This window comes from Psammomys obesus, unplaced genomic scaffold (genome assembly GCF_907164565.1).
Source record: "Psammomys obesus unplaced genomic scaffold, mPsaObe1.curated_primary_1811, whole genome shotgun sequence".
NCBI lineage: Eukaryota > Metazoa > Chordata > Mammalia > Rodentia > Muridae > Psammomys > Psammomys obesus.
In genome coordinates this window covers 6,736,148-7,024,505 of record NW_026596109.1, presented here as the reverse complement: position 1 = coordinate 7,024,505, position 288,358 = coordinate 6,736,148, and positions in this window count along the sequence as shown.

The following is a 288,358-nucleotide window of genomic DNA, read 5'->3' as shown; positions in this document are numbered from 1 at the left end:
GTACCTTGTATGTTATGAGATATATTTGAGCAATGAAGTTTTATCATCAAAGGCTTTTGAAACACATTGGGAGCTATTGTTTACACACACACACACACACACACACACACACACACACACACACACACAGCTAATAAGCAGTGAACTGACCATATATTCTCAGTGTGGTCCCATCAGCCAAAGTGACAGGACCCAGTGTCTTTGCAGAGTGCTCCTTTCTAACAGCATTGAGCACATTTCCCCCCCATTATTTATACTTAAGAAAGTCTTCATGATTGTTCAAGTTCAAAAATTGAATAGACTGCCAAACAGCTTGTTGAATTATTTATTTTAATGGGCTTATTTTTGTATTGGGTAATTTCTTCCATGCACCCCCATTACATCAATAATGGAGGGAGGCAATTATTGACTTTTTCTGAAGCTATTAGGTTCAATGAATTGTTCAATTAGTTTTATGCTTTCAAATAGAGAAAGATGCAAGATTTCCATGCTTGTCAGTTAGAAATAACTTTTTGAAAAGAAGACAATAACCTCATTTAGAAAATGCAAAGGTTTGTGTTGCAGGCTAAGGTTACTCATTGGGTTTTAACACAGTCTTCTAGGTATAATATTTCAGAAACTGTTTGCTAATGCCTGTTGGTGACTCAGCTTACTCAGTGATACCAGGCAGTTAATATAAATCCAAGTGGAAAGTAAACACACACTGATTAGAAGATAAATATTATTAGGTGATGTTATGATAGCTCTGTGAACTCCTCATTGTCTACAATATCAAGTTGAAAGATTCAGGCAGAAAAGCCCTGTCACACCCGTGTAAGCCTGACTTCAGTACTGTGGCTACAGCCCCAGCCAGGACAGAGTGCACGCTTCTTTCTACTACTGTAGTTTCATAAAGTGGGGGCAATAGGGGAGTATGATTCATAGTATACACCATCATATCCATGATCCCACAGTCTTAACATTCATATGACAGCTTTGAAAAAACAAGCCCTAACACTAAAAGACAACCCAGCCTTGCCCTCAATACACAGTCATATTTCCATGGTTCCATGTCATATAAAGATTAAAACAACAATACATGCTCATTCATGGGCCGCACAAAAATATCCCTATATTCACGGGTAATGCCTGTATCACCATTTCTTAAGTATTGGGGGACACTAGTGAATACAACATCGGGTTTTGAGTGGGACAGGCTTGATTGATACCATGGTCAAGTACTACTAAACCATGTCAAAGAAAAAAAAAGTTGTGGGCTTCAGTTTACACATTTATAAAACCAAATTAGTAAAATGTAAGCACCAGAGCATTTCTGGGAAGATTAACCATGGTGCTGCATGTGAGGGAGCTGTTCGCTGCTTGGAGATGCTACTGTGTCAGGGTTAGGAAACACATATGGAAGGTAATTATCACAGTGGTTAGGATTGAAAGTTCAGGGTCCAAATTCCTAGCCATACCACTCCTAGGCATATACCCAAAAGAGGCGCAAGTACACAACAAGGACATTTGTTCAACCATGTTTGTAGCAGCTTTATTTGTAATAGCCAGAAGCTGGAAACAACCCAGATGCCCCTCAACTGAAGAATGGATGCAGAAACTGTGGTACATCTATACAATGGAGTATTACTCAGCAATGAAAAATAAGGAAATCATGAAATTTGCAGGTAAATGGTGGGACCTGGAAAGGATCATCCTGAGTGAGTTGACCCAGAAGCAAAAAGACACTCACGGTATATACTCACTCATATAAACATACAATATAGAATAAACCCACTAAAAGCTGTACATCTAAACAAACTAAGCAAAAGAGAGGACCCTAACTAAAATGTTCAATCCCCATCCTGAAAGGCAAAGAGGATGTACATCAGAAGAAAACGAAAATAGGAAACAACCTCGGAACCCGCTACAGAGGGCCTCTGAAAGCCAGGAGAAAACAGGAAACAACCTTGAAACCTGCCACAGAGGGCCTCTGAAAGCTTCTGCAGTATAGACTGTCAAAGCAGATGCTGAGCCTGATGGCCAACTGATGGGCAGAGTGAATGGAATTTTATGTAAGAAGTGGGAAATAGTAAGAGCTGGAGGGAACGGGAACTCCACAAGCAGAGCAACAGAACAAGATAATTTGAACACAGGGAACTTCCCGGAGACTCATACTCCAACCAAGGACTATTTGTGGAGATGACCTGGAACCCCTGCACAGGTGTAGCCCATGGCAGTTCAGTGTCCAAGTGGGTTCCATAGTAATGGGAAGAGGGACTGCCTCTGACATAATCTGATTGGCCTGCTTGTTGATCACTTCCCCCTGAGGGGGGAGCAGCCTTACCAGGCCACAGTAGAGGACAATGCAGCCACTTTTGATGAGAACTGATAGACTAAGATCAGAAAGAAGGAGAGGAGGACCTCCCCTATCAGTGGACTTGGGGAGTGGCATGCATGCAGAAAGGGGAGGGAGGGTGGGATTGGCAGGGGAGGAGGGAGGGGCTCATGGGGGGATACAAAATGAATAAAGTGTAATTAATAAAAAAAATAAAAGATTTAAAAAAAAATTCTGGCTACCGAGTCACCTTGGGCATGTCCCTCAGTTGCTATCCCAGCATCCTCACAGAGACCCTAGGAAGTTCATTGGACCCAGGAAAGACAGAACTCAGAATAGAGCCGACACACGCGAAACACGCTAGAGAGTTGGCAAATAAGCTGATAGGCATAGTCTCACCAGGCTATACGCTGCTGCATAAGAAAGCTGCCTGAGAAGTTAAAAATTTTCCGTTTAGGAATATTTTACATTGAAATGTGTCACTGTACTGCATGTGCTATGGCAATTGAATGGAGGAGATAATAGATAACAGTAGGTTTGGCAGTCAAGAGTTAATAGAAAAGGACTTCCTAGAGGAAGCGGTACTTATACATTTATACTTGGCTTTCAGGATCAAAACAGATCCATAATAAACATCTCAAGAACACTGAATATCGAAATTGAAGAGACACCGGAAGACTAAAAGACTTCTTATGCGCAAGAATTAGTAGAATCGCCTAAAATTCTAAAGGCAATCCACAAATTTAATGGCATCGCCATCAAAATTACCATGATATCCTTTACATTGAAAAAAAAAATTCCCAAAAATTAAATGGGAGAGGAAAAGGCTTTAAAAAGCCAAAGGAATACTAAGCAGAAAGAGCAATGCTAGAAGTATAGCAATACCCAATCTCAAACTATACTACAGAGCCATAGTAACAAAAGTGGCATGGTACTGTACCCAGAAAGACATGCAGATAAATGGGATGGGACGGATGGCTCAGGAATAAACCCAAAGAACTGCAGCAACTTGATTTTCAATAAAGGTGACAAAAATATGCACCAAAGAAGTTAGTCTGGTTAACAAATGTTGTTGAGAAATCTAGTCCATGTAGAAGAATAAAAGTAAACCTACATACCTCACGGTGTATGAAAAATCAACTAAAAAAAAAAGTGTGTCAGACTTCTTAATAAAAAACGGTTAGAGGGAACCACATAAGAAATACTTGAAGATACAGCCAAAGGCAAGGACTTTCTCAAAAGGACTCCATTAGTTCAGGACAGGGCAGCAAAAAATGCAAATGGAGTTGCATGAAATTAAAATGCTCCACAGCAAAGTAGCCGTGAGCAGAGCGGGGAGACAGCCTGCCAAATGGGGGAAGACTGCCACCTCCACATCTGGCCAGGGATAAATACTGAAAACCCATAAAGAACTCCAACAATTACCCCCAACTCCTCCTGTCAAGAGGTGTGGAAATGAACTGAACAGATAGTTCTAAAATGAAGAAATGAAAATGTCACCATCCTTAGCTCCCAGGGAAATGCAAATGAAAATAAGATTCCCTTTGGCCCCAGTCAAAATGTTTATCACAAAGAAAACAATTGACAACAGACACTGGTGAGGATGTGGGGAGATGGGAACCCTTACACTCAGCTGAAATACCTGATACTTAGAAGGAACGTGAGCTAATGAAGACACAATGAAAATTTGCATGGGGGTTCCTCAGAAACCTAAAGAGAACTATCATATGGTCCTGATAAACCACACCTAGAAACACACCCTAAGGCTCTAAGTCACCAAACTGCAGAGACAATTGTATACCCTTGCTTATTGTAGCACTAGGCACTGTAACTAAGAAATGGAACCATCCTAGGTGCCAATCAAAAGGCAAATGGATACAAAAAAATGTGGCATATGTACATAATGGAGTTTTACTCACCCATAAAGATGAGTGAGATTATGTCATTTTCAGAAAAATGGATGGAGCTGGCGATAATGATATCAAGTAAAATAGCCCAGATTCAGAAAGACAAATAATGCAAGTTTCCTCTCATACCTAGAACCCAGGTTAACACATGTTATGTACATTATATATTGTATCACATATATGTGATGTAAAAGGTACTCTATGATGTGAAGGGACTATATGGCATATGGACGGATGAGTTGGTCAAGGGGGAGGAAGAGAGGGAAAGCCAGTATTGTGTGTTTTCTCTCATACGTGGGTATAATGTGCATAACACAGGAGCAGAAAGGAGAAGAGAGAAGAGAGGGCCACAGGGTGTGAGGATTGACATAAGGGCAGACAGTGGAGTGAGTATGATATGTATGTTGTGCAATGATAAACATAAGCATGCACTGATATCATTAAGAACTCCATGGTACTTCTGCTGCCCTCCTCAACATCCGGTCTACCTGTGAACAGCAATGGATGCACAGGTTTACAGGTAATCAAGGTGCTGAGAACAAGTGACAATGACAACTGAGTACTCAACCCTAAATAGGATGTATTTTTTTTAACACCGCATAAGGCTTGTGGAACATCGGAGAAGAGGGAGCTGAAAAATGTAAGAGCTAGAAGGTAAGAAGGACTGGGAAATGCTATCTTCAACGTATGATGCAGCCATTGCAAACATGACTTTAGCAGCCTGTACTGGGCCTGCACAGCCCTGGGCCTGTGTGCAGACAATCATGGAGAGGAGGGCTAGCTCATGGTGCCTTCCCAGAATAGTTTTAAAATTATTTAGTTATCTATTTTTATTTTTATTTTATATGCACGTGTGTGTTCCTGAGAACATGTCTGTGTACCCCATGTGTGGAGAAGCCAGGGGAAGTCAGAAGAGAGTGTCAGATCCCATGGAACTGGAGTTATAGGCAGCTGTGAGCCACAGTGTGGGTGCTGAGAGTCAGACTTCGGTTCTCTGAAAGAGCAGAAAAGGCTCGTAATGGCTCAGCCATCTCTCTAGCCTTGACACCAGTTTTTGAATGCTGACACACCAGGTTGTAGTGCCAGTGCTGGATAAATTCCTCTGGAAGGTGTGACGTCACTTTTCACGTAGATTCATTTTCTTAGTCATGAAAGAAACATCGTTTCAATGCCTCACTTCCATCTCATTGTTCTGCAAAAACGTAGTAATGATTAACATTGAAAACAATGAAGCCTGCCAGGTTTTGAGCATTTCCCATAGGCTGTATGTATATGTTTCATTTAAGACTCAGGACATTCCTGAGTTGCATTCCCTTTGATAGTTGAAGACACTTAGGTTTAGGAAGCTTGATTCACTTTAGAAATTATCCTGACTTAAAATGCTCTGAGGAATAGAGGAGAGGGGATGCAGAAGGGGGGTTGGGCTGAGAGGAGAGGAGGGAGGGGCCTGACTGAGATGTAAATTGAATTAATTAATTAAAAAAAACAACAAAACAAACAAAAACCATGCAAATACAATGATTACCCGTACTTCCTCTCAGCTTATATAGATGTAAATTTCATCACTTGAGCGGGGGACATCAGTTTTCCAGGTGGGCTCATTTACTATGTAAGGCAAAGCTATGCTTCAGAGGGTGAAGATTGTGGTATTCTTCTTAGGGTAGGCTTGGGCAAACTTACACAGCATGCAGATAATCTACACTGGCGGTTCTCAACCTCTGGGTCGAGACCCCTCTTGGGGCGTTGAATGATCCTTTCACAGAGTTGGCCTAAGACCATCAGAAAACACATACATTTGCATTATGATTCATAACAATAGCAAAAATTACAGTTATGAAGCAGCAACGAAAATGATTTTATGGTTGGGGGTCACCACAACATGAGGAACTGTATTAAAGGGTCATGGCATTAAGAAAGCTGAGAACTACTATTCTACAACCTCTTGAGCTAATATTTGTCACTAAACAGATGCAGTGGTGAGATTCATTTTGGCTTAGGCACAGCTTGAAAAGACTAATTAAAACTGAAGAGACCCAGGACCTTTACAGAACTTGGTGATTGCAGAAGTATAAAATGCAATAAGCCGAAGTGACTACAAAGGGGATCTTCGCATGTGTGGTGAGGTTTTCCTCCAGTCATCTGTGTGGGCTCCCCATAGAGCATTGCAAGGTTCAACCACCCAGGGCAAGTTAGAGCAGAAAGAAGAAGGGAGGGCACCAGCAGATTCCAGTAAACACGTGGTCAACTATGTAAAATTAAAATATAGAGCTAGGTGATCACCCATTCTAAAAACAAGACGAACATCAACTCTAGAAGAAGAAGAAAAAAAAAAAAACCAGAAAACACTTTATTTCAAAATGGGAGGTGGAAAGGAGAGAAGAACCAGGAAGTAACCCTAATCCTGGATATAATGGGAAAGGACCAACAGTTTCAATTGAGCCCCAAGCCATTCTTATCCCCATCACGATATGATAGTGGTGTAGAAGGCTTTCTTAACGGAGAGGAGGCCGATAAAGTTGTCCTGAGGCTAGGAACCAGATTGTTGGTAAATGTAAGGGCCTGAATACTTGATAATTTCTTGGGTTCTGCCAGACCATGCTTCTTCTAGCATAGCAAAGGCATTGACTACCCATGTGACCAGTTCTACACACAAAAGAAGGATGGTCTCTCTGGGACTTGGTACAGAAGCAAGCAACTCAGGGAGAGCCATGAAGGCTTCCATGAGAAGTAATGCAAAGGATAACATGAAGAATACCAGCGCTGGATCAAAGGTAGGTGTTGAGAAGCCATGGTGGCTAAAAATGGTATCTAAACTCTGCCGAAGGTTTGGTTATGAGTCTTAGTATCTGCTTTGAAACACTGCTAGGTAGAGTCTTTCAGATGCCCTCTGAGGTAGACTCCATAACCAAAACTTCGGCAGAGTGCAGGGAATCATATGAAAGAAGGGGAGTTAGTACGATGTGGAAAGGATAGGAGCTCCACAAGGACCAAATATATCTGGACACAGGGTCTTTTCTGAGACTGACACTCAACCAAAGACCATGAATGGATATAACCTAGAACCTCTGCTCAGATGTGGCCCGTGGTAGCTCAGTAACCAATTGGTTTCCCATAGTAAGGGGAAAAAGGATTATTTCTAACAGGAACTCAATGGCAGGCTCTTTGACCTCCCCACACCCCAAGGGAGGAGCAGTACTGTTAGGCCACAGAGGACTTTGCAGCCAATCCTGAAGATACCTGACAAAACAGGGACAGATGAAAGGGAAGGAGGTCCTCCCCTATCAGTGGACTTGGAAAGGGGCAGGGAGAAGATGAGGAAGGGATGGTGGGATTGGGGAGGGAATGAGGAAGCAGGATACAGCTGGGATACAGAGTTAACAAAATGTAACTAATAAGAAAAATAAAATAAAATAGAATAAAAAAGAAATGATATTTAAAAAAATGGTATCTAAAGCACAGAAACCATAAGTGTGAAGACATATACGTAAGAAGACCATGAGTGTTCCACAAGATGGACCTGATGCAGGCTGAGCATCAGTGCTGAAGTGTGCAATCCCCATGCCTTTGTACTGTGTGCCACTGTATCCATGAGGTACAGCACATTTGATATGTACATATGATGGCATACGAACAAGTCATTCCATGCTCCAATGTACCATAAGTGTATGCATGTACTTGTGTACATCATTTATTGGTGACACAGGATATCACTTATTATGCACATCAGTTGTTGGTGACAAAAGACATTCCATGTGCTACTATATCATGAGGATGTGTGTGTAGTTTGTGCATACAGTAATTATTGGTGACACAGGGAAATGTGACTCGATGCTGTCTGAATATAGAAACCCCATTTGAGGTACATCCTTCTTTAAAATTCTACCCTCAGAGAAAGGGGACCTTGATGGAGATCATCTTGGGTACCGTAGATCATATATCATATAGTCATCAAACATACAGAAAGAGCTGGATTAGAACCTGCAGATGATCCACAAGTGAGCCAAAAACAGGTAAAGCCTTTAGGCTCCATGGAAGGCTGCTGTTAGACTGTGGAGCCAAGGATAAGTGGTGGATAGTCTTGCAGGATTCATGTGTACACTTCCAGCCTGACTCTAACACACACTACAGTACAACCAAGCATCCCCTGTTTGCTGGGCAGGGTGATGATTTCAGAAAACTTTCTTTACATCTCATATGTCTACTTTGAGGATCAAGAGAAGCCCAGTCAAGGGACACCTAATGATCTTGCCAAGTGACTCTCTTCACACACTCTGCTCCCCTAGTTCCCACAATGTGGATAAGCTACCTGGCACTGCTTGGAAGATGTATCATTTCAGGGTCAGGAATGGTGACTTGGGGCTGGAGTCACAAAGGAAGAAGAAAGGACACTATGACCTTGGGCATGAAGATTCCAGTGCATTTTGTGCATCAGCATCTTTTAACTGGGCTCTCCTCATGAGACATGGTGTCCTCTGAATGGAGAAGAGACAATTAGGAGCTCGTATGCCCCCCCCCAACTCCAATGGTGATTCGTCACTGGCAGGTGCACAGCGTGCTCTGAGGAACTCTCCACTTAAATGCTCACACCTTCGGCACAGAGCAAATCACGGCCAATGACATGGTTCCTGCACAGTGGGAATGACAGCTGAACAGGAGGCAGGCCTGCCATTCAAAGACTATTAGTTCCACCTACAGTTTTCTTTCTTGGTTTCAAGGACAAAAAGCAGAAGTTAGAAAGTCACTTTTTTTTTTTTAACAAAATAGCATGCTTTCCTAAGGGGTACTGATGTCTCTTCTCTGAAGTTCCCCAATGTCTTAATCTTAGGGAATCTCACCACTCACAAGTTGACAATGACTTTGGGCAAATTCTTAATTTCAGTACATTCATTTGCAGATGGAAGATGATCAAATGTACATTTTCAGGTTTAGGGGAAAATGTATCAGATCACAAGGACTGGGGAAAGATTCGGAGGTAAAGGAACACAGTGTCCAAGGGAGGGCTGGCGCTATGCTTCCGAGGAAGTTGCTTTTCAGGTCTTCCCTTACATTGTGTGTGCACAATTTAAACCACGATGTTGGCTGAAACTGGAACCAAATGAATTTGAATGGACAAAGGTGGGCGTTTTTGCTTAATATTTTATATTTTGTATATTTAGCTCAATATTACATTGGTGTTTTCTAATGGCATTTTAAGTCTATAGTCAGAAGTCATTTACATTGTTATGTTACCTTTTATTTTCCCTCTGAGCTGGAGGTTGGAGTATCTTACATTACCCATTGTAAGGAAAGAAAGCCAAGGACACTCATCACTAGATGTGTTTTCAAAAAGGGCTGTATTTCTTCTAGAGGTGTTTTTTTTTTTTTAATTTTATTTTTTTCTTATTAGTTACATTTTATTAACTCTGTATCCCAACCGTGTCCTGATCCCTCATTCCCTCCCAGTTCCTCCCTCTCTCCCTCATCTCCACTGTGCCCCTTTCCAAGTCCACTGATAGGGGGAACCTCCTCCCCATTCATCTGATCCTGTTTTATCAGGTATCTTCAGGACTGGCTGCAAAGCTCTCCTCTGTGGCCTAACAGGACTGCTCCTCCCTTGGGGGGTGGGGAGGCCAAAGAGCCAGTCATTGAGTTCCTGTTAGAAATAGTCCTTGTTCCCCTCACTATGGGAAACCAATTGGTTACTGAGCTACCACAGGCTACATCTGAGCAGAGGTTCTAGGTTACATTCATACATGGTCCTTGGTTGCATGTCAGTCTCAGAAAAGACCCTGTGCCCAGATATCTTTGGTCCTTGTGGAGCTCCTATCCTTTCCTCATCAGACTAACTCCCCTTCTTTCTTATGATTCCCTGTAATCTGCCAAAGGTTTGGTCATGAGTCTTTGCTTTGAAAACACTGCTAGTTAGAGTCTTTCAAATGTGCTCAGTAGACTCCTGTCATATGTTCAATGCGCATCCCATCTGTCTTTCTAAACGAGGATTGATAATCTTACCCCATGTCCGCTCTCTTGATTATCTTTTTTAGGTGTATAGATTTCATTATGTTTATCATATCTTATAGGTCTATATAAGTGAGTATATACCATGTTTGTCTTTCTCCTTCTGGGATATTTCACTAGATAAGGATGATATTCTAGATCACTCCTTCTAGATATTCACTAGAAAAGGATGATCTTTTCTAGATCCCACCATTTGCCTGCAAATTTCATGATTTCCTCCTTTTTGATTGCTGAGTAGTATTCCATTGTGTAAAAATACCACAATTTCTGTACCCATTCTTCCGTTGATGGATTTGACTCATCTATAAAATTAACAAAATTACAATGAAACACGCATCCCTGGATGGGACACCGATAGATGATAATTACTAACACTTGTTTTAGTCACCGTTGCCTTTAAAATTGTTTTAAGCTATAATAAACCCATCGGGAAAAGGAAAAGTTCTCTGTGGCCTCTGAGGTCAGCCCTATTTTTTCTGTCCTCTGCAGTGGCCTTTCCTTCCAAGAATTAGTGCTTTCTCTTTGACAGACCATTTTAAACACAGTTAATGTACCAACAACATTGGCTGCTTTATTTTTGTATGCGACTTAAATAAAAAATGTGAAGGGCTAAGAAGATGTCTCAGCGGTTAAGAGCACTTGACGTCTTTCCTGGAGACCTGAGCTCAGGTATCAGCAGTGCCCCCATGGCAATCCACAACCTCCTGTAACTCCAGCTGCAAGGAATTTAATGCCCTCCTCCTCTGTCTTCTGTAAGAACCTTTCCATAAGTACCTCCACAAATGTGCACAAATGCCCACCATATACACATGAATAAAATAATTAAAATTCATAGATGGCTTTTTAGTATATAGTATATATATAGTATATATACTTATATAGTATATACTTACATAGTATATTTTCTATATACTTATAATATATAGAATGTATTATATATATAAATATACTTTATAATATACTTTATATAGTACATACTATATATTATTAGGCACAAATTTTACTTAAATTACATATTTTAGATCTCACTTGAACTTACTTTTTTCCTCTCATACGAATGCTTCCATGTTTTTCCCCAAATTAATGAACATTCGGGTGGTTTATTTTTATTATAAATAGAACTTCAATATGTTTTTAATCCGTGTCTTTTTGTGTACCATTCACAAAGTTTTCTGGAGTATGTTTATCTAAGTATCTGTATGCATACGTATGTATGTCTATACACCTACATTATAGTTTGGAAGTGTCTCTCAAAGGCTGAGTGTTAAGTGGTGAGTTATCAGTCTGTAGGAGGCAAGGAAGGGAAACTTTCAGGAAGTGTATCTGCGGAGGGCAGAGATTCCTACACATCTTATATAAGTGTGACTCTTTCTGCTTCCTAGACACTACAAGATGAATAAATATTCATTGCCATGTGGGCTGTTCTCACTGCAATGGACTGTGTGGTCAAAGAACCAAGGAACCCTGGACTGAACATTGAAATGGGGAGACCAAATATAATAAACCTTTCTTCTTTTCAAGTTTTTTTAGGTGCTTTTGTCAAAGCGGTTTTAAATAGTCTATAAAATATATAAAATTTATATACCCAGATCTGGAATTCTGGGGCTGTAGGAATGTCCACATGCACACAGGCTAACTGCTCTTTACAGGTATGCCAACTGTTTGGGGTGGTTTTGTTAACTGGACACAACCTAGACGTATTTAGAAGGAAGGAGCCTCAGTAGAGAAATACCTTCTTCAGATTGCCTGATGGCTGATCACCTGTGGCCACTTTCTTGGTTAATGATTGATACGGGAGAGCCCAGGACACTGAGTGATGCCCCTTTGGGCAGGTGTTCCTGGGCTGTGTACAGGTCCTGAGCCCTTGTAAAGCTGGCTGAGAAGACCATGAGGAGCAAGCCAGAAAGCCATGTTTCTGTATGAATTCTGCTTCAGTTCCTGCCTTGAGTTCCTGCCCTGCTTTCCTCAGTGATGGGCTGAAAAGTGTAAACTGTCTTCCCTTCCTCCCCAAAGTTGTTTTTTATCATGGTGTGCTATCACAGCAATTCCTATTCTCGTTTTTTATGTGCTTCCTCTTAATTATTGCATTACCAACACTTGGTCTGGTCGTATCTTTAAATATTTGCTAGCTGGGTGGAGGAGAAAGTGTGTTAGGTATCTAAGATTCCTTTTTCACAACCCCCTATACATTTATAAAGCCATTTTCTATGTCTTTATTTTTATCTGTGGCTTTAGAGTTTCTGTTTCTTTATGTATACATATGTATCCATTGTTATATGGGCTATATAAGCATCTTTGTGTTTACATAATTGCATGATCAGCATCTTTTATAACACAATAATTTGTTGTGATTTTGGTTATAGATTCATAATAAAACTGAAAGTGGTAAAATTTGCAAAACTTATGTTTTCTTTTCCTTTTTGTAATATTGGTAAATTATATGGCTTTCTTCTCTATGGCCTCATTAAGGACATACATATATATTATCTTATGAGTTTCATGATTTCTAGGCTTTAGACATTTGGATCCTCCTAATGCTTTCTTCATGTATATGATTCCTCTCTTTCTATTTTCTTCACTTACAAGTGTGTGATGCCCATCCCCCTTCAGTAGAGAAGAGCTATCTTCTCTTTAAGGTTTCATTCCTACCTTTTCCATAATTTTGTGCCATGTGTAATATTCTACCAGAATGGTCTTTAGGAGAAAGCTAGTAAAAATCCATGCATTTATCTTCAATTACTAACACAGTGCTTGCAAGAGAATAAGACAATTGGAAGAGAGGAGAGAGAAGTATATCAGCGGTCTTGAGCTATAGATATGAGCATTTGATGTTATAATCATGAGAACACGGCACTCTGAGGCAGTAAATGGCAGTAAAATATCCTTCATGGTCAGTCAAAGAGAGAACGAAAGTGAAGAGCATCCACAGAAGGTGGCAGGAAGTTTGAAGGAGGCCTGCTAGTTAGAGCAGGACCAGGTAAAGCTTTGTCCAGAGCCTCCTAAATGTTTATCTAAAAGAGACGAAGCCCATGGCAGGAATCACTGGCCACAATGTATGCCCAAGATCCATGAAAAGTAGATACACTCTCATGTAAAGTTCTGGGGAAGGAGATTAGTTAAGGTGGTAGAGGATTCTATGTGGTCTCCACGGTCTTACACCTGTTCCATGACTTTAAAAAGAGCTGAGAAGTGTGGAAATGGAGGATGACTGGAAGTAGCAGGCTGGGAGGCTAGCTGAAATACTGAACAGTAAATGTGTAAACAGGAGATGTGTAGATATTAGAACCTCAAACACTGAACACGTGATAAGGAGGGCAGGCGTGGGGTCTCCCTGCCCTGATTCTGGGCCCATAAACGAAAGAGAAAAGAAAAATCTTCTGAAATGAAGACAGCAAAAAGAAAGCTCTCAGCTCTAGAGTCACAGGTTATATGGAATAGACACTGAAAAAACACTTAGTGATACCATCCCTACCTGCAAACTGGAGAAAAGGAGAACACATTTTAAGAGAAACTATGCAATCCAACCACTTTGCCAGAAAAAAAATTAAAAAACAATCTCATCAAAACTTCAGTACTAAACTTCAAACACTCTTAGTTTCCACCCACTAAGAGCACAAGAGCTGGGGAACCACAGGACCACATCAAATGGAAGGTGGCCTAAGCTTATTAGAGGAAGCATACAAAAACAAAGACCATGAGATGGGCTACACAGCAGTTTGATCCCTGGTAAAAATAAGATTATTCAGTAAAGCAGACCTATCTATGAGTTGTGGCTGCTTTTGTTATTAATATTCTCCTCTTGGAACTGTGTTAGGTGGCAGGCCTTGTATTACAAGTACATGACCTGAGGGTTTATCTATGGATGCAAAGTCCTGGTCTAGAGAGGATTAATGATACTCCAACTCTGCTATGACACAGTTCTCTTGAATACTGCAAGCAGAGGTGATTTTAAAATGCCAAGCAACAACACAATCTAAGATGAACAAGTCCCAGTGAAGAAATAATAAAGGCTCTTTCAAAATTATGAACTCCATGGTAATGGGTTCTTATGAGAGTGAATTATATAAAATCTCCAGACAAAGAACTCAGACAACTCTCAAAAGAAAGATAATGAGAATATTCAACAAAATAAAAGAGGATTCAAGTAATTCCTGAATGCACTGAGTAAAATAAAGAGTGACTATGTAGGATTTTTAATATAGTATCTTAAAATAAATCAAAAAGGAGATAAAAATATTAAAAAAATCTAATATTGAAATTTTGGAATGAAAATAATGATAAGTCAAATTAAATAGTAAGTGGAAACCTCACCAAAGAAATAGACCAACTAGATGATAGACTATTAGGGTTTGCTGACAAGGAAGGTTAGAATGCTCAGACAAAATAAAAATAAAATAGTAAGAAAGTATGAACAGAGCATATGAGACCTGTAAGACACTGCTACAACATAAAATGAATGTTGATGAACCATGGATATAGAAGAAAAACTATAAGCCAAAGATATAGAAAATATATTAGATAAAACCATAGAATAAAATGTCCCAAATTTATAGAAAGAGATGGCCATCCAGAAAGAGGAACAAAACAGGAACCCACTAAAGGACCTCCCCATCAGATAAGGAATGAGACATTCTACTAGTTTCCTCATTATTAAGACAAAATACCTGACAACAGAACTTAAGGAAAGATCCACGGTTTTTACATTGGATACAGACTGTTGTGGTGAAAAGGAAATGTAATTAGAACACGAGGCAGGGTCAACTTTATTCCTACAGTCAGCAGTAGATACATGCTTGTGCACCTCTACCTTTCTCCTCTCCACATTTTTGTTTGGTCCAGACCCCCAGGCATGGAATGGTGCTGACCAAATTAAGGTAGATGTTCCCTTCTCAGTTAAAACTCTGGAAAAATTCTTATACAAACAGCCAGAGCACTGTCTCCTACCTAGATGGTTCTAAATTGCCATTGGATTGATAATAAAACCAAACACTGAAAGTCCTCCAGCCAACCTGACATCAAAACATACCACATTAAGACAAGATTTTGTCCCTGGTTCCTAGAGGTTCATGTCTATCTCCTAGTGCTAAGTGTTATTTCAAAAGTCTACACAGTTTTTAACAATTTTCAAGATAAGGTATGGCGCAGACAGATTTTTTGCAAGAATAGGACATAAATGGTGTCTGGACCAATTTCCTACATAAGCCTTGTACCCAGCTAAAACCTTGTGATCCGGTCTTCACTGCCCACATTTACACTGGGCTTCTGGTTTTCCACACTCCCACTAGAGTTACCATTAAGCTTCCATTTCACTCAGTCTAGGAATCTTGTCAAGGGCTGGTACTGCAAACATCCAGGATGGGTTAAAGCTCTCTGGGAATCTTCTCACAGACAAGCCAAGGAAGTAGGTCTCCTCAGTGACTCTAAACTCAGAATACCCAAAATAAAAAGAGAGATTTAAAAAATAATAAAGTCAGAACTGAAGAAGTGCCATTACAACAAATACCAATGAAATTAAGAGGATTATTAGGGTAAACTTTGAAAACTTTTATTCTAATAAATTGGAACATGTGAAAGAAATAGATAAGTCTATAGACATACATGCCTTCCCCCAACTTAAACCAAGAGGATATTAAAACTTAAATAACTATGTAACAAGCAATGAGATTGAAAGAAACAAAAATGCCAGGGCTAGGCATATTTGCCCCTGAATTCTACCAAACTATTAAAGAAAAAGTAGCAAAAATGCTTCTTAAACTATTGTATTACTTAGACACTGAAAGAACATTACCAAGCTCCTTTTATAATATCCAAACTAGATAAATAAACAATAAAAAGGGAAATTACAACCTAACTCCTTGCAACTGGAAAGAAAAAGTCTCAATAAGACACTGGCAAACCAAATTCAAGAACACATCAGGAGCATTCAGCATGATGAAGTTGGCTTGATTCCAGGGATACAGGATGGCTCAAATCAACAAAATAATCCATCACATCAATATGTTAAAGGACAAAAATCATATAAGCATTTTGATAGATGCAGAAAGGTCCTTAGACAAGTCCAATATCTCTTCATAAGAAAGCCTTGAAGAAACCAAGAATAAAAGAAATGAACATACTTCAATATAATGAAGGCTGTGTATGACAAACCTCTTATGAACATTAGACTCAATAAGGAAAAATTAAAGCATTTCCACTAAAACCAGGAATGTGATAAGTGTTCACTTTCTCCATTCTTCCTCTACATAACTCTTGAAGCCTTAAATCAGAACAATAATATCCGAGAAATAAATGTATTGATAACAATTAGAAAAGTAAAAGTCAAATTATTCCTATTTGTAGACAATATGGTTCTGTATATGAGATACTGAAGACTTCATTAGAAGGCTTGATAAACATTTTCAACCTAAAAGTAGGCTATAAATATACCTAATCAGTGGTCTTCACTGATCAGGCATGATTTGAAAATAATAATAAACATGTTTTGAAAAGAAAATATAGAAAACCACTTCATTCCCAATAGTTTACAAAAGTATGTAGAAATAAGCCAGACCAAAAGGTGAAATCTATACAATTAAAATTTTAAAGCAGCAAAGAAAGCCATTGAATGGAACACTAGAAGATGGAGGCCTCTCATGCTCATGGTTCAGCACAATTAATACTGTAAAGTGGCTAAGTTACCAAAAGAACCCACAGAGTCATTGAAATTTCCAACAAAATGCCAGTGGCATTCTTCAGAGAAATAAGAGAAACAATCCTAATATTCATATGGAGGCAGAAAAGACAAAATAATAACCAAAGAATTCCAGGCAAAAGAATGATGATGGAGGGAGGTCATCCGATTTCAAGTTAAATTAGCCATAACTGAAAACAAAACATTAACAACAACAAAAACCTCAGCATGTTTGAGATACAAAAACCGACAGGTAGATTAATAGAACAGAGGATCAAGAAATCAATCTACTCAGTCACAGCCAATTTGAGATTTAAAACAAAACAAAACCCAACCAAAACCCCCACTGTACACTGGAAAAGTAACCTCTCCAATAAATAGTGCTGAGAAAACTGGATATACACATGTAGAATAAACTAGACCTCTACCTCTCACACTGCACAAAAAAAATCAACTCAAAATGGGTCAAAGATTTAACATAAGCAATACCTGAATCTTTGAAATTGCTGGAAATATATTCAGGACACAAAGACGTAGGCAACAATGTTCGACAAAGAATTCCAGTAGCTGAGGAAATGAAGTCAAGAACTGACCAAGTTACTGAGCTACCACAGGCTACATCTGAGCAGAGGTTCTAGGTTACATTCATACATGGTCCTTGGTTGCATGTCAGTCTCAGAAAAGACCCTGTGCCCAGATATATTTGGTCCTTGTGGAGCTCCTATCCTTTCCTCATCAGACTAACTCCCCTTCTTTCTTATGATTCCCTGTACTCTGCCAAAGGTTTGGTCATGAGTCTTTGCTTTGAAAACACTGTAGCCTGTGGTAGCTCAGTAACCAATTGGTTTCCCATAGTGAGGGGAACAAGGACTATTTCTAACAGGAACTCAATGGCTGGCTCTTTGGCCTCCCCACCCCCCAAGGGAGGAGCAGTCCTGTTAGGCCACAGAGGAGAGCTTTGCAGCCAGTCCTGAAGATACCTGATAAAACAGGATCAGATGAATGGGGAGGAGGTCCCCTCTATCAGTGGACTTGGCAAGGGGCACGGTGGAGGTGAGGGAGGGAGGGAGGGACTGGGAGGGAATGAGGGATCGGGACACGGCTAGGGTACAGAGTTAATAAAATGTAACTGATAAGAAAAAAATAAAATACAAAAAAAAGAAAAGAAAAAATATATTTCCAATAAAAGAAAATTAATTAAAAAAAAAAAGAACTGACCAAGTGCATGACAATAAAAGCTTTTGCACAGCAAAGGAAACAATTAGGTGAAGAGCTAGCTTAAGTAGTGCTTCTCAACCTTTCTTCCTAATGCTGTAACCCTTTAATATAGTTCCTCAAGTTGTAGTGATCACCTCCCTGCCATAAAATGATTTTATTGCTACTTTGTAACTGTAATTTTGCTACTCTTATAAATCTTAACGTAAGTATCTGACATGAAAGATCTCAGGTATGTGACCCCTGTGGGAATTGCCACCCACAGGGTGAGAAATGCTGGCTTACAGGATGGAAGACAACTTGTAAACCACAAAGCTTATAGTGGGTTGATCTCCAGAAAGTATAAAGAATTTAAAAACCTAAATGCCAAACCACCCATTCAATCAATGAGCCAATGTAATTAACAGAGTTCTTTTACTTAAATGATGAAGTACAAATGGCCAATCAAAAAGAAAAGAAGCAACATCCTTAAGTCACAAGGAAAATGTGAATTAAATTCATAAAAGATTTCAATTTCACCCTAGTCAAAATGTCTATAATTAAGAAAACAAAAAGCAACAGATGCTCATGTTCTGTTTGTGTGTGTGTGTGAGTGTGTGTGTGTACATGCGTGCTCTCGTGTAGAATTTTCATATACTATTGGTGGAAGTATAAATTCATCCAGCCATTATGAGAATTAGTAAGAAGATTTTTCATAAAAACTAAAACTAAAATTACCATATGACCCACCTATACTCCTAGGTATGTACTCAAAGGATTCTAACTCAATATGTCACAGAGATATTTGCCTGTGTGTGTTTACTTTAGCACTATTTACAATAGCTGAGGTAGGAGTCATTCTGTCAGCAGATGTGTAGATAAAGAAAATGTGGCATATATACTCAACTGAGGTTTAGTCAGCCATGAAGAATGAAATTACGTTCTCTGTGAGGATATAGATGCAGCTGGTGATCATATTAAAAGAAAAGTCAGACTTAGAAAGACAAATACCTCGTGTTTTCTCTCATTTATAAATTCTGGCTCCTGTATAGTTACATAATCCCCCCCACAAGTGACATCAAAGATCTGTTTGTGAGAGTCGAGGGATACCGTAAAACTGTAACTGTCTGAGAGGGTATAAAGGGGAGAAATTGAAGTACGGGTTGTTGAAAAAGGTCAAAGAACATGATGAACTTGTGTGACATCTTTAGAAGACTCATCACCATGTACAATGACTATAAACCAATGATCAATACATCTCCGTGGGTACGGAATAGCATTCACAAATTTGCTCTACAGTAAATTAGTAGAGTTGACTGTGGGCTACATCAAATATCTCGTTCTTACAGTCAACCCTGGCACGTGGGGTGATAGGACACTTGCCGTTGCAGTCATTAAGAACAAGCAAGCCCAGGAACTGGGGCATGCAACTTCTCTGCCTCATTTATAAAAATCAGAACGGCATCACTGCCAGCTTGAGAGTGTTTCTGTGTATGTAAAGTGAACAAATAAATATGTATTGAAAATCTAGAACATCCCTGTCAAGGTATGATATACCTTCTTACTATTACAGTTATTTCCATGGGAACCCATAAAGCGCTGTCACCAAACTTCTTTGTCATTATTCCTGGGAGGTAGATCAGTGAGCAGAAACTCGTGAAACTCCAGCTTAAATTCAACCCAAGGAAGACATTCCATGCAAGAAGAGTGGTCTGATCAACTTCTTAGGGTGGTTACCTCCCACCACCACAGACGGAGATTTCAGATGCATTTAAAGAACCATTAGCTGGAAGGTTAGACTCAAGGGCCCTCTGAGAATGTTTGGAGCGTTAGGAGTCTGTGAGTCTATGGCAATCAGAACCTAAGTTCCAGGCCAGTGACATCATTTGGCATGCTAATGAATGGAAATATTTTCACGCAGCCTGGCCGATTCAAGCCATGCGTGCGATGAAAAGGGCAAATCTTTTCATGTGAAATTGTGCATGAATAGAGACTCATTGCCCACATAAAATGCATTTTGGGGAAATGGCTTTCAACAAAGTAGGGTGAAAACACACTGTGAAGCTCCCATGATTTGATCATTTGCAGGAAGAACTCAGGCTGATAGTACAGAGGCCACTAGTCTCGACTCTGCGGAATCAGATGTATCTATGACTAAAACACCACGGTCACCCTGTGGGGTGGGTGGGAGGGAGCACAGGGAATTATTAGCTGTGACACCATCAGCTTTACATAGGACAGTGAGGTGGGCCTTGATAATCCATCGTATAAACTACTTGGCAGTCAATGGAACTAACACTCAGAGAGGTTAAGAAAATGTGCTTGGAATTAAACAGCTGGATAGAAAGTAAGATTTTAAATTTTGTGTACTACTGTAGACCACTGTGAAGGCCTACTGATTATTTCTTGCCTTTGAAATAAAGTTTCATTAAATGGTACTATTTAAGAATCATGACGACAATCATACAGAATAAATCTAAACTTTCAAGTTGCTTGGGAATGTTGGAAGGCTTTGCTGCTTGGGTCTGTGATTGAGTTTCTTGATAGGAGAAGTTAGGAAGCTCGTACTCCCTGAAGATTAGGCTTGTGCTTACCTGGGGTCCAGTCTTTTTTCTCTAGAGGGCTGGGCCCTGATGTTACTGGTCCCTAACCCCAAGGCAATTTCAGGCAGAATCTCTGTCTAGTCTATTGCCTATGCTACGGAAATATAAAAGAAGAGCTTGGGAGAAATGGGAGAGGGAGAGGATAAGAGGCCAAAGTGGGGAGAGTGGAGAGAGAGATGAGGAATTCCAAGACCATGAAGATGACCTGAAGTATCACATTCAGCAGCTCTCTTGCCCTGCCAAGGTGTGCTTTCCTGTACCACAGATGCCCCCAGCACAGCCTGAAGTTATTTAGACCAGTACCTTCCTTTTTTTGCACTGTGCCCCAGCACAACACTTGGACCGGATGTTTTCCTTCAGGAAACATGGCGAATCCATCCCTGAGGAAGATCTGCATGCGTGTTATTTCAAAAAGCAATTTGGTCAAGCAGGGAGCTTCAAGATTAGGGAAAATAAGGAGAGAAACCCCTATCACTGCACAGCCAGGCCCTGCCATGTATGCTGTGGTGATGTTAGATTCTTTCACTCCTCTGCCCTGATAAGCTATCACTTTCACTTGTGAAGTGGGTCTTTCTTGGAATGTGCAGAAGTCCTCCAGAAACACATGGATGGATGGTGGATCCTTGATGGGCATGGATCACCTTGAAGGTAGCATTTGAACTGCCTTTTCTGTGTTTTGAATCTTTTTTAAAAATTTTCTCTTTTTTTAATTTTTTAAGATTTATTTATTAATTATGTATACAATATGGTGTCTGCAGGTACACCTGAACTCCAGAAAAGTGGCACCAGATCTCCTTATAGATGGTTGGGAGCTTTCATATGGTTGCTGAGAATTGAACTCAGACCTCTGGAAGAGCAGTCAGTGCTCTTAACCTCTGAGTCATCTCTCCAGCCCCCTTTTCTGTGTTTTAACATGTTACTTTTATATGAGGTTTCTAAAAACATCCCCCACAATATTTCCCACCCCCTGCTCAATACCATCATTGTGTTTAACAAACAGGTCTGATGAAATCCCTAGCTGTTACTACCCAGGTGACCCTAGGCCAATGTACTGATATTTCAATTCTTGACCTGGTTGAAGATACAGTCTCATAAAAGAACCCTGTGCCCAGATATATTTGGTCCTTGTGGAGCTCCTGTCCACTCCAGGTCATACTAACTTCCCCTTCTTTCATATGATTCCCTGCACTATGCTGAAGGTTTGGTTATGAGTCTCAGCATCTGCTTTGATACCCTGCTAGGTAGAGTCTTTCAGAGGCCCTCTGTGGTAGGCTCCTGTCTTGTTACTTGTTTTCTCCTACTTCCAATGTCCATTCCATTTGTCTTTCTAAGTGAGGATTGATCTTCTTATCCTGGGTCCTCTTTCCTGTGTATCTTCAAGCAAGGACCATGTATGGCTATAACCTAGAACCCGTGCTCAGTGGTAGCCCATGGTAGTTCAGTATCCAAGTGGGTTTCCTAGTAAGGAGAACAGGGATTATTTCTGACATAAACTCAGTGGCTGGTTCTTTGATCCTCTCCCCCTACCAAGGAAGGAGCAGCCTTGCTAGGCCACAGAGGAGGACATTACAGGCAGTCCTGAAGATACCTGATAAACTAGGGTCAGATGGATGGGGAGGAGGACCTCCCCTAGCAGTTGATTTGGAAAGGGACAGGGAGGAGATGAGGAAGGGAGGATGGGATTGGGAGGGAATGAGGAAGGGGGCTATGGCTGGGATACAAAGTTAATAAACTGTAACTAACTAATATTAAAAAATATATCAATGGAAGAAAGCATTCTTCCTGGAATTAAAAGCTTTTAAACTTAAAAAAAAAATTCTTGACCTGGGAAACAGGGCCTGAACTAGTTATCCTGTGTTTCCTGAGCTGCAGGAATCTGAATACACCTCGCTTTGCTCTTCTAGAGTCTTGGAGATACGGTGCATATCTCTTTACTTTTGCATCCACAGTCACTGGTGTGTCAACGAGTCTTAAGCAGAGATCTGACTTCATTACTGATGAATCAGCCTTCACCATACAAGCTACACTGGCTCCCAGTGTCAGGGATCACAGCCCTAGATATGCCCTAAACATAGCATTCTGACAGTCTCTCCTTCAAGGCCCCACCTTTGGGATTCTGTCCCAGGAGTCATCCACAGGTAGTTGATGGTAGCCCCTGAGCTTACTGATGAGTCTCAGATGACCAGACAGTGATAAGCCCCCGATGATTCCACAGCTAACCCAAAGGCTGAGATTTAGGACTAGAGCAGCTACCTAGGGAGAGACAGTCAGGAGAGGAAGAAGAAAGAAAGCATCTCAGAGGTGTCTCATACTTATCAGGGCCCTGGCAGGAACTGAACTAGAAACTATGAAGGGCACCAGACAGATTCTACTAGGATATTCCTCTGGGAAGCAGGAACTGAAAGAGAAAGCAGCAGAAGATGAGAGCAGGACCACAGGGAAGGTTCCCAACCTGGTGGAGTTTGGGCAAGATCAAGTTCTGGAGAACAGGCAGGCTCCAAGACACTGCTGTCTTTGGAGAGGAAATGACAGGGATGCTGAGCAGCAGGTGGAGGGAGATGCTCATTCTCAGCCATCAGTCTGCAGCCTTGATGGTTTGCTGATGAGAGTCCTCAAAACAGGTCTATGGTTAACTGAGATACTCAGGACAAGGTTTGGTAACTGTGCCTAGAAGGGCTCATCCAGAAAGGCTTAAAGGTATTGCAGAAGGCCAAAGCAAAGGAGAGAAGGGAGAGAGAAAAAAAAAACATAGGATAAACCCACTAAAATCGGTACATCTAAACAAACTAAGCAAAAGAGAGGACCCTAACTAAAACGCTCAATCCCCATCCTGAAAGGCAAAGAGGATGGACATCAGAAGAAGAAGAAAACAGGAAACAACCTAGGAACCTGCTACAGAGGGCCTCTGAAAGCCAGAAGAAGAAAACAGGAAACAACCTAGGAACCTTCCACAGAGGGCATCTGAAAGCCTCTGCCCTGCAGACTATCAAAACAGATGCTGAGCCTGATGGCCAACTGGTGGGCAAAGTGAATGGAATTTTATGTAAGAAGTGGGAAATAGCAAGAGCTGGAGAGGACAGGAACTCCACAAGGAGAGCAACAGAACAAGAAAATTTGAACACAGGGAACTTCCCAAAGACTCATACTCCAACCAAGGACTATTCATGGAGATAACCTAGAACCCCTGCACAGATGTAGCCCATAGCAGTTTAGTGTCCAAGTGGCTTACATAGTGATGGGAAGAGGGACTGCCTCTGACATAAACTGATTGGCCTGCTCTTTGATCACCTCCCCCTGAGGAGGGAGCAGCCTTACCAGGCCACAGAAGAAGACAATGCAGCCATTCCTGATGTGATCTGATAGACTAAGATCAGAAGGAAGGAGAGGAGGACCTCCCCTATCAGTGGATGTGGGGAGGAGCATGCATGAAGAAAGGGGAGGTAGGGTGGAATCGGGAGGGGAGGAGGGAGGGGCTTATGGGGGGGATACAAAATGAATAAAATGTAATTAATAATAATAATAATATTAATAAAAAGAAAGAAAAAAGCAAGCAATAGGACAAGGATGCAGAAGACAGGCTGGTGGGATCGTGAGCCACTAGAGAAGAGATTCAAGGTGAGGGCTGGTCACCGTTGGGTTGCCTAGGCTTCTTCAGCCACCACAGTAAAAGATAAGGAGACACCCCTCTCCACTTCTGCTCTTTACTTAATAAATAAATAAACAAGACAAGCCTGCCTATTTCTGCCCCGGGAGAATTGAAAGCGATCAGTTCTGGCCATAAAGCCCCCTGGAGAAATTCACGGTGTTCAGGAAATATTAAGAGACTGAAAGAGAGATGGATTCTAAATCTCGGAGGAAGAGGCAGTGAAGTGGAGTCTTGGACCTAATCATCTTATCCCTTCCCTCGGCCCGGTCACACTGCCAATTCCCCCAGCAGTAGCAATCATTCACCAAACCAGAATCTCAGACCTCAAGTGTGGATCCAAGCCCACAATCAAATAGGAGTTTGAGTCTACAGCTCATGTAATTTCTGGTAAACACTTTCAATTTTCTGACTTCCAAATGGAGAGTATATTTTTATTCATTTTAAATTATCCTTTTGCTTTTATTTTCTTGGAAAATGGGGCAATTGGATATCTGAGGGGCTTGATTTTCTGTACTTATATATATGTTTTTCTACACATATATAGACTTGTCAAGATATAAATGGGCTTTTGATGTCGAGACAAAAGGATGCACTGTTTCTGCCAGTCTCAAATGCGATATTCACACAGGATTGTAGAAAAGCATCCTTGCTTTCATGCCGTATGGCAGAATGAAGGCACCCACTACTTTAGCTGAGATGCAGTATTAGCAAATGAGTGAATCGTTGTCTGTTTACAAGGCTGGCAGCCTTTCTCTGGGCGATAACGCACTTGTCTTCCATTGCAGACCTATTGTCAATGAAAGGCTATGGGTTTTACAGGTGCATTTGCTGCCAGCGTCACACAGATGGGCACAGGTCTGCTGTGGGCAATGTGAGACTGACAACCACAGACCTGTGAGTCTCTGCTCTGACACTTACTGAACTGTGACCTTTGGGACATTCTTTATACTGTTAGAGCCTACTCACAGCCAATCAGCCACACAGCAGAATATAGAGTGTGGTTCTTGTAAGGGTTAAATGAAGCCATCAAGGCAAAGCAAGTAGCACCAGGCCAGACAGTTGGTACCTATTCAATAAATCTCCTTTCCTTCTAAACAGGAAACTTGATAATTTAAACAACTAAGAACCAGGAATAGCCCTGCCCTAGGCAACATAATATTTCAGCCCTGCAATTGGATTACAAGCAGGAGTGTAATTCATGAAGTTGCTGACCTGTGCTCCCTGGGGCTGGAACAGCGTGTTGGTTTCATAAAGAGAACAAGAGGTGATTCCTTTCAGCATCTATGCATGGCCCAGCCAACAGCGAGTTCACCTGAGGTTGCTGACCTTCTCCTGTCCCCACCAGAGGGGTCTTTCTCAGGCTGCCCACCACAATAAGCCTTTTAACATAGCATGCCTGGAAGAAGCCCTCAACATTTTTCTGTGCAAACACAGCTAGCTGCCACCTTTGCAGGGACAGAGGCCCTACCTGACCGGTGGCTGGATTTGTGCCCACTGTTCTCCACCTCAGTGGATCTCTCTAGACAGCATTGTCAGCCTTGTGTGAATCATAGGACCCTAGCATTGGGTGTGGCCAGCCCAGCCATGGAAACAGAGGACATAAAAAGAAGTTCATGGATTTTTGACTCCGAGGGCAATGTACCTTGGCTGATGACTAGTATTTGACTTACAGGGCAAGCTGGTGAACATTTTAGAATCTCAACATTTTCATCTGTCAAATGAAAATATACAGCCCTACATCCCATATGAACTGGGTAATGAAATAATGTACTAGGCCCCACACAAAGAGTAGAACATTTTCAACCTTTTCTGTCATGTTCATCACAGCCTTATTATTGCTCTATTTACAAAACATTTCAATTTTAATTGTCACCATTGTGACCTCAACTCTATGAAGGAGTCATCATTATTCTTGCTTCATATTTTTCATGCTAGGGAATGAGTGCCCTGAGGCTCTGGGACATTTTCCAATGGCACCTTTGTCAATGGCAGAGCTGCGGTCTGAGTCTAGGTCATCCAAACTAGGAAGTGAGCATCTTTCATGTCTCATTCTAGAAGGAAGACTGATGAGTAAACCCACAAATCCTTCTCCTAAACAGGTGCCATGAATCACAGAGCAGCAGTCACCCCTGGAGAGTTCACCATTCCCATTTTTAAAAGATGCCAAAACAAAGCTCGGAGAATGAGGTTAACTTTTTCTGGGTCGCTCTACTGTCATATCAGCTGAAGGCAGAGCTATAAAGGGAGCTCATCTCTGACGCATTCTGACTCTTATACATTGTCTCTGCTCTTGAATTGAAAGTGCATGTGCTGCCTTGGCCCCAGTCCTGTATAAAGCTCATGGAGTCTGGCATGCTCCTTCCCATTGTCCTCCAAGCAGCCACTAAATGTAGCGTTATATGTAAACACTAATGCGTGGAGCCTTTATTTTACAGGCAGGGGGTCTAACAACTTTTAATTTTCTGCCTATCAGCATTTATTCATTGTGCAATGGAATGAATTTGGTTATGACATTTCTATTCAGTTATATCATGTACTTTAACATGATCAACTTCATTACCTTCTCCTGTACTCTTTTCTCCTGCCAGTTCCAATCCTCTTCCAGATAGTCCCCCTCTACATTCATAGATAGATAGATAGATAGATAGATAGATAGATAGATAGATAGATGATAGATAGATAGATAGATAGATAGATAGCAGACAGACAGACAGAAGTTTGTGTGTGTGCATGCCTGAACATATGCATATCCATACACACATAAAATCTAGGTTCTACATGTGAGAGAAAGTATGGCCTTTTTGAATCTAGATTATTTTACATAATCAGTGAAGTACAGCCCAACAATCGTCTCTCAAACTGTTTCATTTAAATGTGTTTTAAGGAGAAAGAAATCAAATATTGGAGAAGTTAAGTCATAGGACAGATTGGGGGCCTCAGACCCCTGCCTCTAACTGGAGGACTCCTGTTCTTTCTTCGGGCCTTTGATAAGGCCCACTTTCCTCAAAGCTGAGCTCTGAGACAGCATACTCTTACTGTTTGTCCTTCGTTTTCATCGACATTGATAGTCAGTGTGAGTGACTCTGGGTAATTTTCTCAAAACTTAGTGTCTTCTATAACCTAGTGTTTTTAAATAAAATTAAAAAAAAGATACGTAGGGCCATGGGCAAAAATCTTGCTAGTCAGCAGAGTAGGTGAGTTCTCCCTTCCCATCGTTTCCTCTTTCAAGAACCCTTGGCTGTTCTTAGCCCTTTACTCTTTCACATAAATAAAGGCCCAGCCCATATATATATGGAAAATGCATCCAGTATTAATTGATGGAGAATGCGGTACATATAAGGCCAAATTTGGTCCATCTTGTGTTACAATGACTTCCCACATGTTCAGGAACCATTCATGTACCTGCCATCTGGGCACTTGTAGGGGTCGGGCTTTCAGCTGGAGATGGACAGGGTCACAGTGTTGGTAGAGATGACCTCATGGGGCCCACAGCGTACTGACACCATAGCACCATAACTCAGCAGTTGTTAAGCCGTGAAAGGAAGGTAAGCACAAGGAACTTGAAGGTCACACAAGTAGCTGCTGATGCCTGGCTGACCCTGAGCACACTTGGTCCAGCTGCATGTTCAGCACTGCTTTTCCCACAGTGCAGCCATGGGGGGCCTCTGTGTCCTAGCACAAGGTGATGGGCGTGCGAGCTTCACTCGCAGCCTGCTTTCCTGGTGACCGGTGCTCTTGTGTACTGCAGACTACTCATGGCCCCAGCTCTCCTGTTGGCAGTCCTTCCCAGGAGCCAGAGAAGGATCAGAAGCCAGCACTGCCCTGTCACAGTGTTCCCAGGTGCTGCCTCCTGTCGAAGTGTTTGCCTTCCCCCTTTCCAGCACGTTCCTGGGGGATGGAAAGGATGGGCAGGAGAGCAGGGGCAGCTGGAGAAATGCAGACACTGGATCAGAAAATAAAGCCACATTGAATGATGGCAAAGAGTTGCATTTTGTGTCCCTAACAAGCAAACTTTTAGAATTTCTTATTACTATGTACAGGACGGACATAGTTCCTGGACTTCATGATCATTCATCCTCGCTCAGAATTCCTACTTATCATTTGATTGGGATTCTGTGTTTTAACATCTCTGGGGAAGGGGGGTGGGATTGAAAAAGCTACTTAGTGCCCAAGGATTCTCACACCCCACGGTGTGTCTCCCATTACAACGACTCCACATCAGAGCCATGATCTTTAATGCCGGCGGTACTGGATTCTGTTAATTAGCCATTTTTCTGTCTTAAACACAAGCATCTGATTAGTGATTAGATCGCACTGCCTTACCTAAAGCAATTAGGAGAAAATGCTTTAGCTTTGTTCAACAAGATAGGATCCAGGAGGCTGCATTCTGTGGGAAAGAACAAAGACTCTTCAGAAAAGAAAAAAAAAAAAAAAAAAAAGGAAAGGAAAGAAAGAAAGAAAAGAAAAAAAAATCACTACATGTACCCTGCACCTGGCACCTAATCTGTAAATGGCAGTGGGGTTTCTGAAGCAAATGTTTCTTAAAGAAAATGTGCAGAGCTTGCCTGAAACTGGGTCAGCTCCCAATTTCTTTCATGTATTCAGCAAGCACACATTGAGGCTTGCCTATGGACCAATTGCAGATTGGGATACAAACATCATAATGAGAGTCGCGGCCTTGTCCTTGGTTTCACGAAGTGAGTGTGGGAGGGAGTGAGAGCAACCCCACTTACAATTAATAAACAGGCTGATTAACAGCACAATACAGAAATACATGAAGAAGTCACATCTGTGTCATAGCATCTTGGGGAAGAGAGGTCCAGTGCCAGCAAGGGCCTTGAGAGACACGATTGGCAACCTTAGTAAGAAAAGGCAGCTTTGCACACCTCGAGAATAAAAAAGCATGTGAGGATGTGTGTGAGATTTGGGTTAGGATATTCACTCAGCACAACGTTGAGAAGAGATAAAGGCAGGTTCGGGATTTCGGGCTTCATCTTAAAGGTTGCTATACAGGTTCGGGATTTCGGGCTTCATCTTAAAGGTTGCTATACCATTGTGGGAGAGAGTAAAGAGAAATGACATGTTCAGATTAGCTTTTGCGGGAGAAGCCATTAAAGATCCAGAGACAACAATTTGAAATTCATGTGAGGAGGGGGGAAGGCCACTTCAGCCAAAAGATGAGCGTTATATCTCCTGGGATCATGGCACCAGGAATACATGAAAACAGTTGGAGCTTAGAGAGGACACAGCTCTCTGGACATTCATTCACCCTCGGAGGGGTAGGGCAGCCCTTGAAACAAGTTAGAAGGTGCCTAAAGCCTGTCCTGTTTTTACTGTACCTCAGCCATGTGTAACCAGCAAAGTTAGCCTTGTGGGGATCAAGAATAAGATGCTGAGGAGAGGAGAAAATGGAGCAGGAGACGCATCAAAATAGAAAGGCCAATCAGGAGGCTGCCCCAATCACACTCAAAACACAGACCAAAGAGAAGGGAATAGATGCTTGTTTACCAACACTGAAAGGCAGTTTTTCCTCAAACTTTAAATTACCTACAGAGACCCTGAGGATCTTGTTTGGAAGACTGGTTTGGTAGGTTTCAAGAAGGGCCTATGATCCTGCTTTTCTAGCAAGTTCTCAGCTGAAACAGTAATGTTCGGTGAAGGACCAAGCTTGCAGTAGCAGCTACAGTAAAATAGCAGTTAGAGGCCCATAGTTCGAGCCAGATGACCAAGAACTAAATTCTGTGGCTAGTAGCTTGACTTGAGGCAATACCTGAGATTTTTAGGGCTGCCACAATGACCTACCAAGAGCTGGGTGGCTAAGGACAGGAGTCACTGTTTCCTAGAGCTGGAGCCTAGGGTCTCTCAGCAGGGTCCTCCATCCTCTCAAGGCTCGAAGAGAGAATATTCCCTCGCCCTTTGACCTCCTGGTCTATCTGGTCATCTTTGGACACTAGTAGCTTGTAGCTGTGTCACACTAGTCACACAGCTGCCTTTTGTGTGTGTGTCTTCCCCCTGTCATGTCTATCTCTGGTTTAACTCTTCTCTTGGTATAACCATCCAACCACACATGGTAAGGGCCATCACATTTTAACTACTTGTACAAAGGCCCCTCCCAAATAGAGCTCTATCCTGAGACACTGACAGTTTAGATTTCAACTTGACATTTTTTTTTGTATGCATAGGAACTCAGCAATTCAACACCATGCATGTAAATCACGTTGTCCCTTCTGTGACTCTCTTTCTTTATCCGTGAAATGGGGACAATAATTCTCACTTTATAGAGTCACGCTGAATGGAAGAACAAAGGTAAACATGCATGGCTCACCCGAGGCTCCAATCACACAGTAGGGATTACTAGGCCCCAGGCACTCCTCCAACAGCTTCCATTAATGTCCCAGCTGCCTGGAAGACAGCATCATTGCCACCACATACCACACGGGACTGAGGCTTGGTAAGGGAAGCACACCTGTGTAGGAACAGTTGTTAAGATTTAAAACCTGGTTTTCTGCAAAACTCCTAATGTGTATTCCCACTCCAAAGCACCCAAGTAGTCAAGGTGGAGTTGAAAGGAATCTCTCCTGCAGGGCTAACAGTGGGGAAGATGATTATTACTTTTATTTAACCATGTAGGGACATGGGCTGAATATAGATTCTAGTTTCAAAGTGCCCAGAATCACAGATGAGGTGTGCAAGAGGCTCAGGGTTGGAGGGGGAGGGACAAAGGACAGATGATATATGACGTCCTGTGGATTCATCATGGTTTCCAGCTTCTGTTAGTCTTTCCCATTTCAAAGCTACATTGCTTTTTTTTTTTGTTTAAATAGGCCATCAAAATTCATGATCAAAAATTTTGAAGCTAAGAATACCTCCCTGCCACCCTAGAAAACAAGCTTTTTTTTATTTCAAAAAAAAAAAAAACAAAACAAAAAAACAAAGCTTTGAGTGTTTTCTAGCCAACAAAGAAAGAAATGTGTAGGCTGTGATGAGTAATTGAACCCACTTTTGTCTGTTTGTAATAAACATTTGCAAAACACATTATCCTTTTGACATTTCTGTGAGGATTGCTCAGATTCCATTTTCAGCGAGCTACCTGCCACCCTCACTGGGTTTCTGTAATTACCTCTTTGGAAGAAGATCATTTTGGCCCTTCAGACGCATTATCAGTTTTAAACAGTTAATTCCTAACTGTAGCTGCTGTTACGTCCTGCTTTCTCCGGAGAGAGGGAAGGAGCAGAGCTGTCTTAACTCAAGGCAAGACAGCCTGATACCAGCTAGCCTATGAGGAAGGAAGCTAGCCTATGAGGTTCCATGCTTGCTCCTCCTGCCATTTCCACGGATCGCCATCAGGGAAGAGAGAGAGACCGCTGCCTGGGTTCTGACCTTGCTTCTGTCATTGTCAAGCTGTGTGGCCTTGGGAAAGGGGGCTTAAGCACACTGAACCTCAGTTCCCAGGTTTGTAAAGCTGGGATATTAACGCTACCTGTACGCAGAATTATAGTGAGAGTAAAGAAATGGAAATGTGTGAAAGGTTCCATGAGGGTGAATATTATATTCTACCCTTGACAAATGATACACTTATTATTTAAGGTGATTATTTCACCCCTAAATGTTAGCCTTGCGGTTGTTGCCCTTTATTAATAAGGAACCTCTTTGTTTTCTGTTACAAATAGACCAGGGTTGCATCTGCAGAGTACTGCCTATAATCAGCAATAAACCTGAGCTCTTTTTTCCTAATTGTGATGAGACAATTGAAGTGTTTTGTTTTGCTTTTAAACTGGGCAGTGAAATAACCATATAGCACATTGCAAGACTATCCTAAATTAATATTTGGGGGAACATATGGGACACAGGTGACACCCAGAATCCATTTAGAGCTGGAGGAAGTGAGGCGAAATCAACATAGACGGTGATGGACACAGAGGAAATGGAGCAAAGCTGGTTTCACCGGGGGAGTTGCAGGCGAGTGCAATAGGACTCAGAAAGGGAGGATCTGAAGGCTGACCCAGGGTTCTGACCACTTGGGCAGAGAACGAACTGAAATGTAGTCAGGTGCCCATGCATCCCGGGAGATAACGAAGGAAGGAATTCAGATGCCTGTAGAGAAATGGGGAGAAAGAACAGAAAACATTGCACTTTACGGAGACTTTCCACTCTCTTTGGACTGTTGAAGGAGAACGCCTAGGGGTCAGAAGGAGCAAGGCTTGCAGAAGAGCATACTGCTGTATTAGACTGCCACTTCACGGATTGCCAGTGTTCAAGAGTGAGACAGCATTGAACTGCTGCTCAGCCACATTGTGTAGGAGGGGTCTTGCCAAAGCCCACGGTGAAATCCTACAGTCCCATGGGACTGACTGTGTCTGAGCAGTTTCAGCTCAGTCTAGTGCTCACACACATACAAAATTCCCAAGTCACTTTCTTCTCTGTAGTGAGACTGGAACCCAGAGCTTCGCACACACTAGGCAAGCTGAGCTACACCCCTAGCACATCTTAGATTCTTTTTCAGTTTAGTGAGTTGTCATGCAAAAGAGGAAACATGTATTCACTGCAGTTTTGCTGAGGCCTGGTGCTGAGGCTTGGGCATCCAGGAGGTTAATGAAGTATGATCGACAGATCTGGGTCTTCCTCGCCCATCCTCTCTTTCTCTTGGCCCAGCTCTTCACATTTCTTTTTGTAGCAGATCAGAGATAAAATCTGACTTACAGCAGAGCTAATGGCCTTTGACAAACTCCCACCCTGCCTAATTTCTCATTTGGACAAGGAGCCAGCACATCGCAGATAAAGAGCCACCTGCAAACTAGTGGGTCTAAGCTAGAGCTTCAAAGGATTGCTTTATTCCATTTTATTCTCAACTGTGTTATAGGAATAGGAATTACATTAAATACAACAAAATTTTGGTGACTGTAACATAGAAAAGAAAAGAAAACTAACAACAAATAAAGGGAAAACCCATGACTATGGAGCTTGGCAACTAAAAATTGAGCCATTCTCAACTGGCGGGATTTCATGTTCTGAGACCTTAGCCTGACACCAATGCCATCGCTCCAGCTGCTCTCTCCACTTCGGCCCCAGGCCTTTCTCCGAAGAAGATGAGCGGCAAAGGACATTGCCCTCTTCCGAAGGTCTTTGAGACCTTTCATTCATCCCCTCTCCTCTCCATATGAGCAGTCTGGCTGCCTACGCAGCCACCCAGCCAGATGTACTAGACCAACATGTTCATCGCTCCCTATATAATGCACCCAGGATGGTACCTGCCCTTGGCATTGAACACATAGGCCCAGATTCCAAATGTCATGTCACATCTCCTCATGGCATCAAGCGCTCTTGAGAGCAGAAAACACTAACAGATGGCTAAAATGCCTTCAACAAGACTCTCCCCAACAGCCTGGGAGATACAGAGCCCTGCCAGTGGTGATGGGTTGTAGCATATGTTCAGCAAAAATGCCAAGGGGAAGAGCAGCCCGTGTACCCACCATGCCCATAGAAAGCTTGCTACAGTGCTGGCTAGCAGCTGCCTTTGCAGAGGACCATTTGCTACTGAAAAATATCTGTTAAGCCCCCTGGTCACTAGCCTTGGTTTCCCTGGCATTTCACCATCCTAAATGGGCTTTTATTTATATTCAATATTTCAGTAAAAAGAAGAGGAATGGGGCTTGTTTGTTAATAGCCACGCTTCTGATTCCTGTGGCTCAAGAATTCCAAACTTAGGATGCGGTTTCTCACAAAGCTCTATGTCTGGTGTTACAAAGGCCTGAAAACATTCCAAACTTATTGGCAAAATCTCTCTCTCTCTCTCTCTCTCTCTCTCTCTCCTCTCATTGTATGTATATACATACAGTTTTTTTTTCTGGAAAAATGCTGAAATGCTTTAGACTCCCCAAATGGTGTACATATTATTATAACTCACTGTCCTAACAAAACTCCTTAGAAAGCTTACACAAGGCAGAAAAATGTCCAAACTGGACTAAACTAAACTGAGAGGCAATGTAAGGTAACAATGTTTTTCCCCCTGATAGGAACATTAAGAAAAACATCTACCATTTATCTTCACCATAATTTCAGAAAGAAGGTTATTTCAGTGTAGCAAGCCATGAAAGAAATCCAGGAAGGCCATAAACTCAGATTAAAAACATAAATTCAGCTTTATGAAAAAAAATCACTCTGTTGTCCATTTTCCTTTCCCTTCAGTGAGGAGTACTGTCCAGTGCCCACCTGTGAACTTTGGCTGGGAATCACAATTTCCAGAATAGAAATTACTCATCAGCTTGCAAAGCTTTACTTTCTCTATGATTTCTAGGTTCCAGCCAACCTAAAAGGAGTCTTTAATCCCCACTACCCCAGGCCTTCACTTTCACTTCTACATCCCAAAAGCAAAGGTGGTGAGTTCCAGCAATAATTCATCCCATCAACTATCAATGGTGGTGCATAAGCAGAACAGACCCAACCCAAGCATCGGATGTACAAGAGTGAGAAAAAGTCTTCCTTCCCAAAGGGGGAGGCACAGAACCTATCTCATCCAACTCACTCCTTCATCAATTGGGCAAAAGAAACCGCTGATGCTGAACAGGATGTGTCAGAGTCAATATTTCAACTAATTGTGGAACACCCCAAATGGGATTCAAAAATTATATTCTCCCAAAGGGAATTTAAAATACCCATCCTTTTCAGAAGTTTGTGACATATAGTATTGCTCTCCAGGCGGACATACAGCCAAAACCATTTGCAGATACTTTTGTAGGAAGTCAAGCCTCTTTAGCAACGAAATAATGAAATCAATTTCTTTAAGAAAAATTTCCAGCCTGGCAGTGGTGGTGCACACCGGGAGGTAGAGGCAGATGTCTGTGAGTTCAAAGGCAGCCTGTCCTATAGAGCTAGTGCCAGAAGGGCCAAGGCTACATAGAGAAACCCTGTCTCGAGGGGATGGGGGAAGCACGTTTTCCAGTCACGCCTATGAGTGGATATTGCTAAACAACAACAACAAAAACAAGCACAAATGACTCTCCGGTGAGAAGACAGGTAAGTGACACTAGCCACGCTTACACCCCATTGTGATAATAGTCTTCTCTCTGCTGAGATATCAAGGCACATGTGGGTTAATTGCCTTGACCAATGGCACAAAGCCTATCCCAGTTATTATGGGGGTTACTGACTTTTGCACCAAGAGCCCAGTGGAGGCATTTGGCTTCAGAACCTTGGAGGCACCAATCTTACTTCCACTGAAGCTCACAAATCAGTGGGTGTCAGCTGCTGTTCTGTGGTTCAGATCTGGGGTTTTGAGACATGGAGACCTAATAGAATTCACCATAGTTTATAGGTACTGAAATCAATAGACTTATGATGTCAAGCAAATGATTTCAAAATTATCTTCTCTTCCTCTTACAAGGCATATCTGTGATTATGTGCAAGGAAAGGATAGTTGTGGTAAATGAGAAATTTAGAAGTTCATGTTTTAAAATGGAACAGAAACAGATTCAGAGTAAAATTTAGAAATTATTGACCCAAGTTTGAAGAAACTATGGAGGTCACAGGGTATAATGGCATGAATATTTTTGTACAGCACATCAGAACCAGAGCCGGCATCTGCATCCAGTTCTCTGGTGTCCTGGCCCAGTGTTGATAGCATCATACCAGATGCTCAGTGGATGCTGGACCAATATATGGGGTACTGTGAAACGTGAAGAAATTTTGAACACAGAGATTTTTTACCCCACACTACTGACTTCTAAGCATGCCGTGTTTATTGTCAAGACATGCTCCCTGAATAAATATACAAGGGAGATTGTTGGCTGTAGTCTTAGATAATAACTGGTCCATTTTATTTCCTGGGGCAGGATCTGTGCCGCCAACATTTCAAGCCCTAGATGACTATTTAATACCATTCCCAAGTTCAAAGGCTTCACTTTTCTGTTTGCTGTTTCTGAAGCAGTAGGGGCTTTGAGCTCTGGTTCTGTAAGACAAGACTCCGGGCTCAGAGGACTGTGAAAGCAGATTCCCTTTCCACTCTGATGACAAACCCGTGTGCAAGCGTATCCAGGGGTAACTCAATTTTCTCTTAAGCCCACTCCAATCAAGCGTTTGTCCCCTCCAGCACACAGAAACAGCATCTGTGAAGGCCACCAGTGACCTCATTGTGGCTTGATGCACAGTCAGTAATCAGTCCTCACTTGACTGTCAACTCCCACTGTCAGCTCAGTGGGTCATCCTTTCTCCAAAGAGCAAACTCTTTACTTGACCTTAAGGGCTAAGCTCTTCTCATTTCTTTCCTCTCTGGCTTCTCTCTTTCATTCTTTGCCATCTCCTCCCATCTTCTCAGCCTCTTAACACAAACGTTTCAAAGGTTTATGCCTTTGAATTATGCCCGTGAATGTTTTCCTTGGGTTATGTCAGCCAGTTTAATGACAAATATCTGTTGAGTTGTAGGGCCTATATTTGGTCTTCATCATCCTGCCAGACTCCTCTGTCACTGCTTGACATGCCTGTAGGTCTCTGTTGGTGTTATTTTCCTTCCTGACACTTCTGACATGAAATGAGTGTGTTTTCATTGTGCCAACCACGTCTCTAATTCTGGGCATTAACTGCATGTCTCATAATTCAGTTCACTCCTGACATTCACTACCTGGGCTAGCATCAGACTCTACATGGATCCAAGCTACATCCTTTCAAGAGCACCCTTGATGTCCAGTGAAAATTGCAGGCACCAGGTTTCCTGGTTACCACACTTTTGTGCAGTTTGGACCCAGTTAAGGAGTCCTCATGCCTTCTTGTCAGGTTCCATGATACACTAGGACAGATCAGGAAGGCACTTGGCTTACGATTGCCAGTTGGTTTTAAAGGTACAAGTCAGAGACAGTCAAATGAAAAATAAAAGGTGGGGCCCAGCTCCTCCAAGGCTCTTCAACTGTTCCACCCACCAACAAAATCTCAAGTCTGGTTAAAAATGAAAGTGTTATGAATAATAAGGGGATCCTCTTGTACCTGTAACTCAGGAAATGCCAAAGGTTGTAGGACTTCAGGGACAGACTGAATATGTAGTTCATAGGTCACTGCTCCAGTGTCCTTGGTCCGCAGGGCTCCCATCATTCTCTGTAGCATACAGTAGCACCCCTCCTCTGTGCTCCCACTGAGGCTCTTATCCACAGCAGCTCTCCTGATCACAGAGCTCCATGTTCTTTCTTCTGTTGCCCTCCCTACCAGAATGGCATTTCTCCTTATAGTTTCCCGCTCCTTCTCCAATACCAGAAATGGTACCTCCTGTAGTGGCTTCTCAATAGACAACTGGAGGAAAGACTCAAATTATCCAATGTCGAGCAGGATCTACCTTCAAAATGAGGGGACAATGTATTTAAAACCACAAGAGTGGAAACCTCCAAGAGTGGGTCCTGCATTTGAACATTCTGTGATCAACTTCTTAGACTGCCTGGAGGGTGAATTACTTACAAAGGTGCTAAAAGTGAAATCTTAGCTTTTTTTTTTTTTAATGTAATAGTACATAGTGGCCGTGAGTCAAATACAGGACCCCAGAGCTCAAATTTCAGTTCTATGTCTTCCACAGACAAGTATCCTAACTTCTCAGTATCTCAGCTGCCTTCTCTGAAAAGTGGCAAGTGATGCCAGTATGAACTTGATAAAGTTGATGTGAATATGAGAGAAGGAGAATTATATTGACAGTACGTTAAAAGGCTTAATACATAGGAAGTATTTACATATTACCCACTCGACTACACCGAGGACGTCCTGTACAAGTAATAATCTTCTTCTTTTGTTGTTCCACAAGATGCATTTATTAAGGAATATACCTATAGACCACAGACAGTACTCCACATTTACGGGATCTGAATCCATGGAGTCAGCCATGCATGGAATGAAAATGCTTGACAAAAATGTGGCAGAACAGACTGTAGGTTTTGTCATTATTCCCTAAACAGAGCAGCGTAATAACTATTTATATAGCCTTTGCTTTGAATTAGGCATTATAAACAAAATGTGGGTGATTTAAAGTGCACCGAGGGGAGTTCATAGATATGCAAATACTACAGAATTTTCTACAAGGGGCTTGGGTGCCCACAGGTTTTGGAATCTGTAAAGGGTCCAGGAACCAAATGCCAATAAGACACAGGGCAACTGTATAGTCTCTCTTTCTCTCTCTCTCTCTCACATACACACATACACACACACACACACACAGATCTGTGATCTAGATATAGATAGACCTAGATTAGATACAGAGATAGAGATATATAGAGATAGAGGTAGATAGATATGGGCATATACAAACAATACATACACATCATATGCAAATATATAACATGTGCATATATAACCACATGCATATACATAACCTATACATATATACAGACTTCTTTATCCTTATGTCCAGGCTTTATTGCCTCATACAAACCTGATACGGGTCCCCAATCTACTCACCAAATATTAACGAACAATGCAGAATTACCGAGGATTTCATAGGCATTGTGGAAGAGGGCTTATTTGACACAACACAATGAAGTTACACACAAGATATTTATTCGGTGTTTCTCTTCTCCAATCAAGTTGCCCTCTGACCACACAGCCAAGAAGTGATCATCTTTCTCGTTTTCTTAGATAGTTGCCTGCTGCTTTCTTGGGATGGGGGTTGGCTGCTTCATCTCATCGCTTGTTGCTAATCCCCAGTTATCCCCAGTTCTGCTAGACACCTCCCCCTTTTCAGGAGAAAGTCCACTGTGAGCCATATTTTACATGTATCTTATCATCTTAAAAATGTCTATTTTATTTTAAGCTGGGCATGTTTGTGATTAAATCTGTGTGCTTGTGTGCAGTGAATTCCTTGAGCTAGAGTCACAGCACCTGACATGGGTGCCGGAAACCGAACCCAGGTTCTCTGTGAAAGCAGCAAGTGTTCTTCAATGCTGAGGCATCTCTCTAAGTCCCTACGTCTTATTACTATCTTCACATTTTTATTGCCTAGCAGAGTATCTACTCTTAGATACTTGCATAACCTTTAAACCACCCAAGGGAACGAACACTAAAAAGCTCCTGGGTAGCAAAGGAAGTTTTCAACAGGACTGTGAAACAATCCACAGAATGGGGAAAACATTTGCAAACTATGTAGCTGAAAACTGTTTAATATCCAAAATACAAGAAACTTGAAAAGCTGAATGCTCCCTCCCAGAAAATGTCCAATTAAGAAGTAGACTAAAGAATGAAGTAATTATAGGCTAAAGGATCAAGTAGATAGTTTTCAAAAGAAGACAGATAAATAGTCAACGTGTATAAATAATGCTCAGTCTCAGTCATTATCATGGGAATTCAAATCAAAATAACAATGAGATATCTCATTCCAGGAAGAATGGTTTATTAAAAAGATAGGAAAAAAAGTAACAAATGTTAGCAAAGATGCGGAAACAGGGAAACTCTTTCAGTGTTGGTGAGCATGTAAATTAGTTTATCCATTTTGGAGAGCACTATGGAGATTCCTCAGAAAACTAAAAATAGAACTTCCATATGATCCAGCAATTCCAGCATTAGATATACATCCAAGAAAGATGAAGTCATTAAATGAAAAAGATACTTTCAATTCCATGTTTATTGCAGCACAATGTTCACAGTAGCTCAAATAGGGAACCAACCCAGATGCCCATGGCTACGAATGGATAAAGAAAATGTGGTGAATACAAACAACAGAATATTCTTCAGCCATAAAAAAATAAAAGAATGCAAACTTGTCATCTGCAACAACCTAGATGGTAAGCCCAGTAAGCCAGATACAGGAAAAGGCAAATATCATGTACTGTCACTCATTTGGGGCAACTAGTAAGTCAGTCTTGTAGAATAATGGCATGGAATAGTGGCTCTTGGAGACTTGGAGCTTTAGAGGAAAGTGAAAAGAAGATTAATAAGGGGTACCAAAGCAGAATTAGTTTTTACTAGAGAAGTAGAGCTACTGTTGATCAAAACAATTTATGTGATATTTCAAAATCACTAGAAAACATCAAATGAACAACATAGGAAAGTGATCAATGCATGAAGCAATTAAAACACAAGTGATTTGATTGTTATACATATTATACATACTTCAGATTGTCATAATGTGCCCCGAAAGATGCATAAATATATCTTAATTAAAACAACAAGTGAACAGTTGTTTATTTAGGAAAACATCAGAACTTTGTACCACTGGACGCCTTCCCTCAAATGCCTGCAACAAGCTGGCATTAACCTCTCCTGTGAAAGTCAACATTAAACCAAGACCTAGCCCTGGCCTTGTTTAGAAAGAGAATTTCTCAGGACAGACGTTCTCTTTACTTTATTCCGTGCTGGGCAACACTCTTCAAACCTGCTGGAAACAGAGAATGTTCCAAGGAGATCTGATTTTTCATGGACGGCCAAGTTCAAGAACTGCATACTGATGAACACCATCCCAGAGACATGATCCCTTCCTTGCTCAGGTGACTCCAGGCTGTGGAAGACCAGGAGGCCGAGGGACAAGACTCAAAAAATAGCTTCAGACACAGACCCCATCGGTGAGAGCAATGTTGTGGCTAGCTCATTTTGCTTTGGAAGTTTCAGGGTGGTCTTTTCCTTCCTCAGCCTCCTGCAGAAATCATAACTAGCCATATCACCGCCCTGGCATGCATTAAATGTCTCTTGCTTCTATGTCCCAGGACTGACCCTCCAGCCCTTGGCTGTGTCCTGTCACTGACTTTTCAGCCCACATGGTGTTGCTGCTCTTATATGCACAACCTGGTACCTAAGGGACAGTGAGCTTCCCAGAAGCCTTCCGTACACCCAGTGCCCCATCAGTACCTAGAGATCTCAGTCAGTGAGCACAAGACAGTGGAAACACACTATGCTGAGATCAGGAAAGGCAGGATCAAGCTTCAGCTTTGACCTAAGCACCCATACACCCTAGGCAAGCTTTGGCTTACTAATCTGTACAGTGTCATGATGACACCTCCCTTCTATTGCAGGATTGTTAAGATGACTGAGATAACAGATTTCAAAGGCTTTGTCAGGCTGGCGAGCTCCTTCAGCAGGTAAAGGTCCTTGCTGTGCAAACACCTTGGGTTCAATCCTCAAAACCAACTTAAAGGTGGAAAGATCGAACTAACTCCACAAAGTTGTCCTCTGACCACTGCATGCATGTAGAGGCAAGCCTTCCCTACACATATCATGCACAGACCTACACCAATTTTTTAAAAAAAATGTTTTTGAAAACGCAAGTTTCATTTAAATGTAAAGAGTTTCATTAAACAATACCATACTCCATTTAAGAAGGTGATAAACCCCAAATAAGTTCAGAAACTTGTTTTTGTTTGTTTGTTCGTGTGTTCATTTTTTTTTAATGGAGACAGGGTCTCACTATGTAGCCTTGGCTAGCCTAAGATGCAGTGTGTAACACTATGTAGACCAGGCTGGCTTCGAACTCACAAAGATCCACCTGCCTCTACTTCCCAAATGCTGAGATTAAAGGTGTGTGCCACTAAGGCCAGCTAAAACACAAATAACACTTTTATTGAGAAAACAGACAAATATCAATTTGTGGTATATTACTACAGTGCAGCAGACCAAACCGTAATGACTGATGGGAGAAGGATAGGATGGAAGAGAAGAAGGAAGGCAATAAGGGAGGTGGAAACAGTTGGGCAGAACAGCCGAAGGGCTTTCTTTCCCTGTCTATTGTAGATTGAGTAAATCACTTCATATCTCACTGTATCCTTACACACAGGGGTGATCCCATTGTATGATGGCAAAAGTCTAGCAAGAAACCTGAAGAGGGAAGGTAGATGAATCAGAAGACCTTGGGTGGCTTCTATGGGCCAGGGATTGGCCTACTACATATCTTCTGGACCTGGAGAAATATGGGGCCTATAGTATTTTCTACTCCATTTTTAAAATGAAATGGATATCAAGCAGGCAGTAAGTGGCACAGCCAGGATTTAAATCACAAGTTGATTAGCACAAAGCCCCCAGATCCTTCCATTTAACTGCAATCAAGTTTCTATTGGGGGTCGGTAATTTATAAAAGCTACAAGGCCAGCAAAATTCAGAACATAGTGTAATTGACCCACATCTGTGAAATGGAATAATTAGCAACCACCGAATACATATAAATATCAATATTAACACTTTGTCATAGGTCCTAAAATTCCCCATCAGAAAAGCACTCTGATTGGCTGTCTATGCTAACGCAGGGCACTTGGTGTCAAGGGCTGTTCTTCTTTTTCATTCTCGTGTTTTCCAGGCTTCAGTATGAGATAGATAGATGATAATCTTCACAGACAAATTTCAGGTGGTTGTTTTAAATCCCAGATTTATGGATGTTTAATATCCATGGTAAAAATGAACCTACTTCATGTGTATTTTTTTAATCACATCATCATCATTATCATCACCATCACCATCATCATCACCATCATCTTCACCATTGTCACCATTATCACCATCGGCGAACTCATGCACCTTTGAAGTAACTTCACCTTTCCATGATTCCCTGAATCACTCTGCTACCTCTGAGTAAATCTCCCAGTGAAACACTGGAAATCTGACAGGGTGCGGGGGGAGGGGGATGTCACAGATTAGTTTCTTTGTTTTCTCAAGAGACATTTGCATGCACTTTACAGACTGAAGGGAATATTCAGACCCAGACTCCTTGAATTCACCATACTAGCTATGAGACCGACCCACGTCAGAGCCTACATCAATACTTTACTCGTTTTATGGCACCATTCCTTTGAATGGATTTATTACAACTTTTATCTTTAACTGCTACTGTGCTTTGAGTGTGTCCTTCAGGAATTAGGCATTTGAAACTTAGTCCTCTGTGCAACAATATTAACAGGGAAGACCTATAAACAGTAATAAAGCCATGAAGACTTTACCATTACCATTGTGAGTTGACTGGCTCTTTTGTCTTTGGGCCGATTCTGTATGGTAGGGATACATTCAGCCTTCCTTTCTTATGCTTGTGTGTGTAATTGCTGTCTCCCTTTTCTGCTTTTCCACCAGAGGATGATACAGGAAAATGGTCTACCAAAGGATGATACAGGAAAATGGTCACTTTGAATGCTGGCACCTTAGTATTCTCTTCAGCCTTTAGTACTGTGCAAAGCGAATTCATTCCCATTCTATATTGCCCAGCTTCAGGTGTTCTATGACAACACAAATAGAGTATGATGCGTGTTAATAGATATGTGTGTCATTTCCAGGTTTCCATTTCTGTGAATAATGCTGCTGTGGACATTCACATAAAAGCCATTGTGTATATCTGCATTTTTTTATTTCTTTCAGGTAAACATCTCAGTTTGGAATCAGTGAAACATAGGTATATTTTGCTTTTGAATGAACAAATTTTTTAAATTTTAATGAATTAAAAGGTGCAAAGTGTTCTATGTTCTCTGATTTGTGTCATAAGGATTGTGAGTCTACCCCAGTTATGATCCTTTGCTTATGTGCTTTCTTCTAGGAGTGTTGTCACTTCTGCCTTTATGTGCGAGAATCTATCACCATTTCAAGTGATGATACTTTTTGCTGTGAGGTAAAGGCTTGGACTTTTGCTATTGACATGTGAAGATTCTACCATCATCTCTGTTGAAAATCACTTAATTATACATGTATGGATCTATTTTAGAAAACTCAATTCTGTTGCACTTAATGGTCAGTTTGCATCATTCCTACTCAGTGTTGATGACTGTACTGTAATCTTCAGCTTGAAATAAGGCATGAGAAGTCCTCCAGCTTGCCCATCTTGTCCAAAATTATTTTGGCCATTCTAGCCCTTTGCATTTTTATATATGTTTTATAATAGACATAAACTTGGAGGAGAATAATCTTGTGATTTACATTGTCATTGAGGTGAATCAATGAAGTCACTTGGGGGAAAATGAACAACTCAAAACCACTGAGTTTCTAAATCTAACATTATGACTTTCTGTTGATTTGTATCTTTGCATCTCTCAGCTATCATTAATTACCTTTTCTTTCTTTCCATTTTTTAAGTCAGTGTGTTTGTTTGTTTATTTGTTTGTTTGTTTTGTCTAGCCTTGGCTATCTTAGAATTGGCTCTGTAGACCAGGTTGGCCTCAAACTCATAGAGATGTGTCTGCTTGTGTCTCCTAAGTGCTGGGATTAAAGACATATTTTTAATGCAGTGTGATTACTTCATCTTTCCAGGAGCATGGGTAGGGTGGCTAGACTTCATGTAGTTATTTCGGCCCACTGACATGAAATCTGTTTTTTATCTGTTCTTTAGTTTACTTTTCCTCTGTTCCAGTTGTATTTGGATGACACATTATTATCCATTCCACTTTATCTTTACCACTGTGATTTTAGATACTTGATGGTATTGTTTACAGATTTGGCTATTTGTTTTGTAGATGTCTGATATTTACAGCATGTCTTTAATTTATTAAAATTTAACTTCAGGTATTAAACTGTTTCACCAACAATGAAAGAATACGACAACAAGGTACTTCCATGTACTCTTTGCACCAGCTGTAATACTGTTATCTCCATACACAAGATGAACACCACTTAAATTTTTTATTTTAAATAGTATATAATTTTAAATGAAAGCTATAAATGAATAAGGAATATACATATTTGCCATTTCTGATATATCTCATAACTTTTTACAGATGCAAATTCTCATTATATAACAGTTTTTTTTCTCTCTGGGAAAACTCTTTTCAATAGTACTTATCTTTCCCAGGAAGCTTCTCATGTTGTCTTAAGTTAGACGGACACTTTCCATTTTAAAGCATCTTAAAAATACTCCATTGTTTTCTGGATTTCAACAAATAAAAGCCTCAGTGTCATGATTTTGTGTCATTCCACACTCAATGCAGTCTTTGAGCCAAAAATGATTGGATGTCTACATGTAGAAAAATTCAAATAGATCCATACTTATCACCCTGCCCAAAACTAAAGTCCAAGTGGATCAAAGACCTCAATATAAAACCAGACACACTAAATCTGTTAGAAGAAAAAGTGGGGAAGAGCCTAGAACTCATTGGCACAGAAGACAGCTTCCTGAACAGAACACCAACAGCACAGGCTCTTATCAGTAAATGGGACCTCATGAAACAGAAAAGCTTCTATAAAGCAAAGGACACTGTCGTCAGAATGAAACAAAAGCCTCCAGATTTCGAAAGGATCTTCACCAACCCTATATCTGACAGAGGGCTAACATCCAGAATATAAAAAGAACTCAATAAGTTAAACAGCAACAAATCAAGTAATCCAATTAAAAAATGGGGCACAGAACTAAAAAGAGAATTCTCTGTAGAGGAATATTGAATGGCAGAGAAACACTTAAAAAATGCACAACATTCTTAGTCATCAGAGAAATGCAAATTAAAATGACCCTGAGATTTCACCTTCTACCCATCAGAATGGCTAAGATCAAAAATTCATGTGATAACACATGCTGGAGAGGATGTGGAGAAAGAGGAACCCTCCTCCATTGCTGGTGGGAATACAAACTTGGTGGGATTTCCACTTTGGAAATCAATCTAGCACTTTCTCAGACAATTGTGAATAGTGCTTCCTCAAGATCCAGCTATACCACTCCTAGGCATATATCCAAAAGATGCTCAAGTATACAACAAGGACATTTGCTCAACCATGTTCATAGCAGCTTTATTCGTAATAGTCAGAATCTGGAAACAACCCAGATGTCCCTCAACTGAGAAATGGATACAGAAATTGTGGTACATTTACAATGGAATACTACTCAGCAATTAAAACAAGGAAATCATGAAATTTGTATGCAAATGGTGGGAACTAGAAAAGATCATCCTGAGTGAGGTATCCCAGAAACATAAAGACACACATGGTATATACTTACTTATAAGTGAATATTAGACATACAATATATGATAATCATACTAAAATCTGTACACCTAAGGAAGCTAATCAAGAAGGAGGACCCTGGGTAAGATCATCAATCCTCACTCGGAAAGACAAACAGGATGGACATTGGAATAGGGAGAAAACAGGGAACAGGACAGGAGCCTACCACAGAGAGACTCTGAAAGACTCTACCCTGCAGGGTATCAAAGCAGAGGCTGAGACTCATAGCCAAACTTTGGGCAGAGTGCAGGGAATCTTTTGGAAGAAGGGGAAGATAGAAAGACCTGGAGGGGACAGGAGCTCCACAAGGAAAGAAGGAAAAAAAAAACAAACATCTGGGCACAGGGGTCTTTTCTGAGAATGATACTCCAACCAAGGACCATACATGATGATAACCTAGAACCCCTGCTCAGATGTAGTCCATGGCAGCTCAGTGTCCAAGTGGGTTCCCTAGTAATGGGAGCAGGGACTGTCTCTGACATGAACTCATTGGCCTGTTCTTTGATCACCTCCCCCCTGAGGGGGACTGTAGCCTTACCAGGCCACAGAGGAAGACAATGCAGCCACTCCTAATGAGACCTGATAAACTAAGATCAGATGGAAGGGGAGGAGAACCTCCCCTATCAGTGGACTGGGGAAGGGGAATGGGTGGAGAAGAGGGAGGCAGGGTGGAATTGGGAGGGGTTGAAGGAGGGGGCTACAGTTGGGATACAAAGTGAATGAGCTGTATTTAATTTAATGTAATGTAATTAATGAGAAATAAATTATATATACATATATATACACACATTGATTTGAGGCTGGAGAGACGGCATGGTGGTTGAAGGGGTGTACTTCTCTTAAACAGGACTTGGGCTCAGCTTCCAGTACCCATGTCCTGTGGCTTACAATCCATGTAACTCCATCTCCAGGGCATAAGAGTTCCCCCACTGGGGTCTGTAGGCACCTGCTCTCATAGGTACACACTTACACAGAAACACAGACATGCACAGAGAGACATAGATGCACACACATAACACACATTTAAAATACAAATATAATACTAAAAATATTCATTTTAATTAGCTTCAAAAGACTGTAATCTCCAGTGGCATTGTTTTCTTTTTGTTTCTTATGGATTTTCATTTGGTTGTTTTATATTTGGGGTTTATAGTCAGAACTGGATTATGTTCAAGGCATTATTACTTTTAAAAAATGTCTGCTCAACGCTGAGACTTATGGCCAACTGTTGGGCAGAGTGCATGGAATCTTATGTAAGAAGTGGGAAACAGTAAGAGCTGGAGAGGATGGGAACCCCACAAGGAGAGCAACAGAACCAGAAAATTTGAACACAGGGAACTTCCCAGAGACTCATATTCCAACGAAGGACTATTCATGGAGATAACCTAGAACCCCTGCCCAGATGTAGTACATGATAGTTCAGTGGCCAAGTGGGTTACATAGTAATGGGAAGAGGGACTGCCTCTGACATAATCTGATTGGCCTGCTCTTTGATCACCTCCCCCTGAGGGGGGAGCAGCCTTACCAGGCCACAGAAGATGACAATGCAGCCACTCCATATGTGATCTGATAGACTAAGATCAGGAGGAAGGAGAAGAGGACCTCCTCTATCAGTGGACTTGGGGAGGGGCATGCTTGAAGAAGGGGGAGGGAGAGTGGGATCAGGAGGGGAGGAGGAAGGGCTTATGGGGGAATACAAAAATGAATAAAGTGTAATTAATAAAAAATAAAAAATATTTAAAAAAAGAAAAAAGAAAGTATCTGCTCTTCTCTTTCTCTTCCTGAGATGCTAACTACATATTTGTTAAGTTGTTGAAAGGTGTTTTATCTCTTCTTCTTACGATTATTTCATATTATTTCTGTTGCTATGTCTTCCAATTTCCTTATCCTTTCTTTAGCAATGTTTAATCTGCTGAAAAAGTTGATTCTGTATCTCCAGTGAATTATGTACCTCAGATATTCTTTCAAATTCTATAGGTTCGATTTTATTCCCGTGTTATCTAATCCATTTTTTTCTTATAACATTCATAGTTTTCTTTAAACTCATGTGTATATTTAGACTGGCTATTTTAAAGCTACTGTTTGCTAATTCCATCATTACTGCCACTTCTGGGTCTGTAAGCACTTACTATTTTTCTAAGTATAGGTTACACATTCCTGCTTGCTCATATGTCTTGTAAATAATTTTTTGGATGCTGGCCACTGTAAATGTTTAGTTATTGAGTTCCCAGAGTTTGCTGCCTCCCTTTAGACAGTGTTAAAATGTGTCTAAATAGTTATTTTTGAATGAGCCTGATCACTTAAAGGCTTGCTTTTAATCTTTGTTATGAAGGATATAGAGTAGAGTTAGTGTCTGAGTTACTTTATGTCAATTCCCAAGGCTAAACTCTGGGATATGTAATGAATCCCTGATTCATGGCTGAACTCTGTCTGCAGTTCTGTTCAGAGTCCAAGCTCTTCTGTGACCTCTGTTGACATTCTAGTACCGTTGTTGCCCATCACTCAGCTACAGGGGATTTGATCCTCTGTGCTCCTGCATGCATTGATGCTCAGCAATGATGATAACAGACTCGTAGGCATACCACTGGAGCTTGTTCTCTGTAGACCGTCTTCTCTGCAGTCATGAGAGGCCTCCATTTTACCAACAATCTGACCACCATCATCTCATCTTCTAAGTGAGCCACAATCAGAGTGACTTTGTCTTCCCTCTGCTGTGATCTGGAAAATTGTCTTCAAGGCAAGAAGAGAGCAAGCATACTTTTTGCCGCCTATGTTTCCTGTTTCTTATGGATCATCTTCCTGAACAGCTTCAAGGTCCAATGTCTAAACTAACATTAGCTGCTTCATTCATCCAGACTTCTACTTGTTGGCAGTGCAAGAGCGGGCTGTCAGCGGTCATTACTACACAGCTAGAGATGTTCCAGAAGATTTCAGAATCTGAATTCTTTATCTTGCTATGATTCTCACGAAAATAAGTATTTTTCACCTCACCTCAATTTACTGAGCTGTGAAATCCAGATTATGAGTCTGACCAAGCGGGGTAGTTTTAGAGACCAATATGAAATTGTTTCCTGCATTTTGGTTCCATCCCTCCCAAATGTCCTCCTGCCTTCGCTTACTGGTTTGTACAAATATCCAATAGGGGAATAAAGACTCAATAATAAAAGGCAAGAAAGGCCTGCTTGGCTTGAGTTTGGTTTCTGATGGTGACAAATATGAATACAAATAAATAAAGACGATATCTTTGACAATGAAACATTCTACGAGGAAGAGTCATTGCATAGATATTTTTACTGTATGTTTGTTTGTATTTAAGTAAAGGATGATGGTAAAATGTGATTTCTAATCATTTCATTGTTTCTCTCCAAAGTTTTGTTCTATGCATATTTTATCTACTTGAAATCACACTGTTTATATATTTTTGTTACCTGAATATTTTTAAATTCTCTTTATAATCCCACAGTATCATGTTGCTTTAAGAGCTGAATAATTTTTACCATATATTCATAACCATTTTCCCTGGTTACAGACTAATAAAATGTAAAAAAAAAAAAGTGCTTTATTTGCGGAACTTCAGTTTAAATCACTTAAAGAGCCTAGCATTATGGGCAATAAAATGAGATATTACAAAAGAAAAATTTTCTGAAGTCCTGCCTTCCCTTTATCTGGTATGAGACAGGCATAATGAAAGCAATTATGGAGACATATATTTGATACTCAGAACTCTGCTAAAGTTTTATATACTTGATTTCTTGACCATAGTAAAAATTCTACAAAACGGGGTCATTCCTTTTTAATAGATAAAGAAACAGGGACACACAGAAAACAAGCCACTTTCCTAAATCACATATTTCACTAAATAGCAGAGATGAGATGTAAACATAACCCATCATTTTAACATTATTCCAACGGTCTTAAAATTTTATCTAGTGCTGAGAACCAAAGGGGGGAGACTTTTCTAGCTTGCCGGATAAGTTCTCTGTCAACTGGCTATACTCTAGCTGGATTAGAAAACTTTCACACACAGCAACATGGACCAGTTCAACAAGCAGAGTCTTCTTACTCAGTTACAAAGACTGAGGAAGCAACAGGAGAAGCACAGGGAAAGTTTGGTGTTGGTTAAACTGCAGGAATCACTTATATTAAATTAATAGTTTTTTTTTTTGTTTTTTTTTTTTTTTTTTTTTTTTTTTTTTTTTTTGTCTCTTCAAGCCAGAAGGATCCATTAGTGTGGATAAGGCAGCACTCTATAACACTAATTCATAGCTGATGTGATGGATGTAGAAAGTTTACTGCTCTATGTTGTTCAGGCTCTTACCTTAGGAAGTCATAGTTTTAGTTCAAATGCCTTCAGGGCACAACCGTTACTTCTGGAGTCTGTGGTGATTTCAATGAAATGTGCCCCGTAGACTCAAGTATCTGGACACTTGGTCCCCAGTTGGTTTGAGGCTAGGATATTATGGACTGCTGAGGAGGCAGAGCCTTGATACAGGAGCCCTGAGAGTTTATAGCCTCTCCCCACTTTCAGTTTGTTCTCTTGGCTTCCTGCCACAAAATGTGATCTCTCAGCTTTCTGCTATGGCGGCCACACTTTCCCCACCATTATGGACTTTCCCTCAGAGACATAAGCAGAAATGTACTCTTCCTTCCTTAAGTGGTATTTTATCATAGTAACAAAAAGTGCATAACATCATTGCAGAGACTCTTAAAAGGTTTGGGTAAACAGATAGGTTCAAAAAGGCAAGCACTTAACTTTCAGTGTTCTAGAAATTTGGAAAACATTAACTTACTGATTCTACATGCCCCAGAGGGATCATAATTGAATCTGTTTTACAGATGAGGTAGCAATCTGGAGTACTAATTCCCAGCTAACATGATGTAGAAGTCACTGCTCTATGTTGTTAACCCAATGCCTAGTCAAATCCTACCTTGGAGAATTCTTCACTTGCTTCAGGTACCTTTCTTTTCCTTCAACTAGGACACACGTACAAAAGGCAGGGGATGAATCTTAAATCCAGAGAAGAAAAGCCAGAGCAAGTTCCAGTCCATTCTCCACACTGCTTTGTATTTTAAAGATGAAGCACCTGGGAGCAGGAGCTAGGTGACCAGCCCAAAGGCACACAGTCTAGCGATACAGCGCACCACGGACCTTGAAATTCCCATCCAGGGCTTGCACCTTACTCCACTCTTGCCACACTGCCTCACCAAGGTGAGCTCCTCCCCATTATTATCCGTGATGTCTAGATGTGTGCAAACCTATTCCAAAAGGCTGGAATTGAACTGGGTAATTTTGTTAGCAGTTATGCCACCATTCGTGCCAATGTTCAGCATGTTCCATCACTATCCACATGCACCTGAACCTCCCCTCTGGCTCAATATTAATAAGTAGGTAAAGATTCTGTTTTGCTTTTAAGAAAGGAGATGAGGGTAAAAAAACAAAAGGTTTTTAATCTGCAAGGTTTGCCTATTCCCCAGAAGGTCACTGTTTTGAAGTTATACACATTGAACGCCTCATGTTGTACCTTTACTCAAAACTGGTGGCTATTGCCTTCTTACTGACAGCGGTAATTGGGTGTATGTAACTCGAAGTCATTACAATAAATAGATTGATTTTAGTTCCAAGCCTGAATATCACTGTCTGCAGTGAGGTTTAGAAACAGTGCAGGGATACTCGGGTGGAGGCAGGGAATGCTCCGGATCGCTGAAGCAAATCATGCAGCATGGGTGATTGAGAACAGCCAGTTTTCTTTCTGCGAGTTGGTCTGGGCATCATCTCAATATTGTGACAGCCCCTTCTACAATCTGAGTTGTTTCTTTTTTTTTTTTTTTTACAAGCTCTTATGTAACTCCACTGTTCAGCAGCTATTTTTTTTTTTTTTTTTAATACTTGATATGGAGGTATGTTAAACATGGTGCCAACACAGATACTATTGGAAGCTGGTATTCATTGGGGCTTCTTGTGTGTCAAGCAGTAAGCTCTATGTTTTAAAGGCTTTGTGAGTGTTTATTATTTGTTTGCTCGTTTATTATGTGTGCAAATGTATCTGCTGAGTGTATGTGTATGTGTGTATGTGTGTGGAGGTCAAAGATTGGTGTGAAGGTCAAAGATTGGTGTGGAGGTCAAAGATTGGTGTCAAGTGACTTTCTCAATTGCTCTCTACCTTATTTTTTGAGACAATGTCCCTTATTGTGCCTGGAGTTCACTTATTGAGCTAGAGTGGTTGGATGGTAAATTCAAAGGTCAGCCTGGTCTTTGCCTCCCCAGGGCTGGAGTTAGAGATGAGCTGCCACACCTGGCTTTTTACATAGGTGTAGTGAGTAGTTCAAATTCATGCCATCACCTCAATCCTAGCAGCTGAGACATCTTCTTAGTACTCCCAGCCCTTTTTATATTTTAATTTTTTATTTGTTTGTTTGTTTGTTTTGAGACAGGTTCTCACTGTACAGCCCCAGCTGTTCTGTAATTTGCGATGTAGACCAGGCTGACCTTGGACTCACAGAGGTCTAGCTGAACGCCTTCCAAGTGTTGGGATTAAAGACATATGCAAGCCCATCTCAGTATCTTTTTTATACTTTTTATTGTGAAACAGGTTCTGACTAAGTTGCTAGGTTTGGCCTTGAACTTACCCTATAGCCCGGACAGGCCTTGAACATCTAATCCTCCTGCCTTAGTGTAGGGGATTACTGGCTTGTGCCACAAGACCTAGCTTAAAGGCTTTATTTTAATTTTGTCTTCACTATATTTTAAGTGCTTTTATCATCCCTAAACATGGAGGTGGAAGTTTATCCAAATTACTTGCCCCAAGGTCAAAAATTAGTTTTCTCAAGGCCTTATGGCTAGTAAATCACAGTGTCTAACCTGATACTGTGCTCGCTATTGTTTAACATGAGTCACCAGATCCTCACCCTAGGAGGCCCGTGTAGATAAGGAAATGGAAAACAGAGAACTCAGAGCCTCCATGGTGTCAGGGGAGGGGCTTCAGCTAGAAACACCCTTTCCCTTGACCCACTGCTGCTACTCTTGTCTAACTTGTAGTGTGTGAGCCTGTGACTACAAAATCACTACCTGAACATTGGGAAGTGGCTGGATGCTCAGGAAGATGGTACAGACAAAATGATGTCACCATTTCTTCAGTAAGCCTGTCTAAATGTCTAAGTACAGTACTCATGTATGAAATTCTCAAAAATTTAAATTAAAAAAATATCATGAAACTTCGAAGGATTGAGCTGACTAAAATATACATTTGTTTGTTACCATCATTAAAAATGATGAGAGGATTTAGAGACGTTTCAGATAAAAGAAAGATAAACTATTGTAGATGGTTGGAAAAAATCAATATTATTAACATGTCAATTACCTCAAATTGATCCCTAGTTTCAATATAATCCTAATCAACATCCTAATAGGATTTTTTTTTTTTAGATTGGCCAGCAGAATAAGATTTATGTGAAAGTCTAAAGAACAAATATTGCTAAAATAATTATTAAAAAAGGAAGAATAAAATTAGAGGGATTGCTGTGCCTAATTTTACGAATGACTACAAAACGTTAGTTCTCAAGATAACAGGGTAATGTTGTGCAGAGACAAATGCATCAATAGAACAACAGTAGATGATCCAACAGATCTGTATATAGATAGTTGATTGATTTTTCTTGCAAGACGTAATGCTAATTTAAGGGAAATTGTTTTTTCAAGTGATTATAAAAACAATTAGATGCCCATGGAAAGGGAAAAGAAAGAGAGACAACATTATATCATATTAATTCAGAATAAAACTAGACCTAAATAAAGATCTAAAACTCTAATACTAAAAGAAAAAAAAAAAACTCTTTTTTTTTTTTTTTTTAACAAATACTCTTAGGTCAGGGAAAATACTGATATAGGATATAAAAATCATGAATCATAAAATAAAAACCTGGTAATACCAAACTTAAGTTCTTCAGAGGAAACTGTTAAGTATGAGAAAAGACAAACAACAAACTGAGATAAAGACATTTGCAAACAAGTATCTGTTAAAAGGTGTGTGTGCAGAATGCATAAAACCCTTTAAAACTCAATAAAAGAATACTGTTTTTAAATGAGGGAAAAGAATTGTCCTGTTTTCATTTCTGTTGCCATGATAAAATGCTCTCTGGAAAGCAACTTAAGAGAGAAATGGTTTGTTTTAGTCCACAATTTTAGGTTACAATCCACCACTGTGGATAAATCAAGGTAGAAATCTGATGCCTCTGGTTATATTATATCCGTAGCCAAAAGAAGAGAGACATTAATCCATGCATGCGTACTCATCCTCCGTTCTTTCTTTATACATACACAGTAAGAAACCCCTGCCCAGGGAATGATGCTGCCCACAGTGGGCTAGAGAGTGCACTTTCCAGATAGTTCAATTGGTCTGGGCCTCCCAGACAGCTGGGCTGGTCGCTACTACCTCTAGACAACCCAGCTAGTATGAGCTTCTCACAGGAACCTCCATTTGTCTGAGAAGGACTCTCAGCAGACTTTACTGCTTAGGTCATGCTTGGTGAGGGAAGAGTCTAGTAAATCTGCTCAGTCTCAGGGTGCTTCCTAAGCTATTTTGAGTTGGTTACTTCCTGTCTTAAAGCCTCCCCATAGGATTGAATCTTTTACCTCCTCTTAGAACATCTGTGTCTTCCTGACTTTTCCTTCAAGATGGATGGTTTAAACTTCAGTGGAAATGGCTACCCAATAGCTCAAGACCTGGAATTATATCAGGCTCTTTTCTAATGTTGGTAACTTGTGCCTTCTCCATTGACTCAGTAACTGTTCCCCAGGTTTACTCACCTTTGGCCAGGAGCATGGGAGGGAGTAGCCTGTCCTGGCAGAGTTGTGTCAGTCTTCCAGGCAACAGCACCAGGGAACGCAGGGCCATTTCTGGAAGCCCTTCCTATAGCTATGGCCCAAGAGAATCTCATGGCTCATTGTTTTAGTCCAGTAAGACCCATGGTGGAGCAGCCACTGCTGACTATTCTCTCTTGCTGGCCCCTCTTGCTCTGTCTTCTAATTAGGCAGAGAAAAAAAAAATCTATCTTATCTTTTGTCATTTTTCGCTGTTTCCCATTCCTGTTATAGAGTGTGCCTTTTTTCTTCAGTGGACATTGGTGTTAGGCAAGCCTCATTTGAATGTCACCACTTCCCCTTACCTGAGCCTGATTTTCCTAACTGGGCATGAGGTTTTCCTCACAGTGTGCACATACATATGTGGTAACTATGCATGTGAATATGACTGGAACTCTATTTTGCCTTACAGTTGGCAGCTAGAACCCAATGCAGAGAGAATAAGTCACATCTAAGAGCTGCCATCAACAATGGATGCCAGGCTTCTCCTTGGAGCTTATGAAAAAGTGAAAGAACTGGCCTTGTTTTCATACCCTCCCCCTCTGAACCATTGGCATCTTCTACCCTTTCATCTAGACCAACATTTACAATAACAACAAAGCAATAACAAATCAAAACAAAATTTTGGAGTTCTGAGAAGACCTTGAAGGCTTTGGGAGGATCCAGAGCTCATTGTAAAGGCTTATCTATCACCCGTCTATATCTCTCCTTCTCCCCACCAAAGCAAAATAGAAGGTCTTGAACAGAGATGGGAGGAGACCAGGAATTCTCAGTGTGCTTATCTATTCATACCTCAGACTGGCCAAGCTGTTCTGTTGGCCATGTGAGAAGAGAAGAGGCACTAGGGAGAGAGGACAGTGGTCCCAGCCAGCCTGTCTCAGTTGGTTCAAGATGTAATGGAGTACCACAGACTGGGTGGTTTAAACAAAAGAAATGTATTTCTCAAGTTTGGGGGACTAGAAGTCCTGGGTGAGGGCAGCATCAATGAATTCTGGTACAGATCCTTATGGTAGTTTGAAAGAGAAATGTTCCCCATAAGCTCATATCTTTGAACACTTGGTCCTCAGGTGGGGACACTGTTTCGAGATTGGGGGCTTTATTGTACCCTTAGGAGGTAGAGCCTTGCTGGAGGAAGTATGTCATTGTTTCTGGATGGGTGTGCTTTCAGACTTCATAGCCTTGCCCTACTTCTAGTTTGTTTTGTGCTTCCTGTTTGAGGTGGAAGATGTGATCTCTCAGCTTCCGGCCTCAGTTGCCTATGGCCCTGCCTCTCCCACCATTATGACCTCATGCATCAGAAACACAACCCAAAAAAACTCTTCCACGAGTTGTCCTTGGTCATGACATTTAATTGCAGCAATAGGAAAATAACTAATGCAAACCTTTTCCTAGTTTGCAGATGTCCCTCTTTTGGAGTGTCCTTACTTGGTGGAGAGCAGAGGAGGGAGCAAGATCCCTCATGGTTCTTCTTAACTAAGTACTGATCCCATGATGGGAGTTCCACTCTCTCACATACTTACTTCCTAAAGCCCTGATTCCAAACCCCATCACATTGGGGGCTAGAGTGTTGACATATGGACTTGGGAGCAACACACTCAGTCCATAGCTCAGTCCTTGCTGGTGTGGTTTGATGAAGCAATGATAAACTTTTTCCTGTGGTGCTCAAAATTCACCAAGTCCAGTTGGCCTGAGCTGTGCTAGGCAGTAACTTTGAGTTGTCTTGCCAGCTAAGATGTCTGAACAGAAAGACTCATTGATGTGGCCTCTGCCAGTGTGTATGTGACAGGTCAGGCATCACTGAGTCCACACACTAGGACCTCTAAGCCCCACATTCCGCCAGCTATTACAATATGGAGATATGCCTCAGAGAAGCCAGAGATGGGTACTGAGGCCAGTTGAAGAGCATCAGGACCAACCCAGTGGGAGGGCTGGTAGGAAATTAAAAGTGTGTCACTTTAATGCCTCCTCCCTTAGAGATGACCACTGGGAGTGACCCAGATCCATTTTCTGGCTCCTTCCCCTCAGTCCATCTCTCAGCCAAAATCATGGAGGCACAGAGGAGAAGCATATATAAACCATGGCAGGAGGATTCCATAAATCCTGGAGACAAATCCAGGAGACAAGTCAGAGGTTGTGGGTCTGCCTAGGTTGGTATCAAAAAACAAGAAAAGGAGATTTACAGAAGCAAGCTTCAAACAGCGAGCAGAGAAACTCCAGGTTTGTACACTGCTTAGTTTGGATTATGTGTCTGTAAAGTGGCTGGCACACCACACACACTCTTACCTTCCTCACAGGGATGCACACTCACACGTATGTATGTGCATTTAAAGTGGGCTCCGTGTACAACCCTGAATGAAGAAAATACTCTTAAAATTGTGTTATCCCTTTTCTGAGGAGCTGTGAAAAGTATTTATCCACCTAGAGAGAAGGCACTGATAGACCCAAGGAAGCAATCCATAGGTGTGCCATCTGGTGAACCAATGAGTTTGTTAGAGTTGGAAACAGGCGTGTGTGTGTGTGTGTGTGTGTGTGTGTGTGTGTGTGTGTGACTCACAGGCATCGAAAACACCAGGAAGTCCCAACCCAGTCAATGGTTTACCTCTTTTTGTTTCTGTTTGTTTGTTTGTTTGATTTGGAAATGTCTCACTATGTCACCTTGGCTGGCCCAGAACACACTATGTAGACCAGGCTGACCACAAATTTATAGATATCCAACTGCCTAGGCCTCCCAAGTGCTGGGTCTGTACTACCAGGTGTGGCCTATCCTTTACCTCTAACATAGGGGTGATGGGCTTCCGGAATGTCTAATGAACTTCCTTGTCTCATAACCCTTGCCTTCCCTCCAAGAGGCTATGTGGATGGGTGGGCTCTCCAGAGAGCCTCCTGTGAGTCATCTGCTTCAGGATGCCGATGGTCAGATGTAACTCAGGCATGGACATCTCTCCACTACAATGCAATGAACCGAAAAAGGAAACTCGGCCTTTGCTTTATACCCTGAAATAGGAATTTGCATTTGTTAAATGTAAGCACAAACAAACAAACAAACAGAACCAGAACAGGGTACACGACCTTGCAAAATGCAGTTTGCCCGGGTATATTTAAGCTGGCAGGCAGTTAATAGTCTGTAAGAGGAATTCAAATGAAGAAATTCCTCAGAAAAGTACAATATAAGATGTTCAGTACCAAGGAAACACCTTCAGGTTTGGAATCCTCACTATGCCCCAGGCCCTAGGAGAAAGCTTGGTTCTATTACCTTTTCCCACAGCAGCACGCTCTTGGTTGTGTATCATGGCTATTTACACACAGATACTCCCTGCTCCTCCTGCGATTCCTTGTTCTATTTTCACGAGCTACCATTATTTGAGCTGCTACCACTTACTACACTTGACACATCCATTATGGAAATGTACAAGGATATGACTATTTCATTGGGATGAAGTGAAGAGCGTATGCAGGTATAGATTTTATAATCAGACTGACTGGAGTTCAAACTCTGGGTCTGCCGCTTGCCATGTGAACTTGGACAGGTTATTTAACCTCCCTGACCCACAGTTTTCTTATGATAACATCCACCTTTCTGAGTATGATGAAAAATCAATGAGATGGGCTATGTGAAGCACCGGGCACCACAGCACCCGGCAGGCAGTTTCTTTTCTGCAAGACACCAGCTCCCCACCTTCTGCATATCCAAAGGCATGCTATCTTTGTGTACATGAGACCCAGGCTCCTAGCGCTCACTCTCCCCTCCCTGCTGAATGCCCAGAGGTGCTGAGACATCACTGCACTAGAAGGTACCTTTCCAGACACACCCATCAATCACTCCAGGCTTGACTACTCTCTCAATCTCCGTGCACACTCGCTTCTTAATCAGCTTCCTCTTGTCAGGATTGGCCTTTATTGCCTCCACGTGCTTCTCTCTTGCCTCTGAAAGGGAATTTATGCTCCCTTCCAGCATTCATCTCCTAGCTGCTTCTGCTAACAGTTACTGGGGCAAAGACTTAATTTTTTAAAGGAATGTCTACTTTTCCTTGACAGCAAATTATGCTGAGCAGGTCTCTGAGGTTTCGACAACCCTTCCTTTGAGGGATAACTGGATGTAGACTTGGAAAGTGGATTGTTCATCTCTGTCTCTGCTGCTCTCTTCCCCACTAGTCTCGTTTTGGCAATCCCTTATCACACTGCCTTTGTCTATTACAATCATTCTAATCATGCCAAGCTTTTCAGACTTTTGTTTGATTTTCCTCATTCTTGTCAGGTATATGTACTTATATTAATGCCAGCTGTATTTATTGGTACATATATATATATATATAATGCACTATGATAATATTTGCACAATTATCTTCTGCTATACCCCTTTCCTTTCCTTTCTTCCTATTTAGTCCCCCAATGGCTACACTATTGAAGAAAATCACACTCTTTCTTGCAGCAAACAAGAAATGGGTTGGGCCTTGTAGACACCTTTTTACATGTGATGGACTGTTGAAAGGCCCAGCCTTATGCTGTTATCCATTTCTGCTGTGTGTTTTTGACTGCAAAAGCCCTGTTTTATCTGGATGGTAGCATTGCATGGTACCCATCACCACGTTCCAATTTTTCATTCTTGTTACCTCCTCCCCCTGGGCCTCTCAGGGCAAAGCAGGGGGATGAAGGTGAGAATGGCATGTTATTTCTTGATGTTCTTTTCCTATTAGGAGATTTTTCCCTTCTTCCCCAAGCCATTCCAGATCCTCTCCCCCTTCCTACCTACTCATGTTTAAGGATTTTAAAAAAATGCAACAAAAATTCCCTCATATCAAGAAGAAAAAATACAATAGAGAGAGAGAGAGAGGTTCCTGAAGACCAGTCCTGCCCTAGAGTGGTTGATATACCCAGGGTTACTCAGTTGGAGAATACCGATTTTTTTTTTCTCCTAGCAGGTATAAATGACAGGTCAGTTGTTAACCTTTACCCTAGTGACTAGCTTTTCATTCATTCATTCATTCATTCATTCATTCATTCATTCATTTTTTTTAAAAAGCATAACAAAATAGAAGATAAAACTATCACATCAAAGTGGGACAAGACAAACCAACAGAAGAAAAAGAGCCCAAGAGAAGGCACAAGACTCAGAGACTGACTTTTTCATACACTCAGGAGTCTCATAAGAACAGTAAATCATATTTGTGCAGAGACCTGGTGCAGATCAACACAGGTTCTCTGCATGTTTCTTCAGCTTCTGTGAGTTCATATGCGCTTTGAACATGTTGATTTAGAGGTGCTCCCCATCCCTTCCGGCTCTTATGCTTTTCCCTCCTCTTCTTCCATCGGGTTCCCTGAGCTCTGAGGGAAGGGATTTGATGGAGACAGCCCACTTAGGGCTAAGTGTTTCAAAGTCTCTCACTCTCCTATTAGAAAGACTCTTAAAACCTCATTTGTTAAAGGCTGTTGTTGTTGTTGATTATGAAGCAGTAAAAATAAAATTAGAATGGCCTATTCTATGAGCTACTGAAGAACCGGCCCTTGATCAGCTCTCTCTACCATTCATTAATTAGCTCTTCCTCCTCAGCTAAGCACTGCCTCCTCTGTAAACTTCCTTGGAGACCCTGGGCTATAGTAGAAACTCTTCTCTCTGCTCTCATGAAACTTATTTATTCGTTTGCTGTAACTCTCCTCATATCATGTTGGAATTTTATTTCATGGATTTCCTCCTCCCACAAATCAATACTTGTCTAGACAGTAAGGTTAGCTAGGCTCCTTATACTTACTTACCTTCAGTGCCCAGCACAATGCCTTGAATGGAACAGGTGGTCAATACACCTTTGTCTGTTTGCTCATTTGTTTTTATAAAGATAGGATCTTATTACATAGCCCAGGCCAGGCTTGAACCTAAGATTCCCCTGTCTTAATTGCTTGAGTCATGGGATAACAGAAAATGTGCCACCACACTAGGCTTTCAATAAATATTTCTAAGCAGTTTATTTAAAGAAAAAGAACACACTGCCAAAGTGGGCAGAATTTTAGATCTGATATTTCCTGGGTTAATCTTTTACCTCAGGAGCTTCAGTTCCGTGGTGGATGCGATGATATGCATCACACTGCTACATGGATTTAAAGGTAACAAAGCTCACGTGCCCACTTGGTAAATGAAGAACCTGAAGTTCCAAGAGGGCTTTTACCTCAAGTCAGCCTCTAGGCCCACCATGTGAACTGACTGGTATTTAACAGAGATCAACTGGTAGATTTGTAAGCAATTTAAATATTCCAAACAGAAGATCTACAGTAGAATGCTGACATGTAGGCAGAATAGTCATCTCAAGTTCATAGAAAAAAATAAAGAAAAAATAACCTCCCATGTGGGATCAGCAAGTCCCAGGTAGGTGGAAATCTTTCTCCATAGCCTTGGAGATGATTCCCTTTTAGTACCTGAAAAGAAGAACCAGAAATGGGTGCTGCCCCAAATAGCTGGGGGTAGATGAGATTATCTCTTCATAACTCTCCCTTCTGCTAGCATCTGGGAACCTCAAGGGATTCTCAGTTCAATGCCCTTTAGCTAACATCAATTGAGTTTACTGAGAGGCAGGGCATCTAAACCAATGATCAGGAAAGCACGGTGCCTACTAATTCTCAGCTTAACTTAAACAAAACTTTCTAGACTTTAAACCCCAGCTTCATTTTTTTTTTCTATAAGGTGAGTATAAAAAAAAATAGTCATCTTCTCAGGTTGTTATGAGTATTGAGTGAGATAATAAATGCTACTTGGCTTCTAGGTAAGAGGCCCAAGCAAATATCGCATTCAGCTCTCCATTTTAAAATCCATACTGTTTGCCTAATACACAGGTCTTAGCAGATAGCCTTTTGGTCCTGAGTAGTTTGGGATGCCCTGATGACATTAGGACACAGCTAAATTTTGGGTACCAGACCAGAGTCCTCAGGTGGTTATGAGTTTCCTTTTAACCATATATCCTACTCCTGGTCTACTCATGACTGGGTTCAATATGCAGACATGGTTCTTCAGGCTGACAAAGTCCTACATGTTTGTACCACAAGACCTGAGTTTTAGGTTGCTAAGAATGTTTCTCATAATCCAACTTTTTGTCAAAATCAGTGGAGAAAGAAGAGTCATCAGACAGAGAGCCTCACCGTAGCAGAGTGAAGTCCTAAGCCGGTGACATGGGACATGAGGCCCAGGACACGCTTCCTCCCAGCTGCCTCTCTGCATGACAGACTCAGCTGTATCTCACTGTGTCATATATATACTTGACTTCCATGATAGCCCATTTCTTTCCGTATGTTTCTACTAGGGAACATGCTTGGCTCTCTTCTCGGGACACCATGTTTTCATCAGACAAACATGCTCTTTACTCCATAAGCTTCCTCTTTAAAGGTTTTCTGGATCCTTTTGGGCCCTTCTGGCTCTACCCATCCACTGCAACTGTGACTACACTTCCCACAGAATGCTACGCTGATTGATCATGTTAGGTGCTACATGTATCATTTCCCAACATCTCCTTAGGTTTGAAACCTTAAAGAACACTGACCAGAGACCCTGCTTTATTGATCTCTTTATCCCTAACACAGCCAACAATGTCTGACTCCTTACACATTTTTAAAACCCTTTCCTGCTTTAAGAAACAAAATGAACTTCCATAGTAAACTTCTTAGCCTGACCACGTTTCTGCCTAGGAAAAATCACAGCTATAGACCTCTGAACTATGGAAAGCAGTGCTCCAGCAAGGACTACAGTCACTTGGCCTGATAATAGTCCTCATGGGAAAGTTACACTGTTTGCTAGAGCATGGAGCTCAGTGTGTAACCATCCATCCATCCAGTCAGCTGAGTTAACCTTAATGGTCAGCGAATGACCCACGTCATAGTCTCAACTCTCTCCCATCCATCAGAGTTATTGATTACGGTAACAGTGTTAACGTGTGTTTCAAGGAACACAAATAATGTGGAATAACATGGAAAAGAAGTTGCTGTGGTTAAGTGGAAAATGTGCCACATTCTGTTTAAGGAATCAGAGACCTCATTTATCGTATCAAATTGTCTGTGGAATCTACTTACTATGTTTAGACTGCTGTTTTTCAAACTTATCTGACCACAAGAATTCCTTTTCTTTGTTAAAACTATTTTCATTGTAGGGAATTAGTGTTCTGAAAAAATACTTTGAGAAATTATGGATATAGAAATTCCCCTGAATAACAGCCGATATATCTTTGAAGACAGATTTCTATGCAAAGGAACACACAAATGTTAAATGCAAAAAAAAATGCTTTTAAAACTGTAAAGCAATATATATATATATATATTGCTTTACATATATATATATATATATATATATATGTAAAGCAATATATATATATATATATATATATATATAACATGCATATATCTATAGTTGTGATTAAATTTAATTCACTCTAGAATTAATGTGTGTAGATAAAGTGTAATCTATTTATTTTCTATTCTAATCTGGGCTCTGTCTCAAACTCTCATTTAATGGATGGCAATTTCTAAGCAAACTAAATGTTCTATTCAGCATCAGCTCATTCCAATTCTATAATTTAGGCTCTTTATAGTGGCGCCCAATGTCTCTGATTTAAAACAAAAAAAAAACAATGTTCCATTTCCTGGATGGATTTTCCCTTTCCCTATGCCTCCCTGAACACACACTACAGATGTGTTCTGGGCTGTGGTGGCTGGGAAATAGCAGAGGACAACGGAACTGCGGCACAGCCGCCTCCTTTTGCTTGGAACTCTGGGCCATGACTCTGGACTACTTGGCTCTTCTGCCTCCCTCCATGTGGGTTGCAGTCTAGTCTGGTGTGCTTCTCAGCTTGGTCTGAGCATTGCTACCTTCTATTAGGTCCCTGGCTGCAGGTCCACATCAAGATGAGTCTGAAACTCACCTCTCCTCCTCTCTGCTGTGGGATCCCACAGCCTGATTTCTAGTTTCCACTTCTGTACTGCTCCTCCAGTGACCTGGAGCCCCTTTGCAGGTTCAGATGGGGTAGCTAAAAAGTCTAAAGGAATGGATGGGAATAAGAAAGAGGTTGGCCACAATAGTGCATCCATTTGGCCTGTGGGCTCTGGCCTTGACCTGAGGAGATCTATAAGAACACAACTGCCCACCTTTGTTTCTTTTTCTTTTCCCTCCAAACAACTGAGAGGCTTTACCATGCTAAAGCCTCAAATTACCATGAATTTGAATGGTGGAGCATTTGCCTTGCATGTATAAAACCATGGGTCGCAATCCATAACTAAATGAATAAACTAGTTAACTAAAAAACCAACTAACCAACCAATCCTTTGTTTCTCTTGACTTAGTCTCTTTCCCCAATGGGCAACTGTCTCTGTAGGTTGCCTAACTTGGGTTCAGGAGAGGGTCTGTTGGCTCAAACCCAGTGGGTAAGCAGGTGATCCAGGCAGCTGGAGATTTCTGTCTACAGTTTGACAAGCTTTCTGCCCTGCCATATAATTCCACTTTGCAAGTCAGGAGATATTAATACTTCCCCCCCTTTGACTTCACATCCTTTTTAGCACATTGGATGTAATTGTGGCTTAAACAGACGGACACTCTTGGTTCCTTAAGACAACATTAGTCTCACCAGAAACCCCAAAGCATTTTTAAAATCAATACGAGAGCAAATAGGATAAAGCTAACAGAAACCAGGACATGATGAAAGTGGGAGCAGCTGATTCCGTGGGGACATTCTGCTTCAGTGTAGAAAGAAGTGAGAGTTAGCCAGTTCTGGAAAGAACACAGAACAGGGTGCCTTGTTGTGTCAACAAGATGTAATAATTCGTGTAGCTTCTGACAATTAATTAACCCCACTGGCACTTCTATTCCTCACAAGAGTTTGGAACAAACGTATCTACCACAGGATCCCATAAGGTTCCCATAAAGATTAAATGTAATTAATTATATAAAAATTGTAACGAGTCACACAAATATTAGTATCACTTTATTGGTCTCACGGGAGACTATATAATTACAACTGTGCACTATTATATACTTCGAGTGTTATAAGAGTGTAGGAAGATTTACATGGACCAGGTCACTATACGCTTGCAACACTGTTTGAGGGAAATACTGGTATTACTATTTTTCCTCAGTTTTGAGGACGAGGAAACCCAACCGTAGGCGGGTTAAATCACTGTTTCCAAGTCACCCATCAGTGAGTGACAGACCAACGTTCAAACCTAAATGGTTGGCCATTAGAGTTCAAGCCCTTTACCACAGTAACAGAGTGCACCCTCCCCCCTCCCCTGCCGCCTCACAAAGAGGGAGAAGGCTGAGAATGTCCTCTTGCTCACAGCAAGGACGCAAAGCAGAGTCCAGTCCTACCTCGCTCAAAATCACCAGGAAAGTTAAACACAAATAAGCATGAAGGAAGTGACTTCTGGTATAAAGACAGCTCCCCACTGCATCCTGACAAGGGTCCAGGTGCCCCAAACAGACAGCTAGGGGCATTTTGTCTCTTAAACTCATCCCACCATGGAAGTACCAGAAGCCTTGAGATCCCGAGAAGGGCTGTGTGAGGGCTTCACCTCTCCCACCAACATCCCGATTCAGATCCGATTTGTCTTGTGAAAGGAAGTTGGCCATTTGTGTCAGGGCACATTACCTTCATCTGTTCTCACCTCCATCTGCAGGAAAATGAGAAAGCTAATTCATTTTAGCAGCTTCTCCCTTTCTGCCTAAAGTGCGTCCCCTGGTGATGATGATGTAGGGAGATAGAAAGTGTTTCCAGGCACTAAGTCTTTCACTGTGGATTAACACACAGAGAGCATTGCTCTCCTCCTATTGGGCTCATGCTCAAGACTGCCTGTAGAAGCAAGGAAACTATGGTTTGGTTCTGAAGCTGGAAATAAAGTACCTTATTTCCTCACGATATATCTACTTGTGACAGAAAGGAGAAGGGCACCATGCATGCCATCTGCATTTATGCAGATAATGGAACTTTTCTTTCTGTCAATGCAAGAAGCTCCTCTCAGAAGGTCATGAGCTGCCACACAAGAAAATACTCCAGAGGGTGATCTGCTGTGTCCATGTGCCTTAAATTCAAGCCCTGGCTCCACCACAGACTAGCTGTGTGTCCTTGGGCCAATTATATAATCTCTCTGTGAATAAGTATCCTTGGCTGGACCATAGAGTCATATTTTCACCATATAGTCCTTGTATGTATGGGATAGAACAGATGAGGGGAAGAAGCTTGTGGTACAGTGAGCACCATAGGGAGGGTAGCAGTGATGACATCATCCCCTCATCCCCACTGTGCCTACGCTGTTCAGTGCTGCTCAGTGCTGGAGGAACTGCCCATACTAAATCCTGTTGCCCTACCCTACTGTTTCAATCACAGGCAATCAATTATACCTCACACTCTTGCAAAGAAGGAACTGTCTAGCAATGTGACGTAAGTCCCAAGAAAATCCTGTTTAGGCATGACAAACTGAAAGGTTTGGGCTGCAGCAGAGAAGTTGTTGAGGCCCTGAACTCAAAACTCTTCTCCTGGTCAGACTGATGATGTCTGATTGTGGCTAAGACAAAGTGAGTGAAGGTAGTGAACAAGATGAGGGGCATCTTTTAGGATGTTTAAGTGGCCACAGAAGAGATGAGAGATTATATGTCAGTCAAGGAGACTTCACAAACAAGCTCAGTTCACCTGATCTGTTTTTTTTTCTTTAATGTAAATTAATTTTCTCTATATTTTATTCACTTTACATCCTGATTGTAGCCACGCCACCCCTATAGTCTCCACCGGTCCCATCGTCTCTCTCCCTTCTCCCCCTCCCCTTTCCCCCTTTGCCTATTTTTCAGAAATGGGGATTCCTCTTTTCCTACCATCTGATTCCAGCCTATCAAGTCTCATTAGGATTGCCTTCATCCTCTCTTCCTGTGGTCTTACTACAACCCACAGTCCTGAAGAAGCGAAATAATGAGGAGGACCCTAGGGAGGACACCTAATTCTCATTTAGAAGGGCAAATAGAATAGACACCAGAAATGATTGAAGAGAGGGAACAGGATGGGAGCCTATCATAGATGTCCTTTGAAAGACTCCACCCAACAGGGGACTGAAGCTGGTGCTAATATGCACAGCCAAATGCTGGGCAGAGCACAGGGAGTCACAGGAAAGAGCAGAGGAAGAGAAGGGGACAGGACAGGAGCTCCATAAGAAGATCAACAGAGCCAACAAATCTGGGACCAAGAGGACCTGCAGAGCCTGGTGTACCAACCAAGGACCATGCATGGAGAAGACCTAGATCCCCTACTCAAATGTAGCCAATAGGCAGCTCAGTCTCTGTGTGGGTTCCCTAGTAAGGGGAGCAGGGGCTGTCTTTGATATGGAATCTTTGCCTGTTCTTTGATCACCTGATTTGTTTTTCTGTTACATCACGGCTAGGGATGAGTCTTACATTCTTGAATGTTTTTAAAAAATCAAAACCTAAACAGGGTATGGTGAAACATACCTATAAACCCAGCTCCTTAGAATGCTGAGGTGGGAGGATTGTAAACAAGGTTGGTCTGGTTCACACAGTGATTTCAGCCAGGGTAACTTAGATTCTGAATAAAAATTAAAATTTTATATATATATATATGAAAGAACATTTTTTTTTTCATAATACAGGAAAATATATGAAATTAAAACTATGGGGTTCCTAAGTAAAGTGTTATTGCCCACAGTTATTTATTTATTTATTTATTAGCCACAGCTACTTTGGCCACATTGGCAGAACTGACTAGCAGCAGGAAATCACATAGTCCCAAAACTAATGGTCTTTACTCTTAGGTCAGAAAGCACTAGCACACTTCTGGTTTGGAGACTCATGGAACAGTGGATAAGTACCAGATTAGGATGTTAATGTTGTTTTGAAAGCTAAAATAATGGCACATTTGCTGTCAGCTATAATTTCCCCTGTGTCATGGTGCTCCTTATAGTAGCATCTCAGCACATTGGCAAGGTCACAGTGGGACAGGAGACCTGTTTGCTTAGTCACTGTTTACTGCTCTTAGCAGATATCCTGAAAGACAGTAAGGAATGTGGCAGAAGGAAGAATTCAAAAGATGCTTTGGAGGCATTTGAGGGGAAGGGCAGAACTCTCAGGGAAGTTAGAATCCCAAGGTCTAGGATCCTGGGACCTCCAGGAACTCTACAGTTCTTGCAAGCCTGAGCATCCTTAGTTAAAGCTCAACGTCCCATGAACTGCTCATGTTAATATTCTGCCATCACTCTTGATCTGGTAATTGTGCCACTTGGGCTCCCAAGCACTAAAATTAAATCTGGAAATTTGTCATACACCTTCCCCATGTGGTGTTAACACAGAAGGTGGGAGCTCCAACCATCAGAATGAATGACTCGGCCAGTTCATTTGTCAGCAGAAGGTAATTGGGATTTAAGTTACAGTCTTGGGAAGAAATACATCACATCGCATGATCACTCGCATTAATGGCAACCTGCATCTAATGTTCACCCCAACCCAAACCTCCTTCATCAGAGCCAGTGACTGGGCTACAGTGTAATTTGGCTCTTTTCCTGCTGCCTACCTGAAATATCAGACACCAGCTGAGTCGAAAGAGATTGGGGACAGTGGCTGTGACTACCCTACCTCTGAGCTGCTGCTACCCTGGTTGTCATTTATTCGTTCATTTACCTATGCACAGATAAGAATTTACTGAGGACTGTTCTATGCCAAGCTTGAAATTGGTGCTAGGAATCCAAAGGAAAATAAATCACATCTATAGGGTTAACATATGTATTTAAATAGGACCAGGGAATCCCATGTTTAGACTCAGAACTGCACCCCTCATTCTCTCCCTTTCCTGGAAACAGTATTCTCCACCATCTATTCATTTGCAGCTGCATATGTGACCATTTCTCTCCACTAAATTTATAAAACAACATCACACTGAGCCATAAGCAATGAGGACAGTCAAGAGAGCCACACTCGCTGCTCCTTTCTCAGTCATAGATCTGCCGAGAAAACACAGCCTGTATAAAGAACAAGAGAGGGGTCGTGCCTGTGCTGTTGCAGAGGTTGGAAGACTTGAGTTCTCCTCTCTTTCCATCTTTCTCCCTTCAAGAAGGAATCTCATGGAAAATAATTTCACATCGCTGGAAGGATGGAACAAACTTCTCATAGACCATTGGAGAAGGAAAGGAGACAAATCAAACACAGGATAAAGTTAACACTCTTCTTGCCTTTACCAAAGACTGTGTCAAGCAAGACAAGGCATCCACAACACCCAGGGCAGGAAGGTCCCTTTTCTCCTCAAAATGGGAGTCTAAAGAATACTCTAGAGTATTTCATTCTAGTCACAGGGAAAGGCTGTTATGATGTGCACTCTTCAGGCTCAGATCAAGATGGAAGTCTATATTTCAAATTTACCTTGAGTGAACCAGGAAACTGGATTCCACTTGAAAGCAAGCCTCTGTAGAGAAAGAGCCAAAGATTACACCTGTATGTATGCGTACACACACACACACACACACACACACGTGCACGCGCACGCATCCCTACCAGCTGTGTCTGTCCATCTCTATGGAGAAATGGATGATTCTGAGGTCATCTTTCTCTACTCGAGTCTCATAAAGGGACAATGGTCAGGCGTAAATGAAAGTGCCACTTACTTTATTACTTTATTTGTTGTCATTTTCAGGGAAGACAAGAGAGGAGGTGTACCTACGGCTAAGATTTTGTCCGTTAGTTTTCTGTCACACTGGGCTATCTGGAGGCAGATGCAGAGACTCAGGATCAGCTAGAGGTCAGAGAAGGAAGTAGAAGTGACAGAGGGAGCGAGAGAGCCATGAGGTATCTACCAAAGTACTCGCACCTTGTGAGAACTTTGAGCTAAAGTGTTCACCTAGGTCATCTATGACAGGCCTCAGTTGCCTGGCTAGCGCAGCCTGCTTCCTCACTTCACCTAGCTTCTAGAGAAGGGATTCCTAGAGAAACATGATCCAAAATGATTGGGCTTTTCACTGAGGTGGGTCATGGAGGTGCCTCCAATAAAAACTTGAACCTGATAGCATAAGTGAGAAATTCAGGAGGGTTTAAAGGAGGTGGCATTACTCTTTCCAAATTTCAGGGATGGTGCCCATAATCCCCAGAGGCAAAGGACAGTGACTGCTCTCTGCTGTTATCCAGCTGCAAGTTGTCCTTTAGGCAAATGAATCCAGTGCTTCTGAACCACAGCTTGGGAAAAAGAGAACTACGGCCATGCCATTCTGATCACTTGCTCCACCTCCTTGCTCTTGCTGGTACCTGCTTCAGAGGTACACAGACACCAGCCAGGGGGCAAGCAACATGAGGTGATATAGTTGCCCCAGCAGGAAGCAGAGGAGAAGGACACACTGCAGATCTGTTGGACAAGTGATAAATTCCAAGCTTTCTCTGATGCCAGATGCAGAGCCCAGACTATTATTGGCTGGTCAACGAAGGGCAAAGGCACAGAAAATAGAATGCAGTGAAAAATTAAGGACCCATAGTTAAATTCTGTGGCCCCTTCAGTGCCAAGTTCATGTACTGGATTTGATCCCTACAGTCTGGCCAGAAGTTGGAAAGAGATCCTGGGGGAAAATCTCTTGAAAGAGAGTGTTCTGTCCATGTCTTCATTGATTTTTATACCCATATGCTAGAGACCACTTTGCTTCTTCTAGCTCAGCATTTCCAAACTATGCATTTCGGATAATGAAGCCCAAGTTAATTGACACAATATTCTCTTTTTCAAAATGAATACATAGGAGATTGTATCAAAATATCTCCAGGTTAAAACTACTGTTAACCACAGTAACAGTTAACCAGAGTTCTCGGTTTCCCTTATGTGAGGCTTCCCGGTTTCTCTTATGTGCATAGTCACTGAGTTGGTTTATAAGATATATTCATGTGCATTTCAATATTCTGAAGTCACAGTTCTAGTGCAGCATCATAAGAAGATATTCTTAAGAAACGTGTATGGCTGACCTCCCCTGCCCATCTCTGCCATGTATCAGGACTGAGGTGCGGGGATGCAGATTAGAGATAGCCTTAGAGTCAATGTTGGGGAGGTGGTAACACCAATATAAAATGTGTTTTCTTATCCCAGCATCTTAACATGGCTCAAGTGATCACCCAAAAATTACCGATTTCCCTATTTGGTCTTTCATACTTTAGTCATGGTCATAACCACCTCAGACTGGGTCTGAAGATCTTATTCAGTTTAGCAACTGATCTGAAGTCCGGATCTGGACCAAGGGAGAGTTTAGGACCAGGAAAAATGTGTACTTGGACTGGCTGTGGATTCATTATGGCTTGAACTTTGGCTCACTACCTTTTACAGATGTATGCATTCCATTTCCGAACCAGCTACGTAATGCTAGTCATAGCTTCTGCCTTCTAAGTGGAGTGCTGGCAGATGACTCTACCATTGCAACTTTGTGAACAGCCCAGCAGCCTTTGGTGCATAGGTTAGAAGCTCCTGCCTTTAATTGCCTTGGATGATTAAGAGTTAACACTGCTGACCCACCCGGAGGGAAATTGAAAGGAATATCCAATTAGAGGCAACCAGCCTCTTTGAAAATATCCTGCGTGCCAGTAGTGCTTAATCATAATCATGATAATCATAACATTTCTAAACACACGTATTTATATAGTTTAAAACTGTAACTATTTCTCACCCTGGAAACTTTATTTGCCAGAAAGAAGATTCTTGCAGTTATTCAAATCGGTGATTTGTATTTTGTGTTGGTGGTGGTCCCCGTGGCCTCACTGGTGGAGGAAGGACAGAGAAAGCCATCCCAGGGGGGGAACAGAATCAATCCAAGCTGCTCATTAAAAGGTAAACCGTCAATAATCTCTGTCAGGCCTTTTTATCTTGGGCTTTAGTCCATGATGCTCCCTAAGGCGGCATGTGGAATTGAGATTTAGAATGGTTTGTACACCCTCATTGGTGGGAGTTTAACCCTCTGCACACCACTATGTGTTTCTCGGAAATGAACTGTAGATGGGCTGATATTACAGAACTGCTGCATGTATTTTGAGGAAACAGGTTCCTCCCTGAGGAAGCAAGAACGCAACTCAAGGTATTTGGAAATGAAACCCAGTCATTAGGAGAGAACCAAAAGACATCATCAATGCAGAGGGCAGTGACCAAGTCCTATTTATTGAGTCGCGGGCTCGTTATCCATTCCTGTCCCCTGTTATTGTCATTGTTTCTACTGTGGTGCCCGAAGAGAGAGGCTCTTATCTTAATCTGCATAAAAAACTCAGAGAAGGTAACTTACTTCCTAAAGACACTTCTGTGTTGTGTATCTTCAAATATTCATGTACTAATGGCATTCAAATTTATACCTGCCACCTTGGCTGTTTCTGGAAATGCACATTTGCATAGCCAGCTGGGCACATGGTGTCTCAACTTAGATACCAACAGGCATCTGAAACTTAATATATCCACAGCTGAGCTCCAAACGTGGTACCCTGAACTTGGAGTTCATGACAACATCATCTTTCTGTTGTTCATCTCCCATCAGCTAATCCTTGTATCTAGAAGCACATCTCTGCCTGCCAATGTTCTGTGGCACCACTAGTGTCTGTCCTCCAAATGACTGAGTTACCGCCTAACCATAAACCTGTGTTTTCTCTGCTTCCAACAGAGCAGCCGACATTTTATAAGAAAACACTAAGACAAATGCCATTGTTCCTTTGCCCCAGTACCTCAATGGGTTCTCTTTCACAGAGGAAACCCTTTTTCCTACTGGTAAAGATCCTACCTGCTCTGGACCCAGACTTCCTCCTCTGTTCAGTTGCATGACCTATGTTCTGTCTTGTTGTCTGAGTTGCTTATGCATTGTATATCAAAAAGACAAATATTGTAGTTCTGACTGCATCCACCCAATACCTCAGAATGTGACCTTATTTGGAGAAATAGTCTTCTAAGAAGTTACTAAGAAGTAACCTTATAATGAGATGCTCCAGGTGGGACCTACCCCATTAAGGCTGGTTCTGACAAAAGGGGAGGTATATGGATACAGTACCATAGGCATAGGGAGTATAGGGAGTAAGTCATGTGAAGGCAAAGGCAGAGATCGGTATGATGTGTCCATAAGCTAAGCAATGCTGTTAACCTCAAAGTAAAGCACCAGGGAGGCCAATCTTCAGAAGCTCATTGGCAGGCCAGGAACAGATCGCCCCTCACGCCCTAAGAAGAACCATGCAGATAACTTGATTGTAGACTTCCAGCATCCAGAACTTTGGGTAAATAAGTTTCTGTTGTTTAAGCTGTCCGGAAGTGCCATGTTGTTAGGACTGTACCTATGGTTCCCTTTGTCTGGAATATCCTCCCAGTGGCCACAGGGCCTGTCTCCTCTCCTTTAGCTGCATTCATTAAACCAATCTCTGGGCAGGTCACTAAGAATCTATATACATTTACTAATACATTCTGTCTCTCTTTTTACAATTATTTTATCCTTAAAGCACCTTTCATTCTTATCTCATTTACTTTCTATTTCCCCTAAGCCACAATTGTTAGCTACAGGAGGGCAAGGCCTGGGTGTCTTTTGTTTACTGATGAATTCCTCACACAGGTGCACACAGTACTCATTCAGTTAGCATCTGCTGAGTGAACAAACAGGTGAATTAGCCTAGCCCTCCTCTTCTCCCATCAGCTTGACTGCTTTTTTGAGTATTTACATTCTCTCTACTTCTTCCCAGAGTTTGGGACCAGCTCTAAACCGACCACCCTAAAGCTGGCCGCATCTTCTCAGCTACATTTTCCCTCATTCTTCTAAAGCTTGGTTTGTTAAATATGTGGTCTCTTCTTTTCTGTACTGACAAATCTTGCACTGGCGGCTCCATAGGCTTCTCACCGCATGCTTTTGTATAGTGTGGACATACTTATATTTTAGGAGTAGAGTCTCTGAAGTCCAAGCCATTACATGAAGAAGCCCACCAATCCCTGCACACTAACTCTGCTCTGATAAACTTTGTATTCTTGATGTGTGGTCTGGCCCCTGCTACAATTTGGCCTGGCTCACAGAACATGGTAGAGGGGATGCTTTGGAAGTAGAGAGCCCAGGCCAGTTCACAAAGAGACAACTTTCCCCAGGACCCCTTCCAAATGGAAGAAACGTAAGCAAGTGCATGCTTTCTGCTTTTACGATGTTGTGTTTTACTATCATGAGTCACCAAAATTCAGGGCTGTCACATGCCACACTGTTGACAGGCAATTACAAACGTACTGGGTTCTCTGTCACACACACCATACACTCGCGCACATACCTGTGCGCACACACACAGAGACACACACAGAGGAGGCAGCACAGAACTTTACATTTATGCTTTTTCTACTTAAGGAAACCCCTCTTGTTTTGTTTTGCTTTTTTTCTCACTTGACCAACTGGTCTCGCTGTCTGAACCTTGGCATTGGTCTTCCCGGTGAGCTCTGAGATGGCCTGTTCGTGTCAATGTACTCAGCATCCTCGTGGCCTCCTGTTCCTTGTCTCCTCCACCTATCCAAATGAAAGCTTACAGAGGGCAGGAAAAGGATCCTCGCTATCTCCGTGGCTACAAATTTTGCTCTGATGGCTGGCATAGGCCTCTATTGAAGTATTTTGATATAACTGACTGTACCAAAAGAAGAAGTGCTCATGCTCACAATTTGCTCGGAATAGAGGCAGAAGATTAAAATGCACGAAACAATTAGAGAACAAAGCAAAACAGCATAAAACCAAGCACCAAATGTTCACAACTTCAGAAATACTCTTATCTGGATAATTGGCCTGTGCTATATTAGGTTCTTGATATTAGCAGTAATTAGAATAATAATGATCCATTACAATGAAAACTTTAGTTTCAAGATGCTTTCACACATATTATCTCATGTGACTTTTCTCCAATTATTTAGGGACAAAGAAGCCATGGAATTTCATACACCATGTCATGTAACATGAGCAAATCCTTCTGTCATTTCTCTGTGCTGTTCCTGGCTGCCTGAGAACAGACTGTTGCTGTGCTCACGTGAATTCAGGAGAGGGGAGTCTATGAACACCTGGAAAAAGGTATCACGTGGCCCCAAGCACTGAATCTACTTCATAGATTCTTCTGGCTAAACAGAATCACAGACTCACAGACACTCCTTTGAAAATATGAACCTTTGAATAGGGTGGTATTGTGTAGACCCTGAGAATACAATTTGATACCCTCTGACATCATTATGATGGCTAGATTCTGTCTGAGGTCGCTGTCCGTCTGTAGACTGCCGACAGTCCCTGACAATTCCAAGAGCAGAAAAGCCTCACTAGGATTCAACGGGGTGATTAATTAGGAATTGACTTGAGCATTCCAAGACATCACAGTGTTCCTCCCTTTAATAAACCCTATTTACTGAGACCCAAGCAGTGTCTCATGCCTGTTGATACATTAAGTGCTGTATCTTCCCCATTTATACCTTTGGATATTCCATCGAAGTCGGTGTCATTGTGCCCATGTCTCAGATGAGAAAACTGACGGCCAAGGAAGTAAATAATGCATCACATCACAGATATGAAAAGTCTGGGACTTGAAGAGATGTGTTGATTGAGCTCAAAGACAGTGTTCTTTTACCTTAAAAAGGTTGTCCACTAGAGAATACATGAATATTTTAGGGTTCCCTCATAATCTTAGGAACCTGTCATTTCAACTGTTTCTCATTATTACTCCTAATGAAAACATGAATAATTAATTGAGATCTGATAGTTGCCTTCTGATTCAAAACACAATGATTTGTGCATGGGTCCTCCCTGCTTGACACCAGAGAAGCCAGTAGAAAAACGGGGAAAGAAAATCCTGTCCTTGATTATACAGCCGTTTGCTTCTATTCTAGGTAGAAGAGAAGAAGTAGAGATAGATAGATTGCTAATTCACTTTCTTATTCTTAGGTGCCAGACAAAGCCAGAACTTGCAGGTTCCCCACCATGCCTCTTTTCTCTTCTGGAGCTCCAGGCACCCTAGAAGGCCCCAATTCATGATGTCACAGTAGTGAGAAGAGGCTCGCCAGACAGGACTTAATAGGATTTTCCCCAAGGATCCCAAGCCACAAGCTTGGAAGGTTTTTCTGAGGGGACATAACACTTTCCAAGTGAGTTTTCAACTAGTTAGCATCGCCCAAAGAATCTCCTTGCTCAAGCCTTTCTCTATTCTGGGTCACTTAGATTCCCAAGGGAGATGGATGAAAAAGCAGTACTAACACCTGGAGCCGGGATTAACTCCTTCTACTTCCATGATTCAGGGTTTCAGATAGCAAGACTGAGGTTTCCTTCCAAACAGGTCCTGTTGACTGTGTGAATCCAGAGACCATGGAGGAGGAAAGCATGTCTGGGAGCTGAAAGGAGCACTCTATCGTTCTAGATACTTTCCAAAGGGATACTGTTGAAAAGGCATTTGTGGAAAAATGTTTCTGTGCGTGCGTGTGCGCGCACGCCTGTGTGTCATGTGCATTCTTTTGTATGTGCATGTATGTGGGTGGCATGGAAGGATAATAAGCAAGCATGTGGGAGGCGTAAAGACAGGACATGGCAAGGTACATTTTGCACGCATAGTTTGCTCCGCCTGCAACCAGTTAGTCTTAGGACCCTTGTCCAATTAAAAACTAACACCTGACTTTTAAGTTTTGACTATGATATCAATGCACCTAACCTGTCTTCCCTGATGTACCAACTCTAGAACAAATTCTCCTGCTTTGAGTCTCCTCTGAATCCTGTTCTTTCGTTCTGAATAGTAATTTCTTGGTTAGGACTACATGTTAATGTCTTTATTGCTTTCCTATTACTGCTATGACAAATTGCCACAACCTAGCCACAGAAATTTATTCCCTTACAGTTTCATAGTCAGAGCTCTGAACTCAGCCTTACAGGACTCAAAGCAAGGTATAACTAGGATTATTTTCTTCTGGATGCTCCAGGACAGAATCTACCTCCAGCTTCTGGTGTCTTCCAGTATTCTTGGGCTCTGCCCACATCACTCTAGTTGCAGCCTCCTTGTTCACATAGTCTAGTCTTTTCCCATCACCAAGTCTCCCTGCCTCCTATTTTATAGAAACCTATGACTGCCTTGGTGATCCACAGTAATCTCACTATGTCAGAATCTATAACAGTCATAGCTCCCAAGTTCTTTTTGCCCCTTCCAATGCTCTGAGAATGGGGAATTAGAGACTAGGTGCCCATAGATACTGTCAATCAACCTGCCACATGAGCACTGTCATGAGCATTGTCATGGGCGTTCTAATTTTGTCCTCCACTTTGATCTTCATCTCACACACAAATCCATGTGCAATGGACATGTGTTGAAAGAGAAAAAAAAAAACACAATTAGTGGGATGAAAAACTGAATGTCCTGGCAAACTTGAGCCATGTTGGTGTAACTAATCATGTGATAGGGCTGGAGCCATAACAAGGTTAACTCATGCAGGGATATTAGGACAATAAGAAGCATGACCTTTATGCGATAGTCACAAGTCCCTGACAGGCATCAGACACAAAAACATAGTTGCAGGCTTTTATGCTGTCATCTTAACAAGGCTTTCTAGTCTTTTCACTTCTGAAGCTTGTACCTCTCCTGGTTAAATCTGGAAAAAGGCATAACTTCTGGAAAATGAAGTTATCCCAATTTGATTTGTGATTGTTAGTGGAATGGAAAGTAGGTCCCTATAGCCTCATCGTGTAGATGGTTCTATAAAAACCCTCCACATAAGCTAAAACTTGTGTATTCTGGACAGAAAGATCCATGGTTTTACTACTGAGACCAGCCTACAAGAACTCTTCTTTCCATTTGTCCCAGAAATCCATATAGCCTGGGTTTCCCTACAAAGCTGCCGGAAAGAAGTGTGGAAATTCAGATTTAAAAGGGACAGCAGAGCAGAGAAGATGAACTGGCAAGTGACCAAATATTTTTGAAGTACTAACTAGTCAGTCAAGAGTGATATCAAATTCTCAATCCTCCTGCTTCATCATCCCTGAGGCAGAGGTTATAGGCATGCATTATTACATCAGGCTCCTATGCATTCTTTTGAACCCTTTCTTAGAGCAAAGACTGCAGGTGCAGGCCTCCAGTGGGACAGGAGAAAGGAAATGCACCGTAAGGAAAAGAGAAGAAAGGGAATGGGCTTTAGGGAATTAGCAAGTATTCTTGGCAGCTGTCAAGACTGTAAAAGTAGAGTCCACATTTTAAGGGGAACGCAATGGTAGTGCCAGAACTACACTTAAAGCCAGCAGCAGCACCAGGAACCTTTTAGTGTATTCTCCCTTCCCACCTGCAGTCTCAAATTCAACGGATACTGTCCAATTCAATCTTGTCCCAACCCAGAGTCATTTAGTACTTTCTATTTCTTCACATTGATTCAGTTACAAAAGACTTTTTTCCCCCCATTCATTGTTTCAGTTAAGATTCATGCCACCTTAAAGAGCACTGTGAGACTTCTCAAGTCCCTATTTCCGATAGAAAGAATCATTTCAGAGAAGATGAAGATGCTGGTATATTGTCACTTTTCTGATTATGTTCTTTCAAATCTTGGTGTGTTATCTCCTACATTTGGACTGGAGAGATGGCTCAGTAGCTGAGAGCTCTCAATGTTCTTTCAGAGGACCAGAGTTGGGCTTCCAGCCCCCATATCATTCTAGCACTTCACAACTTCTCGTAGGATCAGCTCCAGGGGATCTGACACCCTTTTTGGCCTTGTGGGCACCTGAATACACAATTGCAAATGAATGCATATATGCACTGGCATATATACATATAAAATCTACAAATAAATCTTAAAAAACAGCTACATCATATGACTCCATCTTCAAGCTATTATGTTAAAAGACTATATCACACGCTACATATATTTGGACAACGTACACATATACACACTAAGCATGAACTATCATAAATATATATATATATATATATCATACATTTAAACATGGTCATGCTTAGATGCACATACAAGATAGAAGTCGGAGAAAAGTACTTGAGATAACAATGAGAGTGTAGAAAAGTGTTACATTTAAATAACATATGAATCGACAGGGAAGCCCTCCCTTTACTTCCAATAGCTAAACAAATGGCTCAAAAGATGACAATTTTATGAGGCTCAATACAGAGCACTTGAATACTTTTGGGCAGAGAAGTTAGATCCTAATTATGATGTTTTGCTCCTCTAGAGCAGGGGTTTGTCCACCATCACCCCCCCCCAACTCCAGCCTCAGCAATCCTCTCTGCGTAAAGCACTGAGCACAGTGACACAGGGAAATTAAGACACAGCTTTGTCCATCCGGGGACTCCCCACAAAGTGTCAGGCAGATGTGTATTTACATGTGGTGTAACAAGCGCTTCCATCGTACCACCCCACACGAACGTGGACGGGAAGACTGATGGCTGAGGCTTGGGGAAGACTGTGGGCATGGCATGGAGAAGCGACAAGGTGAGACACTCACTTCTGTAGTGAGCCCGTGGAGGAGGAATGCTGCATGAAGAGGTGGGTCTAGTTTCTGGTCCTGAGACTGCTCTCTTTTCCAAGCAACCTTGCCTGTCCCTCGCCCTCTTTAAGGAGTCAAGCATGAGAACAGCTTGCTTGGAAGCCTTAGAATTCATAGATAATTCATGCAGCGTTTAGGTAGTAGGTATGACACCCAGTGAGCAATGAAGCCCTTAACTTAGAGAAATGAAAAGGTCAGCAGGCTCTTCCCTCCTCTAATGAAGAAAATCAACATGCTGGCACTGTTTCACTCCACACCGGCCTGCCCTCCCCTTTCTTACTGGACTTTTTGGATGTCCAATTATCAGATAGCCTGGAAACAAGTTTCTTTCCTTAAGATAAACAGCCAATGACCGAAGCACAATTTATATCTATTATTTTTTCATCAGGCTCCCGTCTCAGTCTGGGCAAAGCTAAGCAAGAAGAAGTGTTAGGAAAATTAGAGGTGAGGAAAGAAATGAATGTTTTACCTTTGGGATTTAGATGCCTATCTAATCCCAATCCTAGGCATCTCCCTATTTGGCATATCTAATACTAAACTGGAATATGAAGCTAAAGATAGATTCAGTCCATAAGATATCAGTCTTGCCACACGCAGAGCTTTTAAATAATTACAAGATGGTCCTGGCCTTACTAAACCTGAGGGAAAGAGCAGAAAGGTTTCCATTCGAGGCTCAAGAAGCACCCTCCCAGCCCCTAGTCACATGAAGACAGCAGCTACAAGAAATTTCTAGGAAAATACATATTAATTTGCCAAAGTCTGGAGGGCAGGAAATGACTTAGAAAGACAAATGGCTTGCTGAGATCGCCCAGACTGCACACAGGGTAAAGCAACACACATGAATGAGTTATCAAGTTCATGTTTAAGTCTGTTCCCATCGTAAGAGATTATCTCACGCTAATGGCCAATAAGAAGCAATACCAGCAGCAATTGGGGGACAAAAATAAAGTACTAAAGTACTTCTTGAGGGCAATGCAAATAAGGATTTCAACTTTTGAGTTGGAGACCAAGAAATCAAGTAGGCTTCCCCACAGAGCCATGTGACCTGGCTACCAGAAGGCCATGGGAGAGGAGGCAGAAAAGTTACTTAGCTTCCTGAGTCCATTTCACATCCATAAAATGAGAAGAGCAAGGTTCCGATGGTGGAGGGTTTCCAAACTGGTTTAAGGACAATCACTACATCTAGAAATTAGTCCAGTAGATTAAAACTACTTTGAGATTCCATCCAACCCCAACCAGAATGGTAACTACAGAGAAAATAAATAGCAATGAACTTCACTTCACTTGTCCTCAGACACTGTAAGAACAGGAAACTTGTTCTCTCAATAACTCTTCTTGGCTGGTAGTGTCTATTACTGAGTAGCCACTCAATATTTTGCAAACTAAGTTTATGGAACATTATTGGGGAATGAACAGTACAGTCCGAAGTTCTGGACCCTTTGGCAGATTGAGGCTTTGCCAGGAGCTGTGTAGGTGATGCTGAAAGGGTCAGAGTGCTGTGTGTTCATGTTTCCCTGATACCATATATGTACTGTGTGTGCTTTGGAAGACCCACAATCAGAAGCCCTTGCCTGCCACAGTGGGTTTGTCTTAACTGTCTTACCTGCTTCATTTGTTTGGCCTCTGCCTTAAAATTTCACTTGACCCAGTGATCTCATGGGTCCTACCCAGCCCACAGTGAGGTGCTCTCTCCAATACACCCCACCTCTACTGGGCTAAAGCCTGCTCAGTCATCAGTGACTGGCACTGGCTAATAGGAAAGGGGCATTGGACAACACACAGCTGGGCTCTTCATTTGTCACCGGCCTTTCAAACAGAGTCCAGCAAACAGCCCTATCTTCCTTTGACTCCTGCAATTCCAGTGATGAATGGCGTCATCCTCTCTGATATGTTGCCACTCCCATAGATCTCTCAGAGGGCTCTGTTTCAGAGGTTCATCTATCACTGAGTGTGGATGAGGCGGATGTTTAATGGTGAATTCATTATTATGAGAAATCTGTGAGTTGCCGCCATAAAATTTGCTCTTGCTTTCAAAGAGAGCTCCATCACTCACCTTTCTGAAAGCAAAGAATGCCAGGCTCTCTCTTACCTCCTGTTCTGTCTTACAGTTAGTGATGCTCATCCAGATGTGTTATTTGATTTGTTTGAACCCACGCTTGCTGAGTTCCTCCTTGGTGCCAGGCACTGCAGGTCTCACAGGCAACAAGCTTTCTATATCCACATGCCTGTGGGATGCTATGTCCCTTGGGAATTCTCTTCCTTCTCCTCCAAGACTAAATTCTTCACTCATAGATATATTCATTATCATCATCATCCTTCTGTCCTTCTTTGTTTAATTTCTCTTTACTGAACACACAGATCACCTCAATGTTGTAGTTTATCTTGTGGGGAAGACTTAAATGAATACAGAGAGGCAAGGCACATGCCAGATAGTAAATAAACATTAGTTGTCATGATAATTGTGCTTCTCATTTGGAATTAGGAGCTGTGTTTCTTTTACCCAAGATGATGAAATAGGGCAAAAAACAAGGATGAGAGCAGGGTTTGGCGCTGAGATGGATCATTCAAAGGAAGGAAGGAGTAACCTGGATAACTCCTTGTGGCCATTCCTTGAGCCAACTGCGTAAGGGGAGAGAAATTTTAGAATAATAACAGTTAACCCTAGAAACATCCTCCTGACTGCTTTAGATATCCAGTCCAAACTCTCCAGCCAGCTGCCCCTGGATGATCAGACATCCAAATGCTCTCCCACCATGTCACCAGCCCTGTCTCCAGTCCCTATCACCCAGGAGCTCTGGTGGGGATTTTCTGCTCTGCCTTTCCAGGAGATGCTCCCCAGGCTCTCTCTGCTCAGGCTGCCAATGTAGAGGGAGCAGGTCACACTTCTTGGCAGCAGAAGGTAGAGGGCTCCTCAGGCAACACTTATGATGAGCTGGCTGCTCTTCTGGCAGCTCCACTCACAATTATTGATTTGAGTGTGTGGGTGAGAATTGAAGCTAGAGCTGCAAAGCGGACTGTTTACCCTCCTTGGCAGGACCTCGCCATTCATACCCTTTCAGAGCCTCTCAATCTGTGCTTACCTCAAGGCCAGCAAAATTGCTTCTTGCCCAAGGCCGGAGCCATAGAACTACACTCTTCAGAGACTACTTTGTTTCCTAGCTGGAAACAGGCCAGTTCAAAGCATTCATCACTAACAGCCCACATCACCTGGGAACATAAACAGGCTTCCTCTTAGTTTTAAAAACCAATTCTTTAATTTGATTGTCTTTATTATTTTGCCTATTTATTAATCTAATGAATATATACCTCTTTACCCTCCCTCTCAAAAAAGCTTTAAGATTTAGGTGGATAAATATGGAAATAGCAAGGCACCATTTTGTATCAGTTGCTTTTCACATCACTGACAAATACCCGAGAGAAACAACTTAAGGACTCGTTTCAGAGGTGTCAGTATGTCATGGCAGAGAGGGGCATGGCCAAGCAGAGCACTTCTAAGTATCAGGTCCAGAAAGCACAGAGAGAGGAACGCTGTTGGTCTGTGGCTCCGGGCGCCACTCTGTCCAGGTACTTGGATGTAGGCTGATACTGAGTGGATCTGCAATGCCCTCTTCCAGTTAATCCTCTCTAGAAATGTGTTTGTAGACATAGTACCAGGTGTTCTTCACCAGATTTCTAGTTCATTCTAATTCCAGCCAAGCGGACAATGATGATTAACCATGTTGGGCTAACTGTCAGAGTAGGAGGAGGAAATAAGAGAATAAGGAAGGCTAGCATAGAGACCACTACATATCAAAGCCTAGGTATTTGAAAATAGATATATCCAAAAGTGGACACATAAAAGATGCTCTTTCAAAACATGCACAAAGCCTTCCTTTCCTCAAGGCACTACTAGCACTGGCCAAGCTCTCATATGCATATCCCTACATATTTCTTCATGGCTGAGGCTTCCCTGGACAGGGATCAGCTTAGGGGACATGCAGATATTTATCAGACTGTCACTTGCTAGTAGAATATACTTGTTTTATAAGTTGAACAAAAACAGCTGGCTCAAAATATTATATAACATTAACAATGACACTAAGAATCCCATTTGTCAATATTTATCGGATTCGCAGTATATATGTCACCTAGTTGACAAAGCACATTTTATATACTTTCTTAATGAAATTCTTATAGAATCTTATGGGTTAGGATCTATTGCTCTTCATTTTATAGGAAATGAAATGGAAGCTCTGGGAAGCTGCTTAAATTCACCCAGAAAGTCATATAGCTTAGCCATGAACCTATGCCTCATTAATAAATGGATCCTCATCATCACTGTTATACAACTGCTTGAAAGGGGGGCCTCTGGGAAGTTAACAGAGCAGTTACAAAATCTACACTGAAAGAACTACGTGTGGAATGAGAACCAGGAAGTCTGAAGTCTATTAATTCTAACTAACCAACTAGCCTCTTTGCTTCCCTAAGGGTACACAAATACTCACTGTATTTTAATCAAGTGATCTTATAGAAATACAGCATCATAATGCTGAAAGGTTTGTAAATATATAGAAAAAAATTTAGTTACATTCATCTTACGATCCATCTCTTTGATCCAAATGAACCAAGCCTGGTGCTGTATAAAGATTTGACTGCTTGACTGATGGATGTGGACCAAGTCTGAGATTTGGGAAGACTCCTTGATCATCAGTCATGAAGCAGGGCCCGAAGGTGACAGCTGCATATCCCTAGCCACAGTCCATACAAAAACAACACTTTATTCACAGACACAGTTAAAGGCATGTCCTTCACTTTGAGAGTCTTAATTACTTCTGAAGCAAAAGTGGCCCCCAGACTGGGCTAGTGACATCCAGACCTTTTGCCACTCATTTTTATGAATAGATTGCATTTCCTTACAGAAGCTGCCCTGTTTAAATCTTTCAATTTATTTCCCAGGCTGGGACTCCAGCCTCATCTGATGTTATACCATCCTTTTCAGAGACCTGGGAAGTAAGTGAGGAAACAGAAATTGTTTTAATGACAATGAGCAAAGAGAAGACCCTGTAACTCATTTTCCTTTCTGCTTTAGAAACAGGAAGAATCAAGAATCTCTCTCTCTTTCCTGGCAAGTTCCTTTTTCCATAAGGAGAGGGGGTCATCTTTCCCAAGGAGCCTGAAATCCTAAGGGAAGGATGAGAAGATGGTGTTTCATCAGAACGACACGGATCTGCATTCCATTTATTTTGTGCTTCCACAGCAAAAATATTCCAGGGACTGTCATAGAGCTTTGAAAAGTGAGAAAATATTTAGCTACTTAAATGATTCTGGAGTAAAACGGCATCAAAGGGGGAATAATAGTTTCACAGTCCCCCAAAGGGATTTGAGGGAGGAGGCTCACCACTGACCCAGATTTCAGAACTGACAGCTCACCTCTTAAACTCCGTCTCGCAAGGGCTACTCTTTAGGGAAAGTGTGTTTCTTTGGCATTTCCTTAATACGAATACCCTGTTACATCACTTTAGCATGTTAGGCTTTTTTTTTTTTTCAAAGTATTTCCACATCCATTATCTCATTTGGTCCTTGGCTCAGCCCTGTAGAGGACACAGGCCCTGATGATGACTTCCATTAACAGAAAACGAGACTGTTCATAGGCCTCACGCGAGCCCTGGCTGCAGTTAAAAGAGCAGAGCTCACTACTGTGGGCTGTGCCCCTAAAACCAGATTTCTTCTCTTATGTGAGGCCATCTTCAGCTTCTCCTACTTTCAGATTTCATTATCTTCAAAACAAGTAATTCCTACCATTTCCCCTGGGCCAATACTGTTGAAAAAAACCAGCCATAATTTAAATACCAAAGCTGGGCAGTACCTCCCTGTCTTTCGACTATCTTTGGCCCAAGAATATTTGCAAAAAACTTCTGGGGAAGAGATTTGTTGCTTCTCCAAGTGAAATGAATTAAAATGTAAGGGCTGTCTGTGAGATCACCTTACCCTATATCTGCTTCAGAGCTCCACCATGGTGGAGTCTGGCTTTACCTCTGTTTAAAACCTGCAGCTGCGTTGTGTTTCCACCCTCTGGTTTAAATACATCTTGAATGTGTCAGTATCATTGCTTCTCCTAGATTAATAGGATCAGCCAAAAGGATGGCTGACATTTTTGTTGCTATAGAAACTGGTCCTGATGTTACACAGTTTGCCTTTCCTCTATTTGCTGTACATCTATCCAGCTACTGAACACAGACATCTTTTTGTTTCACAAGGAATTACATTTTTAAAAATTAAAGGATAATTTTATCCTACTCTCTCCCTCATTCTGTTGAAAGCGGTATTAAATGATATTAAGAAGCTTCCTAGGAGTAGTGGGAATTGGTGATGCTGCTCTGCATTTTATGAGCCTCCCGGATATGAAAAGAATGTAAGTTCAACAAATTATCCCACATCTTAAGTTGTCATTCTTTCCTGTTAGAGTTCAGGACTTTAAGGTTTCTCCTTAGCAAATCTCTAAGCCCAGCCAGCACATTCCCCCATTAGACTGTGAACTCCCAAATGAACACAGCTCCTCCCCCTACCCCCTACACAAGAAGTTTCTCTACAGCTGTTTCCTTAAATATGTCACCCGCCTCCTCCAACACATCACCTCTACTGTGCGCTCAGGCTCCTCTCCCACAGATGCACCGTTGCCCTCAGAGAAAACCTCTCACACAGAATTAAGATGTGAATTCTCAGTACTTAATGATGCAGGCTGTATGTATGGCTGATGCCAGAAGGTGCACTTGAGAAGGAAGGGGTAGAGGAAATGAGAAAAGAAAGAATCCTTCCCAAATGACCAGGAAACACAGTCTCTCCAGCCCTGGCAATGGCTGGTGTTCATCTAAAGCAGAGGCTGGGAGCAGCTCTCTAATTGGCAGGATCTGAGCTGTCAGGTTTCTGTTTGTCACAACGGTGATGGAGGCCGCACAGGGTAGATCAGAGTGGGATGTTGCTTTTCCACTACAGATTTAAATATACGTTTCCCAGCCACCTGGAAGGCACAACTGAACCAAAGGGACAGATTCCTCAAGCAGCCATTATGGGCCACCAAGCTTCCCTGTAGCAGCTGTGGAACTCCAGGGGATAAAGCTGCTTGGAAAGCAGAAAGGGTTTGTGAAAAACGTACTAAGAGACTATTTAAGCAAGACTCTATCACAAAATAAAACGTGGAGGACTGCATTGTATCAGTGATGAGGTCAGGGTTGCTCTGTACCAACAACCAGGGAAGGATGAGTCAGCAGCCATTCTCTTATAAGAAAAACAAACAAACAAACAAACAAACAAACCAGGAAACCATATAGTGGTCACTTTCCATATTCAAGAGAGCAAATAAGCTAGTAAAGAGAATGCAGGTGAATTGCATTTAAGATTGAGGGTGGAGAGGAAAGTGCTTCACAGCATTGGACAGGAAGTATCAGGCTGTCCACAGTATTCAAGAATGGGGGCTTATTCTTATTTTTCAAATAGGAAGTAAGTGTTCTTGCTGAAAGCTGTTCTGATGGGCTGGGTAGTGGGCAGTGAAAACTCAGAGAAGAGGGGCTATTGGGGCAGATTGTCTTCATGGCACACTGACAAGGCCTTGTTGTTTGGATATGGTTTACTTTGTCCAGCAAAGGTCTGTCTGCTGAAAGCTTGGTTCACAGGGTAGAGGAATCTTTAATATGTGAGGTTTAGGTCAAGATGATTAGGTTACTGGACGCCATACTCAGGAAGCATTAATGGTGGGGTCATGGACTGAGTTAGGTCTGGTTAGATCTGGTTGTTATGAAGTGAGACCACCAATTATTTTGTCTCCTTCCCATGTAAACATAGTTTTTCTCAGCTATGTTGCTATATAATCAGGGAACCCTAGTTAGGACACCAGACCCATGCTGTTTGGATACCTGCCCCCAGACACCAAAGTTTTGAATCAAATAAACTTCTTACTTCATAAAGTACCCAGTCTCCGGTATTTTGCTGTGGTAACAGAAACTGACTACTAAAGAATTTTGCTGGTTCTTCTGAGAGAAGGATACTTAACAGGTTCAGGAATTTCTTTCTAAGTGGGGTAACAAATTAATTTATAATATGAAATAATACTGTTTTGGTAGTGAAATATGGTACTACTAACAGGTGGATTCAAGTAGGAAGCATAGCTCATCAGCAGAGAGCTTGCCTAGTAGGGTGTGGTAATGCTGAAGAATTGTAATAGCCCCATTGCTGTAATGACAATGATAATAATAGTTAATATTCCTAATATGTACTATAACAGAAACAATACGGTAACCCCCACCGACAAAGGCATATTTTCCAATACTCTCAGGCAATGCCTGAGACCATGGATAGTGTTGAACCCTACACACACGTTCTGCTGTGCCTCATCAGTGAATCTAACAGGCGAGGTGGCTACTGGCAGGCAGGTAGCGTCTATGGTGTTAACCTGCTGGAGAGGATGATCCCCGGTTCCAGTGTTTCAGAACAAGGTAGAAGTTTAAGCTGAGGAAACTTATTATATCTAGAAGTCCCCGAGTCATGTTTTAGGAGCAGAGCTTACTGAGCATCTGGGACAATGGAAAGCAGATTCTCCGGTGAGAACAGCTATCATAGTTGTTAACATAGCTCCATGTACTTATTCTGCGTTAATCTGTGCAGCCCACACAGACCTTCTAGGAAGTGGGTGTCCCATGATATACATTGTTAAGAGGAGGCTGAGAGCAGAAGTTTTAAGCTATGTCTCAAAGATGGAGTAGGCAAACTATAATCTGAAGAACAGTGCGTTGATTCCAAAGTCCACTCCATAGTATTCTCTCCTCATCCCAACCCATTAGCTTCACCACCTCTCTGACGAGGTCTGACATTCCAGGCCATGGATAGATGTGGTCAAGCTAGAGGGCAGTAGGTAGGAATTTGCCGAGACCTTTCCTCCTGGGCCAGACGACTAACATTGATTAATTTTTAACATTTTTTCCCCCTAGCTCTTCTTCCAGAATGATTTACAGAGATGCAACTTTCAAGACATGGTGTCTTAAAATGGTTTTCAAGGAGATCCTGGGAGCTTCATTACTGACTGTGCTGCAGTACGGGCCATTCTCAGCCTGGGATTTATATGTGACCTCAGCAATAACATGTACGAGGCTGATATATATCACGTATTCACTAGCAAGTTTTGCCCAAAGCCAGAAGTGGGATACACCTCTTCAGCTACATTATAGTGTAACCTCTCAGAGAAAACAAATATTTATTCCTGGTGCCAGTCTCTCCTTGCCTGCAGCAAATATTTATGGGCCTCATGCACAGCATTAGCCAGCAGAGACAGCTCTGTCAAGCTTCAGGGGCTTCAGCAGCAGCTGGGCAGAGAAGCACAGTGCTTTCCCAGGGAGTTCCAAAGCTCAGAGCCCAGAGGAGCAGCTGACAGGTGACCTGCTTGGGGAAGAACAGAAATGGCACCAGGCTGTACAGATAAGTGGCCTCCTGGATACCTCCACGGAGAGCTGGAGATGAGAAGGGGCTGGAAAAGTGCTCAGACCAGGCACAGTGACCATATGGCCACAGATTTTCCCAGGTTCCCATAAGTTACTTGAATGTTCTGCCTCTCATCAGTCTCAGAAGGAGCAGGTCCAATTTCCATTCAAATCCTTACGAATCGAATCTTTGCTTAGACAATATAGGTCGTCTCACTCTCTGGGAGGCTCTAGTCCTGGGGAGACCACTGCGAGAGGTTAGAACTAGCCCCTAAGCAAGGATTTGTCAAAGGATAAGGCATCCGGCTAGAGAGCATGTAGATCTTGCTGCCTCAAGAAGAATTTGTTTTGTACAGTTTAAAAAGTCAAGAACTCCTTCAGGAGAGTCGCCATATGCTCAATTGTTCTACTCAAACATCCTCTAAACTGAACCCCTGCCATCTTCAGGAGATCACCAGAGAGCCTGGCACAGTGCGGTCAATGGGCTGTTGACATTCTCTCAAAGGAAGGGGTTATGAAGGGTCCTTGAACCTATAACTGCGTATCCAGGCATGTGTAAGTAATTCTGACCTAATTGCACATGGCCGCTAGTCTCAGGAAGGAGCTAGAGCATATGAGCTGAGGATGAGAGGAGGGGTTCTCTCTATGTATCAATGGTGAAGCCATCATGCACGCTGCATACAGACCTTCTAATGCAGTTGCTTTAGGGTCACACATAAGTAAGGCTTTACTCATGCTCTGTAAATAAGGCCAAAACACTCACCACTTCCTCAAGGTGACCTTTGGTGGACTCAAACTTTGGTCTATCACTGGGACCGTATGAGGAAAAGATTAAATATTGCTTAGTCCCCCACAGGAAAAAAAGTTTAGAAATACCAATAGGAAAAGGAAATACAAGCTCATCAGAGAGATCAGGGGTTCACAGAGGAGAGAGTATTGGATAGCAGCAGGAACTGAAGTCAGAACTTAAGGCGTATGCCTGTCTCCAAAATTTCAGATTCAGTGTATAAGACAAATGCTGTCAAAGGTGTTTGAGTTGGAGAGAGAAGAAGACTCCAGTGAGTGTAAGTAGAAGAAAAGTTACATCAGGACAATGGTTGGACTGGGAATGGAGAGGCCTTCTGCCCTTCATTCATTTACTCATTCACTTCATCCATCCATCCTCCATCTATCCATCCACCCATCCATTCATTCATTCAAACAATTGGTGGGGCCTCTTGTGAATATTTCTTGATTGAAGATCCACAGGAAGGCAAATTTCCCTTCCTAGAGGCATTTTGCTCCTAGGACCTTACTGCAGTAAACGTAAAACTGTCCCTTGTGGGATGCATCCATGAATATTGTTAGGGTCAAGTCCCTACAAGGACAAGACTATGAGGAAAGGGTTAAAAAAAAAACCCTGTCAACTTGGGGAACTTGGTATCATTCCTGATTTTCTAGGTCTGACTCCCTCTTGGAATGATTTTGCATGCCCAGCTGCAACTGCATGTTGAGTTGTACAAGGTAGCAAGCTGTCGCACTGTAATAGGCATGACGTATCATTCCATCCATGCATGAAATTAAAAAGATGTGGTTTGCTGGAGATACAGCAGATAAACCAAACTTGCTTCTCAGTCCATCTACTTTTATTCACATTTGAAAAATCTTGGTAGGAAAGGAAGGACCAGTCAGTCTGATTAACTACCCCTTGATTGGTGCCAATAAACAGTCTCAAGCTATCCAATGTCAAAGAAGAAGGGTGCTGGCTCTTTCTTGAGTTCTTAGTATATAATCGGTATGTTATGGGGTGCAATGCTATGTAGCATCAATTTTAAGTTCACATTTGCTAATGGACAGAACATAGGTATGTGTGTAATGCTGTGAAAGGTCCCAGTTAAATACTGGGACCTGGAGAATACCAGAGAGGTGCCTCATCCACGCTGAGTCTATCAGGCATGGCTGCTCAGTGGAGGTCATGCCTAACTGGAGTCTTGCAGGAAAGCTAGGCATCAGTCAAGAAGAAGCGAGAAAGGAGACTGCAGTGGATTTGCAGAGATGAGGAGGAATGGGCAGTGCTTTGTCCTTCTCTGGGCCAGCTGCATGGAACATCTGCTACAGAGGCTCCAGCCTGAGGCTCTAGCATGGATAGCGAATTCTTGACAGAAGATGAGGAGATACGGTGAGCAGGCGCCACAGCAGATGCAGTGAGTACCTGGGGTTAATAAAATGTCCTGTAGCCAGCATGAGAAAGAAATGCCCCCAAAGCAAGCTTGTCTGCATGTAGTAAAGCGTGAAACTGTCAGACTTTGTCTTCATGGGACATAAAGTGTTCTGCTACTCCAAGGACTGAAGGCACCGCCAAATTCCTCTCTCATCCCTCCTCTTTTCTCCTTCATCAGCAGAGTAACAAATGTGTGGAAATGGAAGAAGATTAGTAATAGCGTCACTGACCTACAATAAAGACTGATCAATAATCACTCTACAAAGGGAAAGAAGACTAAGGATGGCTATTTGGGTGGCTTGATGGTTTCTATTTGCTTTCTGGCTTTGATTTTACAGTTGGGAAAAAATGTAAGTGTTATTACATGGCAATGAGGTTGCTATGGTAACTACTTATTGTTTAATAGAAGACGAGCTACATCTTAGATAAGTTACTGAAAGAAAAATTAATGCCGCCAAAGGCCAGATCCAGTTTTGGATTCCTATTAAAAAACAAAAAAACAAAAAACAGTTATGTCTGTTCCCCTATCTACAATTGCCCTTCTATAAGCCAGGAGACATACAAGGCAGATGGTGGCTCAGAACATTGTACAAGGTAACCTATGACTTTAAGCACATCGGTTAGGGTAGGAAAAGTCAGTATGGGAGGTTGGCATCTGTGCGTGGACAAGCCCAATGGCCAGATGTTGATATGTGGGTCTTGGGGGACTCCAAAGACCACTCTGCCTATCTATCTGTGCCATCCCCATACCTGTGCACAAACCCTAGCTTGTTGATTAACCACTCCGTGACCTCTATCAATTAAACACCCCTCAACAATTTCCTCATCAATGTGGACAACAGTGGGGTCCAGCTCATCTACTTCTGTTAGGAAACATCATTTGAGGTTCCATGGTATTTCCTAGCAAGCCAGCCAGCTGTGTAGCATCAGCAGCCACTCTTCTTTTCCCTCCTCTACAATAACAGCAATATTCTACCAATATTCCACATCTACATCAACAACCTCATTCTCTGGTTTCCGTTGCTCTCCCTCTTGCTTAACTGTGGAGGGTGTTAGGAAGGCAGGGAGAGAGGGAGGAAAGGAGGGAGGAAGGGAGAGAAGGATGGAAGGAGGGAGGGAGGGAGGGAGGGAGACAGGAAGAGAGGGAGGAAGGGGTGGAGAAAGCCACTCACCAGTTCTGAGAGCTTACTTTCTTTAAGCCTTATGTGGGACTCCTCACTTGCTTACCTTTTACGTGTTAGTACATGTTGATTCAAATGGCATCATCTTACCGGGTTCAGAGGACTAACATATCATTCAGGTCCTAGCTGTTTCAAGATGGTGGATTTTTTGAACATTTAGCTGCAACCTGCATCTTTCTGAAGCCTGTGGTATTTCTCCTTCTCTTGTCTCTCTTCTTTTGTTTTAGTGCCACTAAGCATCTAACACGGGGCCTTTTGCCTGGCAACGAGGCACTCCACCACTGAGCCTTATCTGTAGTCCTAGGCTTTCTTCTAATAATTTTTTGTTTCACTCCCTACCCTGTCCTCAGCCTTTCTTCCCTCTACCTTGCATTCTGTTCCCTCCCCTGTTCCTCATGTCATATGCTCAACAAAAGCCTGTTGACTAAAGTATTGGAATCAAGTCAAAGAAAAAAAAAATGAGACAAGAAAAATGAATGCGGTGGCGTATGCAGGCAGAGACCGACTTGGCTAATACAGTTGAGCTTTAGATTTTGATTGACAATGAGGATCGACAGAGAGGAAAAAGTACTATGTTTTTGACATTGCTGACAATCAGAAGAGAAAAGGGAAGGGCTAAGAAAATCATGGTTAACATAAAGCGGGTGAAATCTGAAGAAAACTAATTAACTTTCCAATTATGTAAGAAGCTGTAAATTATAAGTCTTTGCACTGTTAGAAAGGAGGCTGGAGGATATGGTGACAAACGACTGGTTTCAATATCAGCAGAGAACACATAACTTTCATCTAATAGGCAGCTGTGGTGGTAATATTATAAAAAGCATTCTGGTTTCCTGAAATTCCCTTTTAATGAATGGCTTCTCAATTCAATAATTTTATTTCTGTGAATCTATCACATTGAAGGCATAGGCTAGGCAAGCCTACCAGAGCACTCTTTGGGATAATTTAATCAATGTTTCATTTTTCTACCCCCTTTCCTTCATGTAATAACCTTGTTGAGGGGGGCAGTCTTAAATGACAGACACAAAGGCCACTTACAATGTCTGCATTCAGACTGGCTCCTCTCTTGCCAAGGTGTATTATGAAAAATTTAAAAGTGAATTATGAGGCTTGGTCTGATTATTGACTAGTAATTTTATTAAACATTTAAGAAGCCCACTTAAGAAAGATGGAGTAAGCAAACAGAAGAGCAGTCTTAGAGTTAGGTAGTATCTGCTGGCTTTGGGACCTCACAGGACTGAATTTGCCCCGCAGCTGGTCCCCTAGGGTGTCACATCTCTTCTCTGCATAAGATGAAAAATGTACAGCCTTATTCCTAAGTCTGCTAGTGACTGTAAAGGGATCACCCATTACATGCTTCCTAGATAGTAGGAATATCAAGCCATTTTCCATTGTTAACCTAAATGCCACCATCTGGTTAATTTATAAAAATGCAAAGTTCATTTGGTTCATGGTTGTGAATGACACAGAAAGTTAAAGCTTAGGGTGCATTTAGTCACTGGATTCTAGTGAGATACCTCTTGCTGGAATGGACTGTCTACAGAGACCCAAAGTAGCATGGGACACTGTAAGGAGAAACAGTAAATTCTGGTACAGGTCTCTCTCTTTCTCTCTGTCTGTCTCTGTCTGTCTCTGTCTCTCTCTCTCTCTGTCTGTCTTTCTCTTTCTTTCTCTCTTTTCATAAAGCCACAGCACCATTGCACCAGGGCCCAACCGTTATGGCCTTACTTAACCTCAACTACTTCCTAAAGGCCCCATAATCTACACCTGGCTAATTCCCAACAAGAACTGAGTTTGATGGGGCTGCCAAGCCACAGCAGCAGGCATTCAACACTTTATTTCACTATAGAGGATTCACCCCTCCAGTTGAGGAGGTTCATATGCTCACCCAACATTTACTGAAAGCATCTTGCCAGGGGAGGGATACTGTGCTAAATGAACACGGCCCTACACGTTGAAGATCCAGTATTATGAAAAGACAAAAAAATGGAGAACTCACAGTATGGTTGAGGGCAACTTTCATCTCCTTGCCACCCCTTTGTGAATCCTACCTCTTCCCCATCACTTCCAGAGACTCCTACCTCAGCTGAAGAAAAATAATTCCAACAACTACAGACTATTTTTTTTTCCTGTAAAGAGTATAATCTAGCTAATGGGTTGACACTCAGGACATTCTCACATCCTTTGTCTCCAGGGAGCATCACTACAATGCTGCCAATGACAGTTGACAACACCCATGAATAAGACACAAAGAATAGCAGAACAGCAGTATCCTTTCACAGCCTGGAGGGCTGCCTCCTCATCTGCCACCAAACACCTGCCATCATGCTACTTTCTCCTTCTATACTACAAGAACTGGCCACATACACACACACACACACACACACACACACACACACACACACCAGAGAGAGAGAGAAAGAGAGAAAGAGAGAGAGAGAGAGAGAGAGAGAGAGAGAGAGAGAAGACAACTGAGACAATGAAGGATGCCAAGATTATAAGAATATTAAGATTATACAAGATCTTAAGATTATTCTGTAAGCCATTGGCAAGAGACAGGATTGGGGATTAGAACCCAGTAGAGCTTGTCACCTGCAGATTCAGTGATTCAGGTAACATGTATGAGGCGAGCATGGCAAACTATACATTGGGAGCCTACTGAACAATGATAAAAATATTATAACAACATCCATCCTAAGGCGTATTTATTCCATATGAAACACTGTTGAATGAGGCCCTATCTCCCTTAGTCTTTGCAACAATGCTGTTAGGTAGTCTTTCCTTGGATGCTATGTGGGCATGGCTCTTCAAGTGGTCCCTAACTCATAATGCTGATCCAGGACACCTAGACTGCTTATGCAAGAGATGTGGTTTATGATGAGTACATCTTTTCTAATCAAGGTCTGAGATTTTGGTGGTTATCAAGTAGGGAGTGGGTGTATTCCCAGCATGCATAAAATCCATGGAATTGTCTGGGCTACAGGAGACCCTTTCTAATAAAACAAAGCAAAACAAACAAAGCCACTAAAGTTTCAAAAGGACTTCCATTGGCCCCTCCAAAACACACAAATGCTGCATCTTTTCTACCACCAGGGGAAAAGTGACTCCCATACGACACTCCTGGAAGAGAAGTCAGGAAGTTCTGAACTTGGATTCCTCCTGACTGCACTTATGTTGTCTCCTACTGATCCAGCTGTGTATTCTTGCTGGACCTCGGTAAAACTTCACAGTCCTGAGTGTGATGATGATGGGTTGAGATGCTGAGTCCTGTGAATCATTTAACAAAATGATGGGTCCAGAGAATTTTAGCCTCTTCTAAATTATTTCCTCATTCATAAGCCATTAAATGTACTTACATAGGCCAAATATCACATATTTTTTTTTCCAATCATTCATTCAACAAAAGCATTCCTAGGAGTGGCGTGGATACTGTAACATGGACTCTTAGAGCATAAGTACGGTTATAGTATCTTATAGTATAGTCATAGTGTCCACATAACACAGTCTACATAAATCAAAAGAGACTCATGGAAATCATCAGCACAGGAGAAATGCATAGCAATGTAATCACACACACATTGAAATCCATGCGACCTGAAACACAGAGAGAAGAACAAAGCCATCCAGGCCATAGTGAGCTTGTCTGACTTACAGAGAAGCGTCACAGAAGGCTTCCTTGAGGAACTGACATGTGAGCGGGTGTCTGCAGGATGAGGCAAGCAAACCAGGATAGAGACAGAAGGGTAGAGGACAGAAGAGCAGGACTTTCAGGGCTGCTTCTCATCTCTCTCCCAAGCTTGAAAGTTGGGCTGAAGCATGGAAGTGGTTGATGAGAAAACCCAACACTGTGGAGCTGTTTGGCTGTGAGGAATATTGTAAGAACCTTAGGTTTTTCGGAAGGAAGAGTCCTTGGAGACATCCTGTAGGCCCTTTGTGGGACAGATGTTGATCCCACATTTTAAATGGCCTGGGATGGAGAGTGACAAACAGCTTCTCTGCGTGGCTATGTGATTTTCAGCCGAAAGAGCATGGGACACCTAGAGCATCTCAGGTAGTCCTGATCTTCCGTGGTGGAAACCTGGGCATGCTGTTTGACCTCGCCTGCTGGAATACAGATGCACAGTCAGTGGAGAGGGAGAGGAAGAAGATAGAGCCAGGATGGGGGTGTAGATGGTTTGAGGTAAGCTCCTTTTCCTTCCCTATTGAAAATTCCTTGAACTATAACCACATTTTCAGAGGGTTACAGGCATACAGGGATGCCCTTTGGAGAAGGAAGCTGGGTGATGCTAACATTAAAGGGAAGCCGAGCAAGCCAGAGGGGAACTTCCTAATCAGTAGCAGCTGGGCCTAGTCTCACAGACATTTGCTCAAGGCAGGACATACAAATCTGCCCCTGCCCATGGTCGCTACGACATATTTTGAGTAGGGAATCCTAATATATTTCACCAGGAAACAAACAAACAAACAAACAAACAGATAAGTCGCTATATTCCAGATATTCTTTCTACTCAAGCTGGCTTGTTGTTTTCTCCTCAGAGAAAACCTGGAAGTGTTTAATTCCCATTTTATGGACATAGGAATGGGTTCATTAGTAGATTTACATAAACAATGAGAGATATACGACTTACATAATTTCAATTAATTCTCAGAGTAAAGGATCTTAACTACATGCAGAAGAAAACACACTTTCATTCTTCCTGTGTCTGTTTATCCAGACTGCCTTAAGAAAAAGGAACTACACTAGGCCCGGCTAAAGTAGGTTGTCTAGGACTCTACGGCCTACGACTCAAGAATGAGAGTAGGAAAAATAGAAAGACTAATTCAATATAGATAGACATATATAGATAGACATAGCATAGAATAAATATATGAGTGGATAGGTTTGGTGAATTAATGAATAGGATAGTTGGTGAATTGAAGAGCAGGCTAAATGTGGAGCCAGCAATGTATTCTCATGAGGAGAGCTGAATATTGTGAAAATCATTTACAGCCTAGTCCAACCACATGAAACTCAAAACATCATTTGGCATGGACAACAAAAAGCCATCAAACCAGGCAGGCCAGTAAAAAAAGAGGAAAGAAACTCATTTTGTTTAGACTTGTTTTAAAACACTTTAGGACTATGGCCATAAAGCCCTCAGGAACAATCTAATGTGCTTGAAAGTATCATATTAAATTACATTTCATTACATTTTGCCCAAATAGCATTGTAATATCTGCATACAATATTTGTAACAGAATAAAAAAATGTGGATTCTATTTGCATCCTATTAACCTATTTAAGATCTCAAACAGAAGATGATGAATTGAAATCTTTTGTTGTCTGATATGTTAGAAAACAAAATGTGAAAATACAAAGGAGCATTAAATAACTATGAGACCTATAACAAATGCTATAATAGTGATAAGATTTTAGGTTCCAGCAAACTCTCAAAGTTTTGTCCACAGATCCACACTGAGATTAGGAATTTTGTTTAGAAGTGCGTGCAAAATGAGACTTTGACAAAATACTAATTTTGCTGTTTATAGTTCAACTATCCTGCCAAGAGGCACGATAACAGGAAGAGAAGGCTCATGGTAACCCTTTATGAACACAGTATAATCAATGACTAATCATTGTAGAATTAGCTACATCTTTAATTCATTTTCTAAGCATTCATTGGCAGCTTGCTGTGTTTTTAAGCACTAGGTTATTTAAACAAAGGTACAAAGGAATTCAGCTGTCTCCTCAAATATACCAGCCTATGAGGAAACAACTGCAATACAAACTGTATGTGCATGTGCGGGATGAGAAAAATACACACCATACTTTGTGATAATCACTCTTAAAACACACGCACACATACACACACACACTTACATGAAGAACCATGCATGGACTATACATAAAGATAGAGTGGTCGATGTGGATATAAAATTTGATGAAAGAAAGCTATTAAGAGGAGCAAAAGTGACTGAGAAACCATGTATGTTGGCCAAGACTAAGACAATCTCATTCCCCATCCCCTGCGGGTCAATGAGAGTGGACTTCAGAGCAAGCCAAGCTTTCCTCAGGTCCATTTAGACCATCCTTGACCGAACTGGAGAACGTTAGGATACTGCCTGAGGAGTCATCAGTTCCGGCGCAGGACTCACAGTTTCAGGAGGGAGAAAAATCTGGGCTCAATCTTGAGGGGTGATAGAGTGGGTGAAACTCTCCAACTGCTGCCTCCTGTGAGGAACGACGTAGCTGGCGTGCATGAGGGGAATGACAAATACAGTCGTTCACAAAACCATTCTTAATGGGATTTTAGATCCTGTGCTCAAACTGGCTGTATAGTGACAGCCCTATGGGTTACCAGACAACACTGGCGACGAGCTTACTGTAAATCAGGAACTAGGACTAAAATGTATAGTCAGAATAATCCCAGACAACTTTAATAACCACTCTTTGTGGCAGTTAGCATTGCCTTTGCTCTGAGAAAAGGAAACTAAGTCGTTAGAAAAGGAAACTGAGCACGGAATAAGTCCTCCAATATCAGATAACAAAGAAACTTCAGTGTTGGTTGTCATTAGAGACCACAGACTGCCTCTGAGAACTCTTAAGGTAAGGAAACAGGGCCCAGAGTGTCCAGATGGCTTGCCCAGTGTCACCCGGCATGTTTTAGGTAAAGCCTGGACATGAATCCAAGTCTCCAGAGGCCACGCCAACTCCCCTGCCAATCCTTCAGGCCGCCTCTCCAGACTCACTTCTCCAGCTACAGCCTGTACAGATGAGGGAGGTGCAATGATAGACGTGATAGATGATGCCCGAGAGCTATTTTAATAGTCCTGCTGTTTTGCTGGAGAAACACAGATGTTGCATTTTGCTCCTCCTGAGGCCTGCAGCCGGGTTACTGCTCAGGCAGCCACCAGCTGCTGCTGTTTCCCACATACCCAAAAGCCAGCCATCTTCCAGGAACAGCGGGAGGACTGCCTGGGTTAACAGGGCCTGGTGACCTTCTATAGAAGGTAGCTTGAACCTTGGCTAACACAGGTGCCCAGGCACTGTGCCCATCTAAGCCAAAGCCGTGAGGAAAAGACGTGACTTTCTACTTTCTCTGAAACCACTTAAAACCCATGCCTCAGGATTATGGCTGCCACATGGTTATGGCTGACTCTTAAAGCATGGGGAAGAAAAGACTGGGAGAAACTGAAAAGAACTACTATTTACTGAACATCCACCACCATGGCACTAGGAGTCTAATGAATGTTTTCTCGTTTTATTGTTGCAATATTTCTGAGGCATTTTAATCTTGTTTTACAGAAGAACAAGCTTATATGAGTAAAATATTGTAACATAGTGAATCTTTAATAAAAAAGAACCTTTTGACTATGACAGGAAGAGTCTGTCTTTGTAGTGAAGTGACAGCAAAATCCAGGCTGTTCTCATCCTTTTCCTTAAGGTAAAATAACTGCTTTCAGAATCCCGTGGGTGAGTCACTCCTTCACCAGGGCACTTTCTCCTGTATGCTCATCAACTCTGCCTCCAATTGCTCACTATGGGAAATGAGGGAGAGACTGAGAAAGGCAAAGGACTGAGACGCATCCTGAATCCATTTTCATAAATGTGAACCTTTTTGCAGAAAAATAAATTTCCCACCCATGGTATCTCTGCATCTTATTGGCAACCCCATCTCTTGATTATCACTGTGGGTTGTAATGTACACTCTATTAAATGGGCAATAAACACAGTGAGGGTTACTGCCGCATATAATAGCTAACAGAGATCTTGTCTTTCTCCCTCTGAGCCTCCTACACCTTCCTCCTTACAGCCTTCTCTAAAAGAAGAGCAGGAATACATTCTGGCTTGTGACACAAAGGCTCATCATTGCTTCAACAAACTGACCACCTCATCATAGCATTTCCTGCCTAAGCTGCTTCGCTTCAGGATCCCTATTTCAGAAAACACTTGTACAGCCACCCAGCTGCTTTTCAGAATCTTAGGAGTGGTCCATCTAGGGAGTGGACTCCTCGTTCATTTTCATTACTCTCGTCTATTGATGACAATATGCACATCTTCCCCCTAAGGCTCCAAATCCATTTTCACTACCACGATCTTAATCTAACACTAAGACCTTTCTCTCTCTTCTAGTTTTACTATTTCTCTTTATTCACTTTAAGGTCCATATACCAGGTAGTAGCAAGAAGGATTTTTTAAAAGAAAAAAAAAAAACAAAAAACCTATTTGGTCACTTTCCCTTTCTTCAGGTCATTCAGTGGAGGTTACCACGCCCACCATGCAAAGCTTTCCTCACTGGGTGTTACTGGATATTCCTAAGTGCCCTTTCTGTGGGTGTAATATCTCTGCTGTGTTCTGCCTTGTGCCCTCACACCATGGTAACCGGGCTCTCATACTGCTCATTTCATTCCAGGCAACTTCTAGGTTGTAGTCCCCTGGCCAAAGACAATGTTTGGTTTGGGTTTTGTTATCCTCATTTGTTTGTTCCAAATCAAATTGGACGTTATGGTACGAGAGTGGGTAGATGTCTTGATGGTGGGGTTGGGAGGGGTCCCAGCATAAACTTTCTCTCTAAATTACATGACCTTGTGTCCCTGCTCCTCCCTCCCTCGACTGCTACTGCTTCCGGGAAGATTGTCCAGCTTATTGCAGTGACACATAAAGCCCTTTGGGTTTGATATGTGACCACTACTGCTTCATCTCTCCATTGTGCCGCCGATGTACATTCCCCATTCATCTCCCTTTCATTTAATAGTCGAGAAATATTACCTACTATCATCACCAGCGGCTCAGCATCCTCCTCTACCTGTACCCCATCTTTATCACCTTCAAGATAACTCCCCCTGCTCTGCTCCCTGCTGTCACTTCCGTCTCCCCTCTAGTCTCACCATTACCAATCGTCTCACTGCGGCTATTAACACCATCCTCACCGTCACCAACGGAATTTATTGTTTAATCTATAATTGAAACATACTAAGGCTTTACACATTTTACCACATTAAATAGTGAAGCATCTACAATAGCTGGGTTTGGACCAAGCCACTGAGACTGCAGAAGCCAGACCTTGTTACTTGCAAGAGTGAGCATCCTAGACTGTATGAACTCTGTACCGTTGCCCCACACTGCTTTCTGTGTTCCACATCTAGAACTTGTTTCGCTCTCTTCCTGCTATACTTGTCTATTCTGTGTTCATGGAAAATGCCCATTTTCCCTATAAAACCCTGATACTCTTTCATCAACCCCTTCAGAAAGACCCCTGCTCCTGGAGTTTGTGCATGATGTACCGTACAATACACATGACAATTAATTATTTATATGCATTGGCATCATCCTCAGTGAACACTGAGTGTGAAGCAGAGAGTAGACCCTGCTCGATGGCTGCTCTTTGGCCTGGGCAACTGGCTTAAAGGGTTTCAGGATGTGTTTTGTAGGGTACACAGAGAGATTAAGTATCAAATTTTGGGAAGGGTTCATGGTATTTGACAAATCCTTAATAATTATGAGAGATAATGCTATTAGATAAAGTTTTAGTTAAATAATGAATTTCTCAGCGATTCTTGTTAACTGTATCTTGTTTAATGTATGATGACAAGAAAACCTACTTGCAATTAAAGTACCTTTTTAAAAATAAGCGCACAGTTTTGAGAATCTGTGAGTGCCTGCTGAACACTGGAGTTTATTGTTACCCTTTACAACTCAATCTGGGAACATATAATGAGAGCCTGGGAATATTTAATTAATTTTATTAAGTGACAATCACATTTGGAACGTATTCATAAGAAATGATCAAAAATGCACACAAAAGGTTGATCTGTTTGTTAATAAATACTTGGAATGCCTAATAGATATTTGTTGACTTTTAATTATAAGACAAAATTTGGAAAATCCTAAATGTTAATTAAGAGAGCCTACATTTCATGGGCTATTCAGCAATTACAAAATAATATTTTTCAGAGACTATCCGGTGGTCTCAACTAATGTTTTTTTTTTAAAGTCAGAGAATTAATAGTCCAACATTTAGTTTATTTATCAATACAGTTTTAACTCTAAAATCGCATAACATTTTCTTGGAAGAAAATGCAACAGAATTTTTTTTTTTAATTTCAGAATTACAGGTAATTTAAATTTTCATGGAGTTTAATACATGGTCTCAAATTTAAGTGAATGAGTATCATCTAGGAACCAGAAACAAATAACTGGTGGAAAAAAGATCTTGAAGGAGCAAAACTGTATTTTTCTAAAGTGTAGGAAGAAAAGACCTCTTACGTCACCTATGAAGTGCCCATAAGTTACAACTTGAGTGGCATTTGGGCACTCTGCTATTTATTTCATACCTCTGTGTCTCAGATCCTTCAACTGAACAATAAGCCAAGTTACCACTTCGAAAATATGAACTCCCTTTCTTAAGCTCCACTTAACCACTGTCCCAAGATCCTCTGGGACAGCAGGGTTGTTCTTCTGGCGAGGAATACAAACCAAGCATTACAAATCTTAGGACAACACATACAGTGGAAAAAAAATCTTCAGACTAACTGCATGGCTTAGCACTCCAACCTGTTAAGGTGGAAATGAAACCCAGAATTTCACTAAATGACTGCGATGGTTCTTAGCCACAATGCCAGTGTTTCTGGGACCATGCCACCATTCCCAGTGACTTGAAATGCCTTCAAATTGCCTACATTCTTAGATTTTCCATCCTCACTGAAAGAGAGACATGGAATGGCTGCATTTATAATTAGTACTTTTTGTCATTTAAAGTTCACCAGATTTGTAGTCAATTATTGGCTAAAAAAACATTTATTATTTGCAATATATTATTAGTTTATTATGGCTCATTGCTTTAAAATACTTCGTTTAATCCTTTGCAGGTCCTTAAACACAAATATGGCAGCTATTAGCAACCTCTTCAGTCAGGCATAAAATTGTACCCAGAGGCCTCATAAACAATAGAGCGCTTTGCAAAGATTAAATCAGTGTATACAGCTGTGAAGGAGGCCATTAGGAAATGCATTATCATTCTGTTTTACTGTTACTTTGTGTGCTACCCTGCTTCTGCCGATCCATCAGCTAGTCCTGCCTATGCCCTGTGAGCAAAGTATTATGTCAGGCAAGAGGAAAATGCCCTGGGAAAAGTGGGATCCAATTCCTACATGCAGGACCAAAGGGGCCTAGATGATGCTGGTCAAGAACCAGCCAGGACAAAGCACAGAGACCCAGAAATTAATTCTTCAGTGAGAATCAGGCAGGCAAGAAGACCTCTTGGTTCGAAGACTTCCTGGAATATTTTAATTCAAACAAGGTAATTACTATCTTGCTTGCTGCTGAGTCTTCCCTCAATGCCTCCTGTCTCCAGAAAGAGAAGGAAGAAAGGAAAGCTATCATTTATACAGCACCTAGCATGCTGCAAAATTTCTCAGATCCAGATTTCTTTATTTGATGGGATGCATTTTGCAAACCGTGCTTAAAGCCACATGGAAGAGTTCAAAGGGGCTCAGTATCTGGAAGGGGTAGCATCATTAAGGCACACTGAATCCTATGCAAGAGTGCAAAGCTTCCCCAAAGAGGAACATGTGAACCAAGTTTAAAGTGACATAGGAAAAGGAGATGCAGTGAGGGCTGTTTGGAGCATGAGGAAGGGAGAGAGAAGTGCAGACAGCCTGTGGGGCTGGCAGGCAAATCAGCATGGAAGCAAGAAACAAGAGGGCATATTCATTTGTTTTGTCCAGAAACCTTGTTACGTGCATGCATTCCTTTACAGGAGAAAAGCTGCCTTCTGCCAGGCCTTCTCTACCGACTGTGTGTGGTACGCCTTGAGAGAGACAACCCCATAGCAAGAATGGCAGTTTTAGATTCCTACCCTGTGAGGTTGGATTCTGTTTCGCCTTTCTTATCAGGTGATCTTGGATAAGCCCGTTCTCTGAGCTCCACTCTTCCTATTTGCAAAATTGACCATAGAATTTACATAATGTATAAAAAGCATGGCATGCATTCCCTGTAGCAGAACATCAAACACTGCATTTTCTTCCTCCTGATCTTGGGCATCAGCTCAAAATTTATCTCTCCTGGAAGCTTCCTGGCGTTCAGCAGTTTAGGAATCAACTTCAGGCCAGGTTCTGTCCTATCAGAACTGTCCAGAGAGTTTACAAGCTGGAGGCTGCGAGATAGACCAACAAAGCTGAAATAGTGTGGCTTTGTGCTCTGTATATCTAAGCACAGCACTGGGTACCTCCAAGCTCTTTTCCTCTCATCGTCTCACACTCTGGAGCTGCAACCCCTTCCTGGCTCACAGGATAATGGGGAAAAATGAGCAGGATGGCAATGCTTGACCTTTCTGAAAACATCTGCTTATGACCTGGTGTGTAGAAGAAGCAAAGGTTTGGCAAGTTTGACCTTTTAAGGGGTTCATGAGACCCTTGGTACTTTTGGCACAGTTTCTTGCTAGCTCTTTCTTCCACACACCATCTCCTCATTTGGGATTCTTCAGCACCTGCCTTGCCAGCTTCCAGGAGTGAGCTGGTCTGTTCTGATCATTTAAAGGCCCTTTCTTCCTCTCCCCATCTCTTTTGGGTCAAACGCCCTGAAATAACTAAACCACACCTCTGCTTTTTCTAGCGGGTTCTGACTAACACCGGTGATCCAACTTTCTTCACCCTTTTCTTCCCAGTATTTAGACTAAATACAACACGTTGTGACCCTCTGGCGAATGAATGGATGTGACTCTTCACATCCAGAAGTAGTCTTTCACATGGAATAGCATGGCATTTGACAGGCTTGTGAGAATGACAGCTACCTCAAGAGGAAATCCTTTCAGGACTTTCCCATCCTTCCTTTCTAAGAGTCAGGCCTTAAGAAGCTGGAAGACACTATCATGGTGCTTAATAGGCAATTTGCCTCTTGATTCTGCCCACAAGATTGCCTGTCCAGTCTCCTCTTTGAACCAGCTATTTTCTGCTGGGCCCCCTTTCTTGAAGACTCTCTGCAGCAACAGACTGGCGCTACAGCAGTGTCGTGGGGTGGAACTTCTTGGGCTGTTACCTTTTTTGAGCTATCTTTGGCTGGTTTCCAACACTGGGAACTCTGATGGAATGAGAAGGAACCAGGACGGAAGCTGAAACAATTCTTCCTTCTTCCTCACAGCTTTAGAGCCTCTTCTGCAATAGCTGCGCCCATCCAGAGTGGCAGGTGCCTTCGCCACAACAGACTCTCAACATACTCAATCAACAATAAATTTCCAAGTTTTCTGTTTTATGAGTAGAAATGGTGTCAGCTTTCTGTTATTTTAGCCTTGGGGAACTCACTGCCTTTATTGACTCCTCAACTCTGCCCAAAGCTTTGTGAAAAGTGCCTCCTTGTAGATCCATCTGGGAAGGGCCACTTTACTCTGCCACTTCCGGCAAACCCCACATGTCTCTCCAGGTTAAATATGGAGGACGTGTCCAGTGAAGAGCAATGTTTTGGAGAAGTGGCCTTACTAACAACCTGAAGGGTAAAAATACCAAATATTTAATTTTGTGCCTGTTGGGGCTGTTGAAGGACCGATAGAGATAGAAAGAAAATAGACAGAAGATCATGAAGAGGGTTGGGGAAAAATGGTATGGATGGTGGTCCTTTTAGTCTCGTATCCAATTTTTGGTGGCAATGCATAAAAGATGCTCTGTTGTTTTGGAGACAGTGGAGTCAAGAGGGAAAAGAATAAACTCGGCAAAGAAAGGAGAGATCTGACTTAAACTATTGCTCAGCTTGGCAAGTGAAAGCTTTTTTGAGTTGTTAATGTGTGCTTAACAGAATTGTGTGTGTAATGGGGTAATTATACAAAAAATACCTTAACAAGTGCTATGTAAATAATGTGCACGTGCGGATGGCAAAGAGAAACACCGACATATGTGAAAGCCTACCACTAATTTCCAGAAGGAAAAAAGAAGGTGTATAAAAAGGTGTCAGTTCTTTTCTGATACTCTGTTGATGAAAACATGACAAATGAATAAAGAAATGGATTCTCTTTCAATAAACCTTTTGTTATTTCTTAGGTTAAGCTAAACTCTGTCTTTCTGTAACTTTCCTCCACTGGAGTTAGCCCTGCCCTTCCTCTAAAGCCAAACAGAATAAATCAACGCTCTTCTTTAAATGAAAACCCCTCACATATTCCTTGTTTAATAAATTGAATGAATAGACTGCACTTTAATAAATTTGCCCTAGGCCTGTGGTCTTTTGCAAGGCAGGCCAATATAAATGAAGATGCAGTCTGTACAGGAGGTGCTTTGTGGACCAAATGACTGCCATTCTGTCCCAGAAATAGAGAGTTTTGTGGAGTGAGGGGATCATTTAAAATGATAGTGTTGTTCAGAAATCAATGCATTGGTCTTTCTAAAAAAAAAAAAAAAAAAAAAAAAAATGTTATTTTACCCAAAATGACATTTTACAACATGATTTAAAAAAAATACATATTCTTCCTTTCCCCCCATGTTTTTTTTTCCATTCTTTATTCTTTTATTTAAAATGTATGAATGCCCATTCTGTGCCATAAACTCCACTCTTCTCTTCATATACTTCCTGTCTCATCCAGTCCCTTGTCTGACTGAGACATAACATCCGTTACCACTGTACAAGTGAAGCAGATTTGGTTCTAGGTAATAACTAACCAACTAACCAACTAACTAAGTAACTACTTATAACAGGGCTGAAATTCAGTCAAGTTTGTTTTTTTCTGGTGACTGCCAGTGCATAATTTTATACCCACACACAAACACCCACACAGACACATTAGGCCTCAGGGTTCTTCTCCTGTAAGGAGGAAACAGGATGAGCCAAATTTTGTAGCTATGTGAGAATTTGTCTGGTTTGTAAATGGCTGGTAATAGGGTGTGCCTAAGGTGGACTCCTATGTGCAACACAGGGATTTGAGAGAAAAAAAAAAACCAAGCAGTGGGAGCTTTGCACCGCTCTGGTAAACTGGCCTAGGTATGGACCATCATTACTTCTCTTTGTTTTAATACAGGTTTTATTGACTTTCAAACTCAGTGGCCTGGCTACTTACCCACCAATACACAGTTATTATTATAGGAACTCAAAGATTACTTTTGAAAATTCACCTGGGATTGGCTAAAAGACAGACATTCAGCTTTTAAATCACTACACAGTAACAAAAAAAAAAAATGTAAAGTTAAGCCAACTTGAATACAAAAAAAGCAAAACAAAACAGGAAACAAAGCAAGCCTGAAGAAAACATAAAGGAGAGAAAGCATAAAACAAAGAGACAGAAATAAGACCTAACATATCAGCTATGACAGTAAGTATAAATGGTTTAAGTTCCCCTAATAAAAGATAGAGTCTTTCATACTGGGTTAAAAGCAAAATTCCACCATATGCTACTTACAACAGACAAACAGTAAAACAAAAACAAAAAGAAAGGGGAATAAGGTTGGCAAATATTTATTAAGCTCACAAAACAAACACAGAGGAAGCAGCAACTTGCCACAGTTAAAAGTGAAATTCATGGCAGAAAAGCATTATGGGAGACAAAGAAAATTATTTTATATTGATGAAAGACACATCTTTCAATGAAGCAACAAGAGACATGCCGTTACTGAAAGGCAGAATATATGCAAGGCCAAGATGCAAAAATACAAAGAAACAATGAAAACAGCCTTTTTTGATATCTTGATATTTACTATAACAACCAAAAAAGATAAAACTAGATATTATCTTTAATAATATACAAATAAAAAAATTACAAAGCTGCTTAAAGCTGACCTGCATGTTTACAATGTTTTGGGCACTTTTTTGAATACTGATACAAACTATTGTTTCATTGAATATTTAACACAGGCTATTATGGGGGAATAAATTGTTAACCCCGATTGGAGCTAAGAAAGCTGAAGCATCAGGATGGGAGCAGATTACCTAAGACTATGGAATCACAGCACCGGCAGCGTGTCTCAGCCTCATTCCAAACTGAGGCAGGTATCCAGAGTCTGTTGTGTTGTCTGTTGGGCTAAAGAACTGAAGAGTGGGAGCCCATATTCTTCTTAGCAATCAAAGGAGAACATTGGTTATCTAAGATGATTTAATGATATTTTACGAAGAAGCTTCAAGAAAAACAATATACAGAATGGACTACTGATTTGAACACGGTATAAATCCAGACATTAGTGACATCATAACCTGATTAAGATAGCGCATGTACACATACACACACACAACGCATCATGGGAAGGTAATAGCAAAATTCTAAGCAAACAACTTGATAACCTATCTCATTTTTTTTTAAAGAATCATGACAATTGGTGGGATTTATCTGATGTCACACACACACACACACACATATGTATATTAATGTGACACTTTATCTGTAAGTCAAAGGGGAAAACCACATGACCATCTTGAGACATAACTTACTCCAACGTGTTGTAGCCTTGTGAGGCTGAGGCTGAGCTCCTGGTGTTAAGAAGAAGTTCAATCCATACAGAGAGGGACTAGTCTACTCCGAACTGTAAAAGCAGCCATGACTCAGATGGAAGCAACAGGATGGGATGATCAGGATTGTCCAAACCAGACCAGTAGCAAAATACCAGAGGCTGGGGGAAACCCTGGGTGTTGGTTCTGAGCTCCATCAAACTAAAGAAATTATTGGGGTACATGTAGAGGTCATAGTCAGAGTGGTGGTAGGTGTGTCAGGGAGCAGGGGCAGAGGCTTGGTAATGGCTAGATAATCCTCATTTTGCAGTGGTTGCACAAGCACAAGCGTTTACATACTTAAAGCACCATTTAGAAGTCACAACAAAGTCCTCTCCAGGGTTTATACCTGAAATAAGGAAATGCTACAAAATATCCAAAGGTTTCTGGGGAAAGTTAGACTTTCAGCTTTGGAAATACGTTTTGCGTTTCTATAAAATTCCAGACCCAAGCTACTGTTCTTTTAAAAATGTGGTTGTTCTTCGTGTGGCTAAAACCTGGGGAAAAGTACAAGGAAATTAGCATTTTTAAAGATACTCATACTAGACCAAGACTGGCCAGGAAGCAAGCCTTGCTACAGAAGGACTGTAGAGTGCAGAAGGTCACAGATGGAGTCGGTCAGGCCCAAGGGGCCTTGGCACTATGCCAACTGCACCAGTGAAATGTGGTCCTACCTACCCTGGTACATACTTATCATTCCCACTCACCCCTGCCATCCTTGTCAGCCATCTGCCTGTCTGTCAGCCTCTTTGCCTTGTTCATACTAACACACCAACACCCTTGATAGAGAAACTATGAATCCAGCATTATGCCATCTAAGGAAATAAGGCACAGGAGAGACCACTTCGTAAAGGTCAACCCTATTGCATCTGAATTTTATATCCAGCAAGGTCTGGCAGTTGAGAACAAAGATTCAGGAAGTGAGGGAATTCAGAAAGAAAACAGACTTCTCTTGGGGATACACAACTAGGGGGGAAGGGAAGGATTGGAACCCAGGTTCAAGGTTTCCTAAGCTACCGAAACCACCATTTTATTTTTCTCATTAAAACTAATACATGCCTCGTGGATAATCTGAAAAGTTCCTGCCATGCTCAGAAATAACATCTGGCAACATTTTGGCTTTTTTCCTCCCAGCAATTTCTTTTCCTGTTTGAGTATAGGGATGTGCACGGATACATATGTGCAATATTATAAAAATAAAATGAGAAATGTAATTCACGTTGCATTTTCTAGCTTGCTCTTTATTATCATCCCACCATCATGGCTGCGGGAAGGAGAGGCTATATGGAAGAAATGAGTATTGACACTGCTGAGGAAGTGAGTCGGCCTTGAACTCTGCTGTGTTAAGCTGCCCCCAGACAGAGGGGTGAGTACACTAGTGAGGCAGTCACCATGAGGAGAGGGAGGAAGTGGAGATAGTCAGAGCCTCTAAACAGTGGTCTCATGGTTGCTCTGAAGAGAAACAGGGGCTAGAGTGAGGTGGGGGGCTAAGACAGAAATGCATGGAGGAATGAATGTGGGCCTGGGCCTGGATTCCTATGTTGGCCCAAGCATCCACAAGTCAAATTAACCAGTACCATGGTGCCTCAGTACCTCTCGAACCTGCCTCTGTCTTACTAGTTTGATCTATACTATTCCTCGTTTTAAAAAATAAAATAAGGCTTGGCCATGTGAAAGCATTTGCCCAAAGTCACACTGTAAAATGCAGATAAAGTCGGGGTTTTATCTCAGAGGGAAAGTCCAGCCATTTGTAAACTATGACTTGATCGGGTATATAATTAGTTGTTAATAACTAGAAGGCACAGATACACAGTATAGCTAAAATCCTTTCTTATCAACATTATTGAGAGACCCATAGTCCTTCTGCATTCTGTGCAGTCAAGGACTTTGTCTGGAGAGAATCTGGGTTGCACTGTATCCATTTAGTTCCTTATTCTGTTCACAGGCATATCCATCTTCAGTACTGGCCTCCCCTCCTCCATCTCCCGGAATCTCACTTCCTGACATCATTTTCTCCCATTTGACTAAGTGGTCTGACCTAGAATGGCAGTGGGAGACTTGGGACTTAAGCATTCCTCTTTCAAGTTCCTGATAAAAATCTTTTCCCTTTAATAATACTCCCAGTGGCTTCTTGCCCATTCCTTTTCATTTCTGTTAGGAACTTTTAAGTTTAGTTTGCCATCTATACCCTACAAGGTCCCCAAGGCTTAGCTTCAGAGACCACGCTGTCTCAAGACCAAATCAATTCCAACATTCAATTAGGCTAATTAAGCTCAGGTTGCCATCAATATATTTCTTAATTATGGTTTAAACACAGGTAAAACCTAGAATTGCTCATCAACAGCCCTTAGCCTCTGCTAAAAGCAAGAATCTAGTGTTAAGAATTCCCATGAGTCAAACTGAGGTTCTGACAATAGGAAGAAAGACCACATGTGTATTTGCATAGGATTTGCATATATCTACATAGGTTAGTCTCTTCACGGTACATTTCCAATTAAAATGTTATTATTTTGGCCTTGAAGATGTTGTTTCCCCATTCTCCTTTTTTCTAGTACCGTTAGCAACACCTGTTCATGTCCATGTAGATTTCTGCATGGAAGGACAATGGGACCATGTTGAGAAAGGACACAGCTTGCAATGATGGACCCACGTCTTAGCATACAAACCTGAGAAATTGTCACTAGTGGGAGGTGACCCCAATGACTAGAAGGTTTGGGGTCAGAGAATAATAGCTGCAAGGCTGAGCAACAGAGCACAACTGAAGTTAAGCTGTGTCTCTGGGCTGGTCTCCACCTCTCCTCCTCTCCAATGCTCTGCCCTTACTCCCAGACGAAGCATTTATTTTCTTAAGTAAGTTTTGTGTGTGTGTGTGCCTGCAAAACATGGGCTTCTATTGGGACTGGTGGCACGGGGCTATAAACCTAGCCTCTCCAGAGGCTGAAGCAGGAGGACTACAAATTGAAGGCTTGTCTGAACTACAACATGAGTTTCAGACTAGTCTGGAAAGCATAGTGAAATCCTAGTTCAAAACAAAAAGCCCAAAAGAGGTTGGGTTGGCAAGCAATGGTAGACCGGTAGCCTGCCATGTACAAGGCCCTGGTTTAGTACCCAATACAGCACAAAACAGCAGAAAGGAACGCTGACGGCACAAGCCTTTCAGAAATTCTGTTCATTGTATTCTCTGCCTTCCGATGTGTCTCCAGTGCTGGTAGTGTGAGCAATTCAAGCATGGATTGTATGTAGTTTCCTTAGTGTATGACCACAAACTCACACACTTGTCTGTCTGCACAGCTGCCCACATTCCCCTGGGCTTTAAAAATCTTCGTTTCTGGAGGTCCAGTGTCATGCTAAACATTTTAAAACAAATCTGACATGCTTTTTCTTCTTGGTTCACCTATCTTTTGCTTCCGTCATTCCCACTGGAGGGAGGGAGTCAACGTGTTACCTTTCCACCCAACACTTCAGACCTTATCTGCTCTTCAAAAGAGCAGATTTTCAGGTTAATAAAATTCAGATGCTATTAGATTCACTGGTAAAACTCATGTGGGATCCCAGACACTGAGGACCCAGGGCGACCTTCGGTGGAAGTGACACCCATGCCACCCCTGGTAGCAGACGAGAGAGATCCAACTCAAGGGTACCACTTTCTTCCTGCTCCCCTTTCCTCAGCACTATAGCGCAGCTGTTTTGCCTGAAGCCATCACAGATAACATCACACACATATGAATAAACTCGGGTGCCCACAGTACCTTTCTGTCCTGGATTTCGGTTGTTACACATCTTTACGGGCAAGAGGTAACCCCATTTCTCTTCCCCAGCACCTCTCCCATTTGCTTTCTCCGTTACATTTGTTATTATCGGATATAAGTAGTTTTTATCTATTTTTAATGAGTCTACTGTCTGTTTAGTCATTGCTGCGTTCCTGGAACTGAGGAAAGTGATTGACATGTAGTCTGTGTTCAACAAATACTTGTCAAATGAGTGAATCTTAGTATTTTTATACTGTACTGAGTGTTATAGTTAGCTGCTTGAGGACTGGAGCAATTGCACTGGATTTTTTTTGTGGCAAATATGGTAAAAATAGACTATAATTAATTACAATCTATTTGTCAAATACAGTAAAAAAAAAAAATAGAGCGTAACTATCCACAAAAATCTATTCTCCACCAATTCTGAGAAGGGCAGACCAGCAGATAGAATTTCTGTCTGGCTGTGATGACACTTTGAGTAGAAGGTTAAAGAAAGGTTACTAGACCACAAATTCTAGCTACATTGAAAAAAAAATTTTGGAGGAGGAGAATGAATGAAGAAAAAGAAATGCAGGGAGAAGGAGGCAAATGGCAGGATGTGATTAGCTGAACCACTGATGCGCTGGACAGCTCCTTTGGGTAAAGATTTGGCAATCAGATTTGAAGATTTATTTTTTTTCTGCATATTGAGTGGCATGAGTCTCCCTCCCTCAAGAAAATAGTCAGTGAGAACTGTATTGATCCTTGCTGATTATAATATCATAAAAAGAAAGCTGAAAAAAAAAAAAAAGGAAAAAGGTGTGTTGAGAGCGAAGCCCAGGAGTGAAGAAGCTTAAGATAGAACACACAGTCAATATTTAAGTGAATGAAAAGCCAGGTGTGAGGCACACGCCTGTGGTCCCAGCTCTCAGGAAGCTAAGACGAGAAGACAGGTTTGAGTCCAGCCTGGGCTACATAGAAAGACTGTTTCCCCAAAATATGAATGAATGAATGAATGAATGAATGAATGAATGAATGAATGAATGAACAAAACACAATCAATAATAGAAATTTAAAAGAAGTAGATGTCTGTTTCAATTAAAAATTTCTTAAAATTATTTGGAATTAGAGTGAATATTCCTTTTTTTTTTCCAGTTTTTTTTTTCTCCCCAAATGTAACTGGTGATTATCTCACCAAATTTTCTGTAAGTAAAATGTCAGCTGCAAAGATGGCATTAAGCCATAATGAATCCTCTGTGAGAGGCTGGGTGGTTCTGGTGACCATGCTTCCAAGGTCATTTCCCTGAATGGCAGGGGTTCAGCACAGAGCCTTTATTGCTACAGAAGTTTGAATGCCGGCACGGTAGCTCTTCTTTGGCTGGTGTTATCCATGCATTCACTTATTATTTTATTTATCCGTTCATTATTATTTTTATTATTATTCACTTATTATTTTATTTATCCGTTTATTATTTTATTTATCGTAGTCAATGTATGCCATGTTCTCCCTATTGCTCTGCCTCCCTAAAAGAATTGTTTTGAAACTGTTTTCGGGTTAATAAAATTCAAATGCTATTGGAAGTCTTCAGACATTGAGACCCTGACATTTCCACAAGCTGAGATAATTACCAGGGTACCACTGTGTCTGAGGTGTCCATAAGGCATCATTACTGAGCCTATTGTTTGTTTCTACAAAGGGGAGGATATGAATGTGAGGAGCCCATAGATCTTGATGAGGATGAGAGAGGCCCACTCCCCAAGTCCCCATGAGTAACACGTGTCTTTGGTGACTGCTTAATTTGATCTTCACAACAACCCCAAGAAAGAGCATTTAGGGTTGATAACATGGAGGGTTCTAGAACATTAACGGTTTGTGCAAAATTGTAAACGCACTTTGCCTGGATTTAAACCCTAGGTTCTTCTGCCAATGGCCTTCTTGGCCTCCTCTCTTCCTCCCTTCTACCCTCCCTATTCTCTCTTAACTGCCCTCTCCCTAACACACCTAGGGGGTGGTTGCACGTTTAAGAGCTGGTAGCTTGCTCACTTCTCTAACTCAGTAAATTTACACTGAAGTGAATCTAGTCAGTTTTGGCTAGGGATCGTGGTGTCTGAGACTGGGACTTCTAAACAGGTAGACCCTGAAAGTGGCCTCTGATGTGAATTCTTTACATGGGGTAGCAACACTCAAATGTTTTCAAAACAAATGTCCAGGAGGGCAAGAAAGATAAGACAATGATTTTTTTTTCAACCTTTTGTAGGGCAACAATTCTCAGCCTATGGGTCGCGACCAGATTGGGAGTTGCTTATCAGAATTACCAGCATACCAGATATTTACATAATGATTTATCACAGTAGCAAAATTACAGTTATGAAGTAGCAACAAAATAATTTTGGGGTCACCACAAGCTGAGAAACTGAATTAAAGGGTCGCAGCATTAGGAAGGTTGGAAACCACTGTCCTTATCATTTTTTTTAATTAACTCAGAGAAAGAAACACATTGACTTTGCTAAAACAGAGGTGTGTAGTAAGTTCCTGAATGAATGAGTCTGAGAAGAAGATCTAGGAGGCTAGACTTTGCTTAGTATCTCAACAGAGGAAGGGTAGGCCGGGAGCATCAGCAGCCATATGTTATCTTCGGCAGGGTAGTAATGGGGAGAGTTGAAGTGAGGTGGTCATTGCAAAAAGTAGCAGATTCAACAAGCCCAAAACCTGACACTGGAGGCTTTACAAATATACTCCTACACGATCTTCAATCACTATTTCATTATTCAAGAAACTGCTACTGAATGTCCATCATCTATCAGATCTTCATGGGAACCTGAAAACTAACAAGGCTGATAATGCCTTTGTTTCCATGGAGCTGACATAAGAATTGAGGTTCATTTGACAAATAAACAAATCAACAATGTTCATTAAATTCTCTGTCAAAAGGAGATACTATGAAGGTGCTACCCAGGTAAGCGTATGGAACCTGATTGGTAGCTCAGGCTAGACTGTGAGAAAAGGAGTCCCTGAGAAAGGAACATACGTGCAGGGACTAAAATGGAATGAGGGGGGAAAATGGCACTTCCTGAAAGAAAAGTACCTCAGAGAAAAACAATGGAAGAAAAGGGATCAGGTCCCTTAAGGTAGAGATCAGTAGGTCAGAGTGACCAAAGGTCAGGGGAGTGTGAGCCAGGTCATGTGACCACTGCAGTCCTCTTAAAACTTAGGGTTGGTGCTAGGCAAATATGAGTTTGAGAATGGGACCAACGTGACTGACTGAGGATTTGAAATGATAACTGCAACTTCTCTATAATGAGCAGGCTGACTGCAGGCGTGTTGGCAAGAAGGAGAGGCTATCACAAGAATTCAGTGTGGCCTCAGGTTGGAACTGACTACAAGAGGGGAAGATAAAGCAAGAAAGTAGATTTTAACAGGATGTTTTGGTCAGGTGATTTTGTGGTATGAAAGAAAGAAGAGTGCCAAGAATGTTCTAAAGGGTTTGCTTCCGAGCTGAAGGCTTGGTCTGGGATTCTGCAGCAAAGAGTTTGTACACACAGCCCTGGACAGCATGGTCTCCCTGATAGTAAGTTTGGTTAGGGAAGAGAAAACACTGCTGAGCCGCCTCACAAGAACCCAAGGAGGAAGCTATTAGACTCGGCGTAAGAAGACCTTAGAGAAGAAATGTGTTTATCCGCTACCTAGATTGTTTTTTTTTTCCCCAGAGGCTGGGCACTTTGTACCCACCTTAGAGTACTCACCATGGCATGTTACATCGTTTTATAAATAGGACCATGAGATGGTGTGCTCTTCAACGTGAGCAAGCATGCTATACACAGCCGTTCGCATTTCACTTCTAACACTTGTCCACAAATATAGCAGTACTGTGCTGATGAAAAGTTATCAACAAACACAAATTCCTAACCTGTAACAGAAGAGTTTAATAGGAAACTATTTAATGCAGAGATACACAGGTGAGTGTAGATGCTACATCTAGGGGTCGAAATTAACAGCAGGTATTGCCCTAGTTTGATATTATAACCGAAAACAACTTGGTGAGGAGATGGTTTACTTGGCTTATAGGTCACTGAGAAAAACCAAGGAAGGAACATGGAGACAGAAACTAAAGCAGAAATCATGGAGGAATACTGCTTAATGCATTGTTTTTTCTTCTGGCTTGCCTTACTGGCTTTCTAACACAGTACAGGCGCACCTGTCTAGGAACTGAACCATCCACAGTGAGCTGGGCCCCCCTACATCAACTGAAAACCAAGAAAATACCCCCACAGACTTGCCCAAAGACCAATTTTGTAGAAGCAGTCTCTCAGTTGAGAATCTATCTTAAGAATTTTGTCAAGGTTTGTGTCAAGTTGACAAAAACTAACCAGCACATATACCTAGAGAAGAATTATACCAGAAGATGTTGTCCCTGGCAGACTAAATGCCCCCGGAATGTATGGAATGTATATGAGTCACTCAGCTGAAACTCCCTCATAGTCTCTCTATGTGTGTTGATACCACCTTGCAATCCAGAAAAAAAAAAAAAAAAAAAAGAGAAGCAAAGTGTAGAAGTGGAACTCGAAAGCAAAGTAATGGTGTGATGTTGCATTTTGAAATGACAGTGAAACTTCCCACCTCCATTCTCCCCCATCTGTTTCCCTCCCCATTCCATCTCCTGCCCAGTAATAAAAAAAAAAAGAGGGGGCAGGGGGTATTCTAATACAAGAAAATTTGCTTCTTTCCAATGTGAGGGGGAGAAACTGTTATGCTTGGTTCTTGACATGGCTGAAGTCTATCAAAAAATGAAACACCAAGGAAGCCAACATGGAGTCCCAAGGAAATGGGGCATTTATGAACAACCAAATGGCTTTGTTGTACAGGGCAGAGTTTGGAAGACAATGTGGGTATGTGAGGAATCTTAGAATGAGCAATGGTGACAATGTCCTGGTCACTGTTTTGAGTATTCCACATATGAGTGTTTGCCTTATCCATTAACAATTCCATGAGATAGGGCCTATTATCACCTCCACTTTAGATAGGAAGTCCTAGACATAGGTACTGAGCAAGTTATCAGAAGCAACAGAGTTCCTAAGCTGAAGCAAGTGGGCTATGTGTGATGGATGGAGGGAACCAGCCCTGTGCCTAGGCACTGCCAATGCCTAGGCACCGTCTGTGTACTAAGTACTATACTACAGATGGATAGTTTTGTGGCTTTCATGAGAAATTTTTAATATGTGATAAAGTTAAGATCATGGTCATATATATATATATATATATGTATAAGTTATATATAATTAATTATATATACATATACATACATTGTTGCCATTCTACCATCATAAGATTATTAGGATGTTCACACAGAAAAGGCTTTAAAAGTTAGCTGCTACACGGTTCTATCTTGTTCCTGTCTTACCAATACAGAATAAAAAGTCTATAGTGGTGAAGTAAAAGTAACTCCTTAATACCCCTCCCCAACACATACACATGGCTTATTAGTCACAAGATTAATTTCTTGGATTAATTCTTGATAGTGCTACTTTTCTTTTCTAATATAATTTAATTAATCCTTTATTGGGGGGGGGTTCCTTACAGGAATATGGGTGAGAAGTTACTTACAAAAGCGGAAATGACTCAAAGCCAATAGTGTTACTTTTCAAACATCAAGCCAACTTGATGAAACATACAGTGTTAATTGGGAGCTGAACTTGGACTGCTTTTGTAGAACTGCCAGAGTATTTCATTAGCTGACTGACAAGTATCTCATTTCAAAGCATATTTTTAAAATCAAAGGGATCCTCGGGGATTGTTTGTCCCTTACGTAAAATATTTAAAAATTGCATCCCCTTGTGATATGATAACATGTCCTGGGTTTCCTGGTGGAGGAAGAAATTGACATTAGAGCAGTGATTTCAATAGCCTTCTTCCACAAAAAAGCATGGATAAGATGGCAGGTGGATGAATTCCGGGTCATTTTCTCAGACCCAGATTCAGTGTGTCAGGCTCTCAGATACAGAACTGGTTTCTGACTGCTCCATGATTGTTCTGAACTCTGTGAGGGTGACAAGTGATAATTAGGCCCCAGATGTCACTGAAGAAAGCCATCCTTGTAGGTGCTAATGACAGACACTCTGTTTTACCTCCTAACCTGTAGTCCCAACCCTGTGGTCTAGCTACTTCTATGAGGCTGGGTTGGAAATCGCCCAAGCTTCACCTGGCTGATGAGTGACTGGCTGAATACATCTCAAGTCACTGTCTTTGTTTCCAGAGACACCTTTCTGATGAGCTCCCCAAGGTAAAAGCCAGCCGGCCAATGCCCAAAAGGTATCTAGGATGTGCTCAGATTCATTTGATTAAGGAGAAGCAAGTTGACTGAGGGATGCTTACTCAGGTAGCACTTTTTCTGGGAAATTCTCTGCACTGAGGATCTGTGACCCCAGGGACAAGTGCCAGGTAGTCTATTGGACAGTGCCCTGTGCCTAGAGCACCCCAGTGGTCCACTGGACACTTGTGCAGGGCATTGCCAGCAGACTCCTCATGGAGACAGCAAAGGCCTAGGGCTAGAGCTGCCCCAGGTAGGAGATGTCTGCCCTGCTCTGCACTTTTGGCTGAGAATCTCCAACTTTGACCTCCCTTTTATTCTCGACCCTGAGTTATTTATCCCCATAAGTCTGTCTTCTGACTTGGTTCTCATCTCCCTGGCTTCCGATGATCCAATTTGTTTACACCTAGTAAACACCCTAGTGAGTGTTTCAGACTCACCATTCAGGCCAGTCATTTGGTACCATTCTTCCAGTTTGGGTTCTACTTTCTTCCTGTGTGTGTGTATGTATGTATGTATGTATATTGCTATTCTTGCTTTTAGTACTGTATTAAACATATATCCTTTGTTGAAGACTCCTGATCTTTCAAACATCTTAATATGTTCTTTATATACATTTCTCTCATCCTTTCAACATTTGTGCAAACAAGCTGTGTTTCATCTGTTTTATAAGTGAGAAGACCAAGACTCAATATTCTCAGAGATTGAAAGCATGAGACCAGGAACCCATCAGTACCTCACTTCCAACCTCAGAATTTTGCAATATGTTATCTACCTCACATATATCATTCCGTTCTACGGGCACCTGGCTTCTCCAACCTACCTGGTTAACGTACTTCCTAAGTCCCTTCCATCTCCCCAGGTAATTGGCTTTCTTAGGATTATACATGCAATGCGTTTTCTCAGGTGAGGGGAGATAATGAAAGAGAAAAGGCAGAGTTAGAGAGAACAGACAGATTACAATGTGACTTCAAGTTTCTTTTTGAACACCTGTACGAAGGTGTTACATTTGGATGAAGGCCACTGGTCAGTATTCAGTGCTTCTGAATCTCCTGTGAGGAAATCCCTCAGCCAGGTGTCCAGACCACCTCTGGCACACAGTCTAGCCTTTTGCCTCTCCTCATATCACCACATAAAGAGGCCTTTGGAACATGTGTGCCATTGTTCAGCAGAGAGAAGTAAATGAAAAAGAGGTATGTCTTTCTTTCAGTCGCTGTGACAAAAACACCAGGGGAAGTAGTGTAATGGAACAGGAGTTTGTTCGACTCAGAGTGGCAGAGACTTTAGCCCATGGCTATCTGGATCCACTGTCTGGGGCCTGTAGTGAAGCAAAATAGCATTCTGTTGGAGGATGGTGGAGCACAGCTGCTCATTTCATAGCATCCAGGAAGAAGAAAGACAGAAAAAGAGTCAGGGGACAAGATACATCTTCTGAGGGCATGTCACCAGTGAGCTCCTTGCTCCAAGTAGCCTCCATATTGTACTTTCTACCACATCCCAATTATGTCTTTCATTATATCATCGAGAGATTAATCCCTTGATAAGGATAGAGCCCTTATGTTCCAATCTCTTCCTTTAACACATGAGCCTTTGTGGGACATCTCATATTCAAATCATAATAAAGTTAAGAAACTTCCTTAAGGACCAAATGATTTACTAATGTAGAGTACAGATAACTGGATCCGGGTGCCTTAGAGGCTTAGATTTATATATTTTAATAATGTAACCTAGAAAACAAGATATACTACAAAGTGAACTGACATTCATTGAATAACTTTTTAATACAAAATAGTATATTATAGAATATTATGCATTCTGCAACATCTATCACATTCATAGTGTTCCTATGAAGAAGGCACAACTATTATTCCCCACCGTCCAGATTAGAAAACCAAGGACAATAGGGCCACGCAGCCTTTTTAGAATTACAGGATGGAGAAACTACTGTGTCTAACCACAAAGCCATTCTTTCGAGGCTGTCTTGAATTCTCCATTGAATCGAGGATGCTTAAAGAATCCCACACAGTGTTGATAACACAAGGATGCATCCTGATGGTTCCCACTGGGTTGCTAGGTAACGTCTGTTTGGCACAATCTGGTGGGTATCATTATGGCTTTCTTGCCAACAAGAACTGGTAATCAGGATGGCAGGGAGGCATGCGCACTTGCTTGCATAAGAGCAGGCCGGATTTTTAGAAGCCATAAAAGTATCTTTGGATGATTAGGATCTAAGGGTCCAACAGCTTTGCAATGACAGAGTAAATATTGTCTGCTGGATGGACGGGCACCAAATGGGGACACTCCATACTGCTGTGTGATGAGAAAGCTGCCACTTCTAAAGACTTCCAAAACAAATAAACACTTCATATGCCAGAAGGAAGAGCCTAGGAAAGACCTGTTCCAAATGGAGATGGCGAGTGCCATTTTCTCTCAAAGCTGAGATCTTAATAGTAGTGGTAGGTAGAGAGCAAGTCAGACGGCTGACCTCATGCCTGTCAGCCTGGCATTTGGCCACTTCCTAGGGCAACTAGCTAGGCTAAAACAGGAGAACTCTGCACCTGTAGAGCTAAGTACCTATTCATACTGGCTCAAAGACAAGAGGGTGTGATGTGATGTAAGGTACTAGAGGACAAGGTTTCAGGAGTACTGGTCCCCAGACAATTACTGATCAGAGCAAACAGACATTCATAGCCTGCGCACCGAGTTCCTTCTCTAGTTCAGACCCTCTTCTAGAAGCCTCATGTCTGGCTGCAAATCAGAAGCCACAAAAAGCTTTTCAAGGGTCAACATGTCAAAGGAACGAGAGGAGTGACACCTCACACACAGGTGTGTCTTCAGGTGGGAACGTGTACTAAGAGGGAAAGCGGAGTGTCGTGGCCTGTAGAGGTCATCTTGAGAATGAGCGACCTGGAGAGCCCTCTGTGGAGCAGTCAGGAGCAGAAACCAAGGGGGCTGAGTATGGAAGACCTTCTTAGGATAAAGGCCGAGGGCTTCAAAACAAGATGCAGGGCAACAGGGTTGGGAATAAGCTGTTCTAGAATCATGAAAACAGTAACTGACTTTCTTGATGGACCTTCTTGGGGTACCATAAGGTTTCTTAGGTTGACCCCATGAGGCAAGCACTGGTATTATTCCCACCTCATGGCTGAGCAAGTGAAGATGATCTATTTGAGTTGGAGAAAACTGCCGTCAGTGTCATTTGAGGAAAGATTTCGGGTCCATCTGCTCTCCAGACCAACCATCCTGAGCTCATGTGTACCCAGCAGACAGCCTGGACTCACAGTACTGTGGCTTCACAGTTACCTGCGTTGTATCTAACCTGTTCCTTCCTTGTTTGTAAACCAAGGCTCCGAAAACCACAAAAATGCTACATAAAAATAAAACACTTGGAAGTGCTCCAGAAAAACTGAGTTTGACACTTTGTTTCAAGCTATTCCTGCTTAATGAACAGTTTCTATATGGGAGAGCTGAAGAAGGCGTACACTGGCGCACACCTGTGTGAGTCTCAACAATGGCCTGGGCTTTTCACACTTCTCAACAGAACCATATGTCTTCCCAAGTCTTCTCTCCACCTTTTCCATTCTGCATCCAGAGCAATCCCTTGAAAAGGCCGGTTAAAGTCTCCGTAGTTAGCCACACTGATACTTGCTTCTTGACAAATAAGCCTCATCATGTCAATGGCGGTAGTTTACTTTCTGTTCATGAAGAAACCTGTTCACTTAGAGGTGTGTGACACAGGTGTGTTTCAAGGGCCCAGACCATCTTCCTCCATCTTGCAGCTCTACCATCATTTAGAGGCTTAGAGATGATTCCTCCAAAAAGTGAAAATGTTAAAACAGATAAATGAAAATGAAATAGAGAGAGGGGCCACATCTGCTTTTTCATAGCCCTAATCTGATGACGAAAGCATCATTTCCATGTACATTTCCTGGCAAGAGACAACAATCATTCCAGCATGGAGGGGAGGACACTTGGGTCCTTACCCCTAGCTAAGGTTTATTGGCTCCTAAAGAGGGGACAGTCAGTTTTCTTCATCTCAGTGGTCCATGGTAGGGTCACCATGTTCCAGTAGATGGTCCCACACCCATGCCTATGTGTAGAAAACACAAACCAATTTGTGTTTTCAGTAGGGGCTTTATGGTTAGACCTGGGAGAAGTTCAGTGGAGCAGTGGGAGATGATTATGTAAAACAAACAAACAAACAAACAAACAAAAAAAAACCATTGTATGCATGTGTGGGATTCTTAAACAATAAAGACATTTCTAAAAGAGATAAGTCATGCCATATTTGCCCATGGTCACCCATGACACAAGTATAGAGTAAGAAGCACAGAGTTTGATCAGTTCTAGCTATGTCAGAGTGCTTCCATTTGCTTAAGGACCCAAAGGATAAAGTAACATCTCAAACGTAGTCTAGTGGGGCTTATATGAGTTGGACTCCAACCTCTTAATCCACCTTGTACCAGGGCATTCTGTTGGGTTCCAAAACTAATTCCTCACTGGTTTTCACGGGCTTAAAACTACAAGCTCCTCCAGTTCACTGGGCAATAGTACCCTCACTTCCTTCCACAGACTTACCAAGCTGCCCCTCCAAGCATGGACCTTCTATCTTAGGTTTTCATGTTCAAGGTGTCTACCATCTTCCTAAAGCCTTTCCCACAGGTGTCGAGAGGACACCACATGCCTGGACCTGCCTATCCAGTGTGCAAAAGCAAGTCAGAGTCAGATCATGTGGATTCAAAGTGGGAGTCTCTGACCCATGACTGCAAATGCTTCAGTGGATTAATTTACACTACCCATCATCATGTGGCTTATATTACATATCAAAAGTACCAGAGACTGTATACCCCATCCACCATGAATTCCTCCTAGGTTTGATGTCCAAGATCCAGATGCCAGCAGATTTGGTGTCCGGTTCAGAGATGCTGCCGTCTTCTTTTGTCCCAGTATGGTAGAAGGGACAGGGCAGTTCTACAGTCTCTTTTGGAATCCAGTTCTAATCATTAGCACAGAGACTTTAATACATGGCTTTTGTTGAAGACACACACACAAAAAAAAAATTCTGAGTAGGGCACTTTTTTCTGTTTGATTCCATTGTCTTAAATTTGCATAGTTATTACTCACTGCGCAGTGATGATAATGGTGAAGATTAAATGCCGTGATGCATGCAAATATTTAGTAGACTCTAAGGTATAATAACACAACTGGCAGGCGTTGCTGTCATCTCCTTTTGTAGCCAGAGGGTAACCTCCATCATGAACATTTCTTCTTCACCAAATATTCTGTCAGAACAATGCCTGGTGACCCCAGGTGTCATTGCACAACTGTGGTAAAAATCCATGCTCTATCTTGCTCTTCTTAAGGGAGCAAGCATCCACAGGTGGCCTCACTCTTTATCCTGTTTCTTACCTGTCTATTAGGGGGACAGAATGGCAGAGATGCTGGTCTGGCTAACTCACGGGAAGATCTGGTTCCTTTCCTCTCACACCTGACTGTCCCTGGCTATAGCTAGGGATGACGTAGGATGGAGCTTACACGTCATAGAGTTTGGTGCCATACAGAAACAGCACTCCATGAACGACCAACTTTGGTTTGTTTTTTTTTTTTTTTTTAAGTGAGGTTTTGAAGGATTTTTTTTATGGACAGTAGTAAGAGAGTAGCAGGCCTCAATTAACATGGCCATGCCCTGTCTCCTGCTGTCCCTCCTTCCTCCCACCCTTAGACAGATTTCAAAGCTGAGATTTTTATAGACTCTCTGGACTGAATACGGACCCCTGCCCCCACCATACGAGGCATCAGGAAGGAGGCAAAGTTCCAGGGCCCCAAATGGCCATGCTCTCCCAGCCTGTGTCTTCCCAAAGGGTACTGGACAGAACGGGGAGAACAGGTGGGCTGCTGATGAAGGAGGAACTGCAGCATCTCCTACAAAGAAAGCATTTACCTAATTGCAAAGGAACACATCCCGGTGGCAGACAATAAATGGTGTGTGATGCGTCCACGAAGTGAGATGGATGGAGCTCTCCGCTGCTAACCGGCCCGTAACCAGGGTCATTAATCACGCCCCGCACACCCATTGCTAGTAATGGACTTCACCCGGGGAAATTCCAACTGGAGGAGCCAATGGGTTAAAGTGAAGGCCTTGCCTGCTATGGAAATTCAGGTATCTCTTGGGATCAACACGAGGCATTTGCCACCCCTCCTTCACTGAAAGGCCCTTTTAATTGATTTTCCCTCATGTTCTCTCTGATCTGTCAGTGAGCTTCCTTGTAGCTCAGCCTGAGACACGGTCTGGACTGCATGAATTGCGAAGGAGCGACCAGGGCACCAGGAACCTCCTACCTCCTTGCCTGTGCTTAACAGAGAAGAAAAGTAACTAAGCCACAAGAGAAGCGCTTCTTTTTTGACACACCCCACATTCCCGAAGCCACATCTGGGTGGGGTTATCAGCCTGCTTTCATTTGCTGAGTGCATGTGTTATTTTGTGCCATGGGTGCTATTTTTTTTTTTTTTTTTGGCTGGTAGTTTCACCACTATAAACCCTAACAAGCCAACAAGGCACTGGACTCATTCTTAATTCTTTCTCAGAGAGAGACTGAGGTTTAGGGAGGTTAAGTGAACAGTTGGCTCAAGGTTACACAGGGAAGGGCAGGGGAGGGCAAAAAGGCCCATGAGACTGAATTTGGAAGGCCAGGACTGGTCCAAGGAGCCCCGCCTCCAGCACCCTGATCCTATTCTTTTTATTCTTCAGGGCCAGAACCTGAAGTTTCCTCCATCTTAGCTACAGCCAAGCTGTCTATTCTGCTCTCAGCCAGCATTAGAAAGGCCAAAAAGCTCTGGTGTGTTTGAAATAACCATGGGAAGAGGACTTTCATTTTAAAACAAGGTTGAGATCCACGCATTTTTACTGGGAAGCTGGGGACGAAAAATATTGCTTAATGTGGAGTGGGGGAGGGAAGCAGAGAGGTCCTCTGATCAACTTCCCTTCCATGGAAGAGGCAGGCAAGCGATTAGATGATTTGTAATAAATTTCTCAGCTGTGCCCTGTTTCTGCAGAGACACTATTTACTTAATTTGATTAAGAGGGAAGAAGCCACCTGACATCCCCTTTTGGGGGCGGGGCATAGATTTTTCTAAGAGCTGAGTGCTTCTGAATCAGAGAAGGTAGGAGAGCACTTTGGGGTCATCAGAGGTTGCTTATAAAAGAGCCTGGGCAATTAAACTGATTTCTCTTGTGTTGGGAGGTCATTTACACAACAGAAGGTTTTTTAGCTGCCATCATTTCTTCTGTTACCTTCCCTTGCTGGAAGCTACAGGATATGGAAAAGGTGTGGGTAAAATCCTCCCCCTGGCTTGTCATTCACTAAGCTGTTGACAAGTTAGGTCCTGCAACTGTGTATGTGGGGTGATGTCCTTGCGTGTTAAGGGTGTTTCATAGAACTTCCGGCTTTCACTTGGTCACCCCTCAGCTGCCAAGCTCCACTTGAGGAATAAGAATGGTCCCTACTGAAAAGCAACTGTGCCAAAATACTGAATTCCCTAAGGGTGTGGGATTTATGTTGTCACTACATTAACCCCCAAACTATCAACACACCTGACACACAGCAGGCATTCGGTAAGTTTGTCACTTAAGTGAATCAGCACAGCTTCTACCTCCAGATGAACCCCTCATAGTTTTCTACCCTGTCCATTCCCATGGCTTTCTTTCACACCTCAGTGTCTTGGCTCTTCCATCTCAAATGTTTTTCTGGGTGTGTTAGATGGCGGCTCACCAGGAAAAGTACTTCCTGTCCTCTACCGCAGCCATTCTCAACCCGTGGGTTGGGATTCTTTTGAGGGTAGAGCAACGCTTTCAAAGGGGTCATATGTCAGACGTTTACGTTGCATTTCATAGCAGTGGCAAAATCACAGTTACGAAGGAGCAACAAGATAATTTTATGGTTGGGGTCACATGAGGAAGGCTGAGGGCCAGTGCTAGAGTGCAAGCCTGAAAAACTGCATTTAACCGCCAGAACCCACATTAAACGTAGAAGGAGAGAATCAGTCTTACAAGGTTGTCCTCTGACCTCAACACCGGGGCATGTTGGTACACACAGAAACCACCCCCCCCCATACCATATTGCACACACGCATGCATTAAAAAAAAAAAAAAAAAAAAAAAAAAAAAAAAAAAAAAAAGAAAGAAAGAAAGGAAAGGACCTTCGTGACGATTTTCTTTCTGCTTCTCTCCAATGGTCATCCAGACCGTAGTTCACCTTACTGGCTCACTTCTCACCTCCACAGCCTCCCTATGCTGCCCGACTAGCTCTGTTTATTTATGGCTTCCTGGAATTCTAGGCAAGACAACGTAATCTAGTAGGTCAGAGTCGGGGTCTGAGCTAGAAGCATAGCTCCAATACTCACTAGAAAATGACCTACCTTTTTGAGATTACTTCCCAGCCTACAAAAGGCCACAAAAATTTCTTGCAGAACATAAGGGATCTGGTGGGGAAGGGAGGGAAGATGGAGGGAGAGAGTACAGGGAGAGACGACTGGAAGAGGTGGCATTTAGGGGCAATATGGAAATTTAGTGCAATGGAAACTTCCTGGAACCTATGAGGGTGACGCTAGGGAGGATTTTGGTAATGGGGGATAGGTTCTCACCTGGCCATCTTCTGTAACTAGGCTAGGCACCCAGGGTGGGACTGGAACATCAACCCAGACACAAAACCTACAACCCACAACCAGTCCTGCCTACAAGATGTCAAGGTGGCTCAGAGCTTGTGGGAGTGCCCAACCAATGACTGGTCTAACCTGAGGCCCAAGTTATAAGAGGGAGTCCATGCCTGACAGTGCCAAGGTGGCCAGGATCTGGAAGCTGCATCTTGTTATGCCCTGTTTGGCCGATATCACTGGGAGGCCTGTGCTTTTTGGAAGGGAAATGGAGGAGCAGTGGATCTGGGGATATGGGGGAAGGGAGGACTGAGAGAATGAGAAGGTGGGGAGGAGAAGTTGTGGCCAGGATATATTGCATGAGAGAAGAATAAATTTTAAAAATACTCTTGCAGAAATTAAGTGAGAGAGTGTTTTTGCTGGGTACAGCCATGTCCCTGGCATTAAAATTGAGTAGTTCTTAATATTATTCTCCCATTAAAACAGGACTTCTGTAATGACAAAACAAAACAACAACAAAAAACCAAAACAGCTCTTATCCATCTCTGCATCCCCAAGTTTCAAGTCTAAGCCTGGTCATATAACTCTCTTCCCAGACAATTGAAATATATGCCCCGCCTGGGAAATTCTTCAGGATCGTGAGATCCAGGATGCTGTGAGTGAGAGAAGGAATGTAGGATAAAAGGACAAATACAACAGGCAGAGGGCAGAGATAGCAGGTCTACGAGTACACAAGCTGCGGCAGAACAGGCTGCACATGCCACCACAGACCACTTTCCTCAAGCGGGTCCAGGGCAGCTCTTTTCCTCCTGCTTGCACAACTGTCACAACAGTCTTTCTTCGGCACGTGGGGAAGCTAATTAGAGCTAATTTATTATCTTCCCTCAGAACCAGGATGCCAGGTAGAACCTGCTGGAGGCCTGTACTGCAGAGAGAAATGTTTCTGATTATATTTACACATCTGATTTGAGAAGCACATGGAAACCCAATCATAACTGTAATAACATGCTCTTTGGCTCGAAGTACACTTCAGCAGCTGTGTGACAAGCTTTCCGTGGCACCATTAGCTTTCTCCTTGTTCACGGAATCTTCTCAGACTATGTTTCACAGGGTCCAAAGTCTCCTTGAGGTGGGGGAGAAACATTAGAGCGTACTGGAGGCTGGCATATTTATGATACTAGGAAAGGTACTTACTCACGCTAAGCTGTTTCCTCTGCAAACTAAGGTGACATTTTTTTCCCTAGTTGACAAGTGATATGAAGGTGATATGTCAGGCTGTATGTAAATGTTATGCCCAAAGCCAAGTGTATACAGGAGGTGGGCAGAAACCTTTAGCCTGGGTCTATGTGCATGACTGGGTATTTGCTGCAGAAATCTGTCCCTGACCATGATTGTAGACACAGTTACAGTAAAAAACCAGGAAATTCCAGAGAACAGGCACAGTCATGCAGAGATGGCTGAGCGCAACCAAGGTCTTGGAAGGTAAAAAGAGTTCTGTGATATGGCATGGTAGAAGTGTCTGAGGCATGACACAGGATCACGTGGGAATCTCAGCTCTAGGCCTAGGGAAATTTGCTTGACCTGTCTGAGCTGTTTTCTCCACTATAGTATGGGCGATAATAACTAATTCACATAGCTGTTGAGAAAAATGGATATTTGCATATCTGTATAGACATACATAGCACTTGATAAAGGTAAGGAAACAGTATGAAACTCACAGAAAATATGCTACATATATAAAATTTGAATGAGAAACAAGGAAAGAACACTAGACCAAAAGACATCATCATTTTTTGTTTGTATCTTCATTTTACTCATCTGAAACAAAACAAAACAAAACATATGCCCATCAGAAAGTGGCTGGACCTAAGATTTGAATGAGTTACATGGTATTAGGAAAGCATTTTGTAGGGCACCTGAAAACAATGGATCATTTAATAAGCGTCAGGCAGTAAGGAGAGATTGTAAAGCATCTCTTGGTACTGGGATGTGGGCTTCCCTCTGGAGTGAGATGCCCAGAGCTCTTGGATCGTGGGAGAGCAGCAATGGTAGAAGGGAACATCCCTTTCCTCCTCACTGATGAGGGTGGACTAGGGAGGCAGGATCCACTCACAGACAAGGATGCGTACTTGTCTTATGTCGACGGTGTCTGGCGCAGCCTTGTTTGATGACAGCCTGTGCTTTAAAGGCATCTTATAATTTTTATATTATGTTTCACCTTCTTCTCATCTTGTTTCCTTTTAGGTAGCCAAAGGCCCTTTTCCTAATGTTACTTTATGTCTCGAGCATTCTGGTTCCGTGTGGTTTTAGAAAATGGCTGCTAACAGCTGGTGAGAATTTTTAGAAAGCGAAGGACTGATCCTGGGTGCAGGGCCTGAGAGATTTGCTCTGAGCAGGCCACTAAGAGTGTAACAGGTCACACTGCTAATACCTACATGACACCCATTCACACTGACCGAAGATGTCCAGTCTCTGAATTGTTTCCTCTTCCTGTGCTGGACTTCTCTGCCCCATATTGGTCCCAGGTGAGACACACTTTCTGCAGTTAGCTCCTTCCAAGCCTTTTCATCACCTCCTGGCTGCCTGGGGGTTACAGCTAATAGAATGTGGAGGAGTTGCCATTGCAGCAGCTCTGGGCTGTAGTTTCTGAAGGCTAGCTACTGCTTAAGTAAGGGGCTTTTCATTCTCTCTTCAAACCCCGAAACACAATATGCAAGAGCTATGGATCTTGGATGCCAGGTGGTATTTTAAACCCTCTAGGTGAGTTGACTTAACTATCACATCAAACCTAAGAGAAAAATGTCATTACTATATAGGTATTTCGGAAGCCAGACCACACAGCCAGGGAGCTTAGGGGTGCAGACCATGCCCCTCAAGAACTCTCGGGGTTCCGTTAAGCTTCTGAAGCCTTAAATGTCTCCTGCAAGTTTAAAAGAAAATTCATGGCAAGTCTGGGATTCTAACTGCCTGAACTGATTCCAAAATTTGACCCATGAGGCCTACAGTTAAAAGTCTAAAAGGTCACATTGTTCTCCATCCTAAGGAGTGTCACCTGACCCCAAAGGCAACCTACCCTAAGAATGACAACACTCAGCTCACAGCCTGTCACCACAGATCAGAATTTCATAAATTCTTCCTCTGAGTCTTTTTTCCGTACTGAGAAACGGAGTTACCAGCACGAATGAGCGCGAGAGCTTAGTAGGAGCGATAGCTCTCCTACGCACCTTCTTTTCTACAGTCGGGATGCAAGCGCATGGTCACGTGGCTGACGGTGAGGTTTAGAGGATCCATCCACCCATCTCTCCTTCCTTCCATCAGGCTCTCAATCCCTAAAGCCCTATGGCCTGGGCTGCAATAATGAGCAGATGGTGGAAGATCTGTTCTCACCTGCCCAGAGCACACACTGTAGATCCAATCAGGTTAGTGACCTGAGTCAGGCACTGTAGGCCTGGGAGGCCCTACCTTCCCCGTTCGTATCTATGTCATAATCTAAAGCCTGATGGTCTTTTTTAAAAAATCCCTTATTTTGCATGGGATTTAGCATGAGTATGTGATGAGTGTGGCCGAGAGTTCACATGTGTTTGTAGTCCAGAGGCTGACTTTGAAGCAGGGATCTGCTTCAATCATTCTCCACCAAATTCATTGAGGCAGGGTTCCTTAATTGTACTCTGTGCTCACTGATATGTCTAGTCTAGCTAGCCAGCTTGTTTCAGTGATTCACTGTCGCTGCTTTCTGAGTACTGTAATTGCTTTGGGGTGCTGCCATGAGCACCTGGAATTTCTGTGAGTTCTGGTGATCTGGTTTAGGGAACCCAAGCTCTGGTCCTAGCCCTTCTGTAGGAAGTCCTTCATCCACCAAGCCATATTGCTGGCTTAAGAGTCTTGAGATGAAAAAAAGGATCAAGCAAGATGACTGAATACTGATGACAAGGGGTTATTTTAGATCATTTACATTTTAACAATTAAGTAATACAAATAAGTTTGATTTTTTTTTAATGGTCATAATACATTCTCCCCTCCCTTTCCGAGAATTCACACAGTGAACGAAACCCCAGTTCCCCAGTGCAACAGTGTTAGAAGGTAGGTCCTCTGGAGGTAATTAACACACAGGGATGGAGCCCTCTCAAATGGGGCTAGAGTCCATATTAAGGAGACTCTCTAAATGCCCTGCACCTTATAGAAGCACAATAAAAAGGCACCAAAATCAAAATGTGCCTTTAACAGATCAAATATGAAGGAGACTTTGTCTTAGAATATCCCAGCCTCTAAAGCTGGGAGAAATCACTTTCTTTTGCTTATAAAACACCAAAATGGTATTTATCTATCAGAATGTCCTTGTGGCAGCCTAAACTGTTGGAGAGCCCTGCTGTTGAAGGTTGCAGTCTCCATGACCAGATAGCTCTCTGAACTCAGCACAAGATGGAGGACTCCCTCCCACAGATTGGCTACCTTCTCTCTGCCTGTGCTTATTTGAAGGATGTCCCTGAACTAGCTGCTTGGCTTATTGTAGAAGTAGCCTCTGACACATAAATGGATAGCTAAGACATAGAGTTGAGAGGATTGTAAAGAGTTGGCAGAGTTGTGGGAGTACAGGTAGAGGATGGATTGGATCCTTATTGATGGTAGTGTGGACAAGGAGAAAGTTTGGAAAATTCTACAGTTTGCATCCAGTTTCAGTGTCTAAGAAAAGGGAACAAGGAGAAAGGAAAATAGGACATGTAAAAAAAGAGACTTTTGTTTGTTTGAGACTGGCATGGTTGTTTAAATAAGAACGGCTCCCATAAACGCATATATTTGAATGAGTAGTCATCAGGGAATGGCACTATTTGAGAAGGATTATAAGGTATGGCCTTGTGGGAGAAGGAGCAGTCTTGTTGAAGGAAGTGTGTCACTGGGGATGGGTTTGGGGTTTCAGAAAGCCCACATCAGGTCATGTATCTCTTTTCTATCTCCTCTCGGCCCGTGGATCAGGACGTTGCTCTCAGCTCCAGCACCATGCATGGCACCATGCTCCTCCCCACCACAAGGATAATGGACTAAGCTTCTGGAACTGGAAGCATGCTTCCCGTTAAATGCTTTCTTGGATAACAGTTGCCTTGGTTGTGATTTCTCTTCCTGGTAACAGAACAGTCACTAATTCAGAAGTTGATTCCAGGGAGTTGGGTATTGCTGTGACAAGCCTAACCATGGGGCTTGGTGGAAAAATATGAAAGACTTTGGGACTTTGTATTAGAAAAGTAGTTGGATGTTTTAAGTGGGGCTTAGTGTACCATCCTAGTAGAATCGTGGAAGACAGCGCTGAAGGCAATTTGAAGTGTGGGAGTCCAAATCAAGAAGTTTCAAAAGGAGAAGGATAATAGTAAGTGTCCTCCAGGTCATTCTTGTGATACTTTTTGTTAAGAATGTGGCTGTTTTCTTTCCTTGTCAAAAAAAAGTCTGCCTGAGACTAAATTGAAGATTTTGTAGTTAATGTCATTGCCAGAGTAGATTGCAAGTCAGCCTAGTATTGACTCCATCGGGTGGTTGTTAGTAATCACTCTTATGCAGATTAATAATGAAAAAGTACAAACTAGACAGAAATAACTACAAAGTGTACAGTTTGAAAGGGGAAAAAAAAAGTAGAAGACCAGGAAGTACTTAATAGAGCTAAGTACTGAGGAAGTTTTGGTTAATGATATGTAAACATGTTTTTGTTTTAATCCCAGGTGTGGGATAGAGGACTGATTCCGATTGTCCACAGCAGCAAGCTATTTGCTCTGTGTGGGCCTGAGGGGGGCTCTTTGCCAGCTGCAAATAGGTTAATTCTGAGGACTCTGAAAGGGAATGAAGGTCAGAGCCCAGAGAGATAAAGGGGGCTCCAGGGAAGAATGCTGTTGATATTTCCCCCTGCTGCTCCTGGTGCTGTTAATGCAGTGTGATGATGAGACGAAGTTGGAGATATCCTGAGATGAGAATTGGACCTGCCCCAAGGAACTATGTCCCTAAACAGCAGAGAGTAGCCTAAGAGACCTATGACCCCTCTCTCCACTAATCTTTCTCTTCTATGTGGTGTTGGGGTGTTGGAAGGGACTGTAAGCAAGCCACAAGTTAAATGTTTTCTTCGGTAAGAATTGCCTCGGTCATGATATCTCTTCACAACAATAGAACAGTGACTAAGACAACAGGGAATCCGCATATAGTACAAGATGACCTAAAACTCAAGAAGCATCAAACCTCGTGATCTTCCTGCCTCAGCATCTCAAATGCCAGTATTACAGAAATGTATGACCATGGTGCCTTTGGAAAAGAACTTAAGGCTGAAAAATGGGCAGAGTAAACATGATAGAGTGACCAAGCCTGGAAGGCTTCCAGTGAGCTTTACTTCCTTTTAAATCTGGAGGGGCTTGGAGAAGAGACAAAAATCTGTGAGAAAGAAGTTGATGCAGTTATATTGAGTCCAGAACATAGAAAGACTGGACGCTGGGCTTTTAAAAGTTCTTTAAAAATAATCGTTATCCTATATGTAGGCTGGATAAATTAATAATAGCAGTTATTACTATTATTATTAATTATTATTATTGATCTATTACTCAATAGATAAACATCAAGAAAATCAATGCTTAGACATATAGTTACGGTTTTTCTCTGTATGTATCAAATTGTATCAATCTATCTTTTAGCTTTTTTACTTCTTTTTAAACAATGAGTAAGATTTTGCAAGATGACCACAGTAATATTCTTGAGCCAGAGTATGGGTCTTAGTCCTGATATTTATCAGCGAGAACTCCAAGGCACATTACTGAACTCTCTCTTGTCTCAGTTTCCTCACCTATACAGTGAGGACAAAGGAATACCTTCCTTACCAGGGCATTGTAAGGATGTAATGAGCTCACTACAGTGCTTGGAACACAGTTCTCCACATGAGGCTTGTTATCACCTGTGTTACTGCCGATTCCTAATGTCATCAGCAGGTTGAATACTCTATAGTCATATCTCATATAAATAATGTTTTCCTTCTGTATTATATCTGAGCAGTCTACATGAATATCTCTAACATAGTTCCTTTCATACAGATGAAAAACAGAAAGCTTGGGAGTCAGTCCAGAGGAGATGAGAGAATGACTAAACAAAGAGAGACAATGAGAAAAAGCACCCAGAGAATGGCAGGATTCAGAGGCAATTGCTGCAAGATATTAATGAGCAGGGAGATATGGAGAAACCACAGCAAAGTTCTCTGAGAGAACAAGAGCAATAGCTGGGGACCGCCACAAAGAGCAACGATAAAGGATGGATGACAGGTCCCAGCAGGCCTGGCCCAAATGCAACATAGAACAAGCCAGCATAGCTAGAAGAAAGCAGAGTGTCTTGTTCAGCTCCTCTGTGAGGCTTTCAATCAGCACTGGCTTCCTGTCAGGGTGAGACAGGGCTCCAAACATTAGAGGTTACTCAGAAGTCACCAGAGAAAAATAGAAGAGGAAAGCCTTGAAGAATGAGCATGGTTTCTGATGGGATGCAGTTACCATAGAGACCACTCTCAATGTTAGCCAGGAAGGGCAGTCCCTGTCCTCAGAGTAGTTAACAAGCTATTGACCAAACATGAAGATGCCAGCAGGTGAGTGGAATGAAGCCGCTACATCACAGCTGACTGTTCTTAAGATCAAACAGAGGAGCAAGCAGCCATAAATCAACCAGGCCACTACAGGCATGGAGTCAAGTTCAGGAGAGCACAAGACTGCAACCTGCTATGCACAGCACAGGGAGGCTGTCCCAACGGCAGGTGCTCAGAAAAGACACGCACATGTTTGCTCAGACTTGCTTAAGACTTAAACAGGATTAAGACAAAACAGAACGGCACCACTTGCAGGCATACAGACAGTAACTGAGGATGTGGGAAATGCTACTTGAGAAAAGCTTGCGAAGAGAAGGCAGTAAAGGGGAAAACACTTTATATCATAATTGCTCAACACTCCATCAAGCCAAAGAAACAGTGGGCGTAGCAGGAGGACCCAGGCTTCCAGAATCAAGTACCATTGTTGATGCTTGGTGAAATGGGATTCTAATCAAGTCTTTCTGAGAGTAGGGCTTTGGGTCTTCTATCAGGCTGCCTCTACACTCTACCTGTATGTAGAGTCTACAGGTAAGCCTCTAAAGATAAGATCTCTGTTCCAGCCACAGGAAGTAATCCACAACTGAACCATTCACTGGGTAGCCAGACCTGCTCCTGCAGCCCAAAGACCTTAAACCACCTCTTCCAGGATCAGATCTGTTCTATTTGCATAAGTGGCATCTTAGCATCCAAGAGCCTTCCATCTGCTTCTGGACTAAGCTGACCCTACTTCTTCCTCTGCTTATGCCTGGGCTGTTTTTGAAAAGACCAGATCTCCTTGTCTTACACATTGGGCTTCCTCAACCCCAAATGCCTTTAACTTTATTTTCTGCTTAACCAATTGCTGTGCTACTCCAAAGATCAGCCAAAGGTCCACATCATTCATTCATCTAATAATTCATTCATTCAGCAAGAGCTAGTACTTGTCAAGTGACCAGAATACTGTTGGTGAGTCCTTTTTCAGTACTTTCCTGACCCCTATACACCTCACTAATAAGAAGCCCCTTCTAAGGCAGGGACTGTATGTTGATGGGGTCTGACTAGCTCATTAGAGTTTAGATTCCTTGAGGGCAAGATTGGGTCTTACTCACATTCTAGCTTCCTTTCTGGAATTAAGTGCATAGCAGCTGCTCAATAAATATTTATTAAAGGATGAATAAAAGAATACATGAATGAATTGCATTTCAAATTTTATCCAGCTTACTGGATTCTGAAGGGAATTCTCCAAGCCATCAAGTAAGGCTTGGGATGAAAAGTTCTCATGTGCATTACTTAATAAAAAGAGCTCTGGGTCAATTGAAAAATTTAAAGTCAATATGAAATTGATCCTCATCAGCACTTTCTTCTCCAAATATATAGACAAAGGGACATTTCTGAAACATATGTATTAGTGTTGCATTTTCTGCTCCACAGGCTCAGCGATCCTTGTCACCTCTAAGTCCAGCTCTCATTAATTTATGGGGCATCCAGCATAATCAGCAATAGGCTTCTTGGCAGCATTAAATTGGAGACTAGGCTATGATTCGAGCAAGCTCTAAGTTGCAAATGAGCTATTTCCTTGCCTATTTTCTCTTAGAAGTTACTGAGCACGGTTTTAATGATGCTGAAGGCCTTGTAGGCAGGATGTTTAAAGACCCTCCAAGATTCTCAGCCAAACTGATCCCATCCACTGTGCAGGAGAAAGAGTGTCATTGATAACCCAAACAACAGGAGGATAGCACCTTCTCCATCCACTTTAGCAGTTGTGTAAATACAGATATGCCCAGGAGGAAAGAAAGAAAAATAGAACCCCTTTCTGAAAGAAACAGGACACCCAGATAATTCCTGGGCATAAGAGCCTGGTGCCCAATACTGCACACGTATGTTCTTTATTTGTGGACTGCTGTGATGTGCTGTGGAGGCTGTCCCAGAAAGAATTAGGAAAACTACTCTGGATCCCATGCTTGCCTTTCTACCTTGATCTGCAGGTAGTGTCACAGCTCAATAACTCTTGAACTAGCCATGCCCAAAGCTAACCCAGAATTGTTTCACTTCAGAATCTCTCGGTGTCTCTGTCTATCTGTCCGTCTCTCTCTGTCCAGATCTTGCCTCAGGTTTTTCTGTAAAATCAGCATAGGACACTGGTCATCTCCAAACAGTGTGTAGGTAAGTGTATCATACCAGTCCGTCTGTCTTCACACTAGAAGAAGCCTTTCTATGGGGTTGTCACAGAGGCCTGGGCACCTTTAGGAGCCTGGGCTGGGGTTGAAGCCTGGAACTAAGCTGGAGCTGTGGCCTCTGCCTTGGTTTAAACCTTGGGCTTTGGTTGGCAGAGCCTACAACCCTTGGCCATGTAGCTTTGAATTCTCTTCCCAAGCTTGGTGTGAGCGATGAAAGTCATACAGCTGAGTTTGTGGCTGGGGCTCTTTTGGCATTTTGGGCTTAACCGCTGTAAGCTTCACAAGGGCATTGATGGCGTCTGCTCACGCACTCATTCCCTTTGCGTTATTTGCCTGCATCTTCTTCAGTCCTTTGTTGTTTCTTGGCAAAGTGCATGTTCCTCTGGAACTTAGTTGGGGTCGACCCCCTCAAGAGATTTGTATCTTTGTGACCGGGGTTTCTTAATACCATTTCTGTGCCATTTGGTTGTGTGTGGTGTGGTTCTTGGACTTGGCCATGTCTGCATGGTTAACCCACGGCTCCTGCAGTGCCAGAGAAAGACCAGAATGTCTCTCTTAGAACATTTAGGCAAGGATGCTCCTCCTTTCTCATAGTTGGTACATAAGCTGGGTATAGAGTGAGCCAGGTTGCCCATGCCAAACTGCAACTGTACAGGACAGGAGGTGGGGAGAGGTCCCAGGAGTAACTTCTCCACACTGCAGGCAGGGAGTCCAAAGCACAGTCTCCCTTGAATAAAACTGCAGGTGGTCCTAGGGATGAGCCTGGGGGGTGGGGGCAGAAGCCGGGCAGGGGATGAAAGAGTTGCAATCAGTGGTTTCATCCTACAGTGTACCCTTCTGAGTCAGGTTACAGGTGCTCACGTGGGCGGGTATGGTATTTATACACACAGGTACACTCAAACACACATCTGTCATGTACATAGATATCCATCTACACAGACATGTGTGACTCACATAGCTGGAGATATCGTATTTAGTGCAACCCCAGTGCCGTACAGAAAAAGGCATTTCTACTTTACAAGGACATTCAGAGCAGTGATGTCATATAGCCAAAGCCAAACAACCAGTAGACAGAAACCTCAGATTGGAACCCATCACCATAGTCTTGAGTTTTTAAGTCATTCACCTGTCATTTTAATTCTTGGAAACAAGGTTCCAGGAATACCAGGGGAACCATACACTTGCTAAGTGGCTGAGGGTCACCTTGAACTTTGGATCCTTCTTCCAAATACCGGGATTATATGCATGTACCAACACAGCCAACAGGTGTTTCAATTTTTAAAGACAACTAAAGCTGAGACTTGTGCTCTCCAGCACGGGTGAGGAAAATGTTAGTCACACCTTAGTCTTGCAACCTTTGACCTCCATGGTGTCCTCTAGTCTCAAGTTTACTGTTTCCCTATCTCTCTTAATACCATTGCAGGACATTATTTACAAACATCCTGAAATGCATGGGATAACAAGTCTTTACATGAACCGGACAGCCAAAGTCAGTCTTTCTACTTTATTTAAAAAAAAAAAAAATTCGGTTAAAATCTTTTTGGCTTTCTTACCTTTTTAGCATTGCGTGTGTGTGGAATGCTTGCATGTGTGTATGCATGTTCACAGACATGCTTGCGTGCAGAGGCCTGAAGTTGAAACTGAGTGTCTTTTGAAACCCCTCTACCCTTGGTACACTGAAGCAGGTTCTCTTACTGAAACTGGAGCTCACTGCTTTGTGTATTCTGGTTAGCCAGTTTGTGCCAGGACTTGCAGGCAGGCTACCCCATCTATTCTCTTTCTATGGGAAACCTGAACACTGATCCGTATGCCTGGTAGGTAAGCCCTTTACCTGGTGAGCCATCATGCCAGGCCTTGTCTTCCTTTTCATATTTACAAGAGATATACTAAGTTTAGAAGAAATACATGTTGATAAACAATGGAAAGGCATCCTTATCCCACTCCAGGGAGAAATTCCCTCATATGTCAGTCTTTGTGTTGGTGGTTACACACCTAAGCATATGTTTGCAAGGAAAAGGCTGTTGTCAGATTCTCGTTTCTCCCTTCTGTCCATATGTCATTAGCAACATTAAAGAGCCTTTAGGAATCAGTTTTATTTAGTTTCTACCTTACTTAAAGGGAAAAGCCTCTGAAACCATTTCCTCACTTGTGAAAGTTTGTTTCTTGCTCATTTTCAAAATTCTAAGAAACTTCATGGAAATGAACTTATTTGCTTGCAAATTTTTGTTGTTTTTATTTTTAGGATACAATTCAAGAAGAGAAATCCTGGGGTGAAAAGTTATATTACCTTTGAAAAGTGTCTTCTGGACACTTTGTGCTGGTGAAATTTTCAACAGAGCTTTCTTTCTACCCCAGAATATTATGCTTTCTGATGGGTCTCTTTGACATGATCAAGAAAGTTTGCGGTTTATTGTGTCTGGTTTTATATTGAGGTCTTTGATCCACTTGGACTTCAGTTTTGTGCAGGGTGATAAGTATGGATCTATTTGCATTTTTCTACATGTAGACATCCAGTTGGACCAGCACCATTTGTTGAAGATGCTATCTTTTTTCCATTGTATGGTTTTGGCACCTTTGTCAAAAATCAGGTGTCCATAAGTGTGTAGATTTATTTCAGGGTCTTCTATTCGATTCCATTGATCCACCATTCTGTTTCTATGCCAGTACCATGCAGTTTTTAGTATTGCTGCTCTATCTACTCACTCATATAGACATATAATATAGGATAAACCTACTAAAATCTGTACACCTAAATAATCTAATCAAGATGGAGGACGCTTGCTAAAATGCTCAATCCCTATCCAGAAAGGCAAAGAAGATGGACATCAGAAGAAGGAGAAAAGAAGGAACAAGTCAGGAGCCTGACACAGAGGACTTCTGAAAGGCTCTGCTCTACAGACTATCAAAGCAGATGCTGAGACTTATGGGCAACCTTTGGGCAGAGTGCAGGGAATCTTATGAAAAAAGTGGGAAACAGTAAGATCTGGAGAGAACAGGAACTCCACAAGGAGAGCAACAGAACCAAAAACTCTGAGCACAGGGGTCTTTCCTGAGACTGATACTCCAACCAAGGACCATGCATGGAGATAACCTAAGACCCTTGCACAGATGTAGCCCATGGCAGTTCAATGTCCAAGTGGGTTCCATAGTAATAGGAACAGGGACTGTCTCTGACATGAACTGATTGGCCTGTTCTTTAATCACCTGCCCCTGAAGGGGGAGCAGCCTTACCAGGCCATAGAAGAAGACAATGCAGCCACTCCTGTTGAGACCTAATTGACTAGGATCAGAAGGAAGGAAAAGAGGACCTCCCCTATCAGTGGACTTGGGGAAGGGCATGCGTGCAGAGGGAAGAGGAAGGGAGGTATTGGGACATTGGGATGGGGGGAGGGAGGGAACCACAGGGGGGATACAAAGTGAGTAAAGTATAATTAATAAAGAATTAAAAAAAGAAAGTTTGCATAAGTTTAAATAAGAACCAATTAAGGGAACATCTTGAGACAAGAGTACATCTTTGTCACTTATTCTCTGGGCACATAGCTAAACAATATTTGCTCTTCTTTCACAATTAAGTGGGTTCTATGGCTGACCTCCAGCCAAGAGAATACAGTTAGAAGGGATGCAAGCCATGTTCAGTAAGATCCCCTCTAAGCCCTTGCTCTTTGCTTGCCAGCATGACTTTTGAGAGACCTGTGGATGCTCTGTAGACCGGAGCCCAGCTGAGTGTTTAGTGTATGGAAAGCTATATATGGGATTAAGGTGACATGTGTTGAAGGAGTTAATGGGACCCTCAAGAGTTTTGAATGCCAACCTGCATCAAATAAGATCTCTTCCACCATCTGACGAAGACCATGCCCTTAGTCTCTGCCTCTTAGTACATGTGAGACCTTAACCCTACAAAAAAAAAAAAAAAAAAAAAAAAAAAAAAAAAAAAAAAAGACTTTTCAAGTGCATAGAACATGTACACACAGGAAAAGCCCAGAGCCTCGGCCTGTCCTCCAGAACAGGATGCATTGCAGAGAGACACATAGAATTCACTTCTCTTCCTTGCAGATGGTAACTACAATATGCAGAATGTAAGCTGGGGAAACCTCTTGCCTGGTCAAAGAATTCCAGAGGTAGACCTGTTCTCCTTCTGGCAGCCTCAATGGAGAATCCATTCTTGTATCGCTTTGGAACAAGATTTGATAAACACAGAGAGGACTACTCTTGCATAGGGTGAGGTTGGAATTTCACATCTTCCCAATCCTGGGGCCTTTTCTTGGGTTGTTAGCTCATGACAAACTGGTAGCATGATGTAGATGAGGCAGAAATCACATCCTGTCTGCCCAGGGTTCTAATCATGTAGGTAGCTCACTATGGTGGCAGTCTAAGAATAAAATTATACAACTAATTATATTGAAACAACAAACTTGAGACTCCACAGAGGCTCCTGGCCACAGGGATGTCATGTTGTCATTGTGTCATACAGCCCTTACATTCTCCCATTTTAATACTAGTTATTGAGTACATTCCCATGATTAAAATCTTCAGTTCCCTTTCTGGATGCCACCCTCTGCACTTCCTATAAAAACTTCCCCATTTTATATTACCCATCCCCATCAAAAGAAAGAAGTCTTTCTTCCATCACAGGATGCTGTATGGGCTTGGATACACCACAGTCAGTGTTGGCCCCTCAACTGTAAAATCTGAAAACCGGAGGCAAGGATCTCTGAAGTCTTCTTAAACTTCAAAACTATTTTATTTGCCAATAAAGCTGACAATTATTATGTATGCAAACTCATAAGATAACACATAATTCTTTTATGTTTTCTAAATGAAAAGTGTTTGTAAAATTTTTCAAATGAAAACCTTAAATTTCAATCCAGTTCATTTTATAAATAATAAAGCACTCTAGAAATTGTATACTTCTTGTCAATAAAATTCCAACTCTTCTATTCGTTCAGTTCTCAGACACATAACAAACAGCTTTAAAATATCGATGGAGGGGTGGAGAGATGGCTCAGTGGGTAAAAAGGTTGCCACACAGCATCAAGACCTGACTTTGAAGCTCTAGAACCTACATAAAATCTGGGCACATGTATAATCCCAGGTGCTCATGCAGCAGGATAGGAAGAGAAGGCAGGAGAGTCCTCAGAAGTTCACCAGCCAGACAGCCTGGCCGACTTAACAGACAGCAACAAAGAAACTGTCCCCAGACAAGATGGAAGATAAGGGCACACATGCAAAGTTGTCCTCTGACTGCCACCAGCGTGTCATGTACATCTGCAGTCCTACACACGAATGTGTATGTATGGTGTGTATAAAATAATGAAAAAGCTTCAGACTAAGAGGAACAGAGTTTGAGCATCGATGTAGTTGCTTTATCTGTACACCCATAGGCACAACTTATGCCTTTGGGTCTCAGTTTCCCCATTTGTCAAATGGCTGGGGAACCGTGGGACTGGGGAAAGCTAATAGAAGGAAGAGTGGGGTTGATGTGTGTCCAAACCCTGAAAATCTTATCCTGAGATCCACAGGAGAAGGACTGCTCTCCTTCCTGGGGGACCTGCACAACCCACTGCATGTAGCCCTGTGTCCCACCTTTGTACTCCTAGAGATGGTCACAGAGCCAGGTTAAATTTCCTCTTCCCTTATAAGGTCATGTCAGGTAGTACCTGGAATTCCCCCTTATTCAAATAAGGCATCCCCTTGTCCTGGCCTTGGCCAATAATGCAACTCATCATGAAAGCCCCTACCCACCCCCAAAGGTTAAAGTAACCTTTGTGTGTCCCCCCATTAAACAGTTGTCTCACTGAAGTTTGTCTATTTTTGCACTCACCACCAGCTGAGTTCTCTTTCACCCCAACCTGCTTCCATTCTCGGGGACTAATGGTCGTGGGTGGTAATGCCATAACAGGTGGGGAAATAGAGCCTGAGTGGCGTTTCTTCACAGGGTGATGGAGTACCTTATATTAGACTACATAGAAAGGCACTTTCAAAATTAAAAACGAAATATAAGTCTGTTGTACTAACATGAGTGAATCTCTATTCTAAGAAATATTTACTCCTTTATTGGCTTAAGCATCTTAGATTCTCAGAATCCAACTAGCTATACTGCCTCTCTGTCTATGAAATAAAGATGGATCCTTAAAAATCCCGAGATAGCTCAGTCCTAACCATCTTTGACAACATTTAAATGATGTGCTGGCTTATTTAAGGTGAACTTGACACAAGCTGGAGTCACCTATCTGAGAAGAGCAAACCCAGAATGAAAAACTCCCCCACCAGATGGGCCTGTGGGAAACCTGTGTGAAAGCCGGTGGGCATTTCTTTGTTTGATATGGGAGAACCAGGCTCACCGTGAGTCATGCCTCTCTTGTTGGGTGTTCCTGGGTGGTGTCAGAAAGCAGGCTAAGCAAGTCGTGGAGAGCAAGCTGGTAAGCAGCATGCTTCTACGGCCTGTGTTTCCTGTTCCTACCTCCAGGATTCTGCCTTGAATTCCTGCCCTGACTTCCCTAGATGATGGACTATGAGCTGGAAAATGAAATGAACCCTTTCTTCCTCAAATTGCTTATGCTCCTGGAGTTTTATCCCAGCTATTGAAACCCTAGCAAAGACAAGCAGATACCTTCCCAGACTAAACGCTTCCACTTCCTACACACATAGAAGGGAAGACTCAGAGAAGCACAGGGTCAAGTCCCGGGTTTATAAAGGAACAGTTGTGTGAGCTTGAGAAAACTGCTTCCCTCTTGGGACCTAGCTATCCTAATCTATACATCAGTTGCATAGTGTCCAGGACAAAGGAGTGTTTCAACAGTTAAGATAGAGCAACCCCTCAAGGCACGCTGACACCCACGTTCATCCTTTCCTCCATTTTTCCTGAGCACCCAAATGCTCAAATTTCAGCATAAACCTTAGTGTAAACACGGGTGGGGGTGGATGGGTGCTCCTCGCCAGCTAATGTCACAGAATGGCTTAGCTGAAGTCTCCACACCACTATCACAACAGGGTCCTGCACGAGCCTCTCACCCACTGTGCTCATCACCACACGATTCCACCATGAGCATTTAATTTTTTTTTATATAAAAAGAAAGATTATTCTCAATGATGCATGCGATAAATATGCAGGCTTTAAACCTTTTAGAAATATTAAAGATTTTACCGCTCAGCATTTGACAGACTTGATTAATCCCTTCCACACAGAAATATTCAGGAGGATAGCTGTGGTTGGGTTTTAAAGCTCCGAGAGTGTTCTTTGATAAAGGAAAAGAAAAGGTAAAGGGCTTTTAAAAAGAGTGAGCGATTCTCCTGCCACACAGACTAGACAAAGAATTCGAAGCCTCAGAATGCTGCTCAGTGTGGCAGCAGGCTGGAAGTCGGGGTGGGGGTGGGGTGCGACAGAGCCATGCTTTAAACCTTTCTCCCTCACAGAAGTTTTCCCATGAAAGGCACACATCCAGCTTGACCACGGGATGAGAATCTGAGAGGTTTCTTCTCTGCTGGGTTCCAAATGGATGTTATGGGAAAGGGTGAGGGGGCAGGGCCAGCCAGGGCAGCAGAGGCTTCAGAGAAGTACAAATGGAAAGTCTACTGCCTCTTGGCTGTACTCTGTCAACAGTGCTAAACCTGTACTCACCTCTCCAGGCTGCAATTAAAAGAGAGAAGGGGGGAGAGAGAGAATGCCTGACTTAACTGTTTTCATTCTTTTTATTACTACCAGCACTTACCAACTACACACATTTAAGGATTTGCAGTGATATTCCCAAACACAGGTGTGGTATGTGTCCACCATGCCCATCAACCCTTGTCCTCTCCTCCCCAGCATGCTCTTTTATCTCTAGTAACCCACCTTCGACTTTCAGATCAGGATATTTTCCCTCCACTTTATATCCTAGCCCTCTAAACAAAGGAACACATTTTGGCCAATTTTTCTCCATTAGCATCTGCCTAGTTTTTGTATATAATCACTATCTATTAATCAGAGAACCATGTTTAATAAGTACAACTCTCTGAACAAAATAAATAAATTTGCTTTAATAAGTACAATCTTTTTAAAGATGCAGGTGACATAAACACTCCTATAAAACTGTAATGCTTTAAAATTGGCTAAAAGATTCTACCTCTCTCTGTTATGCTAGAAAAGAAATCATTGCAAAGCTTAAAGAAAAAAACTGTAGTGAGTAGGAAATGGTGTGTGCCCTCACTCGCATATAAGCTGGGAACGGCTCCTAGCTTGGCTTTATTGCCTACGGAAGGGTGTTTGTCTACTTCTTGGTAGGTACCTTTGATGAAGGCATGTGTGGGGAGCCATGCAGGACAGAGAAAAGGTACCCCAAATTCAGCATTTTGTTCTCGGCAATGTTAGCCAAAGCTTTGAAAATGAGTGGCATATCCCTAAGCTTAATGCTCAAGGATGATGAAAAAGGAGAGCGGGGAAGGAGACATCACATACCATGCTATAGTTTTTATCTGTGAATTTCCGCTATGATGCCAGACAAGATGCTCGCTCTTTCAATCAGCCACTGCCACAAACCTGTTTGTACCCCCACCTGCTCTGGGCTGTTCTTTGCCACCTAGGTCAATCTGCAACCCCAGCCCTTGTTCTATTTTTATGAGAGCATTTTCCCCAACATGAAACACCAACATATCTGCCACGAGATAGTATGGGGTCAAAGGTGTAATTCAATTACGTGACTTAATCAATTCAGATGGCTAATGTACAAGAATCTCAGGATGTCATCCAGCTTTCAACTGAGGGGGAATAATTGTTCCATAATTTCTTAATTCTCCCACAAGACAGTTTAAATTAAAGGATGTCAATTTGCAAAGCCAAGCTGCATTGTATTCTTAAATTGGGCCTGAAATAGCCACACGAAGAAGGGTAATAAGGCCGAGAGCACTGCCCAAAGTGCCTGGTGCTGTGCAAAATTGTTTAATACGGTCAGACCCTTTAATCTTCATATCTACTGATGCAGAAAGCAGCATATTTCTGTCACTTATGATAAGAAACATTACTTTTTAAATTCCTTGGTGAGGTCTACAGATTGTAGGCAGCCAAGATAGTAGGACTTTCTATTTCTGTTCCTTTGAACATTTCTTTTTCCCCTCAAATTGGTTTTATTCTAATCCATTTACTTTCCAAGTGAGAGACAAGCAACCTGGAAGGAAGCACACAGGAAGACAAAGGCATGCACCTTGCGGCCCTCAGAGCCTGCTGCCTATCACCTCAGTCAACAGTCAGAGATTAAATGCATGAGGGTCCCAAGGTGTTAACCTTGGTGCCAACAGTGAGCTCCAGAAAGGGAGAGAACTGAGGAAAACAAAATTAGAGAGTAACAGGGGCTGAGGAGTGAGTTGAAATATATATATATATTTTTATGAAAGAACAAAGTATTGTACTCACAAGTATTGGTTCAGTCAGTGTGTCCAGGCTGCACAGTGGTACTGGGGGAGGAGAGTCCCCAGGATCTGGATGGAAGGGAATTCAGTGAAGCTCTTCCGAGATTTCCAGGTCCTCAAGTCAGGAATCATGGAGAAAAGGCAGGGAAGCAGCTGCAGTGAAAGAAGCCCATGTCAGTTTTGAGAGCTGACTACAGGAGAGTGGAGGATCAGGGTTGAGTTGGCCACAAGGATGAAGTTTGGAGAAAGTGGCTGGGGAGGAGCTCTGTTGTCTAAAGTAGAACTGTGTATGGGGTGCCAAACTCTGGAAACCTCACTGGGCAAAGGCCTGAGCTATATGGAACACTCATGAAACTTCAATTGTTCTTCAACCTCTTTTCAAAATCTTACACTGAATGATCCACACAGAAGCCAAACTCCCAAAGGCTAAACATTGTACAGATTGAATCTGTCTGCAGCAGTGATACACTGAGGTGGAAACAAAGGTTAAAAAGTATGTACACCTGGGGACAGGAGAGAGGGCTCATCAGTTAGAGCACTAATGTTCTTATAGAAGTCCTGGGTTTGGTTTCCAGCACTGATTTCGGGGCCTACAACCCCATGCAACTCCAGATCCAGGGCATTCCATACCCTATTTTAACTTCTGTTGCTATCTGCTCTCACATACATGTACTAACATATACACATACAAATAATAATAAGAAGAATGAATGAATGAACCATAGTTTAACTGTATATTTTAAATCTTTACAGTTGTTGTCAAATGACCATCTGCAAAAGTTGTAATTATATACTCTCTTCCGCAAATAGGAAAGGACTTGTCCACACCCTCACACACAGGGCAGATCCTAACTCCTTTTGTGGAAAGATCTGAGATAGAAGCTATGACAATACTGATGTTAATATTTCATGAGCGTGTAGCAGCATTTTAAGTCCAGGTTGCATTCATTACATGTATCATTCTATTTGTTCATTAACAATAAACCACTGGTGGGACTATTATGGCTATTACATGGATAAAGAGACAGAAACAAAGATAAACTCAGAACATATGTTCATGACCACAGCTGTTAAGGGCATAGTGAAGCATCTAGCCCCAGAACCTGGGGTCCTTACTCAAAGCCGAGTCTCTTAACTGTCTGCCCTTACTCTAAGCGATGGGGTGTTGTTGATGGTGAGTGCTCTAAAAAGTACACATGGATAGGAAGGCAGTGGAGGAGCTATGCACAAAAAGTCAAACCAGGGAGCCAGTTCTTTCCATCCTGATGAAAGAACACATAGGCTAGTAACTGGATTTTTGAAATATTGGGCTACAGGGAATGATGATAAGGAAACCCCAAAGAAGAACATGCCAACACATTAACACACTTTTTTTTTTTACTTTTTTCTATATATTTTATCAGGAAAGAAAGATTCTATAAATACCGACAACATATTTAAAAGGTGACCCACGAAGATAAACATGTGGTGTGATCAAATGACATGGCTCTCGTTCCCAGCCCAGGGTCTACCATCCTTCATCTCAGAGACCTTAGGAAAGCTGCCTAACTTCTCTGAACTTCAATGTCAGTAAAAGAGTGAGCTTCTAACCTCAGGAAATGTTTGATGACAACTAAATGCGCACAGTGCCTGTCATTCAATGGGTATCTTGATCTGTAAACAGCTCCTGCCTCTCTGCTTGATCTCATTCTTTCCTATACAGACACCCTACTTCATTCAAATTGGTCTATTTCCTTCTATTAAACATGATGGAATTCTCCACTCAGCTAGCATTTCTGTATCCTGCTCTTTTCATTTTTCTTTCTTTCTTTTTCTTTTTCTTTCTCTTTCTTTCTTTCTTTCTTTCTTTCTTTCTTTCTTTCTTTCTTTCTTTCTTTCTCTTTCTTTCTTTCTTTCTTTCTTTCCTTTCCTTTCCTTTCTTTTTATTTTTGCTGCAATAATCATTTTGTTCCCCCAAATCTTCTCCATATGGATTCTTTCCTGAATAATTCATATTCCCATTCAAGTCTGCATCAACTGCCGCTCAGTCTGTGGGGTTTCTTGGTCATTCACCGCAGATGTATACCAGTCTATCTCTGAATTCCCTAGTGCCACTGGAATCTTAACACTGTTCAAGGGTTAATCATCACATGCTTACCTGCATACCGGGCACTGTTATCAACACTTCGCATGCTTTGCATTTCGCTTGAACTTTTCCACAAACCGCATGTGCTGCTGTGATTTCCACACAGGCATGCGCGATTGTCACTAATTGCACATCTTATTCTATGGCTAGACTGAAGGCTCTCAAGGACAGAGACTATGAACAGGACAATTAAAATTATACACTTTGGAGTCAAAGAATTTGGGTTCCCACTAAATGCTGAGTCTAGTGCCTCTGCTGTCTGGCAAGTTACCAAACTTGGCATGAGCTTCCTTTGCAAGAAGTATACTTGTTACCTACTTCCAAGCGTCATCAGAAGCCTCCGATTACAGATAAGAGAATCTACAACAATGACAGACTGATGGGGAGCTTGGCGAGTGCCGCCCATACCATTATCATTTTTTTTTTTTAAGATACAGGCCTAATGGTCCCACTCATGGTATTTTGACTCTATGATGGTTGAAAGTGATATACATTAAGTAAAAATCACACTTTTTCAATTTTTCTCAGGTTAACAAATGTTCTACAATACTCTCTGTCATACTGGGTACTGGCAGTGAACTGCAGATCCCAGTCAACGATGAGATCAGTAGGAAAACAATCTGTAATCTACAGGATACTGAACAGCCCAGACATGATATTCTGTAAGTGGGTAAGTTGAGTGCATTTTCAATTGTGGATAATTTTTCTGTGATGTAACCTCACAATAGGTCAAAGCTGTTAACGGGTTTTTTATCTCAGCTTGCACATGTTGGAGCTAGCCTCTGCCTGACGTGCCTCCTTACACTGTTAGCATCTTTCCACAATGAACACAAAGAAGTCAATGCCTAGGGCTCCAAGAATCAAGCCCAACAGGTTCTTGCCTGGTGGTCCCCTTCCCAGAGGGTCTTGCTTCCACTATGTCCATCATTATCCTTTGGCTTTTGTTGCTGCATTTGCAACAGGATCTTACTATGTAACCATGGCTGGTCTGGAACTCACTATGTAGATCAAGTTGTTGTCAAACACACAGAGGTCTGCCTGTCTCTGTCTCCCAAGGGCTGGTGTTAAAGAGGTACACTACCTGGGGTTATTTTAAGTACCCAGTTTTCTTACACTGATGCCCCATGGTTCTTGTGTTACAGCCTCATGTTGCAATTCTTACTCAACACCAAGTTCCCTAAAAATGGAGACTTGTCTTAATCATCAATCTCTAATACTTCACAAAGCACTGACACAAGTGGGTGTCACTAAATGTCTATTAACTGAGTCAGCCAACGGACTAAAAATAGATAAGTGAATGAGCAAAGAGAGAAAGCCACCAAATCATAACTTACTACTAGATAATTCACAGAAACGTCATTCATTCTGACAATCAAAGCATAAGAAAGCAACTGTACCAAAGTGAAATGCTTTATAAAAATAGATGGCTGGGCTCTGCACGGGACCAGTTGTATTTCTATTCACACATCACTCTGCCAAGCTATCGAAGCTTTAGCAATAAAACCTTTTGAAATGCTAGATTCACCACCAATTCTTAAACTCAGGACATAACAGACACACTGGCTGCTCGGATATACATAACATTATGGAGAGAAAGTAGTAATTAACTCATAAGGAACAGGGCAAGTAAACATTCTATTAAAAGAGGAAAAATTCCAAATGAATATAATCCCCTTCCATTACATTAGAAGCATTAAAATTAATAGTGTTGTTGTTTTTTTTTTTTTTCCTGTGGCTTGGATAGTCATTGTATTTAACAAGCTGAAGTTAACTTCACAGGGAAAAAACAAATTAAATGTACCGGTGTCTCAGGAAACTTCATTTTCTGAGTGAATAGCCAAGTTGATGCACATCACCAGAATGTCTGACAATCAGTTTTCCATACTGGTGTGTTCTAAATGGGAAAGGAAACCAACTCTTCATTTAAATTATATTGCAAATCACTTCTTGCCTGCTGAATGGCATTCAGCTGCAGTAGGTGGCTTTCACCGTAGGGCCCAAACCAAGACACTGGATGATTAATGCTAATTTGAAATGTTTTCTTGGGGAGGGGGGGATGGGCACGTTATCTTGGTGCAGAAGAGGCTGAGGAAATTTTATGGTGGTTGACTGACTCAAAGGCCAACAGCATATTTACCATCAGATAAAAATGCACATTCACAAACACACCAAGACAAGTCAATTATTCCCCCATTCACTGCTCCCCAGGTCCTTTGTGGAAAGAAACCTATTTATACTTCCCACCAGATGAATACACAGAGTCATAGGAAACAAGCCCCCTCCCCTCCCCCTCTGTTCTATATTTTATTTCCCAGGGCACCTCCCATTGTGGAAGCCATTAGTTTTGGTCTTTTTGTTCCTGATTTATCAAGACCAACACTCTCCAGCCAGGTCAGTTTTGCTTCCAGATACAGAACAGGACAGAGATACACTGTTCTGCTGAGCGAAGGGAAACGAAGCAACAAAATGCACGTTACAGTCCTTTGGCCAGAGTGGCCAATCTGTAGTGATGATAACATATAAACAGAGTTCACAGATCCATATTGCTTCTCTTACTTTACTTTCTCTACAATGGAACCCAAGCACATCATACAAAAATAAGGAAATTAATCTGAACTAATATGTACCAGAAATATAATTTAACTTCAGCCACCATATAGCACTTCTGAAATCAGCATATTCTTTGGAAAGAGGCGAATCTTCCTTGTGGGTCACAGATATGGGTAAATTCTCCACCTCTCTGTGGGCAGCCTGCTCCTGGCAGCCTTCCTCACATGGCATGTTCTCTCAGTACTTTGGCATTCATGGCAAGAGGGTGAGGTTGAGGGCATTTAAACCCTCATGCTCTGCCGTAACAGTTTTGCTCTCTTCTCTGTGCTGTCCTGGATGTGTTTCCTTCCATTCCTGAGCTCCAGTTTCCTACTGTGCAAGACTGTCATGCGAATTTGGGGTAAACTACCAAGCCACAGAATGCCTGTCATAAGTAGACACTCTATAATTGAGAGCCATTATTGCAATGTCTTTAAAATGAAGCCTGTTTCTGCACTTCTCAGTGTTTTTCTACTATGCTGCCCTGATGATCAGTGAGTAGTCCTTGAGATATTATTTATCAGTACATCTAATGGGCTAATTTATATATGCATAAATAGCCCTGTGCCATAAGTACACATTTTCTGTTATGTGTGTTTAAATCAATGTACTTCAATAGCTGAAAGCTCATTTCCATGTGGGGCTTTGACCTTTAAAATTACTGAATGTGCTGCTCAAGTGACAGGATCCTTTCTGTACCCGACACTGATTTGCAAAATTAGATGTCCAGAAGGCTAAAACATAATTTTTGAGAACAAGACAACAGTCTAACAAGCCTGGGAATGTGCCATTAACCCTGAGCACAGCAGAGTCTTGGTGATTATCAAGGGATTAGACATCTGCCTCTGCAGTATGCAGAGCAGGCCACACCTTCAGCCAGGACAGCCACAGACAAGCTTCCAGGTGGAGGGCCCAAAGCCCAGGAGCTCCCCAAGCCTACACAGCCGCTGAAGAGTTTGTTCTTGAACTGACTACATATTGATGTTACTTTGGGAGGCTTTACAAACTTCTCTAACCCAGACCTGGTAAATTATAGTCTTTGTGGGAGCCTGCATTAGAGAACATTTTCTACAAATTCCCTGACTGTCACATGATGGTTTGGGTTGAAGACAAGATTCTAAGATTGGAGGAATGTATGGATTAGCTAATGGTCTTTAAAAGCAGAGGACTTCCTCCTAAGAAGGCTGAAAGTTATGAATGGATCACCCAGAAAACAGAATAGGGGAAGAAGGGATGAGGACAGGAAGAATGGGGTTATGATCAGAGAGAAAGGGCAAGATTATGTTTCAGTAAGTCTTGAAGTTTTGAGCCATGTTTCTCTGGAGGATCTTGCAGATAAAGTTTGAGTCATGGAAACAGAGCAGAGGAGGCCAGCTCCTGGGACAGGTGAAACTTAACAGAATTCTGCAGACCTTAAGAGTTCTTAGGAAAGATGGTGGTTCCAGAGTGTGGACAAACTGCAAAAGGAGTTGCTACAGTTGTCAGGTCTATGAACCAACATTTTCACTCTCTATCATAGTATATGCCTCCAGGCCTTTCCACGCTTCACCCTCCCTAAAAATTTCTTTTCTTTTCTAACATGGAAATGTCATCAAATGTCACCTCCAAATAAGTCATACCTGAGTTCCCCTGGAACAATTAACATCTCCTTTGTTCAGCCAACGTTATTTCTTTCTGACTCCCGATGAATTCTGCCTGGCCTACCTCATCACATCATGTGAAATGTCAGGCACCTACACACCCGGTTCCAGCTGTTACTCTGTGTTTGCATCTTTGATCTTTGTAACAATGGTGCACACATAGTATCAGTATGAAAAGTACTTTTTAAAGCAGGTTGTAGATCTGTGGTAGACATCTGCTGCTCTATTCTAGCCAACACCTTTTTCATAATCAGAGAGCTGTCTCACCTGACACATCCACACGATTCTGGATGGACTATCAATCACAATGACTTCTGAATTTCCACTGGCTTTAGGGGTTGACATGTGTCCTGGTTAGTTTTTGTCAACATGACACAAGCTTGAGTTATGTGGGAAGAGGAACCTCAGCTAAGAAAATGCCTCCATCAGATTCCTTATAGGAAGTTCAGTAGGAATCTTGATTGATGACTGATGTGGGAGGGCCAAGCCCACTGGGGACTATGCCACCTTTGGGCAGATGGTCCTGAATGGTGAAAGAAAGCAGACTGAGCAGACCATGGAGAGCATGCCAGTGAGCAGCATTTCTCCATAGTCTCTGCTTCAGTTTCTTCCTTCAGGTTCCTGCTTTGCACTCCTGCCCAGGCCCTCGTTCATGATGAACAGCAACAACTTCTCCCCTCCAAGTTGTTTTTGGTCCTGGTGTTTCATCATAGCAATAGAAACTAAACTAGGACATGTGACTTAAGAAGTGTCAATAAGAGTCATTCTATGAATGCTTGGGGATCAAGACCTGTAAGGATTTTAACCTTACAACTGACCAAATTATCATATCTGCTACAAGGATTCAGTATTCCTAGCAGAAGTAAACATGGATAAAAGTTAGCAGAGAAAGGTAGAATCAATAGATGACTGGGAAGAATGGCCCAGAAAAGTCACATTAATGCCTGGCTAGAACTTGGCCTGTCATTAGCACTCTAAGACTATCTATCTGTACATGCCAATAAAGACAAGGCTTTGCTTACATTAATTAGATCTGTGCCCTTGTCCTTGCAAATTATCTGTACCAACTCAATCATATTACAGCAATGATTCTAATAAAATGCCTGTGTCATTTAAAATATACATTTGATTGTTCTTTTAAAAAGTCAGTGATGCAAAGAGTATGTTTGTCTTAAAACAATGGTTTCAAGATTGTTTAACCCACTCTAAGGGACCTGTAGAGTAATGCAATTAGAGCTAAATAAAAAAGACGTATCTGGGGCTTGGGTCTTTCTTTTAAGCAAAGACAACTGTCATTATTCTGTTTTATTCATTGAAATTTCATGTATAACTAGTTTTTTTAAGGATCCTGTTGCCTTTAAAAGGGTGTTAGACTAATAAGTTAAAATAAAATAGAAGGATATCTTAAATGAAAACTTCTTGCACTTAAAATATGGGCTGAAAACAGCTATGCACAATGACTCAATCTGGGAACTGAGGACTTTGTAGTCGAACAGGTAGCTAGAGACTTGAGGTAAAGGCAGGAAAATACCACTCCCTTCTCATGGAGTCTGTAGGACAGACAGGGCAGGCAGTAGTCTCAAGCACATGCTGAGTATATGAGTCTGTGCTTAGAGCATAGGACAAGTTTCTTCACTGTGCAGATTGAGGAACCTCAACCACGGAAAGACACCCTCGGAATGGGTGGTGAAGAATAAATAGCTTTTAAGTTTCAAGTCACACTGAACTCTCTGGCTTCTCCCTCCTCCATGCCCAGTCCTGATCACCTGAGTTACCTTCCCATAATCCCCTAGCCTGGTTCCTCCCACTTTCCTTTACTTCTATGATTCATTTCCTCTCAGGGGGAAATCTCAGGAGACCTCCGCAGGGACGCAATGCTGAACTTTCTCCAGCGCAATGTGGCTGAAGAACTTCTGTGCTTTTGTAGGCCATTGACATTCAGTCACCACCCCATGACTTGGTGGGGACATAAGCTGCCATCGATTACTGCCTCAAAAGCTACAGAGCCAAGCACAGACCTATCTAGTTCTCCATGCTTCAAAAAAAAAAAAAAAAAAAAAATGTCTTCGCCCTCTTGTGGCATATGGGGTCAGGCAGGCCCCATATGCCTCAGAACTACTTTGCTACACTACAATTTTAGAAACCTTGCAGAGTATAATTACTAGGTGAACTTGCTGAGATAGAGGGTACTTACTGAGTAACCCTGAGATACAGAAGAGATTCTGTAGCTTGCTGGGAGTGGCCAAGCTCTAAACTATGGTGTGACGGGAAGGCAGTGGAAAGCCCCTGAGTGCCCACCCCTCCCTCATGCACTGCAGTGGGAAAGGTACATCTGATGCCTCTGCCTGCAGTCAGTTGGTAATGATAACAGTAATTAGTGTACATAGGGTCCTTAAGATGACCTACGCTCTGCACTAAGTGCTTTCGTTTATTAACCCATCCATTCAGCAGAGACCTTGAAAGTAAATCACTCCTAGGGATCTGAAGCCCGGAGGAATAAGTGACTTACCCAGGCCTCACAGCTGGTAACCAGGAAGGTCTGGGCTTAGACTCAGGCAAGTCATCTCTGAAACGAGCATTTTTTTTTTCTGTATGCTCCTCTCAATGATTAGCAATGGATGATGTCTCTCCAGTGTTTCTTATAATGTTTTTTTCCCCTATCTGAACCCAGATTATGCTTTCGGGAGACTATGTACTTGCTAGTCACTTTTCACTAGCTGGTAATTTCCTCAATATCCTGTCTGTGGAGCCACACCCCATATGCTCCTGTACAAACTGTGTATTTCCAAACTGCTAAAACTACAGACATGTCCCTTGAGCTGAAATTACAGGCAGTTATGAGCCTCCTGACAACCTGTGGGTACTGGGAACCTGCAAGTCATCTCTCCAGCCCAGCTGAAGAGACTTCTTATCCTGACTTCATTTCCATCCTGAGGCATATAAAATTAAAAAAAAAAAAAAAAAACACAGCCAGTGATTAATAGCCCAGAGACAGTATTATTTTCTCCAGGGCAAGCAGAGGACTCAGGTAAATGAGCAAATGGCAATTAGAACAGGGCCTGGATCTGATAGAGAGGGCACTTGGTTCTGGAATATTGTTGCTGGGGCAATAGGACAGAGGTATGCTATTTTATGCAAGGTAGTCAAAGCAGGCACCTTTTAGGGATCTCTAGCTTATGTTGAGACCACAGGATAGTGAATGGCCAGCAAAGGGTCTTGCAGGGACTCATCACACACAGGTCAATTCCCTGCTCTCAGAGAAAGTGTGACATGTTGAAAAAAAAAACAAAAAGTGAAGCAGACCCAGTACCTTAGTGCACAGAGGACCTACAGTTATAGTCTGGGACTGATTCCTACTGCAACAGGAAGACTCTAGGAAGGTTTAAGTGGAAGTGTCATATCTGATCTGCAAAATCATCCCCCTGTCTTCCCTGTGGAGAAAGGATCATAAGAACAACAGCAAAAGGTAAAGGATCATCAGTGGGCAGGAGGGTTCCTGTACAAAATGGGGCATGGCACGCAAGGGGTTGGTAGGACAGGGAGGGGAAACAGTTCATCAGCTGCGTCAGCCAAAATTTGCAGCCTGATCCAGCCACAGGCTTTAAGGGCAACCTGGATGCCAGTGCGGCTAATTGCAGAGCGTGTGTTGCAATGCAGACTTCCTGCCTCCTCTAACTGTTCACACAGGCTTGCTGTGTTCTCACCTTCACCAGAAGTGCTGGGTGTCATTACGAGAAGAGGATGTGAAAAGTACAGTGGCCCCTTGAAAACGGGGGTGGAGGGAAATAATGATGAGCCGTTTTTTCTTTTATTAGAAGAAAAATTAAGTGTTTTTTTTTCAAACGACAGTTCTCTAGATGGCTACCAGTAACACGCGCCCATGGTTGCAGTTGCTGATGTGCCGGATCCAGTTGCTCCAAGCATGATACACATCGACTCACTCATTCGCACAGAGACCCTTGACTTTCCCACCACCCCAGTATAATAGATGGATGGACGAGAAAGCCAGAAATGCACAAACAATTAGTCCAGGGTCACACAGCTGGCTGGCACTAGAACCCAAGCACAAAAGGCAGGCTGGCTATAGAATGTGCCCTTCGTTCAAGTATCCTTACCTCAAGAAACTCTGCAAAATAAAAAGTGAGCCCTGGTTGAGGAGAGCTCGTACTGCAAAGCATCTCTAGCACGATTCCCAGCATAAAATACTATTCCAGGTATACTATATATACATCACAGAGGATGAGCTCACAGGGAACCTTGAAACCCCCTGTCCCTGGGAAGCAGCAAGGAATCAAAATCACATTGAAACCATGCTCTGAACCAATGGCATGTGTAAATGCTTGGCACATACACGCTATCATTAAAAAAAAAAAAAAAAAACTATAATTTTAACCAAATCTTTACCTAATTTGGGGGCTATTGAAGAGTGCCAAAAACTCAACATAATTAACCAAGTCTTATTTTCCTAAAATCAGAGAGAGAACACTTGAGCAGGTAGCATTCATAAAAGTCTACCTGTTACTGGCCCCAGGAATCTAGTATATGAGTCAGCCAGGCTGATAACTGGCAGGAGGTGGGGCTTCTGAGGCCTCCTTCCTTTTAGCAGCCTTAGGTCAGTAACCCAGCACAAGCTGTGGGTTAAAACAGGTTAAATAAGAGTACCAGCCTCCCTGCAATCCCTGCTTCCCAGATTACTAGCTGCGTAATGTCGGCAGTATCTCTTTTCATATGTCAGCATCTTCATTGGGAAACCAAGGCAACATTGCGTGCTGGGGAAAGAAGGGAGAAGGCCCTGAGCCAGTGGCCCGGTCATATACTCAGGAAGTGAAGAGAACCTGCTACTGTTACCACATGCTGGCAGACGGAAACTCAATAAGGCCAAATGTAAGGCACAGAGAAATCAGGTTTAAACTGACCAGGAAGCTTCTTCCCTATTGGCTAGCTACCACAGTACCAGAGGGTGCTATGCTGTCTGCTGGGGGAGGGGAGTGGGGAGTTATTACTGCTCTTACCCAACACTGGATCTTGCATGCTTCAATGTCAACATGCTGGGTAAACTGTGCCCATTGATACAATAGTGGCATATCTATTTGGAGGTAACCAACTTTTTTTTTTTTTTTTTTTTTTTGGTGGGCGGTGGAGGAGGAACTTAAGGCCTCCTCCACAGGAGGCAACTCCATACATGGTACTGCCAGCCTGGTGAAAAGCCCATCGGAAGAGAGGACAAAAGTCATAGGGTGGGAACCTGCTTTTGAATAGTCATGGTGGGAAATTCCCTTCTAAATATTTATGCTTATACTCGTAGTCTTGGTTAGAGAATTTTCTTTCAGCAGGGGACAGCAGTCAGTGCAGAGGCTCATACTGATCAAAGCACTGAGAGTAACTGACTGTCAGTGCTCAGCAGTAAATGGGACACCTTTATCAACACTCAGGGAATGAAGCGAAAGGGGAGGCAGAATGAATGTAAGAAGCCAGGAAACGGGAAGGAGTGCTGTGAAATGCTGCCTTCTGAATGTGACGTGGCTATTGCATTTCTAATCTCACATCAACAATGCAAGATCAAGGCAGTCAAAATAGCAGCCTAGATGGGAGAGATCTCTGTGCCTCACCGCTTCCTGAGGGGCTATTGGCAGGTGATGGCTGCTGGGAATCATTCTTCATGGGGATTATGGTCATTGCCCATGCTCCAGTAGATGGCCCTACATCTGATTCTATCCTAGGCCTCTGGGCTATCCAGCCTCTGAGGCCTGGTCCACCAATCAGTGTCAGGGATAGGCTCCCTCTTGTGGCATTGATTTCAAGCTGGACCAGTCATTGGTGTCTCACCTTTGCTTTAGCACATCTTGTAGGCAGGACAAATTATACGTCAAAGGTTATGTGGCTGGATTGGTGCCCCAACCCCTCCACTGGAGATCTTGCCTGGTTACAGGAGATAGCCAGTTTAGGCTCCAGATCTGCCATGGCAGATTCCTGGGAGTTTCCATTGCACTGGGTTTCTAGTTAATCTCCAAGATGCCCCCCCATTCCATTTGCCTCTCCAAGTACATCTTTCCTCCACCTGATCCTCCCTGTTCCTGCCCCCCCACACCTACCTTCTCTACTCACAATGTCTATTTTATTTCCTCTTCCCAGTGAGATTTATGTATCCCCTCCTAAGCCCTCCTTGTTACTTAGCCTCTCTGGCTCTGTGGACTGTGGCATGATTGTCTTTTACTTTAGAGATAATATCCACTTACAAGTGAGTACATACCATGTTTGTCTTTCTTGATCTGGGTTACCTCACTCAGGATATATTTTTTTCTCTAGCTCCATCCATTTGCCTGCACATTTAATGGTGTCGTTGTTCTTAACAGCTGAATGAATACTCCATGGTATAAATGCACTACATTTCCTTTATCCATTCTTCCGTTGAGGGACATTTAGGTTGTTTCAGGCTTTTATGAATAAAGCTGCTGTGAACATAGTTGCTCAAGTGGGGTAGGACTAATTTGAAATCATAGACTATTTTAGAAGAAGGAAGAGGACGAGGACAATAGGGATGAGGAGGACAAGAGGGATAAGGGGGAGAAGAAATGATGATGACCTCAACATTACATGAAGTTGGATTGGACTCAGGAGGAGGATACAGGTAGAATTACAGAGAATATTGAGGGATATATGTGATCATATTTCTTTGTATAGATGTATAAAATTCTCAAAGAATACATTAAACAATAATTGTGGACAGTAAGAAAGAAAAAAAAAAAAACAATACCAAACAAGTTAGGGAGTACAAAGGCTTAATATGAAAGGATGCTAGCAACCAGCTCTCTGATAAGTATGTTACGTAAACTATCTTCTTTGCCAATAAACATTGAGCAAAAATCATTTGATAGAGAAATTTGAGGGAGACTTCCAACTAGAGGGTTACATTGACGGAAGGGACTGTCTCTAGATCACCTTCAAGTTTTATTAGGTATTAACTGTGTGATCCTAGGCAAGATTCTTAACATCTCTGGGCCTCAGTTCTCTCATCTGTAAATTTTCCATTTGTAGTAAATGAGACAGTATGCACACACCATTCCAATGCCTGCCTCAGAAAAAAAGAGAGAGAGAGAGACAAGGAAGTAGAAGGGGAGCTAATTGAGAAGAGAAGGGAGGTTAGCAGCAGGAGGGGCAAGAAAAAGTAGGGAGGCATAGAACTGAAATACATTTTGTCCATGAATGAAACTTCCATAATGAAAGACATTATTTTGTATAATTAATAGATACAGATAAAACCATTAAAGAAATGTCTGTTTCTGTAAGAGTTAGCTATTGTGATTATGTTATTGTTGCTGATTATTATTATTATTATTATTATTATTATTATTATTATTATTACTTTGCTGTTTTCCCTGTGTGAGAGTTTAAGAGGAAATCAAGAATCTATTGAATATACACCAGTCCTGGGCTCTGAATTCCAGAGAAGAAAGAGCCATCGCTCCTCCCATTGTTATACAGCACTAAGGACATTCATAGATGCCTAATAACTATAGGCAGACTGTTTAATGATTTGGAAAAAAAAAAAAAAACATGAAAGAGGAACTGTGATTTGATTTCCTAAAAGTTCCAGAAAATGAAAGCCAAAGTGTGGTGTGTGGAAAGTGCTGTTCCATCCCTTCTGGCAATTAGTGCATTCAAGAGACAGAGTGCAGAGAGAGAGAGAGCGAGGGAGAGTGCAGAGTGCTGGCGGATCCAGGCACTCCTTTGATGGAAGAGAAAAGGATAATATATATTTTCACCTTCAGAAAGGTTAGGTAATTATAAATGTATTCTCCTTACTCATAATATTTTAAGCAAGTAATTGTTGCCCATGGGAAAATGTTTAATTATTTCTGACGAACAACTGTGGCCTAGAAACACTAGAACAAGACAGGCAGAGTGTAAAAACCAGGGCCCGCTTCTTAATTGTGTGGCAATCTTGCCTTTTCATTGTGTGTGAGGAAAGTCTGCTATTGATTTTTCTCTCAATTGATTTCACAAATTTTTTTAGTTTAGCAACAGAGGGTTTTGCCAATTATCTATCATATCTTCTGGAGTCACCAGATTAGAGCTGCTTCACGCCTTGGAGACAGAAACCCCATCCCTTTCAAGGTTGTCCTCACTGCCTAAGGCCTTTTCTGGGCACTTCAGCTTCCTCATAACCGGATCCCTGTACTCCTTGGCCAGCATAGACAAGTGGAGGTAGCAGCCTCCTCTCCAAGTGAGGATTATTGTGACCTGTAGAGGAGATGGGGCTTGGAAAGGTAGGAAAACCAAGGCCCAGGTGGCAAGGCCTTGGCACGAGATACAGCAAAAGCACATCGTATGCTAAAGTCGTCTGACTCCATGTCCTATTCCTTTGAGAAAGAACAGAAGCAGGTTGAACTGTATAAGGAGTAGGAAAAGCTCTTCTATCAACCTGTCACCCCTATATGATAACCTGAGAACAGGCCCTGCAGGAAGGAATGTGTTCAAGAGACTATAACAGAAGGGCCTGGAGAGGGAACTCAGCAGGGCATGGCCTTGCCACCAGATCAGTGTGACCTGGCCTCCAGTCCCCTTCTCCAATAAAACAATCCCACATTACATACATATCCAGGAAAAAACATCCCAAGGGTTAAGGGGCTTTTCCAGGACAGGGGCTGAGTGAGGGACACAGATCCATCTCATTTTTGAGCTCACCACCATCAATGGCTCTGGTAGTGAGCTCAAAAATTGTGAGATGGAATGAGTTTGGTACAGGATAGGAGACAGAGAGAATTGTGTGCCACAGGAAGAGGGAGTCACCCAGGGGTCCAACTGATGCTTCTCGCCAGCAGAGGAGCAACAATTTTCAAGGCCTTTCTCCCAGCTGTAAACCTTCAGTTTTCTAGGAATTCCACCATGAACCACACTGACAGGAGAAAGATATTCACTAAACCCTGTTCATAGCCCCGGGAGTCCCAGGTGGGCCTTATCAGGCTATAATTCCAACTCAGCAGCCTCCAGGACCACCTTAGACTCTCACCCATCAAGTGGGGAGAAGAGGGGCGGGGGAAAGATACTCCTAAGCAACCTTTTGAGATATAACTTGAGAGCCACTGGAATGCTAAACACGGTTAATCCATTGCTTACTCTCTCCTAAGCAGCTGGTACTCAAACACTTGGGTGTGTTTCTCTGAGTGCCCTTTTCTCTTAAGTTGCTTAAAATCTATAATAAAAATATATTTAAGGAAATCCTATCTCTGTTTCATATTGGCTAATCCTGAGAATCTTTCTACATCAAGCCCACAAATAGAATCCTGGCTTGGCCTGGTGTCCCTAAAACTTTAGGGGACTGCCTCAGGCTAAAAGGTGATGTCCCCCCTTTTTGTTTGTTTGTTTTTGATTTTTTTGTGTGTTTGTTTATTTAAATTTGAGTTTTATTAACTTTACATCCCAAGGGTGTCCCCTCCCTCCTCTCTTTCCATTCCTCCCCGTCCTTTTTTCCTTTCCCTCTCCCTTTCCCTTCAGACACATGGGAGCTCTTCCCATATCAACCCTCCCCAGCACATCAAACCACATCAGGACTGAGCATATCCTCATCCCCTGAGGCCAGACAATGCAGTCCTGCCAAGGTGAAGTGATCCAAAAGCAGACAATAGAGTCCGTGTTAGAAATAGCCCCCCCTCCAACCCACCAGGTGCCCCTTAGGAAGACCAAGCTGCCCATAGGCCACATATGTACAGGGGCCTAGGTCCAGACCAGGCATGCTCCTTAGTTGATGTCTCAGTCTCTGTAAGCTCCCATAAGACTGGGTTAGTTGTCTCTGTTGGTCTTCTTGTGAGGTTCCTGTCCCCCCAGGTCCTTTCATCTTTCCTCCAGCACTTCCACAGGAGCTCTCAGAGCTCTGCCCTATGCTTGGCTTCAAGTCTCAACATCCATCTGAATTCCCTGCTGGCTCAAGCCTCCCAGAGGGCAGTCAAGTTAGGCCCCTGTCTGCAAGCATAGCAGTGCATCATTAAGAGTGTCAGGGACTGGCTCTTTATCAGGGGGTGGGTCTCAGGTTGGGACAATTATTGTTTGGACATTTCCTCAACCTTTGTTCCTTCTTTATGCCTGCACTTCTAATAGGCAGGGTAATTTTGGATCCCAGGTTTTGTTGGTGGGTTGTTGTGCCTCTTCTTCCACTAGTCCTACCTACCTAGGAGGTGGTCACTTCAGTCATCATGTCTCCCCGCTTCCTTGTTAGGAGCTAGAGTCATACTCATATCCTCCCAGAAGCCTACCCTGTTGCGGGCCTCCAGCTTGACAAAAAGATGTTCCCCCCTCAGTTTCCCTTCTTGTTCTCAGCTCTCTCACCTCATAAAATATTAGGGGTATGTCTCTGGCTGCTGGAGCTGTGTCTCCTCATTGCTTGAGGGTATAGAACCTGTTGACCTTTGATATCTCCTCTCTCTCTTGCTCTCTTCCTTTCTCTCACTGCGTGTGTGTGTGTGTGTGTGTGTGTGTGTGTGTGTGTGTGTGTACACTTTAAAGAGATAGGAAGTCAACCTTTCACAACTATTCCTTAGCACTTAGGGATAAGATAGTATTGTGCTGAGTGCAAGGGAAGATAGGTATTAATTTATTCCAGAGCCTAGAAATAAGAATACAACTAAAAAACAAAACAAACAAACAAAAACCACAACAACTGAACATAATCTTCTTAGTGGTTTGATTCATCTATGTCACCAATAGCTGTATTCTTTCTTATGTGGAAATTTCAACTTTTTTATAACCAGTTCTCCCTGCTTCTGGTAGATATTCAGGCACCTGCAGTTTCTTGAAAATGTGTGAATCTTATGCCTTTCTTCCTTTGTAAAGTCTTAAATAGCAAATATGTGATTTAAAAAATTCTCATGAAATAGGAGTGGTTTCCCCATTTCACCTATGTGTGAAGTTTGTGTTCTAAACCAACAGCATGAAAATTGCTTTCGTTCCTGGGGGCAAAATGAAGCATGTGTTCAGATCCATTGGTAGATCTGAAGGCCTTTGTTAAATTCCCTTATTGTGTACTATTTCAGAATTCTACCTCTAAAGAACACAAAGAATTATAATATTCATTATATGGACTGAATTAGTGTCTGACCAGATAATGATAAAGCAGTTGAAGACATGACAGGTATTACAAGATTCACCCCATTCCCCACTGCTTTCTACCTCAGACCTCACAGATGACGCCTTCACTGCCCCAATTGGAGGACAAACCATGGAGTACCTGAAATACCCTGATCCTCTAGGTTGCAAGGAATGATGAATAGAGGAGCAAAAAGAATGGAGGGCTGAACTCCAGACTTCAGGGCCGAATGTTTGCATTTTCCTTTATTTTACTTCATTTTGTTGTTATTGTTGTCAGCCTTTTGAGACAGGGTCTCACTCTCTGTATGCCAGACAGACTTGGAACTATGTAGCCCAAGCTGACGTCATACACTAAGCAATCCTTCTTTCTCAGTGTCCGAACACTGAGATAACAGGCATGAGCCACTGTTAGTCCTACATCCCTCTCCCCTTATTTTCACCATTGCATGAAGCACAGCATTTGTTTCATGAGCCTGCTCCCCTAAACTAGAGGAGCATATGCTCTGAATTCCTCAAGCCTAGCCCTAAGCTTTTTGTTCTTCATGACTGCACAGAAAACATAGGCCTAGGTGAAATGAATGCAAACTCCCAGTCTTTCTGCCTACTTTATGCTGTCTATTGCTCTATCAGCTTGGGGCAGTCCTATTCTATGGGTGTTGAAATACACCTGGGGATAAATGCCACCAATGCACCAAGGCACACACTCATAACAGAGTTCTCATTGTAGGCACTGGGCATGTGGGACAGAAACCTCCCATGGAAACATATGCATACTGCAAGAAACGGACACATTATGGGATGCTAGATGGATCCAGGAGTGAGATCAGCATCCTACTGTCTATGTATTGGGAGGGGGTTGAAACGACCTGTACATTTTGGGAAAACTTAAGCCTGACAATTGTTCTTTCAGCCCCCTGAGAATAAGGAGACCTGTTCCAGGTTGCTGAGCAGTTCCTCTAGAGCCCTGCAGAGGCCTAGTGGCCCTAGTAGCTGAGCCAACTCAAGCTGAGCTCTGGCTTAGTTAAGCTTCAGAGGTTGTTCACAAGACACAGGCTTGCCTTGCCTTTGCTCCACGAGGAAAGAAAACTCAACCCGTCCTTTACAAGCCCCCTAACCTCTGCCCATCTGGCCAAACAAGTTCAATCTGTAGATACCTGGGGGAGGGCAGGAGTGTTTGATGGGTTTCCTTGATGACACTGCTTCCTTCCAGAGGCCCTTCCTGATGTTCCAAGTTGGTCTTCTTCTGTATTTTCAGTAATAGACGGCCCCTATCAGAGTAGTTTTCCAGATTTATCAGACTTAAAACAAATTTGTGCATGTGCGCACATCCCAGAGATTGACACCTGGTTTCTTCCTCTATCACTCTCCGCCTTAGTTTCTTTGAGACAGTCTCCCATTGAACCTGTAGCTTGCGGTGCGAGCTAGGCTAGCTAACCAGCAAGCCCCTGGTGATCTAGCCCTTCCCCGAAACCCATGGTTACAGATGTACATCATGGCACAGTTCTTTGCCTGAGTCCTGTGTATCTGAACTTGGGTCCTGATGCTTTCACAGAAAAGGTGTTACCCACTGAGCAACTCAGCCCTTATTTGAGCATTTAATCCTGTTTCGTTGATGCTCTCCCTGCCAAATTCCCAGTTCTAGGGAGCCAAGAACTGTGTTTTCAAGCCCATTGTGATATTGTTTGCTCCTAGCACAGGGTATGTCCTTCACAATAATTCTTGAAAATATTTATTTATTTTTTCTTGAAGAAAAACAATCTCTGGCTCAAAAGTGTGGAAAGTATTTCCAAGGTATTAACTATCTCATTTTAATCCTTTATTATTCACAGGAAGAACTATTATTCTGACTTTTACAAGTCAGGAAGTAAGGGTCGGAAGGGAAAGGTTAATCTGTCTGTGAGCCAGACTATGAGCTGGGTGTCAAGTCTGTCCAGAACTCTTGCTTATGTGGCTTTCTTCTTTGCACTTTCTATTCACCTAACCCCTAAAGAGAAACTCCAAATCAGCAGTGCCTTCCCTCCCCCACACCTGCCATGGGATCCCAATTAATAACTGCAAAAAGCATTTGCTATTGTTCTAAGGAGCTGGGAAATCAATGTGTTCATTAGCAAGCTTCCCCCCCCTCCTGAAATCGGGAAGATGAGGTGCTGGGGCCCTTTCTCTGCATTTCTCTTCAACCATCTGTGACTAAAAATGTTCTTTGAAATTCACTCTTCTGAAGTCCTCATAATTATAATTCCACCACTTCTCTACCTCACTTCCCTACAGGAATCACAGCCCTCACCCTTGCCAATAAAATTCTAGTCCCATCCCACTCCAACCCCTCGCCTCCTGCTCCTTCCCAGACCTTTCTAGGAAGCAGGAGTTTAGATGTTATGCTTCCGGTGTGGATTCATGGCTTGTGAGTGCGGAACCCTCCACCAAGGAAACAGATGCAAGCTTCCCCCAGAGGCTGTGCTGTTCTGCCATCTCCTCTGCCAAGATCAACTCCTCCCCCCTTCCCTGGGGTATAAGCAATGGGTTCAGCTTAGCTAAAACCGAAGTGATATGAGTGTGGGAATCCACTGTGTTCTCTGAACTCTCTTGGTCTACATAAAAATCGCCCATCACAAATGGTAAAACATCCTTTTGATTCCATAAGAAAAGGAAATCTACAGAAAGCCTGCAATTACAGCACAAAGAACACCTGAATGCTCCTTGCTTAGATTCGCCAGCTGTTAAAGGCCGCCGCCATGCTCATCTCATCTTTTCTTCTCTACCCCCCTCCCCTCACCGAATCCACTTGAAACACAGTTGGCAATACCATTATTTCTCACACTTAAATTCTTTAGCATGTCAGCTCTAAAAATAAGAGCATTTTCCTGACTAGCTGCAACACCATGAACCTATTCAGTATACCAGTGAGCTATTATCCAGGGCAAAGTCCACATTCAGGAACCCCTAACTGCCCCCAAAATGTGATGTGTACGTCTCTTCTCCAGAGGGGATTCCATCAAGGAGCGAATTGTGTTTAGCTGTCATTTCTTGTTATCCTGCGCTGTGAACCTGGTTCTCAGTCTTGTCACCACCATATTGTCAGTTTTGAATAGTGTATTTGAGTTGTTTTGCAGAATGACCCTCAATTTGAGTTGTGTGATTCCATTTAGCCCGGTCATGAGGAATATTATATCATCAGCCAATGTCTGCCAGATTTCTACATTGTAAGATTGCCCTTTATTGTTCAGCCAATTAGAAACTAGCATTATTTGAGACTATATCTGAGACCATATGAATATTCTCTTCCCAACTTTTCACAGTGCTGTGAGCATCCAGAGATAATTCTTGTCGGATCAATTAGCTTAATAAAGGTTGCACACTGTGGTTTCCTGGCTCTGCTGGCCCTTGTACGCTGGGTGGTTGCTCCTGTCAGCAGAGTTTTCCTCTGCCCACAGTTCCTAGTGTTCCTCCAAGCATGAAGATTCCTCCTTGTACCATTGTTCAATGTGCCAAGGCTCTCTATGCCTTTAAGCTTTCTGCTGCTCCAATTAAGTATCCTAAAAGAAAGCATGCATGAATCTCTGGGCTCCTCTGCACCCTCTGTCATCAAGGCCTCATTTCTGACCCTTGCTGTGCACCTGATGCTGTCTGAGAAGTCACGAGGAGGGATTAGCCACCACAACTGCACATTGCCAGCTTTTCTCCCCTGCCGGTGGTGAGGTCCCTGAGGATGATGGCAGCTCTCTTCTCTCCATGTCCCCAGCTCCTAGCAGGTAGAAAGAAGGTGCTCACTGACTATTGTGGAGAGCTTGTTTCAACTAGGCATAAAGTGTCAGCTCAAAATGTCAGAAAAGCTTTATTAAAGGGCAAGCTTGGAAAATTCACCCTTACAGACTACTTAGGACTACGGACAGCCTCTAACTGCTGACTTCTACACATCCACTTTAGCTCAGACTTTCACAGAAGATACAAATAAACCTGACTGATATGGCACTCCTGTTCTGGGTTCTGTCATTTAAAGATGAACTTACACAACAGTGTGCTCATCTCTCTGTGTACTGTATTCCATAGTCCCTAGCTGTGCTGGGGAGTTCTGGAACCCTGGAGATGCTATCCCAGCGCTTCTCAAAGAACTCTCCCTTAGGGTCTTCTTAAAATGCAAATGCTGGGGCTGGGGTGTGGCTACATAAGTAAGGTGCTCTCTATCTGTGCCAGCATGGGGAGCTGAGTTGGGTACCCAGTATCCACAGACAACCCATGTATGGTGATACCTACCTGTAATCTTAATACCGGGAGGTGGAGATTGAAGAATTTGGCGCGCGCGCACGCACGCACGCACGCACGCACGCACGCACGCACGCACGCACGCACGCTGCAAATGCTGACTCATCAGAGCTGAGCTGGGGCCAGAGGTTCTGCCTTCTCCGGACACTTTCACAGGAGTCTCCCGTTCTGAGGATTGTGCTTCTACCCACATGGATTTGCTAATGCTGCTTGTCCCTACGGCCTCACAGCCTTCCCTTTCCTTCTGTATACAGAAATCTTACTCATCCCTCAGAGCTTCTCTGGAAAGATGTCCCATTTCATTACCAACTGCCTTGTGAGCGCCTATTATGTGCACTCCTATCTTAGGTTCTGGGAATCATAACTTACAGGGTGAGATCAGATGTGCCACATTTTTCTGGTAGAGACAGATTATAAATTAAATGAACTAACAAGAAAGTAACTGAAAAGCATGGTCAATGCTGTGGAAAATCAGGGCGGGGGTGGGGGGGGGCGGTGGCCAGCATAGGAGTGTTCTTTGAGATCCATGATCAGGGAGGGTCTATGAAAAAAATAAAAAAGAGATAATTGAACAGAGATATAATAAAAAGCAGGGAGGAGGGAACAGCGAGCCCGTGAACAGCTGGAGGGGAGCAGAGCATCCCAGACAGAGGGCAGAGCCAGGGCCAAGCCCCAAAGGAAGCAGAAAGTGTGGAATGTTAATGTACCTCAGCTAGTGAGTGATGGCCAAGCGCTCAGATAGGAGGAGGCACGGCTGAGGTCAGGGTCTGGCCTTGGTGATGTGCTAAAATTTCACTGTAACTGAAATGGAAAAATCACTGAAGAGTTTTGAGTACAAGAATGATTGCATTTAATTTATGTTTTCAACTGATCATTCTGGCTGCTTCATGAAAAATGTATAGTAATAAGAGCTAATGATAATAGCTAACATTTATTGATTGTGCTTATTATATGCCAGGCATTGCTGAGTGCCTTCCTATATTAGCTCATTTAATGCTCGCAATAGCTGCATGAGCTAGGTACTACTATCGCTCTCCTGTTACAGATGAAAAGGTCTTGACAAAGAGTCATTAAGAAGCTCGTCTGGGCATGGGCACATGGCTCTAAGGTTGAGAAATTCCCACTGTGCAAAGGGAGGATCTGAGTTCAAATGCCCAGAAGCTCCACAATAGCCAGGCATGGCAGCATGTATCTGTAATCCCAACACCCCAACAGGGACACGGGAGGTAGAGATGAGGAATCTCCAGAAGCTCCCAGGACACTTAACCAAGCATATGTATTGAAAAACAACAAATTCTATCTCAAGCAATGTAGAAGATGAAGACTGACGCCAGATATTATCCTTTGACCCTCAGTCATGTGTTGTGGCATGTACACACCACATTCACATACATGCATGCATGCATGCACACATACATACATATATACATACATACATACATACATACACACACACACACAAACAAAGCTTGTTCCATCATGTAATAACTAATATGTGTAAGAGTAAGATTTGCACCCAGGAATCTGCTGTAGCTAGGTACAGCATGGACGCTGAGTGGCTCCCTAGGAAGGAAGCTGTGCAACCCAGTTGAGCATGTTGCTGGCTTGGACTAAAGTGTAACTGTCCAGGGCAAGTGGGCATTATAAGGACCATCAAGGAGCTGCACATAGGGGTGAGACATCTGAGAATATGGAGATATTAGGCGGACTACCAAGTGTTTGACTTCAAGAAGACTGGGGGGGTGTCCCTGTGTTCTGAAAGAATAAATCCTAGGGAAAACACACACAAGGGAATTAAGTGAGAGTTGATCAGTGTGAATCGATTCACACTGATATTCACCTAGCATTCAGGGTGGAGGTCTAGGCTAGAGGTGCAAATGCTGGCATCAGCAATGCATGTTGGGTCCTGAGCCACAGTGAGTGCGGGTTGAGACCAAGATGAAAAGATCCTATAGAACAGGAGTTGTCAACCTGCAGGTAGGTCGCAATCCCACAAGGCTTTACAGGCATCGCCCAAGACCACCAGGAAACATGGACATCTACATTATGATTGAAAACAGTAGCAAAGTTATACCTATGAAGTATCCACAAAAATAATTTTATGGTTGGGCATCACCACAACATGAGGAACTGTATGAAAGGGTCATAGCATTAAGCAGGTTGAGAGGCACCGCTGTAGACTGTGGTTGGAAAGGCCAAACAGACTCCTTTGCTCATTAGAACTCATGCTCCTAGGTAATCCAACAAGAGGCAGATGGGTGAGATTATCCTTTGACCAAGGAGGATATAAGGAAGGCTTTTTATGAACCATGGGGATATAGGGAAGGCTATCACTGGTTTCCCTAATCCCAGTAAGATACAGAGTATTTGGAATAAAATCTAATTCTCCAGCATCTGTTACAATAAGTATGTAAAAAACAGGTTTTGTAAACAAAAGTGCTAAGAGAAACTTCTAGAAACAACCCTTATATGGCAGCTTAATAGGAAACAGTCCTTTTGTCATCCACACTGGCCAGAATGTGACTTGGATGCCTGGTGCCCAGCAACCAATGTGTACACAGAAGAGTTTTCCTCGGGAATGTAGAATACTCAATAGTAATAAACGGATATTTATGTACATAATGGGTGATACTCTAAATGTTTCACAAGTTTCAGATTATTAATTCAATATCCTTAGTTTGCATAAGAATCCAAAGGCATAACAATGTGAAATGACTTATGCATGATCCCACAGCTAGAACACAGCAGAAGCATTTTCCTAACCCAAATAATATGACATAGCTCTTAGCTACCTTGCCATACTCTCTGAGATGAAGATTTGTGGTGCCAATCAACAAAAGGCTGGATGACTGTAGGCTTGGAACCCACTATGGGTAGCTGCTCCAATGCCAGGCAGAAGGTCAGAGAGCCTTGCTCCCAGAATTATGGTCTGGCCAGCCCAGAGAATGAAAAGTACACCTGCTCTTACAGTGACTGTGTTGAGGGGCAGTGGGATCTACTTGAAGAAGAAGGTGGGCTTTACTGTTTTAGAACCACAGCTTCCTCTTCTCCACACAGAGGCCCTGAGTTGGATGCTGCCCAAACACTTTCTTAATCTACAATTCTGAGCTTCTCTTGGTGCTCAGTAATTATTTGTTGAATGAATAAATGAAGAGTTGTGTGTGTACTGGCAGTACACATACACGAGTGAGATTATAATACACCTATATGTATATTTGCTAAGCAAATGGATATTAGGCAAAGCAATTCTTCTACCTTCAGAAAATGGAAGGTTAAAACACCAACATTATTGTACTCACAATAATGGGATAATGTGATTTTTACAGTTACATCATGCGTAAATAAGGCAAAATACAAATGTTTCATATTATTGGCTATTCTGAGACCACATTATTGTGGCTTTGAGGTACATGTGAGATTATCCATGAAGACCTAAGCAGAGCTAAGCATGTGGCTGCCACCCTGAGCAAACATAGGGGAGATTGTCTTTACCATAGGAATCTGGTCAACACTGTTTACATCTTCTTCACATGCCGTGAAAGGTAGGAAAAGCTGGTGAGAGGGGGCCACGGGGGGTAATCAAGCCTATTAAAAACTGTTCCAGGGTCAACCCAAAATAGCACTGAAATTTACCAGCACACAAGCGGCCGGTTTCTAGGGTGCTACCTACTTTAACCTAGTTCATAGCAACTCAGGACCTCCGGTTTAGGAACAGTGGATTCTGTACCAAGCCTTATTCCGCACTGTGTATCACCATGCCGTGCACAGCGTTCTAGTGAGCAGCAGGTTAACTGTGGTCCCTTGGGATGACCACAGAGCTGGAAAGCCCCCAGCAGGGAGAGTGCGCTGTGTTCCTTGATGCTGAAGTAACCAAGCCTGATGCACTATCTGTTATATACAAGTGCAGTACTGCGAGGGACAGTACATAACCCTTTATGATCCTCATCTACATAATACTGGTTTATGTATTCTGGCGCCTTGCTTACTTTCACTTCTACCCTTAAACACCAAGTAGAGCCCTGCTTAGTCAGCATGCGCCCACTTCCTTTTCCTGTGATGCCATTGCTGCAAGGTGATAAGGATGCTGACAAGTTTGTGAGCACCCAGCAGACGTCTGCAGAGGAGTGACATCTAATCGTGCATTGCTTAGACCACCCCCCTCATTAAAGGGTGCATGCAGGTGTAATGTGTTTGCATCTAAACCTCTTGCAATCCTACAAGGTAGATGCTCTTTCCAGCCCCATCCTAAGAGTAAAAAACAGCTAAGGCTAAGAGAAGACTGTTCCCTGCCCTTGCTATGGGAGGCAGCACCAGCAGAACAACAACAACAACAAAAAGCTGGTGAGATGGAGGCCCGGTTCCGGCCCCATCTGCTTGCATGTAGCTCTCAGATTCCACTATTTCTCTTTCCTTTTAGGAACACATCTTAGGACGCCTGTCCTGAAGAAGTGCACCTTTGAGTCCTCTTCTATGATGACCCTTTAGCTCTGGTGCCTGGGTCACTAGTGCTTTGCTGATATACTAGCCAGCCTATCTCCCTGACAGGATGCCGCTGATCATTGCTAGACCAGCAGACATTGAGTATTGCTGGTGAGATGGAGCAAGGAAGGGAGAGTGCCGGCCTCTCCCCACCCCCAGCTGACAAGCAGCCAGCTCTCCTCTTCTCCAGCAATTACTGACACCAATTAGCAGCTTTCTGCAGCTCTGAGCAGGAGACTGACACGGAAGCCATCCACGCCTTATACACTGAGCATGCCGAGAGAGCACAGCAGAGTCCTGGGAAAGGCCCCCCGTCCAGGCCCTGTCTGGGAAGAACCTGGCAGTCCAGAAATGAAGCAGATTGGAAAGATCGGACAGAAGAACTAGCAAATGGCACCACCAGCAGGTGGGGATCTTCCTCCCTTACTGGGCAGTGGTCTGACTGAAGTGTGCTCCCTCTGAGGCCATGGGCTTCCTCCATCAACAGCTCTCCGGTGTCCAGGGGCCACGGCTGGCTGCATTGTGGCAACATGTGCTTCTGATGCCCGAAACCAAGTCATTCGCCTTCTGACACGATTACAGGAATTATCCGGGAGAACCAAATGGCTGGGATCCAGCTACTATACCATCCTTCATCTAGGGAACTGCCTGGCTGCAAGCCCGTTTTCATTTCCTCCTCACACAGGTCTGACTTCCAGGATACAGAGGCATGTCCAGGTTTAGAAGACCTCCCTGGTGAGGCTCTGTGGGGACAGAGTGCAGTCTTTTCGACAGAGCAAGCCTGTCTGTTGGAGGGGCTACAGGCTCTACCCTTAGCTCTGGCTCCTTTGAGGATGCGACCTAGCTCAGTTATATCCCTACTCAGTGGCAGTGGGCAGAGTGGAGAGTCAATTTCATGATCTTGAGGGTCTCATCTGATATGCCCACTTCCACTTGACCTTGACTCAGTAATAATCGTTATTGAAACACTTAGTGGAACAAACTCAGAAGATAATTCAGGATTCTAAAACAAGTTATAAATTTACAGAAGGTTTTTATACCAAAGAACCGAGAGTTCACCTTCTTTGTTCTTTTTACTTTTGTTCTTTGGAAATGGGGTCACGCTATATAGCTCAAGCTATCTTGAAATTTGCTATGTACCCAAGGCTGCCCTCAAATTCACAATCCTCTTGCCCCAGTTTTCAGAGTGCTAGAATTACTGGCATGCACCCAGCTCCTACTTGATTTGTAGTGTAAAATTCAACTACACAAAAGCTTCATACTCCTGAATCTAAAAAAAATGAAGAAACAGATATATGATTCTGCATCTTGAGGTTAGAGGAACAATGAAAGAAAGGGAGGGGTGGAGAAAAAAAGCAGCTTGAAATTGTGATTGCCTATTGCAGCATTCTGCAGGGTAATAAATGCTGCTGAATCTGTGTCATTTATCATTAAAAAAAATACTACAAAGAAAAAAAAATATTGCAGGTTTAGTATCTTAATTATGTAGACTTTCCATTCAATGAACTCTTGCCAAAATAAATTGTGTACATTATGTAAAAAGCAAATGTTAATTAAAACTGTATCTTGATAGCGTGCTTGGTTCACAAGACATTCTGAGCGTATGAGATTATATGGCACACTTTAGCTACAATCAACTCAAATGGAAGGTCCAGGTCATTTTGGTGATTCATGGGAAGCCTGACAGTGTTGGCTGCTTCTGATGTCTGACAGCAGAACCTCACATACTAACACAGAAGATGCAGCTTGATTCCAACTTATTTTTCTAGATGAGCGAAGTGTCTCTGCCTGCTCCAGAGTCTCATCAATAAGACAGCTTGGACTTGAGCTCCCATTAATTAGCTGTTTAACACAAAGCTACTGGGTGATCACTGCATCCGTGCTACAAAAATACAATCCCCAGCAAGGAAATGAGGCTGCGGTAAAGACATGGAGAACTGGAGGTTACCATATTCATCACTTGTCTCTCTCCCTCTGCTAGCCTGAGCTCAGATGTCCCCAAGATCAGGGGATCATCCGTCTATCCTGAAAGGTGGGTAATTGCATTCTTGAGCCACAGCATCTGGTCTGCTCTGAACATCTTCACTGCTGAGCTGTGTGTTCACAGCACAGGATCCGCAGGCTGCCGAATTGATTCTTCTGTTCTCTCCAAGAGGCAAAGCTCCAAAGCCAGTTTAATTATAGGTGTTTAGACGCACTGCGATGAATACCTTGGGAACAACTGTTCTGATGCTCTGCTCTGGCAAGCATGCACTTTCTGTTTTTTCTTTTCTTTTTTCTCAGTTTCCAATTTAACAGTCAACTGTGTGCTGCATGTAAGTGATCTGTAATCAACAGAACACTAAAATGCCATGTGTTAAGAAAAGGTCAGAGGAGAGTTTTCCGACAGCAGCCTTGAGCCACAGCACGGTTTTGAATGGCAAGGCTGTCACGTCCACTGGGTTTCTTAGTCAGTCCCAGGTTGCCGGCCACATACTGTAAAAGAGCCTCAGGTAAGCTACAAGCCAAGTTCCACCTGCTTCTGGAGATTACGGGAAATGGTCCTTCCACTATGGCCTGCCGAATGTGGACATTGTGTTTTGGACATGGCTAAGGGAAGCTGGGTACTGTGAGTGCTAACAGGCCTAAGTCTTGTCCTGAGCTATGAGTAGCAAGGTGTAATAAGTGTCTCATTCAGGGTACTCCACCTGTAACTCACCCTCTGTGCTCTCACCAGCTGCAGGCCGTCAAGTGCAAAATGAGGCTTTTCTGATGAGGAATGCACTAATCTACAGATACAGAGAGAAGTATCAGATATTCCATTTTTTTTTTCAATGCAGAGTTTCTCTGTGTAGCCTTGGCTATCCTGAACTCACTTTGTAGACCAGGCTGGTCTCAAACTCAGAGAGATAAGCCTGCCTCTGCTTCCTTGATTGCTGGGCTTACATGACTGTGCCACCTCGCCCAGCTGAAAGTTTGATACTATTGTATCTGTTGTTTAGCAATCTTTTTATCATAGAAAAAAATAGAACAAAATATTTGTCTTCTTTGAATAGCAAAATTACTTGGTATTCTTTCTGATTATTTAATGACTTTCTCACATCCTGGTAATAAGAATGTTTTTGTAATAGAAAGTATCCAAACCAACTTATCTTGGCAAAAAAAGGGAGGGGGGACAGGGCGAGGAGCTGATAAATCCCCTCAGCCACCTCCAAAATCTTTCTTTTTGGGTTCCTCAAGATACTAACCCTCTGATGCCTGTCACCCATGGGATGTGTGATACAATCATTTTCTTAAATCTTGCCCCAGCCATCCAAGTACCAGAGCTTGGCGGCTTGTAAGTCATTGAAATTTCATACTTAAGACATCAAAGCTGGCAGCCTTGCTTTCAATTCCCCCCAGCTCAACTTCTTAGTAGGAAAAAAAAATTCTTGAAAGTGCTTGATCCCTAGAAGTTATTGGGCACCATATTTATCTAAAGCCTTGCCTGTGACAGAGATGCAAGATCGAGGAGCACACACATGCACACAGCGTTTATTAAAGGCTTTGGTGTGTGCAAGGCGGGAGTGGGAAAAGGATGGCTGCCGCCTATCGGCTGAGTCTGTTCTTCAATGGTTTGCACAATTACTGTCCCTCGAGCAAAGTGTGGCCACAAGTGTGGTAGGAGTTCGTCTTAGGAGGGACTGTCTTGCAGTCATGGCAGAGGCTGGCCTTGCCAGACAAAGCCTAACAGCACGCTGTTAGGTGTCTCCACAGAGCAGGATCCTTCACGCTTACAGCATAACCCTGCTTGGAGAGGCTCCTTGCAGGGGCGAATGCTTCCAGCTCTTGGCCAGCTCCTAAACCCTGCGCAGATCTCAGCCTTCTTCCATACAGACCCTCTTGTAGGCAGATGGAAGGAAAAAACCCCACTTCCTATAAAGCAACAATAAAAAAAAAATGCTCCTGGCAGTGGAACCTGGGCTGTAACAACCAATTCGCTGGTTCAGAGCAGACGATTTGAGGGGCCCTGACAAGACCACAATTTGGCCTTTTCTTCGAGACAATGAAATCACCATGAAGAACTTGGCAGCCACCCTCTATTGGTCCCTGGACTCCAGTTCCATTCTACCTTAATCTGTTCTAACATAAGGAAACCATCTCCAAAGCCAGAGTTCTTAAGGTCAAAACCAAGAGGGACAGAGCGTGAGTCCCATAGCCTGACATTCACGTCTTTCTTACTCTGAGCCATATTTCACTCTGTGTAATGAGAGACGCCCGCTTGCCCTGAGTATTGACTACATAGATGATATCAACAGAATTGTATGTGTTTACTTAGCTTTCAAAATGATGCTGTGAAAGTACAGCCCCGTGTTGCAGTTGAGGAAATTGAGGCAGCGGTTAAACAACCCATCCCAGTCAGTTGAATGAGCAGAATGGGAACCCAAGCAGGGATCTCCACAGTCCTCATGAGGACTTCTCTAAGCATTATATTGTTGCCTCTCAGATATGCAGGAATGCCCTTTGCCAGTCTGTGCCCTTCACTCCTTATGCCTGCCATCCTCCCTCCTGTACACCTGCCATGAGTTTAACTTGTCCTAAGCTATGACATAACAACCCAGATCCAAGCACAGCTTGGTCTTTACGACCTTAACAGAGAAACCGCATCTCTGAGCTTTGGTGACTGTCCCTATCCGAAAAAGCAGGTGTAGGTATATTAGTTACTTCTCTTATTGCTAACTGAGAAGTCGGCTGTCTCTCCAAGTGTCTACCTCATTACATAAAGAAGAGGTACACCGTATCTACTCCCCAGGTTAGTTTTGGGAGATCAGTAAGTACATGGTCAGAATAACAATGAAGACGTTCGGCCAAATAGAAAACATTAAGTTTCTCCTTGACATCTGTGCATTGATGTGAGTTACAATACTTTTGGTAACAAAGTGTCACACTTGATAAATAGAAAGATATAGATAGATGATAGCTGTAAGGATGGATGGATAGACAGACAGACAGATAGATGATAACTAATAGGTAGATATATAACTAAAACTATTTCTAGGAGTGTGTTATATTAATCTAATTTTATATGGGTGTATATATATATGTACATAGATATTATTTATCATTGCATCATTAGTAATTTAACAATATTAGAAATAGTAATAGCATTCTTCAGTAGGGAATTAATTAAACACATCAGAGTAAGGAAACACAGTGGAAAAGGCTTTGAAGCATTTCTATCTGCCCTGGTATGAATTAATCTCTGAGATGTATTATTTACTGGGAAAGTACACTGCAGTATAGCGTAGGTAGTTTGGACCATGGGATAACAAAAATTTAGAATTTCTTAATAAAGAAAAGAAAGTGCAATACACACATATTCTTGTATATTTTTTGATCATGTCTAGAAAAATACATTACAAGTTGGAACAGTGTTTTCCTCTTGGGAAGGAAGTCAGGAAACGGGGCTGTCTTCTGCATGTATTTTAGGACTGTTCTACCAGGAGGCTGTGTGTTTCATTTATAGCACCAGAAATAAAAGCACCATAAAAACGCTGACTCCCTAACTAGCTCCAAAGGAGTTGATGGGCATCACTCTCCTGGGGTCAGTAAGTGGCCGCCCACACTACAGGCAGTCCTTGGGGCTCTCCTCATTTCCTTCTCTCTTGTGTCTACTCTTCTTAAATCCTACCATGGCTGAGCTATGGCAGATAGTTAGAATCAGACCCTTTCTTGCCACTATGGGTGCTTGCCTATGTAGTCAAATAGAATTCTCCTTGGGACCTTTGTCTCACTTCCCCAATACTTCTCCTTTCACTTCTTAATACGATTTCTTTCCTGCCAAGAAAGAAACCCAAAGTGATTGCTTTAAGTCTATGTCAGATCAGGCTATTTTTCTTCTCAACCCCCTGCCCCAATAGCTTTCCATCTTACCCAGTAACAAAGCTCAAATCCCTACAATGGCTTCTGAGCATTTCTGAACATAGGTTCCCAGCCATCCATTGACCTATCTCCCGAATGTACTCACTTTAACCATCCTACTCCAGTCATCCTGGCTATTTGGTACCTATTGCCATACAAGTAATGGCTGGTTTTCACTTCATTCAACGCCCTCTATCATTCTTTCCCACTTTATACTCATTCCCCATTTCATTACATCCCTCATGGGGTACTATTTTCTCTTGACATTATTTGCTTATTTTTATTCACAGGGTTTATCTCTATTATGATACCTTCGATATCATTATCTGCAGTGAGAATGGAGATAGGCACAAATGAGTTACTGGTTAGTGCCAGCCAACTGCCCTCCCCAAAATTCCTTCAGGGAAGAGAGTAAGTCTGCAGTGACATTATATGCCATTTCCTAGCAGAGTCCTGAGGTTTGCTGGATGAAACTATCTTGGTATCTAATGTTAAAACATGAACATGAACCTTACAAGACTGCAGTGAGCGATTCTACAGGCTAAACAGTTTGCTTTCTTATCCCACCACTAGTAAAATTACTAATAAAATGCCTCTATGTGGAATGCAATTTTATCAGAAATGGAGAGCATACAAAGGCTTTGATCTTCACCTAGATTTCATGCCAATGTAGACCCAACATGATGTAAGTAACAGTGACAAGAATTAGAAGGAAACACCCACAACATACCCATATTTGGAAACTAAAGTGGCTTGGATAACAAACAGTTTTCTTACTATGTCCACCTGGCAAGTTCAAAGTTGCTACATGCAGCTGAAGACAAATTGAAAACATAAAATAGATAAACAAATACACACCCTTTAGAAAGCACTTGGACTCTTTGTAAAGAGTTCTTATTAGGCTTCCTAGTAATTCACACTAAACAGTAAATGAGCACTCTTTGTTAATCAGAGCCTTGGGAGGCTACCCAGCTGAATAATGCACCTTGAGGAGCCAATCACTAGAGGAAGGATATAGGTTGAAACATCCCCTCTTTGGCCTATACCACTATCCTGCAAGGAGCAGATGGGAGAATTGAACATGACTCTACTGAGCAGGAACTTCAGCTCTGGAGCTAAGTAGACACTGAGACAAAGCTTAGCTCTGTTCTCTTCTCTCCTCAAGACCCATAATGAGTTACTAATGTGCTGTCTCAGTTTCCCCTGGTAGTCGGTAGTAAGAATTGCTTCCCAAAACTTTGACATTTGCAATCTTTAAAACCAGTTGTTATGACCGACATGTTTCATTAATGCCATTTGCAATAGTAGTCATATTAGAGTTATTGAAATCCACTTGATGCATAGGACTTAGAATGGAGGAGTCCTTAGCCTTTCATTGTCACCCTCTGAGTATCTGTGCACTCACTGTGAAAAATGCAGGTTGATAAGCAGAATGACCCAGGGTCTTTGACACAGACAAAGAGACATCAACCCCAGCTTTCCCTTCCCCAGCTAATGGTCACCCTGTCTCTCATCAAGATCACCACTCTCCACTTCAAAATTAACCTCTGAAATACCATTAGGAAGGCACGAGTTGAGTGGACCCCTGCTGTTACTCCAGCTTCACACATCAATCATTCTGACCTCTGGATACAGAGACAAAGTCTTGGCCTTCTATGTCACTGGAACCTTTGACGCCAGTGATTATATGCTGACAGGTCTCAGGGATGACTAACAGCCAGAGGTTCCAGCCTGAAATGGGTCACGCTTGAAATTCATGCAAGCTACCAACAGAACTCAGGGCAACATTGCTCATCCTAAGCCAAAGGGCTGCGCCATTTTTATTCACTCATTCCACATCCATCAAGTGCCTTTCTCCTGTCAAGAAGTGGGCCAGACACAGAACACAGAGCACACAGCAAATTCCTTGCGTTTCCAGTCACAGACTAGAAAAAAAGGCTCATAAGGTCTCTGTGTGAGAATTTGCCTTTCTTCATTGTTCTAAAATGTCATCTGAACTGACTCTCATTCCTGGAGTACTAAGCTGATACTCAAAGGTAGAAAGTGACTCATCCAAGGTCATAAAGTTAAAGGCCAATTGTACTCCAAGTCAAAGCTAATATTCTTCCCTACTCTCCATTCTTAAGCAGAGGTGTGACAATGGTAGAGGAACAACCACTTGAGCAGATTAGGGCATGGTGACAATACGATCAGCCCTCGAATGATGGGCAGAACCCTGAGGAAAAGAAGACTGTCCATCCTCATGATTTTTCTCTGATTTCCTTTGACCTTAAACAAGGGATTCGATAATGAGTGTCAAGGCTGACATGTGGAACATCAATTTCTGCTCCTGGACATGAGCTCTTGGGTGTACTTAAAAGTACATTACATACATAAGAGCCAAAGAACATGCTCAACTCTCTGGATGGTTATTCCACAGTCCTGCTTCCATTCCTCATGCTGCCACTGAGACTGTGTGATTTACAGCCTGGATGTTGGTGACCCTGGGCCAAATCTCTTAATATCTTTTCCCCCTCTACAGAATGGTGAGAACAACGGGAGTTGCCAGGCCCAATGGTCCATTGTGAGGATGGATTGTTTCCTGATGCCCATAAAACTCTCTGAGTTCCACGAGAGGAGCATGACTATTATGATCCCCTGGAGAGTTCCCTTCCTTTGTAACAAAAGTGGAATTGTTCTTTATCACATTAGTAGCACATTATATTTTGGTCACATCCCAAGAACTTGCATGATCTCATATATAAATTAGGTAGGCCTGGAGGCCTAGAGCCAGGCTGGGATGAGAAGCAAGTGATGTCGGAGGCTGGGATTCTCTTCGCTTTTCTCTAGCCCAGATGTGTAACCTTGGTCACACTGTTGAACCTCTCTCAGCCTTGATGGAACTTAGCACATGAAAACAATGATCCTATCCTTGTCTTATGGGATGCTTATGGGCCTCCTAGAAAGGCTGTACCCGAAGACACTCTGCAAAGGTCAAAGCCATATGATAGCATCAAATGTGACTCTTAATCATGAAAAAAAAATATGGAAAGCTTATTTTTAAAAGTTTATAGTTTAGGAAATATATGTCTTCCTCAAAATGATGTCGTTCATTGGGGTAGAATCTTAGGAGAGCCTAAAATCCTACTTAACCCCAAATTACAAAGGGGGGGTAGGTAAAAATGTGTGTTAGTCATCTGTGTATTGCAGTGGCAGAACAACTGAGAATAACAGCCTAAAAGGAGGAAATGGCTTATATTTGACTCATGATGTAGAGTGTTAATACCTGGTTAGTTGATAGTATCTCTTTGAGCCTGTAGTAAAACAACACACCTTGGAGGAAATGTGTGGTGGAAATGAGAAAGACTGGCTAAATAAGCCTGACCAACTCCATAACAGGCTTCATTTTCTTGCTAGACAGAACAGGCCTAAGAATTACAGGAATAAAAACCACAGAAAAAGGGCAACCAATCAGAAATAGCCAAGATCATCTGGCCTGAAGAAGGTAAAGTTAATTAACTACCGGTTTAAAAAGCACCTAAGTCCTGATCAGAGTCACATAGCCCCCATGGGCACCAGTCAATCCTGATTGAGGTCACATAGCCACAGGATGGGATTCCCCTTTCTGGCTTTAAAAGGGGCCTTGGAGCTCCCTTTGGGGGTCCCGCTGTGTTGTAAAGTGGTGACCCCAGTATGCTGGACTTCTGCAGAATAAATGCCCTTTGTTGTTTGCATGCTACTTGAGTCTGGGCTCGTTCTTTCATCATATTCCAGAATAAAGCTGTTTATTTAAGGGAGGTAGAACAGGGAAGGAGAAAGGAACCCAAAAGATATCAATAGCTAACTCAATGGTATGCACCCCTAAACCTAACTTCCTCCTACTAGTGCCTAACTTCTACCTAGTAGGTCCCAAGTTCACTTTCCTTCACCATCCTCTGCCTCCTAAGGTTCTACAATCTCCCAGTCATGTCACAGGCTGTGGACCAAGTTTTTCCCACGTGGTCTTTAGAAGACATTTAAAATTCAGATCAAAAGATATAGTTCCCATCACTCACAACCACTTTCTACCCAGTGGCAGCTGTGTACAACCATAGGAGCGAGGCAGCCTGGGTTTCACTCTTGCCTCTGCTACTCTCAAGTTACATGACTCAAGGTACATGGATTAACCTCTCCTTGTCTGTCCTATGAGGCTGATGATGACATCTTACATCCCTCTAACATATCTTATAATGTAAGTATTACAGCACAAATTTTCTTCTTGAATCTGAAGAATTTTCTGACTTGTCATATGCAAAAGGCAGGTACTTTTCCCCAGCTGGACAACAGTTTCCTAAGCCTGGAGAGTGTGAAATCCTAGAATGGAGGACAGATGCCCTACAGTGAGAGGTCCACCCTCACTTTCCCCTGTTGACACAATGACCCAAACGACCAGGCTTATGGGGGTCATGCCTTTCTGACAGTGTAACCATAAAGCAACAAATTCTGTCAACAACTCTTTAGAGGTTAAGATGAAAACTGTGAACTTCTAATTTCAGTCCAGCACTAAATTGAAATGCCTTCGGATTGAAGGCTTGAAAGCTTAAGACACAATGAAGACTCTAACAGTTCACTCTTTGAAATAGTCAGTGTTTCAGGCTTCCAGTATGACCTTTAGAATTTCCTCTCCAGGTAAAAGGAGAGAAACTGTCCAGGGAGCTGGTTTTTCTTTCCCCTCAATGAAAGCATTCAGATCCACAGAAGAATTCTTTACCCAACACCCACATGTTCACAATTTTACTTCTATGACACTTTGTGTGTATGTTCATCTACCCATCTGCACAGCCACCTATCAGCCCGTTTTAAAGAAAGGCGCAGACATCAGTACATACCTTCAAAACCCCTAAAAAGGTATTGTTAACTAGAGTTCAACATTTGTTTTGAGGCTGTTTCCCACTTGGAGTTAAAGGCTGCTGACAAATTCACATTCAGGAATAACACAGTTTCTTCTTAAGTGTGTAATGTTTCATACTCCAGAAATATCTCTCAAAATGATTCTTATTTACACCTCTAGCCACTTTAGAGGCCAACATTATTCCACATTTAAGAAAGATGCCTTTTTTATTTTTACATTAGTTTTAGGTTCACAGCGAAATTGAGACGAAGACACAGAGATTTCCCAGTAGCCTCTGCTCCCTCCACTACAGCGTCCATTACTGATGTTCGCTCTACAGTACTACGCTGGAAAGAAGCAGTGAACTTACACTGGTATGCAATAATCGCATTGAATACCATGGCTTCCATCAGAGCTAACTCATTTGTTCTGTGCATTATAACACCTTTGTCCTTTACAGTTCCATAAATAATCGGCTCACCGCACTAAAAGTATTCCTCATTCCGGTAACTAATGTCCTCCTCCGTTCTGGCAGCTTTAAATAATAAAAGAGTTACAAACTTAGGAACCAGGGCAGCTAGATTAGAGTCTCTTCCTTAACCTCTGGCAAGCACCAGCCTTTTTATTGACTTGCTAGTTTCCCCTTTTCTAGAACATCATAGAATCTGAAACAATATTGTATGTAGGCTTTTCAAGCTGGTTTCCTTCCTTTGGTAATTTTTATCTATATTTCTTCCATGTTGTTTCATGGCTTGATAGCTTATTTTTGAAATGCCAAGTAACATTACAGTTTCTGGATATACCATGGGTGATTTATCCACTTGCGGATGTCTAGTTTGTTACAGGTTTCGAAAACACAATAAATCATTTACTAACAACTTTGCACAGAACTGTTCTCAACAACTTTGTACAAATACCACACCACATAAATACTGGCTTATATGATGTGAGTATTTCTAAGAAACAAAACAAAAAACAACCCTGCCAACTCCTTTCCACAATAGCAATGAATGGATTTCCCATTGCTCTCATAGTGACCAGCATTTGATTGCTCAGCTGTCTCAGTTAGTTTATTTTACTCTTACGGTGTGTCACAGTGGAAGCCACTTATAAGAAAGATAAATTAATTTCTTGCAGCCTAGGAGCCCGGAGAATCTGAGATTAAGGCATCAACATTGGTATCTGGGGAGAGCTGCTCCCTGTTTCCTCCCTGTTGCCTCATGACACATAGTGTAAGGGACAGAGATCAAAATGGGGATGACCTGTCTCTTCACATAGCTGAAGAGCAAGTGAGCAAGGGCCGAGTGAGATGAAGTTTCTATAATGGCCTCATAGCAACCACTACCTGTGTCTACACAATTTTCCCTATTGGCTTCCTGTCTTGAGTCCCCCTGACATCTGCTTTAGTTTTTATTGCTTTTCCTCTGCCTAACTTGGCCTTATTGTTCTTCCTTTTCTAGTTTCCTAAGGTTACAGCTTAAACTTGATAATTTTAGAACTTTCTTCTTTTTCTATCACACACCTTCAGGACCGTGAGTGCTCCTCTAAGCCCAGTCTTTGTTTCATCCAACAATTACAATAAGTTGTATTTCATTGTTTTATTTCATTTGGGATTTATTCCTTGATCTATGTATTATTTAGAAGCATCCTGTTTAATCTCTGCATGTTTGGAGGAACCTGCGGTTAGCTTCCTGTTCTTGGTTTTTGGTTGATTTTCATGGCGTTCTGAAATAAAGCGTGTACACTGTTGTTATTTAAAGCTCATGAGGACATGTTTAGAACCTGGGATGTCATCTACGCTCAGAAACATCTCATGGGAGCTGGCAAAGGTATATTTTGCTGTTGTTGGATGAAGTGCTTAGCAGATGTCAGTTATATCGTGTTGATTAAAGCATTGCTGAGTCCAGTTTGCCCTTCCTCTCTGCTGGCTCTGTCTCTGTTGGAGGAAAACAGGTCTTCAACAACTTTGCTTTCATATGCATCTCATGGCTCCATTAGATTTTTCAAACCTCGCTTACTGCTCTGCTGTTAGGCGCATGCCTATTACAGACTGTGAAGTCTTCTTGAAGAAGTGGGCCCAGGACCTTTAGATACTGCCCTTTCAACACCAGTAAATTTTCTTCCTCTGAATCCATTCTATATGAAATTAATATATGCATCCCTACTTCCCTTTTGATCATTGTCAGCAGGGTACATCTTTTTCTGTTTACTTTTTAATCCAACATCTGTCTATATTTAACATGAGTTTCCTGTAGACAACATATAGTTGGATCTCAGTTTTGACCCACTCGGGCAATATGTTTCTAGTTTAGAATATTTAGAATATTGATATTCACAGTGAGACCTGGTGTTGTCGAAATAATACTTCCCTTAACTGTCCTTGTTTTCTTCTACTTGTTATTTTTTCATTGTTCTTACTTTTGCCTTTCTCTCGATCTGATTAATTTGATTTTAAGTGAAAAATTTTAATGTTCTCCTTTCTTTCCTTTTTTAGAAGCTTAGTTTAGTGGAAACCTGTGTACGTGAAGCAGACACAACAAATAAAAGTCTACCTTCAAATGCTACCATGCCATTTCGCTAGGTGGGCAAGTACCTTGTATTAGAAAATAAACCTGGTCTATTTAAAATATGCCCTATTTTAAATAGGGCATCTACAGTGTCTTTAGCACAGTACATTCACTGGACAGTAGGTCCAGTTTTTGCACCCTCTACTCTTCATTCAATGGTTTCTACTGATACACCCTCCTCGGCTACGGCTAAGTTCAGGAAAGGAATTCTTAGTTTCTGATAAGATGTGTCTGATCCTGGCCTTTTGTTGTTGCTTTTGTTTCACACAACTTCCATCTCTTCCTTATATTGCATTCCCATTCCCCATCCATTTGTTCATCTGTCTAATATACCTTGCAGATTTTTCCTTACTGTCACACATGTGCACCAAGTAAAAGGAAGCACTCTCATTAGGCCTTCGGTAGTATGGTAGTAAGCTACATGGGCAGCATTGTATGATTCTGTAGTTGAACCTTGGCCTTTTGTGAGCCTTTGCTCCCTGGACTTGTCACACATGCTTCACGCTCCTTCCTTCTCCTGCCCCTGCCTTAAAGTGAGACTGAAGAGCTGCTTGGGACTAAATTTTAGTATTTTCTTTCTCTTTGTAGAGACAGCTCTATCAAGGTAGGGTATGACATTTTGTATCATCCAGATTGCTCTGATAAAAGCTAAGCGTATTTGATCTTTGTTAGTCTCTTCTGATATCAGGCTTTGTGAACTAGAATAGAATGTTTTTGAATGCTTCAAAAGAAAATTTAATCGCACCCTATGATGAAATTCCACTCTGGGAGTTTTCTCTAATTGAAAGTGAGAACACGGTCAAGTTACTAGAGATAAAAATTTATAAAAGTGTGGGTGCCTTCCTAGGACTCTCCCACTGTATTAAAAAACAAACAAACAAACAAACAAAAACCTCATAGTTGTCTACAACAAGCCTGTAGAAGATGACTGTCCCCAAGACTTGAAGCAGTGGGTACAGATACAGAGACCCACAGCTGGGGCTAGGGAAGGCCTGCTCTTGTAAGTTGTGGTTCTATGAACTCACCAGCCTTTGTCTCGTATTTGGAGACAGCTGTGACCTCACTTCTCTTTCAGGCTGTTCAGAGGCTGGGCTGAAGCTGGGGGTCTACATTTGTTTCTACAATAGGATTGCCTATTCTAAAGTTCACATAGACGGGATCATACCATATGTGTGCCTTTTATAAGTCTTCTATCATTCGGTGCCTTTTTGAGATTCATCTGTGACATCATATTTATCAATAATATGTTCTTTTTTTAATATATATTCATTTGTACATTTTTCTTCCACTCTTAAATTGATGGATGCATGGCTGCTCCCAGTCTTTGGCTAGAATGAAAACATTCACTATGAATATCCTGGTTAAAGCATTTTCTAGATACGTGTCCACCCTCTCTTTAGAAACGGCCACAGAGTAGGCATGAGTCTAGTTTTACAAAGATAGTATCATTTCACAACTGCACAGTCTTCACAGTTGCCATCATATCATTCTCCATTTTCATCATTTTGGTAAGTAATTCATGGCATCTCATTGTGAAAATAGATTATTTAGATGACTAAGATATCTGAGAATAGTTTTTGCATGGTGTGTTATGTGGTGTATGTGTGTGTGTGTGTGTGTGTGTGTGTGTCCTTGTTAGTATAGATAAATGCACCTGGGTATATGTTTATGTGGGGGCTCAAAGTCAACTTTGGGTGTTTTACCTGCGTCATATCCCACCTTTAATTTTCAGGAGGTCTCATCAATTCAGCTCAACTGACTGACTAATGAGTTTCAAGGATCTACCTGCCTCCCCTCCCACCAGCCACTGGGTGACAGGTACATGCCACCATTCAGTTCTTTTTCTTCTGTCTGTTAGGGAATTCAGATCTTTGTGTTGTCCAGCAGACATGTTAAAAACTGATGTCTCCCCAGCTTGATACCTGAAAATAATGTAAAAGAGATACCTAGAGAATTTCGAGGAGTTGTTTTTTTTTAAATGTATTGTGGTCTGCCAGTGCTGATAGCATTAACATAATAATCATCACAAATAAAGTGAACTGCTCATATTCCAGAACCTTCCAAGCCCTTTGTGTGCATTGCCTCAAATAAAGAGCATGAGCTCAGTCCCACTGTCCTAACATGAGCTGGTGTAACACTCTCACAACACTTTTCATCAGTGTGAATGCTATTTTTTCACAGATGAAGCATCTGACTTGATCAAGATCATGCCGATGAAGGCAGGCTCTGCACCCACATCAGCCTAACTCCCAAGACCCTGCTCACTGGTTGATCCGAAGCCCCTCCCTTCTGCCCCATTACAGAAGACACCATGCTATAGTATAAGCCTCCAACTAAGGACACCATGCCAGGAATTCTTCATCTGCATATGCTTCAGATCTCTAACACCCTTTAAAGTCCCCATCTGAGGCAGCTGTAAGGCTGTATGGATTCTGCTGGGTCAGCACTCTGCCAGAGAGAGAAAGCAAAATCTCTGTGACCTGGGAAGTGAGGAGTCTGTCTACCCTAAGGCAAGTCATTTCTGGCAATTTCAATTTCATTCACTTAGCAACTTCTGGGGTTCTGTTTCCTGTTTCCTCTCTCGAAGTTAACCTCCAAGCCTAATTGAGAGACACTCCCCTGCCTCCAGCTTCTGGCCCAATGCTGACTGATGTCAGCTGCAGAGGAAATTCACCAAGGCAGCATGGCTGAACAACACAGCTCACCTTGCCACAAGGAGCAGGGGACACAAATAATCTGCAGCACCCAATCAGTTCCGCAGAAAGAGGGACAGAATTTGGCATTTGGCCCTGCTCTCTAGCCACATAATCGTCAAGAGGGTGATGGTGTTTCTTGGTATATCTGCAAAATGGGAACAATAATCCCAACAGATAGACCCAGTGTCTCTGTGAAGATTAATTCAGAGAATGAATGTAAACTCTTTCACAGTTCATTGCCTAGTGGCCAATAACTATTGAGTATGATTATGGAGATTGCTCAATAAGGTCTGTCCCTGTTTGAGATTATTACACAAAAAATGAGTGGAAACAGTCAACGTCAGGAAAAGGACAAAGAAGTGAACTGTCATTTACTCAATACTAATTAAATGCTAAATTCACCACTTTTAAATGGATAGTGATTCTGGCAGGAAGGTTAGAGTTCCCATTTTACAGATGGGGAAGGCAAGTCACAAAGCAGTTAAGTAATAAGGCCAAAGAAGTTAGTGCACGAGAGTCAAGGGTAAGCATTAGCAAACTCATCTGGGTACAGAAAAAGTGGCCCTAAACAGGTCCTTCTTGAAAAACTCCCCGCCACCTTAAGCTTCATGCTGGGGACAGTATCCAACAAGTTGGCTTGATTTGGATGGACATACTTAAAGAAGGCCATTGCTTTTGCAGAGGAAGGAACATGATCTTTAAAAAGAACTTAAAAGCATGGGCGCAGTTATCTGAAGACTCATTTGGATCTCAGGCTTCATATCTGTCTTGAAGTGCGATAGGGCTGTCAAGAAAGCATCCTAACCCTTGGAGTTCTTATCTAGAAAATGAGCGTGTTGCCTGAGTCACCAAACAATCCGTCTGTGGAATGTGAAGTCCTGCAGGTAGACTGTCCCAAAGAAGGCAATTGGTGAGCAGATATCCCGCGCTGGGATGGGAGATGTCACACAGCCACTGCGCTGCATCTGCCAAGTGCTCTCCCCAACCCCGAATCTTCATGGGCTGGAGGCTGGGACTAAGAGATCTTCACTCAGCCCGTGGTGTTTTGATTGATCTACTTTCAGTCTGAGACTTGGTCGGTTTTTCCCTATGACCCTGACTTGGGCCTCAATTCCTTCTCTTCTACATCTTCTCTTCACTATGATTCATTCTATTAAATGTTCAGAACACATCCTGTCTCCTACCTCCATTACCTGTAAGTTCAAATTCTCTGGAAGGGGTTCAAACCCCATCATGCCCAGGGTCTTCCAGCTTCCAACCCTCCCTGATTTCCTGTGCTCTGAACTAGATCTTTATGCAGCAGCCATATTGATCTCCTTGCTCCTATGTGATATGATGGATTTGTTTCCACCTGAGTTCCTTGTACCACCTCTTTCCTCTGCCTAAATCGTATTCATTCTGCATATTTTCATGTCTGCTACTTTTTGTTTAAGCATTGGTCCAGGTTACTTTAAACACTAATAGCCTCCTCCCATCACCCTTATTCCATCATACTATTGTTTTTTATGGTCCCTATTTGATATAGTTACCACTTCAACTTCCTGATTGTGAGTTGCCCAATCATAGCAGAAGCTCCAGCAGATCAGAGACCTTGCCTTATTTAGCATGGAATGCCTATGCTTAAAACCGAGTTGGGCCTGCAGCTGGTGAACGGTCAATATGTATAGGAGGCATACATAAGTATTGCTGACAGATATTCTGTCTATATGATGATGTCTATGGAGTGTAGCCATTGGAAGGGGAGGGAAGGAGCCTATTGGAATGGTTTCTGCATCTGTCCGGGTGCTAGAATAGGGTGATGGGTGGTAAAAGTTGCCTGAAAAATGATCTAATTAGGCACACCTGTTAGGACATCCAGATTCTCTTAGCTGGCAGCCCTCTTGTTAAAGCAGATGGGCATTAACACCACGATCAACAGAGAGGTTAGAACTCAGTCAGAGATGCAGTTCTATGTGCCATGGGAAACACATCAAACTTCAGTGAGCACTGGGGATCCAGCTAGCAGGGGGCAGCAGGAATGTAGACAGGAGACAGGGACCAGAAGGAACCAGAGGAGAGAAGCTGAAAGAGGGCTGGAGAGATTCCAGGGCATCAGCCCCACTTCAGGGCTTTTGGAAGTGCTCTGGTCACCTAAAAAAGCTGAATCCAACAATATCCAACACTGAAAAACCCACACATTTTAAAAGTTGTTGCTGGCATCCAAACATATCCAGCAAGGCCCTTGGTTAGAAAACTGGCTATTTATCCCTGCTTTTCAGTGGCCCTTTCTTGCCAGCCTTTAGGTGGACAAGTGTCTGGAGTCCCTAGACCCTTCCATCCTCTACTTGCCATTGCTTGCTGAGTGCTGAACCAAAGGTGTTCAATGCTCATGTTAGTCTGATCACTTTATAGTGTTATTCAAACAAGTTTCTCATAGGTGAAAGTCTTAGTCACTTTGGGATACTATAACAAATTATGACAGACTGAATGGCTTAAAAAAAAAAAAAAAACAACCAAACCAACAAACCTTCGCATGTTCTGGATTAAAGGCTTGAGATTGGGGTGTGGGAGTGGTGGGTCCTAGTGAAGACCCTCATTGTGTCCACAGGTGTCTTTTCAAAGTGGAGACAGAGCTCAGGTCTCTTCATCCTATTCTCCTCTTCCCATTCACAAGGACTCCTCTCTCCTGCCCACTCACCCACCAAGAATCCTGATTCCAATGCCATTATGGACGGCCACTCTCTCATTCCCTTCATAGACATGTAGGTTGAGGTTTGTTCCACTTGACTGAGTATGCTCTTTCTCATTCGTTTAGACACTTCTGAGATAGCATGTCTTACTCCCTCTCTGGAAGTTAAACGCTAAGCCTAACTGAGGGATCCAACCCTGCAGCCAGCCTCAGGCCTGTGCTGACTGATGTCTGCTATGGAGCATAATTAACACATTTGGGGGTGTTCATTCTTCTACCTTTCTACTCTTCCTCTGCCTTTAATCTATCAAACTCATCCTTGTCATCAGGATCTCAACCCAGAGCTCTGATTTCTTCCAAGATAACTTAGAATCCTGGTTGATAAAGGCAGAGCCATGGCTTTGCCTAAAACTTAATCTGTCCAGTAAGGACACAGTGTACGTGTGTACATGTATGCTCTTCTCCACAGGCTCCTTACACATCCTTATCTCTTTGCACAGATGTGGGAAAGTCTGACCTGTGATGCCCAAAAAATACCAGTTTGCAAGAAAGGGTGGGACAAGCTTTCTCACTGAGGTTTAGCCTTTGACTAAGTTTATCTACTTACTGCTTCGTCCCACCCCTGGAACTGCATCGGGAAAGTACATGGGCCAAAGAAACAGACATCCAGCAGCTCCACAGCAGACCATGAGAATCTCTGTCATCTTTATGTGACTCTAATGTGGCAACACAACTGTTTAAGATATGAGCATTATTCACAGAAGTCCAATGTGGTGGCAGCAATGATAAGAAGAAATGTTGGATTGATATAGAAGCAAGTAAAACTCCATAAAAGGCTAAATGTACACTTAACATTGGAAGAATTCAAAGGACATACAACTCATAGTTTAGCTTAGCAATGAACCTTCACGACTATGTACTAACCCCTTCCTTCAAATTCTTATGTGTAATATAGGAGACCCCTTCCTCAACTACTCCAGAATTATTGAGTGGTTATAATTAAGCCTTTTTAAACACTAGCAAGTGTGAGCTTGGTTGCAGAGAGGGAGGAAGGGATTCGTTCATGTCTCTGATCATGGAGGACCACGGTGGACATAAACATATACTAATTTGTTGCACAAGTCCCCATCAGAAAAAAGAAGACATTATAGAAATTTCAAGGAAAATGTGTATTTTGGTGTTTAGTACTCTGAAGATATCATGTCCCTGAAACAGATCCCATTATATCCATGCTTAATCTTTTCATCCCCTAGGTAAGGCACAAATGGGTCAAGCAAGGATATAAGCTTTGTCCACAGTCATAGGGACAGAGAAGAGCAGATTACCTGTCTCCTAGCCTGATGCTCCTGAAATTTAGCCTACAAACAAATTCCCTGGGGACTTTGTCAGTGGGCAGATTCTGATTCTGTGGGGCCAGGGGTTCTGTCTTGCTAATGAACCCCACAGAACGCTAGCCACTGCTCCAAAGATCTCATTTGAATACTGAATCCTGGCCTGGTACTTCTCCCTTTTATTCACCTCTAATGTGGAACCTAAGGCAAAGGAGGGCTAAAAGTCAATATCCCTACAGTGTCAGGTGGAGAAGCCACTAGCTGTGGAAGAGAGGACCACTGGTCAGTTTTCAGGAAGGTATTGACAGCTTTTCAGTTCTTCAGTGATTCACCTAGGCATTTCGGAATCCCCATGATAGCAGGAGAAAAAAAAAAAAAACCCTAGCAAGGGGTAATCCATGCTTCCACACTTCTACCCAGAGACTATAAAAGGAAAGAGGCTGCAGAGAGCATCTCATTATAGTGAATGTAGGAAAATGCAGCCTGAGGTTTAGCATAACAATGAATATTCATGGATGTCCAGCAATCCTCTCCTTCAAGACTCTTAGACTTGATATAGGACTGTCTCCATCCCATCATCCTAGGATTATCAAGTGGCTATAATTAAAATATACTACAGCTTTCCGAGGCTTGGGACTCAAGTGCAAGTCTGGTCATTCAGCAACAGCACATTAATAACAAAGCTTGGCTCTACAGATGGAGGCAGCCTAAAGGGTGGGAGGGAGTGTTTGGACTGCACCATTCTGTCTGTTCAGGGGTGGCTTTTAGGGCCAGGACCCTAATAATAGAGCTCAGGTTCTACCACCTCAGGAATTGACAGAGCATCACACTTTATCCTTCCTTGAGCCTGTTTCCTTATCTGTTAAAGAGGATATTAGTTACAACAGTGCCTCCAACGGCTATTCCAAGACTAAATGAGTTCATGGAATGTGAGACCAGAGAGAAATTACAAAGAGTGAGTCACTCCAATCTGCCATTATTTTTTATCATGGTCTACCCTCCCCAGTGTGCTGGGCACAATGCTTTAGGATGCTTCTTTGTGTGAGTGTTCCCACACAGGCCTACACACAGGTGCTAAGGAGTCGCGAGAAGGACACAGTGAGAACTGCATTGTGATCTCTGTGATGCAGTAACAGTTCTGGTAACTCTGGGCATGTGCTTAAGCCATCTGGAGCCTCAGCTTTTTTGCCTGTAAAATGGTAAGTATTTAGAGCCCCCACCTCATCTCACTTGGAGCAGATGGGGCAGTAGTGTGAATAGAAGATGTTACTCAAAGGTTCAACATGCAGACAGTAATGGGAATGCTCCTTGGCCGCCTTGACCCTCTGGGCAGCTTTGTGATTCATGGAGAGGGGACTCATGCTTCTCTTGACACACCGCGTTGTAGGATTCCTCACAAGCTGTGCTGTAGGCTGACTTAGCATCATTCTGGGGAACACGATCTTCAATTATCTCGCCACTTAAAACACACTGAGAAGTTGTAATGAGCTAGGTCCAAGGCTGAGCTCAAAATAACACTCATAGAGGAAGTAGTAAGATACAGGTGCTTGGGCTGCTTTTAGTATAAAGAGGGCAGGCATAATTGGAGCAGTACCCCAAAGTGAAGGGGATAGTACCAGACAGTGAAGGAGACTAGTACCTACCGAGGATAACATGCTTGTCAGTGTGATCGTGAGACCAAACTCCACTCCAGTGGAAAAGATTGATCTGTCAAACATCATTCCTCCACAAAAACAAAAGTCTTCTCCTTATATACTACATAGTAAACTCAGTCATGGCAAGAGAACTTGGGCGGTTCAGAAAACCGCATTGCCCTGGGGAATGGCTGAGCAGCAGGTAGAAGGGACAAGAGCTAGGAATGACGAGGCTACCTGTTTGTACTGTCCGCCCACTGTGGCTGGTAATAGAGGCATTTTCATCTTGCTGGGGCATTGTGTCTGGGGCTTAGCTGTGCCATAGCTCCTTATATATTAAACTACAAGCAATTTGCAATGCTGGTTGATTGGTTGACTGATTCATTCATTCATCATTCATGGGTAGCTACAAAGTATCAGGCACTGAGCAAAATGTTTTCATATGCATCATGACAGTTAATTTCACAACTACGCTAAGCTGGAGGTCACTGCCTTCTCCATTATAGAGACAAGGAGACCAAAAACAAAAGTGACTTGCTGGAGGCCACATACCTAATAAAAGTCATAACCAGGATCAAGCTGAAAAACAGGTTCCTGTCTACAAACCTGTGTGGTTTCTACTCATTTATGAGGCACTAGGCAAGAACTAGAGATCCTGAGTTACAAGACTGTTTTCATCTTAAAAAAAAAACAAAAAACAAAAACACTGTGGTTAAAAATCAAGCAACAGTGAGAATATAATGCAAAAGCACAAACATAGGCACGTTCAGTTTTGTGAAAGTTTAAGAAATCATAATGATGTGGAAGTATCTGAGGCTATTGACTAGTGTTAGGGTTAGAGTCCCTTTGAGGTCAGCAAGGTGTTTCAAAATGTGCAATCTCCTCCATCTTCTGTTCCTGCCAATCATCCATGCATCCACCCCAGAGCCTATAAAACAGCATCTCAATCATACAACCATGGCACCTCACACACAGAAAGAGCAAGCACACACATACTAGCAAGCACACAAACACACACAAACACACACATACACATACATAAGTACACACTTCTCTCTCCATCATTCCTCTATTGTGTGCATCTTCACATACTCTTCTGGAAAGAGAATAAAGCCTAAAAACAGAAGGTGACCTCAAAAATTGCCCATTCCATTATACCACTGATGAATTTTTGGTTGGCTTCTTGAGTTTTGACACCTCCAGATCAACTGTCAGATATCTGAGGATTGAAAAGTTAAGTGTTTTTATGGAACCGACATCTCATCATAAAATTTCCATCCCCAATCTAAATATACCCATGCATACCTACAGAACTATCACCCTGGGACCTCTTTCCAATTGTGTTTTCTCCAATCTTAATACTTCATGCTGTGTTATGGTTGGAAGAACTGTTTTACTGGGTCCATATATAATTTTCCTATCTCAAGGATTCCCCTTTAAGAGTTCCACAATATCTTGGAAACTCTAATAAATCCTTCTTGAAAAAAACACATACATAGACCTATACATACACAAACTCTGCCTTCAGTTTCAAGGGGTTAACATAAATTTTAAAACCATCCTATCAACCCCTGAAAGTAACCCTAGTCTTCATTGGGATTTACTTAGAGTCATGGATCTTGCCTTAGTTGCATTGATTTTACTTCAAGGTCCAGCACATGGTTGGCACTCAGGAGCATCTTATCAGATCAATAATAAATGGACAGCAAAATTAGTGAAAGTCAGATTCTGTCCAATTACATAGAACCCACTAACAGGTCTCTAAGCCAGAGAGTGCTGTTGTGTAGATGTATTGTATACCCTATTGTACAGATGATGAAACTGAGTCCCTGATCAAAAGGCCAGCAAGTAACAAAGCCAGATCTGGGGCTCCTGTCACCATTGTTCCAAACAGCCATAATGATTCCTAAACAGGGCTGAGCTATTTCCACCTGGCAAGGTGGATAGCCCTTACTTCGCTTCTTAGCCACCTGCCTTTATCAGAATGGGGCATCTTTAGAGTCTGGGTGTGGTTGGGAAGATGACCTGAAGTTGTTATAAAAAGATATGTGTAAGAGCTTAGTGTCCTCTGAAAAGAGATAAAATATTAATATGTTGACTTTGATGAAAGGTCATGTTCCCAACCCCTCAGGTAGCTTGCTACTTTATAAACTCAAATGTGTTAATATTGATACTTTCTGTGTCTTCAAATCTACTTCTCTTCTTGGACTATCAGAAGGATTGACTTGGAGCCTTGACCTCTGGCTTCCTATTGCATCCAAAGAACAAGAGTATGAGCCTCAGTAAAATATGTAGCACAATAAGAGGGTGAGGCCTGATGGGCATTCCCTGACTATTTGTAAGGCTCACTGCTAGTCTTGTAGCTACACAGAGTTGCCTGTCTCTGAACTCTGATAATGGCCCCTCTCCTTGCCTTGCCAAGCCTAAGCATGCATTACAGGAGCCCTCTTCTTGGTTTGCTTAACTCTGTTCATAGCTTCAGAACTCCATTAGATATATTTTCCCCATATTTCCCAGTATAAACATACCATGTGCTCCCTCCAAAGCCATGTATGATCCATGTGCTTGGTTACCTCTCTCATCTAGATGAACAAGTTTTCATTTGTACACAGAGAGAGCAAATGAAGAGGTTGGAAAGTATCTTAAAGGCTATCCCTAAGACTTGATTCTCTGGTCATGGCCACAGTGGCCTGCAAATGCTAGCTATTAAACATCCTCTGTGTATCACTTGTTATGTGTCTTGGTTTGCATGGGTTTCCCCAATAACTACTTTTCTGAAGTAGATACCATCCTCTCTGATCCAAAGCAAGAAGACAAAAGCACAGAGAATAATTTCCCCAGAACTTCACTGGTAGTAGAGGGCTGAGTGGAAATTTTACCCCAGCTCGGCATGCCTAGAAAACATGCGATCATCAGACTAATCTGTTCGGTAATGGCAGCTATAAGATCCAAGTATCAGGAAATGCCCAAAGAACCATGACCAGAATAGAAGACTCCTGACAGTCTACCCAGTGATCCTGAAGCTTATCCAGGATACTTTATTGCCCTATAGCTGCAGCACTATTGACATTTTGGAAAGATATTCTTTTATTGAGGAGCTATCTGTGCTCCTTCTAAACACTATAGGGTGTTTAGAAGTGCCCTTGGGTATACTTTTTAAATGCCCAAATACCCTAGCTTTGATAAATGAAATATTTTCAAATATTGCCAAGTGTTCCATTCAACTCTCAATCTATGGGCTGCGACCCCTTTGGGGGTTGCATACCAGATATTTATATTGTGATTCATCACAGTATCAACTACAGTTATGAAATAGCAATGAAAATAATTTCATAGTTGGGGAGTCACTGAAACATGAGGAACTATATTAAAGGGTTGCAGCATTGGGAAAGTTTAAGGAATGTCTCAGACTGCTTGGCACATGAAAGCCTACAAGAAAAGTAGTTTAGATGATTGATTTTACCATCAACAGTGTCACAAGTCCACAAGTCACATTACAAACTAGCTAACTCTGCTCTGTAAAGTCTATTTGCAAGACCCTCCACAGCCTCCTCTTCAGCATCATCTTCCTTTGTTCTGAGTCTTGTATACTGAGCTCAAGAGATGTAGCCCATTGTCGTTCAGTCTCCAAGTAAGTTCCCTAGCAAGGGGAACAGGGGCCTTCTCTGACATGAACTCAGTGGCTGGCTCATTGATCACCTCCCCCTGAGGGGGGAGCAACCTTACCAGGCCACAGAGGAAGACAATGTAGTCAGTCCTGATGAGACCTGATAGGCTAGGGTCAGATGGAAAGACCTCCCCTATCAGTGGACTGGGGAGGGGCATGGGAGGAGAAAAGGGAGGATGGGTGGGTGAAATTGGGAGGGGATGAGAGAGGGGGCTACAGCTGGGATACAAAGTGAATAAATTGTAATAAATAAAAAATAAATTAAAATTTCAAAAAAGAAACACGGTGTTTGTCACGGTTACAACCTGCTCCTGTTATTATGGATCTTTCCTCCATCTCTTCTGGCTAGGGCCTCTCACCAGCTTCACTAAGCTCACAGAAGCCCTGACTCCATCATGAATCAAACGGGGTCTTTAAGTTACAGGCATCAGTTCACACTGTAACATTGCAAAGTGTTCATCTGCATATAATTCCTACAACACAGGATGTGTTTCATCTCTCTGTGTTTTTGTATATTACATTCTGTCTGCCCACAATGGTGCCCACCTCATCTGATTATCTCACGTTTCAAAACTCAGCACAGACATCATTTTCCCTCATTTCGGAGTCAAACCTCTTTTGAGCCAGTAGCACCTTCAGTACCCCATAAGCTATTAGATAAATTGGACACAGCAGTTGTTAGACTTCTCAATTTGTTCTGTGGATTCACCTTCCTGAGGGCAAGACTTGTTCATATTAGGCACCTATCTTGCTAGTGTGAATGTAGATTAAGACCTCCCTCAGCTGGGCTGGGTAAGGAGCTAATAATGATGGAGCAGTTCGGAATCATGCTGCTGTGATTGGGAGAGTCCTAGTGATTCCCCTGCAGACTGGGGAACTGGTACATTACAACGTAATTTATTAAACCCTGGCACAAGTTCATTTTTATAGGCAGAACATCTATTTTAATGGGTACATATATAACCACAGTTTTCAATCTGCTTCTTTTCCTCAAGAGAAAATCATGGTAGGAAGAAAACGAGGGTTGGTGGCCGGGGGGGTGTGGGGTAGCATGGGGAAGAATATGTTTTCTCTAGTACTTTTCTTCAAATAGACCCAGGAGAAAGAGGCACCTAATTCACAAAGAAGCACACACTCACCTGGAAAATTAAATTAGCACAATGGATGACACGACTATAATTTTGTGCCTCCTCTATCTTATTCAAATTATCAGTCTGACCAATGTATCAACCCTGAATTACCCAGTTGTTTCAGTTCTGTGAAACTTCCTATTACAAAGCTCTTTGCAGAGAAGTTGCATTGTGATGAAAGGAGCAATAAACCTTGGAGCCAGACAGTTTTATGACTGCATTCTAGATGTGGCACTTCTAAGCTGCAGAGCTTTGGGAAGTGACATCACTGACTTTTCACTTTTCCATATGGAAAATGGCCAAGGGCAACTAACTGGCGGGGTGACTGCAATGAGCAAACGTGGCAACGCCCGTAACCCAAGCAGCGCAGTACCCACTACTTAGTAAGTGCTTAGGAAGCCTAAGCTTCTAGCACCCTGCCTTCCCTTTGCTGACCAGGGGAAACAGCAATGGCAAGGCAGTGATAGGGCACCTGAGTTAACTCTTCGTGTGGGCAGTTCTTGGGTATACCTATGACGTCACGAATCTAGTCTTCTTAGAATGCCAAAGACCATGTTCAGGAATGTTCTGGTAGGTAGCTTTAAACCAGTATGTGAAAGATTAGAGAGGGCAAAGGGGGCCTCTCTAATCACAAAATTCACCCCAAGTATGCTCACTGGTTTACTCTATTCGTTCACTCCTACGCCTTTTGGCTCATTCACCTCTTCTTTCACCATCTTTGACAGAGACTTTGACCAACCAGCTAGTAGCTACAATGCCTAGCCCTCTTTGCTCCAGGCAGGGCTTCAGGAGCAAGTTCTGAGTTGGCCAATGATGATGTATCACGTCTCAAATCCAAGTTGTTTGCTCTGCATGCCTTTAGCCTCCTCCTGAGGTGTAGTGTAGCCGTCACCTGTGATCAGGAATGGATGGAGATGATACAGTAGTAAAGCAAGGAAGCTGGGTTCTTAGTGGACACAGACCCAGCTTATGAAGGTCATTGCCCCATTGCCCCAGCTTCTCACTATGAGATCTCTGCTGCTCATTTCTCTTACTGCAGCAAATCCAGTCTCCTCACTAACCATGCCCCAAGGACCCATGTGGAGGTGAAATTGAATCTGACACATGGCAGGGAAAAGGAGGTCCTCGTGGAGCACATGGAGAGCACCTGTAGTGGAAAAGGCAAAGAAGAGATAGATAAGAGTACTTGCTTCTTCATGACAGGAAAGCTCATGATACTAAGATGGGGTTAAAATAAAGCCTTCTGCCCCTGTACTATCAAAATCAAGTCAAATCAAACCAAAGATAATTCATTAAGAAAGCCAAAGAAGACACACACCATCCTCCTAATTCAACCTAATATCTCTTCAATTCAGAGCAGAAGGAGGGCTGGAAAGGTTGACCTCAATACCATCTTCATTGTGAGATGGTTATGTTTCCAATTGATTGACCATCTGTACAGACTGGAAAAAAATATCTGAATGGGCAGAGGCAGTGCAATCCTCGGGAAGTGACTCAGCAAACACAGACTTGGATTTTCCTTATTTTGATCAGTCTTCTGCCTTGTTCTAGTTCCAACTCCTGGGGCCACATAATACAAATGGAATCCTCTCATAGCCCTTGTTTCAGATGACTCATTCCATCAGTATGTGAAGGTGATTCCCATCTTATGCATGGCATGCAAACAACGTTTTTGTTCAGCTCTATGATTTATAAACGTGTATTTGTATCTATTTGGATAGGATTCCACTATGGCTTCCCTTTCCAAGTCCAATTTCTTCATCTGAAAGGCGAAGAGGCCATACTTATAGGATAGGTCTTTGAATCAAATAATTTGAAGAGGCATAAATAAATTCATTCAATGGTAAATATTAGACAACAGGGAAAATATTTGGTTACGCTTATGCTCCTTTCTGACGTTTTCTGTTTATTGTTCCCTTACATGTTGGTTTTCTTCATTAAAGCCATGTGAGCCATCTAAAGTGAACCCAGCGGCTAGATAGAAATAGTCCGTGAATTCTAATCTGAGTGATCCTAAGGGCCTCCCAGTCCTCGAGTTCTATGACTCTCATAAGCTGTTCTCATTTTACAGAACTGACTCTAAATAAGCTTGTGCTTGGCTGACATCTCCTAGACAAACTATCCCCCAACTCAACTTGCTTCCCACCCTCCTTGCACTGCCCTGTATCATCCGTATACATATGCACCAAGATACATTTTTGAGTTCTGATTTCTGGATGGGATTGGCCAAAGAAAGCTATAGCATGAAATAGTAAATACAAGAGGAGAACAAAGCTATTGCTCTCCCACCTCCTTACCCCTTGTTAAGAGTGAATGGGTTTCTGTAGTTAAGACTCCAGCTCCTCTGCTGGCCTTCTACAGCTACATGGCTCAGTGGGTTCAGATGCCCACCCTTTGTTCTTCTAGGCCAAAGAACAGAAATGACTGGCCACTGATGGTACTCTGTGGGTATCTGACAACCCTTTATGTGTGTTCTTAACCCTTCCCACGTATCTTTAAATAGTTCTTTCTCAAAAGCATCCTTCTGAGTATACCATCTGTTCCCTCCCAGGACCCTAATTAATTCACTACCAGTCCTGTTCTTGGTATTCTTCCAAAGGGGGGGGGGTGAGCAAGTCCATACTAAAAGGTCCAGATGCCTTAGTCTCAAAAACATAGTTTAGGTCTGGGTATGATACGGTGCACATCTATAATCTCAGCATCTATCATCTGAAGGAGGACAATCAGGAGTTGGAGACAAGCACAGACTGCACCGTGAGACACTCTCAAAAAATAAAGGAGTGAAGCAGATGATTAGATGGCACAACGGGTAAATGCACTTGTCAACAAACCTAGAGGCCAGAGTCTAGCCTTTGAAACACACATAAGTGTGGAAGGATACAACCAACTCTTCAAAGCTGTCATCTGACCTGCATATGAACACCAACCTACTCACTCATCAAACACATGTAATAGTAAAAAAAAAAAATTCCTTAAAAGAAACAGGGGAATATGTGTATATTTTCATATGTGTGCATACATATGTATTTATGATGTATATATAATGTATCTATACTTATGTATCTATACTTATGTATCTATACTTATGTATAGATAATGATGTATATATACATCATTCATATATATGCATATATATGAATGATGCAGTGCTAATTAGATCCCTTTAGTGATGATCTATTTTTGTTCCTTTCAATAATTTTTACTCTACGAATAAAGAACAGCCTCTTTCCTTATCCAATGTGAGGAAGTGTCAGTCAAAAAGTACCATTCCTTAGTCATAGAATGGACAGATGATCCATGGCAATATAATTTCTCTCATCAACGTTTGAAACAGGAATAGGTAAAGAAGGTCTACTCCTTCTAGTTGGTAGCTCTAGGAATGGGTAGCTTTGAAGCCAAGTGAATATGATTCAGCCCCAAAGAAGCTAAGCTATAATAAGCTCCCAGTTAAATGGAATTACAGAAGAAGAGATGGATTGGGGCCAAGCATCATTGTTTGAAGATCTACTTCTTCTCATCCTGAAGACCCAGCTATATAATGGCCTCTCTGCAGTCTGCTTGTTGACTATTTCTCTTATATTTCTTTGTGTATAATTTTCTCTAGGATTGTGCATCCCTAGTGGAGATGGAATTCAGGGTTCATCTGACTCTGACTGCCAAGGCACATGACCTTAGTTCTATGGTGAAGGGCCTGCTAGATGCTTACTTATGTTTCAGTAAGTGTTTTCACATTCCTGTCTCAGTTTTATCATTTCAAGTGTTTTAGTGATGAATAGGTCAGGGAGTGTTGTCCCCTTAGTGAACATTACCCTGGGACTCAGGCAAGCAGTAGCCCCAAAGCCACTTCTCACTTTGGTCTTGACTTAGTAGGATCATGCCAAGCCTTTCCTTGGAGAGACATGGTGCCTGTGTTCATGCAACTTGTTCCTGGACTGATCTTGGATTTTACATACAACCCATTTTTTCCCACCATCTTCTCTGTTTGAAAATACTCTTCATGCTTTCTACTGTGAGGCATACAGTCTGTTGTGTTCCCGCTTCCAGGCTGTACTCTGACACTCAACATGTCAGCTCTCTATTGTGCTCATTGCTTGGTATCTTAAAGCTCATAGTTGCTTTACTCCTTCCTGGCATAATCTCCTTGTTTACTCAGCCACTGAAGAGCCAGCCCTGTTAATAGCCTCATACACCTGTCTCAGTGTGACCTCAACTCCAGGCTCAGAGGCTGGAGAGTTGAGGAGAATCAAATTACACTGATTTCATCAAATGCTCTTTACACTAAATGTCAGTGAAAACAAGCAACCAAAATCTGAGAATGGCCCCTCCATGCAGAAAATGGTGGGTATTTAGCAATTGTAGAATTGCTTTGTACCCATGTCTTATAGCCGATGGCTATGAGTGTGGAGTGCTATTTTATACAGTCTCACTTTCGGTAAGGAGAAAAAGTCTCACAAGAAAAGTGCAGAAGTTAAAACAATACGATGTGCTTTTTACAACTGAGACAAAAGACTGAAATAGAGGATACAGCCCAATTTAGCTCCCGAGCAACTCTGTCTGATGAGAAAATTATCCGAAAGCAAATTACATGCTGTGCTACACCGTCAGCTTCACTGAAATTTAAGGCATTGGGTTAATCAAAATGAGACAGAAGGGGCTTGAGGCTAGAAGAAGATGTGCAGTAAGATGAAGGAGGAAGAACGGAAACTAATATTTTCTATGTATCAGCCATCTGAATCCCATCTTGAAATATCTAAGACACAGGCACAGAGTGAATACCTGTAGTCTTAGATTCTAAGGAGACAGAGTCAAGGTTAACACTGGAGTCAAAGTGTTTCCTGCAGTACCAGGGCTTGAACCCACTGCTATGTGTCTCTACACATGTGTTTCTCCACTGAGATATAGTCCCAGTTGAGTACAGGAGTTTGAAACCACCCTGATCAACCCATCAAGACCTATAAATACACAAGATCTGGTAGAAAATAAGGGGGCCGTGTTGGTATAGAAGCTCATCTTCCAAGGGCAAGACAGACTTTTTCTTGTTCAGTTAAGCAAGTACTGATGAGGACAGGGATCATTTGCAATAGAGGAATGGAATATATCCAGCTTGATTACCACAGGCTAAATGTATTATATCAAGAGAACACCTATGGATCAACTCATAGATATGTCTGTCTGGGTACTAACAAACTTGTGATGCATTCAGTTGACTAGTAGTTACTAGTTACTCTAGGAGTTACTAGTTAGAATGATGTAGGCAGCAGATCAGAGTCCTAAGAGATAAAGCAGCAGTTCAGAGTTGATCATAGGCAACTTAGCACCCTGTATGCTGGAAGTATAGGGATAGGTGAGAACCTGAATGAGAGTAGGTCCTAGTGTGACCTCACAGAGAGGAAGCCAGGCAAGAAACACTTTCTTCTTTCTCTTCTGTTTGGAGCTTTATCCAGAAAACCTTTAGACACAGGAAACTGGTGAGGTACTTCATACAGTTCAGGCTGTGAACCTAGTTGAATGAAATCATGAAGTATCCCAAGGTGTACGGACACGTGATAAAGTACAGAGGGAACCACAGCATTTTCACCTTCCTGTGACCCTAAGAATGAGGTTAAGTTCTTACAAAGTTAGACCAAAAGACACAAACTGCCACAAAAAGCACTTGTAATACACCAGTCTGATTACTCTTCTGGCTAAAAGAAACTCTGTGGAAATGAAGCTGACATCCTAATACCCTGCTAGGCAATGTCTGGCATAGTTATTCCTCCCTTGGGAAAATTATAGAGTAGATATAGTACAGAATTTGGTTAGACAGAGAATTTAATTAGGATTATTCAATCAGAAAAGCCTTGGATCTGCCAAACACTTTTTCATTACTCAATGATAGACAATGTAAATAAAACCAAATGCAATCCAGTGAATGGGGAAATAAAGCATATGGAGTCAGAGGACAGAGAGGAGTTCACATGTCAAAGAGCGGTTGGAAAACTCTGAGACTAGATTGATATTCCTGGGCAGGGATACACAGAATAAAATGCATTCATAAGGGACTCTACCAGAGTACAGGACACAAGAAACATAAGGGCAGAGATAGAAAGATGGTGGCAATCTACAGGCCAAAACCTGGGGCAGGTCGCTCTCTCACGGGTCTTAGAAAAAACCTACATACCATCTTCTTGATGTCAAACTTCTGGCCTCTAGAATCATGATAAAATGCACTTGTATTGTATTCAGCCACCCAAATGGTAGTATTTTGTGATGAGATCCTTAGGAAATAAATACATATTCGAGACCCCTCTTTTATCCACAGACATCAGAAAAGAAAGAGATCAAAGTGATTTTCTCATGTTGGCAAACGTCATGCTGAGATCACCACTTGTTCCCTATACTCCTTCACACAGGCATGACTTTCAGTTTTGGTCACTGTCAATTTACCAACCTTTGCATTAGTCCATCTTTGTCTAAGAGCAGATCCAGGAGGGCCAGTGAAGAAGCCCAGTGCCATCACCAAGGCAAAGAGGGAGAACAAGGTGGGATTACCTGAAAGCTTGGATATTAGGTTTGAAAGAGAGGAGTCAAGCCAGACCTTATGGCTAAAGCAAGAATAAAACTCTCTTCATTAAGCTGGAGAATGCAGATGGAGCTATATTTTGTTGGGGGCATGAGGAGAAACTAAGAGTTTAGTTTTGAACATATTGACTTTGACATATATACTAGATATGATAGTGGATATGTTAAGTAGGCTGTGAGATATAGAAATGTCTAATTCAGCATAGAAATCTAGGCAGAAGACACCAATTTGAGTATTGTCAACACATAGATAGTATTTAAAGACAGAAGACAGGATGAGCCTCCCAAAGGAGAGCGCACACACACACACACACACACACACACACACACACACACACACGGGCAGAATCCTGGAGCATTCCGGAGTTTAGTTTCAGAAAGTGAGAAATAACCAGTGGGGGAAAAAAAATCACACACCAAATCCCACATATTAATATTTGGAGACTTCAACACCCCTTTCTCACCAATGGACAGATCATCAAGACAGAAACTATACAGAGAAATAATGAAACTAACTGTCATCATGTATCAAGCGGACCTAACATATCTAAAGAACATTACACCCAAACACAAAAGAATATACCTTCTTCTCAGCACCTCACAGAGCCTTCTCCAAAATAGAACACAGAGCTGATTACAAAGCAAGCCACAACATTTACAAGAAAACTTAAATAATGCCTTGGAGTTTATCAGACCACCATAAATTAAGGTCAGACTTCAACAACAACAGAAACAACAGAAAGCCTATAAACTCATGGAAACTGAACGACTCTACTCAATGACTACTGATGGTCAGGGAGGAAGGAAAGAAGTTAAAGTCTTTCTAGAAATCAATGAAATACTACTAAAACAAAGACATTATGCAATTTACAGGCAAATGGATGGAACTAGAAAATATCCTGAAGGAGGTAATCTAGACTCAGAGAGACACGCATAGTAGGTACTAACTTATAAATAGTTATTTGCCATAAAGTACAGGATTACCATGTTACAACCCACAGACCCAAAGAAGCCAAGGAGGGCTCAAGGGAGGATGCTTAAATCTCACTCAAAAGGGACGCAGATGGCAAGAGGGAATTGTGTGGAAGAGGAGGTAGGGGGGTTGGAAATCAGGTGGAAAGAGCAGGGGTAGGGATGGGGGGGAGGACTGGGAGATAAAATGGAAAGCAGCAGGTGGGGAGCCATCTCTGGGACAGAGGAGGCTCCCGGGAGCCTATAGGGGTGACCCTAAGTGAGACCCCTAGTAGCAGGGATATGGAGTCTGAAGTGACCACTAGTGGGGGGCGGGAGACACCAACCTACCCATAAACTCTTTGACCCAAAATTTGTTTTGCCTACAAAACAAAAATAGTATAGGGATAAAGATGGAGCACAGATGGAGGGAATGGCAAACCAATGCCTGGCCAGACTGGAAACCCACGCCATGGGAGAGAGCCAACCCCTGACACTATTAATGATATTCTGCTATGCTTGCAGACAGGAGCTTAGCATAACTGTCTTCTGAGAGGTTTCATCTAGCAGCTGATGGAAACAGATGCAGAGACCCACAGCCAAACAATAGGCAGAGCTCAGAGAGTTTTGTGGAAGAATGGGAGGAAAGATCGAGGGAGGTGGAGGGGTCAAGGACATTGCAAGATCTACAGAGTAAACTAACCTGGGCCCATAGGAGCTCACAGAGACTGAACAACCACAAAAGCAGGCATGGGCTGGACCTAGACCTCCTACACATATGCAGCAGATGTGCAGCCTGGTCATCATGTGGGTCCCCTAAGAATGGGGGAAGGGGCTGTCTCTGACTCTGTTACCTCTTCTGGATCCCTTTCTCTTATTTGGACTGTCTCATCTGGCCTCAGTGGAAAAGAATGCACTTAGTCCTGCACCAACCTGAGGTGCCAGGGTGGGTTGGTACGTCTTGAGGGCCTCCCCTTCTCTGAGAAGGAAAAGGGGGAATGGTGAGACAGGGTGTAAGGATCAGACTGGGAGGAGAGGAGGGAGGAGGCTGGGATCAGGCTGCAAAGTGATTAAATAAATAAATAAATAAATAAATAAATAAATAAATAAATAAATAAATAAATAAATAAGAAAATGAGGGGGAAAGAAGAACTGAAGAATGGCCTCTTAGGTAGAAAAAAAAAACAAAAACACCTGATGATATTGCGAAATGGAAGCTAGAAAAGAAGACAAAGAGAGAAGTCAGCAGTTTTCAAGAAGAAAAGAATTAGGATCTTGACATTCTGTAGCCCAGAATCCATAAAACAAAATTTCTGCATTTAGTTAAAGAACTGTTCATAATTACTTGTCTTATGAGGAAGATTTGTGAATGCAGAGTCTAATACTCTCTGTTGGGGCATCTCCTGTGGGCTGTGGGAGTGTTGCTACTCTTACTCCAGCATATTTTTCCATTGTGATCCTTTTCCTTTTAATGATTTTAACCATAGTTGCAACACCCTCCGTAAGTTAATAGAAAGAATGCTAGTGTGTTTATTCCTTGACCAAGTGCTACTTTTTGCTAGGCATTCATGAAAATGCTTGGGACATAGCAGTGAGCAAAGCTGAAAGACATGCTTGTCCCTAGAAGCTTTCTAACTACCACAGGGAATGTGGTGGTGATCTCAGCACCCCATTTGGCTATCTGTCAGCAGGAGCAAATCACTTTGATCTTTGCTTCTTCTGTTGTCTACGGATTTTTTTTTTTTTAAGTTAGAATATGTATTTATTTCCTAAGGGTTGGTGGCTGAAACAACACATTCTCTAATGGTCCTAGAGGCCGAAAGTGTGACATCATGAAACTTGCAGGGTTGGTTTCTTCTATGACCCCCACTAGAGATGGATCTGCCTCAGTCTGTGGCCTACAGATTGTCATCATCTTCCATCTATGAATGTCTGTCTCTGTCTCCAAATAGGGACACTAATCATATTGGACTACAACTCATAGTAAGGACTCCATTTTAATTTGATTAAAATTAGTACAATGCATGAGTTCTATGAGGACACTGCCTTTAAATAAGGTCATAATCTGAGAGTCTCAGGGTTAAGACTCCATTATTTCTAGGCCCTCTACAAAGATGTAGCAGATTGGCAGCTTAGGTTTCAAGTGGGTCCTCTAGTAAGGGAAGTGTGGACTGCATCGGACACTGACTCACTCGCTAGCTATATAGATCACTTTCCCCTGGCAGTACTGCCTTCACAGGCCACAGGGGAAGAGGACATAATCAGTCCTGATGCAACTTAATCAGCTGGGGTGGATGGGAAAGGAAGCTCCCCTTTTCTGAGGAAAAGGGGAGGGGAGAAGGGAAGGGGCTACAAAGATGTAAAGTGAATAAAATAAATAAATGGGGGGAAGAATCCATTATTTACTTGTGGGGTGGGGTATAAATTTCACCATACCCAGATATCCACCCTTGTGCTAGCTGTGGAGATGGCTGTGAGGAGCCTGACTCTGACAGGCAGGAAGTAATGCTGAAGCCAAGTGGTCATCTCCCAGTGCTGAATCTGCCTCTCACTGAGTTTGTTTAGATCCCTTCACTTCTGTGAACGTTCAAATAGCCTGGAAAATGGAGGGGGAGAAGAACATCCACTTTATAGAGTCTGAAAGGGTCGATCATAGCAAAATGTAGTTTCCGCATAGTCTAAATCCTAATATCTGACACTATCATTACAATATGGATTTTAAATGCTTGCAGAACGAGTTTATATACAAAAAGTGGTGATGGAACTAGGATACTACATTTCTAAATGTTTTAAAGTTCATAATATGTTTTTGCTCCCACAAAATAACCCACTTTGATGGCTACTATTTCACAGATGAGGACAGCAAAGCTTTAGGGGGCTGTGGAGTCCATAAGCATCTCTCAGGTATCCTTGAAAGGTTGAGGGGTTTCCTCTGTCTCTCCTTTACCTTCTTTCTTCTTTATGGGGTTTATAAACTCACATACCCAGCATACTAAAAAATAAACAACCCTGATGAGATGCTGTCCAAAGGAATTTAGACCATCTTTGCACTCCTTGCTGAGTAATTAAAACCTTCAACACACACCCAGGCTTGAATTGGTTTCCTAAATGCTTTCACGCTCTGGAAGCTGGGGAGCTTGGCTCCATGGGGACGTTTCTGTTTCTTTTCAAACCCAAAGAAATGGACTTGTAAAAAAAAAATCTAGATCCAAAAAAAGCTAACAAAGGCCTTATTAATCGGGGCTTCTTTATAAACCGGCCCCCCTCCCCGACTCTTTTTCTCCCTCTCTCTAGGCAACCCTTGCATAAAAATATCCATTCGCCAACTGTTCGCCAACTGTTCCTCCTCTTACTGGCATACCTTGCACAGCATTCAAAGCTGCCAGAGCGCGTGTGTGCTGCAGCACTCCACACTGCCCGGGCTTGCCGCCACCAGGTCCTGCCACAGAGACGGCATGTGCAAGGGGAAGGGGTCGGGGTCGTCTGGCAGAGAAAGCCTGGGCTAACACCAGGAAGACAGTGGCCACAGCAAGGCTTTAGGGCCACTGAGATCTAGCTTCGAATCGAAGCTCTGTCTTGCTCTTGCTCTGTGCCTTTGCTCAACAGATTTCACTCTCTGATCTTGAATTTCCCGTCATATGTATATATATATATATATGTATATATGTATATATGTATATATATATATATATATATATATATATATATGGACAGGAACTCTCATGCTGAGCAAATTAGCTCGTGTGTGTTGGCCCTGAGAGGGTGCACAGTTCAATGCACAAATTGGTACACCGAACTTTCCGCTTTCTTAAATGAGCTCATAGTTCTGAAAGAGGGAGAAACAAAGTCACAAACGGAGAAATTCGTCAGTGCAAAATATGAAGAAAAACAGTATAATACAGAACATTATACAGAACATTAAGATTACTTTCAGCTTTTGGAAATATAAGATGCATTGCTGCTAAGGATAGGACCCTATTTCACCATAGAACCCTCAAGTATGTTCTTCCCGTCTCATTGTAATTTTGACAGTGTGTTGACCGGCCCAGACCTTGTATCTTCCCTCCCTCTGCTCCGCTTTCTCTCCTTTCTGATAATCACTTCTCCAGTCTCTGTCTATGTGGTAAACATTAGAGACAATAGATATGGTAACTGCTCTGATGTGATGATCATACAATGTGTGGACATATAGATACATCACATTATGTCTCATAAATATGCACAAGTTAAAATTTTATAGAAAATCAACATGGCGCAGTACCCAGTGACTTAGAGAGAGGAGAGAGATGGATGTGGTAGATTTCAGATAGGGGGATCTTTGGAGACTGGTTAGGAAGCCTAGGTCGAGACAACCTCTGCCTTGTGATATGTGGGCAATTCATTCCTTCACTGACTCCAAACCTTTCTCATGAGCTGCCTGTGACCTCAGACTAATTGAACGAACTCCAGGCTTGACCTTCGGGAGCTCGCAGGGAATCTAGGGACTCAGACTTGCAAAGAGATAGCACAGTCCACATTTATTAAAAATTCAACATAGGTAAACTGGAGGAACTCAAGGTAAAAGCAGGCATGTGTGTGTGTGAGGGTGTGCAGTGTCCATGGATGTATGTTTTGATGTTTACAGAGACAGCCCTCCACACCTACTTGATCTCTATTCACATACTCAAGCACCCATGGTATTAGACAGACTCTTTCTTGCCATTTTTCTAAATGTATATCATACAATGACTAGTTACCTAGAATTTGCATTGCATTAAGCTCTATGTGTAAGATAGGGATAATCAAAGGTATATGGAGAATGTACATAGGTTCTATGTGTGCCTTTAATATAAGAGAGTTGAGCATCCAAAGGTTTTAGTATTTGAAGGGGCACTGGAACCAATCTTCTACAGATACAAAGGGCAATTATGTACACAAGTTGGTATATCCAAATGCCCTCTATCTTCCTTTGCTACAGATGGGCTTATAGTCCAGAAAGAGAAGAAAAGTCACAAGAAGGGAAATTTATCATCAGATATCCTCTTATGCACATAATAGTGTTTGCAAAGTGCTTTGGAAAACTTCACTCCCTGAATATTTCAGACTCTTAAGTGTGACTCTTGACCCCTAGGCTTCCTGTGTTCTGAAGATTCCCAGAATCTTCTCTAAGCAGAGGATTCCCTCCCATCCCACCACACTGAGACCTGGGAGACCTAAAGGATCTACTCCAAAAGTCACTTCTGCAAGTCTCCACTCACCCCCAGACTCTCACCTCAAGTTGGGATGTGCCTTAGCCAGTTGACCACATGCTGCTCACTCTTCCTGAATGGAATCTTTCCAGTACCAGCCTACCGTTCTGTTGCGAGCACTGAAGTATGGGTGACACTGTACCTGCCTGGACTCTGATGGTTCCTAGTAAATGTTAGTCGTGATGGTGATGATTATTTTGATTCTTCAAGGCTATGCACAAATGTTACTGGATCATCACATAGTGTGCTGGGTATGAGGAATGCAGAGTGGCAGTGACACAAATGAACTCAGAGCCTTCGGTGGCCCGAGAGTCTAGGAACCACAAAGATACTGATGGGACTTTCACACACAGCTAACCAGACTGGGTCATGAAGGAAAAGATACAGGTGACATGAGCATACACTTCAGGTGAACTGGTCATACAGGAAAGGCCCAGAAGGCCTCTCTGAAGACGTGTCACAAAGCCACCCGGATGCCCTTCTTTGTGGTGATTATGGGCTGCAGGGCGAACATCACCAAGCAGCCTACTTCTCATTTTTTCTCCTACACATTTGCTAACTTCTCGAAGGCTGCAATCTTATTCCCAGGCCCTGTTCCAAACCTAGCACTTAGTGTGTACTCAACTATTGGTTACTAAACGCTTCTTTACTGCCATCCAAAGAAGACATATCTTTCAGGACCCTTCAAGCTCTAACATAGTCTCTCAACTTCATCTGGCATCAATCTTCAACATTCTAGAACCTGGGCCCGCGCTGCCACCAACACTGCTGTCCGCTGTCCCCTTCCCCCTTTAATGGTCCCATGGGAAGAGGCATTGAACTTCTGCTTTAGCCCCAGGGCGGCACTCAGCTCAGTTGTTCAGCCTCCAAACTCCTATCGCATTACGTTTAATATGTGTGTGTAATGAATGCCGCACACTTTTGGCAGCACTTCTATGCACCATATCATTATAAGCCGTATTGACAGCAAACAAGTCGCATACTCTCCCAGTGAACACTACAGGAAAAAAAGAACATGTAATTTTGTTGTTGTTTGTGCAATTTTTTTTCTAGTCACATTGGACACCATTTGCTTTTCATCAGAAATACCATGCTGACAGTTAAATCACATATCCCCAACACACAAAGAGGAGACAACAGGCTGCCTGGGTCTCCTGGGAAAAAAGAGAGCACTGGCATGGCCTTTGGGGCGGGGACAGAGAACAGCAGAGATGAGTTCCGAGACCCTGGTGACTCTCAGAACTGATGCTCCCTTGCCCTAAAGCGTCTTCTGGTGTCCCTGTGCCCCCTCGCATTTCACTCCACTCTGTGACTGCTTGTTTCATTTGTTTGCTTATTAAATTGTTTATTTCTTCGTTCATTTATCCAACAACGTGCTTCTAATCACTGCATATTCTTCCTGGAATTAACTGAGGCGAGGATTTAGAATGTTAAAATACAGTGAGATTGCATGATAGGCATCTGCTACACATTTAATTTTTGCAGAAACCCTTTGAGACCAGTACTATTGATTCTGTTTCACAGCTTTAATAACTGCGCATGTGAAAGCTAAAATGACTTGCTTACAGTTACAAAAAAAAAAAAAAATCCAGATTTGAACTTATGCTCATTCTATCACATGAAGTAAACAAGTGAATATTCGCTGTGTCTACAGTACAAGGCACTGCCCAGCATCTGGTTTTGATGCTGTATCTTAGATTTGAAACTGTGATTGTCCTATCCCTGACTTCTGTCTTCTCACAAGTCAAACGCTTCGGACAGTTTAACTCTATTCCCCTTAGTCCTCATCTGCAAAATCAAGATGATGGCTCTGGACTGGGGGTTGTAAGTCAATGGCTGTGTTTTCCCAGCATGGGAAAACCCCAACTACAACCCCTACCATCACAAAATAACTGTAAATGATAAAGAGACAATAGCAAATATTTCAGAACCAGTGAAACTATGAAGTAGATATGCAAGACAATTGCTTCTGGGAAAGAGTAAACTTTTGATGATTGTTATTTTGAGTTGTATTTTTTTTTCTACCACAAGGACTCAGATGCTGAGATAGGAAAAAATGCAATACCTGCGGTATGGAAGTCCCGAACCTTTCCGTCCACCAACATATGTTCAGAACCTGCAACCCCTTCCCAGCTGTGTCCTATAGATTGATAATGCTCAAAGAGAAACTTCAGTCTTCTTTTGAGGGAGCTGACAATCTTTAGGAGAGAGAGAGAGAGAGATAGGTTTTGGGGAATGCTGCAGTGAAGCAGACCAAATGTCAATGACAAAGGAATCTTTATATGGAAGATGGATGTGGCTGATCATGTGTATCAAGGCAAATTTCTTTTATCTTCTAAAATTAAGTGTCTTTATCTTTAAATAGGGGGAGGAGAAAAAAATCTGATAAATGCATATAATAACTTGATGAGCTAATGTAAATAAAAAAAGAATTGGCACCTTGCCTTGCTCACAAATGCTCTTCAATAATTGCTTATTCAATGCACACAAATCTATTAATATTATAATAGAGTAACACACCAAACACAGTGGTGTGAGAGGAAGTAATGAGCAAGGGAGGAGGTCTCCTGCTCACGACAGCTTACTTTGATCAGTTATTTTCAAGAGATTGTGAAATTAAATATGGCTAACCCTCACAACTTCCTTCCTGAATCTGGGGTAAGCTTGTTCCTTGTTTTGACCTCGGGAATGTGGGAGAATTAACATTTTATGAGCTTCTGGAGACTTGACCCGAAAAGGTGGGATGTCACCCTGTCTGGACGTGTAAAGGAGACAATGCTGCCTACAGGAGAACAGGCTGCCACAGAAAAGAAGGAGGCCCTGAGCAAATGTGCAGCATCACTTCTAGACGTGAGAGTAAAGACATCCTGAGCGGCAGCTCAGCCTCTGCTGTTGTGTACAGCTGCGTTAATGAGTCCAGGGAGACAGCTGCAAAACTGCCCTGCCAAGCCAAGAGCATATTGTTGCTGTTTGTGACAACGGTATGTCTGTATATGTGGGGAAGGGGGAGGTTACTTTGTCACATGGTGATTTTTAGTTGAGACTTCATCCCTGATATGTTAAAGAGGTCCTTTTAGGACATTTTTTTTTAATGTATATATCCATTGATACTTTTTTTTTTTCTGGAAATCTTGTATGTCCTTTTCATCCAGTTTTTAAAAGAGTCCTCGAAAGTCTAAGAATTAGCTTTAAGACCAGGGTAAAATGTCAGAAGTGGGTGGGGGTGGCTCAGTGGGTAAGAATGTTTGCTGTGCAGACATAAGGATCTGAACTCAGACCCCGGGAGTCATGTGATCTGTGACACTATTCCTAAGTACATGTGAACAAATGCCTACTCACCCCACATAGAGAAATAAGGATCTATATTACAGGAATGAATCAAGTAGGAGGCAATTGCTGTACCTCATAGAATGTTAAGGGCAGCCACACATGCCCACAGCCCCAGGTCTTAGGGTGGTGGTAGAGACAGGAAGATTCGTGGTGTTCAGGGGCTATTCAGCCTAGCCCCAAAAAACAAGTGAGTTATGGGCTCAGTAGGGGACCCCTTATCAAGGAAATAGGTGAGGAGTAATAGAGGAAGACACCTAACATCCTCTTCTGCCACACATTGGGCATGTCTTCACACATATGCATACACATGCATCACACACAACAGACATATGTACCACACGCACATGTATATACACAGGCATGATATACAACACACATATACACCTAAAGCACGCACGCACACACACATATACACAAACACACGTCTGGAGATTCTTCATCTTGCTTGGAGTCAATTTGCATTTTCTACTGGATAGTGAATAAAAGAAAATAAAACTTTAAAATGTGTGAAGGCATGCTTGGGCATGCACGTATGCACACACCTGAGATGTTGGGGACTTTTAAACTTTCAATTGCTGAGCAGGCCCAGTTCTGGTCCAGAGACTTTGCACTAGTCCAGAGGAGCAAACTGCAGGCCAGCATCTTGTGAGAGTGACAGGAATACTGAAGATGTCCTGGGTGCTGATCACGCTGTGCTGGCCACTTCCTGTTAGGCTGCCATGCCCCGAGATGCAGAGAGTCTGAAGCCTTTGCTCATATAAGTGGTCACTTGATCATACTGGTACTTGGTGCTGAAGTGAGTCTTGCTTTGTTAGACAACAAGGGATACAGTGAACCCATAATCTCACCTATTGGAACTGTACCTCATATCACCTGCCCTAGTGTCTGTCTACTAATAAGACTATGATAGATACTGCTGGGATGTCTGGGAAAACTGTAACTTCAGTGCATCTGAGCTGGAGTCATGTTATGTTCTTATTATGGCTCAAAAGGATGTGCTGAGCCTCCCAAAGGCCTACAAGCCCTGACAGCCTCCCTGAAGCAAGATGTAAAGCTGGGAGACACCTAGGGCGGGTAGCAGCATGGACAAGATCCAATTTTCTAGAATTAAACTAGGCTACCAAATATAGCGCCTCGAGGTAGACGTCATTCTGCATTTTAAAGATAACAGTGCTTATGACACAGGTTTTGGTGAGTACTGAAATGCATTGAAATAAGTTAATATGTAAGAAATGCCAAGGGTTGAACCAACTCATAGTAAGTGCTCAGTAAATATAAGGCATTTCAATGAAAATGATAACTAAAATCCTGCTGACACAGATGTGGTTTTGACGCATCTCAGGTCAGACACCAGCTGTGCAATCTTAACCCTTCCACATTTCAGGGTTTTCCTATACAAAGTGCAGACACATCTCAGGATCTTCCCATGTAAAATGTAGACACGTGCTTCTGGCAATTAAAAGAGGAAAGAGAACAGGAAAATACTATGCTAGACATGTAATTAATAAATCATAACATCAGTGTATTGTATTCTCCCTGGAGCTCACTGCTCTCCTGACCTGACAGATATTAGGATATCATCTGAGAGAACATGCAGGCCCATGGTGGGGGTGCACAAGACACAGGTGCATGCTGGGGACACACGTGTGTGCATGGACGTTTGTGTATCTTTCATGATGGATAGCATAAGAGTCACTTGATGATAGTTGAATCACAGAAACCATTCCAAGGTCCCCTGTGCTCTTTTTGTCACCAAGGACTCCTCTCAGGCCACTGCTTGTTGACTTGCTATTAAGGAGCTTTTGAGATAGATTAAAACAATAGCATCAACAGAGGTATAATTTTCTTCCATCTCTCTTTAATTAGCTGCGAACCACAGGGCTTTCCAAGTAGCAACAGAATCTAGGGAGGCAAAGAGAGCTGAAACCCACCATCTGAGGTCTCAGGATAAGGAGTACTTGCTAAATACCATTCTGAGAACTGAATAAAAGATGCCGCCAGCCATCCTTCCATCTTTTTACAAAACAAAACCCACTGTCTGCAGGCCCATGGCCAATTCCAGCCTAGAAAATTAGCATGGGTGTTTTGAGGCTAGGAGTCAGGGAAGAAGAAATTTTGGAAATGCAGCGAGGCATAAATGCACAACTCAGGAACTTTGTTGAATATAAAGGACCAAGAAACCCACACAATTTCTGGGTCCTTAATATCTCTACTTTCTGATCCTTGCTTTTTTTTTCTGTAAAAACTGGGATGAGTTAAAATACAGCTACTATTTGTCAAAGCCTATGTGCAGTTTCACAACAAGGCTGCAACATTGGTATTTTATGTCCATTTTCCAACCAGAATACTAGGTTTACAGCAAGTTTTCGATGTTATAGCATTGAAACAATGGTCTATGCCCAGTTATGGGCCTGGTACTTTCTCAGTTTCTCTGCTGTGTTACTAAAGCCTCATCTTTAAAAATTCTCTCCTATTCCATTCATCTGTGACATTTTATGCTTCCCTAATGTTGTTGAATCAGGGGCGCAGGAATGGCTTGTGAACATTCTTAAGCCTCTTAGCATCACTCTTTTTTAATGCAAGGTAACTGAAGCAAAGATTGAGTACTCTTGTTACCTTAATCACTGTCTACTTTACATATATAGATATTCAAATTTCAAAAAGTCAGCAAAACTAATTGAAGAACTCAGTATTTACCAGCCTGTGGGCAACAGATCCCAGAAGGAGCATGAAATTTTACAAAGTTCAAAAATTTGTATAGCTATTAGACGTTTTCTGTAAATTGAAAAAGTACAACTTCCAACACATGAGTTAGTATTTTTCAAATGCACATGGATAGTATCATAAATGTTAATGTATGCATACTTCTTTGTGTAGTGTTTATGCATACTTAACATCCATGTTAATTAAAAAAATGATACTCTATTACATATTACAATTTTTAGCCATGATGCATTTTCTCAAATGATAGATAACAAAGTATAAATAATACCACATATCATAGAATTTTTCTGGCATTAAAAAAAAGTCCTCAGACTAGGGGAAGTAAGAAAGGCTTCTTACACACACAATTGTAAAATATCCAAATATATTCTGGCTCACTGGATTCTTGCAAGCAACTCGACAGCCATGATGTAGCACTACTGATAGTAAGGTTCCACCTTTCTGCCTGGTTAGGCCCTGATTAAGACAGATTGATGCTGTTTCCACCTCACATCAGTGTTGTGATTTTAGAGCTTGCTACAGGTGGAATATTTGTGGGCCCACCATTGATACATAGAAACCCTAGGCCACAATGTAACTTATTCAGAGGTGGATCCTTGAGGTTTTAGTTATGCTGTTATAAGACCTTCATGGGTGGATGAGGGTGAAATGAGATAAGTGGACTCTAGAGAGCTGCTTTGACACATGCACCAGTGAGAAGGCAGAAGCCAGCCTTCACCAGACATCAGTCACTGGCACTTCGATATGTACAAGATTCGTGAGAAAAAATGACTGTCCGAGTCAAATATCATATTCCTGAAATACCCATTTCCATCTGCAAGGCTTCTGTGAAGTCAATGAGGACAACGAAAGTGGAATGAGCCTGGAACACTCAGGTAATGGATATTGAGAGGGCCATCAACTCCCTCTGTGTACAATCAGGACAAACTAAATATCTAGAGGGAAGCATACTTTCTGGCTATCCCACATGCTAAACTGGCTATTGTTTGGAATGCTGGTCACATATACACAAAGCAAGCTAAGCTAATGACACCATGGTGAGCTGGTCTAACATTCAAAGCCACTTTCTCTTCATCCCATAAAACAGTGGTTCTCAACCTGTGGGTCTCAACCTCTATGGGAGTTGCATATCAGATATTTATATTATGATTCATAATAGTTGCAAAATTATAATTATGGTGAGGGGGTCACCACAACACAAGAGACTGTGTTAAAGGGCCAGAGCATTGGAAAGGTTGCGAACCACTGCCATAGAAACTTGGTGTGGAGCTATTCCCAATTTCCCAATAAAGCGCTAGACTGATTTCCAAAGTGGTTATACAAGTTTGCACTCCCATCAGCAATGGAAGAGGGTTCCCCTTTCTCCACATTCTTATCAACATGTGCTGTCATTTAAGTTTTTGATAGCTCTACCCCAAGACCCAGCTTTACCACTCCTGGGTATATACCCAAAAGATGCTCCACCATACAAGGACACTTGCTCAACTATGTTCATAGCAGCTTTATTTGTAATAGCCAGAAACTGGAAACAACCCAGATGTCCCTCAACTGAAGAATAGATAATAAAAATGTGGTACAGTTACACAATTGAATACTACTCAGCTATTTAAAAACAAGGAAATCATGAAATTTGCAGGCAAATGGATGGAACCAGACAAGATCATCCTGAGTAAGGTAACTCAGAACTAGAAAGACATGCATGGTATCTACTCACTTATAAGCAGATATTAGACATATAATATGGGATAACCATACTGACCCAAAGAAGATAATCAACAAGGAGGCCCCAAAGGAGGACACTTAAATCTTACTCAGAAGGGAAAAAAGATAGTAGAAGTGGTTAAAGAGGAAGGAGAGGGAGAACAGAGAGAAATGAGGATGGAGATCAGCCCTGGAGAGAAGGAGGGGGAGGACAGAGGCTTTGCAGAGAAAACAGAAAAGATGGGCAGAGGCATCTCTGAGATCAGCTGGAGACTTACAACAGGGCAGGCTCCTGGGAGGATATGGGGGTTACTCTGGCTGGGACTCCCAGTAGCAGGTATCATGAAGACTGAGGAGGCCACCCTCTAACTAGACAGAACTCCTAGTGGTGGTGGGGGGAGACACCAACCAATCCATGAAAACTTCTACCCAAAGTTTACCCTGCCCAAAAGATGTGCAGGGATAAAAATGAAGCAGAGATTGAGGGACCGTCCAACCAATGCCTGGCCCAACCTAAAACCTAACCCATGGGAAAGCACCAGCCCCTGACACTATTAATGACGCTCTGTTATGCTTCCAGGTGGGCACCACAGCTTTTCCCTGAGAGGCTCCACCCAGCAGCAGATCGAAACACATGCTGAGACTCACAGCCAAGACTGGGCAGAGGCAGGGAGTCTTGGGGAAAAGTGGCAGGAAGAATAACAGGACCCAGAGCAGACAGGAGTGCCACAAGACCAACAGAGCCAACTAACCTGGGCCTCGGGGGGCTTTTGAAGACTGAAGCACCCAACCAAGGACACTCGGTGGACCTGATCTAGGCCACTTGAACATAAATAGCTGATGGGTAGATTGGCCATCATGTGGGTCCCCCAGAAAGGGGAGAGAGGGCTGTCTCTGACATGGACTCTGTTGTCTGCTTTTCGATCACTTCCCTGTGGTGGGGCTGACTCACCAGGCCACAGGGGAAGGTGATGCACTTAATCCTGATGAGACCTGATGTGTGCTGGTGTGGGTTGTTGGGGAGGCTTCCCTTTTCTGAGGATTAGGGGAGGTCGGAGGAGAAAAGAGAAAGTAGGACAGGGAGGAGAGGAGGGAGGGCCTCCTCTCAGGATGGAAAGTGAATGAATGAATGAACGAATGAATGAATAAGGGCCTTTTAAAAAAAAGAAAAGAAAATTAGCAAAAAGGATCACTGTGAAGAGAACAAGTGTTCCAGGTCCAGCGAATGTCCTGGCCTTCAGAGAGGCTCTGGAAAGGATTGCCTTACTAGACAGGCAGTGAGGCATGGGTAGAAGCACTAGTCACATAGCATGTCACCTCAGTTGGGCTTTAGCACTTCTGTGGATGCAACCCTACTCCACTCTTCAGTGGTCAAGCAGCGCCAACCTCAGAACTGTGGAGGTAGTAGAGACTGTTGGGACTTTCAGTGGCACAAGGCCATGAGAGGCGCCGTCTGCTCAGCCTGGGTTCTCCAGACTTTTCCAGAACATGAGAGGTGTGAGAGGGAGGGGCCCTCTTCTCAGCCATTCACCACTCACTGTTGTGGTCCTCCACTGTTGGTACGTTCTTGCCCTCCATGTTTGAGACTTCCTAGTACACCTTGTCTCACAAACCATCTCTGGGCATTTTCTTGGTCTCTTAGCAACTGACTCTACTGACCCACTGTAGCTGGTCTGTGGATAATACACTTGACCTTGGCTACCCAACCTCAAGAATTGTCAGAAAAATAAATCAATATGGCTTATAGGGGTTTTTTTGGGGGGAAGGGGTAGCCTAGATGAGCTAGAGTTGAAGTTATAGTAAAATAATAATAATAATAAAACTGCCAAGAAAACTAGAGTCCAGCTAGAGGTGAGAGAGTTTTGCTTTCAGAAAGAGCCAAAACAAGTATGTGCAGAGACCATCACAGTTACCCCTAGTCCTCTCCAAGGAAGGCTAACCAGCCAACAGGGTTTCCCTTAAAGCCCTGCAGGAAAGTAGACTGGAAAAACCCCACCAAGTCCTTCATGGACTTTGTCAGGGCTCCATGCTGAAGCATTCTAAAGTTACAGTCCAAGCTGGGAACTAGAGCATGGGAAAAGGGAATGATAGCCCTTGAAGGTAATGTCATTGTTGAAGACCTGCAACCACTAGAGACAGTGTTAGCTAAAATCAGGAGGTTAGTCAGGATCTTTATGAGCAAGAAATGGAGTCCCAGCAAAGTGAAAGCCCACAGTCATCAGGCTCCGGTCTCAACCTTCAGCCACCCAACGTCTACAGTAAACATTTTTCATGTCTTTCTTCAGCAAGAAAGTGAATAGATTAGATGCCTGTTTCATCAGTATTTATGGAAATATATTGGGAAATTTTCAAATTACCTGTCCTTAAATTAAGGCTGGTCACAGAGATCTAGGTTCCTTTGGGGACCTGTATATATAAGGACATTTTTATTGACCACTTAGATTGGAAATTAATTCCACTATTAAAATATTATCTAAAAGTTTTCCATACTCCATAGGATGGAGCTTCCATTCCATATGGTGTTTTCAGAACATTTTGATTCAACAATCCAACATTATCCTCATGGTAGAGAACCAGGGAATTGAGTACTATGATACCACCTTATTACCAATGAGCATCAAAGAAAAGCTGGCATTCAGAGGTAAAAGAAAGGGCACAGGAAAAAGCAGAGATCACCAGCTTCTTCAGTTGTGCTGTTTTTAAATGTCTTTTGCTATCTGCTTTTGGTTCCCTCCTCCAATCCCCCCAATGTGGAAAAGTAGTTTCTACCATCTCCTTTATCATTTCCCTATGTGGCAGGATCTGCAGCCTTCAGTGGGCCAACTTCCTACTTTGCCTTTGTTGAAGGTCAGCTGTTTGTTCTTACTTCATCAGGTCTGACTTTGACGGCTCTCCACTGACAAGAACAACTTCCAGATCTAGAGTACAGACTAATTATACAGAATAAGTAGTGTCTTCACTCCTTCTGGGAGTTGAGAGGCCTAGATTCCAGGCCTAGGAATTCTACTTATGAGCTTGATGGCATCAGGCAAGTTATTTTAACTCTTAGGGTCTTGGTTAACTTGTCTTTCAAACAGGAAAAACATCATCCTTTCTCTGCCCCAAGCATGTGGGTGGAATTATGAAACAAAAATAGGGCAAAAAATATCAAAGTGCTTTACATATCGGAGAGACAGTGTATTTTGACAAAGGTATATACTTATTTTTTGTTGGGGGACATAAATCAAATGACTTCAAAGGCCAGGTAGGTTAGAAAGCAGGCCATTTTGGTAAAATTGTGCGTGGCAGAGTTAGAATCCACAGGAGAACATAAAGGTTTTATGTTTTAGCTATTTGATAAAAGAAAACCACTTGGCCAAAACATGCCTCACAGTCAGACTCTGTGAGTCTGCCATCTTGTGGGCCCCATTTCCATCACAATACTTCCCAAACTGTGGGCTATGGATCCTGAACTTCAAAGGATCATGAATCTGTATATACAATCAACATTATCTATCACTTGAAAGCTATGCCAAGAACATGCCTACAGCAGTGTCTTCAAGTGTAAGTGGATGCCACTGAGATTAATATCATGCACCTTTGTTCATAAACAAATTTGCTCTAACTTTCTCAGTGTGTCACTCTCAGTCAATGCACACTAATCATATTCAACTTAATCGCACAGCAACCAGGGAGGAAGCATCATTTTTAATTTTAAGGGAGACTCCATAAGCTTAGATGTTAGGAAACAACCTAAGTAGTTTCAAAGCTAAAATAGACTGCCTAAAGGCTATAAGTAAGTACAAGTCATATCAGCGGATGACTCCTCTTGTAATGGTTTCCAGATACAATCTGGATTTGGCAGAAAAGCAAGAAAAACCTATGTTATTCATAAACACGTGCTGAGAATCAAATAAGCGGATGGCAAACAAGTAAGAAGGAGAAATAGAACAGGTGTATTTTGTGGGAGTCAGGCAGACAGGCCCTTGTACTCATAGGTTTCCCAAGATAGCCATATACACATGTGGACCCAGGTGGACACACACATACACACAGAGAAAGAGACAGAGCACAAACAGACAGAGACACACATACACACAGACACACACAGACAGAGACAGATAAAGACAGACAGACAGATCTGTACTCCTCAGACTTCCCCGAAAGGCACAAGCCCTGCTTTGTACAGGTCCAAGTCCCCATGATGATGCCTTGCTTGGAAAAGAGAGGAAGATGTGATTAAGGATTTTAAGATGGGAAAAATCTCTTGGATTATCCATGTGGGATTCCCAAGCCATCCAGGTGCCCTAATAGGAGGGAGGGATAGGAAGCAATGATGCACAAAGATTGACAAAAATCCAGGAAGGCAGCGTGAAGACAAAGAAGTAAAAGATTGACAGATGATGTCATTGGTGATTAGAAAAGTATGGCCATAAGCTAAGCAAGGGGAGAAACCACTAGAAGCTGACAGGCAAAGGGATGGATTCTCTCCTAGTGCCCCTAGATAGGGAATATTCTGGGCAGCATCTTGGATTAAGGCCAGTGACGCTGGTTTCAGATTTCTCACCCAGGGCCCACGCTCTCTAGCCTTTTCTTTCGTTCTCAGGGTTGCTGTGTTTGTGGTTTTTTTCTATTTCACCAGGTTTTCATTCATGTAGCTGTCTACTCACAATTTAGGTTCAGCACAGAGGCTGTTTCCTCAGAGAGAGAGAAAGTTCCCCTGGCCAAGCCGAGATCGTGCCAATTGCTCTATTTCATCACCCCATTTCATTATTTCTTTTTGCCACACTTAGTATAATTTTAAAGTCTCTCAAGCATGTATTGATTTGTTTTTCATCTACTTCCTTCTCATTCAAATAAAAGTGCTTCTGTGTCTTGTTCACTGGTGTGTCCCTAGAGTCCACCACAGTGCTAGCAGATGGGAGGCACTCAAAAGATCCTCACAAAGTTAATGAATGGCTCTCAGCTTGGGCTGAGAATCTGAGTTATATGTGGGGGTCTTTGAAAATACCAACACCTCGGCACAAAACAGACCTTTCAAGGCAGCGAGCCAGGGGCGTCACAATTTTTATACTAAGATAAGATACTCAGGTGCTTCAGTAAGTATGCAGAGTAAAGGATCAATGAGCTAAATGTTGCCTCAGACCACAAACCCTCTCCATTTACAGCCACAAACCTAAGCATAGACTTTCCATGTACATCTTCCGTGCCACTTGTTTTACATATTATGTAAATGGACCATGTACATTAATAGTCTGTACACTGTTGTTTATACCATTATGTATGTAGCTGGCAATTACTGACACGAAACCACCATCTCCTGAATGCATTCTTTGTGATAGGTAGTACAACCAGTATATAGATGAGGTACCTAGCTCTAAGAAAGCTTATAGCCTATTTGCTACTACATTCTATATGCTATATACTGTATACTGTGTCCCTTTGAATTCATAGGTTTAAATCTCAAACATCAATTTGATACTTTCAGGACGTATAATACTGGCATGATTAATCAAGCCATGAGGTTGCAGCCCTAATAGATATGACTAGAGACCTAATAAGAAGGCCTGTAGCTCCATCCACCCACACAGCCACACAATATGAAACACAGAGATAAAATGGCCGTTATCAAAACCAGGAAGTGGCCCCTCACTATGGACCAGGTCTTCTGACATCTATGATCAATTAATGTTGTTTCAGTATCCCACGTATGCTAATTCTCTATAGATGTCCCAAACTGTCTAAGACAGTCACCAAGCCAGGTCACTGTAGTTCAAGAGTCTAAACAGAATAAGAGGGCAATGCAGAGAGCATAGATACGGGAAGGCAGGAAACTTCCAGATTCCACACCCACTGAGCATACTTAAAATAAAACAGAGAACACATGATTGGTGTCCTAAAGGTCAGAAGTTATTTACATTAGAAGAAGAGAATGCAAAAAAGGGAGGGGGTACTTGATGCTGAGGAAACAAAATTTTTCAAAATATAGAAGCTACAGATTTTGTAGAGATATACTTAAATTATTCAGTTTATTTGTTTATTCACCAGAAGTCTGGCTTGTTTATCATGTCTCATGTCAGTACCTGTGCTAAATGCAGCCAAGAACATGAACCCAAACCTGTGTCACTGGAATCTCCAATTGATGGCTGAAAAAGGTGTTATTACAAAATGACCTTCATGATCATGATGCATAGCTAGGGGTGAGGGGATGAACAATCAGGACCAGCTTACAGAAAAAAAGAGCTGAAATAGTCTTTCTCACTCTTTTTCTTAAAGGGGATTGAAGGAATAAAGACTAGTCTGACCATGTCCTACCATGACTGCAAAGTGTTTCAGACAAGCTAAGGTTTCCCAAGGCAACTGCTAAGTTATCTCTACCTTCTGATGGCAGCCTAGAAGAGTCCTGGGACCTCCAGTCTCATCACCAACACAGGCGCGTTGCACTTGGGTCCACTGAATCTCTGATTTGTGTGAGCTGGTGCAAGATGCTTCCTGGAGAGGCCTAATCCTGACAGTCTTGAGGCAGCAGCTTAAGACCACGTGCATGGTGTTGAAAGGGTCCTAGAAAGCCTGAAGCTGCTCCGCTCTTTCATTTCCCAGGACTTCACTCTAGAAACTTGGATCAGAGCAAGCCAATTCCCTTTCCTTTGCCAGCCCACCTTGCATAGGAGAAAGCTGCATGCCATTCACCAATGCTGCAAAGCCAGCCCAGGAATAAAGGGCTCACCTCTCCTGTCTCCTTCATTTGAGGGACAATCTTGCCTGAGGCACAAGCAAAGCTCCAAATTGATTTAATTTGAAATTTCAAACTGCCGGATTCAGCTCTTCTCGACCGCCATCTGCTTTTCCAGTGTGCAATGACACTGAGCCTGTTTTTATTGTGTTTGCTCAACCAAGTCCACCAGTAAAATATTACTGATTTCCCCAGCGCCTGGGTGGATTGTGAGCTTGGGGTGATATCTGAACACTCACCAAGCTCATCAAAGTTATGAGCAAAATAATTTTTCTCTTAAGTGGGAGGGGAGGAGGGATCTGGCTTCATCACTAAGGCATATCACTAAGTGACACTTTCAGCTTTCTCTGCACAGAAAAGTAAACAAGTAAATTGCTTCTGGCCCCGACATCCATACACTTTTTCTGTAGAGATAAAGCTTTCCAGCCAAGCAAGGAAATAAGTAATCTGTGAAGACAGAAACCAGTGCCATCCCCAGTGTCTCTCTGCTTCCTTCTACATATGCAATTTGACATTACCTGTGGCTGGGTTCATATTTATTCCTGAGCTGATTCCATTTTAAGTATTCCCATGGCCACTACAGCAGTTCAGGCCCAGCCTGATAACCAAGACCATGATCATTCAGTTGTTTTATGCAAAACTCTCCTGAAAGAACTTGGCCATCCCTGCCAGTCCTCTCTCAATCACCAGCGATGGAGTTTGAAACTCTCAATATAATTTAGCACTCACTTGTTTCAGACTCTCTCCTGTTGCTCTGAAGCTAAGGCCCACACTGTTTAGTATGAGCTAGCATCCCACATCAGTATCCTGTGTCCTACCCAAGCATCATTGTCCGGAGGCAACAGACATATTCCTACCTGCTGCTGCCTGTACAGCAAAGAATATCTTCAAAGCATCCCGTGTAATTCCTGGTCAGCAGCAGAGTTCCAGGAAGAGGTAGCTTTCTCTATCACTACTGCTACGTTAATTTTACAACAACAACAACAAAATGTGATGTACAGATCGTCTTGGTTAATCACTGTCTTCATCAAAGATGTTCATGTCCCTGTGTCCTCTTTAACACAAAGAGAACATAGACTGACATTCCTTCACTTTGGGACCCAGGGAAGTACATGGGCCATAGCATCAGTCAGTATTGTAGGTAAGAGGCCACTTAGCAAAGTGGTTGACAGTCTGGAGGTAGGACAGCCTTTATTGAAATGCTGGCTCTGCAGCTTCCATGCTGGATGTGTTGTTGTCTGCTGGCTCATGTGCAGTGAAGAAAATAACAGTGCCTAATAAAAGCTGTAGGCGAGATTGAAAGATTCAGTACTCATGGAGTACTAAGAATAGAGTTTGGCACATGGTAAGCAATCAATTATCAACAGAGAAATGGCATATATATATATATATATACATATATATATATATATATTGCTTTTAGATACATCTATATATAGATGTGTATATACATGAAACTACACACACATATGTATGCGTATATATCAGGTCTCTGCATTCCTAAAAGTATTATAAAATATCACCACATTGCTTGGCTCAGCCCATTTTCCTCCTGGAATTGCCTTCATCTGTAATTGTCCAGCTGGAGGGAGTTGGCATTTCTCTTTGAGGCTCATCTCAAAGGTCTCCCTCCAGCATGTCTTACTGGATTCCAGAGTTGAGTGGGTATTGGGATCTGGTGACACACTTGGCTTCAAATTGTAGTACTTGTTTTCTATGTAGTGTTGCATGTTTATTAACCCAGCCATGTCTTACTTGTCTCATATATGTGTGAAGGGATAAAATTATTCCTTTTGCAGAGTATCTGTGTTATAGTTAATGTATATTATATTTCTCTTGATTCTTTTTTTTTTTTTTTTTTTTTTTACCTTGAATGCAGGTAGAGAGCATTCAACTCCTCTTCTGGGTTTGTTCCCCCTTTTAGGAACTTGAACTAGACCTTGAAGTTAGGACTTGTTCTTCCCTTGGTCAAATCACATATACTTAGGCATACAAGTAAGACATACATGTAAACGTATAGGGCACAGAAAGTTTATGTTGACTGTAGTGACTAGTCCTTTATCCTTACTAAGAGCTTGCTCAAATACACAAATTATAGCAAGTACCTTTTCTCAGAGCAGGGGTGGAAGCAATAGTTGATTAAATCCCTTCATCTATAAAACAAGTTCCAGCTCCCTAAAATGACAGCTGTGATTCCCAAAGTCCTTTCTGACCTTGCAAAACCAGCTTCAAGTCAAGGGACATGAAGATGCTGTTAGCCTTCAGTGATACCCCTGTGCACAGAAGAAGCCATGACTTCCAAACTTTGTCTCAAGAGTCTTTTCTAATGGAATGCTCTTCTAGTATCTCACTAATTGAACTCCTAGCCTAATAACAAAAACCATTCTCTCTCTCCCTCTTTCTCTCTCTCTCTCTGACAAACACACAAACACACATACACAGCACTTTTCTTAAGTCCATCATAATTCTCCACACTTCAAACAAATGAACAAATGAATGAATTAGCAAACAAGAAGGCTGGCATCCCTGAATTAACAATTAGTAGGTGGTAGAGAGGAGTCTCAAAGCCGTATCTTCCGATTTTAAATGTTTCAACTTGTCCTTTCTTTCATTTATTCCAAGATGCTATTCCACACTCCCAAAGCCCCTCCCACCATCATAACCAAAAGCTCCAGAATTCCCAGAACCTGCTTCTTCGCTTCTCTCTCTTTTTGCTACTGGGCAAGTAATGACTCAGTAAACTCTTTCAAACAGGCAGAAATGAACAGGTGGAACTTTTAGAAAGGAGTTTGAGTTGTGTCTGGAAAGGAGTCAAGCTTTTTGGTTAGTCATCATTTTCCATAGATGAGTTTTAAGAAATGACTACAAAAACTTTATAGACATGCATAAACATTCACATTTAGATATAATATGTAAATCTCGTAACATATACATGCATGGTGTGACAGGGAAGGACTGAAACCTGTCTAAATGTCTAACAAGAAGGAAATGGAAGAAATAAAATCCTTCAGTTCGAAAGGCAAAGACATCATTTCTACTTCTTCATAGTCACACTCTTAGGCAGAATGTGTGTGTGTGTGTGTGTGTGTGTGTTAGTTGTATCACCTACATGCTTATCTCTATAAAGACATAATAGAACATCTTTCTAAGGGTTACCATGTTGATAAAATTCTAAGGAAAATGATTTAACTTGAAATTGATATATTAATTATCTTAATAAATGTAAGCCATGCAAAGAGAAAAGTGGGCAAAGGAAGAAAATTAGGAGGAGGAAGAAGAGGAGGAGGAACAGGAGAAGGAAGAAGAGAAGGAAGAGGAAAAGAAAGAAAATGAAGGGAAAGAGGAGGAAAAGGAAGAGGAGAAGGAAGTAGAGGAGGGGGAAGAGGAGAAAGAAGATAAGGAAGAAGAGGCAGAGATTGTTCCTTCTCCATCCTGCTTTAGCAGGTGACAAAATAGAATTTGACTTCATGATCTGGCAAGGAAGACGGGGTGGAAGAGCAAGGAAGAGTCATGGGTGAGGGTGGGGATAAAAATAAAGGAGAGAAGGAGGAGCAGCAAGAGAGAATAATTAGAAGAGACAGCCACTGGCTAGAACATTATGCAGTTATTAAGTATCATGTTTACGGAGTCTGAATTAATAATGTGAAAAATGAATTAATGATCAGCAAAAAAAAAGCAGGATTTAAAATTGTGTATATAGTGATTACACAATGAAATAATAATTTAAAAAAACACGAAAAGACATGTTGAAAGAAGATGCAGCAATAGTTAGACTTCCATGACAAGACTAAGCACATTTTGCAGAGAGTTTAACCCTTCAATGTCTTCCCTTTCCGGCTAGAACGTGATGATCCTAAATTAAGCAATATTGTCAACAATAGCATGATATGGCAAAATCATTTAAGAAATTTCCTTCCTGTCTGTTTCCACCTGAAATGAGATCGGCACTAAACAAGAAGCCTTGATGGTTTAACAGACCACTTCATTTCTGCTTGTAAACGGAGACAATGATTGTCATAGGTTTTTAGGTAAGGAAAATAGAGACTGAGGTGTTACCTAGAACAAACTACCACTAAAATGTTTTCCTTAGCTCACTTGGATTTTTAAATATCCAAGCCATTTGATAAAAATTACTGAGTGTGAGCCAAATAGCTTTTCACAGAGAAGTATGACTAAGTTCCTGTTGTCCACCATGGCTTTGTTTGCCCTGAGTGCAAAGGTGAGTAAGTTCAGCTTCTGTCACTGGCTCTTAGAAGTTTTCCATTATGCCTCTGAAGGGAACGATCTCATAGTCAGGTCAAAACTCAGTTCTAAAGTAGACTGTAGCATATAGAACAGGCTCTCCTTCTGTGACAGGAAGTCAACTTTCACTTCCTGTCCCTGAGCTGTGGACAATGGTGATTGTTATACCCCTCCTACCAGGGAGAAATATCAAGTCCTAAGGAAGAACACATATTTGGTTCTTTTCATGAATAAGATATGCCTTTATGCAGGCAGCTTTATATGTGCAGGCACCAGACTAGTGTCAGGGTTCAAGCTGGTTTATGCATACCTCTAAATCCAGTGGCTAACTATGTAAGCAGTGGCTAGTGTCCGTATACCTCATGTGGCTCGGTGTCTTTCAGAACTACCCTTCAAATGAAAGAGAATGTATAGACAGCTTTTCCCATGCTTCCTTCAAACGAGCAAAGTTCTCCATCACAGTGAAGCCAAATCCCTTCCCAGTTGATCTTCATTACCATTGACTTAAGCTACTAGTTATTGATTTGAGTGTCTGCTTTACAATTTCAACTATGGTGCTTCACCCCCTCAAAGAAGATGAGGGGTTAGAATGGAGTGAAACTCTGATCCCCTGGTTGTTGTACAACTTGCCCAATACTTTCTCATCGAGTTTTCATAGCCTGGCTGTGGAGTATTATGATTCTATTTTTCCAGAGGAAATAAGATCCTCAGAGTGAGGAGAGAGACCTGAGGTCACAGAGTTGTGTCGGAGAGCTGGCTTACAGACACATATGTTTGAATCCAAATCCTCTTATATCCTAGAGCCATTTGGCCATTCCTGTTGCCTAATTGGGTCATTAGTCTTTCTCCTTTAGATACAATAGAGAGGGCAGGGGGAAGATGAGTCTTCAAAATGTTCAGTTTCTTGATTATTTAGTCTTTGAGCTTCCTTATATCAAACACAATGTTTAAAGATTTGGAAGAGCCTTGGCCTTTAACATGCTAAGTAAAACAGACATCTCATTCTTAGCAACTTGTTTCACCCCCACAAAAACCATGTGGTGGAGAAAGAACCAGAAAAAATCTCTTCCCAAACATTAGTCAAAGTCCTTATTTAGTACTACATTGAAAAATTCAGGGGATGGAATCTAGCCAAAGGATGCTGAACACTGAATGATGGGAATCCGCGGAGGCCAGGGAAGCCAATAAGCTCAATGGGCAAAGCAGTGAGAACCAAAGATCAGTCACTGAACTGCGTGTCAAAGTATATAGACTTGAACGTTAAAACATTCTCCCATCCAGGCAAGTCAGAGTACACTGAGGTTCCCAGAAAAATGAAAGACCAAATCCAGGAGGATGTAGTTGATTTTTTCATTTCAAAAGAACAGTTGCGGGTTGAGGAACACCCCAACTCTCTGTGTGCAGCCACTATTTCTCCTGAGGAATCTGCCAGTGCCCCATGTCTAAAACTGGTGATTAGCCATGCAGCCACCTGAAAACATGCCTGCTACAAAATGAACTCTCTTCGCAGAAGTCCCTTTAATCTCGTGATGCTCAAAGCAATTCTTAGTCAAATTCAAAGCCGTGAGGAAACTCATATCGGTTTACAGGGGCCTGGAAGACTTTTTACACCCTTCCCCACCCAATGTTATTTGTATAAAAACAATATTGTTTCTTTCTGTGTAAAACACATACTCACACACACACACATATGCTCACATTTACTATGACAAATGGATGGAAGATCTCAAGAGTGAAATAGTGTGTTGTGGGTTACAAGGCAAGGCAACGCATCTCTGCTCCGGTAAGCACTTACAAATTGTTGCAAACGGTATCAAGAAATGGGAGCTCACTCTGGTGATGTAACAGTTGCAGGATTTCACCACCCCAGACTGCTTTTTTTCAAAAAAGAAGGAAATGTAAAAGATCAAATCCAGTGCTTCAAACATTCTACAGGATCTCTAGGGTAGCCCGGTATTTCTAATTAATGTTTCTTCCTAATTGTTACCATGATTCTCAGTGTGGTAAACGCAGAACTTGCTGCTCACCACACAGCTCTGGTGGGAGAAGAGGAAGATGTTCTAGGAGGAAGGGTAACCAGCTTCATTGTGATGCAGAGGAATACCACAATTAAGATTATAATTTTGGAAGATGTCAGCATCCTCATTACTCATAGGACTTCCAGCAAATTAAGCAGTCAGTGAATTTGCTTATTTAATGAGATCTAGAGTTTGGGAGGCAAGGTGCTTTTACTTTGCATTTGAGAAATACAATTCCCCATTCCACGTTAATGACTGGGACATCTCAACATGCTGTTAGCCCAACAGGTTGTGTGGGAGCATGAAGGTCAGCTGCTTAAAAGGCTCAGCAAGTCAGTTAAATCACATTTCTATGCTTCCTGATTTTCTCTCCCCCTCCCCAAATTCGATTGTTCAACATGGAAAGCCCATAATTCAATCAAGGGGCTTGGGAAACTGCATCATTCAGGGCAGGGTTAAAGGAGACACAGTGGAAATTAAAATGAAAACCTGCTTTGGTATCATAATAATACCTCTATAATTCTTTGTTTCTGCATAAATAATATGAGAATACTAGCATCCCTGTTATAAATGTGCTTACTTTGCAACAAGGTATTCCTTGAGGACCGGGAATAGATGGTATTAGTTTCTGTATCCTAGAACCCACTACACTGCCTAGATCCTTGATTTATTAAATAGGACTTAATAATTTCAAAGGTATAGGTGAATGAACTGATGAATGAGGACTCAATGAGAAACAAACATAGCCTCTAGAGTGCTTCCTAACACATTGTTAGAAAATCACTGGCTGTATTAGTTACCTTCAGGTCTGTATTTGATGTTAGGAACACAGAAAGGGCTGTGACCAAATGGGGAGGGGGTGAAAAGACGCACTGCAGGAGTGTGAACACCCTAACATGCCCAGAACCTATGGACTTGACATACGGAGAGAGGGTGATAAGAGTACAATCAAGTCAGGCACCCAGAGGTCTGCTATGCTTTGTCATTTCTTGGTATGTTTTCTCTTCTTTTTTATTTATTACCATTTATGCACTTTCTATCCCAGCTGTAGCCCCCCCCCCTTCTTCATCCCTCTCAATCCTGCCCTCCTTCCCTCTTCTCCTCCCATCCCTCTTCCCCAGCCCACTGATAGGGGAGTTTTATTCTAACCATTATGTGATGTTAGGTGAGTTCTACTCTCCTTTCTTTTTCAGAATGGAGAAACTGAAGCTTGAAAAAAAATTAAACTGAGTTGTTTAAACTAACACACCACTGATCCTATCCAACCCTGGCCACCCAGAGCCCTCCCATCTTCCCTTCATCTATCTGTCAAAGGATAGAGTGTCCTTGCCTATTGAATCATATTTTCTGATGGAAAATGAAGTTCATAGACATGAGAGATCCTCTGAGTCAAACAACTACCATGTTGGGACCTTCTGTTGTACCCTGCTTACAAAACGTCATTTCAACTGAGCTAGTTGATTCTTTATATCTTGGATTCAGGGTCAGGAACCTTATCAATTAGGTCTTCTGACTCTTTACATCTCTCATGGAAGGATAAGGAGGGTTACCTGAGTGTCCAGCCATCCTACGCTACCTGCTAAATGCATCTCTGTCTAAATTTTATGTGGCCTCCGGAAGGAACTAGAGATATAGGGAAGTCTAGGGAAAGGGGGCTCCATCCATGTAGCTTTAGCAAAGTTATCATTTGTGCTGGGTAAAGACTTCCTGGGCCTCCTTGTGTGGGAGGAGGCACCCACATTCCAATAAGGAACTTCTCACCTATACTCCATAGGGAAACCCAATACACTCACTGTTTCATTCCAGAGTGAAAGGTGATGTAATTGTTTCTCAGTTTGTCCCTGGAATCCTAGGAAGAGGGGTAGATGTCTCCAGGGAAGAAAATTCAGCAACACACCACCATGATGAAGGTCCTCAGTTTACAATATAACAGGAACTTCCTCTTCCTGGCCTTGTTAGAGTGGTGTCCTCCAAAGCCATCAAGGTGGATTGAAGGAGCATGGCCCCCATAGGCCCATATGTTTGAATAATTAGTCCCTAGTTGCTGGAACTGTTTGGGAAGGATTAAGGAGTGGGCTTGTTGTAGGACTGTAGTCTTACTGAAGGAGGTGTACCTTTGGGAGGGAGCTTTGAGATTTCTAAAGGTCACAACTTTCTCTGTATCTCTCATACTTGTGGATGAGATGTCAGCTCTCAGCTACTGCTCCACACCATGCCTTCTTGCTGCCATGGTCCCCCCACCCCCAGCCATGATGGTCAAGGACTCTAACCCTCTGCAACTATGAGTTCCCAAATTAAATGTTTTCTTTTATCAGTTGCCTTGGTCGTGGTGCTGTGTTACATCAATTGAAAAGTAATGAAGATGACCTTTTCTGAGGTGGACCCTAGAGCCATGCCCCTTCCATGGCTCCACATAAGAAACTTTCAATTCTTTAATGCCTCAAAACTATAATTATCTTTTGGGTTGCAATAAATTACCATTGGTTGAGTATTTAGTACATACCAGATACTGGTTTTTCACACACTTTATTGCATTTAATTCTCACTAAAACCTATACGAAATAGTTCCTGCCATTACCGCTACTTCAGAGATCATGATACTGAGGTCAAAGTGTCGAAGGGTTGTTCAGGTTGTTCAGCTGCGATAGAGATAGAGCTGAGATTCTACAACAGGCTCCCTTACTCTAACTTATCTAGATCATTCTGAATGTTTTAAATTTATTTTGTTAATATAACTAAGGACAGTCTTTCTGGATCATTTATCTCTTGGTCATGATTTTTTCTCCAAAGGAATCCAGGTTCATTCAATCCTATGTGGGCTACTTTCACATAAAGGGAAATACAGGTCCCTGCAAGACAGCTTTTGCAGCAAACAATGCCCAGCCACAAGGATAGATGGGGGCTCTGTTTTGCAAAATGTTAACTCAGAACTATGTGTGCTGTTCGCTTTTCACCTGATGTGTTTCCCTAGCATGAGCTTACACAGCCACAATGTTTTGGAGGTGGTGTTGGTTTCTATATTATAGAGATGAAGAAACTGAAGCTCAATGGGGTCATTTCTATTATTCAAGGGCAAAAGATCAGACAAATATAAAAGCTAAGGATCCAAGGGATCAAACTGGGGTTTGTCTAAAGGTGAGACATGGGCTGCTTCCACTGTGATCTGAAACGTCTCTGGTCATGGATCATACCTAGGGAAGTGTGGTGAGATCACTAATGAGGATCAAACCAAACCCAAAAGGTGCTCAGCCTAGAAAAAAAAGCAAAGCCTTTTCTCATCCAGTCTTCAGAAGGCGGCACTAATTACCATTTATATAAGATGCCTGCCTGCCTCTGTTGGTGGGTGCTCAGAGAGAAGTTTTAATTTGCTAGTGGAGGAGTTGGGGGAAGAAATGGAGAGGGCTCTCAAGTGGCCCCTCCTCTAAAGCAGGAGTGGTTTCTGTTCAGGAAAAACAAACAAACAAAACCCACTAAAGTTACTAATAGGAAAGAAAAAAAATTGCAACAACAATGAATATACTTGGGATGTGATCACATGCCTACAGTATCTGTGGGGGGGGGGGATTCACTGACTTGTCCCTCAGGAGAGTGCCAGTAAGGAGCTCATTGGTGAGAGAATCACCAATCCAATTGTCATGTTGAGTCGGAGGGTGGGGAGGAGCAGGTGAGCACTTCCAAAGCTAGGTTTATCAGGAAAGCATCACCTGTGGAGGAACTGGAGCCACCTGAAAGGGACCATGACAAGCCACAGGAGGTGCTAGATCCACTCAGAGGGAGCCAGCAGAGGACAGTGCAGTTACAGAACATGAAGCAGGATGCCTGAACAGAAAAGGCAGGCCACTGGTAAGCACAGATCTTACTCTGTGGCTGTGTTCCTTTGAGCAAATCACTCGCCTCCTTAAGCTACATTTCCTTCTCTATAAAACTAAGAAAATGAAAGGCACCTGTATTATTCAGATTGGTTTATTTGTTTGGGTCATGGTGATGAAGTGGGAAAAATAACTTAAGAGTCAGGGTTCATTTTTGCTCATGGTTTCAGAAGTCTTACTCAAGGTCATAATCAAGGTCACTTGGACCCATTGTTTCTAGACTGGGATGAGACAAATACTGTGATAGAATAGAGTGGTGAAAACAAAGCCGTCCTCTTCACAGAGGCTAGGAAGCAGCAGAAGGCAAAGGTCTGTGGCGAAGACATATCTTTCAGCACTATGTCCCCAGTGGCCTACTTTCTCTCAGCAGGCACTACTTCCCAATACCCCATTTAGCTATGAATGAATTAATGCATTGAAGTAAGTACCCTCATGACCCAACCACCTCAAAAGAGCACCACCAGCTGGACACCAAGCCTTCAAGGCATAATCCTTTTGAAGGACATTTTATTGCCAAACCCTAACAGTATGGAGACTTGAAGATTAAAAAGGTAGTATTTAAGAAACTTGAGCCCCTTCATGCTCAGAAGCATCACACTCATATTGAGCTGGGAGACAAGCCATGGTACCTAGACTTATTCTCTTCATGAGGTCTTCCCCAGATTCTAATGATGTGGAATCACTAAAGCGTGGAGCACTGTTGAAGTCCACACATCCACTGGGTAGAAATTTTTAGGTAGAGTTGCCAGGTGTGGAAGAAGCTAGAGATACTGAGATGAGGACCTGAAGCACAGTGTTTCTTTTTAAATTTTTATTTTTAATACAATTTATTTATTATATACCCTGATTGAAATTCCCTCCCTCAAATTCTCCCAGTCTCACCCTTCCTCCCTTCCTCTCCTTCCCCATCCCCTTCCCCTAGTTCACTGAAAGGGGAAGTTCTCCTCCTCTGCCATCTGCCCATTGCTCATCAAGTCTCATCAGGACTGCCTGGATCCTCTTCTTCTGTGGCCTGGCAAGGCCACATTGTCAGGGGCAAGTGATCAAAGAGCAGGCAATTGAGTTCATGACAAAGGCAGCTCCTGCTCCCCTTACTCAGAAAGCCACATGGAGACTGAGTTGCCAATCAGCTACAACTGAGCAGGTCCTCTCAGGACTTAGGAAATGGGCATACCAGGCACTCACTGGTTACTGGTCGCCTCAATTCCCATTTCTCCAGGCATGAGTGAAGAAACCTCCTAGAGCAGACATAAGGATTTTGAGTTCGGGGGTAGAGCTAAGTCCAACAGGTGGGTTTCATATAACCGTTCCTTCTCCTATAGCTCTCTACAGGAGAATACTCTGGAGTAGGCAAAGATGTAGTGACACCCAATCACATCTTGTCCTTAGACCAAGAGGAACCTCATCCCAACAAACAACAAAATACAAGTGGAATAGAGATTAAATGCACATAAGTTGTTGAACTGACTTTTTGTTTGACTAGGACAACAGCAAACACCCTGTCTTGGTCCCGTGCAGAGTGAGGTGGCATAGAGTGTGGCTTTGCCTTCTAGCCAGCTGTCATGAGTCACAGGATGGTTGTCCCCTGGCACCACAGGGATGTGCTCATCTCTGAAATTTTCCTTATTTCTTGGAACAAAAAGGTTTTGTGAAAAACACTAATGACAAGTATGTATTTTGAAGCAGATACTCATTTTTATTGTGAAAAGGAAAACATTAAGATGTCAAACTCAGAGCTGTTAAATGAGCATCCACAGCCCAATTGTGGGGCACTGGGGACAGGAGGCTCAGAGAGGTAATTGCCACAAATAAGACACAACTGGACATTGATTTATTCAGCCTGTTTGCTTGGTTTCCACTTTGAGCTTATTCAATTGGCTATTCCTCTTTGCTGTTCCTTCCCGGGAACATGACCCCAGCTCATTTAGATGGAAATATGCTCACCCATTACCTCATTAATTTTGGAGACTCTGCATTATCCTTTATACCTCCTCCCCAGCTTCCTTCCCCACCCCCCCCAAATCCAAAGTATTGGTGGGGCTGAGACAAACGATGCACCATTTCTCCATAATGTGGCAGGACCTGCATGTGTCGCTGGCAACCCTGACTGTCATAATTCAGCCAAGACAGGTTGTGAGGCACTCTGGAAAGCCATCAGGAAGAGGTTCAGAAGGCAGGAAATCAAAACCGGGGCTAGGCATGGTGAGATGTCCAGGTTGGGAAAGAGTCCCATCCACCCTCACCCTCCTACCCCCCTGGGCTGATGGCACGATGGGATTCTACTTACTCAAAATAACAGTGATGACTCAACAGCTGCACTTATAATGCTCTTTCTAGATACGTCCGGCATCTCATTTGCATCTCATTTATCGTTGCAACAACCCAGGATGGTAGACTTCTAGAGGACCAGTTACTTAACGAAGATTACAGAGCTGGTACATGACAAAAATGGAATTGGTACCTCACGTGTCACATTTCAAATCCCATGTTCTTCACCATCAAAACTGTACTTCATTTAGCTTCTCCTCAAACAGCACCCTTAATCTGTTAGGTTCATTCTCAGTTTTAACTCTTAATTTCTTAACACACGTGCATTGTTTTCATCCTTAAAAGAGGCCTGTGAAGAAGGTACCTCATTAGTCCTTAATAAGTGAGGATTGAGCTCAACGGGGGTTAGTCACTCTCTAAAGAGCATTCATCTTTGAAGAGTGAGGAAGGACCAGATACAGGTCTTTCTGAGCATTATATACATGCCCACAAGACCTGTCATCTTTCCACAGAGGTTTGGACTGGTAATATGGACAGACAGCAAATAACATGAAAACCAAGAGGGCTGCAATCTTGGAATTCCATATCACCAGATACTGGGGACAACTCAGTCAGTCACATAGGATCTGGACTCTAGCAGTAAAATCCACAAGGACTGCCAGAAATATCAGTGCAACAGCCTGTTGGTTATACTGGGCACACATAGTTAGCAGGCAACACAGGCAAGATACCTATACTTGTTCTCTGACCATGGTTCAGGACACTCTTCTGAGTGCCTTGCTGTAGCAGGTAAAAGAAAGAGCAAAGAAGAAGTGTATACAGAGTAGCTATGGTTGTCTAGCATGTCCTCCATACATGCTACATCAAACTAAAGAGGGTTGTCATCCTTCCTTCTTGTTGCCTAACAGAACACTTGACACATATAAGCAAAATAACAATATATAAAATTAATGTATTTATATGCAGATCTGCTGATTAGGAAGAAAACCATAGAGGCTGAAGTGGTTGGGTTTCAGGAGGAATGGTTCAGCAGGGGTACAAACCTAATGGCAAGTCATAGCAGAGAGAGAAGGGAATGTGAGCAGAGATGGGCAGGAGCCTCACCTTGTGAACTTCATAGTCCATAGGAAAGGATTAAAACATTCTTTCCAGTGTAGTAGGAAGTCACTAGAAGCTTCTTGGAAGAGAAGTGACATTATTAGACTTAGGTTCTCAGAAGACCATTTTAGTGATGGAGACAAGAGTGAGGAGGATGTCTATGAGGATGCCTGAAGCAATGGTTCAGGGCAGAGGTCAAGGTCTTAGGAATGAATGCAGAATCAAAAGAGATAGAAAGAATAGCCAATTCCAGGCACCAATGCATTCTACCTGATGGAGTGGGTTAAAGAAATGAGGGCTATGGGAAAATCCCTAAGTAGTTAAGCACATTTTCATGGGAGAGATCTAGCTGACACTTCCTGTGGGTGGAAACTCTGAAATCCCATCATAAATAAAATAAAATAATGTAAGATTTCTGTGAGACTTGTGCATAGAAATAGGCATAAAGCCTCTGGAAGCCCAAATCTGGAGAGTCATCTCAAGTTTCCTCACATACAAAACACTCTCTCAGACGCCACTTCATGAATCTCTCACTACCTCTTTGGTGATAGCTAGAGTCTATTCCCACAAAGGAACTGATGCTTAGAGTGGCTTCAGAGACTCATACTAAACCAACCAAACAAACAAAAAAAGTAATGATGCTACAGCAGAGACAAAAATACCGGGTTCACTCCCATTAGCTTTTGGACCAGCCTGAACAGCTTAAAACCAATGGGCTTTCATCATGAACATGGACTGTTTTAGTTTCCGAGAACCAAATAAAGCCATAGGTGTGTGCAAGCGGGATTGTTGGGGTCAAGTCTGCTGTGCTCACAGGTCCTGTTTCTGTTTATTGTTGTTTCTCTGTTATTTCTGTCTATGTCTGCTTCACACCTGATAGATGCCACTTCCCATTGTTACAGTGCATGCTTTCAGCCATTCTTCCATAGCACGTTGTTTAGAATTTGACCTGTCGTTACCTAAGGCGCTTTGAAAACCGTGTCAGTATGAGAGCCCTGCCTCTTCTCCCACTACACAGTTCCACTTAGTTCAGATCAACAAGAACTCACCGAGTCTTGTTCTTGAGTCTTGTTCTAGCTGGGAGATGACTTACCTACATGAAGACTCTTGATCTACATCAAGGTGACATAATCTCCAGCAGACTTCACTTCCCCTTTGTAGCTCTTACCAGCACTCAGTTACTGAGTTGCGCTGGTAGATGGCCATTCCCACACCGTTACCAGTCTGGTAGCTGGAGGTTTGCTTGGCACATTATTGGTTTGCCATCAGATGTTTTAAAACACTAGAAGAGGACTTAGAGCTAAGCAGGAGCTACAGAGCCCAAAGGGACATGCTCCATGCAGGCTATTTCTAGATATTCCAGCTCAAGTGTCTACCTTGGGGAACCTACTAATATCCTAGGTATCAGCATTCTGCCTTTGAATCAGATAAAAGGCAGGACCCACAATCTCCTGACTACAGCGATATCCTGGGATTTAAGCCAGTTACAAATCCTTTAAAGGGGCATCCTAGAAGGAGGTATCCCAGGGAGTGAAAATCTAGATAGGATATGATTGGTGCTCAGTTCCTGTCCTCTGTATAGCACTGGGCCTAGGCATTGTGTTCTCCTCTCCATAGTGCAATCCTGCATTTCCCTTGAACATTTTTGACTCTGCTTAGATCCTTCTGAAGGCGTCTTGCCATGTTTCCAGAATGTGCTTTCTCTGCCTGACCGGCTGGATTCTCACTTCATCAAGCTCGCTCTCTGCTCCAGTGGTGAGAAGAATCAAGGCCTCCCCTCCCTAACTAACCCTGACATCCTTAATAAGGAGAAAAACTTCACCGGGTACCATACTGCAATAGTTTACCAGAAGCTTTGTGTAGCTTATCATCTTCATTAAACCAGCACACTTCTAGGAAAATCCTAGTACACTTCACAATGACAACAGCAAACCTGTCATTTCTAGATTATCCAAGGCCGTACAGCCAGCACTAGAAATTTAAAATCCCAAACCTTTCCCATCTTCTGCTGACGAACACATAAGCACCCTGACACCAACACATGCTGTCTTGCTTTATAGACATGTCTCCAGTGGTTCCCAGTATTTATCCCAGGGTCCAATAATTGTTGGGTATTTTTGGATAGGACTAGAACTCTCTGACCACTCTGACAGATAATTTAATTTATTACTTCATTTCTAAAAGGCTACAATAATAACACAACTCCTGGCCATTTCCTGGAAGGGAGGGACCCACTGGGTCTTTCCAGTGAGCAGATAACATATTTAAATGCAGTCCATCAGTCAGTAATCTGCTGCCGCCCATCCTGGGAGAGCTGGTTTATTGAACACTGTAATTGCCTGGATGCTGTTATTCATTTCTGTAGCTGTTGCTATTAATTAAATATTTTTGTCGGAAGCTCCCCGTGACATTTCTTGCTGCATTCTTGAATATCTGATAAGATACCCAGTCAGTACACTGGTGCCCACTGCATTTGGCTGATAGTCTTGTCCTAATTTCTAACCCTCAAAACGCTAAAGAAATGACACAGTTTTAGTGGAATGAGGACTTTTATTGTTACAGGATTAGGGGCGGGGGCAGACGGGGAGCAAGAGTCTTAGTGAAATAGATGCAAATGTCATGTTTTAGAGCTCATTGTGCTGGCTGAAGCTGAAAAATGGACCAGACTGTCATTCCCAGGCTTAGCCCGTCCCATAGGTCAAAGAAAGCCCACTTACAATGGCTCTCAAAATTCCATCCCCAGTGGAAGGAAGCATACAGACTTATTCTTCCAAGTGAATTTATCAAGTGTCCCTGGAAGGCCTACAAGGTGCCTACTTAGTGCTAGAGGCACAGAAATGAGATAATAAAAGTAAAAAAAAAAAAAAAAAAAAAAAAAAAAAAAAAAAAAAAAAAAAAAAAGGTCTGGAGAGATACTTCAGCAGTTAAGAGTGTTGTCTATTCTTACAGAGAACTTGATTTCAGTTCCCAGTACCAATGTCATGTCATGTCAGGCAACCCCCAACCATTCATAGTGTCATCCCCAAATCACCTGATGCACCCTTCTGACCTTTGCTGGCCCCTGCTCTCAGGTGCCTATGCCCCCCATACACATACACCTAAATTATATATGCATATAATTTATAATACATTATATAGCCTCTATATATAACATCTCTGAAAAAAGTCAGAGTATGGAGAAACACATGTAAGTTTAAACAGTAAAAAGCATTGCAGGCTCAGAGCTACAGCAGAATATCTGAGGATGCAGGGCCTCCACCTAGTAAGAGAGGAAGGAAAAGACCCAGGACAAGGAACTACAGTAGACACAGAGCACATTGTCCCCAGAGAGAGAGAAGTGAGCTCTAGAACTTTCTGACTCCAGAACCAAAAGGGTTACCCCTGTAGAGGTCCTCCTTAATCCACAAGGCACTTTTAATTTTTTACTTGGACATGAAGGTAACTGAGGCCAGAGACCTCGAAGTAAAGTAAAGGACAGACAAAAGAGGATGATTTTTGTCCCCAATGCCCAGGGCTTTCCTTCTGATCATAGATGGGGCCTGGAAGGGAAGAGAGGTGATAACTAAAGATGAAGCTTCAAGTGAAGATGTTGTATTTGTGAGAGACAATGAGACACAGGGGTACAAGGGAAGATGCTATGGAGTCCAAACATGGGGCTCATGCAAAGAGTAGAGAACAAGGCTTCACTCCTTCCAAGATCCCTGGACTTACCCCAGAATCTCCTAAACTGACAGCTTTGGCAAGTCTGTTTGGATACTAGTCTTCCCAAAATGGGTACCACGTGGCTAGCAGAAGAGAGTCTGGATAGAGAGCATCCAACAACATAGTGACAAGGGCTTAGAGGAAGGAGACATATGTAACATGATTGTCAGACAGACTGGTTTGATGAGAACAGGTGAGTACACACTGGGAAATCCTGATGCTTCTGGGAAGAGGCTTAGGGCTAGAAGAAATAAGGGATGTAACTCAGGTGAGGAAGCTTTGTGACACTGACCTTTTGACAAGCTCCAGTGATGAGTAAGACAGATGAGTGGACCAGTGACATGAGCAAGAATGTGCGTAGCGCCACTGGGACTAAGCACTGATGTTCACCGGTCAGCAGGCCACGTCCTGCTCCTGCTTTGCTGGTGACTGTCTGTCCTGGGCCTCAGTCCCTCCCTGCAAATGAATGGTAAGAACAGTTGTTTCCCTGCTCCCCTGGGTCCATGATCTCAGATGAGCTACTTTTGTGAAGCTCTAGCTCTCAAATGCAGTGACTCTCTGACACTAGTGAGGGTTACAAATGTAAATATAACGAAGTGTGAGAGCAGAGCACAAAGTTAAGGTTCTCATGGCAACCAGAATCCACAGCAGCCATGCATTGTTGAAGGGCTTTCTCCTGACAGGCTGATGAATAATCCCAAAGCCTCCCTATTGGACAGGAATTGTCAGGGACTCTTTGTAGGGAGGTGGGGGTGGGGAACCAAGGCAAGACCAGCCAACCATTTTAATGAGAGTTTTAATCAATGCAAAAAAAAAAAAAATTGGCAATACTCTCAATGAAGGTGCCCAAATAAAAAATGCATTTATATTTAATGAGACAGTATTTATTATTTATGCAATAATAAATGCCAGTTGGTTATTAATAAAATATTGCTCCGTCATTAATCCTCAATAAATACAGTTAGAGTAATTAGTATTAAAGTGACAAATACTTCATAATGAGAAGGTAATTGTCTCAATGTTAATGGATTATTCAAACAAATCCTATAAACTTGAAGGTATCATGATGAAGATGCTCCAGGGACAGAAGTGATAACATAACCTTGAAAACTTTGAAAGTTTAAAAACCTGGAAAACAAAGCCAGCAGGGCCATAAACTGCAGCCAAAAACTGCAAATTTCTCAAAAAAAAATGACAAAAAAAGACAGGGGACAGAACCATCACAGACCAAAGATAAGCCTGAAGCCAGAAGAGACTTTAGGACTTCACTCTTGCAATGTCATGGACTTTTCTTTGCTCCCTAGTTCTCTCATTTGAAAAATGAGAGTAATCAGGTGTCTCATCCACTGTCCTGGTGAGGATTAAATAGATTATATATTTTTCAGAGGCCTGTAGGATGGGAGATATGTGACAAATGACAATTCAGGCTCAATTCCATTAAGAAGGTGTGTCCCCTAACTATAAAGGGAACTGGATACCCCATTTCCCGAGGTTTCTGAATGTGGGAAACTGAATTTGGCTTCTTGGAATTACAACTCTTGCTCTGAGTCCCTGCATTGATCTTCTCTGCTTTGCCTAAGCTGTTTGCATAGGTGTCACTTTGCCTGACAGCACAGTGCATCAGTGGTGACAGAAGTAACCCAGAAGAGAAGAAAGGTGGAAATGTGAGGAGAACACTGAATTCTGCTCCGAGCTCTGCAAACACTACCACTATGGCAGAGCCTCTTTCTCCCCGGTCCACCATCTTACCACACAGCAGGACGGATAATTTCTTTGAGTCTCCCAGACTCGCCTCTATTTTATGAGCCTTCTCTTTCCCAGCATTTCCTCCCCATCCTTGGAGTTTTGTTTTCTAGCAGATTTTTGATGGTAGAGAGCTGGGGATGATGAGGATGACTGTGAAGAGGATGATCCGGGCATAGAGAAGTGCAGCTCACCTTAGCGGGCACTGCCAAGCTGCAGGGAGAATGTGGGCAGAGGAAGCCTTGGGGCTGCGGGAAGGAAGGAGCTTTTTTTCTTCCAACTGTGAACATCTCTTTATGAAGCACTAACTAGCTCCAGATTTATGACTCTTCCAGATTGCACCCAGTGCTTCCAAGAGGTGACATTCAACCCAACAACTGCAAGTGCATTCTGGGTAACAGATGCCATGATGCTGGATAGGGAAAATTTCCCCTAGAAACTGACAAAGGAACAAACTGCATTAAATATGAGCTGTGACATAAGAGAAATTGAGCAATGCCATGAGAAAGCCCTGTCTTGGGCTGGGGATACAGCTCAGCTCGGAGAGGACCTGCCTGGATCACTCCAAGCCCTGGGTTTGCTCAGCAGCAGCGCATAAACAAGGTGTGCTGGTATATGTCTACAATCTCTTCAATAGGGTTAAATAGGGTCAGAAGGATCAAAAGCTCAGCTGCTTTACTTTGTAAAATGGAGGCGAGAAACTGAAGTAAAGAATGAATGTCAGAGACCACTGGAAAGTGTCCATGAACTAGTTCCTTCCTTCCTTCCTTCCTCCCTCCCTCCTTCCCTCCCTTCCTTCCCTTTTCACTTCTAACTTTATTTATTTAGTTGTTCACTTTACATCTCGATCATAGTCCCCATTCTCCTCTCCTTCTGATCCTATCTTCCCTCCCTCTTCTCCACTCCCCTTCCCCTGCCCCTCAGGAATGGGAGGCCCCACTAACCCACCCCAGCACTTCAAGTTGCATCAGGACTGAGCACATCCTCTTCCATGGTGGCCTGGCAAAGTAACCCCACCAGGAGGAAGTGATTAAAAAGCAGGCAACAGAGTCCATGTTGGAAATAGGCCCAGCTCCCCTTCCTAGGGAACCCAGGTTCTTGTTTCTTTGGAGTTGTCTCTTCTCTAGCTGTGCGTCTAGAAATGCAGATACCACCAGAAGCAGCTGTGAATCTAGAAATACCGATACCACTGTAAGCACAAGCCCTGGAGACAGGATAGTCTGGGCTCACTCTTGTCTTCTGACACTTCTCAGCCTGTGTACAAAGTTAAAATTCACAGCCAGAAGAACAAGAGTACCTTCTTCTCTACCTGGGTATTTATAAATTCCAAGTGAGTTAATGCATCCAATCCACTTTCAGCAGTGCCTGGAGTATATTAAATGACCAATAAGTACCCGGAAATACCATTTTCATCACTCTGCTACTTGACCCAAACCTGTCAGTCCTGACTGTCCAGGACAAACATTACATAGGATGCTGTAAACCAAAGGCACCACAAATCCTAAACTGCCCATCTGAGTTTGAACTTTCCTCTCTCCTCTTGGTTACATGCCTCCCTCAGGCTTGTGAGTCTGCCCTAACCTTAATCTTCTTATCCATTAAAAACACAACCAAAAGGAAGGTTCAGCTGCCTGTCAGTGCCCACCCAGGAAGGTTGAGACAGAGTTGAGGAGAAGTTTGCTTGAGGTTTTTGTTGTTGTTTGGACTGCAGGGTTTCTTGTAACTGTTCACCTGTTCGTGGATTTCCAGGCAGAGAGCAGACTGTTTCGGATGCTCCCTTCTTATTCAACCAGACTCAATAATGTTTGGCAGCACTCTGGCTTTTCCCAGGAAGCTTTTCAGAAAATGTTCAATCTAAATTCACCATGTTTCAGAGGTGAGAAATGGATGGTGTGTGGGTGTGCATGCGTGTGTGCGTGTGTGTGTGTGTGTCCATGTGCACGCATGTGCAAATGTGTGTGGTAGAGGGTAACTACTATTCCTAAAATCTCAAAACAAAATATCAGAGACTGAGTAGTCTAAGCAGCAGAAAATGGTGGTTGAGAACAGAAACCCCAGCTAGAGATGCCAGACAATTTGATCTGAGGAAACAAGTTCTGAAGGATGGGATCAGGGCTCAGTCCCTGGCCTCATTTAACCTTAACTGCTTCCTTAAGACCCTGTCCCTAAATGTAGTCACAGTTGAAGCAATATTTGAGCAGACGCATTGGGAGTGGGGATAGTCACAATTCAGCTCATATCTAGGGGGAAACTGGCTTCCTTGTCACTTTTATGAAATTATCTTTGGTAAACTTTGATCAGAACCCAGAATTCTGTGAAGGCTGTTGTGCAGTACCTGGCTGTTTCATTAACACGTCTTGAATGCATGATGGAGAAATTCCTATATTCATTGTTTTACCCTACAGGCAGCGAGTGCCAATCATCTGCCGGTCTTTAGGCCAGACGAAGTTTAGAGATTTCAAAGAGCCCGTTGCCCTGAAAAAGGGAACTAACGTCCCAAGGAGCATTAGATGGGTTCCTGGAATTCTAGACAGCCAGTGTTTATCTGTGTTGGAGCAGTGTGTCACAATGAACAAAGGCACAACCCCAGTACTGCCTTCACCAGTGAGATGTCACGGGGCAAATTATTTAACCTCTCTCTCTGAGCTCTAGTTTCTTCATGTGACAAATGTGAATAAGACTTTCTAGGGCACTTTGTGGGGAAGTGCACACACATGAATTCTCTAGCACCTTGCCTGGTTCTGAACGAGATGTGATGTGGGGAATACTGATTCCTTTCAGCGGGGAGAGCTTGGGAGAAGGGACTAGGCAATGATATCCACAAATACTGTCTCTCCTTGGGCATTAGTAACAGAGTTTATACCTGGCCTTATTAACAAGCATGCTCATGGGTTATCAATTTTAGATTTCCAGGATCGTAGGTACAGTACCAGCTTCCATCATTTATCTTCTGTTACTGCAGGGGACTGACCCCACTGAGAGAGATTTATTAAAAAGCACAGATAGTTTGTTGCTAAAAAGCCACTGAACCTCTTCTTAAAAGATGAGAGCGTTTGGGTGCTGCTGTGAATACATCCAGGCACATTTTTAATGCCCACGGTTGCTGTCACAGACCAGCTTTCCTTTAGGAGGGCTTTCTTTATGAGCTGGTGTTTATGTATCACCTACCATGAGCCAGGGTCCTACGCTGCATACCTTAGGTACATTATTTCTCCTAAATTACAGGATAAGAAGGAGAGGGATGTCTCAGGAGCCCTATATTTTGGTGAAGATACAGAAGACCAGGCAGTGAGGAGCAGGATAGCGGTTCTGAGAGCGTGGCCCTGACTGGCAGCTACAGCATGACAGAGATCTTAACACGACTATCATGGAGTCAGGCCACACAAAGATCGACTGCCTCCAGAGCTCTCTGTTTAAATTAGCTACAAAGGTGTTACAGTGAATTTGCATATTTTTGGGATTTGTCTGTGATCACCGCCAAGAAGGGGGAGTGGTGGTCATAATTAAGATCTAACTACACGACAGCAAATCTCTCAACCAGCAATAATTGTACACCTCCTCCAACCCTCATCAGACACTTGGTAATGCCCTGGGCACATGTTTGATGATCACCAGAGGGAGGAGGGGGAGCTACTCTTGGCACGGTGAATACCAACCAAGGGTGCTGCTAAAATTCTACATGGCAGTCTCCACAATAAAGAAACATAAGGCCCCAAGTCAGTATGCTGCGGTTTACAGATTTATGATGTGAAAAGACAATTAAGGCTGAAGGAGAGAAAGAGAGAAACAGAAAAAAGAGAGAGTGAGAGGTAAGGAGGGAAGAAAAACTATTGAAGAAGGGAGGAAGGAAAGAAGGGAGGAGACAGGAGGAAGATAACCACTTAAATGAACAAAGTGGTGAAGAGAGACGGAAGGAAAAGAGAAGAGGGGGAGCGAGATGAATGACTGATTTGGAAAGGAGTGCAGGAAGCCAGCAGACTGATGATGGAAATGGCCATTTTAACATCCCTGTGTTGGAGCCCGGGAGCAACAATGAACGAAGCACAAGCAATACGTCTTCAGTATTTCACACTTAGTGGGACTTTTCGGACGTGAAATGTACTTACAAAATAATGTGGCATTTCAAAAGCATGTTGTCCTCTGATAAGCCAGGGTCTGGAACCAGAAAAAAAAATGTGTGTATGGACAATTACCAGACTGTAACAGCCGATGAATGTGATTTGTAAGTTGCAGCCACTGTATTTATTTCAGCATATTAACATATAGACGTTTGTCACCTTACCAAAAGCCCGTGTGATCCCCTCCCCCAGCAGGTTGTCAAGCCTGCTGCCTTTCTCTCCTCTGCCTGCTTAGCCCACGCCTCATCTTTCCTCCCTCAGCTCTCTCCTCTTCTAATACCCTCCAGCCTGTCTTGTTTTCTTCCTCATCTCTCTCCTGTCAATCTTCCACTCCATCCTTTCCATTCTCATTTTTTCTTCTCTTCCATCTTTCCTTTGTTCTCGTTTCCCACCCTCTCTCCAATTTCAAATCTTTCCCTTTGTTACTATTTTCAGTTTTTTTAAAGCATTCCTTTTGTTTCTTCCTTTCACTGCCCCCATTCACCCCTTCTCTTTCATTGCCATCTTCTCTTCCCTTTCCTGTCCTAGCATTTGGTTTTGTGTTACCCTTGCCTTGTTCTCTCAGCATCCTTTCCCTGGCTGTTCTGACTCAGGAAGTCCTTAGCAGCACCTCTCTGTACCGCCCTGTATTAGAGAAGCTCTTTTTGTAGCCCATCCCTCTCCTGTACCCTCAGCAGGGGTGAGGACAGTGCTTGTAGAGAGGGGCTGGCTAATACTCAAATAGAAAGAATTGAAAAAGCAAAGAGAGGATGCCTCTGCTACCTAGGAATCCTGGTCCCAGATCTGGCTGCAACAGCAGAGCAAGGACCTCTGTCCCTAGAACCTGTGTGTTAATGTCCCTACCTGCTGCAGGGTGTGGCTGCCATGCCATGCCCTTGACCTATAAGTGGGGCTTCTCTCCCAGAGGCCCTTCACTATATAACCAGCCATCTTGGTTCCACAGCCCCCTTTTCTGCCCTTGCTCCCCCTTTCTCTCCCACCTGCCCCCTCTCTTCCTTCCCCTCTCCCCACAGTGCCTGCTCTTCTTCCCTTTCCCCTGCCCCTCCCTCATTGCTCCCAATAAATCTGTATTTATATAATAAAGCTTTGTCTCTCCATTAGCTCATTCTGTTTTGTTTAATCAATCATGTGGCCTTATGAGGAAAATGGGTCTTTGAAGATATAATCATTGCAAAAGCTCTGAGAGTGAGAAATATATGGGACTGCCCAGGGGTACCCTAAATATAGTCAGGGTGTCATCACGGGGGGGGGGGGGGGGAAGGGGGCGACAGGCACATTTGCTGTAGTAGAAGGCAATGGAAGACCATGGTAGAGATTAGGCTGAAGCCCAGGAATGCTGGCAACTGGGAGCTGAGGGTGGCAAGGATGAGATGCTCTCTCATGCATGCAAGCATAGGTGCAACTTCACCCCAAAACTTGATTTCTGTTCAGTGTCACTCCTTTTGTTTTGCTCTTCAGAACTGTGAGGAAAACAACAACTTCTGTTTTCTCAAGCTATGGCTCATGGTGCCGCAGGAAGCTAGTACACTGATCTTGGGTCCTGTGATAAAATGATAAGTTCTGAATTTCTGAACTCTCTTGCTCTTTGCTACAGCTGTGGACATCCTCCTCAGCCATGGCTCTGGTCCCACATTATTGTCTGTGTTCCCCTTCTAAACTTGTAGATACTTACCTTCTACCTGTAGTCATGAGTGAATGTTCCGTTATAGAGAAGACCGATACTCTCTGCATGCCATGCCTCTTTCTGCCATCAACTTTAGTTGTGCACCTTTCTTTCCATGAGCTACTGGTACACAGAAAGAACCTATAGGCTCCCTGTAGAGGAGCATGGGACTACTTATCTGCAATGCTAATGTACCTCTCTGACCAGGATCTATAAAGCAGAGACAACATCTTCTCCTCAGTCACCCAGGGCAAAGCGCTCACAATTGGAATGTAAGCATCTACATAGGGGATCAGCTCCATCTCAATTAAACCGGTATGCATGCACTAGGCCTAGGAGTGTGTATTCCACAAATAAGCAAAACAAAAGAAAAGACCAAGAAGAAATTCAAACCCAAACAGACCTGCTTTGATTCCTAGCTAAGCCACCTATTATTGGTCTCCTAGACTTGGGTTAGTTTTATTTTTTAACTGTGTATATATTGGTATGCCTGTGAGTGGGTATGCTTACTTCAGTACAGGTATCCACAGAGGTCCAAAGAGGTAGCAGATGCCCTGAAAATGAAGTTATAGACAGCTGTAAGCTGCCTACCATGAGTGCTGAGAACTGAACACCAGTCCTCTGTAAGAGCAGTATATGCTCTTAACTACTGAGTCATATCTCCAGACACTGAACTATTATTTTGTAGTTGTATTTTTTGAGACAGGATCTTACTATATAGTCCTGGCTGTCATGACCCTCACTAAGTAGACCAGGCTGATCTCAAACTCACAGATAACCACTTGCCTCTGTCTCCGGAGTGCTGGGATTAAAGATACCACCATAACTGGCCTGTGAACTAATTTTTTTCTCTCTCTCCCTTTCCTTCTACATACTATGAGAACAGCCTTGTTAGTCATGTAAGTTTACTGTTGTAAGATTTATTAATATGTGGGGGCCTGTTTGTGTCCTGTTTGTCATGTAACATATGACTTATGAATATATTATTAACAGAGAAAATAAAAGTTTGGTTTCTTTTATTAATTATATCTTCATAGCATAATTACTTTAGTTCTTAGAGCCTTAGGTGCCCTGGCCCTTCATTACGAGGTAACTGTCAGGACTAAATGGTCGCTGGCACCAGTAGTAAGGACTCAGAATAGGTCTATTTTTTTTTCCCATCAGGCAAGTGGGACAGTTTGCTCCTCTCTGCTTCAGTGACAAAAGGAACTTCAAAGCAGCAGCCTGATTCTGATGGCTTTTCTCTCCTGACATGTTCTTTTTTTTTTTTTCTTTCCTTTTTTTGTTGTAAATAGATGGCCTTTGGTTTTATGAAAATCCAACTTACGTTATTTAATACTTGTAATGAATAAGAAAGAAACTTTAATTTATCAGTCAATTCTACATTTAGCAAAGACGAGAGGGTTTCTTTCAAACTGCTTTCCTCTAAAATCCAATTTAAATGAGGACATTATCATTATCCCAGGTGTCAGAGCCCCTTTTTCCTGTCTAGACTCTACCTGTACAAACCTGGACAGTCCAGCCTTTGTGTGCCAGCCTCAGCATGCAGGCCGCCTCTCCTGCACCCTGGCGCTCTGTCAATGTCTTTGGTTGAGATTGAAAGTCTACCGGGTCATTGCTTTTTGACTGGCATCTATGGATGCTCCCTGCATAGCGTGGCCACATGGGAAATGTCACTGGCCGTCACTGTCAGATGGCTGCTCTAAGTACCTGTGGGCCTCAAAGTCCACAAACAGAAAGGAAAAATTGGTGCCTCATCTTACAGTTGCTTCCTAGTTTTGCTTACCTCTGTTCTAAGCCCTAGACAGAATCCATCTCAGGTTTAGGCTCTGTGCTTTCCTCAGCCTCCATCAGTTGCAGGATGAGAGGTGGGGTCCAAGGCTAGGGAAATGTGTTCCCCTGTCACTCTACAACTGTGCTCTCTAGCTGCCCTTATGGCAGGGCAAGGGGCCCTCAGTACCACTCTTCTGAAAACTTGTCCCACATTTAACCGTTTATTTTCACAGCTCCTGCCCCAGGTCAGTAGTAATGAGCACTGTGAAATGTTGCTTAGTCCTATGGTATGTAAGTACGTAGACATTTTCCAATTGTAAATACTGAGTTAGGATTCAGAAGCTGTTCTCTCTGCTGAGCAGGCCAGGAATAGCCAGAGCAGATGAAGATGGAGGCCATAGCCTGATGTTCCAAGTGAAGGCCATAGTCCAGTTTGGGAATATCTACCTCCATGAGTTCTCCTTTTTATCATTTAAGATGGGGTCTCTCACTATACCTGAATCTCAGCTAAGATGACTGTTCAGTGAACCCTAGAATTTTCCTATCTCTTTCCTTCAGAGCCTTGGCACCTTCATGCTGCCATTCTTAGCCATTTATGTGAGTGTCAGGGGTTTCAGCAAACCTATGTTCTCATGCATAGTAGCAAGCATTTTAACCACTGAGCCATCCTTCCAGACCCCAATATTTTTATTAACATGGTTATGCTTCTAACAATCACAAATGTATGTCATAGTCTTCTCAGCCGCTCGTAAACACTGAATGCAAGGGACTGGTCCTGCTTTTCTGAGGAGAAAACTGAGTTTGTTTGTTTGTTTGTTTGTTTGTTTGTTTAATTGACTGCTTGAACATCCTCAAATGCACGAACCCCTCATTTTGTTTTTAATTTCATTTCTCAGTGTTTTGTATATCACATTTGCCAATTTCAATTTTAGAATGCAGTGATTTTGTTTTGTTTTGTTTTGTTTTAGGCATCATTTCCTAGCTCTGTGATTAATCATCACTACAAGACATTTTTTTTTTTTCATGAATCTTGGTCCCTTGTACCTTTGCCTCTTGAGTCAGCTAAGGATGAATCAGTCTTGGTAGAATTGAAGCCAAAGGAAACTTGATGGTGGGGCAGACATAGCCGATGATACCCAGGGCAGAGTCTAAGACTGAGACACTTGGCCAGGGTTGGGGACAGAGCAGATAACTGTCATTCCAAGCACTCAAGTCTATGAGTGGTTTTGTCTAACAATAAATCCTCAGCGCCAGGGCCAGGGGCAGGGAAGTGCCAATCACTAGGGACTTATGTTGTCCCTGTTGGGCCTCTACCACTTAAGATAAAAGGCAGTGAAAGGTCCCATCTTTCCTATGCAGGCTGAGTAACTGAAAAGCTACTTGTTTGTGCCTCAGTTTCTTCAGTGCATTGTAAAGGAAAGAGATGGGAACGGAAACCGCAGGCTCAGAAGATAGCGGGAGGATTAAATATGCTTAGAAACTTCTGTCACACAGCCTTTTCCTGACAGTTAGGGGCTCATAGGGTAAATGGGGGAATTGAGGTGATCAATGGAGAACCTGAGGTGGTAAAAACAGCACAGGCCAACTAGCTCTTGATACCAAAGCTTTTCTCTTCTCTTTTATTTTCTATCTCTCCCTCTCTTTCTCTCTCTCTCTGTCTATCCTTTACTTTTTTATTTTTTTTTATTTTTTATTTTTAGTTATAGATTTGATACAGGGCCTACAGCCGGGCAAATACTCTACCGCTGTGCCCCACTCCCAGCCCTTCCCCTTCATTTATTTTATTTTATAACTATAATGAGACAGAATCTCACTAAGTTTCCCAGGCTAACCTTAATCTGGCTATGTCACCCAGGTAGCCTTTTATCTTGCAATACCCCTGCCAAGCTGAAGAATAGATGGAATCAATTCCAGGCAATATACCACCCTGCCCAGCTCCACACTTGTCTTGACCTTGCCATGCCCACCACCATCTGTTAACCAAAAGGCACGAGGAAGACCAGAGGTTAGTGCAAAGCAGCTCCCAGCATTCAAGAGACAGGAGACTCCTTACCTACCCAGGGAAGCCTGCCTTTCTAGAAAGGACATTCTGATTAGCTGAACCCCTTCTGCAGGCATCTCCTACCTCTCCCTCCCCGGGGAATGCCTGGAGAAGGTGAAACACTGTATCCAGAAAGGGAACAGTGAATGGTTGCTCTTGCCCATTGTTATGCAAATGCAACACAAATTGGAGTCTTAAATCTGGTCCTAATGATGCCATTCGGCTTTGTCTTCAGCTTCCCTGACACCCATGCAGAGATGCACCTTACAGATGTTAGTTTATTATGTACACCAATCACTCAGTCAGTGAGGTGGGCTGTTAGCAGCTGCCACTGCAGTCCTGGCAGAAACTGAGTGACAGCGCTAGCCCTGTGAAGATGGGTGATTTTTAAGCCCAGTGCAGCCCAGGATCCAAGCACCCCTTTTATCAGAGAACAGGCGGTAGCTAATGGAATGATGGACAAATCCAAAAACAAGGCAGATCCCACAATGCCGCTGATTAAAAGCTTACTTGAAATTTGAAAAAAAAATAATAATTTTTAGAAATGATAACATGTTTTAAAAGACTTCAAGATGCACAAGAAAAAAAAAAAACAATTTCTTTCTAGCCAATCCTCCCTCCTCAGAAGGATTACAGAGAAGGTTCCGCTTTATGCTAAATGTGAAGATGGCTTTACAGCTAAAACATACACCGTCCTGTTAATTATTCTTTCAAGCTTAAACATGCACTTTATTAATCTTTTTTTTTTTCTTTCTCACTTTAACAACCATAGATGCAAAGCAAATTTGGTGTCTAAACAATGGAACTTGTTGGAGTATAGCACTGACTATGTCTTTGGTGTTGCTTACCCGGGGTGGGTGATGTGGATGGAACTCAGAGGCAGAAGTCACAGGGGTTGAACGGCATCTTCCTTACAGCACATCACCTATTGCTAGGCTAGCACACCCACTGAACTGGAAACAGAGAGCCACGCAAACAAACAGAGGCAGCTGAAGATGTACTTGAAGGAGAATTGATTGATAATGTCCTCTGGGCGTGGGGTAATAGCTCAGTCTGGAAAGTTCCTGCCACACAAGTAGGAGGATCCCAGAACAATCCCCAGAATCTTTGTAAAACTCCGAGTGTAACTGTGCTTGCTTATAATGCATACACACATGTACCTTCCATATACATGAACACACACACAGTCACACTCACTCACACATACGCTAACGGCCTCTGCTAGGGAAGGATCCAGAAATGGTCACTGCCTGCCTCAGACAAAAAGCGAGGCAGAGGGGAGGTTTAGCAGACCATACTGCAATGTCTACCTCCTTATTCATTCATAAGTGAACAAATGGAATTACCTAATCACTCCCTCCATGTCAAGTATCAAGCATAGGATCTCAGCACGGGCCACGCAGAAGCTCCATTCTTCAGGAGGGAAAAACAGAGAAAAAAAAAAAAAAAACTCCAGTAGGAAGCACAATCATCAGTCAGACGCCATGCAGGGAGCTCTCACTCGCCCTTCTATGCTGAGGGGCAGATCATCCTCATTTAGATAAGAACTGTGATATCTCACATAGATATCTCACATAGATAAGAACTGTGAATAAGAACAGATTATTTCAAAAACTTGCCCAAGACCGCAGAACTGGGAGAAAGGAGAGCCGGGTATACTGTAGATACCTGTAGAATAAGGAGTAAGGAAAATGTGACTACGCATGGAAGCAGAGAAAGTATGAAGGCTCAGGGAAATGTGAAAAGGGGACCAAGTGGGGAAAGGTAGAGGAGATTCTCCAGGGGAGAAACCAGTTGGCGTAGGTCTGGAGGGGCGGGGCATATGGGGATCAACCTCTGCAAGGACATTCTTGGGACACGGAACAGTGGGAATAAGCCTAAGGAGTCAGAAAATCATAGCTTGGGGTGTGAAGAAGGTAGACAGTTAAGGAGGCAGAACTGTAGAACTTCTCTTTCAAGATGATGTGTTTATCATTTTAAAAAGTCAAAGAAAATGAAGTGTTTCTTCCACATGCGTAATACAGTAGAATGTTCAGTTTTATGCCAATCTGAGATACCAACATTGTTACAACATAAGCCCTTACTAATTGCATCCAAGTCTCAGTGTGTGAGGTCAAAAGACCTGAGTTCAAGTCCACCCCCAATTCTCTTGCTCATTGCTGCACAGCTCTGGCTACCATATTTCCTAATATCCATGCCAGATTGCTGACTTACATTGTTCTGAAAGACTCATGGCCATATGGGCTGGTCTTCTCAAGCATCATGTACCAATTGTATAGCTGAGCAATTACTGTGAACAACTAAAGAACACCCATATGTATTTATTTGTATGTATTCCAAAAAACGATGCTCGGAATTGCAAACGAAAGTTGTCTTATTTGTCCCCCATACAGGTAGATAGCATTTTCCTCTTTGTAGACATGGAAAATCAGAACTGAAGAATTTGATCAGCTGAATACAGATCAGCTCCTTAAAGACGAGAACACGGTTGTTTTAAATTTTCATTCCGGTCCTTTACTGTTGTCTCACAGTAGCCATTTAACTTGGCATTGCTCAGTCTTTAGTCCATGAAACCCTCCAGAAGTGGTCGCTACAAACTGTGCGGCGTTCCTGCTTCATGTTTGCTGCACAGATGCGCACTGAGAAAAAAGCTGAGGCGAGCACATTAAGCAGGGACAGTGTGCTGAGAACATGTACTATGAGGTACATGTTCTGCTTATAAGATATATGTTATTTCATAAAATCCACATTGGTAGGATACATGGGATTTATAGGCTACTGGGTTGTGAAGAAGGTGATACAGTAGATATGAAGATGTTTAAATTTCCTGATATCCAGTTTCGGTTTCTTTATATTCTTCATTATCAAGTATTGTAAGAAAGGGTTTAAGAATTCCTAAATTCCTTTAATATAGTGATTTTTGGAAACATCTCCATTTCCCACTACCATGACATGAAAGGCCTGACAGACATGAGTGTGTTGCCCTTGGTCCCACCGTAATATCCATCACAGTGCATGATATTTCCAAGAAACCCCAAATCTAGTGAAGTAACTACCTTTTATGTGATAATATTTATCACAGTAACTGTGCCAACCTTGACTTGTGTTTTTCAAGTCTCGACTTCTAGCACAACTCTACAAGGTTCCTTATATTTATCGTTTTCTCCATCTTTTTTTTTTTTTTTTAAATGGAAGCGAACAGACAGAGAAGTGAAATGAATTTGGCCAGCTTACGAAAGGGCGGGTTTGGAATTCCAGCTTAGGCAGTCAGGCATGTATCCCCAACGATCACTCTGCTAAAGACTGTTATTCAGAGTGTGGGAACAGTTACACATAAACACTGCCCATTTTCTCCTCTTAGCCTCATGGCAACCCTAAGATTGGTAGAAGTAGTCCCACCTCAAAGATGAAAACACTGAGGCTGCAGGCCTTGCACGTGATGGGAAAGCAGCTGCATTCTTTTATCACAGAAAGACACATTCCGTACACATATCTGACAAAATTCCAAGACTTCGCAGAGCAATTATACTCTCCTGCTCCGACTACAACAGAACCTTCTTCAAAGTGCCACCCATGCTTGGGAGAGCACACACATAAAAGGGTAATTTGAACACTTGTTGCTTTTACCCCCTTGTTGCAAAAGAAGAAGAATGTTTATGCACACACACACACAAAAAAAAATCTAGCTGCATTTCCCAGTTTAATTAGTTTGTCAAGTGCCTGGCAATATGATTTCCATGTTAATTTCCCCGTGTCCCATTTCAGTTTCTTTATATTCCACTTCAATTATTTGCTTAAAAATCGAGAGAGGCACAATGGCTATGTTTAAACTCCACTTGACTCAACTAACATTTACTGATGCTTCATCTTGTACTAGCCCTGCAGGGCCCACAGAAACACAGCACATATGCTGCTCCCCACTCCATGTCTATTGCAGACATCACTAATCTATCAGCCACTCCTTCCCCACTCCCCACTCTCTGCAAAAAGGGACGCTTAAATGTTTCTCCACACAGCTTTTCAAGCAAGCAATTAATACTAACACGGGAAAATGAAAACTACTTGTAAACCTCAGAATGAATTCTTTTTAATAATTCTCTCTTTATTTAATTGTCAGGAGGTATTGATAGTCCCGTTTTAGTTTTAGTTTTTTTTTTTTAAGATTTTCATTGAAACAAGTGCTTATGAAGCAAGCATGTGTGTTTTAGCTAGTAGATGACTGCTCGTTTATTTATTGAAGAAGATTGTACAAAGATCATGGCTCCACAGACACCACACAGACGGTGTCTGTGCCTGGGGAGTTTGCAGTCTGGTGTGAGTAGTACTAACTAGTCAGACTAGAGGCCACCTTGCAGCATGGTCTGATCTCACAGGACAAGAGCATGGAGAAGAAAGAACAAGAGAGATCTTTGGATCTGGTCAGATGTAACAAGGGCAAGTGACAAAGTAGTTGAGACAAGCCAACCTTTGGGTGTCAAAGCCTTAACCCAACAAAGCTTTCCTTCTCCATCACAATCTGGAAAGGGTCAGGAGGCCCTTTACTCTGTGAAGTAACTCAGGGACTCAGGCTGCCTCCCTCCTGTATCCCCATCACCTCTTGCCTCTTCAGAATTCTCTTCTAGGTTCAATTATCTGAGATGCTGTATGGACTGGATGATTGAACCTCTCCTCCAAATTCACATCTTGATACCCAACACCCAACTTGGTATTATGAGTTGGAGGCTTTGGGAGGTGAGTAAGCCATGAGGGTGAGGCCTTCTGGAATGGGATTTGTGTCCTTGTAGGAAGAGACAAGAGAACTTGCTTTTGTTCTATGTTGTCTTCCGTGTGAAGACACAAGAAGATGGCATCCAACGCCAAACCAGGAAGTGAGTCAGACAGCAGATGTACCTGCGCCTCAACCTTGAGCTTCCTAGAAAACGAAAAACTGTTGTGAATGTTATCCTGTCTGTAGCAATCTGCTAAAGAAGCCCAAATACAGGCATCTATTAACAAGCAGTAAGGGAGCATTTGGGAGATTGTAGCATGAGTTCAGAGACCAGATGTGGAAAGACGATGTTTACCCAATGGCCACCTGACCTGGATGTGGCTGAAGCTGATGCCTCACTTTTCTCTTCCTTGGGATGTGAAGTCTTCATCTGTCAGCTTCCCTAGGAGGTGGGGTGGGGGCTGGTGGTGATGTGGTGGTGGTGGGGAGGTCGGGTCCAACAGGATTCCTCCAAGTTACCCCAAAGGGGAGAGACCTCCAAACCACCTCATACTATGCTATGAAAAATAAACTCTGCTATGTGAAGCCACTGGGGCCTCAGAATGATTTGTTATGGTAGTAGCTTTTGCTAAATTGCCCCATGTAATAGAGATTCTATTTGTTTTTCTCTAGCATGGAGGCAACAATACCCTGCTGTGAGGGGCCAAATAATAAACGAACAGGAAAACTCCCAAGTGAACACAGATGCCATGGTGGCCATTACTCATTTCACCTTAGAAGAGCAGTGGGGGCCCCACATATGAAGCTAACCAAGAGTCCAATCCACAGTGAGAGGCTAGACAGGTAACAGAAGCTCATGCTGTCCTGGGCCGCATATACTGAAGGCTTCCTTGGGCTTCTTCCTTCCACGGTAGCTACTCAACGGTATGGACTCATTAACTCACTAGTGATCACCCCCAGCAAAAGGTCTGGCAGACAGTTGTGCCAGGCACTGACTGGCACAAGCTCCTTCCCACAACATCTGGGCGGTTGTACCCAAGCCAGAGCTACCCTGCTTCTGTCCCACTGTCACCTGCTTTCCTTGAGTGACATCACTACTAATCAGTGGTGTGCTGGAACAGACTCATGGCAGATGAGTCAACTGTGAACACTTCCTCCTTAGTCCCTCACTAGGGAAATTCTGGCTTAGAGTCATTCACAGCGGGCATTCTCATACTGCAGAAACGGACACACTTGCAGAGCATGGATATTTTTCTTTCTGCTTGCCCTTACTCTGTTAAAAGAAGATATCTGTGGTGTAAGAATTTACCAGAGTAAATGCTTACACAATTTATAATCACAGCTATTATATTTAACATTGTCATGGGGATGACGTGCCAGGCCTCTAAATGTAACAAATACCAAATATGCATTATTCTTCTGGTCCTGTGGCATCCACACAAGTAGACAATGCTGAGTTATTTCTGCTCCAACATACAAAGTAAAGCTTAGAGCAGCTAAGGAATGTACTGAGGGCCAAGACCCAAAGACCTGAGAAAAACGCACTCTAAAATAAGCTGTCTCACCCAAGGCTTGTATTATTTCTATCCTGTCAGAACAGGTAAAATGAGAGCTCACCTTCAATTTCACATTCTTGAGGGTCGTTGTGAGTTTCATGGACACAGCAAGGGGAGGAACAACAAAATACTTAAGTGAGACCTTTCTCTGTCTGGGGTCATGCAATCGAGTAAAACATCAAATGCTGCAGGTGTTTGTCCTTCAGAGAGTCCATCGGTGGCTGAGCAGTCATGGCTGGGCTATTTTACAGCTCAGGAGGCTGACTTCATAGACTTGGGAGCATTAGACCAAACTGGGATGGCAGGTTCAGACTAGGCCTGGCGTCTTCCCTACCCACAATACCTGGATTCAGAAATAAGTCACCTTTCCCCATAGGTATGGTCTGTATGTCTCTTTCTGCATTCCCAGCTCTGCTGGTGGTGGATTTAAAGGTCTACCACCTCAGGCCTTCAGGGTGGAGCATGGTGGTTCCAAGCCCTCAGAGGACACTGTATGAATATCTACCAAATGATTAAGTGGCTGATTATATGACTGAGTGGATGATCGTGGAATAGCTGAATGAGGAAGGGATGTGACAAGAAGGCTCACCGTGATGGCCCCCAAAAGAAAAGGGACAAAACAAAGAATGGAGACACAGGAACACAGAAACAGTGGTCACTAGAGAGCAACTTGGACCCCTTCGTGGGGATGACCATGCTTGTACAAAGCCAGCCCTCAAGAGCCTATTGTGGTTTGATGCTTTTTAATCCACAGAGCTACAGGCTCCTTTTGTGTCTCAAGAAAAAAAAGCCAGAGTCAAACAAGAGGCAGCAGAAGGCAACTTCACTGCTTATATATTTGGCTTCAGCTATTTTAGTCTGACCAATGCCCAATGGAGCCCATAGGCCCAAGATGGGGACATGTGCATCCTCCTGGTCACCACAGTCTGGCATGGCCCTTGGGCCTACAAAGCAACCATGTTCTCCGCAGAACAGCCAAGCATCACATCATCTGCCCCCTTTGTTTCCTATGTCCAAATGTGTCACCTTTGACCCCACTCCCCCTTTCCTCTCATACCCTCATACTTGGTTTACTTTCCTATCTCCTCTCTCTATCTGCACCCCTAGATCTGACACCTGTTTCTGTTTCTTGGCACTGACTGTGGCTTTTCTTATTGGTCACACTTTATATTTTTTGATGACATTAATTTTGGCCTTCACTGTATTTCCAGGTATAACAGAGATCTCTTTGCTGTTGCCATTTTGCAGCAATGAAGGGACACGACCGTCACAGTGGTGGAGGAGATCAGTGTACTGGGGGTGGTAGAGCTGAGTGAGTTGTAAAGATCCTTGGGTGGCCAGGCACTCACTCTTGAACTAAGGAACCTGATTGCATCTTCCCCAGTGAGAGAGGAAAGCTCCTCGGTGTGTAAGTCAACTCCCAGAATAGCCTTTGCGTTTTTTTTTTTTTTTTCTTTTAATAAAGGGCTGCATTTTAGTCTTTACTAATTACATGACTTTTCAAAACACTACTCTGAACTTATGGCATGAAAATAGCTTAGACAATATATAAATTAATGGGCATGGCTAAATTCTAATGAAATGCAATTTACAAAAACAGAAAAAAAGAAAAGAAAAGAAAAAAAATGTTTATGCCTGGGTGGTGTCTCACTCCTTTAACTCAAAATTTGGAAAGCATAGACATGCGGGTCTCTGTGAATCCAAGGACAGCCTGGTCTAGATAGTGAGTTCCAGGTCAGCCAGAGCTACAAACTAATATTCTGTATCACCATTACCACCACCACCCTCCAAAAAAAGAAAGAAAAAAAGCAAAGGGTTATGACCTGGAGCTGGTGACCTGTGATTTTAAGCTAGTGACCTACAGTTTTAGTTATCCTGAGTTGTCACCTAGAGTCCATGGTCCCTTGGATGATACTGAGATAATCAGCATGGCTGACTTCCTTTCCATGGACTGTCCTATGCACAGTTTCTATATTAGTTATTAAGTCCCTCTAGATACATGCAAAACTGGCTTCATCTTCCCTTAGCCTTGGCCTACCATCCTCACTTCGTAGATGGCAGCCTCTCTGTAAAATGTTCACATTTACTGTATCTACTGCCATTCACCAAGCAGCTACCACGTCTGTCAACCCCAACTATAAAATGGTTCTCTATCATCCATCTAAAACTATTGACTATGTGTGAACGCAGTGCCAGAAATGAAAGCGCCACAATGAACAAGGCAGACACAGCTCCTGCCTGCACTAAGTTAGGATGGGCTAATGGATGCTTAATGAGCAATAAAAAAGAACTGCCCTATTCCAGACTTTCTATACACTAGTTTCCATACTGGACCCTTTGCAGCAGAGTTAGAGTCCAATGCCATGGTATATGTATTAGTATTCCCGATTATTCACAGATCATGAAGTCAGGCCATAGAAGATAGAGTCATCTGCCCAAGGTCATAGTAACAGTACTGGCAGTAGCACAATGGGAGGCAAATCTGTCCCTTTACTGTCCTCTTCAGTACACCTCTCTCAGTCCCCTGCTTGGGCAGACTTGAACATTGCTGGCTTTCTGAGACATACTGTCACTTTGAACACTACTGATCAAAGATACCCAGAATGACACCTGGATCTCACGTTGGCAGAAAGCCCATGACAAATGTCTCATCAGCACAAGGGCTGTGCAATTAGGCACAGACTATTAAAATGCCCATGTTGGAAAGCCATCACTCTGCTCTTGCCAAGCAGCACTGCACCTGTGCCAAGGCAGGGCCAGATTTCAGAGAAGGATGGGAGCCTCAGCGCTGAGGTGGCAGTTAGTCCTCAGGACTTTGCCCCACTCCCAAGTCTGTGTATACTCAGCTAAGTCTGTGCCGTCCAGTGATGATATCCTGGCTGCCTCTACCCCATTTGCCTCTCACACTGCAGATTTAGCAGTAGGAACCCTATGACTGAACAGGCTTGAATTCAAACCTTGCTGCCACTGGTAAAATCACCAAGCCTCCGCCAGCCTCTGTAACCCCACCTCTAAACTATAGTTCTGCCACCCCTTGCCCAGTATTAATTTGGAAGTTAGAAGGCAGTGAAGAAGCCAGTGTGTCGCTGGGCCTGAGCTGGTCCTCGGTGGGTGCTTGTAGCCTTCTTTGGTGTGGTTACCATAATGACAGACTCCCAACTGGAGGGTTGTGGGCTGTGGCAGCCCCCATAGATAGGGCTGATGGAGGAGGCCAAGTTTGGGGACTCTAGGAGCTCATGCGTTCACGGAGTAAGGCTAGCACAGAGACAGAACTCAGTGCTAAGCTTCAACCTGGTTTCCAGCTCCAAACCCCCATCTGAACTTTCTGGAAACAGGCTTTGGCAGTGCCCTGGCTAAGCTCATGTCAAGTGGCTCCCTAGCCTGTTTAGTTCGGCAGCACCCAGAGAATAGAGTAGGCCCATGTTCTTCTTCCCTTAGTCTCAGCCAGGTCTTGAAATAATGGTCAATGTTCTGTTTGCCACTGTACCTGGCACGTTGAGGCCCATTATAATGCATTGCTAAGTCATTCTCATACATCAAAACCAAGCTCAGGAGGATGACTGCAATTACATGCATAAGAGGCTGATCATACTGCCGTTGCTTTTCATTCCATTCACTGGGCCTTTGTACCCTCGCAACACTCAGGTCCTTTCCTTTGCCTTTATCTCTTCCAGTTCCTTCTCTGCTTCCCTCCCTCCTTTCCTCTTTCTCTACCTTATATCTCCCCCACCTTCTCTTTCTATCATTCCTTCAGTAACTGAACTATGTTCGCGCTCCCAGCATCTCTGTAACGTACATGTCCAAATATCCACAGGTCTTAGAGAGCTCTGCATTTCTAAACCTCGGGCTTGGTTGCCTAGAAACAAACTCTATCTTCCCAGGCACTCCCACAGCCTTCCACTTCCTCCCCAGGAGTGGACAGTGTTCTTTCGTTGCCTTTCTTACCTTTCAAGGATGTCCACTTTTACTGATGGATTCAACATAAAAATCACTGGCTTGTCAACCCTGGAACTCCAAATGTCCACTTGCCTATATATGAGACCTCAAAGATACAGCTGTTCAAGAAAGACTTGTGCAGTTGTAATGGAATTACCAAGACCAGGGTTCAGAAATAAATATCAGCTGGGTGACTCTAGTTGTAATATACATGAATAACTATCTCTCCTGTCCCACTTCTTATTTCTATGAATGTGATGGTGTGGTAGTATTGATTGTCATCTTGGCAGGACCTAGAGTGCCATAGGAAGCATGTTTCTGGATAGACTTGTGAGGGATTACCTAGATTAGGTTAGTGTATAGACATGGCTAAGAGGAATTATCTTGATTGAGTTCACTGAAGTGGGAAGTCACATCCTAAAAGTAGAACATTTGGATTCTGGGCTGTACATGAAGGGAAAGGCCAGCTGAATACCAAGATTCATCATATTCTGCTTCCTGACTATGGACATAAAGTGATCAGTTGCCTGAATCTCCTGACACCAGGACCTCCCCGTGATGTACCGAATCCTTAAATGGTAGACGAAATTAAGACATCTGTCCCATAACAGGTTTTTGTCAGGGTGAAGGGTCTCAGATGTATGAGCCTAACCAATTTATATGGCAGGCTTCAGTTTCTTGCTAGGCAGATCAGGCCTAAGTCTGTATTCCTCTGAAATGAGATACCAGTTATAGAAAAAACTACAGAGAATAGGCAACCAATCAGAACAACCAGGACATCTGGTCTGGGGAAGATAAGGTTGCTCAAGGGTGTTCAACTGCCAGCTTGGTCTGATTTGAGCCAGTTCAGAAAGCCTCTAACTCCTGACTAAAGTGCTAGCCAATCCTGATGCACTGTACTCTTGCTTCTAACCTGTGCCAATGAGAATAAAGATGACCTAACTGACCCTGGAACTACCTTAACTGGCTTTAAAGTAAGCCTGTGAGCTCACCTCGGGGTCATCATTTTTGCCTGAATGGTGAGCCCTGCATGCTGGACTTCTGCAGAAGTAAATGCTTTTTGCTGTATGCATACTTGAGTCTAAGGTCTTTCCTTCAGCAAATTCTGGATTTTTTTTCACAGCAAAATGGCAAGTAACTAAGGCAACAGACTTTGCTGCAACCATGTTTTCTGTGGAGACATGTCTCTTTTTCAGTATGCCTTATTTGGAGAGAGGGATGCCAAATTCTCACTGTTGGACATATCATTACATACAATTTTACCCTATTCCATCAGCCCTGGGTCTATATTTGAGCTGTCCCATAGCTGGTGCCAACTTCCACCACTCACCAGTGTTGTCTTATGAACCACAATTCTCTCTTCTTTGTCGTGGCCTTCAGTTCTGTAAGTCAAGGACTGTGGCTCCACATATCCTAGTCCAGTACACCAAAGACAGTGGATATATTTAAGAAAGAAAAATGAAAGAGGAGAAGTGCAAAAGTTAGAAAGAATGGGAAGATCAAGAAAGGAAGGAGGGAGAGAGAAGGAGAGAAAGATGAAGAGGGTGCAGAACGAAGGAACTAAAAAGGAAAAGCAAAGTAAGAATCATGAAAAAAGATCCTTGGGTTGGCCGAGGAAGAGAAATAGAGAGGAGAAGTACAGGGTATTTGTGCTAACGGATTTTTCCATCTACTTGGGAGGACACAGTAAATGAATGATAAAGACAGTTTTCAGAATGAACAGGCAGTGCTATGAGCTAAGCCAGCCACAAATTCCAGTTTAGAACACCATCTCTGCTTAGGAGGAAGCTGGTTTTTAATCTAGTTGACAGCGGCACTGACAGTACCCTCTTCTTCAGGGACAGCAATGAAGTTGGAGGGAGGGCCACTGTGGCTTGAGGGGGATAAATTCTTATTTTCTATTGTCTTAGCCAGGAAGGCTGAAAATGCTGGCATACACCGTGGAGCAGCCTACCTGGCATAAGGAGATTCTGAAATATTTATAGAGTGAATAGATAAAAGCATAACAAATGACTAAGGGACATGGGGTCTAATCTCTCACACCTCGAAAGCACATGGCCTGATCGTTGAGTAGTTAAATGAATGAGCAGGTTGTGGTGTCTGATACTGACCCTAGAGATGGCATGTAGTTGATGAATATGTGAAGAATGATTGAATTCAGTAATGCTTCGAATCCCAAACTGCCATTACCACTGTTCACTCACTATCTGGATATAGAATCACATATATAGTATCTGCCTAACCTACTTTACAGAGCATATCTTTACTGTACACAGACCTATAAGGGCTGAGATGACCTGGGGTTAAATGAACACTGGGTCCTCTGTCTTTTCCTTATAACTGCTTGTTGCATTAGGAGAGGCAAGCATGTTCTAGAATATCTGAGCCAATGTACCTTTGTCAAAATGCTAGTATTCTTTTTGCTAGACCTCAGTCTCTATTTAAATTCTCACCAGTCACCTTTTTTGGAGCAATCATAGGGTGTTATCTGCTTCCATAATCACACTTCAAGCTTTCTAACACACGCCGACATTCCTTCCTGTTTCAAAACCTTTCTACTCTTCCCTGAGAAACCTGAAGTCCTGACGTGCTGTGACACCCATGTGGGTATGAGACATATTAAGAGATAGTGCAGAAAGGAGAAAAATGCATCACTGATGACTTGGACATCTAGCAGAGACATTGTTGTGTCATCTGTTATTCTCTGGAGAGGCAACATGACACAATGATAAGATTTCTAGTTAGGAGGCCAGTGTTTAGTCTCAGCTGCGCTACAAACTAGCAGTGTGACCCAGAACTACTCATGTAAGCTCTTTGGGCCTCAGTTTCTTCGTCTATGAAATGAATGGCCCGGGTATGACAATTTCTAAGATGACTGACTGCCGGCTCTGATATCCCGGGATACTAAAATGACTCAGATCATTCCAATGGCAAAAAAAAAAAGAAAGTGATTCAGACTGCTGTGGAAATTCATATTTTATTTATCTTTAAATTATGGAAAAGTTTCTTTGGCCACCTACAAAGGCCCTATTCGCCACTGGAACAAATGTCCATAATTTCACAGCTATAACATTAGGCATTAAATTTAGAAAATAGAAAGGGAATAAAATGGTGCTTTTGTGTTTATAGCTTTATTAATAGCTTTTACCTCATCAATAATGTGGTACATTTGTCAACCCCAGAAGACAAGAAAATATTTAGCCCAGGAAGAAGAACATAAATTCGCATTTATTGGCTACCTACTATAAATTACCATTCACTAAGTGATTATACTAAGCCAGAGACATTTCTTATGCTGTTTCTTTAATATGCATTAATGTATGTTTACTTAATATATTAATATATATGCATTGAAAGAAGGCATAAAAAATAAAAATAAATAAATAAATAAATAAATAAATAAATAGAAAGAAAGTGGGCATAGAGGTAGGTAATATTGTCTGCCTTTTGTAAATGAGCAATCTGAAACCCAAGACTTGTCCAATTTCATATAACTAGTAAGATCGACGTGATCCTGGACCTCTCTGATACTCAGCCCTTTTTTCCTACTGTATCTATCACTTCTGAAATATTTTTAATACTCTTGCTAACCAGAGTAGTCTCTACTGGTGCAACTAACCAAGTAAGAATCTGGGATGCTATAGGAAGGTCCAGTGTCCTAGGGGGAAAGCTTGAGTCATTATACCAAGTGACTATTACAGCTAATCCCAATCTGAAAGGCAATGACTCTATTATGTATTATCTTATTATAAGCCGATACAAGCTGATTTCAATATCAATAACCACCCCCAAGGAGCTTCAAAACCTCACTCCTTTCCTTTTTAGTGTTTTTTTAAACAAACAAACAAACAAACAAACAAAAAAAAACAGAAAGTCCTCAAGGCCCATCTTTCTCTATGACTCTTACACTCACACACAAAGCTGAACATGTATGAATGACCTAAACAAGTGATGCCAGTCACCATGGAAAGTGTTCGGTAGAGTCTATTGAATTATTGATAAAAATCCTCTAACTTAATTACCTTTTTGCTGTAAGGATGAGGAGACTGAAGTATAGAGAGACTGACCAATATACTCCAATGTACATGCTTAGCAAGTAGTAGAACCAGAAGAGAGCTCTAGTTGTTCCCAGTCGAAGTCCTGGAAATAAGACTTCTAAAGGAAGAGTAAGGATCCATGAGACCATGGGCTTAAGTGGAAGAGTAAGATGAGATTGCATGATGTCTGGAGAAACTGGAAAAGAATCAGTGTGGATAAATGGCAAAAACAGGAGAGTAAAAGGGCAGAGAAGTGGCCCAAGAAAAAGGAAGTCTAACAGCAAACAGGTGTGGGTAAAAGCAAAGCTTGGAAAATTGGGGGAGACAGATAGGTGGAGTGGTAAACTGTCAGCAGGGGATGAGCTGGATCCAAGGTGTACAGAATGAAGCATCCAGTTCAGCACAGGGGATGTGAGCGTCCCTTGTTCATAGAACTGAAGCCAGGAGTGAAGAACAGGTGGTCCACTCTTCTCTCTCCTCCTATAAAGCAAACCTGTGCCCCAAAACCTGAGAAAAAAAATGACTTCCCAGGCACTAGAAGAGCTCATCATGGTTGAGAATTCAGATGACCAGCTGCTTTCTCCGAGAAGCACCCCTGAAGGCCTCTCTAAGATATTGACAAACAATCACACCGAAAAGAGATCTCAACTTAGTGGCTGATGAAAGGACAACTGATATTTAAGAATATGCTCCTTGGGACGCTGGATAGAAATGGAAAAGTGATTTCTTGAAGATGCTAGAAAGACTTAGGAAGCCAAGTTCAAGCTTTTCTGATGGGCCCCACGGGATATAAAATGAATAAGCCGACCAAATGTTTGGAGGGCAGACCTAAGTACCAGACTCATCTCCAGGAATTTTATTGAATTCCTTCCCTACAGTGACCTCCAACAGGATCTCAAGCTCCCTCAAGTTGCATGTTATTATTGATAAAGTGTATTAAAAGAAACAACACATGATATGTCTGACACATACTTACTCCTTAATTTGTTGCCATCTCCTCAAAATGAGATAAGTTATATTAGAAGAAAAACTCTTGTCCTCTATGTGTCATGCTGTTTATGTTTCCAATAATATGATACCTGATTTCTGCTTTAAAATACTTGAGTCCTGTCCCTACTCTTCAAAGAAGCAAATTAAGTAAAATAAAATTGGTAAAATGTAGGTATATATGAGTTTAACTATTCTTTCTACTTTGATGTATGCTTTAAATTTCTCATAGTAAAAGTTAAGATCAATATCTTCTATGATTTATCCTTGATTGAAACTCCATGACTACTTTCTCATTCTTGGACAACAGGCAGTTCTCTAGTTTTTGTTTTTAAGGTACAAATTCAATTCCAACTCAGAAATGAGAATGACTAGTCCAACTAAATCAAACTCTAATCCTGATTTAGTGCTGGTCTTCCATATCTGAGTTCTAAGCCACTTTAGGGAAAGAAAACCCACAGTAGGGCAGGCAGAGGGCAGAGTCCACCAAGACTCCCATTTATTTTTCTCATTCACTTATGTCCTGAGGTAAAAATTGTTTTGCGCCATCTCACCTCTCTGTCCTCTACCTGCCTTAGATTGGGTGGCACACGGGAAAGGAAGAGAGGTCCTGCTTGCAGTCAAAGTATGGCAAGCTGGTTTTAGGTCCTCCATGTGTCTTTTATAGCTTTAAGGCAAGTACTTGGTCAGGAGGGTAAGTGAAGACTTCAGAGCAAAGATGGCCAAGAAAAATATAGCACAGGCTCTGAGTGTGAGACACATACGCAAATTTCTATTTTCTAGTTTCAGTATTTTAAAAGGTAAAAAGAAAACAGGCAAGCTTAACATAATCCTGATTATCAGGTTGACTGGGTTGAGACACACCTAGGAGATAATGCCTCTGGGTTTATCTGGGGATGGATTCCAGACAAGAATAAATAAGGAGAACAGACCTTTTTGGAAAATAAGAGTATTAAGTTACCCACTGGGCTGGGGGTCTATTTGGAAAAAAAAATGGGCAAGAAAGAAGCAGCTCAACAGTGCAGAATTTTTGTTTCTTTGCTTCTTGGTCATGGTGAGGAAGGCAGCCATGACAGACTGAGAGCTCTAAGACCATGAGCTGAAATATTTTCTCCCTTGAATTGTTTCCTCAGGTATTTTTTTCTTTTCTTTTTCTTTTTCTTTTTGTTTTGTTTTGTTTGGCATTTTTCATATCAATGTATCAATGAAAACACCTAACACAAAATATAAAACATTTTACCACCATAATAATACCAATAATATCGGATGTTTCTGTTTTATACTGTCTTCAGCACTTCTATCTGGACACCAGATTTCAAGTACTCCTGGCCACTTGCGGAGTAGTTTCCATTGGTGACTATGATATTTTTGAGGCTCTTTCCAAAGGAGGCTTTTAGACTGCAATTTCCTTGATCCCTTTGGAACTGCCTGACCAGACATCCTGATTTGTCTCAGAAAAGGCTAGTTCATTCCCATTGCCCCAACTTTGTTTATGATTAAGCCACCAAGGTACTAATGGCCCCCTTCACAAATGTCCCTGTTTCACACATTAGTCATGTAGTCTCTCTGCCTGTGGCTCCCTATCCTAAGTGCAAACTTGTGACCCCTCCTCTTTGGAAATCTGCTCCTGCTCTGTGGCTCTGTGACTGTCTTGCTTTTGCGTTCCCTCTGTCACTCCTGTCATAGAGAATCATGGGGGAACACTGCCAGTTCTCTTATGTGGATCACGGTAGGTCCATGAGAGCATTCACCTAGCCCTGTCCTAAAATAGTTTTAATCAACTCTAGAGTATGGGCTAATTCCCACAATTGTCTCCCCACCTGAAGGGTTGGGTCATTTCTCCTCTAGATTAGAGGTCAGTAAACTATAACAGATAAACAGGAAGCATAGAGGACAGCAATCATATTGTTCTGTAAAGTCTAGTTATTGTTGTCTTTAACCAAAACATTGCTTACTCTTGCTTCCTAACTCCTTCAGAGGAGAGATCACATCAGCTTTTCTTGCTTTTGTCTAACTATAGGGAACACAAACAAGGCCTTTCCCTCCAGGCTTGTAGGTAGAGCCACCCTCCACTTCTCTCTAGACTACAGGACCAGGACCGAAAGACCCCTCCTCTCTTCCATTGTCTTTAGCAGGGAACTTTAAAGAATTCTCCAAGTAGACTCCTAAGTGTTCATATCCCCCCTCCTCATTCTCTTGTCTTTAGGCATTTTCTCTAAATATCTGCATAACATAGCTTTGGAATTTTACTTCTATTTTATCTTAGTATCCTGTCAAAGTTTCAGTCATTATTTCTATGGCCACCATCGTCATTGTCATTCATGATTTATTTCCCTGTATAGCCAATGGGCATGTTGGAAAGAATTAACTCTATTTACAGACTCAGCACTTCCGTCTAACTGAACAGTCCCACAGTCTCTGAAGACACAGATTTTTCCCCAGGCACCTTTACGATTTTTTCCCACCCAAGTCTTTCTTTTCCCTTCTCTGTTGAGCTGTCATCCTTCAAAATAGAAATCAGATAGCAGAATAAAGATGCATCCCAAAATTAAAAATAAACACAACCTCCGATAATGTCCTCAAATATAACAACTCCTGCAAGATGAGAAGGCATCGTTACATCCACTCCACAGCCAGAAATACACATTCTGCCTCCTGTCCTTAAACTAATGTACCACATATAAGGTGTATAACTGTTTCTGCTACCAATTGGTGGACTTTACAGCTGTTAGTATTACCTGGGAAGCTTTAAGAAACATGAATGCCCAATTGCTCCTGCTTTCCAAGCTAGAGGAATACAGTTCTCTGAGTTGGGGTCTAGACATTGCCATCTTTAATTTTCTTCAGTGATCTAACACACATAGGCAGTTAAGAATACCCAAAAGGGTGAGCCCCCAGATCAGAATTAGAGTTTGTATCAGTAACTTTAGTATCAGTAACTGTCACTAAAGATGGCCTTCGACAAATTGTCAAATGAATGAACTACGAAGCATAGTAGAAACGTAAATGATAGTTCATGGAAGTCAATTCGTGTTATTCAAATATTATGACATTAATAAAAACTATACACTAATTTAACAACTTCCAGCTTACTGGACAGGTCTGACTATTTCACACATGTAAATTGATAAGGGTCCTCACATAGAACTAAGCAGTTTTCAGCTGTAGCCTTGAAACTTGGCCTTGAAAGAAACCAGGATACAACCTGCAAAAACGTGTACATTAGGTGGTTGATTAGCACAGTCTCTAACTACATCCCAAACCAGACCTCCAAAGGCCTCACTTAATGCAGATATATTTCAAGGTTGTTATCTCACAACTGTCAAGCACAGCCCCTTCTTGCCTTCTGCGGTATAATTTATACTCAAGAGTGGCATGAGAGGGTGTTTTTTATTATTATTAATTTGTTTGTCAAGCAATGTTTTCTGATCTCTTGTAATTATGTCGCCTGTTAGTAGCATTAAGTGCAAATATATCTCTTAGATTTGCTTGTTAATTTGTGCCTTCTCTATATTTAGCTATAGCAATAGATAGTCATAAAATCAGAAACTTACTAATGGCCAGGAGAGGGGGACAGAAAGTGGTGGACGCTTTTTTGTCAGTAATAAATAAGCAATGAACTTGCATGTGTTATAAATTTCAGATACGAAACTCTGGGTGTGGCTTGGCCCCAGTTGCTATGGTTCTTTTTGGATGGGCAAGCTTACATCTCCATACCTTTAATGGCCCATATCAAAAGTAGAAGGCAAAAAATGAATGTATTTCAAATGCCCAGCTGAGTTGCCATGTGTGAAATAAGAGATAAAAAAAAAAAACCTCACAAACGTCTATGAACATATGCTTGCTTTGTACATTCAGCTGCAAACAAACTGAGCAGCTACTTATGGTAATATAGGAATCAACCTAACAGTGATTCTTGCTACCATTATTTTGTTTGGGATGTCTCTATGATTACGACATCTTTAGCATCTTATGTTAATACAAATGTGTCAGCTTGACAGGGGTATGGGATGTCTAAATATCTGCTTATTCTGAATCACCCTATGAGGATACCTCCAGATGACACTAACCTTCCAGATGACCAAGTAAAACATGGTGTCTTTGGTGGTGTAGGTAGGCCCCCTCGCCCCTAGGTCAGATGAAAGCCTGAAGAAACACACAAAGGCTGGTTAAGGAGACATTTCTTGCTGTCTTTCTGCTTGAGCTGGGATATCAGTTTTTCCTACTTTCAGACACAACCATCAGCTCTTACTGGGTCTCAAACTGGTGGCTTTTAGACCAGAACTTGTACCACCTGTTCTTCAGGAAGGAACCAGAACTAGACCATTGGCATTGGTGTATGCCTAGATCATCTAGCACAGATCTGGACATTTGTTTGTTTCCAAAATTGCAGGAGCCAAATTCTTAAGCTTGATCTTATGTGCCTCTTCACCCTGCAAATGTACATGCACACACACACACACACACATACACACACACACACACACACACATACACACACACACACACACACACACACACACACACATACACATACACACACGCGCGCGCGCACTATTGGTTTTGTTTCTCTGGAGAACTCTTTTTAATTCAGGTCTCTAGCAACATAAGCCTCCTTTTGAGATCCAACCAGATAATTCTCAACAAAGTGCTTTCTATTGCTAGAAGTATTTTCAGTGGACCTATTAGAATAATGTAAGTCAGTGAGTGTTAGATTTAGCTAGCCAGATAGAAAAGCAGGTCCTCCAGGTCTCAGCCCACATCTACTTAATCAGTGCCTCAAAGGGGTAAAACCCAGGGATCTATATTTTTACCAGGCTTGCAGAAACAAAAAGGCTTTATTTGGGTCCTGCCCATCAAAGTGGTTCACCTAATGAGCAGAAACCAAGATGTATAGCTGAATATCATTGCATCAGATCCATAGACTCGTTTCTTTTCTGTGGTCTTGACGTGAACGGTGGTGAACCACACGTGAGACCTATTACCATGAACGTCACTTCTTTTCCTGCATCTAAACACTTTTGAGTTTTCCCATCACTGTTTAACACAAGCCAGTCTTGGGATGTCACCTGAGTGTCCCTCACAATATAATCTATGAATAAGTCTTTAGTCTCCTCTCTTACTACAGCAACATACATAATCTCAAGAGTGTAAGAACTAGGCACGACCTTCAGTAGCTGTGATCATCAGCACAAAACCTGTACAAGGCCAGGGTGGTTAATAATCCTATCAATGAGAGGAGAGGGCGTTGCACGGTCCCATTCTTTCTTGTGAGTGTTAATGAAGTTAATGTTTGCTAGCTGAAAGACATTTTCTTCAGTGGTCTCGACACTGATCATGACCATGCTCGTGTAAATAACCCCTCCTCCTCATCTTTGTTTCTGTAAGCAACCCTAATAAAATTCAGTAGGCACCAAAAACAAACAAACAAACAAACAAACAAAAAACAAAACAAAAAAACCACAGCAACAAGGAAAAGAAGAAATAGCAAAAAAGAAGAGACATGACCATAGAACTGGGGTTGGCTGGAAGACACAAGAAAGGGTGATGGGTGTGACTGTGATCAAAATACACTATATACATGTATGAACATATGGTGAAATCTACTACCTTTTTATAATGAATATACGCTAATACGAATAAAAACACTAAAGGGGAGTGCATTTGATTTCCTCCTTACAAAAGCCAACAGACTGGCATGTCCATGCATCATCATTAATACACACCGCATTCCCCTCCCCCCCTCCAAGGTAGATACAAGGATGACTATTTACACTGTTAGGTCCAAAAGGGTACATCTGAGAGAAAGCACAGGCTTAGGTTCTTGCACAGGCTTAGGTCACATAACTAATCAATATATCACCTTACTTTGTGTGTGCCTCTTTTTAAAGAATGCTTATCCCAGCATACATTGTTGACTCATTAACACCAGACTCCTGACCAGGAGTACCATAACAACATTCATACAATGAGTGTATGCTCTCCATCAAGGACATCACAGCCACCACTCCCTCAGTGCCATGCTCATGGGCTACATGGGTAAACACTGAATTACAAAACAACACAAAACAAAAAACCTACAAAGCATATAGTGTTAAACAGATGCTTGCTATATAGCAAGATGCTGAAAAGGAGGGCAGGACATTATCAGCTTCTTCAACAACAGCTGGCAAAACAGAAGTCAGGCAACAAAAAGGATATTTTTGCTTTTCTGTACGTGTGTGAATGACCATATCTCCACCAGGGGCTTGTTTTTGGGATTACAGATACATTTTAGTGAGTCATTGAAGTCACAAGTACAAGTCAGTGAACAGTAAGGATCTACCATGTTTTTCTTTTCACAGATCTGAGGTTCAAAGAATTTTTGTTATGCCAGTCGTGAGTGGCAATTTAAAATTGGGCTTATCTGTCTCCAATGACCCATGTTCTTTCCATTGCAAACCCGTTCATCGAGTCTGGCTGTGCCCCAGCTATGCCATGAAACAAGAGCAGTATGAATTCACCAGCGCTCAGAAAAGATGATGAGGCTCAAATTAGCCAACGCTTTGTAAGCTGCCGAGCATTATACAAATATAAAAGATTGTTCTAAGTGGGTTCAATTTAAGGGAGGTCACATTCTACAGCATCAAGGCCAAGTACAATGAACTCTTATTCTTTCACAGCAGAAAGAGATCAAGTTAAGGACCAGACCTCAAGAGGTCCATGTCTGGGTAGTCCTTATCCCAGCAAGCAATGAGGAGCTGGTGATTCCGAGCTAATTCAAAGCAGCCACTGTGGGATGGCTCGGCGAAGGTTCTGATCGCAAAAGAAGTACTTACAATATAGTTCAGTGAAAAGATCAAAATGCGGTTGGAGGCACACACACAACCCCCTCCCCCTCACACACACAGATGGGGGAAAAAGGCAAAGAAAAAGAAAAAGAGAAAAGAAAAGAAAAAAAAAAAGCCTTCTGATGTCAAGTCCACTTAGAGTCACAGTTACAAAAATCTACCATCTAGGACCACAGAGACAGCGGCAGCATTGCACAGCAGTGTGGAAACTGATGAACCGAGCACTGTCTCAAAAATCATCTTCAAGCCACTCGCGGTGCCTTAATGAGGGAGGGGCCCATGGGCACCATGTTAATTACAGAGGGGTATTTAATAATTAAGGTGAGTCTGAAAGGTAGAAACTGAAAAATTAACCATTTTGGATTAAAGCAATCAATAAGGAGAGAGAAAGAAAAAGAAACGACTTGAACATATCTGTGTCCCTTAACTCATTTGTTCCATGTTAAGAATGCCGAAATGATCTGATGGGGAGAAATACTGATGAAGAAGGATGCTCAAAGCTTAGATCTTTCTCAGTTTCAGTGACTATTTGGTTTCAAATAATGACACAGTTACACAGTAGAGAGGTGTAACTAAAAATTACTTTTGAAAAATTTTAACAATATGGGAGATGAAAATATTTGAAGTGCAGTATTTGTAAAAGTTAACAAGTGAAAAACAAAAGGTACAAAAAAAACTGTATCTGTTCGTAAGAAAACAAAAGAAATAAACAATACACCAAAAGACACTATGCCAGATGCTAATAATCACTGATGTCTTGTTTGGAAATTTTTGAGAATTGTTTATTCTCTCTCTCTCTCTCTCTCTCTCTCTCTCTCTCTTTTTTTTTTACTTGCAAGGCTTCTACAATAAGCACATACCATCATCATTCTTAAGACGGGGAGCCCAACAGCACAATGAAAGTACAATCCAATTTGCTATCGCACTCCACGCCCAAAAGAGTGCTTTGATGAACAGAGGCAGAGATTAAACAAGATTTAGCCTGTTCATCTAACAGGTCACTGATCTGTAAAAATATCAGATGTTTTCCGATTTTTCAAATCATTTATTATTAAGCAACTAGTTGGAGTGTAGCCAACTTAATTAAACAAAGAATATGAGATGGCCCCATCCCCAGAAAAACCCCAGGAGGGCCTGGGATTCTCCCTCTATTCATGATTACACTGCCAGCACACCATGCCTGCAACAGAGCAGGGCCTCAATAAGCATGTATTGTAAGAATGAGTGCCTAGGAACCAGAGGCTGTTGTACAACCTCAGTCCAAAAACATTTGTCTGGCTTCAATCATCTATACAATCATTCAAAAATTTAGTAACCACTTTCTCTCTTGCCAGGCATGACCAGTGATGGTCTGAAGGTATCCAAACAACAAGAACATGTGAGGGAAAATGCTAGGGGAACTGAGAAGAGGGAAGATGTTGTCTGGGTAGGAAGCTGGGAGGAGGACTTTGGGATGGAGCACTGTTTTTTAATTGAAGTCTGGACAGAACTTGGAAACGATTGAAGATGGAGAGAGGACATTGCAGACTGAAGTGACAATGAAGGGAAGATGCTAAAGTTTAGAGAACAAGAAGTGTCTTGATTTGGTGAAAGCACGGAGACCTTGAGAGGGTCATGCACACATGGCTAAGAAATCCATCAGGAGCTGGTTATCTTAGGAGAATTTTGAAGAATATATTACAGTTGACTTCCTCCTATAGACAGGTAACCGTCTTGCTAAGAGACAAGATATTCTTGTTAGAAACACTGTGTGTCTCCCTTGGCCTAACAGACTATTGAGACAATAGACAGCAAAGAATTGTAATTTCCTCAGGAGTCTGGTATTGACAATGGAAAAGGCTGGGGTCTGATGCCAACAAGAAGGAAAACATCTACTGAAGAGGGATTTCACACAAGTGAGATAACTTACCAGACCACCTTGCAGGAAAAAAGCAAACTCCAAGACAATGATGGGTCAGTGATGGGCAGGACCACACCTCCACCAGCACTGCCTAGTTATGAATGCAACTTCCTCTCTATTTAAACCTAGACCTCATGCCAGGACTCTGAAGATGGACTTGGGGGGTGGTCATTGGACCTCTTAATTTTATCTTTTTCTCACTGTGGCCACATTGAATAGATGGCCTTTCCCTGCCTTTTGTAATATCTGTTTAATTAGCCTACTGAGGGAAGATAGCCGAGTCTAGCTTGGTTAGCTTGCCAAGGCCCACACGCTGACCCTAACAACTCCAGAAACAGGGAAATCATGTCAGTAAGAATGAACTGTCTGAGAAAATGTTTGGGAAGATGCCTAGGCACTGATGGGTGAGAGGGATATGGTAGGGAGAGACAGCCCCCAGCATGGAGCAAAAGGGGCAGTGAAAAGTAGTGAACACTTGGCCAGATACATCTGTTATAGTCCCTTCTGTCACCAAGATGTCTCAGCTGTCAGCTGGGGGATGCTAAGTACTAACCTTTGGAGAGTTGTAAAAACTCTGACTCCACCACCAACCCCTGAGTCCTCCTCCCCCTTCCAACAAGCTGAATTGCTTTGCAAATATATGCAGATACATGCGAATAACAAAGCCATTAACATGTGCACTAAGCCTCAAAGGGAAAGGTTTGCTTTGATCAAAGCTCATAATGGCATGTATCCATAGGGCAGGAAAACAACATCCTGTTCAGCCCAAACAAGGGAAAGCTTAGGCTGGGCCAGAAAGCCTTGCCTCAGAAACTGTTAGTTCCTCTATCATGGTGCATGATTCTTTCTATGTCCCCCTTTCCAAAGGTGAAACTGCTGTAAATATCTTCTTTCACCAAGACTGCAGATACAGATTTTTAAAGTGTGTGTGTGTGTGTGTGTGTGTGTGTGTGTGTGTGTGTGTGTGTGATTATAACAGCCATCTTTGTCTCTCAATGTGGTTCAAGGGAGAGCAGCCTGGAGGGCCATGGCAATACAGACTCTGGCCAGACCCTAGCACTAGTGAGTAAGAATACGGATTTTATGAATATGCCAGGTGGGTGCTGCAAATGTAAATTGTTATTCAAAAAGCATTGACCTAATAACCTTATCATCCCTAATTATGATTTCCTGAAGCTCTGGACCATTTCTTACTCATCTTTTGATCTAATCCCCTAGGCACAGTGCCTGGCACATGATGTAAAATTAAAACAGGCTTCTATTTCCTCTTCTGGAAAGCGAGATAACAGCATCTTAGGGCCTGCTCTGAAGAGAACAAGGCGCATTAGTTGTAAACTGCCCAGGCACAATGCCTGGCACATGGTGACAGGTGTCTCTCATCCTTTAATTCCCTTCTCACTGCCGCCTCCCTCAAATGCAAACGCTGGTCTGCATGCAAGTAGCCACACTTGTAAGTGTATTTTGTTCATGTTTGTCCCATCTAAAACCCATGTCAGGCAAGTGAAGCTGCAACCTCTTCAGGAAACAAGGACCCAGGGAGGCTAAAGGATGCCCGGTTCCAGGAGTGAAGCATGTGGAAGAGCTAGAAGCAGGCCCCTGTTAATAATTGCCTTTTGCACTGCTAAGTGGATTGTCCATGAACCCTGCTGAGATGTTTCTACATAGAAGCCAAGCTCCTAGTACGAATGTATCACCTCCTAGGTGTCATCTAATTACAAGGTGGACATGGACTGGACAGTAGAACAGAAGACCCAGTCAGAGGTCGCTGATCTTGCCTGCCTGCCTCGTTGTCCTCAGAGCTACCCTCCTGGTTGGAGGCTGTTATTTGTTAACCAAACTCTCAGGTTAGTGTACATCTTCCTCATGCACTCTAGAGCCTTTCTCTGCCATGAGTTGCTCTGGCATTATGGGTCCAATAACTTCTCTTCACCCTTCCAGACCAAACTTTGTCATTCTTTGCTCTGCCCAAGGCTACTAAAGGGTCATCTATGTCAGCTACAATGGAATTCCCAGACACTTTAGTTTTCCCACTGAGTTTGGCCAGGATCAAAGAGAGGCAGAGTGTACTCAGAGTATTAGTTCCTTTGCTTTTCCTTGTAAGTGTTATATAAGCTGGATATATCCCTCCCCAATGCCCCCTCATCCATGAGACAAATGGTATCCTGATTTGAGGTAATTGCAGCCTTCTACCTCTAGTGGATCCTGGGGTGATTTCAGTCCAGTACCATACAAGTTCCCTGACCCTTACAGCTGCTGACAACTGTACCTTTGGAAAGAAAATTCCCCACTTTCCGTACTCTGAATGTACATTCTGATTTTAGTTAGAAAGCTGACTGAGCGTTTCATCAAGACAATCCCTATGTGACTTTCAAATTTCAACCCAAGGGTTGCTGTGCTAGAGTCCAGAATACTCTGGCCTCTGATTTCATAGCATTGTTTACAAGTTAGTACTCATAGTCAAGGTTTGTTTTGTGACTTCTTCGTGGATGGGGTTGATATTTCTGCTCTATTTTGTAGTACCTGCATGTAGAATGTGTGCTATAAATACTGGTTGAATAAATTAAGAAAGACAGAGTTAAACTTTCTTATGCAAATGACTTCTCTTAAAAAAAATTTTCTTTCAACTGATGGTTTTAAAATGTGAGGTATTGTGGGGGGTTTTCCCCCTTTGTACTTAAAGAGTGATCCTTGAAAAAGAAATCATCTAAACTGGCTCTATTTCAGGAAAACTGGAACACACTGTTACTTATAACCCACACATGATGGTGTGATATCCAAGGCTGATATAGAAGCTGAGAATTCTAAAACTGCTGAGGGTATTAGTAAGTGTTGAAATCCTAGGATGTCTAGTAGACCCTGCCTCCTCTGGGTGTTCTTGGCCTGTGTTATTTTCTGCTCTCCAGGATAGACTTGCTCCTACCTAAGGTATCTGAGCAACAGTGACAGGACATGGCTCCAGTGTCATCTTACAAGAGAGTGCCTTTTGGTTCTCTGGTAGTCCTCCTTTCTGGATTTTTTGCTTTCTTATTGTGATAGAGGTAGCTACTACACTCATGAGTCAGCCTACAGAGAGGGCCATATGCTGACCTACAAAGGTTGGGCCTGCCAATAACTTGCTGTGGGTTGAATCATCTCACTCAAAACAGTGAGATTATGAGAGATATGGGTTGCTTAGTTTTATGTCAACTTAACAACCTAGAGTCATTTGGGAAGAGGGAATCTCAACTGAAAAACTGCTTCCACCAAAGTAGCCCCCAGGTAAACCTATGGGGAATTTCTTAATTGATGATTGATGTGGGAGGTCCCAGCTCACTGTGGGCCATGCCACTCCTAAGCTGGTGGTCCTGGGTGCTATAAGGAAGCAGGCTGAGAAATCATCAGGAGAAAGACATTAAGCCCCATTCTTCTATGGTCTCTGTTCTTGTTCCTGTCCCAGATTCCTACTCTGAGTTCTTGCCATGGCTTCCACGCATGATAGTCTGCAAGCTATAAGAGGAAATAAACCCATTTCTTCTAGGGTTGCTTTGGTCATGGTGTCTTATCACAGCAACAGAAACTCTAAGACAGACGTTCCCCTTCACTCAGCTCTCAGGATGTCTCCAGCTTCAACTAGTATTGCAGCTTGAGCCTGAAGATCTGGCTAAGCAGACTCTCATCCTATAAAATGTGATCTAGTAAATGTTCTTTAAGCCACAAAGTGGCAGAGCAATTTGTTATGCAGCAGTGAATACTTAACCCAAGTGACCAGATCCTGATTCTAGTTTATCAGATTCTACAAAGAGGAAATAAGAGTGGGAAACTCAGCCTGAAAAAAGAAATCTTCATTCCTGAAGAACTACAAGAGGAGTTATTCTGTCCAGCTAACCTGAGCTTTCCTGCTCCTTTGGGTTTCTAGTCTCAATGATGATTTAGTTTTGCAGCTGTTGTCTCTTTTTCTCACAAAATGCAAAGTTAATGGTAAACAAAGTTGCCCCTTGCTGCTATCAATTGTCTATAAAATGGTCACCAGTGATTTCTTCCAGCTGTGAAGGTACATAGTATATCTCCCTCCAAAAAGCTAAGATCAATAGAGTGGTGGAACTAGCACTATGCCAGACCTGTGGCTGGGCCATAGAAACTGGATGGATTTTATGTTTGCATTTTAAGGGATCTGAAATGTGTTAAGAAGACTGATTTCTCAGTTTAAGAGGAAGCCATGTGGAAATTGGAAAAAGGAGGGCTTTTCAGAAGACATAAGACTAGAGAGAGAGAGAAAGAAGAGAAAGAGAAAAGAAAAAGGCTTGAGGAGGGACTGCTATGGGAAAGAAAAGGATGGCAAAGAGTCAAAACAAGAGAAATGGTCCCAGCTAGCCTGCAGTGTTTTAGCTATCCCAGCTATCTGCAAACTCTTGGATCTTGCAGACTCACGAGAGCCCACACAAGAAGCAACAACATGACTGATTTGTTGATTCATAAGCAAATCAAGTTGTTGCTGTATTAAGCCACTTTTAAGATGATCTGTGACACAGCAATCAACAACCAAGGTGTTGCCAAGGAACATAGGTGTTCTTATATTCCTCACAGTACCACACCACCAACTACATAGTATTTTGGGTTTTGCCACTCCACTGCTGGTGATGAAAATAAGGTACAGAGAGAAAATATAGTTATTCCAGATCACGCCAACACCAAATAATCAGAATTCATATGAAAATGGTTGCAACTATAAAATGTGTGTGCTCTACCAAGACAGAGAGCTAGTACACAGTGCAGAAGACTCTGCCCACATGGAGATTCTCATAGCATTAATGACCTGAGGGCCACAGGGATCCTTCAGTGCTAGTCTGAAGCCATTGGTCACCTAAGGAAAACAGCAGGTTTGGCACAAGCTGCAAGAGATTATGTCTGATGAGAGGGTCAGTACAGATCAGGCTTTTGACAGCAAGTGCTATCTAGTGACCAGGGATACACTTCTCATGTTCTATGTTAAAACAGGAGCTCGTTTCCCTGGCTGCCTCCAGATGCTCTGAGATCAAGTTGCAGAGAAATGACAGAAAGAAGTTGCTACTAGCCAAAGATCCTTTTGTTACAGTGGTTATCCTGCCCGGAATAATACATTATAACATGCCCCGCATGTTTTTCCTATCTTGTGTGACACGATGTTTTTCCTATCTTGAGACTATAGAGTTCATTTGGACTCGGGTCAGTAGGGGCAAGAGCCACAACACAGCAGCATGCTTCAGGTCCACCCTGGAAGATAAGCTTGTCTTTTGCAGGTCCTCTAAAGCAGTTACAGGCCTTAGTCCAGGGTCCTTCTCAGCCCCTCCCATCAAATTAACTCATTTCATCTTCACAATAAAGCCAGGAATTAGGAATAGTCATCATCCCACTTCATAGGTAGGGGAATTGAGGCATGTCTCTGTTAACTAATTTGGCTAGGGTCAGTGGGCCGACCTGGCAATGATGGTGCCCGGCTCAGCGTGTTCAAGCACTTTGGGCGTCCATAGGGAGGAAGCAGCTCTCTGCTTCTAGTGAGCTTATTTGAGGCTGACTTTGGTACTTAAAGTCTGCACTAAATGTGAACAATTGCTTCATTATCTACTTTATCACAATCCATCAAACACTCTTACCCAAAGGTCAAATTAACACTTTTATCATCATAACAATAGTATTGCAATTCTAGGCTGAAGGCAGCTACTAATTGCCCCAGCACTCGGAGATAATAAAGCCCAGCAAATGATAAAGTACATGGGCTTCAGTACCCTGGCTCCCCCTTCCTGATGGATGAGGTCAGGTCTCTCCAGATCTATCCTCATGGAGTGAATCTAGTGCTACTTCCCCAGGCTTTCCTTCATATGCAACATTCTTGCTTCATTTCCTTTCCCTAGTAATTCCATAGCCCTATTTCTGTGTAAACCTCCTCTCTCCTAAAGCTTCTGAAGGGCTGCCATCAAATACATTCTGGTTTCTGGTTCTAGGGTTTAGTTGGAGGAAACCTGACCTAGGATGGCTTTGAAACCATGATGCTGAAGTAGTGGTCCTTATGGGGCATGTAGTGTACTTGGAATGCAGAGACAGGTAAATCTCTATGATTAGAGCCCACTCATCTACATAGTGAGTTCCAGGACATCAGAGACTATGTAGAATGTCCCTGTCTAAACAAACAAACAATAAGTCTGTGGACTCATTTGGGTCCTAATTATATTTTTGGATTATTTTGTTATAGAAAATTATACTCCCCAACAAATACATTTATATGTTTGTATGTATATATATGTATATATGTATACATATATATACACACAAAACAGAGGATAGATCCAATGCTGTTCATATTCCAAGAAGTCTGTGGTCCTTATATGGAGAACAGATTGAAGGGGATAGGTCCAAAAATAAGATGTCTCGTGGAAAAGTTTTGGGGAAAGTATAGTTTACACTGACCTATGTATATAAATCAAGACATGACTCTGACAGTTTTGACAACAAGCATGGACTCTTCCCTCAGGCCCACAGACCTCTAGTGGGTAACTTGGTCCAGGAGAAACTTAGAATCTCCATCTTCAGTCTGAATCTGTCTCCTTTGCAGCCTTAAATTCTGGCTCAGACTCCTATCTTCCTGGACACAAGTTATCTGAGGAGTGTTCTCTACTGCTGGTCCTTCTCTTCATTCAAGGCTAAAAACTCGAAAGGAAGAGGCAGGTATTTTCAAGATGTACAGGGTCACCATAATCATCAGCGTACTGACTATCATCTTTTTCCAATGTCCTGGGTTAGAACAGCACCTCCACACCTCCCACCATCGTCCTAAACCCTGAAGTATCCAAACTAACTCCATTTGTGGCCCCGTGGTCCATCTATTCTTTGAATGGCTGTCACTCCAGCTTATATCAAGTTCCCGGAAAAATGAGCCTTGCAGGCAACCATTACCCCTGACATCAGCAGGGCTCCACAGAACCAGGCCTGAGAGAGTAATCAGCCCCAGCTCGATTGCTTGACTATGCATGAGGTTTGCCCTTCTGTTCTACTTTGGTCCCTTCCCTGTATATCCCAAGACTATCATTAGTTCCTCAGAGAGATGGACTCCTGGTTACCAATCTGCCCCCTGGTGCAAATGAGAATAATTTCCTTTGTTGCATTCATGACCATTTCTACTTGTCTGCTCTTAGTCAAATTGAGCCAGTAGCTGAGCTTGGTGTGTCTGATACTCTGTCCAGGACTCCAGTAACAGCGTTTAGAGATGGAACAAAGAGAACTCACTGATAGATGGAATGTGGGGGTACGAGTGTAGGAAGAATCCTAATGATCCCTTGGTCCAGGGCTGATGATTAAATAGTCTACAGACAGAGTATAGATCACTTAATTGTCCTAGAATTTGATAACATAACAAATCTCTAATTGGTTTGCCCGTGGCACTATCTCAGTTCATTGTCTATAATTTCTCTTGCAGTTTTCAAAAGTAAAGGAAAAGGAAAGCAACTGAGAATCCTGAGTTTTTAATCAAGCACTGAGCTGTTGCGGTCGGGGTCCTTTATCTCAGCGTGACTTGTCGGGCTTCCTTCTATCAAAACCTCAGTTTTCCTGGGCATCTGCTAAGTATCAGCTGATGTGGTCTTATTGGAGGACTAGAATTTATAGACCAAACATCACTGTTGCATTCTGGGAGATTAAGATTCATACCAGTCTGAGAGGAGTGCAGGGACACAGGGTCCTTGCTCCCAAGAAGGCAAGGCCCAACTAAAGCAGTGAGCTATGGAGCCCGTCAGAGCTCAATTTGCACGTAAGATTACATACACATCTGAGCAATGTCAAAGGATTCTTACTTGAAGGCTTAATTTCACTGTTTCCCTTCTGGCATTCACATTACCACCATTCCAGTGTTCTTTCTTTCTTACTGGCCACCTACCCCATTAACTGCCCATGTCACTTCTCCACTGAACTCTGGCTCAGAGTTTAAACATATCTTTTTATCTCAGGCATTCCGCATTCTTGATGACTTGTTAATAATTCAGGGACTTTCTCTGTGTGAGCTCTTCTCAGAGGCAGGAAATCACCTACCTAAGAGTTCACCTTTCTTCTTCCTTTATTTTAATGTAGTTATTTTTATTTTATGTGCATTGGCGCTTTGACTGTATGTGTCTGTGTCAGATTCCCTGGGACTGGAGTTACAGACAGTTGTTAGCTGTCATGTGGATGCTGGGAATTGAACCTGTGTTCTCTGGAAGAGCTCTTAACCCCTCAGCAATCTATCCAGCCCAAGAGTTCACCTTTCAAATGCAAACCACCCAGTTTAGAACTCAGGTTCCAGCCATGTCCTTTACCAGACCCACACTTTGGAACATTTCCTTGAAGGTCAGACAGAGGAGACAGTCTTCCACCCTGACTATCCCCAGAACCTGTGAACTTGTTCTTAAAAAAAAAAAAGAAAGAAAGAAAAGAAAAGAAAAGAAAAGAAAAAGATTTATGTATTATACATAAGTGCTCTGTTTCCATGCACACCAGAAGAGGGAGTCAGATTCCATTACAGATGGCTCTGAGCCATCATGTGGTTGTAGGGAATTGAACTCAGGACCTCTAGAAAAACAGGCACTGTTCCTAACCATTGTGCCATCTCTCAAACCCCTGTGAACCAATCCTGAAAGCCTGCTTAACCTGCCCACCTGTTTTTTCCCCCACAGCTTTCCTAGTAAAACACCCATGCCCTTTTTCCTTCAAGTTCTTGATCAACCCTGCACTCCCCTTGGAGTTCCTCTGACACAGCTTTTCCTTGGGTATCTTGTGACTATCTGTGTTTTCCTGACCCATTGACCTTGCCAAACCTAAATAAAAATAACATGTAGTTTTGTAAACATGTAGAAGACATTTACAAAATGTCTTCCCTGCTCACACTTCAATTCCACCTTCAATCCTGCATACTCTTTTTGAGCCTATAGGAGTTTGCCACGGGACACTCTCATCTCTTCCTTCCACCCCTTCTGCAGCCAATAAGATGAAAAAACAAAACAAAACAAAACAAACAAACAAACAAACAAAACAAAAACACCATAATGAAGGGTCCAGCTTTGTGGTGCAGAATGTCTGGGTGACCTGAGGATGATTGTTCTACTTCTCTGTGCCCCTTTCCTTTTCTCTACATAGGGAAAACAAACAAAAAAAAAAGTACACATTTTGAGTAGTGATTGTGAGGATTCTTAGAAATGAATGTAAAGTGTTTATAACAGTGGCTGCCGTGTAAAAATTCATTAGCTGTCAGTTACCACCATCATCAGTTGTTAGGCAGCGAACATGAACTGTAGCAGTAAAGCTGCTTTGCCATCCTTAAAGCATGGGGTGGGCCACAGCAAGGAGTGATTGCATATTCATAAGTACCTCCAACCAAATTAATTGATAGGGCACGATAGTAATAAAGGGAATTAATTTCCATTTTAATAACTTCACATGCTACATGTTAAGTATAGGTCCACATTACCAATGGTCACACAATTTCCCCTTTGCATCTGTTCTATGTTGATTATGATGTCAGAAAAGCAAAAGTT